Raw genomic sequence first — 232,436 nt, forward strand, 5'->3', positions numbered from 1 at the left:
CATTGCAATGTGATATTTCCGTTTCTTATTTTTAACAAATCTGCAAAAATTTCTAAAATTCTGTTTTGACTTTGTCATGATGGGGAACTGGGTGTAGATTAATGAGAATAAAAAGGACTTTTTTGTACTGGAGCATCAGAGTGCAGCATATCTAAACAGAAAAAAAGGGAGTGGGGTCTGAATACTTCCTGAATGTACTGTAGGGTTTTCTGCTAAAGATAGAGGGGCATTAAGCTGGAATAGAATGGAACTTTTTACTCAGGAGTTGGTAGAAAGAAAACAGAACAAACAGAAATTATTTTCAGCCTACAGTTCATTAGGGGGTCAGACAGAATTCTCCATCTGGGTGCTAATATTGTGACTCTATGACTTCTCCACACAGTGGACAATTAAAAAGGCAGCAGTTTGATCCCAAACAAGGTGACACTATCTCACAGCTTTTGTGGGTTTGACTTACCTAAACCCAATTACAAGCATTGCCACAAATGCTGACTTCTGTTAGTCTGAACGCCAATTAGCAGCTTTTGTCAACCGAGTACAAGACCTGCAGAGAAAAAAAGGAGGTCTGACATTTGGGCTCTTTGATATTCAAGTTTTCAAAACAAGATGAGACAATTAACAACGATCAAAACAGGCCAATCATCTCTGTCCAACTGCAGGATCAACCTGAAATACATCAATGAAATGAAAATAATGACAAGTCGAACACAAACAGCCTGCACCAAGAGAGATCAGACACACAAGTCCTGTTAATGAGATCATGATGATGTCTGCAGATACAGCACACAACAGTTTTATAAGAAGGTGTAAAAATGTCTCTTATTGTGATTTCCTTCTCAAGTGGAGGTTGTGCTTATGTCAAACTTTGGCCCTTTTTTGTACAGTTTTCTTTTGGAACTGCCTACATTTGACAAGATGTTAATATATTTTTCCTCTTCATTACTGTAATAATATGTAAATATGAAAGAAATCTTAATGTATTTTATTTTCCTGCTTTCTTTTCCATTTCCCTGTTGAATCAAGAAATCCCTCAAATAGAGCCTGCTTGACAAAGTTCTCATAAAGCAGCACATCTAAAGGAAATCAAGAACAGATGAGAAACAAAGTCATCAACATCTATCAGTCTGGAAAGGGTTTCAAAGCCATTTGGGAATGAGAGAGCTGTTATCCACAAATGGAGAAAACTTGGAATAGTGGTGAACCTTCCCAGGAGTGCCCAGCCTACCATAATTACTACAAGAGCGCATCAAAGACTCATCTAGGAGGTCACAAAATAACCCAGAATGACATCTAAAGACCTGCAGACCTCACTGGACTCAGTCAAGGTCAGTGTTCATGATTCAACAATTAGAAAGAGAGACTGGGCAAAAATGGCATTCATGGGGGAGTTAAAGGCCAAAACAACCGCTGACAAAAAAGAACACAAAGGATCGTCTCACATTTGCCAAAGTCATCTTGATGATCCCAAGACTTTTAGGGAAAAAAATTCTGTGAAATGAAAAGACCAAAGTTGAACTTTTAGAAAGTTGTTACATCTATTGTAAAACAGCATTTCATGAAAAGAACATCATATCATCAATCAAACATGGTTATGTGTGACAGTTTTGGGCTGCTTTGCTGCTTCAGGACCTGGATGACTTGCTGTAATTGATTGAATTATGAATTCAGTCTCTACCAGGAAATTCTGAAGGAGAATGTCTGGCCATCTGTACGTGACTTCAAGCTCAAGCACACCAAGATTATGCAGAAGAAGAACCATGATGGACAACATGGCAGTCCTGGAAATATGTAGCTTAAGTATCTCAACCGCCCCCTTGTGCCTGGCTGCAATGTAGGCAATGGGGACTGATTTCACTGTTCCTATCCATCCATTTTCTATACCGCTTATCCCATTACGGGTCGCAGGGGGGCTGAAGCCTGTCCTAGCTATCATTGGGCAAGAGGCGGGGTACTCTCTGGACTGGTCACAAGGCAACAGCACTAACCCTTGTGCCGCCATGCAGCCCCTGATTTGACTGTTGATGCTTACAAAGTATGTACATTTTAAAAGAAAGTGCAATTTTCCACAGACAAACTGACACAGTGGGGAGCTGGACCAAAATGGCAACTGCAATGGACTTAGCATGTAGCTAATAGGTAACCACAGTTGCTTCTTGACTATAAAGTCACATTTTACCGCTCAAGATTTGGTGTTTTTAGAGATAAGACAAGGCTGAGGCTGGTAGTTGGTGAACAAAATCTGTTACCACACACTGTTAAAAAAAACAATGAAATCAGTGGTTATTTGTGGCCATGTGTGGGGTCAATCACATTTAAAAACTTCTTTAATCAAAAGGAAATTTGGTTTTGGCTTTGTAGAGCCTGTTAACTCTCCCACAATTAATCTCTTGCAAAAAACATTTTTTCGCACTTAGATACAGCATCTCTGAGTGAGCAGGGCCTTCTCTCTTCCCCATGTGTTGGCAGGGCTAAATTTTAGAGGTAGGAGCTTGTATGAAAGAACATCGTCTTAAATCTTCTTGTCGTAAACCCTTTGTCTGAGTAGATTCAAGGACTCCAGAAACAGGCACCAAACTAAGATGTTGATATGTCTGTCAGGCCTTCCTTTCAACAACTTTAATATTTTACCGCCAACCTACACAAGGCCATCATTTTTCGCTGTTATTTTGTGTTGTTTGCTTTCTTGCCAAGCCAACAAATCCCCTTGACAGCAGATACTCTGAAGCAGTAGACAGGTGATATGTAGGTCATTAAAGGTGATCACCACTGTGTTGTTCTGACTGATCAGGACAGCTATGCATAGCAATGAGCGCCTGAGTGTGAATTAAAGCGCCAGAGTGAGGGGGTCCCGTCCTCAAGGAGGCAGAAGTCAAACAGCTGTCAGGGGATCCAATTATGGTCATGTTCCTCTGCCAACCCACAGTATGCACTCTGATGTTGTGTATTCCCCTCCAAACATTCCATCTACACTCAAGTTAAGCCGCCTCGCCTGCAGCGTTTGTGAATATTTGAAAGTATCGCCGGAGGAGGAGAACGAGGCTGGCATTTTCTCCTTAAACAGAAGCCGACGGGCACCCGGGTGGCAGAGAATGTCTAAAAACAAGTCAAATACAAAGAAAGGCCAAGACTAAAAAAGACTTATGTGTCTTTGTCACCGCTAAACTGTTTTAGTATCGCTCCTGAAGGTTGTCACAACTGCTTTGTGATTTTGAGTAACATTGACAGAAAGGTGGATGAAGACGATGAGCTGAAAATACAAAAACAAATCCTGTATTAAAAGATCATCTGGCACAAACATCTGTTATTCTCTCATTCATCTCTATGGGATTGAGCACATTAATCAACAATGACAACCCAGTGGAGTAGACATAAAGAATCAGCGCTCAAAAATGACCTTTTCTCATTATTGACGGCCTCCCAGATGCTGAGAAAGATGTGAAACATGCCAAAATATCCAAACAATATGATTTCAACTTTTAATTAGGATGCCTTAGAAATAATTTCTATTTACAGTGTCTTAAATGGCTCATCAGGAATGTACTAGCATTTGACATACCTCCCACACAGCACAGATCCCGTAAAGAGGGTCTAACTACGAACAAGCAGAGTTAATGAGGAACAGGGGAACCTGTGATATGCACAGACAATGAGCTGGATTATTGAAGCAGCCCTGTTAAAAATGATCGAGATATAAAAATACCAGCTGTCAGGTTTGGCCTCTGCAGAGTCTTCCTGCAACAGCGTCAAGTAAACTGTGACAGTACTCATTAAACCTAGAGTAATCCCTTAATTAACCCTGCAACAACACAGCACAGCTTCAAATCACATACTGCACAATTATCATTAAGGCTGTCCTGTTTACCTTTTATGCACCACTTCCTCATGAACATACGATCTACAGTTAAAGAAACAACAGAGCAAACTTTTAAAAGAACAAATCTAAAGTACAGCCTATGATCAGCTAAGTAACATGAGAGATACACAGTATGGACAAAAGTATCTGGCCTCTCCTGTTTATTATTGAATTCAGGTGTTTCAATCAGACCCGTTGACACGGGTGTATGAAATCAGTCTTCATCTACAAACATTTGTGACAAAATGTGTCATTCTAAAGAGCTCAGTAACTTCAAGCATGGTACTTTGATGGATGCCACCTTTTTAACTAGACAACTTTCCTCCCAGGATATTCCACAGTCAACTGTAGGTGTTGTCATTGAAAGTGGAAGTGTTTGGCAGCAACAGCAACTCAGCCACAAAGTGGAAGACCACACAAAATCACAGAACGGGATCAATGACTTCTAAGGTGCATGGTGCACAAAAGTCACCATCGCTCTGCTGATTCCACAGCTGAAAACTTCTGGACTTCCACTAGTATAAATCTGGGTTAAGTGGATCCTGGGAGAACCTACCTGGCTGTATACTAACTGTGAGTAATGGTATGAGGCTTTTTTTCAGGGTTTGGGCTGGGCCACTTATCTCTAGTCAAGGTCAGTCTTCATGCTTCAGCATACCAAGACGTTTTGGACAATGCTATGCTTTCAACTTTGTGACAATAGTTTGAGGAAGACCCTTTACTATTTCAACATGACTGTGCCTCAGTGCACAAAGCAAGGACGATAAAGACATGGTTTGATGAGTTTGGTTTTAAAGAACTGGACCGACCCACACAGAGCTCTGACCTTAATCTCATCAAGCACCTTTGGGATGAACTGAAGCAGAGATTGAATGGGCACAAATCTCCACAAAAACACGGTGGTGTTGGAGGGTTGTTATAGCCCCTTATAAAAAGGGGACCAACTCCTATCAAAGTATGTGTATTTGATTACAATGCCATTACAGTCACTGTTGGTGAAACAGTCAGTAGGGTGAATATTTTTGTCTGTATAGTGTACGTTAAGTGACTTTGTCCAGCTGCAGGGCAGAGAGGTCTGTTGGTAAGTGAGAGAAGGAAAACAGACTGAACTACTTCCCAGGTAAAAATCAGATATTTCTTTTCCTCATCAGTAACAAATAAAATAAATAAAAGATGCACATGCTGTGATTAAAAAAAATTGTGCAAATTAATTATTTTAATTCCTTATCTCCAGTGGTTCTCAATCTTGGGGTTGGGACCCCCTAGGGGGACAGGAGACACTGAGAGGGGGTCTCCAGTTGCCCTAAGAAAAGTAAAAATATTTTTCCAGTTACACTGTTGCAACTTTACAACAATTTTGTCAAATCTTTACCCTTTTCGTTATTTTTTCCCACCAATTTTAACATATTTTTGCCATTTAACACTGATTTTTGTCAGTTTTAAACTCTTCCCACCACTTTTGTTTGCCTGTTTTTGTCCCTTCTGAACCAGTTCTTGCCACGTAAACTTAATGCTGCCTCTGTTGACCTATTATTGCTACTAATAACCCCTTATTACCACTTTTTACACCCAATTTTTGTCCATTTAACCACATTTCACCAATTGATATGCCCATTTTTCTGCCAATATCTGCATATTTTTCTTTCTTAGTTAACCTTTTGTTGCCTGTTTATATCAATTTTTCATCCCATTTCACTAAATTTCTACTCGTTTTTGCCAATTTAAAGCCATTCCAGCCACTTTTTAACTCCCTTTTACCACTATTTATGCCTGTTTTTGCAACGTCAACATATTTTTACCATTTTTATCTAATTTTTGCCACTTATTACCCATTTGTGCTACTTTTAAAATCCAATTTCACCACCTTTTCATCATTTTCTGCCATTAGTAACCCACTGTAACAGTTTTTAAACCATTTTAATTATTTTTCTTTAACAAAGGGAATTTACATTTTTAAGAAGGCAATTTACTACACAAATGATTAAAAAAAGATTTTTTTTTTTTCTTTGATAAGAGTGGTTATTTTTTAAGGTTAAATATGAAACATAGATATTAAGTCTTAACTTTACTATGGACCATGGTTTTTCTGACTTCTATGAGCCCACAGTTTGTCTGGGCACCAGAAAGCTCTCCCCTTAATCCCCCCATACTGACAGCCTTGTCTGCACATCACTATTTCTAAATTGTGCATAGCTGTGTTCAACCACCTTCAGGTACAGTCGGGGTCTTTGGCACCTTTATTTTGGGGGTGGCAGGCTGAAAAGTTTGAGAACCACTGCCTTAGGGTATTAAGTGCCTTTCTGTTGGCCTGAGAGGGTGTTGCATTAGGGTGGTGTGGTACCATATTGAAGCACCAAAATGAGTGTGCCGATTCAGCTTGGAAGGTATCGGGCATGTTGGTGCTACGCTGGTGCCAAATTTCTGTATTTATTCCTCCATAGGGTCAAACTTATATGAGGCTACGTTCACACTGCAGTTTAAAACGACTTGTTTAATCTGCTTTAAGGAGATTAAACCAAGTGAGTTTCAACACTGCATCGTGAGAAGTTCAGAGGACTACCTGCAAGACATGTCTACCTGTCAGGCTGAGATGTGGGATCATTTTTCCCCAAAGTGAATCCCCATTAACAGTAACTTTCAGCTACTGCAAACTTAAGAGATGTATCTGCAGACTTTACAGTGTTTTCATCAAAGATACTGATTTATTGGATACTACTGGCTGGGACTGTAACATACAATACTGTAGCAGCCATTGTTTAAAGCAGGTATTTCTTATGTTCAGCTTTACATTTTCACATTCACTTTTTGGTTAACAGTACAAAGAAAGCCAAGGAGTCCTTCATTAAATACTAATTTTACAACAGAAATGAATATGTTTACAGACTAGTATATTAAAGTGGTGTCAATAGCTTATTTCTTTATTTGAAAACTGTATGGGGATGATTTAATTTATTATCTTTTTGTACATTTTTCTATGTTCATGCACAGTGGTGGCATATTTGCTGGCAGAACCCAACTAGTAGTATGGAGTTTGCTGTAGTCAATTTCTCAGCTGTACTCACCGCCAGCTCAGTGGGTCAACCATCCAACTAAATAGACAAAGGCAAAGTTTAACAAAAGAAGATCAAGGTAAATCTCTCAAAACATTGGTTTTGTAAATCTTCTAAGGCACTAATTACTGAGATTTCTTAGATGAGTTTTGTGTACATCACTGCCCAGCCAGCTGCAAGGAAATTAAACGCAAAGAGGCATATCATAAAAAATCAAACTACAACATATTGATGGCATTTGTGCTTTTAAGATGGAGATATTAACTTTTTGTTAGTTATTTAAGTGTTTAATAAATATTACAAGAGTGTAAATCTCTGAGTACTGATTAGTACTGCTCCTTTATCGCTCCCCCTCCTCTGTTTTGTTTTTGCCACCACAATGTGGGTGCAACTGCTGAGACCTTATCATGAAATCTACTACAAATTTGTCAATTAAGGCTAAGAGTTATGCATTTATTTTTATAATTAGGTGCATAGCTGGGTTGACTGATATTTAGGCCCATTGTAGCTCACTGCCAGGAGGCTTAAGACTGACCTTCACACCAACTCTTTTTCTAGTTTCTAGACATATTAATCCCTTGTCTGGGCTTTTAAATGCTTCATGTTTGATACAGTCTTGTGAAGCACACAGCTACCTAAAAATACCTTTTAAAATCTAGAAACTACCAACATTGCAGCATTGAATGCTGCAGCAGTAAGTAGAATAAATATTATCATTAAAGCTGCACACATTGTGGCATTGAGTCTGTTCATACAATTAGTGAATATTTTTTCCTTTGGTTAGTTTGATCTGGAGTACCCTGAAAGGCTAATAATGGAGAGAAATGAAAAACTCTAATACAAATACAGTTTTCTTTTTCTACCACACTCCGAATGCCAATGGAGAATATCCCTACATAAACATCAAAATCAATCCGAACAAAAGAGAGAATACACCTCAAAAACCATTTCAATAAAGACATTTCAAATTTTTATATCCAGCAGTGAAATAGCAACAACTAGAAAAAAGGAGAGAATGCAGCAACCAGAAGAAGGCTTAAGATGAACCAGTAGAGCCATACCAACAACAGGCATCAGCATCGCTGCAGGCATTACAGTAAAGACTCTGACTGGTTAGCACAAATCACAGACTTTACCTTAATGACGTTACACTCAGTCCTGACTTGAAGATCTGTTTGAGTCAACAGCTGATAGAAGTAAATGCTAGTGACAATGTTTCTCCTGAAGCTTCATGTAGCTAACGAATTGGTTTGTATTCATGTGTATGCTAGCTAGTTAGCATATTAGCAGAGCTGGAGCTAAGGGGAGCTGATGCTTAGAGCTGACCACCATTTTTGAAAGGGGTGCATTGGATATAAGTAGCAACCACTAGAAGGGGTCATGCATTCATCATTGACCAGTCAGATAGGAGAAACCAGTCCTTTCCCAATGGTTATTCAGTAAATTAAATGTTTGTGTCCAGGACCTTGCAGCTTGTTCCATAGAGCTGCTGGAGGCTAGCAGTTTATGCTAGCTAACTGATACTTCTTGGGCTATTATGACTACAGTTAAAAAGAAAATCTTTCAATCTCCGACTTGATAATACAAGGTGGAGAAACCTTAAAATTCTGTGACGCAATAAAACAATATAGAAGTAGACAATTTATGGTGATTTCTCCAGTTTGACTGACAGGATGCAGCTGTTATCTATGTTATTATGTGTAGACATATTCAGGTGTGATGGGGTTTGTCTGCAGGTTTCAACATCAGGCATCTGCATCTACACTTCACTTAAGTAGTTAAATTATGAGCAATATAGGAAAAGTTTTTGACAAGCAAGTAAATCTGCAGTAACCAGCTTTCACCAGCTTTCCCCTTAAAAATGAAAACCATTGGTAAAAAAAGTAGTATTGGACAGTAACAGGGTTACCATACAAATAATTACATTGTGTCAGTATTTTAATGGTAGTGTCTCAGTTTTCTGTATATAATGCTTTTTTTATCAGCATTGCTGTTTGATCAAACAGTGCAGTAGTGTCCGAACAAGCAATATTTACCCCAAAACAAAATGGAAGATCAGCAGGGCCCTCTGTCATGGTCTGAAATCAAACTTAGAGGAGTTGAAGATGCCAGCATAAAGGCGTCACACATCTTTTGGAGTGGAGTGGACTTCTTACTTCTGCATGATAATGACATCATTGTCCATTACTTTTTATCCGCATGGCACATGTGCACACAAACTAGCTATTATCTACCAGGTGCAACGGGATAGCCTGATTCCTAATAAACTAAAATGACAACCGCCTTAAGTTAACCATTGTCAATACAACCTGAACTTCCTGGTTATTGACCATAACTACACAGCGCTTATCCATCTATGTTGAGATATCCATTGGAAAGTTCTTACACTCAAAACATTTTGGAGGCACACTATAGCAAAACCAACCTCATAAATTACAAACTAAAGTTCTTGATTTTTGTACAGAGCAGTCCCGCTAAGAAGATAGATTAGAGTTAGCCAGAGACCAGCTCAACATGACCAGGAACTGGGTTGAGCCAGAATCTCTGCCCCTCCTCTCATGCCCAGGCTGGATCAGACTCAAGAGGAGTCAAAGACGTCCAGTCAGCATATCTGTGTTTTATCCTAGATTACTGAGTTTTTGTCTATTTATCTTGTGCTAGCTTCAGGACAACTTTGCAAGGTGCAGACCCACTGACACAGACTCCTGTGAGCACAGATATGATATTAGGAGAAAGTCACATGGTTCTAGATCAGGTGAATAGTTCAGGAGATCAAGCACTGGAATTTGTTTTTGTGGCCAGAAACTGCTTTAACCGTGGTGCAGTGTGAGCTGGTGCGCCGTCTTGATGAAGAATTAAACCTTTTTTTATTGTAATAATTATCCTCACTGTCTTTGTTTTATATATGTTTGCATCTTGACTTTTCTGTGACTCTGTCATGTACAGCACTTTAGTCAGCTGTTGCTGTTTTTAAATGTGCCTAGAAATAAATCTGGTGGATTGATCGATTGACTTTACCAAATTGTGGCTGACTTCTTCTCTCTGTTTTTCTAGAACCTGTAATGGTGTTGCTTCACCATTGACCCCTCTGGAACCCACTCCTCCAAAACTATACCCTTAATATTAAAGAAATCAATCAACACGGCTTTGAATTTGGACATGCTTTGTTGTGCTTTCTTCATCCTTGGTGACGATGGAAGATCCAAGTCACATTGCATGTAATCCCTCCTAACTTATAAATTTAAAAACTGTGTTAAACACTAATATCTTCAAGCATTAACTTCTACAGGCTAAATAAAGCAAACACGTGTTTAGCATTGTGCTGTGATGAGAACTTTCGTAACTGTAGAACCATTTGTACAATCTGAAATCATTACAGGAGAAGGAGCACTTTCTGCCCTATAATCCAGTTACTGTATAAAACTTCTATACTCTGAGAAATAAGAACAGCTCAAGAACATTTTAAAAGCTTCACTTTCTGACATTTTACGATGGAGGAGCTTGGATTCCTTTTGAGAGAAAACCTTCAGTACTCCATCTCGCACTTTTCCAAGTTAATGACAGTGTCATGCTTCTCCTTGCGCTCAGCTAGCTGTTATCCACCCATAGTCTCTGAGCCGTGTAACCTCATTAGGTAGTGGACTAAGTGCAAGGTGTACTGGGGCTTTATGGTCTGTAATGAAGAGAGATGAATAATGCTGCCTTGTTATAATTCATTCTGCAAAATGAAAAATGTCCCTGCTCTAAGACATGTAACAGAAAAGATTTATACCAATGTTTAAGTATATTTGCCTGATCTTTCATGCTTTTCTTTCCTACTAAAAATCTAATGAAGACACCAATGAAGGAGCCTGAACATCACATAAAAGTCAATAAAAAAAGGTGACTGTTTAGTGATCATACTTTATTTTCACATAAATACAACCAGTATACAGTGGAAACAAGAAAAACAATCTGAGAAGTTCTCTTTCATCTTGAACTGAGAACAGCAGCTTTAGGTTTTTGTGTTAAAGCAAAGGCTAGGCTAATGCAGATCGATGAACAGCTTCGACTTTTAAGAGTTGTACCTCCCAGGATCAGCATTTTCACCTCTAACTGGTTGCAGAGCATTTATCTACTCTTGATGGCAGTTTTCCTTCAGTTCAGAGTTTAAGGTAAACACACATTGAGGTTATTTTTTCTCCCATGCATCAGTCTGAGTCGCAGCAACATTTTAAACTAACATCCATCAGAAGAAAATATTCTTGTCAGTTTAGGTTCAACCTTTATTGCTCTCTCTGATGGCTTCCTAGAATATCATCTGTTCAAATATTGACACGCTTGCAAAACACTCAGAGAAACCAACACTGCTACTGTCAAACCAAATGTATTCTTGTTAGTGTCTACAGTAGATCCAGTTTCATTCAGCATCATCTGCTAATATCACTTAAAGTGCATCAGATTAGAATTTACTAAAAGCTTTATTCGCCTCTTCTCATTTGCATAAAGGTCGCTAAAACAGTGTAGTGTTCCCTTCATCTTGTTGCTTCAGATAATATTGCACAGGAGACAGTGCTTAACAGGAAGCAGTTGATATCAGAGATTATGTAATGATAAATAGTGTGACTTTGTAATAGGGCTGGGCGATTATGGCAAAAATCAAAATCACAATTAATTGGGCTTTTTACCTCGATTACAATTAATGAACAATTATTCCACCCCCAACCTCCGACTCTTTGTTCTGTAAATATTTGTATAATTTTAAAATGAATAACTGAGGGGAACATGCAGACATTAAAAAGTCATGGTTATTCATTGAGACAACTGAAAACAAAATACAAAGCTGAAATGAAACTACCTGGCTGCCTATCAAGTGACTACACAGCTAGTAGTTTGTTTTTAAGGGGGTGGTGTACTTTGTAACCTGACACGCTAGATGGATGTGTTTCACACATTCATCTGGTAAACCTCTTGTACACAGCATTTGGGAAAGGGCAGAGCCTTTGAAAAAAACTCAGAGGGTGACTGGATGAACGTTCTGTCACATCTTTACGGGCCAGTCAGAGCAACAAAAAATGTGACGTTGTCACCCCTACTGAGGTGCGCTTGTGCAGCTAATGAGGAATAAACTCCATATAGAACTGCATAACGCGAATTATGGCGACTGTAGACATGTCAGTACACGACTTTTGTAATTTTTTAAGAGGACACAACTCAATGCTGTTCTTTGTTCTTTTGACAAATAAATGTTTGTTCTTTTAACAAAAAAATGTCATCAAGTTCTGATAAAACTGGTGTTTTAGCAACATCCGTGCTAATGTCTTCTGCCATAACTGCACCAGCCTCTTGTTGCTGCTTGCTTACGTCACAACTCTGCCGCGCCCAAAAGTACTGCCCCTCGTCGCTGATGGTCCTGTCACTTTCTAGCCAGGCCCAAACAGTTCAGACGGGAGCTTTGCAAGATGGATTCACCAGTGAGAAACACAGAAACGGGTGTATCCATTTGCTTTGCAAGGTTAGTGACTTTGCATATTACTGAAAGATTTGGAAAATGTGAACAGCTAAAACAGCAGTGCTTCACCTGCAAACACTTCAGACTTGAAGATGGAAATTCAGCTCTGATGAAAACAAAAACTTGAGTGGTGGTTTAAAAACAGCTGCTGAAGCAGAACAATGACTGTACTGTGTCTTCTGCTGATTGTGGATAACAGGTTGAGTAGAAATGAAGAGATGCTGCAAAAAAATAGACAAAGGTGTTTATGCAGTGTCAGAAGTTAAGCTTTAAGCTGTTAAACCCAAACAATGGGTTTAAAGGTGCAAAAATGACCCAGAAATGTTAAGGAAATAGACAATTTGGTGATATTTGTAATTTGGTTTCACATTTGCAGAACACTCCTGATAATTCCAGGGATGAGCTGCAAGGGAAGGATGCCAACAGTCAAATGTTTTTAACTCCAATTGTACAAAGACTTATTTTCTGGCAGCCCTCTTGTAAAATTTCAGGTGCAATCAGTGCCATATTTTTGCATGTGATAAAGCAAGAAAACCGCCCTACTCACGTCCAGCAGGGTAAACTTCCCATTGCAAGGGATATGTGCAACTCATGAAGATTTCAGGGGCAGGTTATCCTGAAAGTTTAAGACATACATGTCTCTTACATACACACAATCATTTGATCCACAGTAACTATTAAAATAAAGATACTAGAAGCTTGAAACTGCAAACTTGCCTCTGCTATTTGTTGCAGTAACTCTTCTTAACTGGAGTATGAGAATGGCAGTCAGATAGGTGTGCAGAATCATCACTATTGTAGGTTTTGTGCTTGACTATTGTGGTGGAGAGAGCTAAACTGGAAGGCAAAGCTTTTGATGTCCTGTTAGAGCTATGCTACAACCCTCAACTATGGTCATGAGCTTTGATAATGACCAAAAAAACAGAAAGATCATGGATACAAGTGGCTGAAATGAGTTTCCTCTAAAGGGTTGCTAGGCTCAGCCTTAGAAATAAGGTGAGGAGTGAAGGGTACAAGGAGTAGAACCACTTCTTTTTTGCATCCTAAGGTGCTAGCAGATGTGGTTCAGGCATCTGATCCGAATGCATCCTGAGTGCCTCCCTCTGGATGTCTTCTCGGCATGTCCAACTGAGAGTAGACCTCAAGTCAGACCTAGAACACTCTGGAGGATTTATATATTCTGTCTGGTCTGGGAATGCCTCAGAATCCCCCAGGAGAGATTTGAAAATGTCGCTGGGGAGAGGGTTGTCTGTGCCGACTTGCCTAGGCTTCTACCATTGGGACCCAGCCTCAGATAAGTGCAAGAAATGAGGGGATAGATGGAAATTTGTATGTTTAAAATGTCAGTGGATTTTGTAGTTACAAGTGTATCAGTCCCTGTGCATCATCATTGCATTACAATTTTGAAATAGATTGCCAAAGGTGCAACTGCATTTGTTAGATTAAGATGGACGGAGCAACCATTGCTTGGGGGTAAAGCCAAAATTCAGTGCTGCTTTCTAGCTGCAGTGAAGTTCATAAGGCCCGCCCCATTCATGTCCATTTACGTGATTAGATGGGACATTGATCAGATATAAAGTTAACACTGAGACAGATGTTGGTGACAAGAAGTTTTTTCCTCTGAAAGCCCTCAGTTGTGCCACTGTGTAATCAAAAAGTGTCTGCTCCTAGAATCTGTCCAGCTCTGGACTTTACTAACCTAAGACATGCTTGACATATTACCAGTTAGTAAAATGTGTGCTTTGGAAGAGGTGTGGCCTCACTTCCCTGATTCCATCAGTCAGATACCCCCTGGTTTCAAATTGCATCAACTGCGCGATGTGTAAGCAAGGGATATTTTGGCTTCACTTTTGTACAACACAGGGAGCAAGGATGCTTTTTCCATATAAATAAAGTCGATTGATGTAATCGGGGTTTCAATAACACACCATGCTGTTTATAGCAGTGTTCAACTGGCTTTAGCTGTGTTGAATTGCAGCTGAATAATTCCTCCATGTTCTACCAAATTAAAGCTAATCAATATTGTTCACTTGAATTAATACAAGTTATATCAGAGAGTTTTCAGCTGTGGTTTTGTTAACACGTAGCAAGCAGGGTAGGAATGAGTGAGCGATTGGCCAGACTGCTAAAGTGAGCTGGGACATTGATTTGGAGATAGGGATTACAGCACGGGGAGAGAAGGATGATGCTGCCCTGCTTTCCCTGGCATGGCTTTGCCTTTGGCCTGTGGGCAGATACATCTCTCACACCCTCTCTCTCTCACTCACTCACACACACACACACACTTCCTGGCAGGCAGAAGTGTCTGGAGACGCACACACACTCTCACAAAGAGATACACAAACACATTCAGCAGGCAACATTGATTTCCTGCTTGGCATTACAAAGCATTGAGTGGCACAGCTGAGGGGATTGGGCCAAAGTGCACGCAAACAAACATGTTAGGTATTCTCAGTCCCTCTGCTCTCCCTGACACACCTGCACGACATTCTGTGGACAAACACTCACAGAAAAAGCTGCTGGTAATAACAGCACCTTCATGATTTTATCTCTACATCTCTTATTCTTTTGCCTTCCGCTCTGTCTTATTGTTTTTCCCTGAGCATCCTCCTCCTCCTCTGTATGTATCTGTCTGTCTTGTTTCCGTTTTCATTAAAAGAATTTTTTTTTTTCCTTCTTTCACACAGTGATCTTGACTGCTTGGCTGGTTTGGCACAATGTTGAACTGTTGGACAGGTAAACACATTTTATCAGCCTCACAAACACACACAAGATTTTTACCAATTTTCCAGGTAAATTAGGAGGCAGACTTCTTTTTTTTTCAGCAACAGCAAACTCAGGAAGCAACCAAACAAGAAAAAAATCATACTGTTCTACACTTGATTAAATTCAAAGAGTGTGCTTTTGCATTTGTGTGGCTAGTGGGAAGTGAGAACTGATGGTTGTGTTCGTGTCTCTTTGAGTTTTGTCAGAGTTCTCGTGCATGTGCGTCCATGTAACGCCTGTGTCCGGATGTGTCTACTTGTTATGTGTCTCTCCCTCTCTCTCTCTCTCTGTCTATGTAGGGTGCATTATCGGACGCAGTAGACCGGACAGTGCCAGAGGCGTACACCAAGCGGTCACGCGGCGTGACAGAGAAGAGAGCAGAGTTGCTGTCAGAAGGCCTTTTTAACACACTGCTGCTCTCCGTTCAGGGACATTTCGAGGAGCGTTTGACTGCAAAAGGGCCTCGGCGAGGAGACGATAAACACAATCCTCCAAAAGTCCCACAGAAAACACCGCTAAACCCCCCGAAGGCTGCCTACCTGAAAATACCGTGCTAATACCTTTGATGTTCCCGAGGAGATGTGCAAGAAAGCGAAGAGAGAGAGAGAGAGGGAGGGAGGGTGAAAGAGGACAACAACTCAGACATTCAAACACACAAATTCATTCACTCACACACATAGGGAAGCAGCTTCACTTGGTTAATTAATCCGTGTTAGCTGTTGGTTTCATGTGTGGGTCACTGCAGGAGCAGAAAATGTCCCTCCTAACAAGTTATTTAATTGACTTTAAATTTGTTTCCTGAAATAAAATCTAGTTTTCCTCTGAGTTGGACTTGTTAAATTTTGTAACATCAAATTTACTTAAAATTCTCTCTAATTCTAATTACTGGCAGTCAATTTTGTGCTGTGCTTGTCTGATAAGATGTTGAAGTAGTTTTGTTTTATGCCGTCTCTTTTCTCTTTTTCTAGCTAAAATTGCACAGAGTAAGCCTGAAATAACAGACACCCCCACAGTGTCGTAGTACCTTGTGTGTGATTAAGCCTACATTGTACCTGACTACTCTTAAGTATGTGAGAGCTTTATTACCTGGCTCTTTCCGCTGCATTATGAAAGCTAATTCCCCTCTTTCACCACTGTATGAACTAATTGTATATATCTGACAGCAGTGGATTATTATTTTTATAAGACTAGTTGGAGCTGCTTTTACTCTGAAAGTGCATCATCCTCTTTGCTAATAGGTGCAAGATTAAAAGGGTCATAGGAACTAGCAACATGGATGCACAGGCAGTCTGAAGTGCTGTTCCCTTTGCGCCTCACCTCTACATCTCTCAGCTTCACACATACACATGCGCAAACACCCTCATACATATATTTTTATACTGGACGTGACAGCTCCAGAGCACTTTGACAAATGTGCTTCTCAGTCTCCAGCCACCACTGCACTTCTACCAATATTTTTTTCCCTACTTCTTCTTCTTGCCTCCATCTTCCCCTGGGCTTTCTAATATGCTGCAAATGTCACATTCATGTCACCTTGGTGTTTAAAACCAAGTACACCTGTGTGTCAAGAGGGCACCAGCTGTGTGAGGACAAGTGAACTTGGACTTTTAAAAATGTGATAACAGCCAAAGGGCATTACAAAAGCATAAAAAAGTGGACTTCTCTGAATGGTTGTACTTTCATTGCTTTGCATCAGCAGCATTTTTATGCAAGGCTAAAAACTGAACATTTATATGTATCTGCAACCATACATGATGCTTGTTATGAATACTTGTACATGGCTATGGATTGTTATAAAGATAATATCCTACTGAATACAAGAGTTTCATCGAAAAATCCGGTTGGAGTGGCTGAAACTGATTTACAAAACAATACAGCAAAAAGTCATCGGCACAGGATGTCCCTGAATAATAGCTGTGTAATAATGAGCTTTATGTGATACTCAATGACACTTAAAAGGTGAAACCATCACACTGTGTCAATGCAGAAGAGGTTAAGGGCTGAATTTTGATGTCAGAGTGATTCCAGTTGGAAGTTTTGAAGGGTGGTTTTGAAGCTCCTCAGGGTATCTTTGGCTTGGGGAGGCACGAGCAACTCAGAGGGATCAGCATCTTAGCTGGCCTGGGGTTTTTCAGCATCCCCTGGTCAGGCTCCTCCAGGCTGGACTCAGTGCTCCGCTGATTCCTGCAAGGCTCTGATGCTCGGCGAGGCTGAAGCAGTGAAGTGCGACAAAGACTTGGAGCGTGCGCCTGGGGTCCAGCATTAAAGCAGGGAAGGCCTCTGGTCGGAGGGGGCAGCTGCTTGCTGTGGTTAGCCAGGGGGCTAAGCGAAGGTCCCAAGCTGCCAGCGCCCCCTGGCTTGAGCGCTGGGAGAGACACGCGCTTGTGAAGGCGAGGAGGCTGCAGCATGCGAGGGCACGTCGAACCAGCAGCATGTCTGGGAGTGACAGAGCTCTGCAGTTTCACAGAGGGGGCTCTGCGCTCATGCTGCGCTGCACACAGAGCAGCTGTTGCTGGACTCTCTCTATCGGTTACCCCCTGTGAAGCCTCCGAGTCCGGGAGGTGCAGGAAGGTGCCTAGCGGATGACCCAGGTCGTCCACGTCCATGTCCATCCTAAGGTCTTGAAGAGGACGGTCAGCATCTGTCTTTGTTGCTTCCTCTGATCCGCTCTGTGTGAGGTCACTGTGGCCCTCTGTGTGGGGAGGTTTTACTATTCTTCCCTGGTGGAGGCCCTCGTTGAGGCAGGGGTTGAAGGGCTGTAGTACTTGAGGCTGCAGAGAAGAGATGAGATGCATCAACATTTTAAAACATCTTTATAAAATAGTGACAGTCATTTTTTGTGGGGGCAAGACTTGCTTTTATCAGTTCCACATTTTCAAATTTCCCTATTTTACTATCTTTGATGCCCAATAAATCCAAACTTTTGAATATATTTCAGCAGCAGATGATGGATATGAACTGTAAGCCCATTATAAAATTCTGCCTTTCTTTGACTTATTTACTCTTTAACATCAAAGCCTGTTCCCTGCGCCAGCTGCTGAACAGATCCCGGAATTGGTAGAGGCAAAGTCAGAGAGGAAGCCCTGATTCAGCACATAAAAACAAGTGGAGGAGAATAACCTTGCCTTGATTCTACTGAAGTCTTTTGAGTCATTTTATGATTGCTGTTTCTAAGGAGGCTTCAAAACATTCAAAATGATCGCTACAGTGCCTGCTGCCAGCATGTGAGCGTGTTGAGCTGTTTACTGCATGAAACTCTGACCAACCGCTGTTTCGTCCTACACCAAGGGACATACTGTACAAGGTAAAAACACAGACTCATAAACACCTGATGTGATCCTTCTGCAGCCCTGAATTACGGCTTTGGTGAGGCTGGAAAACTGCTAAATTTACAGCAGACAGGCTGACACCTCGGTAAGACTTTGCAATACAAAACACTTTGTAATCCATTCATACAAGAAGCCTTTCATTGTTTGTACTGAATATTTTCAAACTGTAGAAGTGTTCATTTTATGACTCCTTATGCTTACTTTGTTTTACACTGAATAATTCACAGATACGAGAAACTTTCAGCTTACAACAATACTTAGAAAAAGTGATGTGGATTATTTTGTTTTCACAAGATGTACCACTATATGCCTTGGTAACTTTTGGTGCCATAAGACAACTTTTTACAACATTTATTCAAGACCACATTTCCACATGAGCACCAGAATATGAGATCAGCTCTCCTTAATAAACCACTAGCAACAGCTCAAGATGCTAGGGTCAGAAATTGAAGTCAATATTGAACTACATGAATACATGATTCGGTACATTTACTGAATAGCTGATTAACTCAAGAGTCTTAAAAAAACCCTTGATCCTCTTATGTTTGTTTCAGACAGAATCCATGAGGCATGCTTAAAGTGGTACTGTCAGTTTGAACCATTCGATATCATAAGGCTGGTCCTTTTTAAAATTAAGAAGGATCATAAAAGATCATAAGCTACTCAAAACTCAGTTTTAGCAGGAACATAAAGGCTATGAACTGAGTGATCTCAGATGATAGAAATGTATTTAGCTGAGCAGGTCTCACTGCTTCGCCTGTTTTCACCATCAGTCTTTTGTGCTGCAAGGGGGAGTGGATGTTCGTGGCCACAGCTCCATCTCCTGGTGCCCTGCCACAGTGCATCCACTGGACTATTACAAAACCTCTCCAACAATCTTCCTCTTACTTTAAGGTCTTGCTACATGTTTTTCAAGCATGAAATATTTTTTTAGATTTAAAAGTGTGTCTTAAAAAAAAAAAAAAAAAAAGAAAAACATTCCAAAATAGAAAATGTATCTGCAGCTTACAATAGCTGTGATTAGTCTGCCACTCAAATCAGGAGCATGTTATTAAGCCTTTCATTTTTTTTTCTTAAGCTTTAAAGTAGCACATGTTTTATTCTTATCAACCCTTTCTGACTGAGTTGAAAAATAAATAAAGACATTTGTTCCAATCCAAAATTATAGGTGTGAAAGTAAATCAATGGAAAAGTACATAATATTATGTGGCGTTTCAGTGCTCACTGACAAATGCTTGTAATTTTGTTGAGGTAGACGGTGTGATTATTAAACAGAAGAGGCTAAATTGTTACTTGAAACAAGAATTCTTTCGATTATTACACCTTTGATTCAAAGACTTTCTCAGGTGGATGAGTTTCTCAATAACTTTGATACTTTTTGATGCCAAGTGTTTTTAAAGGATTACATTTCTGTTATTTTAATTGCTCATATTGCAGATAAACAAAGCTTCAAAAAAGTACACATTTCTGGCCATTTTTAAAACAAAAACAAAAAGCAATGTGTCTGGAAAAAGATACCATTGTATTAGTGCAATTTAGACAGAGGTGGTCAGCATTTTTTGCTTAAAAAAAAAAGAAAAGAAATTACCCATTATTGAGTGTCTACAACTTGTATTTTTGGTGCTATGGTACCCAAACAGGTAGTGTTATAGATTTCACTGGTTTTGTACACAAACTTAATTCTATCATGACAACCATACACTGCAAAAATGAAAACTGAATTTCTAATCAAAAATATCTGATTACAAATAGAGTGCATTCAGAATTTTTGAGACCCCCTTCTCTTTTGTTCAATTTTATGTTGCAGCCTAATGCTACAATTGAAAAAACCTTTTTTTTTAATCTCAGTAACCTACACTCGGAAACCCATGACAAAGTGAAAACAGAATTTTAGAAATCAATCAATTTAATTAACCATAGATGGACTCCAGTTAAGGCACAGAATCATCTCAGCAACAATCAAGAGAAATGGGAGGCACCTGAGCTAAATTTGAAATGTTTCTGCAAAGGCTCTGAATACTTACGTCAAGGTTAGATTTCATTTTTTTATTTTCACAAATTAAAAAAAAAACTCAAATTCTGTTTTATTCTATAGATTAATAAGGATACTTTTTTTCATAACAAAACTGAAAAAATAAAAAGGGGTCTGCCCAGTCCCTGAATGAACTGTATTTTAGGCCGAATTCACCTGGCAAGTATCATCAAATGAGATGTAATGTCTAAACTGGTTAGTACATCTTGTTTGAAGACAATTGCATTATTTTTTTACTAATTCATAGCAATACAGGCCTTATATTTGTGTTTTATGTCTTTAAATTTGATTTTTATTTTTACATCAGAATAAACTTTGACAAGAGATGAAATGAATACATTCTGTGTTTATCCAGCGTAGCATATACTTAAAGCTAGCTGAGCTGTCACAGAGTGGCATGCAGCAACAGCAGTACAGAGTCTCTGCAACAATTATTTGCATCAGCAGCTGTCTGACACAGATAATATTCAATTAGATAAAATCATTTTCTTTGCATCCCATAGAGGTAAATATCTCAGCTTAGTGATAGTAGCAATCATTTTCACACAAAGTGTAACCAAGAGAAGCGCCAATTATAGGCACCTGGCAGATGTCAGAGCCTGAAACTACTAATCTCATCTCGAGCTTCTCTCAGCGCAAAAAATGGCTGCGTGATCAGAAACACAACATATAAAAATGTGAATGAGGTTGTAATTAATACTCATAAGACAATGCTACTGCAGTAATACGCAGATGAGAGCAGCAATATGGTGGCACTCTGTTTCAAGGCCTGGATTATAACATAGTATAATTTAATAGAATAGGATGTGAGAAAGGCTGCTTGGATTGTGTGGGTTAAAGTTGAGGATGTGTGATTTCACATACCAGCCTTCCGCTTGCTGTGCTTAAATACTTCCGATAGGAGAGTTAAAATAAGGTCGACTACGTAGGAAGAGTGTTAATGGGCATTCATGTCCAATAACATAAGGGCATCCTCAAACACTCCTTTCAAAACATCTCACATCCAAAACCTTCAAGGCAAAAACCTTGAATGATAAAAATTATTTTCAATATTTAAAACATAAAAAGTTAAATCCACACAGAGATTTACCAGTGCATGCACAACATTTTGTACATTCTTAATTTGTTAGGATGGGAAAATTAAAATTAAACTCAACTGAAAAACCAAAACATCACCAACTTACAAACATATAGATGGAGTTAAGAATAAGGTAAATGTGAAAATCTTACCAAAACAGCAACTGAATACAAAGGGCAGAACAAGTTTTAAGTGACGTGGTCAAAAATTCACAAAATCCAAACTGAAAGTCAACAGAAAACCAATGTAGAAACATGCAAACCCAGAAATCCAAGAGCATGCATCCATCATGCCACATGATGCCAAACCACAGCCCAGCGTGCATAAATATGGGGCTTCATATTTTACTCCATGTTAAAGAGAAAGGGTTACTGTACCACGCCGTGTCACAGAAGTACTGCACTAGGTGCTCCACTCCTTACATTAGGAATTAGTTGTGGGGATGCAAAGGTATAAGAGAGAGAACATGGGAGATTTGAGTTTTTTAGAATTACAGAGTAGAGAATAGTAATGAAGAAGATGAAGGGTTAAAGGATGGAGAGAGGGTTGGGGGAAAAGTGAGGATGAGGAGACTGACATATACAGTGGTGTGAAAAAGTATTTGCCCCCTCTCTGATTCCTGAGATTTTTGCATATTTATCACACTTAAATGTTTCGGATCATCAAACCAATTTTTATATTTCACAAAGACAACCCCAGTAAATAGAAAATGCAGCGTTTGAATGATTATCTGATTTTTTAAAGGGGGAAAAAAATCCAAACCTCACTGACCTTGTGTGAAAAAGTAATTGCCCCCTGAACCTAATAACTTGTTGTGCCACCCTTGGCAGCAATAACTGAAACCAAGCATTTGCAATAATGGGTGATGAGTGTTTCTCATCACTGTGGAGGAATTTTGACCCACTCTTCTTCACAGAATTGCTTCAACTCAACCATATTAGAGGGTTTTCCAGCATGAACTGCCGTTTAAGGTCACACCACAGCATCTCAGTTGGATTTAAGTCCGGACCCTGACTGGGCCACTCCAAAACCTTAATTTAGTTTTTCTTGAGCCATTGAGAGGTGGACTTGCAGGTGTATCTCGGGTTGTTGTCCTGCTGCATAACCAAAGAGCGCTTGAGCTTGAGGGCACATACTGATGGCCGGACGTTCATCTTCAGGATTTTCTGGTAAACAGCAGAATTTATTGTTACATCAATCACAGCAAGTGGTCCAGGTCCTGAAGCAGCAAAGCAGCCCCAGACCATCACACTGACACCACCATGTTTGACTGTTGGCATGATGTTCTTTTTATCAAATGCTGTGTATTATGTTCAATTTTTGTCTCATCAGTCCACAGAATATTTCTCCAAAAGTCTTGGGGATCATCAAGATGTTTCTTGGAAAATGTGAGACGAGCCTTTGTGCTCTTTTTGGTCAGCAGTGGTTTTCACCTTGGAACTCTCCCATGACGCCATTTTTGCCCGGTGTCTTTCTTATGGTTGAGTCATGAACTCTGACCTTAACTGAGGCCTGTGAGGCCTACAGGTCTTCGGATGTCGTTCCAGGTTCTTTTGTGACCTACTGGATGAGTCGTGGTTGCACTCTCTGAGTGATTTTGGTTGGCCGACCACTCCTGGGAAGGTTCACCACTGTTCCTTGTTTTCTCCATTTGTGGATAATGGCTCAGACTGTGGTTTGCTGGAGTCCCAAAGCCTTGGAAATGGTTTTGTAACCTTTTCCAGACTGATAGATTTCAATCACTTTGTGTTTTCATTTGTTCTTGAATTTCTTTGACTCGTGGCATGATGTGTTTCTTTTTGAGATCTTGTAGCCTACTTCATTTTGTCTGACAGTTTCTATTCAAGTGATTTTTTTAATCAACAAATCTGGTGGTAATCAGGCCTGAGTGTGGCCAGTGAAACTGAACTCAGCTTTCCAAGAACTGTGGTTAATCACAGTTAACTCATGATTTAACAAGGGGGGCAATTACTTTTTCCACACAGGGCCAGAGGGGTTTGGATCCCCCCCCCCCCTTAAAAAATTAAATAATCTTTGAAACACTGCATTTTCTATTTACTTGGGTTGTCCTTGTGAAATATAAAAATTGGTTTGATGATCCGAAACATTTAAGTGTGATAAATATGCAAAAATCTCAGGAATCAGAAAGGGGGCAAATACTCTTTCACACCACTGTAAGATTAATGCTAGCTGGGGTTATAAAATTCAAAGCTCCTGTGAGGAGATTTTTAACTGTTTATGAAATTACCTGAAATGTATACAGATACTTTAATAAGACAAACAAAAGCAAACAAGACCATCAGGGGTAAGCTTGACTGTGCTCAAGAAGAAACCTTTGTTGCTGACCCCTCATTTTGAACTGCAGACTCTAGTCAATAAAAAATGCAATCCATAAGATGTACTTTCTAAGGTGTCTTTACTAATCTGTAATCTGATTACTTTGTTTCATGGATGAACTTCACATAATGAGGGAGAAAAGCTGCTAAAAGTGACCTGGTTAAGTGCAATTGACACTACAATGCCTTGAAAGTGGCTTGCAGTGTCTACTAGGCCACTTTTTAACAGCTTTTCTCCGACTTTTTTTAAACACATCCACACCCACATCTTTGAGTTTAAAGGCCTTTGCACATGAAGGACGATGCAAATAAATGGCACGAGAACTCGCCTTTCTACTCACATCAGGAGAGACTTTATGTTGCAAATAAATCATGCAGATTCTAAAAAAATTCTAAAAACAGCAATGGCAAGATCCTCTGGTAAATTGAGATTCATTAGAGCAGTAGATAAAATAGATTTCTGCTTCTGTCTTCTCTGCTCCATACGTAATGGTACTTTTAGATACAGTGCTATTTTATTTCACTGTTTAATTCACTCTGCTCCTCCCTCTTATCAGCCAAGTTGGCTAAGAAGAGGGACCGACATTCTTTCTATAAACTAAATCATGTCACTATTAATATTAAGGGCACACACGAGGTTTGCTGCCAGGGGGCTCACCTGTTTGTGTTACAGACTGGTCAGAAGAGTAGTGTCAGGGACCCAGAGCAGCAAATGGCCTTATATCAGAGGAGACTGTGTTGTTAGATGTATCACTGGAGTAAAGTCCCGTTTGTTTGTACACAGCTCAAGATTGTGCATAGCACATTTTAATTCAAATGGACTTGTGTAGGGCTGCCTGTCTCCCTCTTTAACCAGGCTACATGATATCAGATTATAGACAGAATTAAATTGTCACTGGCTAGGATGAAAAGGAGAAAAGAGGAGGAGAAAGTGTTGCTCTTCTGTCTGCCTAAAAACTCCTCTACCATCAGCAACATTTTAATCAGTCAGATATGTGCTTGTCAAAGTGAAACTTTGAAAAAAATCAAGTAAGGTTTGAAAAAATATCTGCCACAATTTTGTACAGAAAAATCCCACAACTGGTGTGTAAGCTTGCGCTGTGATAATTAGTGCAAATTATTTGCATGAAAGAAACACGTTTGGTGTGCATGGGCCTGTTTTGCATCCTGTTCACTTAAAAGTTTGACGTCAAAAAAATGCTCAATCTGAAATTCATCGCTGAAAACAAAAATGTTGATTTAAGTTTAGTAAATACACCTTATGGAGCACAGTGTTTTATTGAACACTATCCTTAATTCAAATCAAAAGTGTGCAGTGGAGGTGGGCAGAGCTGAGCAGTGTGTCAACCCCTACAGACACAAACTCAGGGGAGAGAGCAGATGGATTGTTTTGTCTACAGATGGTTGAAAGATTCAACAGCTTTAAATGCAGAAATAACCCCCCAAGCTTGCAAGAAAAGGTCAGACGTTAGGCCTTCAAGTGAACCAATCAGTAGGAATAGTTCATTATTTCAGCAAAATGTGCGAAAAGTCGAATTCCTCGACATTTCAGAAATTGTAATGTCTTATTTCATCCACAGAGCTTTAATTCTGATTTGCTGGTTTGTTTGCAACTGCAGCTCCAAGTGGATGCTCAAATCATTAACCATGCAGTGTTTCTAAATAAAACTGCATTCAGTTCAGGCTACATTTTAATAGATTTCAGTTTAACCTTTCCTCCTTCTTTATAATCTTCCTTTCTAAAGAAATTCTTCTAATGCTGTGTTTTTCTTAATTGGACCTTGCAATCGACTGGTGAGGAAAAATGGTCTTTAATTGAAAGCTGAGCTTTACTCACATATTTGTCTAAACTGTCAATTAACACAAGAGCACTTGATAGCAGAATAAGTCAAGATACAAAAGAGGACCTCTTTTTTCACCTTCCCTGTTGATACAAAACTGAGCCCCGCTAGGACAGATCAAAGTAACAATACCTGGGTTGTCTTTTTTATACTTTTTACTCTGCAGTTTCTCACAAATGCACATTTTCTGATGTCTATTTACCCGTCATCATTCTCCCTTCCTGCACTCCCCTGAGTGCTACCTTGTCGCTGTACTGTGATGCAAAAGCTTTGTTGTGGGACTCACTGAGATAGGTGAGCTTGTTGTGACTGCGCTGTCATCGCTTATGCACTCTTATCTCTCTCAATAAATTCAGAGTCAAACTCTAACAGAATTTGGAAAAATGTTGCACAAAGTCACTTTATTTTCTATCCATAGCAAAGACAAGGTGATAGTTTTGTTTACTAATTGAACGTTGAACTAAATTCAAGGGGGATGCAATGTGAGGTCAAGAAATACAGGCATTTTCATGTTTTAGAAAGCATTTATAGTTTGTCTTTTTGACAAAAGCCAAACATAAAGAACTGTGATGATAAAAGAACAGCTAGAAAAAAGAATCCAGTTAATTGGTGGTAAAAAAAAAAATAGCAACAAGTCAGACTTTGTGTTTTACAACAAACAAAAAGAACCTCTTTGCATCGAACTGATCTTCTTCCAATTAATCTTCAAGTAAATAAACACCTTAAATAGTGCCTTGAATGCTATTAAGTGAAACACATCTCACTTTGAATAGGAGGGAAGGCTGAACTAACTCATGCTATCCAGCCACTCCTTGATGTGTTATGTTATGAAAAGATGCAGAGAAGAGGCAGCAAAGGGATGTTAGTGACTCACTCTGTCTGCGCTGGGGCATGCTGGTACGGGTCAAGCCCTGGTGCTGTGCCTGCCACGGGGACAGTAAAGGGGTGGGCAGCACACCCTACACAGAGAAAAACACAAAGGACAAAAGGCATGACATACAGCAGCACGCATACAGAGGCATGCTATCAGAGAAAACACACTCACAGGCATAAATAATGAAAAGAATGATTAAAACAGCACATATTACAGCTCACAGGCAGACATGCAGATCTGTACTGAACCACAGAATATCATACACAGGCAGTCTATGATTATACAGAAATATACAGTGCTTAACAAATTTATTAGACAACCTGTCATATTTGTCTCAAAGACCATCCTGCATCATGAAGTGCTTTAATACGGACTCTTTCATTTTCAGTGAGCTCTCCATGTTTTACCATTTTGAACAGGAATGAGGGATTTCAAACTGAATTCACCTAAATTTGAACCGGCTCACCAGGCTTCTCTGAGAAGTCAGAAATTAATCAAACGTAACATTCAACCACTAAAACTCATTTTTCTGTTCAGGAATGCAAGTAAATAACTATCATTTGACATTTTAATCAAGAAATATTTATGTGCTTTACTATTTTTTCAGTAAATTTCAGTAAATCAGTAAATTTGAAAATTCATGGATAACAATAATAATTATATTTTAGCATTAAAAATATCATTTCGGTTAAAGAGCTTCTACATATTGGTGCAGTAACCATTGCAGAAACATAAAACATTATTTTGGTATTTACCAATGCTGTTAATTTAGGGCAGCTGTGGCATAAACCTTACTTTGGCTAGGGTTAGGGTGGTCTAATAAATTTGTTAAGAACTGTATGTAAGTAACAGTCTAGCCCTCGGTTAAAAATGGATGCAAAGAAATCTTTTCCCTCAATATACAATAATCATTCTATGCATCAAGGATAAGTTCACGTACTATGTATTTAATATTTTCATTGACTTTGTTAGACTAAGGATCTGTCTGCACATTGCTCACATCTCTGATTTTGTTTCAGCCACTCTTTTACATCTTTGTTAGAAGTCTTTATGTCTTGTGATAATTTTGTTTCAGTTGGTAGTGCATTCCATGTTTGAGAGCCTCCTACAGAAAAAGCCGACTGTCCCAGGGAGGTCTTACAGTGGGCAATTTTACATTTATCACTGGCTGTGACACTGGTGGTCATACCACCAGTTTACAGTTTAAAAAGTTTGCATTAAATTTCTGGTGCTAAGTTCTGTAAACATTTAAACACCAGTTTCAAACAGAAGAATTTTATAAAATGATCAAAGCTGAGCAAATTACACTGCTTTAGTATGTACCAGTGGTGCCACCTCCTGGGTTTTTTATCCATTATTTTTGTTTGATTATACAATCAATTACATAAGATGCAACAGGCTTAATCATGGTCAAGGAAGCTCCATTCTGTGATACAATGTGTGAAAAAATCATTGCATTCAAATACAGCTGTGCTGCTTTGACTGGTATATGGTGCCTTATTCATTTGAAGCAGTTGAGATTTATTTTCACTGTCATTGTGACCTGTTTGACATGTTTGTCAAATGTAAGTCTGGAGTCTAAACCTATACCTAAAAATTTAAATTGATTAATTGTCTCAATTTCTTCTCCCTGTACTGTTATTCTGGGTTTTGCTGATTTTATTGTTTTCTTTTTTTGATATATGAATTTTATAGTAACATTACACCGGACTTAGATCCAGAAGCTACAACCGACTTAAAGTTCTACCCTGTGCACCAACTGGACGAAAGCTCTGTTTGAGTAACATCTGGGTGTAACTTCTACGCCTAGGATAGAAGAGCCATTATTTTAAAAAGTTTGACTTAACCAATGTATTGTGACGCACAGAGTGATGGTCATAAAACAAAGGATACATGGTAATGGAGTTATCAATAAATACACTTGAAGATAAGAGTCATCTGTGATCAGACTGCGATCAGCAAGTTAACATGTGCCATCTTCTCTCTCTCAGTAGGCTGTGTTATAGTGATCCATTTAAAGAAAACAGTGATATAGTATTTAGTAAATTAACGTGTGAGGTGCTAACTTGATTGAAGACAGCAGAGCAGCAGCAAGTACAAGGGGAGAAATAGGTTCATGTCTATCAGACAACATGAAAGTTAAGAGAAGAAGGGTTTTTTTTTTTTTTTTTTTTTTTGCTTTTTGCTTTACAAAGAACTTAACACTTTCTTTTGGTTTATGTTGTTGAAATCTTTTTGATAGTGTGATAGAAGTTAGAACAGGAAGGAAATGTGTTTCTTGGTAACCTTCACATCTGGGAACATTCACATAAATGGCAAGACTGGGCGTAGCTATGGCTGATCTATACTGTGTTTGGTGCACTCAGTGTAAAGCTGAGACTGGAAGTCGGTCGGAGCTACATCGGATAAGACCGACTTAAGTGACGTTCAGCTGGTGCACTTGGACCCTGGTATTTATGAACATTTTAGGGCCCTAAAAAAAGAATTAAAAACAAAGTACCCCAATTTAAAGACTGCACAACCACTACAAATACATATAAATTGACATAATTTTGATCCCAGGCACTGACAGGTTCCCTTGATCGGAGACTGGGGCGCAGAAGCTGTGGCAGTTAGGTCATGCCACATGTACTAAGGCTGCAGTATTTAAGCAGGTGGCCTGGGTTTAAGTCCAGCCTGTGGCTCCTTTTTTGCACGTCATTCCCCACTCTATCCCTACAATTTCCTACTCTATCCACTGTCCCACCTAGAGTAGGGGGCAAAAAGCCCAAAACAAATCTTTTAAAAAGAAAAAGGCAATTATTATATATCTGATCTAACAAACAAACAAGTGGTCAGTTTAAGTGAACATGCGGTTTCTGTGTGCAGGTGTTGTTCCTTCAAAAATACCAATTTTCTGTGACCTTGACCCTACATGGGATGTGCACGACTCAATTTGGTGGTGTGTAAGCCAGGATTAGAGGTCAAAATTGCAGGACACAGAGAAATGTACATGTTAACAGATGTATAGTCAGAACACATACATCCATACATTTTATTTGACCACTTTTCTAATGATTACATGTAAATTTCAGCTGTTCTCTCAAGACCTTGACTTCTTAATTTTGTTTTCATGGGATAACTCTAGTTTTCCCAAGATAATGAGTTAACTCTTTTTGGGAAATAGCTGGTTATCTTGGGGAAAAGACAGCACTGTTATCCCATCACAACTAGATGACTAGAATAAGAATCTTGAGAAAAAAAACAAATTTACTCTCTCATCAGAAACTGAAAGATATGGATGCATTTCATTCTTTACATATATCAGAAAAAAATCTGCCACTACAATGTAAATATGTGGGTCTAGGTCTATGTAACCCAGGAGAATTTTTTCTCACCTTCTCTGACACAAATGATCCTAATTATTTTATAAAAGATCTGCAACCTGGAGACTCCTCATTGTCTTTATGTTGTTTTTCCCCAGGGCCACCACAGTTTTTCCTCCTAATGTGTTGTTACACTTTTTACATGAAAATAGCATTGGATGCATAATGCAGTGCCATGCCTTTAATCCATTATGGAGGAGCACTACAGAGAGGTAAACAGTTTAACAGGTGAACTCACTAAAATACTGCCACACAGGGTCTCCATTCATCACATGGAAAGACAACAGAATGAGTTGTGCAAGTTGCAAAATGTGTTACTTCTTCATAAAGCAGTGATGTTATAGGTTCAAAGGTCACTTGTTAGAAAATAATTCACAAGGATGATCAATTAGTACTTACACTGTAATCAGCTACATAAAAAGATGTAACATTGGGTCTATTTAAAGCACAATGTGACAACTTGACCTGATCATCTTCTACATTAACCCCTCCTTTCAGTCTATTTTCTAAATCATATGTTTTCTACTTTCTCCTCTTGCTGCCTTCAGTTGTTGGAAAATTGTGTTTTAGTCTGTACTTCAGCGCTCAAACTTGTCCCTGAAAGAATACTAGCTTTTTCATGACACTACACCAATCTTTGGGTTAGGCAATTCAAAGATCCTAGACCCCCTCTGGAGAGGCAAAGTGAAGGGGCAGCAGGTCCATCACGATGAGAGCATCGAAATACCAAAACCTTATCAAATGCAACTTTTTTCCTTCAGCTGTGTTGAGAGAGGGCAGCTGCTCAAATGAGGCTGTAATACAAAAAAGAGAGGCACTGAATCTGAAGGGAGGATAAAGAAAACCCAGAAAGAAGATGAGAGAAAAGCGAGAAGGGGAAGGTAGTGACTTCCCAGCAGGACCAGCCTGAGCTTTTTAGAGCCCTCCTAGTGCGACTGCTGGCGGAGGGAAGAATGAGTTACCCTGATCTGCTCCCGTTCATGTCCCTTCCCTGAACATCAACATCTGTTTCAGCAGGAGGTCTGAGCAGAAGCCTCCCGTTGAGGCGTCATTTGAAGAGAGGAAAAACGTTAGGCGATGAGAACAAGAGGGCATGTTTGAGGGCTCTCAGATGATTCTGTCGGAGTCTGGCAGCTTTATTAGACCTCTGCAGCATCTTAGCCTGTCAATTTCTACAGTTCTCATAGCTGTAAAAGCTCTCCAATGGTGGGCTGACAGAGCTTCATGAGGGCACTGAGGCAGAAATTGGGAAATATAAAAGTTTTCATATTTGATCAATTTCAACAAAACTTCCAACATTTCTAGCCCACCAGTACCGAGACCCAGGGCTCAGTGCCTGGCAGTACTCACTCGGTTTTCAATAAATGCAACTGTTCACTCGAAGAAAGACAGTTCCCTTTCCTACCAATGCACCTGTGACTCCTCCGTTGGATTTGTTTTTACAAAGTTGGAGTAAAATAGACTTTAACACCCATGTATAAAAATCCTTTTAGCCCTTTCACAAACAGTATTGATCTGTGGCCAACATTCACAAACTCTACAAGCGTCCTAAAGTTCAAAACCTCACAATCTTAATCATTTTACAGCACTTTAAGATCACAAGTTAGGGATGGGGATTTTTAGCTTTCAGTGTCAATGAGACCAAGAAAAGACCCCTTAACAGTCCAAGTACTTATCAATACCAACTTTTATATATATTTTTTTCTATTATTTCGTGAAAGACAAACATTAAGATGTTTCAACAGAACTGTTATATAAGTTTTATATTGCTGGGATAAATAACAAATTTCCTCTCCTAACAATTGGTAATTCAAGTTGACTTGACCTTGAACACATAATGTAACCTTATATCCCCTTTCCTAATTAGCTAAGAAGCAATTATCTTATTGATTTCAACACAGATTTCAACATTGGATTTGCTGCAGAATTTGTGTTCATTACCATAGCTGCTTTGGGTGGAGGAGGAGGATGACTGTCCAGCAGCAGCAGTTTTTTCAACCTGTAGTTGAAGATGCTGCATTTTGTCTCCATTTCATTCTCTATGCTAATTCCCTTGGCTAAACAGGTGAAGCCGGTCATCTTTCAATCCAAAGGACAATGGCTTAATCCCCAGCTCCTGCAGTCACATACGGATGTGTGCTCAGGCAACCCAAATTGCTCCTACTACTGTGTCAGCAGTGTGTGAATGTGTATTGATGCGTATGGAGATAGAAGTTAATACTGATGACCACTCCACATAGCAGCCTTGAGTGTGTGAATGTAAGGCTAATTATGACCTGGAGATGCTTCAATACCATTTTTTTTCCCTTCTCAATTCTAATACAAGAATGTTGGGTATCATCCAAAACAGAGTGATCTAATATTAGCGTAAACTTTCTGACACAACTGTGCTGTGGAAAACTAGCACATTTTAGACCTACAGTAAACTCAGAACATGGCTCAACAAACAGAATTAAATGTGCAGCCTTTCTGTGACACTTAAAGTAGTTTTTCCTGCAATTATTGTGAGTTTTACAGCTTAAAATTAAAATAACAATGACACAGAAGGCCACATCACAGGCTTTTTCTCTCTTCTCGCTATTATGATAGTGTTGAAGGTCATGCAAAAAGTTGTTGAAAATTAAAGAAAAAACTGGATGAAAAGACATTCAATATCGGATCTACCTGTGTAAACTTAATCTTTAGAGTTTCCAAAAAGTCATCCAATATCCAGGTTTGCTAGAAAAGCTTCCAAAGACATGAATAGTATCATTGGAATGGTGCAATGGCTAGCTTCAAGAGGGAAAAAGGGGTACGACTTGTGGTTCAAAAGTTATCTTCTTGTATGCAAAATATATGTAAATAACTGCAAAAATCTTCATAATTGCAGATACACTAATCAACCTTTTAAGCCAATATCTGCTGATACCAATATCATACCAACAACATCATGTATCCCATCAAAATTTCAGTTGTTTTATAGCCTATTTTTATTTAAAAAACAAAAAGCTGCTAATAGACAATTGGTGTATATTTCTGGACTAGCTAATTGATTTAGAAGACATGTCTCTGCTCAAGATAAAGAGTTTCATTGCAGTACCAACAAGATTCAATAGCAGTACTGAGAAGCTCAAAGGTTATAAATTTTCACGTCTGAAAAATGCCCAACCTGATCCTTATTTCGATCCCCATCCCCAACTACAATGCTGTGACAATTAGGGCTGCACAGTTAAATGCCATTTCAGCATTATTGTGACATTGATATTGGCAGTATAGCACATTGCAAGTCTGACTACACAGAATAAGCAAAAATAAGCTGAAACATTAATGCTTCCTCATTCAGCATGCATACATTTTACCTACTGGACTGAATAGAGGCATGGGCTTAACAACTTTCACACAATTTGATGTATGTCAAGATGACATGATGGCTGAACAAGTATCATGTAAAATGAGGCACAGCTGATAGGCCAAAATTAAAAGCTTAAACTAATATTCACTTTTATTATTTTTTTAATGCACTACCGGTACATATATTTCTTATGCCCTATATGTCCGGTGATTATAGTGGCTTCTGATTTCATGAAAAGGATTATAGCATAGTATACAAGGATTATGTATACAATGAAAAGGCTCATTAAACGGGAACATGTGAGCACTTACAATGGGTTTAAATGGATATATAAAAAAGAACTTGAATAAAATATGGTAGGTATAATAAAAAGTAAAAATTGATTGTACAATGAAATGAGAAAGAGCAGCTGTGTTTGAGTTATCACTCTCCACAAAAATAGCAGCCAAACTAGTACTAGAAGTAGTGCTACATCCACTGGAGGCCAATCTTGTAGTGAAATGGACTCTCAGGATTCGTTAAGCTACTTCATCTGTGCAGAGTCCCAACAGCAGATGGTGTAACTTGGCAAAGTAGGACAAGAATTTAAAAGTCAAGCAAAAGTTGTTCTTTGCCATCCTGTAACCTTTTCGTCAAATAACAACAGTATTTAACAGAAACAGCAATGCTGTGCCCCTAAAACAGCCTCTCCCTGCTTGAATCCTCTAATCCACTACACAGAGCTCCTCGTGGTCGACTACACCTAATACCTTGAGTCTGACTGCGATGTCTCATTTCACTGACTTTGGTGGTTAAATCCTCACCTGTCCAAAATCACTCTGCTGTGCATTGTGTATTAATGAGCGTGCATGTGTAGGTGAGTGTGTGTTGGTGTGTGTGTGATGCAAGGGGGCAGACAGAGAAGATGTGGGTGGAGAGGTAAAGCCAAGATCTAAGAGGGGGAAAACTTGTTCTTTCAACGGACAGCTTAACACTGATCACTAACCTTCAATCCCTCTTTCTCTCCTCTCCCTGTTCTCTCTCTTTCCTTACTTTCTGTCTCTCCCTCTTTGGCAGCAAATTGATCTAATTACATCTGAGGTAAGGAGAAGAGAAGTTAAGTCAAAGACTGAGACAAAAAACAGGAAGAGAAAGAATCATTGGAGCAAGAAGAAAAGAAAGAAAATAGCAGATTGGCAGAGCATGAGCGATAAAAAGACATGGCATGAGGAGGAGGAGTGGGAAGAAAAGAAGAAGAGGGTGTTTAAAAGGCAAAGAGGGAGTAGGAGGGGATCTGTAATTATCTTCTCTGTCTGCCACTGATGAAACACTGCCTATTGTGTTGCCATTGTTGCGCCGCTGCAGCTCATCTGTTTTTGTTTGTTTATCTGGGTTATTAAGAAGGTCGGCTCCCCAGTCCTCAGTCTGCTGAACTCATTGTTCAGTCACGCTGAGTGTGCCCTGCACTTGAGTACAAAAGATGCGTGTGGCACAACCCACTCAAACATATGCACACAATCATGGTCTAGGAGCAAAAACAGAAAAGATGCACACGCAAAGGCTACAAGTGAAATTACTTAAATTACAGCACTCGTATTTATTTGTTGTGAAAGAAAGAAGAGGCAGAGAAAGCATTGCTGCTGCTGTGATTGTTCTGTGGATCTATTCAAAAAGAATATGTGTCAACAAATGAAAGTGTTTTTCCTGTCACAGTGTATGCATTCTGCAAACAAGTATGTCCTATATGTGTTTTCATCTATGCACTGGCAGGCATAAACAATATTGCAAGGCTTCTTTTCTGAGCTTGCTTTTGGACTGAATGGGAGGCAGATTAAAATGGAAATCTGTAGGAGCTGGTGCCCATATCAATTGGATAGGATACATTGCCAAAGCCTTCCTACAGACTAAGGAGACATTTAGAAATAAGCAGAAGCCTGATCTCTGATGAGAGAAATATTTATTAAAGCAGCCTATAGAGCAAAACCCCACAACAGTGATACTCAACCCTGCTTAACCTCAAAGAGCCATACTGTTAAAAAAATATTTTTGGAAGAACCACAATCAACACTTGGTGCTGTGAATACAATTATTACTAAAATATACACAGTGCTTAACAAATTTATTAGACCACCCTAACCCTAACCAAAGTAAGGTTTATGCCACAGCTGCCCTAAATTAACAGCATTGGTAAATACCAAAATCATTTCTTATGTTTCTGCAATGGTTAATACACCAATATGTAGAAGCTCTTCATCCAAAATGATATTTTTAATGATAAAATAGAATTATTATTGTTATCCATGAATTTTCAAATTTACTGATTTACAAAAAAGCCCTGAAAAAATAGTAAAGCACATTATCATTTCTTGATTAATATGTCAAATTACAGTTATTTACTTGCATTCCTGAACAGAAAAATGAGTTTTAGTGGTTGAATGTTATGCTTGATTAATTTCTGACTTCTCAGAGAAGCCCGGTGAGCCGGCTCAAGTTTGGGGAATTCAGTTTGAAACCCCTCATTCCTGTTCAAAATGGTAAAACATGGAGAGCTCACTGAAATGAAAGAGTCTGCATTAAAGCACTTCATGATGCTGGATGGTCTTTGAGACAAGTATGACAGGTGGTCTGATAAATTTGTTAAGCACTGTATATTATTCTGAGCATGCAGAGAGCTTGCGCTGTAAAAAGGGTGAGATTAATCGTGATTAACTGCAGAAATTTTGCAATGAATTGGAATCAAAACTTTATCTTTTGACAGCCCTACTTTTTAGCCCTATTTTCGACTCCATCAGATACTTGTCAACTCCATCAAATAGTGTTTTGTTCATCTCACAAAAAAAAATGACCCTCTTTTCATTTTATTTCACTTATCCTCTAAAATATCATCTAATGTACATGCTACAATACTGAATTTATTTAAAAAGATATGTTTACTAAATATCATTACTGAATACTCGTATAAGTTACCTGAAAAGTTAACATTCATCTTCAATCAAGAGAATGAAAATTAAACAAATTGATGGAGAACAAAAATCCAGATATGATGGACAAAAAAAGTTATATTTTGGAAGACAGAAAGAGTTGAATTAAAAATCTCTTCCTTCACATAACTGACTGTTGAGACCTCAACCTACACAAACCTCTACTTCAAATTAAAATAGTACAACGAAGGTACAGAGTCAAGTTTGGAACCTGTTTTTTCCCTTTTTTCAAGAATCAGTGATAGCTATCTTGCATGTTTTTTCTTGCACACATCAAATGGACATATAAAGACAAAAAATAAAGGCGGACATTAAATCTGCCATTCCCACAGTGTATAAGTGTGAGAATCAAATTAATTCAATTAAATTCAATTCTAAACCTTTATTTATTCTCGAAAGAACATTGAGGTATCCCTCATTTCCAATGATTTGGACTTGTAAAGGATCAATTCTGAGTTCAAAATGTCACTTTTTAAATGTTTTCTGGGGGAATTATTTTTCCAAGCAAGACTTAAGAGAGCCACAATTCTTCACAAAGGAGCCACACATCAAGTATCACCACCCTACAATGCTTTTTATTCCTGAGAAATATTATAATATTATGTAACAAATCATTCTGAGAATGCAAGAGCCTCATAAATTCAAAACTGTGCAACAAGTAAATTTCCCTATAAGTCAAAGGATCAAAGGCCACAAGTGTTCTCTTTTCTTTACCCTTTATCTGAGTTCAAAGCACAGTGAGATTTCCCCTAACGTTTATGTTTAAGTTGTTGGCAGGACTAAGCCAGGACTTCACCTCTAGACCCTCCCATGCAAGCGTGAGAAGTTTACCCCCAGGGCTACTGATAAGGAAACAAGATATCAGCATTAAAGCTAAAAAAAGACTACAGCTCCTGGCCTCTGACATCAAAATTATTCTTGGCTGATCCTTTCAGCTTAGTGCTCAAAAATACTATCAGAGGGCAAGAGGCACTCCAGAGCTTTGATACAGTGGCACCAAAATGTCAGAGGAGAGGAAAATCAACAGAAAAGGGCATTTTAGAGAGCAAGAGGTAAGGAAAGTGTGAAGATGACACTAGATTATGAATTTGTACGGGACTGGGGAAATGTGTTTGCTGAAAAATTAGACAAACAGAGGAAAATTTGAGGTATGTGGTGGAAAGAAAAAAAATATTTGTGCATAAAAAGGCAAGGGTTAGATAGAGCATCAGTGGAAAGACAGACCTCAGAGAAAAAGATTGTGGTGCAATATCATATGAGAAAACACAGTGAACCCGAGCTTGCTGGGGTTTCTAAACCTGTCAGAGCAACACCAAAGAGCTTTGATAACATCGAAGAGTAAGAAATGCAGGAAAAAAACAGCCCTTTCTCTTTGTTATTTGTTTACCTGCTGCTCTCTTTTCTTGTTGGCTTGTCAAAAAGAGAAAAACAAAGAACCCACAGCGAGCCTTTTCTACAGCAACTGAGTGCCCAGCAAAGTAAAAGGTGACCCATATAATGTGGTACCTGCAAAAACAGTGCAAGAAATAGCCCCCACTTTGATAATGAAATCGCAAAGGAGAGGAAAAAGTAGGGTGGTGGCTCAAAATAAATAAATATATAAAAAAAAGGAAGAGAGAGAAAAGCTTACACAGACTGTATTAGTGCATTTTGAGTTTTAGTGTGTTGTTACACAACAGGTACAGCAGGTCACAGGTAGATGTTCCCACCATGGAGATGATTCCTATTGAGCAGCTAGTCTTGCATTGATGGTTGCCATAGCAACAGTTAAACCATATGCTCCTGTGGTAAGCAGGGTCTGCTCTAGTAAGTGAGCCTGCTATTTTTCCCTTTATCATCTTCTTGGTTATGGATGTGTGCCACATTAAAATACTTTTTTGCTAACACCTTTAATTTAAATTTCAAACTCTAGGTTGACCAGGCCTTTTATCATTTATTATTATAATATCAAAACTACATATATGTAAGATATAATTCATTTATCACTATTCTTTCTTCCCAGTAATCTCCTCATACAGCTTATGGCTACCTCTTTGTGAGAGTGTGAGTGTTTGAAGCTGAGAGCAGGTCAATTAGGGGAGTGTTTACCAGGCACCCTGCCTGTGGCACTCCTGCTACTAAATCAATACTTGGCTGCCACAAAGCATGCTATTATAGCATGATACGGAACACAAATGGGCCCATCTCCCACCTCTTCCCTACCGTATTCCTCTGTCTGCTTCCACCCTCCTGTGAATGAATCTCTCTCTTTTTTCCTCCCACACTTCTTCCGAACATCTCTTCTTCCTCTGTCACTTCAGCACTTACCCCAGTCTCTGCTCATGTGGGTATTACGAGTGTGTGGCAGAGAGACAAGCTTACTGACAACCTAATAAACTGTATTCCAAAGAGAGGGTATGATGCAGTCTTCAAACGACTCTGACAAGGCAGGCCAGAGAGAGAGGCTTGGGGGGGGTAAATGAGCAAACTAAATTAGGTGGAGTGACTCAGCGACATAAAACTCACGTTCACTGGTGTGTCAAAATGTGAATTTATAAATAACATCTTCATAGTGGTGGAAACAAAGTGACAGACATTATGCGTATCACTGGCTTAAGAATTCATGTCAGGCAAAAAAAGACGTTAAGAGTGCACTAGTCAGGAGTGTTTTTATGAATGTTTGGACATACAGCATGGCTTTGCGGTCTCCAATGCGTCTGGGTGGCCTTGTCATAGTGATTTTGCAGCCGTCTGTCCATCTGTCTGTCCCCCTGTCGCAGTGAAGAGGGCACCCTTTGGTGGTTGCACTGGCACCTGAATTGTCGTCCTTGAGCAGGCTGAAGGGGAAACAGTAAATGAAAATATAAATGAAAACTTAGTCAACAACATCTTAATGATACTATCTTTCTGCTTTTACATGCATGCTAATGGAATTACACTGCAGGTGTACTATTTTAGATTTAATGTGGAGGTAAATTCAGCCCAGTGTAATACAGGTTCTTATCGGTATAGACAGGCATAACCGCCACATCAGGGAAAATCCAGCCTAGGTCGTAAACAACAAAATTACCCTAGCATGGGAATCTACAGATCCTGTAGTAAATGAAATTAGCTGACATTTACTATAAGCATGTGTCCACTCAATACCACCTCTTTTTTCATTTGACAAAACAAACCTCTACACATATCAGCCATCCTTAAACCATTGAGTCAATCTAATATTGAAATAGAATGTCAGCCCAGGTAACGACGTGTTTTCTTTAAGAATTCAGAGCTATATCTCTGACATTCCCTCTTATAGCAGAGCAACTTGTACTTGGCTGCAAGGACTGAGACAGAATCTGACAGAAATTGGTTATTTTTGCCAGCCTTGGCGAAAACTTCAATAAAGCTCAAACAAGCAGAGCGCATAATCACGAGCAGTCTGCCTCGACAGCGGTGGAAGCTGCATCCAAAAACTGCATTCTGTCAAGGAAGACTGAGAAATCAGTTTTTCTTATCTTTGATAACTCTGCTGTTTTTTCCTTTTCCATTACTTAATTTTCTCTCCCATTCCCTCCTCGAAGCTTTCTCAACAGAGACACACTCTGTCTATAGGTTGGACTTTCTCTCTGCCACACAAAGCTCTTTTATTGTTGTCTCATTACTTCATTATATTCACCTCAGTCAAGTGCCCCCCCCACCACCACCTTGCGTCTCTTAGCAGTGTCTCTGTAGCACTTCAGCTCCCTCCGTTTACCTGATTCTCTAACAACTATAATATTATCTCCATGTACAAACAGCATTTTCTAAATCCTAGATATCATAAGAAACAGATGCTCTGCTGTGTTGTTGTAATAGTTACTGTATTTCCTTACAGGAAACCAGCTCGCAATGTGTTTGTATGTTTTTGGTCTCATTGTTATTCAGTCCTGTGCTGCAGGGACATTAGAGGCCATGGGAACACAAACCATCCTCTGCATTCCTCTAACCTAACTTCGGGTGCCCACGTACTGCTCCAACATAGTCAGCAAAGTAAAAATCATCTTCTTATCTTCTTTCTACATCCCACTATGTCTTCACTCTGTGTGCCTCTACACTCATTAATGCCAGGCACAGATCTAAAAACATGTCCTAGCTTTTTCTTCACTCCCTGTGCTCTCTGAGGGCGAGGGCGCAACAATGTTTTGCAGGACCAAAGAACCTGCTGTGGGTGGGTGCTAATTCTAATTGGAGAGACATTATGCAGTGGGGAGGCTGGAGGACAGGCCTCCCTTTGACATTTTGGTATTTCTCAATACAGCAAGGACTTGAATAATGTCAACGAAGTACACGGTTGTTTGGCTAACAAGGGGGCTATGTCGAGACACTAATGAATGGTAGAGTGGAGATGGAGCCAGCTAAAAGCGAGCAGAATGGAGGATATTGCTAGGCAGTCATAGCCTCAGAGCAGCATACAGAGTAAGAACTCAACTCCCACTCTTAAGATGAAGGGAACTACAGTCCATAAGGAAGCTCAGCTGTGTTTAACTTCCTGTATGGTATGCTTCTATCAATATCTCTTTGACTTAAATCAGATCAGAGATGACTCTCTTAGTGTGAAATTGAAAATGAAAATGTGGAAAGTTAAAAACAATCCGTTATTGACCTGGTGCTGGTGTTGTGCTGAGAAAAGCATCTAAGGATCTCATGTATCTCCCCTGTGCAATAATTGTAAATTCGATACACAGCAGAGCTTAAAATGATGATGATGATGATGATGGTTTTGTGATGGTTTATTATCTAAACGGTCTAATGTTTGTCTTTATGCTATGTCCTTACTGATTTTAGACTTAATAGAAGAAGTATTCTGTCAAGTGACTAAGGTCTGGTCATTCTTTCTTGATTGATACTATGACGACACCCCCTGCTGTCTGGCGGCTTCTTGAGAACAGCATCCCAGGTGTGGGGCAATATCAAAGGGGCCTGTTTCTGAATCTCAGTGGATATCCTGATCCACAGATGGGTCAGATAATCCAGATGAAACCTGCATAAAATCAGCTGATAAGACAGGCCACAGCAACATCATGTGACTCTTCTGAGGAAGACAGGAACTTAGCAGTCAAAACATGTCAAGGTAACACAAACTCTACTCGTCTGTCAATAAGAAAAGTGCCAGAATTTGGCACACCTAACAGCTGATTCAGAGGAAATATTTATTACTGGGCAGAAGTCAATGTTGGACAAACTCTTATCTGTTTTTGTGGTCAAACACAGAGGAAAATGCAGGGAATATGGGACTAATACACTTAAAAGATTGATGGAAGACAGGGTATCAGTATCAGCCATCAGCCTAATTTCAAACATCAGTATAGGCATTGACCCTTAATTTTACAATCAGTGCATCTCAAATTAAATTTGGTAAGCAGCCAGATGTATCATTACCTTCTTTTTGGTCAAAGCATGAAAAAAATGTGAAAAACAACACTGTTACCATTATGTATCACATTATTTACATCTGTATTAACAATGTATTGATTTGTATTTTAATAATTGGTTTTCATGCTTTTGTTTTGGTAGATCTGATAATGATGGAAGGAAAACACCGTAGGACAAATGTTCTGTCAGAGGTGGCCCACCCGGAAGAACGCTATATGCTAGAAGCATTTAAAAGCTACTTGGAAGTAATAAACACAAATGATCAATGGTTTTAAAATTTTGGATTCTTTATCACTGTTTTTTATAGCCAGAATTGCAAATTATTACAATATCTTTTATTTTAATAAGGGTCAGCATTAAAAGGTGCCAAAGTTTTCAAAAGAAACAACACATCTTCAGTCAAAATTTTAACCCAAAGCAAACAAAAGCAAAAGAGACTGTGCAATGGTAGTCCATTGAAATTTGAAGGTCAGCAAATGACTATATTTCTCACTTCTATTAAGCATCTCATAAACATGCAAACCTTTTGTCAATGTCCCTTTTAAACATGCAAATGAGGTGGCACTGTCTAAACTGCACAGATTGATTGGCAATGATTCATTGTGTTTGCACAACTTAGTGAGCAGGACTTTGGAATATTTGGTCATTAAAAACAAGAATTTTCCTCATTTGGGCTGCCTAATAATTCTGCTTTTGTTGCTGTGGTAATCTAACAGATGTTGATAACATTTGATTTTTCCTAGTGTTACGCCAAAACTTCGGCTGCACAGCGGCACCGGCGTTATCGCTGTTGCCTCACAGCAAGAAGGCTCCCGGTTCGCCTCCCGGTCAGGGCCTTTCTGTGCAGAGTTTGCATGTTCTCCCTGTGCATGTGTGGGTTCTCTGCACGTACCAGGTTTCCTCCCACACCAAAGACATGCTTGTTAGGTTAATTGGTGACTCTAAATCTGTATGTCAGCCCTGCGACTGGCTGGCAACCAGTCCAGGGTGTACCCCGCCTCTTGCCCAGTGACAGCTAGAATAGACTCCAGTACCCTGTGACCTCTAAAGGGATAAGCAGGATAGAAAAATGATAAGATAAATACTGAAATTTAAAATTCTTGGATTGTGGAAACCCTACACATGACCACTGTGGTTTTTATAGTCCTCGAGTCCCAAATTCCAGGCCTTGTATCATTCTTGGTCCTTCACTCTCCTCCATTCAAGAGTCTCTTCATCATATCTATCGCTTTTATCAGACTCATCTATGCTACAGTACTTTTAGTAGAGGGTCTCTCAAAGTGTGTACTACATCACTAACCATATTCTTCTCATCGTAAAGAGAATGCGGTTTCCTTAACCACTCAGGAGCTCCTTGATGAAAGATCTGTAACTGCAAGTACATGTTCATTCAAAGGAATGTAAGGTCTGCATATGCGCTTGTGTTTCTCCATTTCCTGTCTGACTACCAGTCTTTATTTATGACATGTTTAATGTACGGTGTCTAAAGTGGAACCCTGTATTTCTAGTGTCCTTGGTGTTCTTTTTATAAAAAACATACAACACAAATTGCAAACCTGCCTCATTTGTCTTCATTAGATATCTTCACCCAGTCTTTCTGAAAAACTTGGGACATTGGGAAAAACTTGAATATAACCCCAAGGTGATCATTTATATGTGAAATCATTTAACAAACCTGTTGCAAGTTCCCCCAATGTATAGTAAGATTTTCCAACTGATGTTTTCTTAAGGATTTTACAAGTTTTACATTTGTTTAGGTCTAACTCCTTTTTGATTTACAGAGAAATATTTCTTACTAACTACTGATGAACATCTTACATTTGAAGAAATAAAAGTTTTTTTTTTTAATCAAACTTTACAGCTAAAGTGCTATGAGCTATCCTCAAAGTTAAATATTGTTGTGACTGTTATAAAACTTGCATACAACTGTGAAAATATTTTTTGTCCTATTTCAACTATGGTGCAGGAGTTTGAGGTTGCTGTAATCAATCTAAATGTGAGGTTGTTCAGAATAGAGCTACTCAGTGTTTTCTAAGTGGGAATTTAAATGCTTAAAAACCCACTAAAATGGTGATATGAGTTTGAACCATTTGAAATGAGGCTTTTGGTAGACAAGGTCCAACTGCAGAATAGTTTGATCAATATGCCAGATAGAAGACTGACTAAACAAATATTTAATAGGGACAATTATTATTCTTGGGCTAGAGAATTAGCAACAATATTTGCAGAGGCAGGTCCCCAGTATGTATCAAAATAGATTAAGGTGTAGTGTCAGCCGAATTAACTCAACCTTTTGAAAGTAAAAAACACAAGTGGTTTGAAGAAGTTTTGTGTAAACCAAATTAAGGACTTAATCTAATCAAAAAAGTTCATAGTCCAGAGCTTTATGTCACTCCTAACATAACCAGAGCTCAGAGGTCTGTCTGAACTCAGCTGAGATCTGGTATCTTTCTCTGGCATCAGAAATGGGCTATTTCCACTCAGTCCCTGAGGAAGACTGAAAGTGTGCTTTTTGTGATTTGGGGTAAGTTGAAAGTTAAACCTTTTATCTTGCTGTCCCTTGTACTATAATTTAAGATATCAGCTTCTCTGTAAAATGGCTGCAGACTGTCAAGATTTGTTTTATATGTCTATGAATGTTTACATACGCAGTGTTTCAGGTCGGCAAATTTGTGTTAAACGATTTCTGACACTTTATGTTTGAAAATAAAAAATATAGCAGCTGCTTCATTAGGGATGAAGCTTTAGTATCCAAGGATGAACACTATGTTAATATTTGATTTGACATTGTTTGACATTAACTGTCATTTACACTAATTTTATTAGAAAAAGAAAAAGGCATTTGGGATTTTTTTATTTGAAAAGTTTATTTCTAGGGCGGATGGATGAGGACTTTTCTATGAATTAGTTTTTTTGTACCTTTTAACTCTCTAGCTGAGTGTTTCTATCCAGAATTGTTTTATGGCAATATCTTGATCCATCCAATTTCTACACCAGTTTTCCCAACCAGGGTGGTGGGGGCCCACACCCTGGACTGGTTGCCAGCCAACACACAGAGACAAGCAACCAGACACCTACAGCTACACCTAAGGCCAATTTAGAGTCACCAATTAACCTAACAAGCATGTCTTTGGTCATAGGAGAAAGCTAGAGTGCACAGAGAGAACATGCAAACTCCGCACAGAAAGGCCCCAGGAAACAAACTATGAGACAAACCATTCTTGCTGTGAGGCAACAGCACTACCCCTGTGTCGCCATGTGTATCCTTTCATCCCTCTGTTTTTTAAGTCCTTTCATGGTATCTTTTGCTTGTGTTTTTTTTTAATGATCTTTTAATTTCTATGCAGATAGCACTTCAACATGATATGTCCTTGAACTCCACTCAGTGGTCACTCCTCTAAATCTAGAGTTACTCAGGTTTTATGTTAGACACTTCCCTTGTCTCTCTGTCAATAGCTGTTTATTAAAAGCAACATGACCATCTATCTTACTCACTGGTGTTGTTACCCTATTGGCTGGTATATATACAGTATGTGTGGATATATCTGGTTGATTACATTTATGTTTTTTATATCTTTTGACTTTTGTTCACTTTTTTAAAATCTCATACTACTATTTTTAAATGATGTCTGCAATGTTTCTTGATGACTCTCATGAAGCCAAAACATTGTTCTCCTAACTAAAAAAGTTGCTGGAGGTTTTGATTTCCGTCAAGGCTTTATCATCCTCCGTGCTCCTTGGAAGTTGGTGAAATTGTGCCAGATCTACCTCAGCTCTCTTTTGATGTCAGTGTCCCAACTTATTGTAGAGATTCTACAGCTATCATATCCAAAAAAGCACTGACTTTCTAAAAACAATTAAATTCCTCAGTTTCAATATTTGATACTTTGTTTTAGTGCATTTTTTTAAACAAATACAGTTTTAGTGGTAAAAACATATCACATTCCATTTTCATTTACATTCAACTCAAAATATTAAATTCATCATGATTCTGATGTAAAACTGTGATTTGCATTGGCTAATATTCCTCTAAGTCATGACCTTATCTGTGTCTGGCTCCCCTAATGACTCGTTATCCACTTATCCTTTTAACTCATAGCAGAATCCACATTTTTTATCAGACAGCAGACCATTGGCAAAAAATTAACAAGCTTTTTATAAGAAAAAGCTGAAGCAGTTTAATTTCTGTCACAGTTAAAGGCTGAGAGGAGATCAGAACCTGTTATGAAAGATTTCAGCAAATTTCATTTAAGAGAACATAATTTTGATCAAACACACATCTTCACCAGCTATTATCCAACTAATTCAATGATATTTAAGTATAAAATAGAGCGCTTCATTGAGCTGTGAGCTATCCTCACAGTGCATAGATTCACCGTCAGACTGTTTCCTCTTTTTGTTAGCACCTGTAGATGTTTTCTTTCTTCTAGCAGAATCCCAAATACAGGTATTGATTGATTTGCCTGTATATTTCAAAGAGCTAAGCACACAGTAATTTTATCAAACTTTTCATTGAATGAGTTCTGTACACACACACTCACCATTTGTTCCTGCTGATGATGTTGTTGTAGTTGTTGGCACTGCAGTGTGAGCTGAGCGATGGTCTTGTCTCGACTCCTGAGCTCCTCTCTGAGAACCTGCACTTCCTTAATCAGCTCCCCTAGCTGAAAACAAACACACATACAGTATACTGTAAGCTGTAGTGGACTATCACATACACAACTAATCAATCATCTCTGTAAAGCTAAGGTAAAGTTTCTTACTTGTGTTGCAGTGGTATTGTCTTCAATGTCCTCAGGAACTTCAGCTAAAGAATCTGAATCCTCAAGCTAGAAGCAAAAAAACCCCAAACATAAACACATACAAACACACGTACAGAGAAACAAGCATACACACAGATACAGGAAAAAAACATAGTGAGATGGATCAATGGCTACTGCCCAAGGCAAAGCTGAAAAGAAAAATATCAGTAGGACTGAATAGGTTTGCTCTTTAGCACATTCATTCTGCTGACCGTGAACTGCTGGCCATCGATGTTACACACCAGAAGCAGAGCAGCTGAGTTTGTTTTTGAACATTAAATCTATTTACTTCCTCAAGTACAACCTTAATGACTACGTGTAAGAAAGTGCAGCTGAGTGTGTTTTTCCCCCAAAAGTATGTCCAGGTTTCATCTTGTGCACAAAGAATAATCAGTAAAACAGACTGAATGAATTCTGCTAAATCAGTAATAAAGAAAAGCTAGGTCTTTAATTGTGTATAGTAGCCTACTTACGGCAGCTATGGAAAAGGACATCCAAAAATGTGTAAATACAGTAATAAAGGAATGGATTTAACTTAAAAATGTAATTTTGTTGAAATGATCAATACTGCTCTCATTTACTTGAGTATGATTCAAATCATGAGAGTTCATTGCACCCTCTCCCTATTAAGGTCAGTTAGACGAATGCAGTCAGAGTGGGATCGTATATAACGAGCTGTGTTGGATATCTGAATGTTCACACAGTAAGTAAATAAATAATACAAAGCAAAAATTGATCAGGATTCAGCAAGCTGGAGGCTCATTTAAAGTCACTGCCTTGAGCTCAAAATAACACTGCAAAAGAAAAACAACAATAAAGTAACACAGAGGCTAACAGAAGGATATTTGGAGGCTTTACAGCCAAAGGGTTCTTTACTAATTGCAGTGAAAATGGTGTTTACACATGTAAAGGAGATTTGTTTAAGATGCAAATACAAATACCACCTTTATGCAAGGCAAGTGTAGCACTTTCCACAACAAAGCAATTCAGTAAAGCCTGAGTTCTCAACTGCTGGTTGCAACCCAAAAATTGATTTTGAAGCAATTTTTAGTGTGTCGCAGATGTATGCTTGACAAAAATGTGGCAAAATTCTATGAAATGCTTTTTATTTTGAAGGATATGTTTCCATTGCTTTATTCCATCGCAATTTTGCTCCATTTTCATTTACATATTTGGTCATGGGAAAAAAATGTTGGAAAGTTTGGGTCGTGATTTTTTCTCAAGGAGGTGATAGTGGGTCCTGTTGCTCGACTAAGTGAGAACCACTGCTAAAGAGACAGAAGTTAATTGAAAGCATACAATATGATTTCATATTACAGGCCATATAAAGTAAGGTGACTGCACTTAGGTTGTGTGACTGTCTCTTATGTTAGTGCACATACATTATATTGACAAAAGTATTCACTCATCTATCCAAATAATTGAAATCAGGTGTTCCAATCACTTCCATGGCCGCAGGTGTATAAAATCAAGCACCTAGGCATGCAGACTGTTTCTACAAACATTTGTGAAAGAATGGGTCGCTCTCAGGAGCTCAGTGAATTCCAGCATGGTACTGTGATAGGATGCCACCTGTGCAACAAGTCCAGTTGTGAGATTTCCTCGCTCCTTAATAATTCACAGTCAACTGTCAGTGGTGTTATAACAAAGTGGAAGCCATTGGGAATGACAGCAACTCAGCCACGAAGTGGTAGGCCACGTAAAATGACGGAGCGGGGTCAGCGGGTGCTGAGGCGCATAGTGCGCAGAGGTCGCCAACTTTCTGAATACTCAATCACTACAAGACCTCCAAACTTCATGTGGCCTTCAAGATTAGCTAAAGAACAGTGCGTAGAGAGCTTCATAAAAAGGGTTTCCATGGCCGAGCAGCTGCATCCAAGCCATACATCACCAAGTGCAATGCAAAACTTCGGATGCAGTGGTGTAAAGCACACCGCCACTGGACTCGGCAGAACGGTACTTGTCTGACTGCATTGTGCCAAGTGTAAAGTTTGGTGGAGGGGGGGTTAAGGTGTGGGTTGTTTTTCAGGAGCTGGGCTTGGCCCCTTAGTTCCAGTGAAAGGAACTCTGAATGCTTCAGCATACTAAGAGATTTTGGACAATTCCATGCTCCCAACTTTGTGGGAACAGTTTGGGGATGGCCCCTTCCTGTTCCTACATAACTGTGCACCAGTGCACAAAGCAAGGTCCATGAAGACATGGATGAGAGAGTTTGGTGTGGATGAACTTGACTGGCCTGCACAGAGTCCTGACCTCAACCTGATAGAACACCTTTGGGATGAAATAGAGCGGAGACTGAGAGCCAGGCCTTCTCGTTCAACATCAGTGTGTGACCTCACAAATGCGCTTCTGGAAGAATGGTATAAAATTCCCATAATCACACTCCTAAACCTTGTGGAAAGCCTTCTCAGAAGAGCTGAAGCTGTTACAGCTGCAAAGGGTGGACTGACGTCATATTAAACCCTATGAATTAAGAATGGGATGTCACTTAAGTTCATATGAGAGTCAAGACAGGTGAGTGAATACTTTTGGCAATACAGAGTAGCTGGCATCTTTTAGCCCTCTCTTTCCCTTCCCTGTTGCTTAACCTCCTTAGATCCTGAATGAACATATGAGGCCAATAAATTTGTTTTTCCTACAACATGGTTATAATTTCTACTTTTAGAATTTTTGAGATATTTGTCCATAATATCAATTGAAGTTTACCTAATTAGGTTGAAATGTTGGAATATTTCTATGAAATTTTGAGGAATTTTCATGGGCAATTTGGGGATATCTTTGTATATTTTGGAGAGTTTTTATTGGAAGTTTGAGGGGAAATTTGCTTTGGAATTTTTTGAGTATTTTCATTAGTATTTGTTTTTTATTTTTGTAAATTCTGGGGGATTTGGGAGGGGGGGGTCCATTGAAATTTTAAAAAATTTTCATGGGTTATGGCTAGGGACTTTGTTTGGGTGTTTGGGAGAATTTTTAATCAACGTTTTTGCAGATATTCAGGAATTTAAGATGTAAGAAATTGCCTGTAATTTTTCAGGAATTTCCGTTGAATTTTTGGGGAAACATCTGTTATGGAGAAACAAAAAAAATGACAATGAAAATGAATGAAAATTCACTGAAACATGTGGGGAATATTTAAAGAAATCATGGGGTACTTTATATGAGCCACTGTAAAATATTTAAGAATTTTCAAAGAAAATTTAAGGTAAAACCATTGAAAATTGTAGGGATTTTTTAAGGAATTTGGAAAAGAAAATTTCCAGTAAATATAAAACTTTTAGTGTAAATGTTGTCCATGGTTGGCCTTAACAAGTCCTTGTGGTCCATCATCGAAATGACTCCCCCATTCTGCTCTCAATGACTGACTCTATTTCTGACTCAAAGAAGACCCACAACATCTGACCAACTGGCAAACACTCAGTCAAAATATCAAAATCAATTTCTGTTTAAAGACAAGACTGAGCTTTTAACCTTAACAAGTTCTACTGATCCCAAATAAGTGGGAAAAACTAAAAATGTGATCGATGTGATCCAAACAAAAGCCCAGCTCTTAGGAGGGCTATGGTTTTCTCATACTGACAAACTGACCAGAAGAAATCTTTTAAGTGATCAGTTTCACAAACGCTTGACTATATTATACAAAGGTCGAAATGCAGGAACATGGACAGAGTTAAATCACATAAAAAAATCTAATACCACAAGTGTGATAAAGATAGGCAGAGTTATGTTATTTGTTCTGGGTATTTTTGCTTTACCCATAACCACCCATTTCCTTTTGCACAGAAGAAAGAAACATATCATGACATAATTTAACAAACAAAATATGAACACTTTGTCCTTACTAAAAACCTCTGAGCATTTTCTTGTAAATTATTCAGACCATCCCTACAACATCTTAATTCTATCAAGAAGTTTGGATTTTTAATCCAGTTTGTATTGGAAAGTCAAAAAAATGTCTTTTGGCCACAACATTAAGGGGCTTATTTGACAATGGGACATGAATTCCTAAGATCTGAGCAAGATTTCAGGTTATCCAGGTACCTTCAGTGTTAACTGTTAGCTTCCCACTTAGGTAAATCATCACAGTAACCTATGCTGAACACCCAACCTGTTTTTTATGTAAGTTCTTCCCACATTTTTGTGACAGCTGTGTTTATTCTTCGTTTGAATCATGTGTTTATTGCTTTCATCTGCTCAAACTTAACAAACTGAATGATAACCAGTTTTGTGTGGCTGATTAGCGTGATCTCCTTTGCTTGGGTTCGAGTGGCCAGAAAACCAAAGCATACCTTGGTTATGTTGAGCAAATTTCACAGTATTACCCTCTATAACGTGGCCTTGTAAAAGGACAAAAACAAAAGCATGCAACTTTGACATGATCAGACATAATCAAGAGGTAATAGAGGAACATCTAAAACATGTAACTGTCTGTGCTAGACAGATGTATTATGAGTCTTTTTGCATGTTTTTTCATGTGCACGTCTGCAGTATCATGTGTTCGAAGTGTTGTATTATGTGAAAGTTTTGGCACAAGAGTGAATGATGCACATATTTGTTGATTCGCTTTACTCTTGGCAAACATGAGTCCTACCTGCAGTAGTGTTTTGAGCCTGAGCAGTTGGTTCTTCAGGGAACTGCAGTCCTGACTCATATGTTTGAGAGTAATTTCATCCAGAGCCGACACATAGCTATGCTGCCTGCCTTCAGAGGGGACCGACTGTGAAGAGATCCTTGAAGCCTTGAGACCATCATAGTGCTGGTAGACATTGGCCCTGAGACAGAGACAAATAACCAGAGAGAGACACAGTCACAGAGGGTCAACAGATGGAAGGAAAAAGTGATGCACACTTTTTCATGTGTTTCAACTTTTGAAAATTCAGGGGTTTTTTTGGTCATTTTCTAATGACATGTTTTATCTTCACAGCCTGACTGACCTGCTATCATTGTGGAAGTTTTCTGGTCCACTCCAGCGGTGGTGTTTACGTCGCTGTCCCTGCCGACCAGCCCTCTCTGAGCGCTCAATGTGAGACATCCTGTCAGAGTCTATAGGAAGACAATTATACGGTGAGCAAGGGTAAAGAAACTTAAAAGCTTGTCTGAAACAAGTAACCTTGCAAAGCAGATGTACACGCCCGTTTCCATGTTTCTCACTGGCGAATCCATCTTGCAAAGCTCCGGTCTTAACCATTTGGGCCTGGTTAGAAAGTAACAGGACCAATCAGCGACACAGGGCAGTATTTTCAGGCCAGCGGAGTCGTGACGTAAGCAAGCGTTAACAAGAGGCCAGTGCCATTATGGTGGAGGACATTAGCATGGATGCTGCTGAAGTTTTATCAGAACTTGACGACATTTCTCCAGTAAAAGAAGAACAAAGAACAGCACTGAGTTGTTTTCTTTTCAAAAAGACAAAAGTCATGTACTAACATGTCTATAGTCGCCATGATTCACCGTATTCCCATAGGCCGGTTATTCCTTGGTAGCTGCGCACATGCACCTTGGTTGTGGCTACGTCACGTGTTTTGTTGCTCTGATTGGCCGGTAAAGATGTGACAGACAGAATGTTCATCCAATCAACCTTTCGACTTTTTTTTTCAAAGGCTCTGCCCTTTCCCGAACGCTGTATCTCGAAGGTTTTCCAGATGGATGTGTGAAACAAATCCATCTGGCCTGTCAGGTTATGAAACAAGAGGATGGTAGAAAGAATTAAACAACATATACACTGTGCTGTCTGGCATGGAAATTTTAAGGCCAGGCTTTGTGATACAGTTGTAGTGTAGAGAATAAAAAATCCATTTCTGCTTCTGGGGTTACTCCTTGAAACGAAACTAGCACATGCTTGCGACTGAAGATGAGCACTCTTTTCCAAAGGTTACAATTTATTTGTCTTCTATTTTCTCCCCCATCCTTCTGCCAACACTAAGGTTCACACACAGAGAAAAAAGGAAAACTACAAATCAATTTTTCATATCTTGTGGTAATGAATACGGCTGTGTATATTCCAAATATATCTAAGAATATCTGCATATAAATCATGATCTCATACATCTCATTCCCTGTTTCTCTCAACTTCTGCACCTTTTCAATGCAAACACAGGCTTGCACACACACAGTGATGGGCCATTTCACTTTCAAGGAGGTAAAAAGGGCACAGTATTTGGTGACACTCAATAGCATACAGCTGTGAAATGAACCAGGACCGCAACAGAATTGACAGCTAACAGAGCGCGACCTTCCGGAAATCAAAAGGACCCTTGACTTTTATATGCTAGAGAAGAAGGGGAGAAAGAGGGAAAATAAAAGAAGGATAAAGAAATACTGGAAGATTGAAGGACCCGGTCCGAGGCATGCGGCAAGAGGTGGTTAAAATACTTTACCCTGAGTGTTCCCACATAGCAAACAAGCTGAACTTTTACATTCCAGGGGACTTGAGTGCTGCCAATAACTTCTTTCCCCTCAAGAAAAGTCCTCTAAAAGTAACACAATAAGAAAATATTCCAACTTGGAAAAAATAAATCCATAAAGGCAGAGAAGCTCAGACTGGAGCAGAGAGAAAGGATCCTTGTCTAGTGCTGGTGGGAAGTTAAAGGGCCAGAGAATTTCCAGTTTCACTCTGCCTGAGTCTGTCTTTGTTGACAGTCTTGTTTTTGTGGATACTCCCTAGGAACTGGAACTGGGGAGAGATGACTGTGGTGGTGGAAGCAGCTGAGGTGGCTGGTTTGCGTCCAAGCTTAAGAGTCACCAGCTGAGGCAGGCATGGGAGAAAAACTGAGGCCTCTTTCCCGTCACGGGGCCTGACAACTGGATGAAAATATTACAGGAGGCCCCTTCTACCCTTCTCTTTTTTTTACTCTTGTTCTCCTCTTACCCTCTTCCTGTTGTGTGGCAGTGTAAGGAGGAAGAAAACACCCTTCCGTATCCCACGTCTCAGGGCCGGCCCTGTGGGCTGGGTCAAACTGGACACTTTAGCATGTCTTGCTTTCTCCCTGCCCCTCGTGACACTTACTTTAACCATGACATAGAGCGCTAAAAATACGATTGCTTCCCAAAAAAGGAGTAGGAGGGGATGAGACTCCAATTCACATTCCTCTCGTCTGTACATTCCTCTCTTTTGCTGTCTCTCTCTTCCTCTCTCTCTCTTTCACAAATACAAGGAGATCAATGTTTCTACTCTAAAGAATTACATGAGAGGTGTAAACCCGCCCCAGTAAGGTTTATTAGCTACACCTAGCTTAAACTAAGTTAATCTAAGCAGTAGGCTCGGAGTAAATTTTGCTTTTATGAAGGCTGTTAAATTCAATTTTTTGGCTGTTGATTCAGCTTTATGGCCCTTTGGGTAGCTGTAGTTTATATCAAGGTGGAATAAATATTGGAAAAAAAATCAGGAGTGAAGTGGATCATCTCCAAAAGGAATTACAATACCCAGCCTAAAAAATGACCATCAAGTTAAATCAACACCCTCTGAATGATAACCAGCACACATAAGCAGCACAGAGCATTATCTTTTTATACTGGCAAGTGTGTGTGCATATAGAGACATATGAGCCCTGTGCATATTTCATTCTGTGCTGTTTATTTTCCTACATACCACCTCTGTCAGGGTTGCAGTCGTCCCACATTACCTCAGACACATTAGCCATGAACGTAACTTTGATGGTGTTGCCTTCATGACTGACAAGAGAAAAATTCACTTCCTGGAATTCATTATGTATCATGACAGGTGAGGTCAGTATTCCTCAGCCTTTCTTCTCCTCCTCCCATGTAAGTGACACACACTATCTGATGAATCCATAATAACCTTGTCAACACTGTTATTATGTGGAAATAAAGTGACCTGATTACCTTTAAATCCCACAAAGAAGCCAGTCGACAAATGGGTGAATGATTGCATTTACAGAGAGGGAATGATGACAGAGACGACTCTTTACAGATACCTTATCAAGACGAAAGTAGGTGGTTTAGAATTGAAAAGCTATTGAACTAATCATGCTAACACCATACTGCTGTTTTCAAGCCAGTTGGATGTAAAGCTGTTTTCTGCTCTGGTATCATACACATTAGTGTGTGTGTGTATATGATCATTTTTACAGAGTCAGACAGAGCAGCTGGCTTAATGCCACTTCAAGACAGCTGCCTAGCTGTCTTTCACGGTCAGTTTGTTTGGCAGTGTACTATATTTAATATGTAACAAAATATTAAAAGAGCAACAGCACATAATCCATTAAAAGCTTTTAATGGATGTTACAGAGAATAAAATTTGCACCCAAAGGCAAGGCTGGATTCCATTTATTCAAGCCATTGCATGCTGTAAAAAGATGTTGCTGGAAATAGCATGCTCAGACCTTGGTAAAGCATTAATTTACAATTAAGATCAGAACTGTTTTGCTGCAGGTGTCTGCTTATTGGAAAATAATGGACAGCCTCCAGCCAACAAAACGGAAGTATTTGTCACGGCCCTGGAATAACCTTACAAATGTAAACCCTGTGTAAATAAAAAGAAATCTGCAGTTATATTGAATGTGGTGTGTCTGTATGTGTGTGTCGGTGTGTGCTGACCATGCAGTCCATCTTCAGGAAGGTCCACATCCAGCATGAGGTCATCGTCATCCAATTCTCCGTTTCCCTGGGGGTCCAGGTTGTTCAGGATATCCTGAAAAGCACAAAAAGAGAATCACAGGTAAAGCGGGCTTCATTGTAAGGCATTAGATAACATAACAGGCACATTATAGAAACATTATGAGTGCATTAGAGTCATTTTATCATTCTGCCTCAGGGACAGAGTGTTTTTCTCTGTTAGACCCACTACTGGGAGTGAAATATCCAAACCTCGGGGGCCAGATACATAAAACTGTGAGAGATTCAGAAACAAACAAAATGAGCATACAGTGCACAAAAGCACAAGAATCCCAATGCCATCTTTTCCTGAATAATGAAACCGTGATAACATATTTTGTCGCACTGTCACGGAATTGTATACAGAGACAGAAATCCCACGTCTTCAATTAACAGTAAATGGAAGCTCAGATATCTCTGTTGAACCTTGTTTTTGACATATTTCATGATCCCTCTTTTATTCTGGCATAACAATATTTTCCAATAGAGTTTTGTGATATGGGATATCATTATGGGGAAGAATTGGTCAAGGCCATAGGAATACTACGTGCTAATTTACTTATAGTCACACAACTAAAACTACTTGAAACTATGAAACTAAGACAATACTGAGACAATTCATTTTAAATTGCATTAAAACTTATTTTTACACTCACTTTTTAATTCATTTTCTTCAACTATGTACTTTGGTTACGTCTTCTTTAACCCAGTCCATGTCAGAAGACAGTTTGGCGCACTTTGTCACCTACCAAAGTATGAGGGCAACTGTATGGTTGTTTAACAGGTATATAGATGAGGATGAAATTATTAGCCCCTCTATGAAAATTTCAGTTTTCCAAAGTATTTCCCAAGTGCTGTTAAAAAGATCAAATAATTTTCATCACAGCATTTCCAAACATCCTAGTTTTGTTTTGGATGCCTACATCAGTTTACTTTAAACAAAGAAACAAAACTGTTTCACAAAACCAAAAACTACCAGGGTCTAAATTATTAGCTCCCTTTGGAACTGACCTTTTTTGTTGAGCAAATAGCACAAACCACTGTAGTGTAAGGATGTACTTTAACTTTGTAATGCTCAAAGTTTGTTAAATAAAGTTAAAACTTGATTCTATATGCAACACCTGAGACATAATTTGGGTTACATGACTTAATGCACCTGGTAAAGCTGCAAAACACAAGAAAACAATGACACCACTAGCAAGACAGCCTGAAGTAGCATTGCCACCTGAAATGTATAGCATCTGCAGTATTTCATTATTCCTGGCATACAGCTAGATAATCTATTTCCCTGGTATAGATCATGTTTATTATTTGTGTTTCAATTACAGCAAAGACTGCATTTTTAAGTAGACTAAGAGCACTGTGTGGTGGTAATCGGAAGACCAAGTTTTTGTTTTCATCAAGCTGTTTTGGAGAACATTATTAGGTATGGCATAGCAGTATGGTGAGCCAAACTCTCTGTTCAGTTGAAATCTCAGCTTGCTCATCTGCAGACTAACATAAAGGTTGTAGGGAGAACTGAGAACCTTTGCCTACAGTCAATATATGAGCAGTTTGTTCTCAGTGAAGCAGTGAGTATTGTCTGACCAATTTCACATCATTCTGAGTATGAGCTTTCATCATCTGGCATACAAAACAGAGCACTCTATCAAAATTCTGAATTTGTCCATAGGTTGTAAGGGTTTTATACCATGCTGTGTTTAATGCAGATTTGTCTATTACAAGCAATGCAATATATGTTCTTCTGGTTTGCAATGGTATGTGTTTCTTTTTTTACATGTGGATTGTGTGTGTTTTTTTAAGTAATTCTTGTGCAGAAGCAGAAAACTTTGTGTAGCACTTGGAGCAAGGCTGCCCATAAGGGGGATAAAGGGGAGAACTTCTGGGGCCCAGCCAAATGGGAGGCCAGTGGAGGTGAGGAAAATCATGTTCCATTGTTAAGTTAAACTTATAAAAGAAAAAAACCATTAATTAATTTATCAATGCTGTAAAAAAAAAAAAGGCTATAGCCATTATAGAATGTAAAACCCTTTTTAATGTTTAAGGTGTGAACTGGCACATTGACTAAACCAAACTAAAACATTATCAAATAATTGTGAAAAGAGACAAAACAAAAAAACGGGTTAAAAGTGGAAAAAATTGGCAGAAAAAATTGGGTGAAAAGTGGTAACAAGGAGGCAGAAATGGGTAAACAGTGGCAAGAACAGGCTCAAAGAAACAAAAATGGGCTAAAAGTGCCAAAACTGGGTAAAAAACAGCTAAAATGGGCAGGAAATGGCTGACAGCTTTAACAAGTGGTAAAAATGGGGTAAAAGGTGCCAAAAATAGGTAAAAGTAAACGAAAATGAACAAAAAGTGGTAAAATAGGCTGCTAAAGCAATGAAAAGGGGTTAAAAAGTAGCAAAACTAGGTTTAAATGGGCAAAAATGGGTGACAAGTTGCAAAAAATTTGTCAAGATAGGCAAAAACAGTTCAACTGATGAAAAATGTTTAAAAAATATGGGTGGAAACATTGATGAAAAAGGGATTTGAAGTGGCACAAATTCGTTGTTTGAATATCAGAACCCACTAACAGCTTGACACACTTTTCAGCTCCAAAAGAAGGTACCTGTTAGCCAGGACATTAGCACCAATGCTACTACATTCATTGATACCCTCAATAGATCACAACTGAGGCGGGCCCATTCTCTGGGTTTTTCAGGAGCCCAGCCAATTCTGTGGGCAGAAGTGTATCGTATCATACTATGTCATCTAATTGTTGCTTTTGTCTGTACTTTGTGTGGTCACTGTCTTTTCTCCTCTTAGTTGTGTCTGTCCCCATCTTCTTCCAGCTGCCTTCCTCTGCCATTGTATCAAACAGTACCTAGATAGACAAACTGGCTTCTTTTTGGATGATGGCTGGTGTATGAACTAATGTGCAGCTGTGGCTAAGTAGGCAGAGTCAGTCTGCAATCAGAAGGTTGGAGGTTTAATTCTCAGCTCTTGCAGTCACATGTTGATGTGTCCTCAATACAGGATACAACTTGCACGTTTCAGGCCCTACACAAACACGGCGGCTATGTTGACTTGAAAGGTTTTTTTCTTATGTTTTGTGAGAAACCAACCTTATGGGAATAAAAAAGTGCACTATGACGTTGATTTTATTAGTTTTGTATTTCATTGTTGTTGTTATTCCCTTTATTTGAATTTTTTGACATTAATAATAATTTATGCTGCAGAATTCTACATTTTTAATGACATTATTCATTATGATTGTGTCACACTATGAACCCCAGCCGCAGACTATTCAGTACATTAAACTACAGATTTTTAAAGAAGCTTCTAGAAAACTATCCATTTATTATACATGATAAACACACATTCAAAACAATTCTTAATCACCCCAGAATATGCCACTAGTCTGTCTGCTGAGTTGCTGTCTGACGAATAATTCAAAGGATAGCCAAAAGCAAAGGAATAAATCAAAAGTTCAAAGCTTAATTTATTATTTTTGGGTGTGGATTTAGTGCTTCATAATACCAAACTGGCAGGGCTTTGGCTGGAAGAAACAAGCAAAACAAAAGAATAGCTCGTTATGGGATGGCTCACATGTTGCACAATTACTGACTGCTACTCAGAGTTTCTGGCTGTTTCAATAAGAAACAATGACAAAAAGATAATAAGAAATACACTTCTTTACTCCCCCTCTCAACCAAAATGTGGGAGGCATCTTTATTGTTCACATCAACCTGTCTTATCTATTTAATTTTTAAATTCTGCCTCACTTCTGTCTTCCACCCTGTTGCACTCTTCTCTGACCTTGTAGCTACCCTATTCAGATAATCAAGATTTAAGTACACAAGGTCAGAAAAATATTTGATGAACTGATTTTTTTTAATATTTCTAAAAGCAGAGTAGTCTTACTGGCAAAATACTCTTTTTACTCAGGAGCAGTTTGCTTCATGCCCACAAATGTCTAACAAAATAATCAAAATATAGACTTCTGATATGAAAACTGCAAATCTTTGATTTGTTGCCCTTTCCTTGGAACCTTTCAATGTAGAACTTTTCAGCTGTCTGGTGGGTTACCTCTGTGTGTGTCAAGAAAGACCTGCACCCTCTATTCAGGAAAGAAAATGCATAAGCAGCTCGACAGCAGTGGCTGCAAGTTTTCTACCAATGTATATGCTTTATTTACTCAGCCACAGAACCCTGAGGTGTAAGGCAAAACACAAAACAAAATCAGACATTTAGGTGTGCTAGTGAAAGAAACTCTACAAGAAGCATTATAAAGGCTCGTTAGGGTCATACTCCCTCACAGTTTAAGGTACAAGACCAGAGTGGAGAGCTGCTGGAGTGCTGAAAATAAAACACATTGCTATGTCAAAAGCAGCACTGTAGATGTCTGGTTGGACTACACAACCGTTAATTTATACCAGTAACAGTTGTCTTAAACATAACCTTAAAGCAAGTAAGAGGAGTTTTTAACTGATGATAAAACAAACAGAAATTAATGCAGATGCCTCTTTATGACCATCAAAAGCAAAAGAGATCGTCACAAGATTTTACCTGGTAATTTTATTGCCTGAAAATGCTGACAGGGGTAGGTATCAGGCAAGTGTTTATCCTCCAAAATAGTCTTGTTTTTTATCATTTTCATGGCTGTGGTTGTCAATAAGTATCATATTTCACTGCTATCCAAGAGTTACCACTTTGTTCATAAAGGGGAGGGGCAAAATTGATACAGATTGAAAATCCTTATAGGAGCTTTACAATTTTATTTATTCAACCTTTATTTAACCAGGATAAGACTCGTTGAGATCAAAAATCTCTTTTCCAAGAGTGTCCTGGCAAAATCAAAATGGACGTAAATAAAGATAGAAGTAGAATTTGCCGACAAGGGATATATCAAAAATGATTGCTGGTGACTTATCGAGAATCACCTGCAATGGGATGTGTGTTTCAGATTTTATCCATTTGCTTTCCTACATCTCATCCTACACTGTTCAATGCATTTTTTTAACACACACAGATTGTTTAGGTCACCCGTTACCCATTTTGATTTTTGACAGCAGTATAAACACCCCAAATGCCACTGTTTAAGCTTAATATTAATGACTTTTTTTTTCCTATTATAACCCAAAAACACAATATTGGAAATAATAAATTTTATACTATGAAACAGGTGCTATAAATTTTTGTACATTTAGACTGTTCTGCGTAGGATTTGACCTGTTACAGTTCAAGAAAACTCCACTGCCATTCAAGCAGCAGACCAGCTGCCTGCCACAGTGTGCCTTGTGCTCCAGCTAGCTTAAGTTTTAGCACAGTCAGAAATCGGCTAGTCCAGTACAAGATTTCTTTCCTTTCTTTAACACCATCTTGTCAGGAGTGCTGTGGAAAAAGTCCACTGGTCTCAGAAAAAGGATAAACAACTTTTCTCCCACCTTAGAAGAACGATGAGAGCCCTGCTCTCAACCCAAGACTTTTATCTTGTAACAGGGGAAGGAACTTTAATGGACCGATCTCTGCTCAGTGCTTACTTCTATATCTGTTGGACATCAGACTCTAATCACACTCTGCTATCACAAGTAAGAGGCTCTGATCTGGGCAGAAATAGCTAAAGAAACCATTTCATTTAAATTCATGGAAAGCTGCATTTGTCGTGTTATTGTCTCTGCTTATGAATTGTTGGTTTGCTTAGCTGTGCCCACATTTACCCAGTACAGTGCCTTTAACTACACAGTGACTGCTGTCAGAGGTTAAGTCTTGCCACTGGGTTTCTTTTTCGGGAAGTCATCATACTGAGTTTATAGACTCCTTAGCCTGAGCTTTTCTTTGTTCTCAGTAACATCTAAGAACAAAGAAAAGTTCTAAAATGTGAAAGCACATGTGACTCAGCCATTCGAAGACCATCAGCCATCTTGTTTTTCTATCTCTCTGACACCTTTACCACACTTTGTTTTGTTTGTCAATAGTTTGGTTGTTGTAGTTTAGTTATATATAAGTTATTTGTGAATAAATGTCATTGATAACAATTGATACTGATTTAATAGACTCTATTATAGATTTAAAGACAAGTTGTCTGTGATAATTGTGCGTAACACTGTAATACTCTGCTTGAGAGGGTCTCTGTACAATTCTATTAATCAAAATACCAATAATTATTAAATGCTTATCTTATTATTTAAATTGTAATTCTGAGACTGAAATTTACTCCTGCTTGGTTTATATTCCCTGATTCCAGGGTGGTGCCATGTTTATTATTAATCTTAATTAATAATTCTAATTAACTGTATTACTAATTATAAAAAATATTTTTAATATTTTAATAATAAACAAAATCTAGCAAAACCCCAACACAGTCATCTGTTGGTCTTTGAAAAGTCATGGGGTAATATGGAAAAAGTAAAACTGCACTTGAATGACAAAGTATGCTTTATGTTAGGAACATTGCTCATACAAATATCAGAGGCTGACTTGACAGTTTTGAAATCTGCATTCACATATACCTACAATTTAACAAAAAAAAATCACTAAATAAACAAAAATTGGCGTCTGCTAATTCAAGTTTAAATTAATCCAATGATAGAAAAAATGACCCTGCGGGAGAGAAGCAGGAGGAAACCCATTCATTTATGTGAAAGAGCAATGCATGATGTCTGTTTTCATGTCTCATGGAAAAATAAATACTATTGTGTGGTAATAGACATTTTTCCCTGAAACAATGTAGAACCTCAAAGAAATACACTCTCCCTGCCCTATAACATCAGGTAAGGATTAATTCATCTATTTAATGATGTCAGACAGGCTATTAATTGTACATTCTAAAAGACCTATCATTCAAATTTGATTATACACAACTGTTACACGCAAATTGCAGGCCCAGGTTTAAATTGAACCATACCATACTGTGTGAAGGCATGAAGGAGCAGACTATAAGGGTTAGCCACTGACCATCCATATTGTTTAAGTAAATCAAAGGATTCTTCACTATCCTTGTAACCCTAACCCTCTACTGTCTCTGTTTTGTCTCAGTTTCATGATATAAGTTTAAGTTGAAGTGAAGTGAAGATTCATCTATTTTCTCTTTTTCTAAATGCCAGAAGCATTTTCAGCAAAAGCATCTTTGTTCCTGTCTGTCACTGATTCTTTTGTTATAGTGTTCAGCCTTTGTTAAAGTTACATTTCTCACTGGCAGGAAGCAAAAGCTTGGAGCATGTAATTCTGGATAATCTCTCAGAAGAGGAGTCTACGGGTGAGAATGTTTTTCTGTGTGGTGATGTAAACAGAGGACTGGATTTTTATATGCCCATTGTGATCCACAATTCTTTAAACCATCCCAAGTACCCATTTATCAGGGGAAAAATTGCAGAAAGCACCTAGCTGAGGTTTATTAATGAAATGACAGAAAAGTTCAGCATTTTGTATATTTATGTGATATTTTTCTCTTCTGCTGAACATAGTGTTGAATCACTATGTGTTCAAATAGCTTATTTTTCCCCGACCTTGCACTCTGATCTCTATAATGCAGTTGTAAAGAAAAGCTATTCAAGACTCTACAACCACACTTACTACACAGCTTCTAGTTCCATTTATATAAAGCTGAGTGGGAGTTATTTATATGGTTATTATAGTGTCATCACTATTTTTGTTTAAAATAAAGCCCAAAAAATGTAAAAGTTGTGCACAATCACAAGTAAATGCTTATAACTAATACAGAAATGCATCAGAACAGCAGCAGCTTAGAGCTGATGGTAGCTCTTGTTTTCATCGTCAGAATATTTGACACGCAGCCTGAATTTTACACATTAACATTTTCAGTCTGTTTAAGACACCCAGAGGTGCTTCATCAACGCAAACCCTAGGGCATAAGAAGAAATAAGCTAAGAGAAGATCTTCCAAGGTGCTTTATTTAACTGCAAATTCTCTGTTTCTACCCTAGCATCAGCTCACTCTTCCAACAAAGACGGGCTGGATCAAACGCTGATTAAAACCTTCAAAATCACTGGAAAGATTTTGAGTCTGAACTTCTCTCACTTTGACAGTTTGCCCTTGAGTGATCCTGGTGTCGGCAACAACACACTTTTAGAGTGAAATAAAGGCTCATTACTGAGAAAATCTTAATTCTGGCTAGTGCTTTCTTTGAGAGAAACTTTTTGAAAACTCTAGTAGAAATCAAGTTTATGTGAGTTGAATGTAAATTAGTAATGGCACACAATCTGCCAAAGAGGCAGGCTGATTTTCAATTCAACTTAAAAAAAATGTTATTTTTGGATAAGAGTTTAAAATCAATAAATGCCAGAGAGAAGATTAGATTCTGTGTCTATTCTTCTCTGACATCTCTGTCTTTCTCTTCTCCTTGGTCTTACATCATGGAAGTCACTTTTGCCTTTCTATTGATTTGGAACAAAACCTCGGTTGAGCTACTCAACTCAGGCCCTGTCCATACAGAGACGAATTCAGGAGTATACGCAAAATTTTGTTTGCCATATCAGTGTTTCATCATCCACACCGGGTCCCAGAGTGAACAAATCTGTATACGCCTATCGTTTTGTCTGTGTGGACAGTCAACCACATCTTTCTTGAAATGATTATGTCATACACAGCATAGCCCACTTAAGCCGCATGCGCAGGTAAAGCCAAAACAACAATGGTGGATTACAAGGTCGTTTTCAGTGCTTTATATGCATGCTCCATAATCTTCTCTCTTTTTGGTACATTTACGTGGCAGCGTTACAGCGCCACTAACAGGCTTGGCATATACACTAGGGCTGGGCGATTTATCGAGTATACTCAATGTATCACAGCTTTTGCCACGCACAATGTATAAAATGACTATATCGTGAACATTGAGTATAAATGATGTGGAAGTTTTGAGCAGTCAGCGTGTATTTCTCGCTGGAGTTTTGCTTCTCCCATTGTCCCTGAATGCATCTGTCACAGCAGAGAGCTCTCTCCCCCACCCATCCAGAAAACTCTCCTCTGCACATGTGTGTTTTTATATCAGCGGAGGAGAGCGAAGCAGGGGAGAGGAAGGTAAACAGAGCAGCATGGCGAGTTAGCGGCTAGTTATCTGCGTTCAGAGAATGCCAACAAGAAACAGCGCTGGGTCTGTAATTCAGCAGTCGTTCAGCTTTAAAAAGGAAGAGGTCGACATCACGAGCGAATCATTGAAATATGCCGCAAAATGACTCCGAGATAACGGCGGCGGTAGCACAACACGTCACTAAAGACGTGAGTCCAGTGTTTTTAAAAAGCCAGGATTTAAAAATCTCATAAAGACACTTAAACCAGACTTAAATAGATGATTTGGCTGGGCAATCATTTTGCTGAAAACTCCTTGCCAGATTTTTCAGTTCTCCACAACTACAGCAGCAGTAGTACAACAATTCAAAACACCGACAACGAGGAGTTAAGATGTTCCTGCCACCAAACGACCTTTCTCCCCCCATGATCACACCGAAGAGTTTCATAATTAAGCTCTAAAGACGCTCTCATGTTATGAACTTGTCAGAAACTGGTCCAGCATTCATCAACACAGATAACAGACTAATGTAATCACAGCTGCAAGCCTGAATGGTGGACTAGACCGCAGGGTTTTGGCCTTCACACAGGACTGGTGAATTTTGTGTAGTTTGCTTCACCCTTAATGACGAAAACAAATAATCATTTTATAATCAGCAATAGTAAACATTACATAGAAAACATTTCAGGACTGCCCATACACTGTAAAAGACCAAGTATTTCCCAATTTATGTATATTTGATTTATGAGCAAAAGTTTGAATGAAGTCCTTTTCAAAATAAAACAGTGTGCTAAATTTGACTATATTGATTTTTACCTTTTCTGTATACAATTTTATTAAAAATCCAATAGAACAGTTCATTTTAATCAGTGTCATTTGGGGCTGAATAAAACATTATACAGCCACTTAGAGGAAATTTCAAGTATCACAATATATATCTTGTATCAGGATATAGCAAAAATGCATTGGACTATAGATTTTAGGCCATATCGCCCAGCCCTAATATATACTATGGCGTTTTCAGTGGTTCCACAGACATTTCCTGAAACGATCCTGTATGGAAATCGTATTCAAAACTAAATGGAAATATACAGTTTATGTCTCCGTGTGGACAAGGCCTCAGAGAAGGTTGAAATATCATCAAAAAATCCAGGATAAATAGTCTTATAAAGGTCAGATGCTCTCAGAATAATGTTCTGAGATGGACAGGCCTAAATATGATGTCTAATACACTGTCTTTCTAAAGAAATGTCCTGGCACAAGAAATGAGTTGCTCCGCTTCTGTTGCCGATTTTCTCTGTGAGTATATTGAGTTCAGGTCTCTTGTGAAACATTAGCACCCCTATTTAACAGTATAATTCTTTATACTCTACATCCTGGGACTCGCAGGTGGATTTGATGGAGGAAACGTCCTCTACCTCAAATCACTCCAGAATGCCATTATAATCCATTTACCCATCTCATTTGCAGCACTTGAACTGCAACCGTTTCTCAACAAAAAGTCAATTTTTAGCCTCTGTCTCACCACTGTAAGATGTGTGCAATGCAGGATAATCTTAATCTACACCCACTGTAAGAGCCCTGTTGGTCTTATTGGCTTTTACAGGGATAATTAGGCATGTGCTGTGAGCACTGATTGTTTGAGAATTGTATGAGTTGTGGGAGCTCAAACATCCAAAGAATGACACCAAATAATGGGTTCAAAAAGGGAATTACAGAATAGCTGAAAATCTTACATTAAAATAAAAGGCATTCTTTACCACTGGTATTTCATTGTCTTTTCCTTTGACTTCATTTTCAATGGGCATTATGTCAGTAAAGAGTATGTATGCTTGATGTATGTTAAGTATGTTAAGTGGTATGTTTAAGAAAGCTGTTAAAATGTATTTAACAGACTGCTATTGGAAATGAATACCATCCAAATAATGAGAGATTTATGACATCAAATCTGGTGCTTATTCTTTGCTATGCTTAAAACCTTATTTATCTGCAATCCCAAAATCTATCAGCTGACATCCTTCTAGGAACAATGGCCAACCTCAATGTTAATCCATTTGTGGGTTAGCATTAATGAACTTTTGGCTAAGACTGTCTCCTTTTAATGCTCCTCGTCATCCAAAGTTCAGTCAGCAACCTTTGAAGCAACTGTGTTTTCAGACCAAATGCAAAGCAGAATTCACCTCTCCATACATGTCTGCATGTTAAGTGCTGTCATTACATGGTTTATTCCACCCTCAGAGGAGTTGCTGTTCATCTTTTTCTGGTGAGGCTGAATTATAAGTCACACAGAGGCTTCACATTGGCTTACCTTGGCAGTGTAAATCTGAAAAATTGCTTTTTTTTTTGCGTTTGCTCGCAGTTTACCAGTCTTCAAAAACATCATCATGGTCCGGATATTTAAAGAGTAAAAATGCTAGCTTTATCAAGTCCATCCTCAAGAGGACTAGATAGCAACTTGTAAAAAGTCTGTCGATAAGAGGGTGGATCAATCATTTCTCATGCACTACCAAAGGAAACCAAACTACTTCTTGTTCTAATGTTCAACAAACAGGTTGCACAAAAAATTTAAATCTTACTCAAGATTTAGAATCTAAATAGAGATTAATGACTTTCTGTTTCTGTATTATGAATCACTGATTAATTTGGACTATTTTTTATTGCTTTCTAAGTGGTGTACAATGTTATAGCTATTTGTCCTAAGGCCTGCAGTTGTTTCACAGTCAGAGCCTTCAAAGGACTGAAACACTCTGCACTGTGAAAGGCCACAAAGCTTTTACAGTTGAACTCACTCAGTAATGTTGACTTTCAAGGCTATGGAAATTAGAGATAAGAGTCAGTTTCTTTTCTTTTATCATAACCCCAGCTAAAATACAAGTAATCTTTCTTTTCAGTTAAAGAGAATGAAAGATTAATTTTTAGAAAGGTTTTAAGTCAAGGGTCATGTAACATCACTTTTGTATTAGTTCACACTCCACTTCACTGAGTGACTCCTTCAAACTTACAATATTGGTACTCATTCATTAGAATTTACTGCTGCAACAAAAGGAGGAATTCTGTCCGTTATGCATTTGACAAGAAAATATTCCTGGAATATTTCTACAGTTTTTTTTTTTCTGTTTGGTTATGCTATGCTGAGGAACACAAACAGGGAAAGATACAGAGGCAGTCCAAAGAAGGCAGAATGCATAGTATATGTATGGTATACAGCAATACAGAGAGAAAACACACAAACATAAAGAAAACTTTGACATAAATCCTTCAGGATAAAAGCACACAACACAGAGAACAGAAGCCCTGTTGCACTCAATGCCAAACAAACAAGTCTAGTTTCTGGGATGACTACACATTTTACTGTAATATAAGATGCATCCAATTGAAAAGAGAGTTTATTTTTGAAGTTTGTAAAGTAAGGAGTTCAGAAAACTGATGTTTATATTGTATTTTCTGCCAAACTGTTAAATATTGAATTGATGTAGTATAAAGTATATTTTCTGTAATAAATTTAAAAGGAGAATTGATGGTCTTTTTAGAGAGTGAGGCATTGAGACCTATGCTTAACAGCTGTATCAATTTGGGCTGAGCTGCAGATCCTCAAAAGAACAGACCAAATTTCAATGAAAGACTTGACCCTGAATTGCATCAGCTCAATTTAATATCATAAAGGCTGAATGAGAATCCAGCTGAATGAGGAATGAAGCAAAGAGAGATCCAAAAAATTGGTCTCAATGTACTTCAAATTTAAAAACCGGCTACATCTACCAAAATATATTAATCTACCAGATAGTAGCTTTAGAAAACCCAGTTTCTGTATAATACATGTATAAATGTGAACTGGTGTTTGCATGGATAAAGGTATTCACATTCTGCCCAGCCTAAATTATTTAGTGTATTAGATCATGTTGGCCAAACTTCTGTCTTTTAATCCAATGTTATCTTTAAAATCCAGTCTAAATGAAACTTTTATTCAAGGTTAGATTATCATTCGTTTTTGTTTCAATCAGGGGAGCAACACTAAGCTATGAGCAAAAAGTAATAAGCAGGCATATAACTGCAAAAAATTTATCCAAGATTATGTTCCCTACTCTTTTAGTTGTTAAAAAAGTAGGGAAAACATTAGCTGAAGAAGACAATAAGATATTTTTTACATGTAAGGGCCTGTCAATTGTCAGTGCAGGTGAAAAGGCAGCTTTATTATGTTCAGTAGTAAAAGAAAATGTCCTGACTGTAGCTGAAAGCCAAAAGCAGTCATGGTTGATTTTTCAAGACAAAAGGTAATTTTGAGAATGACTGTCTTAACAACTAATAGCTTGTATTGTGCGTTTTTGTAATGGTCTCCATTGAAAGTTCTGCATGCAACAAAAGAGGTGCACAAAAACACTGTTTACCTTAAAGGGCTGCTGCTGTCTATTTAAAATCAAGACCAACAAAGCAGCTGAGCTGCAAGCCTCATTAAAGCAGCAGCATTGCCAGTTCACTGGCAGCATGTTCCATAAATGGATAGGCACTGCAGACAAAAGGCTTAAGCACCTCACTCATTTAAAAACTAATGAATCGACCTGTCTTCACCTGGCTTCACAAAAGCCTAAAATTAGAGGCAAAATAAACAAATAAGGATAAGAAGCAGGGGTACCTCTGCTGCTTTGAGCAAGCAAAGGGAGAAACCAAAGGATTACAGAACTACCAGGATTTTGTTTGTAGAAGGAATAAAGAAGACAGAATAATAAGAAGGGAACAGGTAAACATTCAGCCGTTCTCCGTGAAAGGTTTTAGGCTGTGAGGAGGGATATGGGGCTGCAATCTACAGGAAATATATTTCTTCTAATGAGAGAAACTGCTCGGATAATGAAATCAGCAGACCAATTCTAAGGGAAACTCCTCCGACTTCAAACTTACCATAAAAGTTACATTTACAGAGCTGATTTTCTTTTAAAGTGCTCAGCCATTTCCAAGTTTACCGTAATGTATGAATTATGTTAAAGATTGCCTCTGGCATCTAATGGTCACATTTTAAAACAAAAGCAGGAGTTATGATTTACTTTTATTAATAAGACCGATTATTTGGTTACCTCCTGTATTTAGGTTGATTTACAATAAGGGGCAAAGAAACAACATGTTAGCTGTGATTGATAGCAAAAATCAATAGAGAAGCCCCACATGCTGCAAAAACACTACAGCATAACTCCAATTCTATCCTTTTTACACTCAAATACAACATCATAAGCTGCACAGAGTTTTTATGTCTCACAGGTGTATTGTATTGGATTGCAATACACAGCACATGAGTTTTCTACAATTCCTCCACAAGTTCTTCCCTTTCTTTTATGTTTTTATGATTGCTTGTGGGTTGCCTGACACAATAGGAGAGGTAATCTCAAGTTCTCTAAAATACTTAAACCATTTAAATTGTGCCTTGTTGCACTGCATGACAAATTGCACAGAGGCCAAGAAAACATTAACAGTCACTTCTGAGAATTGGCCCTCCGTTTCACACTGCCTATTTTGTAAAGCTGGTACTGTACCGAGCTGCATGGTGCATCATGGGAATGTTATTATCAGCTCAGGTAGCCCACTTCTTGATTTTGCACAGAGGCATAAGAACGCAGATAGTGCCATATATAGCCTGAAAAACAGTGGAACACACACAAGCCAGAGGAGCATTTGTGAGCACATCCACAATGTTAATCTTAAGGAGGCACAGTGCCTCCAAGTGGACCAAGTGTGTCACTGCAGCTGGCAAAATGAACCTGCTAGGAACTAAGTATATCAACTCTACATCTATATCAACAAATTAAAAAAACAAGCACAGAAAAACATTTGCATGGCAACATAAATTATATCCACATTTGCATTTTGTCTTATTGCTTAAAGCCATAGACCTTAAATTTAACATTTGCTATGGATTATAACTAATTATCCTGCTTTACAGAGTACAGATCATGTAGAAAAAAATCCAAAATAATTGCTAATTACACATGACAACAGTATATCGTCCATATCTTGTATTTATGCGGAACAAGAGTAAAATGGGAAAGTATGATTCCAGAGAGATGCAAACGGATAGAAAGTAGAGAGCAAAATAGGGGTGGGATAGAGGAGCTCAGTTCATCCAATTACTTTAAGTGGGCTCATTTCATCTAATCAAATAGCTCAGTCGAATATCTCAAAGGCAGGTTCCCCATAGAGCTGATCTTCACACATCAGCAATCAGTCACTAAGTCTCTGTATTTCACTTCTTGTCTTGCCCTTTTCCTCTCAGCTCCTATTCCCTCTCTGGTATCTGACCACTTTACATCAAATATTCTCTGCTGTAGCAAGGTCTATCACAATTCCCTTCTACTCTTACCAGATATTTGTATCTTCAAGTGATGCTGCTGCCCACAATGAATTTCCAGATTTACTAGAAAATGTAGTGGAATAATCTATTTTCATGTGTTTCAAAGGAAGGTTGAACTCAAGCCTACCCACATGCATACATTCATTTATTCGTCTCTCACAGGATTTCAAATAGTCTGCCTTGCCTTACAATTGCCAAAAGCTGTAATAATGGCTGCAACTGCTGCTGCACAACCTCTTGTTACATTCTCCCTTGAAAGACAAACTGGTACCCCTGTTGCAGAAATGGTTGGGTTTTGTCTTAGCATCTTACTACTATAATTGGTGGCATGTCTGTGTGAGTGTCCGTCTGTCTCTATTTGCACGTCACACTGTTGCTTGATACTGCTCAGAGGACTTCCTGATTTGAAACAGGTGTTGCTTGGTAGTTGCTTGTTTACTTGCTTGCTACAACTCCCTTTTCAATTTGCCACCATGCCAAAGAGTTTAACATTAGTATTGACCAATACTGGTCCTGTTAACAAACATTGCTATCAGTATTGGCAATCAGCTAAATTCCACATGTGAAGATAGGGGTGTAAATCAATAAAACTAATTCAAAATGTATCGCAATTTATCCAAATTGCATGAGATCTAAATGTGAGCAGTAAAGTAAATAAGAGGCAACATCAGAACAAATTTATCTAAAAGCCACACAAATTGGGGGTACTATCAAATGTAGAAGGGTGGAACAGGCAGATATCTAGTCTTCATAACTGGACTTTAACACCTGCTCTCTGCAGTAGTATTCTGGTACCAATTTTGTGATTAAATTGTGAAAAATTGTGTAGGAGCGCAGACAATTCATGTAAAGAACATCTTGTACTTCTAAAATGTTCAAAAGATTAATCTTCTCTCTGGACTGATTAAAGGTTGAATTTTTCTCGAATGCTGTGATTTTTTTAAACGTATACAGTGAATTACATGGAGCAGGAGATGGCTAAATACATAAGCTATGATTTGTGTCATTCTTCCCAGGCTGTCAGTAACACTTTGCATTAAGATGACAGCTAAACTAATCTAGTGCACAAACATGGCCCTTTGCACAACCTGCCTGCACACACACAAACCCACACACACTTTAAGACATACTGAATGACTCTTAATCAGGTACACATGACAAAAGCATGTGTGCTTGTATTCTCTGCAATGAAAACACAGACAGAACAAGCACACACATAAACAAGTCTGCAGCTTTTAAGTGTTTAGATGTTTCCATAGATCTACCGCTGTAGAATAAACAAGTTTAAAATGTCAGCGACTGGAAGCTACTGTCGACATCACATGGTGAAAGTAGTAAACAAACTAAGCTTATTTTTCTTCTAATCCGGCTCATTTTAAGCTCTTTACAAATTCCAGAGCTCGTGTGCCTTGGTACTAGAATACAGAAAAACCAAAGCATGGCCAGCAATGTAATTAACACACAGTTGGTGGCCAGGTCAGCATTCCCTCTCAGGGAGAGAGAGGCCTTGGCATAAAAGTGATTCTGAGAGTTGGCGGAGAGCTATGCACAATTTTTCTTTCCCTTTCAGCCTTTGTTCTGCTCATTTAATCCCTAATTATAAGGGGAAAGAGGAGTTATTTCAAAGGGGAACTGGTTAATGGACTAAAGAGTACAGTGTAAAATGCTAACAGGCTCAAAGTTGTGAGCAAGAGCCTTGTCTGAGCCCAACACTAACTTTATACTGTGCTTACTTTATGTGTGCTGGGTAATGGCCCTTAAAGCATATGAGCTGAATAAACGTACACTAACTTTCCAAGGTTTTCAGTTAAACATTGGCAATGTTGCTCTGCATGGCACAAAAAAGTTTAAGAAAAACTACAGGTAACTAGATAACTACAGGGCATGCAGACATGGCTGATCACAGCCTTGGGATTCCTTAGAACTGGAGACTGAAGACTGTACGGCATTGCAAGGGTAATCCAACTTTAACTCCTACTGATGGCCCGAAGTGCAATGCTGTCACAGTTATACTTTGCTGCCATTCCTTGAGTGGAAGAGAAATTTAAAGGTCTTTAAAGCAAAGTAGGTTTAAAGGCATATAATGCAAATTACACTTTTCCAGGCTTTTCTAACAAAAATATGTGCCCCTGGCCTGTCCACAATTCCCCCAAGAATCAGAAAAATCCTGGCAGCTGAGAGGAGGATCAGGTGTCGTAGTCAGAGGCAGAGTCAGACAGCTCATTAACATTTAAAGCCACAGACACAGAAACGGCACATTCTGAGCAGGGCTGAAACAGAGGGGTTTTTAGACATGCATAAATCCAATACTGGCACATTTTCTCAGCAACAAACTTCACAGGCATGTTTTGGGGACCTCTGAGAGCAATATACACTAGTCTTAAAAGGGTAAAATATGTAATCTTTAATGACTGAGCTCTTGCTTCCGTGCCAATGGTATTACTAAAACTCCTCCAAAATGCACCAGCCCACTCTCAAGAAGAAGCCACAACTTTACATTTTGTTCAACCTTCTCCACCCAAAGATACAGGACTTGAAAATGAAATAAAAACACTTCTGTTTTCCAACTTTAAATCAGTTCGAGCTGTTTTAGCCCTCAGTGTTTTCTTTAGTTTTTGGTCAAAGACATTATCACTATCATCCCTAAAGGATTTTGGCTGCTCCCACCCCTTTCTCAAAAATGCTACAAAACAATAGGCTAGTATTTATCCTGTTGGTTTGAACATTTAATATTGGTTATATCTGGGGTTTGGACTTTTAAATGAAAATTTAAAGGAGTAAATTTAATAGAGTTGTTTTAGTGTGACTGCTGCAACCCTCCTCTCTAGACTCCACCCCTTAAAGTTCATAAAGACATCATGATGGTGCTTATTCTCCAAAGACATTTCACAATTTCATACATTCGAAACATTTCTAAAATTGTTGAATAAATTAATGTTTAACTCCTATTAAGTCTTTCCTGATTTAAATATTTTTAACTAACGGAAGCTGTTCCAAAGTTTGGGTGTCCTTTTTATTGACGTTTTGAGAAAATTGATAAAAATTTGCATTAAAGAAGTCTTTCTAGGGGCGCGCCAGAAGTCGAGAGGTTATGGCGCGCACCATGTATGTGGGGAACCTGGGTTCCAATCCGGCCTGAGGCCTTTTGCCACATGTCTCTCCCCCACTCTCATCCCTGTTTCTGAGTCTATCCAATAAAGGCACGAAAAAGGCCCAAAAACAAATCTTAAAAAAAAAAAGAAAAAAAATAGAAGTCTTTCAGAAAATCAGTCTTGAAAAAGAGTGTTATCAGGGCTGTATAATATTCAGGCGAATACAATTATGCGAAAAGGGTTGTAGCTTCTCTGGCAATTCAATAAATTTAAGACATTTTGAAACTTTTGGCAAAGATTTCAGACAATTAAACCAACAACCAACCACATGGACAAAACATTTTCTCTTTTCATTGTGTGCATTTATGTCATAATTCAGCACAACTGTGGAAACAGGACTCACCATGCTGTTGAGATCTGAATCATCATAGCTGTCATATGGAAGTGTCCTTGTCCCACCAAGTGGCTCAAGTCCATCCTCATCCCACATGTAGGTTCCACCAGAGCTATTAGAGGGAGACAGCTCCAAAGATGAAGCCTGAAGGCCATCAGCCTGCTCTGAAGACATCAGTGGGCCCTGAGAGTCCTGCATAGGACTGTCATCTTTATGTCCTGTATAAATCAAATAAACACAGGTATGACTACCAAAAATAAATGGAAACCAGAAAACCTGATTGAATTTCTTTCTTATACAGTGTTTACCTTCCAGATCCATACTGTCCCAGTCAAGGGTCTCATTTATAAAGCTTTGTAGGTGGGTCTGAGTAGTCTTGCCAGTTTTCTTGTTATCAGGCAGGTCCCCATCACTTAATACATCTCCCACACTGTCAAGGTCATCTAGAAACTCTTCACTGATGTCGACTCTATCTAGGGATGAGGCAGAAGATAAAGACATGTCCTCTAGAGTCTCACCTGCTGTCTGACCAGAGCTCTGCAAAAGCACCCCATTTCCTCCATCTTTTCCTCTATTTGCAGGGCATCCGTCACTCTCACTTTGTGGATCAACTTCACCAGTCTGCTCATTGTCTATTTCTTTTTTTACAGGCCCTGTACATTCAGAGGCAGTTGAGGGTTTGATATCTCCCTTAACCCTACCTGGGAAAAGAGGCTTCTGCTGCTTGGACTGCCCAGACCGAGCCAGCCTGTAGCCCAAAGACCCCCCATTGCTGCTAAGTGGCTTGGTCAGAACACAGCTGGGGAGCAGCGGTTTCCTCAGAGTCCTTGGAGTACCGGGTGCTGGAGGAATTGAAAGTGTGGGTAGAGACGAGGAAGTTGGAGGGGTTCTACTATACTGAAATCCTCCCAGTCCTCCACTTCCACCCCCTGAGACTCCAAGGCTGCCATTCATGCCACTGAGTCCTACACCCACTCTTCCATTGCTCAGCTGAGGAGGTTTGAGGAAACTACTCCTACGAGGTTGGAGCTGAGTGTTTGCCAGAGGCTTTGCGAGCTCCACAGCTCGGTTGAAAGAGAAGGACCGCTTCATAGGCTGATTTGTGGGAGAGGGAATCTGCTTGAAATGGGTGAAACTGTTTGATCGCACCATGTTGTCCAATGTCAAGGTCTTCAGGCTGTCACTGGACTGGGACAGGCTGTCCTGAGAACTGCTTCTGGGAGAGCTAGAGCCCAAACTTGGACACAAGAGGCGGGACTCTGATCCTGTTCTTGCAGGAATGCTGGGGCTATTAAAGCCATTTTTGGGGCCTCCATTCAGAGGACTTTGGCCTAGCTTAGACCCCACTTTGGAACTCATCTTCAAGGATTGCTTGGGGATGGTTGTGGGACTCGAGACAGCTACTGTCAAAGAACCTGACCTTCGTGTCTTGGGTGTTGATGGGGGTCCATTTTTTATCTCCTTTGTTATTGGGGGAAGCTGCTTCTGAGCTTTATCTTCTCCCCCCTCCACAGGGTTACTGGGGGTAGCAGAGCTGGAGGATGTTGTCCCCTCATCTTTCTTCCATTTCAGGGAGAATGGAGATGCGCGGATCACACCATTTGGTCTTGTTCCAGGGGGCGTGGTCTTACCATCCTGTGTAGGGGCGGCTGGTTGTGTGGAACCATTGGACAAAGGGCTTGTTCCACCAGTGGAGCGTCCACCAAACTTAGGCAATCTAGATACCATGGCAGACCTGACAGGTGCTTTTTCTTCCATTAGATGCCAACAAGGGCATGGAGGACATGGAATCGCACACAACTGGGGAAACAAAAAGACAGAAAAAAGATCATATTTAAGCGTCAGACTGATTCATTTCTTTAAACTAATGGTTTAAAACAACATCAAATTTTGTTGCCTTTCTAATACTAGTTTAAACTGGAGATCTCACAATAAAAAATCAAACTCATGTGCCTTACCCTTGTCATACTCTGTCCAGAGCAGTGATCCAGTCTGTGCTTCATGTTTGAATATAAAGTAGTAATGCAAGCTAACATTTCTATATCTCTCAAATTGTTCTGTAGAGTCTACCTGCAGGTTTCTAATATACAAAGTCAGACACTCAAGAACACACATTCGTAGCAGCATAAGAACTAAGGACAGTTATAATGCTAGTAGTAGTCCTGTCTACCTGCTGTAATGAATCCACGTCCGTCTCCTTTTCAAAGATCACAGACTATGTGGAGCATTAGGCATTAATCTTGCTAGCTTAAAGGGTGACTTGAGGCTTTGTCACTGCAAGTCTGCCGTACTCCTGGTCATGTGAGAGACAAAAAGGCTATGTAAGTCCGTCTTTATGCAGCTAGTACAAGGTTTCACTGCTAATTTCAAACCCCTGAATCTGATGTCTCTTCTTTATTAGTTATTCACAGTCCTTCAACCATATTTAAAGCAGGAGACAAATTGACAAAACTAAACAAAGCAGGTTAAGTTCACTGGGATATCCCCACAAAAAGGCTAAATAGAAAACCTTTACAAGTAAAAGTTGATTTGTAAAGGAGAGAACTTCTCAAAAAATGTCACGTCCAGTAGCTGGCAATGGATTTTAGAGGATGTGGTGCCAACAATGCAATAGGCAAATGCCTGGGGGACAGGGGGGAACCAGTGCTGGGAAGGTGGCCAGTACTCTGTGAATAGTGAATGGAGAATGTACAACATGTAACACCAAACGATGAGGAACACAGACGTTTTTTCCACTCATTGTTAGAGTAATTCAGTTTTAATCAGCCATGTGACAAGTGTACATGTGTTGCTGGTGCACCTGCGTATTAAATCCATCTGGCTGATTCTGAAAGATTATGAATAGAAAAGTTACGGTGCTCCAGATGGCTGGTGCAGTTAGCAGAAAGAGACTCATCTGCATTAGGAAACAGCAGTTAATAAAAGCAGTTGGCAGATCCTTCCTCAAAAGAAAATAGCCTCGTTGCACCAATTAATAAACTCAAATTTAGTAATTAACTTTTAATAAGTGTTGTACTGGTGATCGAAAACAGATGAAGCAGTTTCCCCCATGTGACTGGATCCTTTGATTAACTGACACAAAGACACAAAGGCAGATACTAGAGCAATAATCCATTCAACTTCTGAAGGCATGGGGGAGGGGTGTTGTGATACAATGTGGGTCTCCTTTTCTGAAGGAAAAAAACTGTGTACTACGTTGCCCCACATTCCCATGCATAGACACACGTGTCTAATATCAAAGAGAGACTCACTCGCTGCTGCTTACAGAAGTGTCTGGCTATGCCACAGTCCTAATCTGCTTAATAAACACACATTGGTCCAAACACAAAAACACACAGTTCTATACACACAAAATCAGGTCAGCATGTGCAGGCATGGCAACCAAGCCTCTTTGCCCCGGGGAGAGGGTGGTGACTGTGTATGTGTGTTTAATGGGAAGCAATTAGATTAAGGTTTTTCAGCTACTGTCAACAGTCCCAGAACCTCACGAGTTTCATTCATATCCAGCTGGTAGATCACTAGAACACCGCAGTAAATCCTTACACTGCTGTGAAAAATGTTCATTCATCTGGGTCATCTCACACATCACCAGGTCACTGGAAGAAATCTGTCTGCTGTGTGGATGTTTTTTATTTCACTAAAATCCCTTTCAAAGCTCCTGTGAGGAGCTTCTGATGTGAGATGATTTTAGTGCCTTCTGTGGACGAAGCGGTCCATCGTATTTCTTTTCTGTTCTTGTCTGTGCAGATTAAAGTTGGGGTGTTCCAAGGCAAATAATTACACATGTGATTATTGCAAATTATAACCTTAATATCCATTTGAGGAAGCATTTTCTAAACCAACTTCACATCCTAATGGTACAAAGTTGGTTTACAAAATACGGCTAATGTTAGCAAGGCTAGTACTGCTCACTTTCAATTCTTTCTTTGCAGGTAAATGTCCACATTCCTGTGCTGAATATCATCAATCAGTGTTTCAATTATATGTGACAGCCTACAGAGAACTTTATCCCCATTTTATTGCCATGTTGCCATAATGCTCTTACGGCAACATGGCAGCAGTCGTTAAGAACAGCTACAGGGGAAACCGTAGGCCAGTGGCTGCATTACAGTTTAAAATGAGAATTTGACTGAGACTGTGGCACGGAACTGACAAAAATATCTAAAAGTTTAACCGACTCCTAATTTTGGTGCTGACTACCAAGAGATGTGGTAGTCAGCACTGTTTTATGACAGTAAATATCATCTTGTATTATCTTCACAGTCAAATGTATCCCTCTGAGATCTTTGCTGTGGAAAATGTTCAAAAGGGCTCAGCATGCTGCTAATCACTTTTGTTGGAAATCTACAATACGACATACAATACAACCATACAAATGAACAATCTCCTTTCATCACAGTAGCTTTAAAAATACCTAGATACTGCCATAACTGTTAAATCAAGAGCAGCCATATTTAATAGGGCTGGGACGATTCACTTTTCTCCCGATTCAATTTTTTACGATCTTTTTAGGTGCCGATTCGATTTAAATTGCGATTCTACGATATTGCCGATTTTTGCAATCTTTAGTTAGCTTTTTAAACACCAGTGAAAAAGATGAATGATAATGATGCCTACAGACTATATCAGAAAAAAAACACATCACATGTGTATAACGATACATCACAAAATATGTCTAACTAGAGAATACAAAATAGTTATAAAATGGTCAAGTGCAGGATTTCTCAGTTTATTCACAACAATTTAGTATCAATTTCACAGAATTTGACATAGACTGAGCTAAATACTGAATATGAAGTGCATAAAGTCTATACATATGTGTGTAGTATATATATGTATAACTTGTTATGTAATTTTAAGTTAATATCGAATTTAACAATGTAGAATTAAGCTATTTAAAAAAATATATAGTCCTGCATCATCTCGCATTTTACTTATCTTTATTCAATCTGAAGATGAGGATTTTCCCCATTTGTTGCACTGAATTAAAATGCTACCGTGATTTTTTTTTTTTTTAAGAAAAGGGGAATAAATTATTATAGAGTGAATGTACTCCAATCCTTTATATTTCATATTTTATCAGTTTTTTATGTCATCACATAATGTGTTTGTGGAGAGAGATTATGGGAGACGAGCTGATCGTCACGTCCAGCTTTAAGACTGATGGACTGTGTTTTGCGGAGGGCATGTCGTGACAGGCCAGTATTTCTTTCTTGTGTTACCGAAGCCGTCATTCTTAACGACACTACACAGGACAGGTCCTTACAAATAATACGACTGTGATTATGGTTGCATGAGTAGAGACCAGCGGTAGCTTCAACGGGCTTGTTTGTTGACGTTAGCCGTTAGCTGTAGCGCTAACGCGATGATGCCTAACTAGTAGATTCGTTGTGTTGTCTCAGTATTTTACTCTGGCGTGGCATATCTTGCAAACGACTGTCTAACTCCTGTCTAAGTTTGTGCTGTCGTTAATGTTTTGGAAGCCAAAATAAGTCTACACATCCACTATGAATGCGGCAGAAGTCGCTCTGCTGGGTAGGTACAAGCAACCGGCTCACGCAGACCGGTAGTCTCGTGTGATCTCGTTGTCTCAAGAGAGAAGAGGCAAGAGTCAACTGCCAGCTGGCGATGCCTGCCGCAAACTAGCGGTCAGGGGGTGAAATTACACCACAAACTACCGCACCAACAAAGTGAATAATTAGCTAATTAATTAAATATCGATACTGCATTTTAAAATATCGATACAATATCGCGCCAGGAAGTATCGCGATATTTCAGTGTATCGATATTTTTGTCCCACCCCTAATATTTAATGTAGTCGTCTTATTATGTGGTTACAATTTTAATTGACAACAAAAGCAAAATTGAAGAAGAATTCAAGGCCTGATCATTTAACAGCCCATTAAACTAAGGCTGGGCAGTTCATTGAAATGTAGATTAAATTGCAACATGTCCTACTGCAATTTTCAAATTACAGAAGGTGCAATATTTCCTAGGCCAGAATGTGTCAATATACTAGTTGGTATATTTTTCACAGCAGAGATGTTATGCTTTACACATCATGCAAACATTCAACTGTCAGTTTCTTCCTAGAGTAGTTCGTAAAAATCCTACTTTATTTATTTTTGTATGTTTCTCATTACAATGAAAATGCCATAAAAATTATCATTCACTTTAATACAAGAATTCATATTGCATTTGCCATTTGATTTTTTTAAAAATTGCAGCAATTTTTTCTAAATTGTTAAGCCTCACTTTACAACAGTAAGCTTCCAAAGGGCTAGGGGTGTACAATAGAACAATCCTAGGTTATAAAGAAAAATAATCTATCGATGATCTGCTGAAGCTGAAAAATGACACAGACATAATCTCGTTTTTGTTTTACAAACTTGTTCTCTCACCTCTTCAGATTAAAAAGTAAAAAAAATAAAAAATAAAAAATAAAAAATAATTCGGTGGCAAAAGTCTTCAAAATATTCACATTTATACCAAAAAAAAGTGACAGCATTTTGGGGAATTTGAGTCTTTATTTAGAGCAGTTTCTGTGTGTTGTGACTCTGAGGGCCACATAATCGCCTCTCTCTGCATCATTCAGGCTCTCTTGTTTGCACATGTGCTGTTCAGCAAAGCATGACATGACGACAGAACAGCCTGCCATTGGTTGTTTCAAACAGACAATATGGCTGCAAGCTAAGCTGCTAGCTGCAGAAAAATCGAAAAATAGATTATAAATGGATAAAAATACATTCAATATCGAAGTTACTGGTGTGGATTTAATTTTTAAAGACCCCTGAAAGTCACCAGAGTTCCACGCTAGAAAACATTCTGTAAGAGCTACAAAGGCGTGGATGGCGTCATTAGAATGGCACAACAGCTTTCAGAGGAAAATACAAGTAAGAGAGGCAATGATGGCAGTGAGGGCTGGACATCAGTCATTATTAAAACCTGTTTTAGACAATCTTAATTATTGAGTTGAATGCATTTATTTACATGCATGCTGCTTAAAGTGATATAAACCTGCAGCTCAATTGCTCTCCTCCTGTTCTCAGTGTGCAGCAGGCATATGAGAGAGTAATGTCACTGTTTCTTGTTCTTTTATATAAACTCATATAAACTCATCTATGAAAAGAGTGTACACTTGGATCCCGCTGCAGCTGTAGGAGTTGTGCTTATAGTCCACGTTTTAAAATGAATCAGTGTGTAAAAACGTGCCTAAAGAACACTAAAATAGATTTTAAAACACTAAAAAGGAAACACAACCCATAATTCTAAAGTGGTGCAGAAAATGCACAAATTAGCTCCATAAACTAGATCAGAATACAGGAAAGGCATGTTTGATGTTTAGAATATTCTGGGGGAAGACCGCCAGACCTTATGGTGTAAACAATAAATGGTAAATATTAAATTATTTCAGGCAGTGGCAAATAGGTTGTTGCAGGAGAAAAAGAAAAACAATGACAGAGTTGACTTGTAAACACCGTTTCTGTGCATTTTAAAATTATATGGGAAATAAGTTTGGTTGTTCAGGTCAGTATCTGAAAAATAAAGCTTAAACATCACAATGAAAAAGAGTGATAAAGTTGAGATTGCATTTAAATATCCATATGATATCTTTTACACACTGCTGACCCTTAGTTAGGAGCTACTCCACTATAACCAGTTCAATTTTCTACTGGAAAGTCAGTAACCGACTTATGTCACATTGTGCAGTCTATGCCTAAAGCTGTGCTGCTTTTATTGATTTGTCAATAGTTGTGCAGGCATACTAACCATGTTTCTCTACCAATCCTGCTGCTGTTGAAATATCTAACACTGCTGAGTATAAATGTCTAGGGAACAAAAGCAGACGTTTTAATGTATTTTTTACATAAACAACCATAACCATAACCACACCAGAAAAATAATTTCAACAAATACTGAATAACACAATCCTAGTAAATCCCCATCTCCATTAGTTCTGTATGCTTCTGCATTGTGGTAGGTAAAAAGCCCTATTCCCAACACCAGAGCAGAGACATAGGTCAGCTAGGAAGGATCACAAATAAACAACAAGATCCTGACAGACTGACACACATTCAGAGGTAGGGCAGTAAACCATACAGGCCATCTGTCAAAGGCTCATATTTGAAACCCCACCCCTCCCCCCAGAGCACACCACTGTAAATAAATATCCCACAGCTTCACTAACATGAAGTGCAAGCTCTGTACCAAACCTTACTTTGACCTATGTCTACAGGCTTTTTTTCACGCGGGCTCAGTGCTGTTTATGAAAAACACATGAAACCTCGATGGTGTGAGGCAATGAATAATGAAACTAAAGCAGTCCAGGAGGACAAGGTCTAACTTCACTCAGTTTTAATCATTCTAGGTCATAAAAATCAAATGTTACAGGGAAATTAAATTACAAACTCGGCATTTGCAAGAGAACCCTTAAGCAAGTCTAAGCTTTGTTGATCTTATTTTAATGTGTTTGGCTTTAGATTCATGGAGATAGCTGAAATGTTAGTTTTAAAAGAAATTAAAGCTTGATATGGGATCTAAAGGGCCTGAGAATTGGTCAAGAGCAAAAATAGCTTCCAACCAGTGTGTTGCAAAACCTTAGTGTTTCATGACAATTCTGTGTGTTGACAAAGATTGTCATTTAGTATTGTTCATCGACATCTTCATTTCATTTAAAATGACAATGAAATGTCAGGAGAGAAAACAAAAAAGTGAGTATTAAGGCATAAATACTGAGGTGACATAAATCAAATGTGACTTTTAAATAGGCTGAAGAATTTTCTTCTGCAATACAACTTAGCAGTAATCCCCATATGTGAAATAAGCAGGAAAGTGAGATAAAATCCTTTCCTACTCTCTGTCTTAAAGGGAATGGGAGCTTTCTGTTCATCTGCCAAGAAGGCTATTTGGGATTACTTTATTTCCGACTCAGAGGACAGCCAGACAGACAGCACCTGGCAGGCAAGCAGGAGGGCTGAAAAATCTGATTTGAGAGAGTGAGGTTGTTCATAACTCGTTGGGCAAAAGCTTTCACTTTTGAACTGTATGGGCACTCTCTCCACAGAGATGCATTCTTCTGGGGTAACAGGATGGATGTAGACAGGATGGGACAGCCGGGGGGGGCAATGATCTATTGGGTCATCGGGGCTACGCATGAACGGAGGTGCTCTACTGCACACAGCAAATCCCCCATCCTGCTGTTTATCCCCACAGCCGATCTGCCCCTAACTCCCAGTGCTCACAGTTCCCTGTCGCTGAAAAGCCTTGGCAAAATTTCATCGTGTAACAGTATGTTAGACTACATCTATCTTTGTCCTCTCACTGGTTTATCAACCAGTTACAAAAAAGACTGAAAGGTGGCATTTTATCTGACTGTAGACTCTGGAAACCCCACAGGAGGACAGAGATTCCTTGAAAAACACAAACCCCAGTTTATGAAGCAGAAAGAAAATATTAACCTATCCACAAAAGAACTTGATATGATGGCCCTTACTGGTATTATCAAGAACTAACAGCTGTTAACTATTATGGTGTATATCATTGCAGCACACATCAATGCAAACATCAGTTATTTTGTTTATTAATTCATTTCACTGCTTCTATCACAGCCATGTATTTGTCTTTTTAGTGCAGTGTGACGGTCTACTTGTGGAGAATTTATCTTTAAGAATTAATGCACTGAAAACAGATTTTTTAAATATATTTCCTGAGTGCTGTTACACAGGGCAAGGAATTTTCGACACAGCTTTTCCAAACATCCCAGTTTTATTTTGGGATGTTTACATCATTTTACTTTACACCCCGAGACAAAATTATTTCACAAAACCAAAGTATATATATAGCAGTAAAACTCATTATCAGCAGAAAACAACTTTAGGGTCACAGAGATGCTGTACATTTTGATTCTAGTTGTTGAGCCATGTTCTGAGTCAAATATAGGTCTAAAATAATTTGCTAGTCTGAACAGTTAGTCCAGAAAGTTCATGCTGGTATCGGATCAGTCCTCGGTATAAGCCGATACCCGGCACTTTGGTATCAGAATTAAAGCGAGAATCCCTAATTTACACATAGGGAGGGTATCCTCCAAGGACTCTGCCGTCTTTAATTTTTGCATCTTGCATGTGTCTACAGTCTCAAAAAGGGAGCAAATAACAGATACCAATTTTTTTTAAATCCCACTGGCTGCCATGATTACCACTGGAAGTAAGATTGAATCTGACTGTTAGATGGCACTAATAATTTCACACACTGCACCTTTAAAAGAAACAGGTTAAAAGGAAAACTGTGTCCCCATGAAAGGAATAAAAAAAGAAAAGTGCAACAAAGTGCAGTGCTTAGTAAAAGGAGCAGGGTTATTTTACTGTGCAAGTGCCATATGTATTTAGTGAGCGTAGCTATTGTTTAGACCATCAGTTATTTCCTGATGGAAACCCTGAGGGCAAAATATATTGTTTGCACTTGTATGAAAAGAAAAAAACCCTATTGTGCAGAGTTTAACAATCTCAGACATTTTTTTTCCTTTTGGCTGTAAAAGCCCTTCTTGTTTCTGACTCATTTTGTACAAATGTGGGTGACAGTGAATTGGTTATTACTTTGAAGAGAATGGGACAGTTGTTGGGGAAAAGCATTGGGACAGGGCAACACTTTACACAGGACAGCACCTTTTTGACAAAAACATCATCTTGTTAGAAGAAACTGAAAGATGATCCAATTGAAAAGACAGTAAAACAACTGTTTTTGTCTGGGTCAGTGCAACAGGTCTATGCTATCATTTGCAAGGGCAAATGATAGCATAGACCTGTAAGGTAGTGGGGAGTAGACCTGTAAGGAGTCATTTGCAGCATGTCCTTGCAATCACAGAATACCTCATAAAACAGTGTTTACAATGCCTCCAAAAAGTGACCTCAGTCAGAAATAACAAGAAAAGTTTCAGTTATCAGTGTTCCTCACAGTACGGCACTGAAACTGAAACTGTGGTTGGTGGAGGCAGCTATGACCATTAAAAGCAGAGAAACTGCATGCATAGGCTTACATGAAGCAGAAGAGGTCACAAATGACTGTTTACAGGAAGAGCGAGATACCAGATAATTTCTTCCTGTCTTTTTCTTTTTCTTCTTGACTAAACAAGCAACCACTCTGCTGTCTTTGGAGGAGTCCACAGACAAACAGGTACACAACAGGAAAAGAGCGAGGCCACTATGGGCAAACACGCACGGATAAAACATTGTGACTTGACCTCTGACCTACTGCACCAAAAACCATACAGGTTTACCACTGGCTTAAGTTGGCATGTGTTCCATATGAGCAGAAATTTAAAGGTGCAGTGTGTAATATTTAGCCTAGTAGCATTTAGCTGAACAAACTTGGTAAAATAAAGCAAAACATTTTTAAGACGGTCTACCTAAATAAGTGTTTAGTCATCTACATTCAAAAATATCTATTTTGAAAAAAGCAACTCAGAATAAACCTTTAATTCATACATAGGGAGGTCCCCTCCATGGATGCCACCATCTTGGATTTTTACGTTTCCAAGGTAACATAGATGAAAAAAGGAAAAAAGGATAAATAAAGTTGTTGGATTGTATTGTATTCACATTACAGATACACATTAAATTCAACTGGTTGCCACAGTTTCCAGCAGAGAAATGCAATCTAGAACCCACTTCTAGATGTTGATATTCAGTTTTACACACTGCACCTTTAAGCTTTCCAAAAAAGTTGCATACAAAAGAAAGGAACAGCTGATTTGAATGGATCAGTATATTGCCTCCACCCATGGATGACATCAGCCGAGACACCACAAACTGAACATAAGCTGCAGACTGAAGAGAACCCAAGTAAGGAACGATGCTGGGAAATGAAATAAGGATGGAGTCTGCAAAAATGAAATCATTCTTCTTGTCTATTTTGGCATTTTTCACCACCAACGGCTTGCATCACCTTTATACCTCACTCTATCCTTCTATCTATCTGTCATAGATGAACTTGTCACTATAGGGGACAACAAGTAATTTACACAGTTCTTAACAAATGAGTAACCCAAGTCCCCTTAGTTCTCACAACAAACTATCTCAGGGCAGTTTCCCTTTAGTCACAGTAACAATCCAGGAATTTCTGTTGACAAACCAGAGCAGAGATCAGTTTCAAGAAAGTCTAATCTGTGCAGCCTCATTTACATATTGACAGAGCCCAGTGTCTCTGTGGAGTAATAACTGGGCCACTCATCTGGACAGGGCAGTAGAGGGCCATGGCTGTCTCCCTGAAGAGATTAACACAGTGCCATTAGAGCATGCTAATAGAATAAGACAGGGATGAAAGCCACACTGATGCTAGGCTAATGTGTATTGAGTGAAAGCAATACTGGGCTGAGCTGCACTGGTGCTACTAGAAGCTAATCCAATGAGACAGCATAGATGGTTTGGTAATGCTGTGCTGGATCAAATGACATAAGGCAACAGAGGGAACAGTTAGTACAGAGAAAGTTAAGGCGTGCCAACCTAAAACACTAAAAACAGCAAATACCTTTGGTTTCATAGAATATAAAACCCCCACAAGCAAATACAGGCACAGAAGATGATTAAAAAAACATTACCTTCAACTTAGTGTATTTGTGTTGATTAGTCCATTCACTTTCATCTCATAGTCAAACATTAAAAAAAGAGCAGCATCCTGCCAAGTCACTCTGCACTTTGCTTCCTCCATCATCTCTACTAAAAGTAAGGTACCGCCCTAAAGAGAGGGGAGGCTACAGGAACAGGAAGACACTCTTCAGAGGTTGATCTGTCTCCTCTCTCTCTCTCTCTCTCGGCATGTGTGGCTCTATGTGTGTTTGTGTGACGTGTGGGGTGTGTGGCGATGGGTGTGTGGGTGGAGAGAACAGAGCCTTCATGGGTGCATTTAATATTTGATGGGGCGTCTTTTAAGGAGCCCGACCCATTCGTGCAAGAGAAGAGATGAGGGAAGGAGATGCATATGAAAAAAATACAGGCAAAAAAGAAAAGAGACCTCATTCCAAGTGCAAAAGAGATTATTTGTAGCAGAAAGATTTTTTTTTACTCATCTACAATATCAAACAAAGTCTTAAAACTAAAGCCAAATAATCCTCTAGACACAGAGAAATGTGTCAAGCTGAAGAAGTAATTATCAGTGAGTTCACTGCATCCCTATGTCATGAGATCACAAGGGTGGTTCAGAATTTGTCATGTTACTCGTAAAGATTCACTGTGAATTCAATTTCCTCCACTCATTTCATGGCTGACGGCATACTGGTTCCCCTCTGTGAAACGTTTTCTGTTAAGAGCCTGCAATAAAACAACATGAGCACTGCTATTTCCTCAACATCAACTGTTTTATTTCCAAATGGTTTGATAAATCACAGCAGGAGTCTCTTCTAGAAATGGTTTAATAGCACTACTTAAGCCATCTTCCATTGTTTCATGTTAGGCTCCCTTTAACTTGCTATTTTACATACATGTTTTCATAATTGTGGAGCTTATTTTAAAGTGGATTGAGGGAAGTCTTTCTGCAAACTTCAGGATGAATGTAGAACAACGATAGCAAGGATAAAAGTATGAACCAAACTGAGTCATTCTACTAACTAGTCACGACACTGAAGCACCCTAAAAAGCGCTCATCATCTACTCTGACTCATCCATAGGAATAATCCTGCTGTATTTCTTCTGAGGTGTGAAGCTGAGCAGTTGACGTCCCCGTATACGGCTCATATAAATCTAGTAACTATTACAGCGTACAGATGTCCACACTTCCATCACCATAATCACATTTTTTCCAACATTCTTCTCTCTTTGCTCTGTCCCTCAAAGTTTCTGTGTGCACAGTATGTCAGGCATGTGAGAATCTGTTCTCTAGCTCTAATGTACTCTATGACCTTCACTTGAACCAAGCTGTGAGAACACTGCAGCATATTAGACAGTCCCATTTAATTCTCACCTTCTGATTAGTCACAATGGCTAGAAAGGCTGATGAGTGTCACTAAGCAACAGCAGAGGTGTCAATCACTGTCAATGATGTCATTAGATCTGTTTATAAAGATGGGAGTCAAAACCAGGGCAGGAAGCAGCCAAAGGCTTAGATTTTTTTTTTGAATGGTAATCACACTTCACTGGGACCACCATCCATTCATGAGTGGGATTATCGCTGATCTCAGTAGTGTGACTTCAGACAAGTACTGCTGATATTGTTCTTAGTATCGCAAAATAAAAAGCTACACTATGGAGCAAAAAGTAGCCTATTAAGTCAGGCTGATCAGTTATGGCTAAATCCATAATCAAAATTATTTCGATTGGTATTGAAAACACAATAATTAAACAGTTACTCAATAACTCTATAACACCTGTATCACACACATTTATCACACTTTAACACTCAACACTTTGAAAAAGAAGCAAAAGATGAAAATAAGTGAGTGAAAATAACATATAAAGTAATATTTTCAATAAAAAATATCACAATAAACCCTGAACCACAGTACCACAGTAATTGTTTAATCACAGTTATCTTGTTTTCACATGTGATGCCAAAATTGTGATTGAAAATTCGACTTGATTGTTTGCCTAGTGCTGCCATCAGATAATCACATTGTGCTACGGCTGTACAATTTATGGTATACATATTTACTTTTCACAGAAATGTATTGTTTAAATACAGATTTGTTGTTTTGCTGAATTGAGTATATGAATTTTCATCCACTGCTCTGTATTTTTCACCTTCAATCACTTCCTTAAGGCAAAATAAAAGACAGGATCAAAGTGAAATGAATGCTAAAGTCTCAAAAGAAAATGAGAGCTTGGATCTATTGAAACTGAAAAATATTACTCAGCAGCCCACCCCAGATCTATGGCAGCATGGATAACTCAAGATAAAGGTGCCTTATGGGTTGGAATGGAGCAGACTGAGCTCTTAGACCAGGGGTGTCAAACTTATGGCCCATAGGCCACTTAGGCCCTCCAGCAGGTGCCGTATGGCCTGCGAGACGTTTAGGGAAAAAGATGAGAATTTTAAAAAATATATCAATTTTCAATATTTACTTACTTAAACGTTTGAAATAGGGTTGAATGATTTGGGAAAATAATCTAAATGTGATTTTTTTTTATCCAGTATTGTGATTGCGATTCAATATGCGATTATTTCTCAAGTTCCTCATCTCATGTATTTTGCAACAAAAACAAGCAATAATTCATTCTAAATTACAACCAACACAATACTAGCTTAAACTAGGCCTGGACAATTTTGAAAAAATATCTAATTGTGATTATCTTGACTCATTTTGCTAATTGAATATGAACTGATGTATGAAAGGGAATGTTAATTTCAATATAATTCTTATATTTAACAAGAAAAACATACAAAAATGAAGAAAATAGGATTTTTTTGTACACTAAAAATATGGCACTAGAATTATTACATGATATGTAATGCACAATGTCTCTGTTGCAAAAAAGAAGTTTTAAACTGGTATTTGGTCACAAATTTCAAGTAAAAGAAATATTGGACTGTCTGCAATTTGAAAATTGGTTTTATATTTCCGCTCTTTTGACAATATTTATGATCATTAGTGAATTAAAGATCAAACAAAACACCCACGTTTGGACAACTTTCACTAGATATGATGTTATCTCCACGTGTGATCCATGTGAGTTATGCTCGTTGATGACACGCATCGGCATAATTGTCATAAGATCTGGGTGTGAGAGAGCATCAGCAGGCGCTGCTGGAGAAAAAGTCAAAACGAGGAAATAGGAAGCTTCAATTTGAACATAAGACAGCAGACCTCTGTTTTTTGTTGTCCGTCACTCCTTTAAAATCCCGCTGGATCCATCCTGACACAGAGCTTCATACAGCACACATTCATGCATCACAGCGCTGAGACAAGCTGGAGAGATGAGAAAAACATTTTAATTCTGTCTCTGTTATGACCTGTGAGTAGGCTACAAACATATGCCTTTATCTGTTAGATTTCCATGACTGATATCATGGAAACTACGGTGTTAAATTGAGGTTTCAGGGGGGAGGGGTGTGAGCGAGCAAGAGAGAATAAAGCAACAGGTGCTGATCTGAATCATCATTCACCCATCTCTCTGTTATATTTCCATGGTTGATATCCATATGATAAATGAGAAAACTTTGGTGTTTAAAGTGAAGTTTCAGACTTGCACAAGTAGGTTACAGTGGTGAGCAAATGAGGTAGAAGCAGCGAAAACCGTTCAGTCACCTTGGACACATACGAAATTTCGCATAAAATCGAACCTGTTACGAAAAAAATGGGAAATAAAATGACAATTTCGGCATCAGTGTGCAGACATGATTAGAACATGAAAAAGGCTCACTGTGCAAAGACCTTTACATGTCGACCTGTGTACTGAGACACCTGCAGGCTGCAGCAGCCTCTCTGTGCTCTCAGCACGGAGACCAACGTGCTTTCGTTAATCTACGATGTCGAGGTCAGTGAGAGAGCCCACTGGCTACAAGATTTTTAATACATTAAATAACGTCCTTGATAGTCCATGTTTGCTAAATGGAAAAGGTGCATCTGTCTGTGTGTGTGCTGCAATGCAGGCTCATCCTCATCATTCCAGTCCATCAAAATGACAGAGAGCCTTTAAAATCCTCCGTCATCCTTCAAAAACATCCGTCACTGACGGAGAATATTCGGTTAACACAACCTCTGCCTTGATGAATCAGCTTACTGAAGACCACCTGCAGACTTCCTCTGTGCTCTTCTCTTACACATGCTCCTCCATCGAGCGCATCCGACAGGAATGATAAATGGATTTAAAATAATAATCATTTACATTTGGAGGTTAAAGCCTGTCTTCTTTATGTGGGTAACAGATTTACTGATGTGACTTACCATGAATCTTTACTGGTGACAGAGTTTACCTTCAGAAAGGTTTTTAGTTAAAGGGGTTTTTTATTTCAAGTAAGCCTTAAAAGAGCCGCAACTGGTCACTAAAGAGCCACATGCAGCTCGCGAGCCGCGGGTTGAGTATCACTGATCTAGTGCATGACGATAATGCTCAACAGTAACAGTTCTAGAAAAAATGAGGCATGAACCCTAGCTAAGTGAACATGGGGTCTGGTTATAAGGAATGTTTGAGGGAAACGATGGCTGGAATGAGGAACAGAAGTCATGGCCTGACAGTTCACAATGGACCAGAACCTAAACAAGCTTTTAGTGACTGATTGTAATCCAACCTTAACTTAATCCAACCAGGACTAACCTGCAATTAAGTCTGCCTGGGATCTCCATCAAAAGCAAGAGGACTGAACAAAGTCTCTGCCTCCTGCATGTACATTCAGGCTACAGGTGACACCACTGCCATTACAGATAGGCTACACCAGCATGACTCAGAAAAGAGAAAAAAAACATTTGAATGTAATAAATGTACATAAAAGGCAATCCATTCAGCATTTACATTTATCTGGTTTTAATTTTCCTTTTTTATTGAAAAATATATAAGAAAAACTAGAGCAATGTTTGTTTTTTCCAGTATTGTTCAGCCCTAGTTTAAAGTGCATAAAAATGGGTTTTAGCTGGACAGTAGGAATGTGACTATCCACTGATGGACACTGATATGTTTATGGTCCATTCATTTTTTTTATTAGATCGATTACACTGTCCCCTTGGCAATGCTTTTTTTTAAATTCCTCCTGCATGCCTGTTGACAGTTTCCGCCCCTTAACATCCGCAACAAGCTAGCTGTAGCAGCAGTCAGTTAGCAGCTGAGTTAAAGAGGATATCCATTTCTCACTCAGCTGTGTGGACGTTTTTCAGACAAAGACTACATCTGGGTGGGCTTCTCGCCTTATGTTGCCAACTACGTCTGAATTTTCCATCAGTAAACCACCGCTTTATGGCATTGTTTACCAATAAAAACCACTCTCATCCCGTTATCTACCCATGGCTGAAACAGCGTGAGTGGTGTCTGATACAGGCTCGACAGATAAACAGACAGGGAAAAGTCTGCTGCCTTGTGCCTACCATTGATACACTGATGAACGTCAGACACCTCACGTTGAATTTAAATGAAAATTTTAGCTGTCCAAACTGGACGTGTGCCAAGCAGGACAGCTGCTCTCTCTATACCCTCCGCTTTCTCTGTTGTTATGAGTTTGTTCATCACAAAACTTTGTCCTAAATCTGCAAAGTATCAAGACAAGATTGCAATAAATCAAAAACAATGTAAGTTTATCACTGTAACATCACCAATGCCATCGATTTAATGTCATTAAAATCCTATAATACATTAGAAAGGGACTACAGTTACAAGAAAAAGTATGTGAACCCTTTGGGATTTTTTTTATTTCTGCATAAATTGGTCATAAAATGTGTTCTGATCTTCATTTAAGTCACAACAATAGACAAACACAGTCAGCTTAAACTAATACCACACAAAAAATGATATGTTTTCATGTTTTTATTGAACAAAACATGTAAACATTCACAGTGCAGGGTGGAAAAGGTATGTGAACCCCTAGGCTAATGACTGATTGACCCTCCTTTGGCAGCAATAACCTCAACCAAACATTTCCTGTAGTTGCAGATCAGACCTGCACAACGGTCAGGAGGAATTTTGGACCATTCCTCTTTACAAAACTGTCTCAGTTCAGCAAAATTCTTGGGATGTCTGGTGTGAATCACTCTCCTGAGGTCATGCCACAGCATCTCAATTGGGTTGAGGTCAGGGCTCTGACTGGGCCACTCCAGAAGGCGTATTTTCTTCTGTTGAAGCCATTCTGTTGTTGATTTACTTCTATGCTTTGTGTTGTTGTCCTGTTGCATCACCCATCCTCTGTTGAGCTTCAGTTGGCAGACAGATGGTCTTAAGTTTTCCTGCAAAATGTCTTGATAAACTTGGGAATTCATTTTTCTGTCAATGACAGCAATCCGTCCAGGCCCTGAGGCAGCAAAGCAGCCCCAAACCATGATGGCCCCTCCACCATATTTCGCAGTTGGGATGAGGTTTTGATGTTAGTGTGCTGTTCCTTTTTCTCTCCACACATAGCGTTGTGTGTTCCTTCCAAACAACTCAATTGTGGTTCCATCTGTCAACAGAATATTTTGTCAGTAGCGCTGTGGAACATCCAGGTGCTCTTTTGCAAACTTCAAACGTGCAGCAATGTTTTTTCAGACAGCAGTGGCTTCCTCCGTGGTGTCCTCCCATGAACTCCATTCTTGTTTAATGTTTTACTTATTGTAGATTTGTCAACACAAATGTTAGCATGTGCCAGAGATTTCTGTAAGTCTTCAGCTGACACTCTAGGATTCTTCTTCACCTCATTGAGCATTCTGCGCTGTGCTCTTGCAGTCATCTTTCCAGGACGACCACGCCTAGGGAGAGCAGCAACAGTGCTGAACTTTCTTCATTTGTTTGTTTTAACAGGGACACAAGAACATCAAGACTTTTAGAGATACTTTTGTAACCCTTTCCAGCTTCATGCAAGTCAACAATTCTTGATTGTAGGTCTTCTGAGAGCTCTTTTGTGCCAGGCATGGTTCACATCAGGCAATGCTTCTTGAGAACAGCAAATTCAAAACTGGTATGTTTTTTTATAGGGCAGGGCAGCTTTAACCAACTCATTCAATCTCATCACATTGATTGGACCCCAGGTTGGCTGACTCCTGGCTCCAATTAGCTCTTGGAGAAGTCATTAGCCTAGGGGTTTACATACTTTTTCCACCCTGCACTGTGAATGTTTACATGTTTTGTTCAATAAAAACATGAAAACATAACATTTTTGTATGGTATTAGTTTAAGCACACTGTGTTTGTCTATTGTTGTGACTTAGATGAAGATCAGAACACATTTTATGACCAATTTATGCAGAATTCCAAGCAATCCCAAAGGGTTCACATACTTTTTCTTGCAATTGTATATGTCATAGAATAGAAAGTATGAAGTTCTATAATAGAGCAGAAATGACTATTCAAGTCCACATGTGTAAATGAGTTAAAGGAAAGAATCTAAAATAGGAAAACAGAGGCTTAAAGACTTGATCATGTCCAAAGTTGTGGTCATAATTTAAAGGCAATCAGGGGCCCCCACTTTGAAGTTATTAAGAGCATCTACAGCATTTAAAAAATGGTCCTGATCAGTAATACAAGGTCTTTGATCTTTTCTTTTACTTAGAGGCTGTTTCTTTGATTAAATACAGAAACCTTTTGGTAATCAAAGTGCCAAAACTCTCTTTTCCTTTACCTGTGTGAAATCTGTGCATAAAATCATTTGATATCCACCGTAGACTATCAAATGGTAATAAACTCATATTGTGGTAGATTTTGCCATATCGGAACATATGGTATCGTTGTCCAAAATAAGGACATCATATAAAGATGAAACAGGTGATTTTACACCCTTACTGGACAGAGCAGCATTAATGCAAACAGCAAGTAGATCATCAATTAAACAGCATGCCAAAGTAATCCTAAATGCATAGCAGAATGTATTTAGAAGCACAGGAATGAATGCATCCTGATGTGTCCCTCAAAAGGAACTAACAGAATAAAACATATGGCGTGTGACAATTGTTTTGCAAACTCCTCTGCACTGCCTGACAAAAACGAGGATGAAATTAACTGATTGAGTTAAAGTTTCGGAAAGATTGTTTTTCCAAGTGAGACAATGGGAAACAAATCTTGACTTGGTCTGGCAACAGTAAATGAGGTAATCCAAATGTTTGCTGCACAGTGATGTATTATTTTTGTCAACTTCTGTAAACCTACTTAACAACTATAAGCGTAAATAGGCTTTGTGTGAGTCTACAAGGCTTTTTCGTTCCGTTTTTGACTTTCTGTCACCAATAATTCTTTCCTCCTGCTTTTAGCTGTTTCAAGCCGTACCGGATAGTATTAAATGATTTGTGTAAGCTCATGATCTAGATTTATGAGATCTCATGTAAAGATTTATTGGTTTGTGGGTCAGGAAAACAACAAAAGTAGGTTAAAAGTGTCTGAGAGCTGCCAAGAAATTCAAACTGGCTGTCAGTTTTTCTGAGAAATATGTTGCCCTTTCACACAGATTAAATCTGTTTGGTCTTATATAAATATTAAAGAGAATTTAAAGCAAAATATCAAATAAACTTTGCTTAAAATTCATGTACTGAAATATATGATACATTAGTGTTGTATGTCAGTAGCATGCAGGAAGGGAGTGACAGTGTCGGGAAAGCACATTTTATGATCAGTTATTGAGATAGAGATTGCAGTCAATTCACATCAAACTGAAATGGTGTGATTTTTATCATTAAAAGTACAGGCATATGAATGACACACTGGGACTAAAATCCTTAAGTGAAAGAAAAATTCTTCAGCCATATTACAGTCATATGACACAAATAACCACACATACACTGATAGACATTAACACAGTAACTCAGAGTCAGGGTCACATGCAGAGTTAAGCTTGTTTCACCCAAGCTTTTCAATGATACGGGAATAATAATGTTTTCTTTCTACTGCATCAACTGACTTGAACCATTTCCAGCTTATCAAGCTTTTGTGCCTCTGTGCAGAGAAAACTTGTTCAGATATATCAGATCATTTCTGCATACAACATGACAATTCACAACACAGGCCTGTCATGAGAATAACCTTGATACAGTCTAGTGAGCTTTTAATAGATCATGTTTCTGGTCTGATTGTATCAACTGTGAATGGACAATACATTCCCATTAGGTCATCTTCCTCTCTGCCAAACTTCCCTTTTTTCCTGTGCCTCTTTCCTTTCCACTCACTCTATCCGGCTGCCTCTCTTACAAAAAAAAAAAAACAAAACACTCCCCAGGATCCCTACTATATCCTTAGGCAGGACATTGTTGTACAGTAACCAGCAAACAGTCTCAACAGGCAGAACAAAGCTTCCTGACTTCAAATAAGGCCACAGTTGGTGGTTAACATCCATCAAGTGCCATGTCTTTGAGTCCACTTTTTCACAGGGTTTAGAGCTTTTCAGTCAACAGATTAAAGTCATGGGAACCAATCCAAAGGAGTCTGATAATGTAGAGTAACCTTTCTACCCACTTCAACAGTCCTACAGGATAAACTGCCTCCATACTGGGTGGCTGTGTACACAGAAAGGCCCCACAACACAGAGATGATACAAGGGTTTTGATATTGCAGTTGAGGCTACCATGCAAATACAGTATTTGACTATCAAGTTTAGTTTATGTCCATGCAGACATAGACTGACATTAGCATTTGAATGAGACATGAGAATTGAGTCAGGTTTCACTTAGGCTTTGTAGCATGCAGGTTATACTTTAAAATATACTTTGAAAAATGTACTGCTGATATAGATGACCAATGATGATGATTAACAAAACTGTAGAAGCATGAGGTGCACATAAAATAACCATAAAGTCACAGGAAATCTGCTTTTTTAACTGATGCATGTAAACTCCTGCAGGGCACATATGGTGAACGACAATGACTAAGCACTGTTCATATGTTAACAGTTAACTTTGGCCCTTAAAAATATAGCCCACAGTCTCCCCCGACATTCATATCCCATGTCTGCCCCTTAGAAGAACTTAGAGACTCTATAATATCCCATGACTCAAAGCCTGTAAGGATTACTGAATAAGACCTAAAGGTTTTAAAGGAGAGCGACCTCTGCAACCCTAGTGAAAGCTTAATGAAATATCATCTGAAGATAGACGCAGAGAAACCAGAAAAAAATCAGGCTAAGATATATCAAATGGTTTGTATATATGAACAGCAGGCATGGAGGGAAATGCAGAAAACAGACGACCACTATGCCACATTTCTACTTTCACTTTAAACTGTGCTCAGCCCAAACGTCAGAGGGTACTTTCAACAGAAAAATGATGCTAGAAAATACATTTGTGGCATAAAAACATGTCGTACGCTGCTTGCTTGATTCTTCTTCTCTTGTCTTACACAGACAAGATGTTAACCATGGTCAGATTTCTCACAAAATTAAATCATTTGAGGTCCTTTTATTTTGTATTTTGTACTGTAAAACAGCTCTCATAGGCATCTTTACACATCTATGTCAACAGTTGGACTTTATTTCTTGAAAGCATGTGAAATTTTACTTTTCTGGCACTTGATTCAATGAAATAAAGTTTACTTTTACATGTTAAAATCACTGACATTTCTTGATATTGGAGTATAAAATATGCTAAAACACAGTGTTGCATGCAAAACATTTCCAAGAGAGGATCTCCGAATCCTCCACATTAGCTTTCACATTTTTCTAGATTTAATTTCAAACGCAGCCCATTTATTTTTCCACTGATATGCTTCAATACAAGAATCATACTGTTTTTAATTTAGAATTTTGATAGTTGTCAATTCATCAAGGAACAAATAGTTCATGGGAACATATTTGATTTTCATGGGACCCAGGCCACTAAAATCCACATACATGGGGATTCAACTTTTACAACAACAAGCTGTTTCAGTTTCAAGTTCATGATACAGGGCATTCTGGCTCACTGCCTTTTCTTACTGAGAAGCTTGTGCAAGGTTTCTGTTACTTTAAACATCTGGGCTTCTCTGCTATGACAAGTTAAAATGTCCTATAAAGCAGAACATTTTTTTATGCTGAGTCAAAGGTTGCAGACCTTTGAGCAGCTGCTCTCATTGTACCTTGACAATAAATGCCAGCGTCTGGCCAATAATGACGCATGTGTGCTGCTACCACCCTGCATTTTGCTCATGGCACCTGTGTAAACACAACTACTTCAAGGACAAAGGGGCATAAACATTGACAAAACTCTCAGAGCATTCTATAAGATGTTTTCGTAAAGGAAAGTGCATAAGAAGCAGTTTAACTTGCACAAAAAGCTAAAAGATGAAATAACAGAAAAGTGAAAATTGTTCCTTAGATCACAGAAGAAAAGGAGCAGCTTTAAATGTACAGTTCTTAAAGAAATATTCAATCAAGAGAAAAATCTATAAGCTCTTGAATTACAATACTTCACCCTACACATTACATATTCAGGCTTTTTTCTGAGACTATTTCATGATTTTCAAAGGTCCCCAAGCACAGATCAGTTTCTAAACCTGTGTAAGTGCACCTGTGATACTGTATACACTCTGTTATGCTATTCCAAGTGCTTAAACATCTGCGGTCTTACCGAGGCAGTGACAGAACTGATAAGCGTGGCTAAGTATAGCTCTAATGATAGACCACATACAGGGAGACAAAAGGGCAAGGAGGATCAGAGAAAAGTCAAAGCCGAATCGAGGCTCCAGAATAACACCACAACACGCACATGAAAGCAACCACAATGCATGACCAAGAATGACTAAAGACATTTGATCCCTCATTGATTTGGAGCAGAATAATAGGGTGGAATATAGGAAAATATTGTAAACGCTGAGAGGGAGATTAAATGTCCCTTTTCCATTAAATTGAATAGGAAGGGTTAAAGTCATTGCCACAGAACTGACTTTTCTATGATGTAATGGTACTTTTAAGCATCATACAAGAATGCATGTATCTTATCTGCTGGCCTCAAGGTCCCACTAAAGGAGCCTTTTAGTGTCTGGGAATGGCACCAGTGCAAGGGCAGCATAATGTGGATCTGCACACATGGCTAGATAAAATGCACATGCTGATGCTTAAGATGCTTATTAAGACAAACAGCAGACACAGTCTGGAAAAACCCTCCTATATTGGACCACAGTTTGGGGGGGTCTTATGCAGACAGGCACACAGTTGAGACATTCAGCTGTTGTTGTGAGGAATCAAACTGTAAACACACCCTAAGCCAAGGTGGCACTTCAGGACCTATGCCAACAGGTGCCTGTGGAACACACACATTGATTTGCATGCATGTGTGTCTAAATGCAACCCCACCCAAACAGTGTACCAGCAGAGAAGTGTCCATCTCACTTACACTGAGGGCACTCAGTCATGCCTAATCATAATGTGTACTAGCCTGTTGATGTCATGGCATTTTTCACCATCTGGGCTGTAATAGATCATGGCCTAAAATAGTGCAAACATAGTTATGAGACTTGACAGACAGCAACTCCAGTCCTGGTATAAAAATATGAACACATGAGACAGTGCTGTTCTGTATAAAAACCCTGGTTAAATTTGAACTCCTGTCTGTCTCAGAGGAGCAGGAGGCATGTGAGTCATCTATAGATACCATTTTCTTTTCCCATGTGCATGAGAAAGACACGTTTCCTTAGTGTATCTCAATCTAGATGTAGTTTTGCTCATGTGCTGTATTACCTTCAGTCACAAGATGACATTTATCAAGCATTAAAACTTGAAATTATGTATCTACATAAGATCATAGTTCACATTTTCTAATAAGCAGACATTTGTTATATAATAAGTTACTTTTAACATGCAGTAGTTATTACATAAAGGCCTGGCCATCCTCATTCATGGTCCATTGACTTTTCCAGCGCATCTTATGACTGTGGGGGGTGATGTTGTGACGTTAGAAAACATGGCCTCTTCTGCCTCACTGGTAATCACTGAGAGGCTAAACCAGCACATCATCATCAAGCCTCCTTGGGATTATTTTTCCTGAATCGGTTCAATTCAAAGGATATGGAGCTGTTCTGTTCAATATGTACAGTCAGGGCAAAACAAATACATATTTCAACATAGGGAATTCTGCATAACTTTCCTCGTAATTTCAACACTATAAAGGTTCCTGTAGCCTGATAGAATACAGCTATCCTTACCTGGATTACGCAGTTAAAGCATTTTTACAGCTCTCACGGATGGGTCAGCAGACAGTCCACTTGGTTGTTGTCTAGTGAATGACAACATGTTGTAAAGTGAGGAGCTCGGTAGATGTACTCTTTCACTTTCCTTCAAAAACACTCCCAAACAGCTCTGAACGTGAAGATTCATTCATGTAGTGACAGAAAGTCGATACAAAAATCCCATACAAAGCTCTACGCTTGGTGTTATACGAACTACGTCCTGTACAGTTAAGGCGAGGAAATATACGCAAAACGGTCAGAGTTTCTTCACATATTTGAAGTACTTTCACTTCCGCGTGAAAAAATACCTAAATATCCTGAGGCTACCGACTCACAGAACCGTTATTTTAATACTCAGTCATGGTGTCAACAACGACCAACTGATGAACCCGAGCGTTTTCTACCGAAAAAAGACGGCCCATAAAGCGGCGGGTCAACGTAAACAGACGTGTCAATGGTTTAAAAACCGAACTTGTACTTAGTATTATGGATAAACGATCCTAAACAGGCCATCCCCAGCGTTTCAGACTGACTTCCCAGGACAGTTTATCATTCCGACATCGTCCTCTCGCTTCCAGCTGGGCGGAGCGAGCAGCCTACATGTCACCTGGGTCTCAAAGGGGGGCACTGCGTGCTAATATCGAAATACTTCCATTTTGTACTTTTTGACCAGTTTACATTCAAGTCTATCGAAATTAAGGTTAGTTAAAAAATATATATACCCAAGTTTTACTTGCAGTAACTCCGAAAGCAAACTAGCTTAAAACTACATCCTCCCCGCTAGCCGTTGATGTGACGTCAGACTGTGATGAGCGTGCTGGGTTGTAGTTCTCTGCACGCGACCGTGCTCATCATAAAACGTCATTTGAAGTTCGTTTTGCTCCGTATGAGGAAACAGTAGCCTTTTTATTTGTAGCAGCAGTTCTGGCGCATCACTATTATAATGTGTTAGGAGAAAGCAGAGTTAGAAGTAGATCTGCTTATTTAAAAATAGGCTATAGATACTACGATATACTCCGTTACAAGCTTAAGCGCATAAAATGAAATAAATTAGCTTGAAAAATTAACTGTTGGTGTAAATTATACCAGGGGATTTAAATAAATTCAACAAGGGGCTGTAATCTACTTCTTTAGGAGTCAAGCTAAGGGAGAAACGCTTTTAGATAGCAACAAAATCTTTTTTGATAGGCCTACTTGGAATAAAAGGCAATATTTCCACCTGATATGTAATCAAAAGTGAACATCAAGCTCAAGAACTCCAACTTACCGTTTTATTTAATTCTTTTTATTTTAGCACCAATAATGATTGAAGCATATTATGTCAGATCTTTTCCTTTTGAATCCACCTTTTGTTTATTAGAAAATTAATTTACTTTTCTTGTACTTTTTTACTTATCTGCTTTGCCTGGCATCATTTTTCTGTTGATCTTTGATTCTATATTTTTATTTCAATGTTCAGTTTGCTATTTTTGTTATTTATTTAACCTGTATTCACCCAGGTTATTCCCAACGAGATTCCTTTTTGAGAAAAACCTGCCCAAAAATGGCAACAACACATAATTTAGTTTTAAAAATTGAACACACTCAAACTTCAATGGTTCACAATAAACTATAAAAGCAATGCCAATAAAACATCAGCAGAAACAGTGGCATACAGAACATTTGGATTCAGTAGTTTTCCCTAAAGATTTTAAAAGCATTCAGAGTAAACATGTTGTCAACATGTTGTTCCTGTTTCTTCTCCAACTCAGTTTGGACTTTGGGAACAACAAATTGCACAAAGTCAAATGAACGCATGTTGTGCAATCCATCCCTCAAAATTTAAAGAGAGGAAAGAGTTCAGAAATTTGCCCAGGATGTCTTTATAAATGAAAACATACCAATGTCCAAGATGACAATGCATACTTAAAGCAGTCCACTTAACTTAAGAATATAAAGTACAACAATCCATGATGCACACTGTCCATCAAATATAGACTCTTGGCAGAGGCAATCATGTACAATACATCACCATGCTCAGAAACAGGTTTAAAGGTAGACTCAACACTCAACTAGCCTATTTTCCCAGAAAAGGAGAAACAAGACTTGTTTCTGTAGTATAACCCCAGTAAAACCTTCAGTTTTTATTCACACACTGAATATGCTCTTTAAAAGACACGTTTTTGTCAAGTAAAAGCCCCAGATATTTAAAATATACCAAGTCAAATTCATGACCATCTTTCTCAGACAATTCCATTTTAGCTATTCTTGATGAAGCAAAAAAAAACATGAGTTTAGTTTTGTTTGCATTTAGAACAAGTTGCAGCTGACATGACAAGCTGCCATGTCAAAAGTTTGTGCTGGCATAGGTGCATGGCAGTAAATGACCGTATTGTCAGCATAAAAATGAAAAGAAAAATTGGATATACTCTGTCATATTCAAAAAACACAGGAAGGAGTGCTTCTAGGACTCAATAAAAAGTTTGTTTGAGGTGCTCTTTGGAAAAGTGATTGATAAAGTTGATAATGAACAGGAAGAAAACTCCAAGGCACTCTCTTTAAGCATTAAAAAGCCTTTATTTTCACGGCATGGTCATGTGTAGACCTTAAAAACACACTTCAACGTGTTTTGGCATCAAGCTTTCATCAGGAAGTCAAAACCCATATTTTGTCTTATTCTGTAAAACCTCTGATGTTGCACCTTCTAATTCACAAGGCTGGGTTCTGCCAGTAAGATAGCAAATCATCTATCAGTATGCTCTGAAAATCCAGTAGTTTTTAGACTATCCAGTGGGATACTGGGATCCATGGTATCAAAGGCCTTGGAGAAATCTGTAAAAGAAGCAACAACTTACTGACTAAAGCTTCAAGAATGTCGTTTATAACCCTCATGGTGGCAGCGGTACTGTTTTTCCTACATCCCAACTGAAAATCTGTAAATGCCATATTTTCAACTCTAGAAAGCACTTTGACTTGCTTTACTTGTGAATGGTGCTGTTTAAATAAACACACCTTGCCTACACAGTGCGCTTACTGATTATAGGCCACAGATTTTTCTATAGGAGATTTTATATTACATGATTACTTTCTGTATATTGTCTTCCAGTGGCAAGTGGCTTGGATATCATGCTATTTTTTACTTCACTTTACTTCAGATACATGAATAATTTAGTTCCTGTTGTTCTTTGGGGTAGATTCCTGTTTCAAAGTCTTGATAACCACATGAAAGATTACATTTTAACCTACTTAAACGGTTCTGACAACCCACATGAAAACAGCTGCAAAAGACCCAACTGAAACTCTATTTTTGGTTTCTTACAGGTAGATTTTGGGTCAGTTATTAAGGCAAGTTTCTGATTTTTTGATTGTATGTTGCCCCACACGTGTTAAAGCACAACCAGTTTCTGTGTGCCGTTTATTGGGACTCCATGCGCTGCAGTGGATACTTGCTCTGCACAGCCTGCAATGCATCCTTACCTGTTACCTTAAATAACAAAAACCAGAGATCAGATTTAACAACACACTGTTCGTTTATTTTCATCATTTACTTATTCATGAGTTTTGTTTTGTTTTTTCTCTCCCCTTAACTGAAAATTTAATGTTTCATCCCTGCCACCAGAGGAGCTTACTCATGGTAAATGTTGAAAATGCAGTAAATATTTTAAGAAGGGGATGAGTCAAAAAGCCAAATTTAAAACTAAGTGTTCCAACACTGTGGCCATCACAGCAGCAACAGCAACAGTTACAGACTGACTTATAAATTCGTGAAATTGGAATTCTTTCTGTCTTTTCCACTTGTCAGATGTCAGAACCTGCTATTGACCATTCTTGCCACTAGATGGCAGCATATTCCTTGTTTTTGCATTTAAAGCGTCACATGTTGGTAGGCATAATTTTTTTTACACACATCCATTGAATTTCATTTTTGCAGCTGTGTTTGTGTTTACATGTGTGTGAAATGCAAACAGTGATTGGATGTAAAAAGAGAGAGAGAGAGACACAGATGAGTGTTAGAGCGAGCAGAAGTTTGGCCATATGTTCTCTCTGGGCTGTAAATCCTTCTGTGGACAAGTGCCAACTTCAATGAAAACCATCCACATCCCCAAAAACTCATCCTCTCTATCCCGCCCTCCCTCCTTAAATATCTCCCTCTTAGAATCACTCCTGTACTTTTCCTCATATTCATCATCTCAGCAACATTTAAGAGCACAATGTCTTGAAGTTCAGATACCTGTTCATTCAATAGGGAGCTAATGTGAAGGGGAAAAAAGTTAGAGAGGGGGAAAGCAGAGAGGAGGGGTTAGATAAGGAAAGAATGTAAAAATAGATGGATCAAATAAAACGGCAAAGTAAAGACTGCTGAAGAGGGCTGTAAGAACCCTCAAAGGCGCCGGTGAGACGGGGAGAGACAAAGGTATCTGGCACCAAGGAGAAGACGGAGAACCTCCAACAGGGGAATAAGCAACAGAGGAAAGCAGTGACAGAGACACTGGTAAGATGTGTTTTTCCCCATGCAGCCACAGGGATAGAAAATGTAAGACTGTAATGACTTCCTCAACTAGACGCTGAATGTCCTCTCAGTGTAATTCAAGCCTCTGTTTCCTCTGTGATGAAGAATTATTCTTTTCTTGTGGCTCAGTAAGGTGGATTGTTTCCAGCTACATTACCAGAGTGACTGGAAATATGGACTTAAATTACACTGCAATTGTTAGAAGAAAAACTGATTCATGATCTGATTAAACTACGCTTCTATGCGCCCATATGAGCTATAAAGGCAAATAAGGACATCATTATTAATTATTAAGTATTATTAGTATTATTAACATTCTATGTTTCTATACAGCTATTTCAAAAGCCTTTAACTGCTGTCAGATGAAGATATTAACAGCAAGCAAGCAAAAAACACTTTATTCTCATTATCCATGGGAGAGATTATGTGTGAGTGACAGGGGTGGACATTTTCGGGGGGTAGATTTTTGAGCACATTTTGAAATCAGTACTTTTACTTCTACTTAAGTAAGTTTTATCCAGAGTAAGTATACTTTTACTTGAGTGCACTAGTCTAGCACAAAGCGAGAGAATGACTCCACATCAGAAACCAAATCAGCCGATGACTGCTGGTGTTCTTTTGCTCATGTTTTTGGTGGATTGTTGTTTCTGATGTGAGACACAGTAGCACCATGAATGAAGTTATCCACTGAGTTAGAGACAAGATAAGATACAAAGAGATAAGATAAGATAAGACAAGATAAAATGATATAATATAACATTATTGTATTGTATTTATTATTTTATATTATATCATATTATATTATATCACTTATAGTCCCTGTAACTTTAGGTATTCCTAGAGATTCATAGTGGCTATTCATCAGTATGCATTGTCCTTCTATCTTTAAAATTCTATCTGCCTATCTTAACAGGAGACCCACCTTGCCACAGATTTTCAACAGTAACTATCACTCTGCTCACTTTTAAAGTGTGGAATTTAACTCCATATGAGTTTAATGAACGCTGTCAGTTTTGCTGTAAAGGTGTGATCTCCCAGAACAACCGGGTTGAACATCTATTCTCTTGTATTCTTACCAATAATGAAAGATCATATTTTACTGGACCACACCTCAGTAGCTACTCAGTATCCTGTTCGTAAAGTAATCTTTAAAGTAAATACTTTCACAAGCGTAGAGTTATAGAGCAATATTTTTTTCCTTTTAAATTCTTAAACTTATCTGGCATGTTTAAAGTGAAATTGCTTTTTAAAAGCTTGAATAATTACAGTGTATGAGTCCAATATTTCCCTTATTGCAGATAATTGCTGTAGCAGCATTCTGAATGTTTCAACCATGAATATGAGCTTCATCTTTGATGTGCTTCTGCTTTTGAGTCTTCACACTTGGACAGCCATGGTGAGTCCAATCCTTTTTTCTGGCTTATGCATAAACTCAGTGACTGTATATGAGAAATGCATGCATTCTACGGAGGCCCTAACAGGACATGCAGACAGTCATGCATTTAAATTTACTCCATTTTCCTGTTTCAAATATCTATATCAATATTTTAGGGAAAAAGACGATTTTTCCATGATAAAGACTGAATTCTTTTTGTCTTTTTAAAGACATCATAAAAAAAATGCACATTTCATAAGAAAACAGCTAAACAGAACAACAAAAAAGCACTTGAAAACATAGAAAAACAAAGACAAATGAATTTTAATGATGCATTTATAATAGTGATGCATTTCACAATAGGGCTTCTGAAGGTTACCATAGTAAGAAACCTTTATATTAATGATGATAGGTTACCAAGATTTCAACAGCAGAAAAACAGCACGCATACTTTGGAAAATTCTTTGTGCAAACACAGCCTTCCCTCACCTGTTTGCTGTTATAGTCATCAGGATTGTTTTACATTAAGTGTGTGAACTCTAGTACCTAAGCAATGGAAGTGTAGCTCCAGTATTTTGGGTCAGCATTGCACCTGTTTCTCATCTGATCTTGCAGGTCAATGGGGGCAGATGTGGATCTGGTGCTACAAAGTCACTGGAAATATAAGCTTGGATTTGGAGCGTAGAAGAGAAGGATGTTATATAGAAGACATGCCATTTTCATTTTGGTTTTATGTTTTTTATCAAAACACTGATGTTGAATTGTTTACATTTTTAAATGTTTAGGTTCGAGGCTCATATAGGGTTCTTCATCTGTGATGCATCACAGTGATTATTGTCACATGTAGAATCATTGGGATTCAAGGGTTCAGAATGACAGACAAGTTTATACCTGAGCTTCGTGCATGACTCTGGAATGACACCAAAAAGAGATCATATGATCCTTTATTCATTTCAGCCCTGCCAAAAAAACACTCAGAAAAATGTATCCATGTGTGTTTGTCAGGGAGGGAGAGCTCAGCGCAAACAGAGACAGGCTGAGGAGGACCTGAGACCATATATTGGCAGAGTTGATCCAGGTAAGACTTTAATGTATATTGGAGGAACGCCACTTTTTGATCAATGCCATTTTTACAGATCTTTTATAGATAAAGTATGTTCTATTCGTAGGAATTTGCTCTCTTTCCAAAATCCAAGGAGCAAAAAAAGACACGTGTGCTGCAGCTTTAAAAAATTCCACACTAAATTGAGAAAAATATGTTTGCATAACATATCTGGTAAAGAATCAGGTCACCATTACAAACAGATTGGGATAGCTTCAATGTCAAGAGGCTAAATTTATAAGTACAATTAAAAGTAGTGGTGTTTGTATTAATCATACATATGTAAACTTGAAATTAAATATGTTTTCACATTAAAAAAAAAACTGACATTTTGCGTTTAAAGCTCCTGTGAGAAATTTAATCTGGCAATGAAATGGACAATAACTTATTACAATGCCTCTTAAAGACCTACAAAAGCAAACAAGAGTATCAGAGATTTGTTGATGCATATTTGGCGCACTTAAATGTTTCAGATCCCCAAACAAATTTTAATATTAGACAAATATAACCTAAATATTTACAAAATGCCATTTCTGAATATCAGTTTCATTTATTAAAGGGAGAAAAGTCACCCAAACCTACCTGGATCTATGTGAAAAGGTAATTGTCACCAAAATCTATTAAGTGGTTGTGCCACCCTTGGTGGGAGCAAGTGCACGCAAGCGTCTGTGATAACTACCGATGAATATTTCATGTCACTGTGGAGGAATTTTGGCCCATTCTACCTTGCAGAATTAATTCAGAATTCAGCCACAGTGCTAGTGCTGTCTCTGCGATTGTCCATAAAACCAGATTGATAATTTCATTAATATTGCTGGAATTCATTAAATCATTTAACTGGTTAAAAACAAACTTTTCTTAAATTTTACTTGAAGTAGCAAATTGGTACAGGTCTGTGAACAACAGGTATTAAAGTAATTAGCATCTAAAGTTGAGAGGGAAGTCATTGTAGCAAGCCTCTAATCAGGCAAAGTCAAACAGCTGTCACAGTAGGATCACAATATTGTGCAGTAAGTCTTTCCTCTTTTGTTTCAGAAAAGCTTTGTGAGCTGCTGAAATGTCACAGTCCAATGGGATCCTGGTGCCAGGTTGTTCCGGAAAATGGAGCTCTCGTCCCAAAGTGTGTCTGTCCTCAGTCGTGTCCCCGGTAAACAACTGGCCTGACAATGAAGCATCTGAGCGTAGAGAATTTTCTATTTCAAGCATGACCACAAAAATGCCCTTCATCTTCTTGAATTGATACTGGTTAAAAAATGTTGATTCTTTGATAAAAGTATGCTGAGTACAGCAGTTGCATTCTGTATGATCTATCCTCTCATGTCTGTTCCCACATGGGCACTGGCTGTGACAATCAGGCAGAGGGCACCAGTGTGCAGTGTTCTGGGAAAGACCTATGGGAGTGAGTGTTTGCTGCATAAAGAAGCCTGCAGAAAGAGACGCAGAATTGGACTTGCACACACAGGGCCCTGTCTGGGTAAACACACTTGGGATATTACACACTTTTTCTGCTCTTCATCACAGCCTGTGAATTAGCTCTATTGTCCCTCTTGATCAGTCCCCAGGGCTAAATGCAGCGAGGAAGAGTTCAACCAGTTCCCATATCGTCTCCTGGACTGGTTTCTGCTCCTGAGTCGAATGGGGGAGTCTTACGCACCTGCTCCCCCGCCCCAGAGCTGCCTCAGCTACGCCCAGAGGACACAACTGGCACAGGTAGCAAAGCACTTCACACTCCAAGTGAGCCTAGACCAACAGACACAGATGACTGTTTACAAATAGAGAAGAAGAGTAAAGCTTGGGAAACGTGTAATTTAGGATGACTTCAGTTTATAATGATGAAAATGAAATCAATACCTACAACAAAAGTAATGCAAAAAAAGAAATAGCCAGAAGAAGAAATATAGCTAGAGATCACTTTCACTCTCAGTGCAACCTAACACTTAGCACATAAAAGTTGTTTTTGACACCAGACACCATCACCACCATGCTAGCTTACAAACTGCTCTGTATAGACTGTCTGGAGAGAAATCAATATTAACAACCTACTGTAAGTGGCAAGTTCTTGTGTTGCGTGTGGTGTGGTCATCCACAAAACGAGACAGAGGCTCTTAAGAACACCATGTATAAATAGGACCTGGTCAATATTCACTGAATTATTCAATAAGAGGGTGAATGGAGGGATAACTTAATATGCTCCCACCAGCCACCTTGACCTCCTGGCTTCAGATGAATTAAAAGGGAAGTCTTAAGTTACTTTGATGGCATGAAACACAATACAGCTGACGGTATTTCAAATCAAAGGGGTTTTATACGTCTACACTACAACACCATTTGTCCTATATAAAGGTTTGTCTTTGAATAATGTCAGCAGTAGCGGTCTACTAGCTTGTGCACAATCACAAAGCTAACATGTTGAGCAGGAATCATTATGGAATAAACAGCCCAAGAAGAGGAGATTTTATGATGAACACGTGCTTTATACGCTACAAAAACACCTCTTGAAAACAAACTTCTACAATGTAATGTCAATTAAGCAAAAATATGTAAGGTAAAATAAGTAACTGCATAAATATTCACCCCCTTTAAAGTGACTGACTGATGCAGCCAGTTGGTGCTAGTAGTCCCCCAGTTAGTGAAACAGGGATCACCTGAATGCAGTGAATGTGTCTCAAGTGATTGCAGTATTAAGACACTTGTGTCTGGAAGGTCCAGTCACTGGTTAATCAGTGTTCCTGGCTACCATTACACCATGAAGACAAAAGAACACCCAAAGCAACTCATAGAAAAAGTTAAATTATAAGTCAGGGGATGGATACAAAAATAATTCAGATGCACTGAACATCCCTCATATTTAAGTTAAATCCATCATCAAGAAATGGAAGGAATATGGCACATGTGTAAATCCATCTAGATCAGGCTGTTATCAAAACTGAGTAATCGTGCAAGAAGGAGACTAGCGAGAGAGGCCACCAAGGCACCTGTGGTTACTTTGAAGGAGTTGCCCAGTTTCAGTTGGGAGAGCAGCACAGAGAAAGCCACTGTTGAAGGAAACACTTATATTAATCTCAACTAGTGTTCACAAAAAGGTGTGAGGGAGACCCCTCACAAGTGGAAGAAAGTTCTTTGGTCTGATGAGATTGAAATGGTGCTTTTTCACTTCTATGAGCTCTGATCTGAATCTTATCGAACATCGGTGGAAGGAGCTGAAACCAGCTGTCTGGAGAAGGCACTCTTCAAACCAGAGACAGATGGAGCGGGTTGCTCATGAGAAGTGGCCAAAATACCTGTTGACAGGTGCAGAAGTCTCATTGAGAGTTACAGAAATCACTTGATTGCAGTGATTGCCTTAAAGGCTTGTGCAACAAAATATCAACTTAAGGGTATTATCATTTCTGTCCAGGTCAGTTTCATTAGTTTGTTTTTTTTAATGATTCTGTTGAACCACAATTCAAAAGCAATGTCTGATATTCATTAATGAATTTTACTAAATTTTTTATTTATTATTGCTTTTGCCAGTTTCAAGTTATTTCAGTAGCCAATGTGATTTTTTCTCTCATTAAGAAAAGGGTACAAATTTTTCCACATGTATTTTAGTACATACATTTTCAGCAGTATTTTTGTTTTGATAAGAACAAAATACAATACACGTTAATTTGCCTGTGTTTTTCATTATGGTTTGAAGCATCTAAATTGGGTGGCCACCTTTACTAGTTCCTTATTTATCTTATTCTGAAGATTATCTGAATTTTTGTGAGACAAAATTACAGTTGTATCATCAGTAAAATCAGTTTGTCTGGAATAATAGAGAAATTTCTAACTTCACTATCAGAGAAGGAGTGGCTCTAATATTGATCCCTGTAGGACTCCATACCTGATGGTTTTACTTAAAGATTCAGTGTAATGTTGACATCTCAGTTGATTTTCTAGCTTGCATAACACATATGGTGCACAAAGTTTTGACTATTTTTGCTTTAGATATTGTAAAGAAAAAGACAGACTTATCAATTTAGCCTCCAAAAACTGCTTCAGATGAACATGTCCATTTTATAGATATGGCATGACTAACAACACATGCTAATTTCATGTTAAGGGACATAGAAATATTTAAAGCACATGCAAACACTGATAAAGTTTTCTGTCATTAACATAGCGTCCATCTCCTTTCTTCTCTCTTTAGCAAAGGTTTACTTTACTGGACAAGAACAGAGATGGCAAGTTAAGCCGCCGAGACCTGAGGAAGCTGGGTTACAAGAGGATGCCTCTGGAGCATTGTGCCACACAGTTCTTCCAGTGAGTCCTTCACCTGCCAGTTAATGTTACACCGGTGCACCAGTTATCTGAAAAAAACAGCAACTGATATTATGATGTGCTGCCCTAGAAATCTGAATAACTTTAAAAGCACAAAAATACCATCAAATACATACATGCCTATTAAATTACCACACTGATACATGTATTTGAATCATTTGTGTGTATTTTAGCATGGGAGCAAGGCTGCTCATAATGGGGGGTGCTTCCAAAGGCCCAGAGTCCTGGAGAGGCCTATGAAGGATAGCAGAGACAGGGTCAATCTTAAAAATAAACCTTTTTTCCCTTTCATTTTAAACATAAATACCCATTACTGCTTGTTAAACCAACCAAAAACTACTCATTAAATCATCTTATTAAAACTGTATGAGCTTTTATCTTTTTAAACTGAACAATGTGGGTGGGCCCAATGTTCTAGGACAGTAATGTCAGTATGTATAGCTGTGCTAAGCCCTACAGTATTTTTGTCTCCTCCAAAGCTGGTAGGATCCAGGTTCAGGAGGCTAATGTTAATCATGATGTTAGTGCTGACATCATAGATCTATTATACATGAATTCATATTATTAAACAGCATCTGGCAAGGGCCCATTTACCAAGACTACAAAGGGCCCAGCCATTTCTGTGTATAAAGATCTTGAAGTTCTTGGCCGATTGGACAAGTAGGTCAGAAAAGCAAAAATAGCAAAAATAGCAAATTAGCCAAAAAAAAAAAAAAAAAAAAAAGAAAGAAAGAAAGAAAGAAAAAGCAAATATGTGCAGGTCTCAGATTTTCCCCTTATGATGTCATGTGGGGAGTTAGCACCGACCCTGGGTTCAGTTGGCCCTCCCTGCTTGGAAGAAAGTTCTGCCCTCCTCTTAAAGACCTTGTAAAATCTGCTCAAGGATGGTGTGGGCATGTCAGTTGAATGAGAGGAAGCTATGCCCACTCAGGAGAAATACAATCTTCTCAGGTTTTAAAAATGTTACAATCTCAATGGAGGACAACACTCACACCATTATCCTGCCTCTTGACCTTTTGTTAACCTCAGAAGAAGACACGAAGTCTGTTTTCTGGCTCAAATCTCTGCTATGATGCTTTAAATGATCCATAGGCCACTGTGGCCGATTTGGCAAATTTATCTCACAATCTACAAAAAATCAGCATTTAACTTACTGCTAACTTTCAATGAAGGCAGTGACATCAGCTAACAGACTGTACTGAGATAAACTGCTCTGTGATTTTATATTGTGGTGTTAGAGGGACGGGGTCATTCCCCACTGTGGGCTCATGATGTCATGAGCCCTGCCTAAATTAAACCAAGCCAGAAAAGAGGTGAAAACTCTCTAACAGTCCCAATCCAGAATTCAGTCACATGTAGATCACAGTGTTTTCACATGTTCACAGCAACCATATTACAACATATCTTGTGTGTTGAGACAAAAACGTTGGATTTCACTGTACAGTGTCTTTAAGCCTTATCCATTTCCTTAGAGGGGCAGCGACAGGGGCGGACTCAGACAATTCATTAACATTTAAAGCCACAGACACAGAAACAGCTTGTTCTGAGCAGGGCTGAAACTGAGGGGTTTTAGACATGCAAAAATCCAATACTGGACTGTTTTCTTAGCAACAAACGTTACAGACATGTTTTGGGGGCCTCTGAAACCAATATAAATGTGTCTTAAAGGGGTAAAATATGTGACCTTTAAAACTATTTTTAGGAGCTTTAATTCATAGTATGTAGCTCTGTCAGGATTTACACTTCCACATGCATTATAGTCTGACAAGCACCTCAAGGATGGAGATGTACAGTAGTTGAGAGACATCTAAGTCCTTTTTTTATGTTAAGCCATCGATAGTCAACTTTAAAGAAGCTCAAATGTGCCAGACGATAGCAGATGGCTCCCAAGAACTGTTATGTTTAGAGCAATACTTCACACTTCTTTTGCTCTTCACCAAGGCTAGTTTCCTGTAGCTGAAGTCCGCTGAAACATCACTGGTCAATGCTTCCCCACAAAAAACTACAGCTTGAACAAAAACACATCAAACCATCTGTTCTCTGCTTCATGTGATATTTGTGTAGTTAACCATAAAGTGACTGAGAAGGTGAGTCAGTCACTTTTTTTATAGGGTGAGGACAGTGTTGCTCACCATCATCACCTTATGCCACACATAGGACTCATAATGTGAACCTTCTGTCTCATGCAATATGTTATTTTTTTAGATAATTACTGAAACACCAAGGGTTAAAAATGTCCCACCGAGGTTGGTTTCGCCTCCGCTCTGTGACCAAGTTGCACCTCCCACCATGCTGCTCTCTCTGCACGCCATCCATCCAGTCACCCCGCATGCCAATCCCAATTTCCTGTGTCCTCCTCCCCTCCGATCTCATGACCACACCACCTCCCCATCATCTTTCTCCTCCTCCATGTTGAAGCACCTCTTCTACCCATCTGTGCTTTCCATTTTCCCTTCCTTCTTTCCCACAAATAGACCCATCCTCAGCTTCCTCTCTTTCATTTTCACTCTTGTCATATTCTTTCATCCTTCCATTTCCCCCGCCTTTCTACCATCGATTTCCTCACCCAACCCCCCGTTTTCCCCTGCCAGTCTGCAGTGACAGGTTTTGTTGGAGTAGGGCTGGCTGTGTCAATGTCAAGCCATTCGCAGCAATGATAATGTTTATTACCCACTGTGCCTCCCGCTGCCCATGGATTAACACAAATTGAAGGAATACCCTTCAGAGATAACGCTGCAGGGTGAAGTGAAAGACAATGGCTGCTGAGGAGCCACAATGCAGTTGTTTCCACATATCTTTATAAGATCTCCTTGTCAATGTTATGTATTTATCTATACCACTGGTCTCTATTTACAAGGTTGTGTGTGCATGGAAGTATGAGTGAATGCACATGTTTCACCATTTGTTACCTCGTGCTGTGTTTGCAGGTCGTGTGACAGTAACAGAAACAGGAAGGTGACCCTGCGAGAGTGGACGGCCTGTCTGGTGGATCGCTCTGAGTCCTGGTTCTTCCATTTCATGTGTTGGTAACAAGTTTCATGCAATGTTGATGCAATTCTTGATCACAGAGAGGGTTTAATGAAGGTTGAAACAACTTTACCTATAGTCAAAAGCCCAATTTAAAGTGCTCTGTAGGTAAGGAAGAAGAAAAACTAACAGGATTTTTCACAATACAGATTTTCCATAATCAGTCACTGCAAAAATGAGCTCTTTAATCTGACCTTTCTCCACTGGACAATAACTCTCTCTCTCTCTCTCTAAGGATAATTACTTAATTCATTAAAGGGGCAATTAAGTATCACACTTTGGTTTAATTAATGGACTTTAATGGTAGATTCAAATCAGAATGATAAAAATAGAAGTAGTTAGAAGGTCAAGATATACTGATTGCAGCTCTTAGAGAAATTTACATATGCCATTACTGAGGTTGCTTTCACAGACTTTTTGATATACCCTTTGAATGAAAAATGTGCAAGTAAAACTCCTAGGAATAAAATGACTTGGGGGATATTGTTCAGCTTTGCAAAGATAGATGGAGTGCTCAAAACATTTCTTTGTAACTTTCCAAAAGCCTGAAGCCCCCAATACACTGATAACGTGATCATTTTTGTGGTCAAAAACACTGTTCCACTAGTATGTGGTGTGCAACAGGGTTGATTAAAAATGCTTGTCAACTACTTTTTTTCCCACGATTAAAACTAGACTTGGACTAGCTACAAACGAATCTTTGGTGATAAAAACTAACAAAAAAGTATGTTTAGTTTTGGCCACGGAGACTAAAACAAAACTAAAATGTTAGTGCTGAACTGTTGGATACCATTTGTTGACTAAAACTCAGGTGGAAAGTAATCAATTACTGTAACTGAGTTGTTTTGTGGGTACTTATACAATTTTGTATGTACATTTTTGAAATCAGTACTTACCAATACATACTGATGAAGAATACGCACAATGCATCCTCAAGAAGCACCTAAAGTCACAGGATGGAACTCTAACTCAGTGGATAACTTCACTCATGGTGTAAATGTGTCAAACAACAACAATCCACCAGAAACATGAACAAAACCCCTGCAGGGATCTATACAACATCCAAACACAACTAACAGATATAAAAACACTCTGCCCAAGGGCATGATGGGAATTCTGGATCAACACTGTCAAATGAATACAACTCTGAGTACCATTTCTCTCAGAATGGAGTTTAAAATAGGAATTAACGTAAACTCTGAAATATTTAACACTGAGATCTTAACTCTAAACTGTGTAGTCAAAAGAGGTGTACAAACTACAAAGTATTTTACTCAAGTAGAGGTATAGTAACTCTGGTTAAAACTTACTTGAGAAGAAGTAAAATTACATATTTCACAATGTACCTCTCAAATTTTTGAAATTATATTTCATTGTCAAATTTATTGTTAAATACGTCAGTGCAATAAGACTTTATTCAGCTGTTCATACAGAGCATAAAATTGACTGAATTTAATGTTTTGCCCCTGTTAAATTTAGAATTTAAATCTTAGTGACAATAACCCTCAGAACAGACAAGCTTCTTCTTTGTAAAAGACTAAAAGAAGAATTTTCTGCTGCACTAGTATTTTGTCAAAACATGAGTTTTTAATAAAATATCAATGTCCATAGCAATTTTGAATTACCCTACTCATTTTGCAGAACATTATTACAAAGTTTTATATTTATCCACAGCGATGAAAATGGGCTCCCGCAAGCTGTGTCCTACAATCAAAGACAACCGCCTCTGATGTGACTCCTGCATCCCTTTATTCTTTTGTGCAAAGAGCTCACTGAAGACTTTTATTAAGATACAAGAAAGGATCACACCACCCTGCCCTCTCTCTCTCTCTCTTTTCTTCTGTTTCACTTTGTGATACAGCTTGTTATAAAGTGATTTATTACATCATCAAATGAGAGAGTCTGCTGGTCGTCTGCGCACTCATGTGTGCTTAAATGAGATGATTAAATGTCTGGACAGAATGACCGCTTGCAGTTTTAATTACATTAGCTGACATTTGTACATTTGTGCAGAGACAATAGGCGACATTAGGTACCAGATTGCATGGCATGCTTTGAACAGCCAATTAAAAAAGGAGAATGACTACGAGTTGCATGCTGAATGGCAAACTAGATGGGATATAAAGATGAGGGGGGGAAGAGACCTAGTATGGGGTGACCAGGTAAGAGACAAAGAGATAATAAAAGGGGGTGAAGGGAAAGAAGAGGGGTTAAGTGTCAGGATGCACTGGACGAGAGTGAGGTAGGGAAGCAAAGCGACTGAAAGGAAGGAGAGAGAAGTATAAAGTGTGTTTGTGGAAGATGGGAGGAAGGAGGTAATGCACTGTAAATGGGAGTTGAGAGTAATGGAGTAATGCATAAAAAATGGATCAGAAATGAGGGAAAGATTGAGAACAGAGAGTGAGGAGGGGGAGGGATTGCTGAGAATGCAGGAGAAGAAAAAGAAAAGCAAGAAAAAGGGGGTTTGATGCTGCAAAAAATCTTTCTTTACAGTTATTTCTTTGTGATTGATGTAGAACATTGAAACCAGATGACCTCTGTCAAGGACAAAAACCTTGAATGCAAGCTTTGCTGCCTTTTTGTATGTTTGCACCATCTATTATAAATGCTGCTCTAAAAACTCTTGTTGCATCTTGTTTATTTGCCTCTGCTTTGTGTGTGAATTGTGTGTGTGGTTGCTTGTGTTTGCTATAAGATCAATAGGAGGATAAGTGTGCGTGGCCCGGGGTGGCTTCTTTTGGTTTTGACGGGTTTTTCTGGACCAATTAGCCTTTAAATTTAGCATGCCTGAAGGATGGGGTGGGAAAGAAAGACACTGAGTAGAAGAACAAGAAAAAAAGAGAAGATTTCAGTAGTCAATATGAGATGCAGATCAAGGCAAATTCAGCTACATGTCGAGTAGAAAAAGAAAGTGCTTCACCATTAAAAAAAACAAGATGTTTGCAATCTGTTGGAATTTCAGTGAAAACTTTTGATAACACTGAGTTAACCGGAGGGCTGCCAAGTGAAAAACAAGTCGAAAGTTGAGAGAAAAGAAAACAGACAGAAAGCAGAGGGATTAACTGTACAACACTTAGACTGTGAGTAGCCCTCAAAACAGCAAGCTCTAATATGTGTGTGCATATCTAAAGCAGAAATTCAAATTAATTCTTTCATTTGTTATAAATTAATATGGGCCACAACTCCATCTCTTTCCATTGTACTGAATAGAGGCCAAAATATCCGAGGATGAATGTGAATTGCATTGTCAAAGCATGTGCAGAATAGAGCTGGCTGATAGAAAAAGAAATGATGCCACACCATTTCTGCCAACGAAAGTACAAATTAAGCTTACCAGTAAAATGTCAAAGATCTTTAGGTCAGGTCTATAGCATTAAAGATTTATGCAGCGGTGGAAAAGTAGTCACATTCTGTACTTAAGTAGAAGTACGGATCCTTATTTGAGAGAATATTCTGGTAGAAGTATAAGTGCTGATGCAACTCCTTTGCTTAAGTAAATGTTTTTTTAAAGCACAGGCTCTGTTATGTTCTACAGTACAAAAGTAAAAAAAAACATTTTTACCATCAATGATAATTATGCAAATTATAAAAAGTTCATTTGTAACAGTTTTGATAATCTCCATACTAGGGATGCACGTGGTCTAAAGGTTAAACGGTTAAATTTGTAAATCAAATTAGCCGGTGCAAGATTTACAAGTCAGTTAAACTATTTTCCTATAATTTTTATAAACACAGGCTTGAAATCCTGGTCTATAATGTTATTTGAAACTGTGATGGACATCCTGCCACAAGAAGCCACTATAGCTTCAGTTAATGGCCGCTGCCTTCCTGTCTGAGCTTCCCCAGCACTTCACCGGACGTAAAAACTAGAAACTTAGCAGTTAGCGTGTGGTAGGAGCAACGTGTTATGACAGTTTTTCAAGTAATAAATAAAAATAAAGTGGTATGTAGGTGGTTGCGGGTTGAACTCATGTATAACTACTCAACTGAAGTGAAAAGGCCACATATCAAAGGACAATATTAATCTGCAAAGAGGAATTAAGGCTGGCAGAGCTAGCTGCTAATGTTAGCGGATATGATGTGGGCCCGTACAGTGTGCCTCACACAGAAAAATTTTATTTTTCTTAAAGTATTTTCTTCTCTTTAGACTAGTTGGTTAAATTCTACTTAGATGAGTGTTTAGCTGGATGAGAAAATAGATGCATAGGAACATCCCTACTCTATACTATACTTAACATATTTTTCTTTTCACAGAAATTGTTTCATTTTAAACTCTTTATATCAAAAAAACATGCAAAGTTTTGGAAACCTTACTTTGCAGCGCTTGATGATGTCATATTAACCATATTAACATATTAATGGAGAAACGTTGCCTTAGCGGCTGGGCAAAGCGTAGCCTAAACTTAAAAAAGAAAAAGAAAGCAAAGATGCCACGTCGTTAAAACTGACACTGTTGAAGAGGTCTAGTGGCACCGAGGCAATCGACTCAACTCTGATAAAGCAAACCTTGAATTTAAGACAATATTGGAAGGAGGTTTTACGATGTGCTGTGTAAGTTTTTGGGAGAAAGAGGACTGACAATTCGAGGAAAAGATGAGCTTATGGGATCACCACATAATGGGAACTTAATGGGAATTTTAGAGTTAATATCCCAGTTTGACCCCTTTCTGGCAGAGCACATCAAAACACATGGACAAAAAGTCAGAGGGAGCATGTCTTATTCATCATCCACAACTTGCGAGGAGTTTATTGAGTTAATGGGAGAAGAAAACCCAAGTCATACAGTTTAAAGGCATTGGTACCAAATACTAAAGAAATGTATGTAAATTTCTGATTTCGAAGAAAGTAATAAAAAATCTCTAAAATTCTATCTCTTATTATTCCGATATTTAGCAAACAGAAATTCTTTTGGTAATCCTAACTGACCTCAAACAGGAAAATTTTAGTCTGAATTAATGTCAGAGAGTGAGAAAAAAAGGTTATGTTTCAGCTGTATGTTATACAGGGGAAGGATGGTGGTGCAAAGAATCAGGGCACGTAATGTGTGTAAATTTGTTTTTTTGGCACAAACTTCGAACCAGTACACCCAAGAAGTCCTCTGAGAGGTATCAAGGATTTCAACTTAAAAAAAAGTCTGCTATTCATCACAGTAAAATGGTCTACTCCAAGGCTCAATATGAGGCCCATTGTCGTTAAGCCTTTTCATGTATTGATCAGCCTGAAAGTTGTCCATGGGCTGGTTGTCACCTCTATGCTGATGATACAGTCCTGCACACTCCTTCAGTCCTAAGAGTTTATAAATAAAATATATGAATAAAACAAAATATGCTGTGCGTTGACATGTGTCAACATAGAAGCAAAATAACTGGCTTATCAATACAATGAATCACACTTTTGTGTCTCTTCATTCAAACTAAAGGCACTGTAGGCCAGACTATTTGCAAGAAGAGATCTGAAATTACAGGACAGTAAACTGAATACTAAACAGATAAAGAGTGTGCCACAAGGATACGGTGTAACTCCTCCTTCAAAAAATTAAAATGAATAAGTCATAAAAAAAACTTCACTCAATGTATAATGTGTGCCAATAAAGAAATAAGAAATTCAGACCAAGTTTACTCTCTAAAACAGGTTGCAAACATGATTATTTCTGCTTTAAAAATGGGTGATTAAGAATGGGTGTGATAGAACTACTGGGGCTTTTGCATCCAGCCTCAAATGGACACTCAAGGAACTGCAGTTTTTTTCCCTGGCTTTATTTTAACAGTGGTTTCTGCTTACTTGAAATACAAAGTCCCAGCCTCCCTTGCAAACATCCCTCCTTCATTGCTCCCTTCCTCTTCCCTGAGCTGTTGGGGACAACCCTGGAGGTCCAGCATCGCATACACACCTCCTCTTTCTTCTTCCTTTCTTTGTGTCTTAACCCCCCACCCAACTCGTCAGCGCTAATACATTCCCTCTCATTACCTCCGGACCACCACCTTCCTTCCATCCCCCCTTCCATCCAAACACATAGATTGATCCATCTAATCCAGCTTTACCTTCCTGTCACACACAAACATGGCCTGTTCACCTCCCCTGCCACATGTTCTCCTCTGTCACATACACTTTGGGTATTACAGGAGGAAGACATCTGTGCACTCACCACCTACCCAGCCATCGCTCTAGCCTTGCTCTCCTCTCTCCTCCTCCTTTAGGTGCTGATCAGTGATCTGATCTGTGATGGCGCTCTCTCTCCTCTCCCTCTTATACATTTAAACACGCTATCCCAGGGGACTCTGGAGCAGATGGGCGGCTGTTGATGACATGTTGTTAAAAATAAAGATTCCTGTTAACCCTTGTCAGTTAGCAAACTCCCTCCATCATGTCCCCCCATTTCATTTCATCTCTCCGTGTCAATCCCTCTTTGTCTCCTCCCTTAAACAGCACTCTGAATGAAAGCTATTGCTATACACCAAAGCCAACTAACTGCAGCAGTGAAAGCACGCAGCCCACAAGACCCCCCGACCCTCAGAACATGATATTTAATACATGGTTGTCATAAAGATGCTTCACTTGCATTATGCATGGCTTGTAAGCAGACATCAATAATAGATAAAAGGGCCAGTTTTTCACTCTTCTTTTTTCAAGCAATTATGCCAAATGAAATTTTTACTCTGTCGCTTTCTGTGCTGATGGAGTTTGTCCGGCGACTGTATGTATGTGGATAAATTATTAAACGACTGGCAACACAAGAGGAGAGGAGATGTGGGATCAAAAGAAATATTCAGGCCAGTCACGATGGCAGTGAAACAGAGAGAGAAAGAGGATGTGTGTATCTGTTAGTATGAGTCGCACAAGGCCCGTGCATCAATTCCAGCTCGGACACATGTCCGACAGATGTCCCAAAAAGTCTTACGGAAACAAACTATGATTCTCCAGTCAAATTTTCAACCAGAAAATTCAACTCAAATACAAAGTTGTATGTGCGCGGTAATCTCTGTAAGGTTAATCACCATCCAGTCTTCAAAAAGCAGCCGCCGTATCGTGCTCTGCCAGATTGCCGACTTTCAGAACTTCTTAGGGGCTGTAAAGTGGGCCAGGGAATGGAGAGAGGAAGAGAGAGAGGAAGACTGGTGGTGGCTTTGAAAGAGAGTCCAGCCACACCAAAGGGTCCCCTCTCATAAAAAAAGACCAGTTGTGGCCGCTGAAGTGATACATTTATTAATAGCGCTCATGTGCCATATTTTTTATTCTACTTTGATGTGATTTTGCAGGGGTTGACACGGACAGACGGAGATAGAGAGGGGAAAGGAAGGAGAGATTTTAGCTCGTGGTCAGACAATATTCCCTCTGGGTGGAGTGGGTCCCATTCACTGCGACCTCAATAGTCCCACACTGAAGTACCTGCTGAATGAGTGAGAAAAGGCCCCATGGCAGAAAGGGGAAAAGGGGGAGTTAGCGCACAATGTGGTGGGCCTCTTTCTGTTTTCCTCATGATATTGATTAAAAAGCTCAGGAGGGAGAGCAGCATACATGAGGCCCACTATTGTGTGGAGATGAGAGGGCTGGGTGGGGTTGGAGAGCCACTGATATGAATGCCCACCCCCCAAATCCCTGTGAGATCTGCACTTGACCTATAGGTGGAGGACATAAAGAGTTTAACATGGCCATCCTTTATGCATACTTCATATATAGTCTCTTTCCGGAGGACTTCCTTTTCATTACATTGTGCCCTCTCTATAACATGGAGGAGGGGGATAAGGTTTTTAATTTTTAGCTGCAAAAACACAGGGATTCACTCTGTAAAACAAAGCCCCGGGCAGCAAGTAAGTAAGCTTATATTAACTATTTCCACTACATAAATAAAACTGGTAAGAGCAGAAAAGCTTGTGAGAGAAAAATATTAAGATAGCAGGAGAGTTGTAGTCATGAGAGTGGTGAGCTTGTAAGCTTAAAATACAAGAAACGGGGGGAAAATTAGCTTGACTGTGTCTAAGTCCAGCAAGATTTTTGTCAGCATGCCATTAATAAGATACACAGTTAAATTACACTTTAAATGTTTTATTTAAATAAACAAGTAATGTTGTTGCTTAGCTATGTTTTAATTCTTCATGCTAAACTAGGCCAAGCTAAGCCTCCCCTAGCCCATGCTAACTGTTCGCAACAGACCAGACAGGTATGGCAGACTTTTTTTTTTTTTTTTTTTTTTTTTGAGTTTTCAGTTTATTTTTATGGATTTAAATTCAGAAATCATGTATAACCTTATCAAGAAAGTGAACCGGAGTATTTTCAAACCCACTACTGTGTTTATCTTTTCTTTTGGAGCAGTTATTCTCTTGTACAAAGTTGTTGCTTAAAGTAAATGTGTTAAACTAGCCCAAGCTAATCCTCTTCTTGCTCATGCTAACTATGTACAAAAAACATGATTATATAGTCTAGTTTTTCTTTTCAACTTGTCGAGACAGTGACTTTGTATATGTTTCACAACTGTGTCTCTGAACACTTTTTCTCCTGTCTTGTAATGACTAGTTGTTTACAGGCTTTGTGCTTAGCTAGGTTAAGCTAATCACCTTCTGGCTCATGCTAAATATCATGTCTTTGTTTTAAGTTAAGCTAAACTAAGCTAAGCTAAGCTAAACTAATCCTCTACTGGCTCATTCTTAATATTTACAACAAACAGGCATAGTTCTTATCTCTTACCTCGTCCAGACAGTGAATAATAATGTTTTCCTATACCAGCATCTCTCTGAACACTTACTCTCCAGTCTTGTTAAGCTAAGCTAAGCTAAGCTAATCCTCTACCAGCTCATTCCAAATGTTTACAATTACTGCAACAGGTATAGTTCTTGTTTTTAAGCCTAGTCTAGAAAGTAAATAGGCACATTTTCTCATATTAAAAGGTAAAAATGTATACATAGATTAATCTGTGAAATATTAAGAAGTCAGTTAGGCATTAAAATGATATTTTTTCATTGGTTTAATTAGTCTTTTAACTGTGATGGCATTCGTATTTCATGCAACAACATAGCTTCATATTATATGTAGTTTTATGTAAAATAATAAGAGGCCATAGTAACCAAACGGTGAACTTTGTTGTTTAACTTGGAAGTAAAGATTGCTTTCACACCTACGTCATTTGGTCTGGACTTTTGGACTTGTTTGATCCGAGCGTAAATGACAGGTATAAAACCTCCCCTGAACCATAGTCTGGACCAAACTGCCGGACCGTGGTCCAGCCAAAACAGGTGGTCTCGGTCCAAACCAAACTGAACCACGGTTTGGTTTTCCTCTAGTGTGAATGCATCTCTTTAAAAGGATTTGGAACTTCGTATCAATGACAGGAAATCACGGCATGAGAGCCAGAAAAAAAGGAGATCAGCACCAAATGAAAATGAGTCATAGAGGCATGTGGGGAGAAGAAGGGAACACAGTCTTGATTGACATTTGGTCTGATAATGTTATTTGGGGCCAAATGGGAGAAAACCCACAAAAATACAGAAACTTTCCAACTTTTCTTTCAATGTAGGAATTAAAAGAAATATAAATCTATGTTTCAGCAAGACCAATTCTAATGAGTGATACAGCACAGTTATGTTGCACTAGGCTAAGAAAATCCCCGTCTTATTATTTTTCTGTAAATTTGAGCAAGAACATGCAGCTTTCATCGTAATAATTGAATAATAGAAAAGTTTTCCTTCATGTAGCTTTAAAAACTGTACAAAGAAATCAAACTGCTGTTTCCTTGATTGTGGTGGAGACATAAAAAGTCTAGTTCTACCCTTTTTATCCAACACTGTACAGTTTTGATTTGTTAAAACCCAGAAAGCACACTAAATATTTGCATAAATCCATTATGTGCCTGAGAGGCCGCTCTTCCATTTAAACACATTCATTTAGAGGCAGACTGAGCACCCGATTAAATAGGAGATAAGGGCACAAAGACAGTGTAACCTCTAACATGCTGTCTGCAGCTCGCTGCTAATACAGATGTTATCAGAGCAGACATACAATGGTTAATGTATTTAACTTTAAATCACCTCCCCTTTTCCTCCCTCTCTCTCTCTCTCATCACCACCCCCATTCAGCGACCTCACCAACCAGCCCCCTCACACTCACCCACTCGCTCCCTCACTCTCAGATTGCACATACAGATACACAAACACACACACACAATCACACATGAGCCCATTTGAATTGCAAGTGAGCTCCGTTCACTACCGGAGGAGGAGGAGGATGTAAACAGAGGGAACAAGAGAAGAAGAACAGAAGGAAAGGGGGAAAAGAATAACAGAAGAAGAAGAAAGGGAACCGGATGACATTCAGACAGTCTTCAACGGGACAAGCCTCCACGTGTGTGTGAGAGAGTACCCAGAGGGGAGAGAAGGAGCTCAGAGGTGCTGGGACAGCCCTGAAGGGACACCTGAGCACCTGAAAGAAACACCTCTTGAAGTATCAGGGAGTGAGCAGCAGCAGCAGCACCCCATGGGAGACGGAGTCAGAGGAACAACAACCTGCTGTCGCTCCTCCTCCTCCTCTTCCTCTTCTATCCTCTCTCCCTCTCTCACTTGATCCCATCCCTCACTCCCTGCGCAGGAGTGGGAGAGCGTGCACAGAGAGAAGGTAAGAGGGGGGATGCATGCATGCATGTTGTTGTCCTTGCAAAGCATGTGCATGTAAGCGCTCAGATTTCAACTGGATCTGTAAGTCAGCAACTTGTTTCTTTGGATCACTTGTTTTCTGAGTGCGTGTCTGTGTGGTCTCTGGAGGTTGCCTAAAAAAGCTGAGACAGATGCAGGACACTTTTTAGTTGTTGCAGGGTGCTTTTGATGGCTGTGCCTGTGGATTTCTGTGGATTTTATTGCTCACTTTGCATAATTTTCTTAGTTTAGATAATAAAACTATAACTATGGAGATTGGCAGGGTAAAAGTAGAGACAAAGTGTGTTTAGAAAAGTGTTGAAGATGGAGACACAAATGCACAATGAAAGCAAGGAAAGCACAAGACGGCTTAATGTATTCAAATGTAATTGAAAATCAGCGGAAAATCCTATCAAATTTCCATGGTCACTGAGTGTTTGCCTTGCCGTCAACCCCCACCTTGAACCACAGGCCAGTTTTTTAGGGGGGACAGTGTATCCTGCAGGGACCACCCCATGCCATTTAATCTGTCCCTACCCACAGATAACAGAAGGCAGATGGTCCTGCCAGAGAGATGGAAGATAGCGGATACAATGTGCGGACAGCAAGAGCAACACAGCACTCAACCTGTCCTCTCTGAAACTGAGCCGGCTTTAACTTCCAAATGAGAGGGCCAAATGGAAAGAAAAGTGCACAAAAAGAGAAGGCAAAGAGAGGGAGGGAGAAAGAGAAACAGAGCAGGGTTGAAGTGTCTTTAATTAAAACCCCCAAACAGTATCCAGAATAAACGCAGTCAGCTGACAGTCCAGGATAACGGAAAGAGGAAACTCATCCAGAAGAAGAAAAAGAAAACAGAGCCGAGCAGAGACTGAGCGGGACCATCAAAGTCATGTGTTTAAAGGGGAGTGTGTATTTATTTATAGAGGCCGGTAGTTAAGTTCAACCAAGCTCCCTCTCTCTACAAGACCCAGCCTTTTTTTTTCTTTTTTTGCCTTATGAAAATTCAATCGGCCGTAATTTGCTGAGGAGCCATATGCATATTTTATCAGCGGGGCCCGGTTTGAAGAAGCAAGCCCGCCAAGCTTCTTTTTTTCCTCTCTGTGTGTTCATCTTTATCAAGATTGAATGAGGGGGTGTGTGAGAAAAAGGCCTACCGTCTGGTAATATGTGCCATATTAGAACCCATTCGACATGGGGGCTAAAGTAAACACCAATCAGCTGCATGTGTCCGGGCTAAAACACCAAAACATATTTATTTCCACCGCTGCAAATGTTCCAGTTGCACTTTCTCCTCTTTTTACCCCCTCTCTTGTCATCTCTTGCCTCTAATTACTCCAGAATCCAACATCCTCCTCTTCTTCTTCCTCTCCCTTCTTCTCTTCCTTCCCACCTCCTGTTTCAATCTGCCTCTCTCCCCTTCTGCATGTCTCTCTGTTAAAGCTTTATGGGTCGTTCGCTCCCCCTCGTTCTTCGCAAGGATAATGAGCAGGCGACTTTGTAGCTGTGCAGCGATGAAGGTTTGTGAGTTTGGAGCGTCCCAGGGCCCTGAAAAAAAGACTCAGATGTGCCTTCTGTAGCCGCCTTCTTGGTTCCACTGTGATTGTCATCTGATCTATAGGGCACAGCGCTGACATAATACACCTTGTTAGAGGAAGGCGGGGAGTGTGTGCATGTGTGTATGTGACGACTGGGTGACTTTGAACAAATGTGCTTTCTCTGGGGAGAAGGAAGAACAGTGAAACCTGTAATCATCCTGTCTGCTATCACTAAAACAAAACCACACACATAAATACACACCAAAGAAGAAGACACAAGGAAGAAAATGCTGAAAAAGAAGTCAAATTAAAGACTAAAGAAAACATTCTGAACTCAAATCATGTACCTTGATTGGTTTTGACTGTGTCCGAGCTCTTCCAGGTGTATTGTGTGCACTTCCTTCATCAGCATGGTGTCACTTTTTCCCGCTAAAATGGCCGCCAAGCCCCCATGATGAAAGATATTTAGAGAGCAGACTCATTTGAACTCACCAGACTAAAAATAGAAACGTAAATGTAAAGGCGTCGACTTCAGAGTGATATTAGCAGCCCACTTCACACTTTGAAAAGTAGTGCGATGGGTGATTTTTTACACAGTGTCAAGCTGAGCCTCACACACACAGAGCGCAGTAATATAGCATGGCAATTTCTTTCCCCTCCTGCATGAATAATTCTGTCTGAATAGGACAGGATGATTCTTCATATCAATGAATCATCAGCCGCTACAGCTCTTTAGTGTCTGTGTGAATGGTAGAAATCCAGCTAAGTGTGTTTGAGTGTCTTTACAGTCCAGCAGGGCTCTGATTGATGTTTCTGACCTTTCCTCCGTCAGAGGGGCATATCCGAGACGTGGTAACTGAGGAGGAAAACAGATCAAACCAGAGATGGCGCTCACGTCCCTGTCCTGGTGTTTCGGTGCAGCTCTGGTGCTGTTTTGGCCCCAGACACATTCAGCCCTGGCCCCTGAGAATGAAGTTCCGCTTCGACCAACAACATGGTTACCAGAAGGAAAGATGACAGCGATCACTCTGCCTAAGGGGCGGACTCGTAGGTAAGGAGGAACTTAGTGATTCGCTTTTACGTGGCTGTGGCAAGAGACAAACTATTTCATTATTCCTAATTCATTCAGGAACACTGTTGTTATACATTTTGCCATTTTATTGCAAAATGGATATACAGTTTCATTTGGTGGGGAAGGCTCTGCTCAAAAGATGCACCCTGGGTGAGTCAAGCAGCATGCTTCGATTTTCCAGGAAGCGCATAGCTATACCCCCATATGGATGGATACATGACTGATAATGTGTACTGAATACTATTAAATTAGTTCAGAGGCAATTAATCCATAGTAGCATGGATCTCAATATGAGGGTGCAACAAGCATTATGCTGTAAAGGAGGAGGCTGGGGTGGAGGAGGTTAAGCTTTGTCAGCAGTAGCAGCAGCAGTGCACCAGCTTTAATGCAAACAGGGATTAGTGAAAGGTACTTGAGTGGACCACTGTGTTAAGAGAAAGAGCTGTGATTGGCTGTGGGAGCTGATTAGGAACAGCTGGCTGTCAGCTGATCACAGCTGGGCATATGATCACTTTCTTGAGTTAAAACCACCTCACTAATTGTTGAAAAGAAAGTGTACTAGACTGCCATTTTTGAGGGCTAAAGGAGTGTTCCAGCTAATTTGTTAAGTGTTTATGTTAACAAAGAGATTATTTGAAAACAAAAATAAAAAACTGCCATTTACCATAATAGCCAAACTGTTAGACGTAACAGTTGAAGGTTGTTTGAAAATGAGTTGTATTAACTTAAAAAACACATTTTTAGTTTTAAGTAAACAATATTGGATCTCTCTTTTTTTTAATATTATACTCAAATTATTTGACAATCATCCCTCAATCTGCAAAGTTTTCCCAGAATGCCATTAGGCATTAGACAAATTGCATCATGAGAAATTACTTATTCAGTTAGAGAAGTCCTGCCTGTGGGGAGCAACTATAATATATATGGATGTAATGCTGAACATGATGGAAGAGGACTTCCTGGTTCAGGGTTCACTTACTGTCACTTGTAGTCACCTAAGTTAGCCTACCTTGAGTGGCATAAATGTTCAAAGTATGTGAGAAAAATATGAGAAAACTTCCACTACTTTAAAACTTGGACCTAATCAGTTTCAAAATTGTTGTGTGCTTTCAACTTGTTCGGTTTTATAGTGCAATGGAGGAAAATTATACACCCACAGCAAAGAACTAAGTCAGCTGTGATATCTGACCATCCCGCTGGGATCAGTGTTGGAGGAAGTCCTCTGAGTCTCAAGTAAAAGCCTTAACTAAACAACTAAACGACATACGCAGTTTAACATTTTAAGAAGGGGTGGGATTAAATAAGTTTGCACTTCTTCCCACTCCTTTTCAAACGTGTAATCTTGATCAGCCTTCTGAAGGTACATGACCATTTTTCATTATGCTTTTTACACGTTTGAAATAAACTTCACTAACTAACTAACTAATTACTCACACAGTCTTGTCTTTTTCTCCTGAAAAATAACATCTGCATATGACAGCTGGTAAAAGGAGGGTTTATTCCAAATCATTTTATACAAAGATGGTTAGCTTCTGAGTTTCCCTAATCTGTCAACAAATCCCGATTTAAAGCCACCATAATATATTAGTTTTAAAATGTAGTGTTATCTATCTGAATCTGTAACATAACTGATTTTAGAGCCATCAAATAAATGTAGTTGTATAAAGAGTCTAATATTTTCATCTCAAATGTTTTAAAGGCAGGTGTGAATTATCATTTTGTTTTAACAAAGGCACAAAAATCCTGAAAATAATTTCCCTGAAGTTTTAAGATTTAGCCCTTAGAGCAGTGATACTCAACTGGGCTTTTGAGACACATGTGGCTCTTTTGTGACAACTTATGCTTAAAAAGATTTTCAGAAAACCTTAAAAAAGGGAAATTTAGGCCCCAGAAATCATCCACTGCAAGTCCTAGCAGTCAATTTGTTTCCCTCACTTCACAATAGGCTTTAAATATCATACATAATTGCCAATATTTATTTTTTGTCTCTATATTTCCATCTGATGTGTACAAGGGTGAACAAACAAGATACATATCACTGATTTTTGAGAAAAGGGGCAAAACAAGTTCCAAAAACATTTGTCTTTCTACAGTAATTTGAAGTGGATATGTCTGTAGGTAGAGGTCTCATCTTGTAGTTGTGTGAAGGAACAGATTTTAAATTCAACATTTTTTCAAAGTATTACTTGTTTGTTTGTTTTTTTTGGCCATTATATATTGATTTTTATCAACTCCGCCACACAAAAATGTATTAGATTTTTGTTTAATTAATCTGTAAATAATAATTTCAAGTTTTCAGTTATTTAATGATGATAGTTGAAATAAATAAATAAAATGCAGTATTTTTACTCATTTTTTAGGTATTTTTTCAACAACTTGGCTTATAAATTGAGCAGGGTTGAGGAACACTGCCATAGAGGGACAAAAGTGACAAAAAATTCACCCCAACATCTTCCTAATATTGTGCTGCCATGCCCCCTAGTAAAGTTTGTGAAAGAAGTCAAGATTAGCTGATAGGTGAACGCAGCAGGACAATATGAAAATCCACGGTGACTGAACGGGAATAGTGAAGATGTTTTTACTATACAAACCGTGTGAAACAGGACGAGCTGCCTCCACTTAACAGGATGACTAAAAAACAATAGCACACAGTGAAACTGCCTTGTGTTATGTTTCACTCTTTTGTTGACTTTGAAGAAATATAAATAACTTGTTACACTGACAAAAAGGCAAAAAAACAGTTTGTGTTGCTTTATCTGCTGTCTTAAATATGTTGTAAATCAGTCACCAGAAGGGCTATATTAATCTTACTTTCAATGCTAAAGGGCCTAATTGTTACAATTATTGGAAATTCTCTATTTAACCACTATGATTGATTCAAAAATATCAAAGAAAAAGCTTTCATGATCATTTTAATACCAACATTAATATTCTTAAACTCAATTTGATGTGCTAAAAATAGATAAATCATTGCAGTGAATATATTGGTTAAGACTTATTTTAATACATTTTACATGTACATCTCATTTTTAAAAGATGTATTAAGTGATGCATATAAAACAGTTTTCCCGAAGCAAGTACAGCCAATTATATCTAGTTTTTGTTGCAAAGAGCTAAACATTTATCAGTTATGAAAAATGACAAAATAAATGTTTCTGTTTTTCATGCGTTCATGGCAGATTATGGTGTCTGAAATTGACCTGATTGAAATTGAATTAACTGCCCTTACTGAAGAGTGGTAGCCCCTGGGCCACTGGTTGCCTACAGCTGTTCAATACGGCACTGTAGCTGTGTCCCAATTCAGGAACCGCATCCTTTAGAGGGCACATCTGAAGACTGTTTACATGTAGTGTTGGGTGTTGTCTGGAATTTTCCTGACAGTGGTGCTAAATTTCTGCTTTTTATATGGTGTTGGTGCCTAATTGGGGCCTGAATCAACACATTTGAAAGGAAAAAAAGGTGTGTTGAAAGTCAGCAGAAGAATAAACGCTGTCTGTGTATCTTCAATCATTTGCAGAAATATCTTTATACGAGTCGAAAATTAGCTAAGAAAAGGAAACTGATGTAACTTAACACATAAACCACACAAATTCCTTAACATATTTCTTGCCTTACATTTGGGGTGGTAGGATAGTGAAATGAAGTATCGATATCTGTGTTAGAATTTGGTCTAGTAGATATCGGACATGTAGGTACCAAATGGGGCGTGGTTTCAATGCTCATCCCTATTTACACCACCGTAGTTTGTTGAGGGTGCTATTATTTCATGGGAAGATGGCATCTGTGCCTTCCTTTCCCAGCCAGTGAAGGATCCATCCAATACATCCTTCAAATCCCGACATATTCTGAGGTCCATAGTGCACCAATTCAGCTGAGCTGATGTGGCCTTGTTGTGCAACTTTAACTGTAAGCAATCGGTTTCAACTCAATCAGAGAACTACTAAAACTAGTATAAAAAGGGGCCTTGAAACTTTAAATTACCTTAAAATAAAATTTGTTACATGAAATTAGTTGTAGTTTCAGTTTGTCCCAAATCACATACTTCTGTACTAAATACTACACATTTTGAGTACATAAGTGCACTTAGTGCATTCAAATGGAGAATTGTACTCAAATGCATTATACCACTGGCCAGGGGCATGGCACGGGGTGGGGGTGGGGGGGGGGGGGGTACTGTTTGCCCGGGCCCTGAGTAGGGTGGGGTCCTTGAGAAGCCTGGAATGAAAAGTGTGTTTTTATTTGTTTTTTGTTTTTTCTTAGTAATTATCATCATTACTGAACTAAAGCCACACAATTTTGGGGGCCCCTGCTCCTATCCTCAAAAAATTCCAAATGATTTATTCCCACCAGCGCTGTACAGCAGAGTGAGCCTGGAGGAAAAGAAAGGAGGGCTAGAGAGCAAGATGAGGATGAGGAGGAGGAAAATGAAGGGTTTTTTTTCTGAGGCCTGTAAATAGGAGGAAAGGTTCATAAAGAACCAAAAGTGATGAAGAAATACATTTGGAGTATTGTAAGCATTTTCCTAATTTGGGAAGTTAAAATGGTATATTGTGTTATGCTTTGGGAATAGGCTAATAAACATACACATATAATGTAAACATGTAATATGAGGGAAATAATACAAATGATTTTAATCCATTCATCATAAAAATACTGCTCATGGATATAGGGAAATTATAGTTCAAAAATACATTTAAACACATGGATATTCATAAAGTTATACTTTTTTTTCAGCTAGCCAGCTAAAAGGGCCCTGTTTTATTTTCTTTCTGGGGGCCCAAAATCCCTGGCTACATCCCTGTTACTGGCACACTCAAAAATGTTCAAGAATTGACTGTGGAACGACGGGCACTTTACACCCTCAGTGAACACCATACTGGTGATGTAGCAGATGTTGTAATGTTAGCATGCTAGAGCACAAGCTAAAGTTAGTGTTGAGTAGCTAGCAAATGTGTTATTCATAAGAGCAGAATGCAAAATAAGTTAATTTTGTTGTGTGAAAATTGCCTTCAAATTTGGATTATAATCACCTCATGTCTATTGATAACTTCCTGTAAAACAGAAGTAGAAGAAGAAGATAGAGCAGGTTAAACTGTCATTACTTCCTGTTGATGCAAAGCAGCAGTGCGCATTGTGGGACAGTACTATTGATGTGATTAAGTGCTTTGTACTATAATTAACTGTGCTGTATTACAGCATACTTACAGAAACATGCCATTTGAGACACTTTGTGTTAACTAGTTCCCCTGCGGCTGTAGAGATTGCTAGGTGAAAGGCAATAACTTATTAATAAGAAAGTAAGAGCAGGGACAGCAGGTGACACAAACGGGAAATCTTCTGAAGACCAGACTGTCTCATTTCAGATCAGCCTGAGTGGTCTGCAAAAGCTGGATCCCTTAAAGGATGCAACCTTTGAATTGGGACACAGCTTATGGCTTCCATAGTGTCCTTCATACATCACACTCCTTTTGAGACCCTGTCCAACAGGGAAAAATCCTCCTCAGTAAGGGACATGTGTAAGAGAAGGGAAAAAGTCTTTGGCATGTCTGGAGTGCATGTGTAACAGAGGCTTTACTGATATCTGAATTTATTTAAATGTATTCTTGTCCAACTTAATAAGCCTTCTTGAAAATAAATATTTATCTTTGTTTTTTACATCCTAACAAGTTAAGCTCTAACTTTAAATATGCAACCTTACTGTCAACAAGAAGATAATCCATGTTTTTATTGCAAGTCTGTGGATAAAGTTGATAATCCTGGTGGAATATTCTTGAAATAACTTGATTTGCCCTTGTTACTTCCACTCCAATAACAAGCCACTGTCATCCACCATCCACCTTTGTAGACAGAGTCTGCTTCCAGCACCACTGTAGAGCGAGCTAGAGGAAGTGGAGCCCATTTGGCGTGATCCATACACACCAGTGCCAGTGCTTGTTTCTCTGAAAGCGGGAGCTGAAAATTACGAGATGCATCTCCCTGTGTGCTGCAGTCTGTCCGTCGGTGCGGTCACGCAGAACCACACAGCAAATAAACGCAGAGAAAACACCGGATCAGAAATTAATCACTCTGTTAAATAAGCTGCAAAGCGCCCTTGAGAATGACTGTGTCGCACATCTGTTTGGAAACAAGCGCCATCTGCACAGAATCATGAATAATGATGTTTGTAAGAAGAGTAAACAAATATTGATTAATAAATAACAATGCAGTTGGTTCATTTTAATGAGGGGTAACTGGCTGTGAAGATGGGGCATGCAACACAGCGGTTAGGATGAAGAATTCTTTGATTTAGGGAGAAATTGACTCATGTTGGCGAAAGTTAAGTTTGAATCTAAATAAGACCACATCAAGACAAGATAAACCCAAAACGTCCTTTAAGTGCCATCTGATATGCAAATCTGTGATCTAGCACACTCGAACACAAAAAGGGGCATAATAGTTCCTAGGCAGAGCACGATCCCAACACACAGGCAGATATCCATCGAAACTGTCAATGCAGCCTTATCACATGACTCCCAGGTCACCTCTCCTGATCTATCTGATCAGCATGTAGGCAAATGCAGGGACAGATGTGGACAGCTGCAGCATTGAAAATTTAAAGCTCTGGGATAGAACATTATCTGCAAATCATTCAACAGAATGAAAGGATGCTGCACAGTCTGCAGCTGAGGATATCTTCTCATCCATCGCTCATATCTTTCTGACTTTCCCTGTGATGAATCAAACATCTTTCTCATGGTTATTTGTCACTGTTTCTACTCACAGGCTCTACTTTACACTCAAGAAGAAGACTCCAGGGATGATGGTGACCGTCAGCCCGTGTGATGTCCCCATTGAGTGGAGCCTTGCTGCTCGCACGCTGAAGGACAAACCACTGAAGAGCCTGCAGTGTGAGTGAGCAGTAAGACCAAATATACACCTTCACACACCTGCTTAAAGCTCCTGTGTGGAGTTTATCGCTGTTTTTGAAAAGGCAGCAGTTGACGCTGATGTTTCTTTATGGCCCACAAAATGCAAAGGAGACAATCAACTACAAGACTTCATTATCTGAATGCCTTACAATGCATTGAGGCAGGGTAGGTGTAAGATCAGTTTTCAACTGTGCTTACACACATTTTTTGCATTATATATGACAAAAATTTTCAGTGAGAAGTATGTGACTAGTAAAAGAAGAAGGATGAGTTTTTTGTTGAAAATTCCTACTATCCCGTGTGCAGGACAAAATAAGCAGAAAGATTAGGGGCACCATGTTGTCCACAGGGGGGTGATGAAATCAACACATATCAAAAGTTCATGGAAGCTTAAGCCATAAGGAGTATTTCTTTGTCTGTATTAGCAGACAATCAGTTGCCATGAATTCCAGTGCACAAGCTGCACTTTTAATATCACTTTTTTAACCATTTAAAAGTTGGCTACCAGTGCAACCAGTAAAACACACAATGTCCTGACTGCAAGTGCATGCAGCTGCTACTGCTACACACTACAAGATACCTAATGTGATGTAAAATTCACCCCAGTTAGTCTGTATTGCAAGCAGCTGCTTCACTGCTCAGAGCGTGCTAGGAAACATGATGACCGACAGCACTGGCAGGGTTTGGCGCCACTTTTTTTCCCTCATTAGGAGTTATAACCTTGTTAGGTCATAACTGTGTGTTTAAAGAAAACAGGAAGTCTACCTCTAAGTATAAAACATTGTGGAGTGCTTGTTTGACTGAAAACACTCCTCAGCAATGAAAAAAAATGTCAGGCGGGCAGGGGTGGGCGGAGCGAGTCATGAGTGGTAAGTCTGTCATACAAAAATCACTGCAGTCTGAAAGCTCAACTATGAGACTATACAGAGCTTTTGAAAAGTATTCACCTTCTTGGATGTTTTGCCCTTTTATTGATTTTATAAATTAATCACAGTCAGTACAATTTGGCTTTTTGACAAAATAATGGATATAGTTTTTATACCATTTTCAATAGAAAGTCATTAAGACCCTTAAAAGGATGAGAAGTGTTAAGTACAGCATAATTTCTTAACACTAACAGGAAACCAAACTGTTGACAGTTTTTTAGACTGATTTTATTTTCATTTATCGACAGTGCCAATAAAAAGTATTCAGCCCCTTGGATGTTTTACTCTTTTATTGATTTTAGAAATCAATCACAGTCAATATAAATTGGCTTTTCTGATATGATGTCGACTAAATAAAAAGGTGATGTAAAATAAGTGACTGCATAAATATTCAACCCCTTCAAGTCAGTATTTAGTAGATGCACCTTTGGCTGCAATCACAGCACTGAGTCTGTGTGGATGGGTCTCAATCAGGCTTGCGCATCTGAAAACTGCAATACTCCATACTTCTTTGCAAACCTGCTCAAGCTCTGACATGGGCATAAACGGCCCTATTCATTTTACCCTCTACGTTTACAAGCTTGTCAGGGCCTGCTGCAGAGAAGCATCCCCACAACATGATGCTGCCACCACCGTGCCTCACAGTGGGAATGGTGTTTTTGTGGTAATGTGCAGTGTTTAGCATCTTGTCTTAAAGCCAAAAGGCACCATTTTGGTCACATCAGACTGAAAAACTTTCTTCCGCTTGACCAGGGAGCCTCACACTTTCTATCTGACAAACTCTAGACAAGATTTATAGGAGTTTTCCTCAACAGTGGCAGTTTTTAATATGCCACTCTCCCATAAAGCCCTGACTGGTGGAGAACTTGGGACACTCCTAGTCATAGGTGTCTTTGTGGCCTCCCATACCAGTCTCCTTCTTACACAGTCACTCAGTCTGTGAGGGCAGCCTAATCCAGGCAGATTCACACGTGTCACATTCCTTTCATTTCTTGAAGATGGATTAAACTGAACTCTGGAGGACGTTCAGTGCCTTGGGTTATTTTTTATCCATCCCCTGACTTCTACTTTTCAATGACCTTTTCATTGAGTTGCTTCGGGTGTTCTTTTGTCTTTGTGGTGTAATGGTAGCCAGGAATACTGATTAACCAGTGACTGGACCTTCCAGACACAGGTGTCTTTATACTACAATCACTTGATACACGTTCACTGCATGGTGATCTCCAATCACTCCATTCACTGTTTGTCCTTTAAGGTCATTCTGCTGCTGTTATAGTAAGTTTATAGACTAATAATTCCCATTGGGCCAAAAAGCTCTGTCTTTTTAAAATCAATTAGAAAAATAAAATAACAGTTATTTTTAATATAAATATAAAGGATAGATATTGCTGTTCTTTTTTTCATAAATCTCTCCCTCCATCTCTGACAGAAGCTGGTGCAGAAACTGAGTTTGTATTTGGTTGTCTCATTGTCATATATTTGATAAAAGGACTCGTATCAGGATTTAAAGTTCTATCAAAGAAAAACACAATAACTGCCAAGAGCCACTAACTCTGGACTTAAGCATTACATAATGATTCTTTTTTAAATAAAGAAATAAATCTGCAATTCTTGTGCCTGTGCACCTAATAAAATGAAAAACATTGATTGGAACAAATAGAGCAGGAAAATTTGAAAAACACTTGAAAATCAGGGCAGAAAGAGCTGAACCAAAGTAGGAGAAGGTAACTAAAAAGAAAAAAACATGCCTTGGAGGGCTCCATGAGTACTTTTCCAGGTTAAGATAACAAGCTTCTCCACTCGGTAAAATAACATTATGAAGTTAAACATGACACATGAATCATTCAGACTGTGAGCTCATGTGTCCTCATCGCAAGCCTGAATTATTCACTTTGATTCTGTAACATTTAGTTTCATCTGAGGAGCCATTTCTCATCACTGGGATGGATGCAGTGTGAAGATGAGCGCTGCTGGGGTTTTTGAGAGTTTGTTTAGCTGACTGCATCACTTATGTGAAGAGTACATACTTCAAAACAACAACACTTTAGTATAAATGAAAGCGATAAGTAACTCTTTTTGGTAAAAACTGAGATTTTTTTTGCTATTTTGCTCAAATCTATTAGGTACCCAAGTCACCGTAATCCTAATCATCATGTAATTGATATCCATTTATTTGAGCACCCTTGTATTTTGCATTAGTTAAATGACTTACAAACCCTGATGCCTTTTTATAAAAATGCTTATTAAGAAAAAGTGTTCAGCATCATAAACGTGTATTTGTAAGAATAAATCTTGCTTTTCCCAGTCTTGTCCTGTTTAAGTTTCAGGCTGGAAACATTCAAGACCATTTTTAAATCTTTAAAGAATTTAAAAACATGGGAGATTAAAGACTGAAGGATAGTTTCAACAAATTTAAAACACTACAGTCCCCTTAATTCACACACTAGATGAATCAGCCAGACTTAAGGGCCTGTCGCACTCATGTGATTAAATATGACTTCTGTAGAAAAACATATATGGAGGATGAATGATGTTTTCAGCTGGCAGTCCTGGAGCACATTCTGTTTCTCAGTGCATCATAAAAACAAAGACAAGGATGTGGTTATAATCTGGCTGAGACGACAGTATAATGTGTTTATGTGAGCTGTAACAGTCTGTAACATTCAGTTATGGATGCTACCTGGTCTGCTCTCTCATTGGCTCTTGTGGGTCATCAGCTGGAAACAGTCTGACCTGAATTCATAAATGTCTAACATGTTGATGGCTTTGTCTATTTTGTGTATGACTGAGTCCGTTAAATAACTGTATCGGCACCACCCACTTGAAGATTATTGAGGCAAATTTGGTCTAGAATAGAGGTTAAAATCATCTAGTTTGAATGAAGTAGCCATAAATGACATAATGAGCTAACTCTTGGTATAATTTTAGGATATAGGTTATGTGTTCAAATTTTTGGCAGATGTTTTGGGTTACTGTTGATCATTTTGCAGGATCATAATGTGTTTGGAGATAGTAGGTCCCATGAGACTGCTCTGATATAACTCACCTGTTAACCATTGCAGTCATTGGAGGAGAGATAAGCTTGGTCCCCTTTTTGTTTTTTGCTCAGCAAAGTCAGACAAAGTTAGTTCTTGAGGAAAATCTTAGCCTGCACTCTTTTCTTTAGTCAACAATCACTCAGTAACATACACAGCAAGGTATATTCTTCAGCAGACTGTTGAATACTTCATTTATGATTACTTTTTGGAAATCTTGTCACTCTTCTGCTTTTGTAGATCATAAAGAGACATCAGTATTAATATCAGTCTGACTCATAACCAGCTTAAAATTCCTCACAGAAGCATTAAGATTAGCATGCATTATACATAATCATGTATTTTTAATGAGTAAAATCTGTTCTGCAGTTAAAAGATCTAAAAGAGAACAAATACAGTGCTTATAAAAAAGTGTTTACGCACTTTAAAAGCCTCTTTAATGCCAAACTGAAACAGAGGTCCAGCCAATCATTGCTAGTAGTCTCACATTTAGTGAAATGGGGATCACCTGAGTGCAATAAATGTGTATCAAGTAATTGTAGTATAAAGACACCTGTGGTGATAATCAGTTATCCTGACTGCCATTATCCAATGAAGACAAAAGAATTCTCCAGACAACTTAGAGAAAAAGTTATTGGAAAGTATTAGTCAGGGGATGGACACAAAAAGGCATTGAACATCCCCCCGGAGTTCAGTTTAATCGACCTTCAAGAAATTAAAGGAATATGACACATATGTAAATCTGCCAAGATCAGGCTGTCCTCACAGGCGGAGTGACCATGCAAGGACCATGCTGCCTTTCTTGTCCAGGACACTCTTGTAAATGAGACTACTGATTTCAATGAGGTTTTCCTGGTTAAATAAAATTAAATAAATAATTAAATAAGGAGACTAGTAAGAGAGGCCACCAAGACACCTATGACTAGGAGTTGCCCGGGTTCTCTGCCAGTCAAAGCTTTATGGGAGAGTGAAAAGTTAAAAAACTCTGCTATCAATCTTGTCTGGAGTTTGTCAAATAAAAGTGGGAGGCTCCATGGTCAAGTGGAAGAAAGTTTTTCAGTCTGATGTGACCAAAATGGTGCATTTGGCCTTAAGACAAGATGCTGTGTTTGGCTGATACCAAGCACTGCACATTACCACAAAAACATCATTTCCATTGTGAGGCACGGTGGTGGCAGCATCATGTTGTGGGGATGCTTCTCTGCAGCAAGCTTGTAAAGGTGGAGGGTAAAATGAATGTGGTAAAATTTAAGAAAAAGCTGGAGGACAATCTTATTCAGTCTGCAAGAGAACTATGTTCCCAGAGAAGATTTATTTTCCAGCACGACAATGACCTGAAGAATACAGCTATACCGAAATAGTTTAAAGATGACAAGGTGAATGCTCTGGTGGCCCAGTCAAAGCCCAGACCTCAATCTAATGGAGATTTTGTTGCTTGGCTTGAAAAGGGCTGTTCCCGCTCAGTCCCTGTGAAACCTGACCGAGCTTGGCAAATTTCCAAAAGAAGAATGGAGTAAAATTGCAGTGTCCAGATGTGCCAGCCTGCTTGAGACTGATCCACACAATCTCAGGGCTGTGATTGCAGCCAAAGGTGCATCTACTAAATACTGACAAGAAAGGGTTGAATATTTATGCAGTCACTTATTTTACATCACATATGTGTATTTAATTGAAATTACTTTGTAGAAATCTGTTTTCACTTTGATATTAAAAAGTCTTTTGTATTTTTTTGTCAGAAAAGCCTAATTTTATTGACCATGATAGACTTAAACATCCAAAACATCCAAGGGGATGAATACTTTTTATCGGCACTGTAGATAAATAAAAGTCAAATCAGTCCAAAAACTGTCAACAGTTTAGTTTCCTGTTAGTGCTAAATTATTATGGGTTCATGGGTTTACTGTAGTTAACACTTAATATCACATAGTATGAACTTTTAAGGGTCTTAATACCTTCTACTGAAAATGGTAATAAGAACTCTGTCTATCCATATTTCAATCCATCAATGTTGGGGTCAATAAAACATTTTTTTAAGGGTTGGTGAGGTTCAGGCTCCAGTGGTTTTGGCCTTACAGCACCCCTCTGTTCAGACAGCCATGGTGAGGAACTTTCATTTTGTTTCCACTTTTGTAACCCATGTGGACCAAGTCTACCTCTTATTTGACTGCTGATTATGTCCTAAACATCAGTAGAGTTTTTAACCAAGGAAAAATAAATCATCACCCTCTTTTAAAGTCAAATATATGACTTCTTTCCAGTACAAATTAAAAAGGCTGATAGGGCAGCGTGCTGTAATTCACTTCATCTGACACCTTTCCTTTGTACTGATGGTCTTGTTTGCTTTTGAAAGTTGTGAAGTATCAGTGTATTACATAACCAGCTCAAAACTCCTCACATAGCTTTAAATACTTTCCTCAAGTTTAAATGTTACAGATTTCTCTTAGTCAACATAAACTTCCCCTGCCTCTTTTAAAACCCTTAGAATAAAAAATATTCTGACATTTGGCACATATGCCTCTTTGCTTCTGTGACCAGTTAGACGAGAATAGATACCACTCTGATGTCTGAACGCTAAATATGGAGCTACAGCCAGGAGACAATTAGTATAGTATATAATTAGCTTAGCATAAAGACAGCCAGGATGACACTGCCAGCTGGCCCTGTAGATAATTCAAAAATAGCTTATGAGGCACATGTTTTATCTCTCATTACATAATAATGTTTATTTATTTTGTCAACTTAAACTGTGGCTTAAAATGTTAGTGGACTACCTTTTTCCAGGAGAAACACTTGCTAAAAATAGATGTTTGGTGATCAAAACTCATGAAAAGTAAGTTTAGCTTTGGTCAAGGAGACTTAAAAGAGAGTAAATGTAGGACCTGGTCTGTCGAACATTCACGATCCATGATATTTCTCCACTGTGTAAGTGAGACATGTCAGTATTTTCATCAGTGCATTTGAAATCAGTTAAAGGAATGGTGCATTAATGTGAGTTTTTTACATTCATTTCATTTTGTATGTTTGGCTGATTAGATTAGTTCAAAGAGAAAAAAGTGTGACTTACAAATACTATTAATAACAATACATTTATTTGTGACGCACTATTTAAAATAAGGCTTTACAAAGTACTCTGACATGTGCAGAGAAAAACAGAAGAACAAAAACATAGAATGTAGAAAACACAATCACATAGATTCAGAAACAACACTGAAATGGACAAGTACACAAATACCATGAAGGACAACTGAAGGCAGAACCATCATTATTAAAGAAGGAACATCAGTAACAATTAAAATCACAGCTAAAAGGCCAATGAAATAGATTGAGGTTAGCAAGGATTAAACAGAAGTAAAAGATTGCGAGAAATTGAAATATGCCTGATAATTAAAAATTTCTTAGAAGATAAAAACTAAGTCACATATGAGCAAGTCTGTAAAAATGAGTTTAAAGAAGTGATTTAAAAGAAGTGACTGTTTCTGCATGCCTTATGTCCTCCAGTAGGTCATTCCAAAGTCGAGGAGCCCTGATGAAAAATGCTCAATCACCTGTAGTTTTTAGTCTTGACTTTGGAATGACCATGAGGCCCCACCTGAGGATCTGTGAGGGCTGGCACATAGAGCGTTAAAAAACTCTGATATATAGCTTGGCACCAGAAGTAAAAAGTAAAAGTAAAAAGTAATGATTGACATAACCCCAGTCATGCTCTGGATGTCCTAAATGCCCATTGCATAGTGCTGTACAGTATTCTGCAAAGTGATGCTAAAACACAACAGATGTAGAGAAAACACAGTTCAGCTGTATTTATAGCTACAACATGTTCTCAACTTTCTGTTTTTTGCACAGGGAGCACCAAAAAGAGTGTGCCTGAGGTTTGGTGGCGAGGTCCTGGGACAGAAGAAAAACTACACAGCTTCACAGGCAACACAGTGGACACCTACAGGGGTCCTTCCTACCCGCAAACCTCTGTCTACATTCTGAGGCTTCGCTCCAAACAGAAGACCAGCAGGGCTACAGTGTTCCTCCACGAAGGCCTGGGACCTTCAGGCGCCTTCCCACTGCTCCCAGCTGACCCTCGAGTTCACACCCTGGGTGTCGGCATGACCAGCGTCACCCTCAGCTGGGCGCCCAGTGCTTCCATCACCAGCCTCCCACCCACACAGAAAAGTTATGAATACTGTGTCCTCGCTAACTCACAGCAAAACTATCCCAATGTTTGTGCTGCACGCCAGAGTGTGAGGAAAGAGAAGGATCAGAAGGAGGAGAAGAAGGAGAGAAGGAGGAGGGTGACAGCATGGCCCATTTTGAAGGAGTGGTGGTGGCAGCAGTGGGACTCGGAGTCCCAGAGTGCACCTCCATCCTCCCTCACCGAGGAGTTCACTGATCTGCAGTGTGCATGTCAGGGGACAGAGAATGTCTGCACCGTCTCCGAGCTCCTTCCAGAAACACAGTATTACTTCAGCGTCTTTGTGATCGACAGGCTGAACGGGACGAGCATGGCCTACAAGGGGACATTTGCTCGTACGCACGAGGAGGCTCGACCGGCGATCACCAACCTCAGAGACGGTGAACTGAGGTGGGTGACCTTTCAAGATAGAGGCTCCCGCTCAGAGCAGTTCTTCAGTTTCAGACCTCGAGGTTTACAGCAGAGTGGCCTCCTCACCCTGCAGAGCTGCGGCAAAGGGGAAAAAGTGAAAGTCACTGTGTCAAGTAAAGGTCAAGTTTTAAGCACAAAAGCTGTAAAAGGAGATCTGGAGCACATCTGGCTACAGGGAAGTCCTTCATATCTCATCCACTTGGAGAGAGAAGGAACTACAACAGATCCAGCTCTACCTGGAGGTCTGACTGCTTCAGTTAAACTGCAGACTTCCTCGGCTTATCACCGCAGAGGGGTCCCATCTCTACCCTCCACTCTGCAGATCAAATCCTTTAACCGGTTACGGGGTTGCAACAGTGTCACTCTGGCATGGATGGGCACAGAGGAAAGAAGCTTGTACTGCGTGTACCGTAGAAAGCTAGGAAACAGCGATGCAGAGACTGGGGCTCTAACTGCACCCTGTCTGGGGCCAGAGTCCCGCTCTGACACCGAGAGAGTTCTCTGCAAGTATTTCCAGGAGCTGAATCCTCGGCGGGCCGTCACCACAGCTGTGATCGGGGGCCTGGAGCCAGGGATGGCCTACGTGTTTGATGTCTATCTAATGAGACGCTGGGGGATCCCTATTAAATACGCCAGCAAGATGGTGAAGACCAGAAAGGAGTGCTGAGCTGCTGCCCCCTACAGGAGGTTTTTAGACTGTCCCTGTGGAAAGGGGAAAAAATGTCGGCTATGGACATGCTGTAAAGACTGACCATGAGAATGAAGCCGTTTGACTGTTGTGGGAGACCGTGACCATAACAAGGAAATATTCCCTCTAGAGGAGCAATGGTTGTAGCCAAACTCCACCTGCACCGGTGGATGGAAAGCATTTGAGAAGGATCTGCACACCAGCAAAAGTTCATAACATTTACAGTAAAATTCTCATGCTTTTGTCATTTTGTTTTCCATTGTTGATCATGGTAATGATGTGCCAGTTGTCCAAGTGCTTATTCTGTGTCTGAGTACAAAGGATGGACAAGCTTTTTGATGACAGAAAGTCCACACAAAAAACAACGACAGAGACTGTGCCAAATATGCAACAGAAACAGATGGGGCAATAATTGGATAACATCTGAGACAGGAGGGGGTTTGCAGTGTATATCTCCAGTGCTGCACATTGTACAGGCTTATAAACACAGATGGGTGAAATCTACAGAAGCTTAGTTCAAAGTCGGTGTGTATCTTTGTGTTCTGCTTTCGCATGAAGCAGTGAAAAATACTTAGTGAGTCGCCTCATTGTCTTTGATGTATTCTTGTGCTGCTTCAAACGCATCAATAAATACTGGGGTATCTGTGGGTTGGTGTCTGAGTGATGCATTTATGCAAACTAGACTTTAAAATGAGATTTACTTCCTGAAGAATTGTTTTTCAGATAGCTTCTACTTTCACTGAAAGAAATTATTCTTTTTATAGCTCAGTTCTAGACTGATTTATGACCTTTAGTTAAGGGAAGATTAAACATACTCATTTTGGCTTTGGACTGTTTTGGGCAGAAAAAAAATTACAGGAAAACTCAGTTTCCAAAAGACTGTTGCATCTGCCTGCATTGTTATCTTATCTTTCCTAAAAGATATATTTTTCCTTTGGCTGTTTCAAGAAAAATATATCAGTATTGGACCATGTATTGCATCAACTACAATATTTATTTTTTTTTATAATGGAAATATATATTTATAAATACAATTCACAAATGTTGGTCTTAAAGTTAGATTCAAGCTACCATTCTAAAAAATAATGTAGCATTAAATTCAAAGTCCTGGACTTTGAGTTTGTGTTTATTTTTGGCACCTCCTGTGGACAAAGCAATCCCTCTCATCTCTTTGCACATCTTATCCTGCACATGCAAGTATTTTTTTTTTCTGACAAAAGAAATAATTAACTAGTCAAATGGATCAAATCACTGTAAACATAAGCAGAAAAATAGTGTAGAGGCTGCTCCCACCTCATCTGACAAAGTTCAAGGTAATAATTATAACCATCTGGAAATAACCAACCCTGGTCTGATGGACTTTCGTAGGTCATATAAAGGCAGTACTATCAATTTAAAAGATGGCTCACAGGGGATTGTAACAAAAGTTTAAACTGTTTCAATCTAATTACTAATATGCTATATTTCTATTGGATTGGAACAAGGTTATTAAAGCATTACATAGCATATTTAGATTTAAACAACATAATATGGCAAGATAGGAGCACAATAATTATGTATTTTATTCATTCATAAATGTTACCTCAATGAAAAGAAAGTGTATTGCTATGAAAGCCCATGTCTGCCACTTAAAAAAGAAAACTTAAGAAAATTACGCAATTCTAACCAAAATTGAAACATAAATAGAAAAATTTCAAGACAAATTTATAGAGAATGAGCTTGAAATTATGAGATATGAGCTTTTATGAGAAAATTATAAGCTCAAAACTTGAAACTGTGATAGAAAAAGTTAAACAGGGTGATAAAGTCATAGTTGTGAAATAGAAAGTCAAAAATATTAGATAGTTACTCATAATTATGAGTATTAAATAAAATTATCAAATAAGAAGTGGTAAGTTTGGAATAATAATACCAAATTACAATAAAGTCATGATTATGCAAAAAAAAAAAAAAAGTCAAAATAATGTAATCTTATAATGTAATGATTATGACTCACAAGCATAATTTCAGATATGGATTTTTTATTTTTTTAGTTATTTATCTATTAATTTATTATCTAGAATTAACTTACACTTTCTCTAAGTGGTGGAAAATAGCTTCTAAAGAAATGGGTTTCCATGATTAATCTTTTGTCATACATTTTACCTTTGAAATTAAAAAATATATATATTTTGTTTTCTTAAATAGTTTTTAGGTTTACGGTAAAACTGTATGCTTTAAATAGTATACAGTCAAAGTCTGTCATTTTAACTTCGTTACATAGACTTTGGAAAATGTGGTCTGTTCATTACATAGTCTGACGACATCAAACGCGGAAACCAATAAGGGCGCGTTTGCGTTCCCGACGTCAGCACGTCGCTGCACGTAAGGAAGTTCGTGACAGTTCAGCGCGCCAAATCGACAGAAGCCACAAAGAGAGACTATACCATAAGACTTGTCCAACATTTGCTCAGTAAAACAACAAACCTGAGCTGTAAACTTTGTCAGGACATTCAAGAGAAAGCACTGTACCCAGTGTTTCCTGTTTTAACGTGGTAAAATCCTGAAGGATGGGTTTGCTCGAACGGTGTCAGGAGCTCTTCAAGACCCAAAACCTGTACGAGGTGCTGGGCATAAACAAAGAGGCATCCGAGGCAGACATCCGGAGGAGCTACTACAAAGTGTCGCTCAAAGTCCACCCTGACCGGGCTCCTGAAGACGCACAGGCCACAGAGAAGTTCCAGGTGAGCTCTGCTCGCTGCAAAACGGACAATACGCAGTAGCTAGCTGTAGCAGCTAGCTAACACAGCTAATAAATGTCACATAAGACACCCCCTCTTTCTCCTCCTGTGTTTTGGTTTACGAGTAAATGCAAGTAATATGATTGAGGCGACGTCACGTGTAGATGTTGAGGTTGTTTTGAAAGTCGTTAATCTGATTTTTGCAACGTCAGAGTATCGTCCTATTTGTAGGCAGGCGCAAAACAGACGCCTTGTGTGAAACATATCATCACTAGGACCTATAAAACTTTTATTTGAATGTATATTTAAGTAAATTCCCAAATATATCGGAAAACGATTCCCAGGAAACGGGATATTCAAACCTTATATGTAACAGCAATGGGATTTCACACGTGTGCCACCTGTTATATCAGCTACATATATCTGAAACCTGTTCAGGATTTTGATTGAAACTATCAAAAGATCAAATATCAAATGAACATTTATGTCTTTTTGACTGAAGAACCAATCTATCTGTTTTGTTTTGTTTTTTGATAATTCCACATTTAAACATTAAGAGGTACTTGATTTTTGTGAATGCACCGTTTCCCATGAAGTGCTGGTACAGCTATCATAGTTTTAAACTGGTTGAGAAAATCTGACTATTGTTGTCTTTAGCCTACTGCAGTCCATGTGGTCATTTTCTGTAAGAGTGTAGATGTGTTCAGAAGTGGATTTAAATGGTCTTTTTCTCCTTCAGGTGTTGGGAAAACTGTATGCAGTGCTGAGCGATAAAGAGCAGAGAGCTGTGTATGATGAGCAGGGGGTGGTGGATGAAGAGTCTGATGTCCTGAGTCAAGACCGCTGCTGGGAAGACTACTGGAGGCTGCTTTTCCCAAAAGTACTGGAGCACAGCAGTTATTTCCTTGTTTTTTTTATTGTTGTGATCTAATAATGAGTCATTTATTGCCTTGAGTAGCATTGGATGATGTTACAGCTGTAATGAGTCACTTCTATTCCTAAAATTGTGTTTATGTTGATTTATTTACAACACTATATATTCATTGACAAATGGAATACATAAAATATGAAAAAATACTATTTATTTATAAAATTTTATTCATTCAATGTATTTAAGTCTTGAATACCTGATTGTTTTGTCCATCCTTGTCCTAGATCACGGTCCAAGACATCCTTGAGTTTGAAAAGAAATATAAAGGTGGTGATGAGGAGCGACAGGATTTGATCCAGCTGTACATGCAGCACAAGGGAGACATGGATGCCATCACAGCCTCGGCTCTTTGCTGCTCCCAGGAAGACGAGCCCAGGATCTGCAGCATCATCCAGGCTGCCATTGACAGCGGAGACGTTGAGGCATTCCCTGCGTTCACTCAAGAGAATGAAAAGAAGAAGCGGGCTCGTAGGAAGAGGGTAAGAAATGTCTTATGTTGTTATTTATTTTGAATTTTCACCCACAAGAATTCAATAAAATTGTTATAATTGATCCTCAAGGCTGACAGAGAGCGAAAAGAAGCAGAGGAAATGCAGAAAGAGATGGGGCTCGGGGATGAAGATGACAGTCTTGTGATGATGCTTAAGGTAAAAAGGACTTCACTTTGCACATTTATGAAATTATCATTTTCTCTAAACCATCATTTCTTTTTGTTTGTTTTTTTTTTCAGCAAAGACAGCAGTCAAGAGAGAAGAATTTTAACAGTTTTCTGTCTGATCTTGAAGCAAAATACTCAAAGAAAAGTGAGAAATCTCAAAAAGGGAAAAAGGCAAAAAAATGAACAGCAAACAGGGTTTGGTGTCATAGACAAAATGTACATATATCCTCATGATTTCATAAACCTTTTTGGGTTAATAGACCATCCTGCTTTTTAGTCACACCTGCCTTCCTGAAATTTTCCTTTAACTGCCCTGAGTAGTTTTTTGTGGCACCTAAAATCAGTGTTAATGCATCTTTAAATTGTTTTTGTATGTTGTTGCCTTGTTAAACACAAATAAATTCATATTTATACATCATTTGTACACTAAATTTTATTCTTTTGTGGAAAACAGAATAAAAGAATGCATTGGAGAAAAGATGATGTTCAAGCTTTGTCACCTCTGCAACATGGCTGTCTTATAAGTTATTCTATAAAGAGAGGGGAAACGTACCCTGATGTTTCCTCTCAGAGCAACCCTGCTTTTCTCAGGTAAACAGGAAAATAACCTGACATTACTCTGTATCTACAGGATGACTCAACCTCTTATTTACAGCTCCAAACAACTGCCTATTTTATGCATGAGTGTATAAGAGGGGTAGTGGTAAATACTGTAGACTGCAGTGCTGATACAGCTACCATACTCCCTCATATGCATTTGATTTTAACTGGCTTTTAATTGAGAAAAAGGCAACCAAAATTTTGCAAGGTGTTGTCTCTTTTTGTCCCTTTGTACAGTTGCATGCAACAAAAGGCTCTGTTCCAGTTAATTTGTATTTGCACAGCTTTTATGAATATGTGTGTCCCTATAAAAGATACAGTACCGAACCCTTTGATGTAATATCAAAGAGAGGAAAAAGTGCTTGTTATCATTTGTATCCCTGTCTGGGTGGATGTGTTATTCTCTGCATAGGCATTTTATGGGTACCACACACCACAGAGGATAATATACAGTACATTCATATATAAATAGATAAATACACATTCAAATCATACATACATGATACCAACATCCACCCTAAAGTTCATACTGTACATGATAGTGGAGTGAGTTACATGACAGTTATTTGGCAGCCAGATTAGCTGATTTCTGAAATACAAAAACACTCCTAACAAAAACCGCACCAAAGCAGCATGATGTGAAAAATCTGCTACTCTTGTAAAACAAAATAAAAAGTTCAGTGGGCACAGATTTTGCAGAGCGTATTACTTTGTGGTGCTGTTTAGTGGTGACTGGCTGGCGAGTCAGGAGATTGGAGACGAACTACAAACCCGGTCTTTTTGCCCTTGATGAGATTCCTCCCCGGGAGTAAGAGCGAGGGGGGACAGCAGACACAGGCACCAGTGGAGCTACAGGATTAAAAAAAATATCTCTTTCATTTGTAATTTATCTCAGATCAAGTCTGGCAAAGGTTCAACAGCTACTTTAATCTACTCACCTGGGACAGGGGCTTGTGGGTCTGGCTCCTCTTCATCTTTGATGGGCAAATGCCCCAAAGGATGATGGGAAAATGAGTCCAAGAAAGATGAGCTGCTGATGCCAAGACTGATGCCAGTCACACCAATTCCAAGAGCATCTGGTGGAATGAATGTAAGAGTATAATGTTTGATGTGAAAGTACTTCAAGTCATAAAATTCATGTGGCACAGAGCTTGTAGAGTAGACAAAAAACAATACAACCCGAACCAAGCAGAGAAAGAATTAGGCCCTCGTATTCAGGTTTTGTTGTGACTGTTAAGTAGCTTGATTTATTTCAATAATATTCACACTGAGTTAGCTGTTAAGAGGAGTTGATTGATTAGCTCAAAATTATGGATAGGGACTGAATATAAGGTGCAACTGAAAGATAGGTGGTTTAAAAAAAAAACAAATATTTAAAATAAGTTTAAATTCATCAGGAAATTACAATAATTTTTTGTATCCTAATGAATGAAAGTCAACAAAGCCGATAAATATGGACTTACAGAGGATTGTGATAGAAGTCCTCTGATTGCATTGTCAGCTGTGAGGACTTCTATAAAGAGGTGTGTGCATTTCTTAATCATGCCCAATCAGTTTGTTTTACTACATGTGGACCCCAGTCAAGATGTAGAAACATCTCAGCAAACACCAAGAGAAAGAAGACATGCGCTAAATTTCAACTGTTTTTGCAAAGAGTCTGAATACTTATGTCAGTGTGATATTTAAAGTTTTTATTTTTCATAAATATGCAGAATTTCTAAAATTCTGTTTTCATTTTGTCACGATGGGGCACTGAATGTAAATTAATGAGAATAAAAATGTTTTTTTTTTACTGTAGCATCAGGCTGCAACATAACAGAATTGAAAAAAGTGAATACTTCCTGAATGCACTGTAAGTATTGGATAAACACAGAAAAAATCCTTAATCCCAAATATCCTTAATTCAATAACACATCTATCTGTACTACAGTAGTGTAGGATGTAGGTGCATGAAAACATGTTTTGGATGTGTTATTTATGAAGCTATACTCGTGGTAATCTAAATGGCTTATGTAAAACGTTTGACGTAAAAGATAAAAAGAGCCCTTTTATTTTACAGTAACAGCTTTTTGGACGTTTTATCTCCTTCTTTTTTTCAAATTAACTTTACAAATTGAATTTCTGACCTGTGCCCACAGATGCTCTGCCTGGCCGTCCCTGCCCGATGTTGTCCAGTACTGTGAAGGAGCGATGGTAAGGAGTGTCCGACTGAAAACAAAATGAATAGTCATATAAACAGTCTCTGACTCTCCAACCACTGGGTCTTTATGATATTTTTCCACTGAAAGCACAAGATGATCAACTAGTCACTATATGTTTAGAGATGTAGATGTTTCTGTGATGACTGAAAGCATCATACTCTGTAGGTGTGCGTGGTGTTGGGGCGAGAGAAGGCGTCCAGCAGGTGGTGACGGTCCCTTGGTATTGAACTGCCAGCTTTATCGTTTATAGCACTGTGGGCGCGACTGGATGTGCCTTTTTGGCGCTGTTTGAATAAAAATGTGAAAATCACAAACCCTTTAAATTGTTTGAAATGTCAACATTTCTTCTATTCTCACACTCATGAGCTGTATTGAGTGTTACATGGTCAGTCTGGCTGTGTTTCAGTGGTGTTATACTCCACCTGTACAGGTTTGGTTCGCTGCAGTGACTGAGACGACTCGGGGTCTCCAGCGCTAATGGGGGGTAGGAGTGTGTTTCTCCTTAGTGGAGACAGCGGGGATGTCAGGTGGTTGCTGGCTGTGGTTCTGTAGAAAACACACCCACACAAAAACTCAAATAAACACAGAACCTATAGATGGATGGATTCTTCTGTGTTGTGTTTAAGGCACTAACATTCACTTCTTTTTTAAAAGGCAGTGGGAGATGTGAAAATTCACAGCTTTGGTGTTAGGATAGAGTTCGAATTTTCCTCTAGGGAAGCTGCAGATATGTTTTTCACTTCATTTTGCAGCACATTTTAAATATTCACAGATTCCTGGATCCTTGGTAGCTCCAGAAACTGAGACCATCTGAGAAACTACTACTTGATAGTAAAAAATTTCTTTTAAAATCATTAGTTTTGAAATCAAGGTCACGTAGGACAAAATATCACTTCAGAAACATTTGAGTACATTTGATTTTTCTTTCAAAAGGAACTTTTGTTTAAAATAAGCTGTAATCTGTTGCGTTTGTGTCTGTCTCCTTCAGTTCTTTAGTTCCACTGAAATAAAAGCCTTCAAAGAATAGAAGAAAGCCCCTATGAGACAAACAAAAGACAAACCTCTCGAGTCTGAAAGTACCTTTGTTGGTAGGATTAAGGTTACATAAAGAACATTATCTGAAGATGGGTTTTTTTTTCCTCAGTACGGGAACAAATAATTTTGCCTATATGCAATAAAGGGTTTAAGTTATCTCACTATTGGTGAGGAGAAATAAGGATGCATGGCATTGCTTTTGTGCCAATACGCTGATATTTCTAAATCATTTTAGCCAGTACCAATAGAGTTTAAGGACAATCAAAGAAACAAACTTCTGTCCTTAAAACACACTGTCAAGTTTAAGACATAAGACATTAGGAAAAAGACTTCAGCTGGAATAGAGCTTTTGGTCCTGCTTAAAACCTCACTTAACTTATACGTAGATACAGCTGAGAGACTTATGTTCGCTTTTATCACCAACAGACTAGATTACTGTAATGCTCTCCTCTCTGGTCTACCAAAGAATACAATAAATCAGCTCCAGGTCGTCCAAAATTGTGCAGCAAGAGTACTGACGAAGACCAGAAGAAGAGCACACATTACACCTATCTTAAAGTCCTTGCACTGGTTGCCTGTTAGTTTCTGTATCGATTTTAAGATTATTTTATTAGTTTTTAAAGCACTACATGGCCTAGCTCCAGACTATCCTTTAGAGATGGTTTTAGTCTGTGAACCAGGACGGCCCCCAGATCCTCTGGTTCTTCCTTTTTGGCTGTTCCACAGAGTAGACGTAAAAAGTATAGTGATTCTTCATTCTGCTTTTACACTCTAAGATGGTGGAACAGCCTGCAAGAGGATCAGAGGAGCTGAGAAAATTAATATTTTTAAACGCAAGCTGAAAACTCATTTCTTCAGTCTGGCTTTAATTTAATACTTTATGATTTTATGAATATAAGTGCAATCACAATCATTGATCTGTTTCATCATATTTCATATTTTATTCACAATTAAATTCTTAATTTAGAGTATTAAGCTTTTATTAAACTCTAGTTATGATAATCTATTTGTTACATCCAATTTTATAGGATTTAAGTTATTTGGAATGTTAAATCTTTTATCATTGTTTTATTTTATTTATTTTTTACTAATTTTACTGTTTATTTTATAAATTATTTCCTTTATTGCTCAATCTTTTATCTATGTCTCGTTTAATCGTCTATCTTTTTAATTATTTTATTGAATTCATTTTGTGTGCATTAGTCTCTAAACCCTTTTTACCATTTCACCCTTCTGTCAATCACATATGTGCTCTCCTGTGAAGCACTTTGAACTGCAGTTGAATTTGTTTGAATGGTGCTATATATATAAAGTTTGACTGATTGATATTTACAGCCAGAATAGACTGATATTTACAGACACCAAATTGGTTGTAAGTATCAGCTGAAAATGTCATATCTACCAATACCAGTAATTTACATTTTAAGCTAATATTTGCTGATACTAATACAGTGTTAATTTATTCAACTAAAAGATGACTAAAGATTTAGCCAATTACCATTTAAGACTAACTAAAATAGATCTGTGGTGATAAAAACTGATGAAAAGTAGGTTTAATTTTTAAGTAAGAGACCTTAATGTTAATTTTGGACTGTTGGACATTTACAATCAATGATATTTCTCCCCTATGAATAGAAGGTATGTCAGTATTGTCATCACTGTGTATTAAATCAATTAAAGAATTGATGGTGCTTTAATATTTATACGTTTTTTACATTTATATTGACTTTATAGTTTGCCTGATTAAATTAGTTCAAAGAGAATAAACCTGTGAGTAAAAGTCAGGACTAAAGTGCAAGGAATTTTTATTGACTAAAAACTGTTAAGGGTACTACAATGTGACTGAAACCAAAGAACATTTTAATCTAAAGACTAAGACTAAATTTAAAGTGGTTGCAAAAATTAACACAGTACCAATATCATGCCGATAATATTTAAAAAAAATAAAGCAGAAATTCACCTTCTACCTTCAAACATTGCAGTTTTGCAAGATCATTAAATAACATATCACAAAATCTGAATAAGTAGTTGGCATTTAAGACCATGCTAAGGTAACTTGCATAATTAATATATCTATTCACCGCAAATTGGCACTACTCTCAACTCTTCTTTTTTAAGATTATCTTTTGGGCTTTTTTCCTTTATTTTTGATAGGACAGCTGAAGAGAGAGAGGAAATATTGGGAGACAGGCTGGGGGGAAGACGTGCACTAAGACCAGGAATCTATCCCGGGACCAGTGTGTTGAGGACTATAGCCTCTGTCTATGGGTGCCTACTCTACCCACTGAGCCAAACCTGCACCTGTCACACTTTATCTTTTAAATCACTGTCCAAAATTGTCATCTGATGGCTTTGGCCAATGTCCTTCACTTTATCTTCATTCTTATGAAGGTTACTAAACACAAGACATTAGTGCCCTAATCATGGATAAGCACTCAATGAAAAGAAACCCTTAGACCCAATTGTGCCATTTTTACTGGCCTCCACAACTCCACCAAAAGGCAGCAGAAACCAGAACATCACCAGAGTTTTCAACTGGAAATGTCACTTCATCTGTGTTTTGGACAAATAGTTCTACGATACTTCCAGAAGGACAGACAGGGAGCCCCAGCATCCCAGAGCAACCCCACTCCATGTCAGTTCTCACTGCCCTCTATTCAGACGTTCTTTGTCTTACCCACCCTACCACATGGCCATCACAGCTCAAACAGACCCATGTTCCAGATACACAAGTTTCAGATATGACAATGCTAACATGGCCCTCCTCGCCACCATTAACAAAGTGCAACTACTCCTGGTGCCATTTTCATTAAACATGAAAAAAAAAAAGGCAAACAGGACAAAAAATGGAGGAAAATGCTTACGAGTAGGATGGGGAAGTAGAGCCAGGGTGTCAAATCAGATGGGAAATCTGTCTGAATGGCTTTATTTTTTAAATTAAAACATGGGTATTTGGAACCATAGGTTCAATAATTGTATCATGTCAAAGTTTGGACAATAATATATTGCAAAATCATAATAACCTCACTAGAAATATGTTACTGCTTGGTAGTTTAATGTTTACATAAATTGCAATGTAGAAAAAAGGTGTACTTTTAAGAGCAGCTATTTCTTCACCAGGCATGGAAACTTCCTGAAGTTGAGCCTCAGTATAACAAAAAAGTAACAATAACATTAAACCTTACTTCTTCAAATGCTTTCCCCTCATTTTACTCTGCATGCACACACTGAGAATACTATAGCTAATGAATTTTAGGGAAGACTTTATACTCTACATAAAAGGAACATACTATACCATTACTCTGTCACTTCAAGTTCATGAGAAGTTCACCTGTGAAGTTAGTTCATATATGACACTTCTGTCATAATTCTGCTGCTGCACATAGCCATGAGACGCAAGCTGAAAAGGATTCTGTTTTCAAAGTTATCTAGCTCTGCCTGAAGGAAAACTCAGAGACCGCAGGGACAATAAGAGAGAATTAAAGAAGACTTGTGCTTAGGTGGAGGTAGCAGGGGTTTTGATGTTGCTAAAACTCACAGGCGTGTCCCACGGACGACCTCATCCATGGATCCTGCTGCGATAGACTGACTCGGGCTGGAAACGAGCGGCTGTAGGTTTCGTGGATGAGGGTTCCTGCGTTGGGCAGACAGCGCCAGGCGGGACAGTGAAGAAGTGCTCTGCTCCAGGGTTCTGCGAGGGCGGGGTTTGTTAGAGGGGCCAACGCTGGAGCCAGGTCTATGGGATAGCCGATCCTCTGGCTCCCTGTTTGGGGAAAAAAAAAGGAACACAATGGATGAAGGGTGCATTTCCAGCAGCTGCCAAATGACTGTGTGCTTGGCCAATCAAGGTGTTGAGACTGGGACAAAAACATTGCAATCATGAGGTGATGTTCCTCTTGTTATGCAAAATATGTTCACCTATCAATGGAGAACAAGAACAAAAAGACATCCATGCCACTTTTTGTCCCATTTAAGGATTTAAATCATGCATTGGCAATGCACAAGTGTATGGTGGATGTGATTTTGCATGTTTTGGCAGCAGTGTAAAATGCATCCATACTGGTTTCTGTCTAAAACTCCCAGGTTCCTCTGTTGCAGGGGGATGCTGTGGATCATGATGAGGTCATTCAGGTTGTGCTGGGTCGCTGTTGCTCCTACTGGGACCCGTCCAGCCTTAGGATAAGAATGGTGAGAGAGAAAGTGATGGAACAGGAGGGAAAGGTGAAGTCAGGATTAAAGAGATGTCAAATACTGGTGAACATCAGCTTCCACTGGCCTGATAAATTCATTCCATATTCAAAACACAGCTTACTGTCACTTATATTATTCAACATGCAATCATGAGACCCCACATTAGCTAATCCACCAACAAAAAATATCATTTTAAATGCAACAAAGGCCATAACTAGCAAAAAAGCATTCAAATATTCCTGCTGTAAAAGAGAGAAAAGTTCTAAAGAAGAATAAAGTAAAATATTCAAAGTAATAGTGATGATGCAATGGTGTTAATCAACAGGCAAAAGCACATTTATTCTACAGATCGAGATAATGAGCTGCGATGGATGGCGAACATTCCAAAAACACGCCACCATTTTGGCTCTTAATGAGGGAGTTACATACACTGGAAGGTCTTTTCTGCTTTTTGGATTTCCGTCTGGACTTGTGCTTTGAGCCCCTTGACTTTGTGTTCTTTAGGAGGGAGAAAAGGGTGAGAGCAAAGGAAAACAGAGTTAAGAAAAAGTCAAGATAAAGAAGGAACAAAATGAAAGGAAATAGACTCAAATAAGGAGAGGTATAGGAAATAAATTTGGGAGTTGAAGGATAGAGAGTGGAGAGGGAAGGAAAGAAAACAGTGGTACAAGTTAATGAACTGGAGGCATCAAAAGACTGGAAGTGCAACAAGCAGAAGGAGTGAAAAAGGGTGGCAATCAGGTGTGGACTGTGGAACAGTTAGAGATGCTGACCAAATGTTAATTAGTCCTCTTGAGGTGAAAATAATTCAGTTTTAACTTGACTTGTTTCAAACAATATATTGTTTCAAATGCTATTGTAAAATCCCCATACATTTACCCAATTAAAGTCACTATAAAGTTAAAAAAAAAAGCTGTAAGTTAGGTTTGTTGCTTTACACTAGAAATACACTGGTTTACAGCCTGGTTCAAAAATACCAAACGTGTCTCATTAGCTAGCGTCTTATTGTGCTCTCACTGTGCGGGGGTGAATTTTTTTGTACCACGGTCATTTAGATTATATTTAGCATAAACCTCACTTCATGCTGATTGGTGCGTCTCATTTGATTGACAGATAGCTCGACAGGCAGAGGCTACGTTTCTGTCAACCAGAATGCTAGCTTGCTAGCGGACAGGAGGTCGCACTTAGTGGGCAGGCCATTAGGTTGATCCAAAGTTCGGTTGAGACTGTAATTTCAATATGGAAGCCTCCGTGGATTGGCATCAAGAGCTGTTTGAGCCCGCCTATTGAAAGCAGACGGCTGACATCACACAGGGTTTGTCCAATTCTTTCTACAGTCTATGGTTACAACTCTCTTTTTTAAGCCACCAGAGTTATTTTACACTGCTATACTGTTATTTTAGCTTTATTTTATGTATAAAATAAAACTATTAGAGTCTAAACAGAAATACCCAATGGATATGTTCAACAGAAAAAAAATGTATTTGAGCTTTAAATAAACATCCTAAGCTAAAATTTAAACACTCTCTGCCTCCCTGTTCCCCCTTGGACCACTGACCTGGAACTGCAGGCCAGCTGTGAGGGGGGGCACCCTGCTCTGGCCTTGTTTAGGCAGCATTGTGGGCAGCATGGAGAGCAACATGAAGGGATTCTGGGAGTCCTGCTGCACTGGGCTCAAGTTCCCGGAAACCTTTTCATCATCTAGAAGAAGAAAGATTGAACACTCCAATCGCTGTGTTTATAAACCACAATCCGATGATTTAAAAAAAAAAAAAAAGTTGATGAAATCATCTCTACTTGAGGTGCAGCTTTCCCAGTGCCGTTGAACCAGCTCTTTCATCCAGCCAACCAGATGCCGCCACACATCATCAAACAGCAAGTCGAGTATGGCTTGACGGCGGCACCGGTATGGTGAAACAGGGGGCAGGCAGTGATGTCTCTGACCAGACCCAGAACCATTCTGCTCCCCCTCGTCCTCCCTGTAGAAGAGACAGATAAAAAACATCACTTAAACAGAGCTGAAAGCAGCTCAGGTTAAGCTTTATCTGGGATGGAACAAAACCGTGTGGCTTTAGAAAGTGAGTTACTCACAAATCCCTGCTATCAAAAGCAAGGTACTCCTCCATCTGACCCTCTATTTCAATCACTCTTGGCTTTTCGTGGCTGCTGGAGGCTTCAGGAGGCTCATCATACTCAGCCGAGGAGGACTTAGTGAGTGCAGCTCTCCTGCCTTGCACATTCAACCTGTGCCCAAGAAGAGGGAACGCATAGTTAAGCATCCTTAACTATACACAGCATGTTCAAAGAAACATGCAACACGCAAGCTAAATGTTTACATTACACAATAAATTAGCTGAAATCCATCTACAGACGAAAATCAAGGAAATTCTCTTCACATTTTTCAGTCAAATCCATTATGTCCACTCAGTTTTTATATTAGCGATCAGACATTATCACTGCCTTGTTCGAATCAGTCTACCGTTAAACATGTCAGTCCAAGACTCCATCTCACAAGACCGTGACCCATAAACATCATTAACGAGCCAAAGCATCTAGGTCACAAAACCACAGACTCTTCTATAATTAATGCAACAACCCAGTCAACTGGACAGCCCACCAACCATCTTTCAAAAAGGAGATCTTTTTCAGCAAAATTCTCTAAATAATAACCATGCATAAAAAAGAGATTTATATAGAAGCCATAAGAGGACATGCATTTATACATGTTAGTGCACTATGCTGTTTCCTGTGATAGTGAGTCAATTTTTTGTTGCACTTCATCTGATCTTGACTTAACTGTTGTGATATCTTCAGATAGCATCAATGGTGATAGAGATTATTTCAGGTTTTTTTTTTTTTTTACTTCACTTCAATAAACATTTCTACATCTGTTTAGAAAAGTCAAAGACAATATACCTCACACCAGCTAAAATTAATTGAACAAGCAAATTTTTGTCTGTCTCGTCTTTGCCAGTGAGTCAGTGCAGTCAGGACTTACTCTGTGCTGGCCTTATCTTTCTCCAGGGACTTTCCACTGTGCTCTTTGCCTGCTGATGGGCTGCTGGCAGAGCTGCTTACCCCTGAAGAAGCATACCACTGGAAGCCCTCATCACTGGGACACACCAGCTGAGTCCCCAGAATCCTGACACACAAACAATGACAAAACAGGCAAAAAAATGTATGTTCATACAGGAATTTAGAAGTTTTTTATGATGTGCCTTTGCAATCAGTGTTGAGCTATGATCCCACTTCTACTCTGTTTAATCTGAAGTAAAAGGTTAGAAGGATGCTGTGAGTAAAACATACCGAAGATGAGGGAAACGTGTGGCCCACTGCTGACATTCATCCTGCAGCCCCTGGAGTATCCCTCCTCCGCTGCCTCTCCCCTCGTACAGCTCTTTGTCGATCTCCTCAAACATTTGCTGCACCTGCCGTGAAGCTGCTTTGTCAAACTCCTGTGGGACGAGAAAACAGAAGGAAACAGAAAAAAAGGGAAATCTAGTTATTCCTCTGTTGGTATACCTCAGTTTTATGACTGAAAGTCGGTCGGTTCCTCAGTTGCTGCTATCACAATACCATTCCCATATTTTAACTCACTGCAAGCTTCAACATGCATAGTAATTAGCTCCTACAGCCTTTTGGGAGGTGTGTGTTTGTGGTCTGATTGGACTGTCTTCTCTCATAACAAAAGAAGCTACTTTTTTCTGTAAATGAATCTTTTTTGCTGTAAAGGTAGCTTGAGGGCAATGTACTTGAAAAACCATTAGACCACAAAAAGTTTTGTAAGACTGGCTGAGGCTAGTTCATGGAAAAACCTCTCATGTGCAGCAGATGAGCTGCAGACAGAAACACCATCTACTGAAAAGTACTGTGACTTTTGTGCATCAGTCTGAGTCTTTTGACATATTTGATAAAAGGTGACACATTTTAGAAAGCATGTTGTATTTGACATTCATTCCAGCTTGAAGTGTATACATTGAGTTTCTTATTCCTGTCTGCTCAAGAAAAAAGAAAATAATGTCGGAAGAACAATGTTGAATGGCATTATCCCTTCACCTTTAGACATTTTTTTCGGAGGTAGACTTACATCATAGCCCCAGGAGAACACTGAGCTCCTCTCTGTAGAAATGCCAGTGCCCGTTGAGCTGTGGATGCCAGACCAGGACTGGCTGGAGTCTACTGAGATGACAGTGGGACAGTCGGAGTGACCCGAAGCAGCAGATGTGTCCGAGCTAAATGAAAAATTAAAAGGAAGTTGAAGATTTATTTACAATGCCATAGTTTTTTTTTATCATAGGAGACATATAGAAAACAATTCAGGTTTCCACAGCAAGCCCTAAATTTACAGGGTCTCTACTGTAGGACATCTCACTGGTAGCTTAACAGACATTATCATAGGCAAGGTTTCAAAGTGGAAAATAAAGGGCAAATGTCAAAGTAATTCAATATTCAAACAGCCTGCTTCATTACTTATTCTTTTAACTGCACATCTGAAGGAGGCAATGTGATATCAATTAATCCACTGCTTCTTGGTTTCTCATTTCAGATGGCGGTACTCTGAGAATCAACCATCCAATCAATATGGTGTAACATTACAAATCTCATGGGCAGGAGTATGTTTGTATGCTGGTTAGTAGTTTGATCTTTGCCTTTTATTTGCATTCTGCATTGCATTGCATTTTTTTTTTAATTTCTTGGTAAAGCACTTTGTGACTTTGATGTTCTTGAAAGGTGCTATATAAATAAACTTATTATTATTTTTTTTATGGTTTACTTGAAAAGCAATGGCTGTCTGTGTGTCAGATAACCAGGTTACCTGTTGTGTGCAGAGACAGCTTCCTGGAGGTCATGAAGGTAACGTGGAGGGGTTTGGTTATCATCTGCCTCCTCTGGGAGAGGGTGGTGGTCGAGGCTGCTTCGAGATAACCCACGACTACATGGAAACATGAAGAAAACTACATAATTTACCACGTCTTTATTATAATAGGGTACATAGTTTTTATTACTTTATAATGATTAACACTGGTCCATCATAATTGGCCACAAAAGAGAGCACGGTCTTTGTAGTGTCTTGAGATAATTTTGGTTATGAATTTGCGCTAAAGAAAGATCAATTGATTATTTCAGTAATTTCCACACTTAAATGTGTCTCAAATTGAGAGACATCACTGTCAAAGTTGTAATAATTCTCTGGCAACATGTTTCCAATGCATCTGTGCAACTAGGACACTATGCAGGTCTTTGTTTGTTAATCAAAGACCTGAAAATTACTTAGAATTGGGGGCCAAATTTTTGTTGGGAGTAACACAGAAAACAAGAATCAGCATTGTTTTACATTCACTAGTATCATATCAATTCTGGTTTGGTGACAACCCTTGTGTGGCCTCATTTAATCTTGATCATACTTCCCTTTGATACCCCCACAAAAAAGGCAATTATAATTTATTCTTCTGCTGACTAGACTTGAGACATGGCATAAGAAAACATAAAAATGTCCCTTCAAATATGGTGTCTTGGTATTTTACACTATTTTCGGACTGATCTAGACAGCAGGGCTTGATGTAACAGATGGACTGTCCGGATCAATAAAAATATTAGTTTACACTGTCATTTGATAGTGGTGAATTAGGCAATCACTCATATTTCCCCCAGAGCAGAACAACAACTTTAAGCCTCTAACATCTGGTAAAGCCTTGTGTACAGAGCTCAGATGCTAAAGTAGCTTCAGGCTTTATATCCTGTACTCACATCTCAAGTTTGTGCGATACGGGTCTTCTGTTGTATCGTGAAATCATCTCCTTTGTCTCCTTTTTATAGTCTCAAGCCCCCGTCTCTCAATCTAGTCTCCACATCCTGGACTCGCTGAGAACAGTTCAGACGGAGGGCTGGCATTTCCCCTAGAGTAGAGGCTCTAGTCCTCAAATATAAAACACCCTTACTGCAAGGAAGCCGGGTAGGGCTTTGGTTACTGATGCTAATGTTATTTCTAACTATTAAAGCTGACGTTAAGAGGAGACTAAACAAGCTAACTACTCAGATGCACGGAGAACATCAATAAGGAACGAATAGCATCGTAAAAGACATTCTGTTAGTCTGAACCTGCTACGCTAAATTTGCAAAATGCCCTGGAATTGCTATAAAACTTACAAACTGGTGTAAAGCATTACTTGAGCTAGCTAACGTCAACTTCGGGGATTTTATATGCTAACGCTAGCAGCACCAAAAACAATAACACGGCTGTCATGGATACGCAGCGTCTTAGCCCCGTGGTCTCATGGGAAATAGATTTCGGACTGCCGCACAATTGCACCAACTGAATTGGTTATACCACTACAAGTCCCAGCATTCATTGTCACACCGTAGTTGCGTTCCTGAAATGTGTCCGTTGTAATTTTATGGCCGAAACTCAAAAGCCGTTTTTTGTTTAAAATGCTTCGACTCGTATTTAGTTGTCAATATTTACACGTTTTATTCTAAGCATTAATTTTGATATTTTCTATATTTAGTTTGGACGGTGAAAATTGCTTCATAAAAATGTGGAACTATGCTTTGCTACATGGTTTTAATGGTCGGGTGAAATTCCCAGACGGAGCTAAACAGTGGCAGATGGCGTGAGAGCAACGTACAGACTATACTAGAAGTATTTTCTTGCCAAAGGTACTGTTTGGACTTTATTAACACATTTTCTCATAGTTACAAGAAGACAGTATGAGGCTGTCAGCCATGTTCAGAAAGATTGTCTTCAATATACTCTTACATTGTCTGCCGGCAAATTGAGGTCTTGAGTAGTGTATCATGCTTTCTCCCCATGGGATATCTGTTTGCATCAGTTTGACCTGCTGTCTGTTTTCAGATCTCTAACATCTTACAATGGACGAGCTGCGGAGGAAAGTGATTCAGGAGGACACGGTTATGTACAAACTTTTCTCGATCAAGCCAGCAGCATCATCTTCACAGCAGACTGAGGAGCATCTGTCACGTCTTGTAGAGGAGATTTTGGCTAAGGTTGCTCCCCTTTTGGTACAGTACATCTGGCACCATCAGCCCTTCAACCTCAGATATCATCCTGAGAAAGGTATAGTGCTTCAGTTCCTTATTGATCCAGTGGTTCTAAGTTTGGCTGTGCTTTAACATACGAGCATTTGTATTGGCAGATAATGTTCCTGCTTACATTGGAGGTAGTGCTCAGTTTGGAGACAATGTGGAGGACGAGTGGTTTATTGTTTACATACTACAGCAGATCACACGGACCTTTCCGCATCTCACTGCTAGGTGAGCTTAAGTTTGTATCTAAAAAAACTGGATAAGTGAAAGTGATTATATTGCTCAATTAGAGTTGCAAAACATATGAATTGTTTGTTAGGCTCTGTTTCTGACTTTCTCCTCACATTTTTATGTGAAGTGTTCAGGATAATGATGGGGAGTTTCTTCTGATTGAAGCAGCAGACTATCTTCCAAAGTGGTTGAATCCTGACACCAGTGAAAACAGGGTGAGTTATCAACATGAAATATCAGATCTGATGTCTTTCTTCATAGTTGTAATTTTGTTCTAGTATTTTTTTTTTTTTTTGTGGACTACAGTATACCTGTTTTTTCTGATTGGTTTATCCCTGTATTTAGTTTATCTTTAGTTTATTATTAATCTGTCAAAGGACAGCATGCCATGGTATTGATCATTTAGTCAAAGTAAATAAAAATGGTTGCACTAGATTTAGTGAATTGCTAATTTCCATCTGTAGTCCCATATAGAACTGAAACAAGACCTACATAGAACCTCAACATGGCAAGGACAATACATCTGTGAAGACGAAGTGCATACAATACCTTGTTGAAAATCAAAGAAAACAGTTAACAGACCCTACTCCATGTGAATTGTCTGAAAATAAAAAAAATATATATATCCAAAAAAAAAAGCAAAAAATAAAATTTTAAGTTGCTTGGTACCAATTGCTAAAGCCTAACACAATAGCAACGTAGAACCATTAAAAAAACACTACATGATTTAAGTTGATTAAAATTATTTTTTTTAATTTGACTTACTGCCAACCTAATTCCCAAAGTGTACGATGCATGTGCTGACTGAAATTCTACCTTGGTAGGTGATTTGATTCAGCTGTAAAACTGAACCAGACAAAGAAAATCCAGCAATGTTTAAAGAGGTCAGTCAATATTTCTGGGTCAGTGCCCATACAGAATATTAATAGTGAATAAGATTGATAAGCAATATTTTATCGTTATACACTTAATGTAAACAAGAGACATTAGTTAAAGTTTTTAGACATGAACTCACAATATTTAATGGGTTGTGGACAGATCAACTAAAAGCCAGCTAATAACAGTTGCACAGGCTTTGAATCTGTGGTGTAGGCTTCTCCAGTTGAGAAACCCTTGATTCCAAAGCTAGAAATAAACTACTTTTTTTTTTGCATTATCAGTAAAGAAGGACAAAGAAAAACTAAACATTTTGCACGTCAGGCAGATGTGAGCTGGGAAGGTAGAGGCAGATAACAAGCCATAGCAAGATAATCTAACTGCTAAGCTTAAATCTACTGCAGTTAAAGAGAACAGGATTTAAGATGATCAGACACTGAAGACTGGATGATAACTTCAAAACTTCAGCAATCAAATAACAGCACTGACCAAAAAGAGAGCAAAATGAACAACCCATCACTAGCTTTATTAACATGAGAAACAGCAGCGACAACAAGACAAAAGCGCCAGGAAAACAGGAAGTAATGTAATACAATCATTGTTCCAGGCTTCTGCGATGATTGGCTATTAATCGTCAACCGCTAGTTTACATGCCATTTAAGATTTTGATTTATTTGTAAATTTAACTAATAATTATGCTGCCCTGGAATTAGATAGTGGTTGCTGTAAATGAATTTGGTGTCCTTTAACCTTTTGATATAGTTTTGAGTTATTGGTTAACACTTATGTAAAACCCCCTTGTATTGTCCATAAAAAATTGACTTGTCTCTGTTTGTATCTACATTCTTTATTACTTGAATTGCTCCATTTACTCTCTTTCTGCAGGTCTTCCTCTATAGGGGAGAGTTACATATTCTGCCCTGTCCCTCTAAATCCTGTTCAGTGGGGATCTCAAAAGATGTGGTACCAAGTGTGCCAGAAGCTTTAGCACTTCTCTCCTCTCACCCAGAAGCCTGTCAGGCAAATACCAAGATTTGTTCGGCCCTGAGGAAACGACTAGAAGGGTGAGAAGTGACATGTCATGTCCCAATATCTATCTCAGTGTGCAAATGTTCTGCAGATTCTTTCATATGCATGTATATTTACTTGTCACAAAGGTTACTCTGACTCAGTTCTTTGTATTATATATATATAAAGCGTAGTGTGTTACTCTTTTCTTTTAGGTACCCTGAGAAAATTCAAACCAGCCTCCATCGTGCTCACTGCTTCATTCCTGCAGGTGTCGCAACAGTTTTAGCACAGCGACCAGACCTGGTTGCCCCTGCTGTTTCAGCATTTTACCTGCGTGATCCAGTCGATCTGCAAGCATGTCGAAGCTTTAAGAACTTTCCTCCTGATACACGAGTCCTCACCTCGGTAAACACATAAAAAGAGTCATGGTAATAGCAGCAGTAGGTTGATCTTCCCATTAAATGTTTTAAGTTAAAACTATGGCTCCTATTTCTTCATTCACATCCCCTTAATCACTTCCAGTTTTTTTATTGTCATGCTTTATCTTTTTTTTGAAATTTTAAATGAAAACACTAATGTATAGTTTATCCATCATACAGGTGATGTTCACTCGTTGCCTGTATGCTCAGCTGCAGCAGCAACAATTCACCCCGGACCAGAGGAGTGGCTTCACCCTGCCTCCTCACTCTCATTCGCAGTACAAGGCTCATGAGCTCGGCATGAAGCTGGTGAGCCATTATCTGTTTGATCTCTTTGTTTTCATTGTTTGTTTTTTTTTAAAGAATGGCACCATTTTGTTTAATTACAATTGTTTAGTGTTGTATTTTGGTATAAGTCGAGTATGTGTCTCACTCCTAGGCCCATGGTTTTGAGATCCTGTGCTCCAAGTGCAGGCTGCCGTCTTCAGAGCCTGATTCCCCCATCAGCTGTAACCCTCAGTGGAAAGGCTTCATGGGCAGTCTAAAGAGAAATGGCTACTTTCGGGTAAATCCCACTTTTTCAATGCTTAGACCAAGAAGTACAGAAAACCAGGACTGTTAAACTTAAGAGCCAAATGCATCATATTTCTATCTCTATGAAAGAACATTGAAAGTTTTTCCTATTATTGTTGTCAAATGCAGGATGAACTGGAGGGTTCAGCCCGTTTCAAAGAACTGGTCAAATCTGCTGAAAACTTCTTCAAACAATCTGTCATCTCAAAATCCAGGTGTGTGGCTGTGCATGCATGAGTGCTTATGTTTTTATCTGCCTTTGAAATTCAAGTGCACCTGTCTGAAGGTACCTAATGTATATTGTATATCTTGTCTCAGTGCCTCATCCCCAGGTGAGGAAGTTCTCCAGCTGCTGCACAGCTGCAAGCCATTCGACTTGGAAGAGCTGAGGAAACAAGAGTCAGAGCTCCCCCCAGAGGACAGTGAGTGAAAATCTATCACATACAAATAATAAACCAGCAGAGGAAAATGCTGATTGACCCAGACATGGTGCTTAAAGAATCGGGCAGATAACAAAACAATCAACAAAAAAGGTGCATAAGATGAAGAAGACTGTGAATGTGGGTTCACTGTTGTGAATACAATGACATTTTATCGTTTTAACATGCATTGTCAATGCACTATTACATATTGTGCGAATAAATGGGTAAATAAATATGTAAAACAGGAAATAAAGCATTACAGATGGACTGGGTTAAAGTGTCACAAATAGTCACTTGGGTTCCCCTGATATGTCTGTTAAGAATTACTAGGTAAGAAAATAATTAAAAGGTAGAGTAATGATAGGGATTAAACTGAAAATCTGTGTCACTGTGTAACTCAGCAGTAGCTCATGTAGAAACAATTTAGAATTTGTAACTCTTATTTAAGTGCTTATCCTTTCATCAAGGCACAAGTAGCTATGTGTATCATAATTTCTTTATAAATTTATATCTTTGTACTTATTGCTTTAATCCTTCAACTTTCCCCTTTGTGTACATAGTTTATTTCTTCAGCACTGCCATTTTTTGTACTTTATACATTATTTTGTATTTATAAAATTCAAATTCCTTTATTTCCTTCTACTATTTTTAAGAATATAAAGAATATAGAATATAATATATAATATAATATATAATATAAAGAATATATGAATTTCTTATTCTGATTTTGATCATATTACTAACTTTATATTTGTCCGTTTTCATTTGACCATAGTAGAAATTTGTCATCACTCTTTTTGTCTCTGCCACCTGGAATTTTTAGCTTTTCTGCCAATTTCTTTTGGTCTCTGACCTTTTACATCCTCCATCTCTACCAGTTCTCTCTTTCCACTGTGTACCATAATTGGTTTGTTGCTTTGTCTCTTCAGGTGATAGCTGGCTGGATATCACAGCACAGGATTTGGAGCGCATGATGCAGGAGAAGAGTGGGGGCAGAGCTGATGTTGGCAGCCAGAAGTCCAGCTCTACCACACAAAAGCAGCATGTCCGCAGTGCAGAGGAGGTAGGGAGGAAGAGTTTGGACAGGAGGGAGGAAGAGGAGGAGGCAGGTTACAGCCTGGTAGCTGTCAGTCAGGGGATGAAGAAGTTCCTCAACGCCATGTCATCTCATGAGGGAGCTGAACTGCCCTGGTGAGACTGACACTTGACTGTAAACCTTATGATTTTTCCTGTATAAAATGTAAGATCATAAAATGCTCTTATTGTAGGATTTTAGTTTCTTTGTTTATGCTTTTGTGAAAGTTATAGCCACATATACATGAAGTCATAATAAGGTACAAATTAAAATGGCAGGGCAAAATTTGATGCAGAGGTGGATGTTTCCCACTAGGAGCAGTTCAACCCAGCCCTTTAGTTTTGACCCTGACTCCATGGCAACTGCGCTGGACAGATTACTGGGTAAGTAGCTGTTAGGAAAGATATGCAGCTTCAAAATACTTGCCACATTGTCCTCTGTTCACTTAACCTTTTTTCATAGGTGGCAAAGAAGAAGAAGAGCTTGATTCAGATGATCTCGAAGAAGAAGAGGAAGATGATGATGATGCTGAAGAGGAAGAAGAAACGACAGAAGGGTCCATTGGTCAGGCAGAGTTGAACGGGACAGAGACTCTGGACAGTCTCAAGAGATACATGGACCAAATGGATCAGGAGCTGATGGGCACGAATATTGGACAAAGCTTCAATGCGACAGTAAGATATCTGAGTATCTGCATGTGGCTCTCTGCCCATCCTCTACCTAAAGATATTTTTGGTTCTTAATGAAAAATAAACACTAAACTTGTATATTTGCACGTTAAAGTGTAAACGTGTTTTCCATCCTTTCTGCAGAATCACAGAAAGACAAGCTTCGACAAAAGTTCCACACATCCCTCCACAAAAGGCAATTTGCCAACACTAGAGGGAGTTGAAGACACAGTGGAGGAGTTTCAGCCGCTCGATGTCGATCTCAATCTGGTCACGAACCTGCTGGAGTCCCTCAGCTGCCAGGAGGGACTGGCTGGCCCGGCTTCGAACCTGCTGCAGAGTCTGGGACTACATTTACCACCAAACTCGGACCCCTCATAAAGTACAGGAGGTAGACTTGGTTAACTAGACTCATATTTAACTAGACTCATATTACTATATCATCTGACTTTAAACTAAAATGTGAAATTTACTTTAGAGGTTTTATTCAGAACAAAATGGTTTGCATGATTTCAGTTTTTATCAACAAAAACATTATCTGCACTGTGAAGATGTATTTTCCTACACCAAAAACTAGCTGTAAAAATAAGTGCTTTGTAATTTAAAATTCATATTACACATACAAAAAAAAAACAGGTAAATCACACACATATATGCACAAAATAATCTGAAGCCATTAAAAAAATACAGGTACATTAAACACACCATAATAACATACCATTAATTATTTAAAGATTTCTCAAGACATTTCTCCTGTAGATAGTTTCATATTTGGGATACACAAATTTCACTTTTGTTAATTTCATGTTTTATGGCGGTGTAAAAAAAGACATTTCTCATCATGTTCCAGTGTAGATACAGATTATTCCTCTGTCTGTTTTGTCATGAAACTTAGTCTGCATTAGATTTTTTCAACTTCAATAATGCTGCAAACAGAAGTCTTTTACAGTTACGAACATCTTTGTGTGGCAACATCAGAGCTCTGAGGACCAGTAAAACTGGTGCCATAATGCAGATTTTATAACACAAAAAGTTTTGTGTCTCATCATATCCATGTATATTAAAATCTAAGTGCCAAACTCAGCAGCACGTTGTGTTAGGAGAGATTAAATACATGCTGCTCTGTGTATTTCTGGTGATTTTATTGCACTTAAATTCAGTTGTTTGAAAAGTAATAAATATTTTTGCACAAAAGGTATATGTTGGTGTATTATCAGTTTTTAAATGCATTTTTTTTTTTACATCTTTATGCCAAATCATCAGATTTTTGGACCAAATTAACACTGATGTAGAGAAACAAAGTGTCTTCTATTTTACACAAATATTGCCACATAGATTAATAAAAGAAAATGTAACAATATACAGTGAATATTCTTACATTAAAATTGATTAACCTTCATATCCTGAAAAAAAGTTAGCACAGTTTAACCTTTTTCCTCGTTGCATTCCTTTCTCATCTGACTAACTTCAGCAGTCAGTGTCATTCAAGGGCAATTTCTACAAACGTCTGGTTAAAGATTCATTCAGTCAGCAGTCTGGGCTTAAATATTTTTAGAGCTTTTACTGAAAGCTGAACAGTTTGTGTCCAGAACAAAATAAAATCAACAGCAGTTGTAGAAGAAGTGCTCAGATCACTGAGTTAAGGTAGTGTGTTAGAGGAAGGTGCAGTCTAAGCATCAAAATGTATATATACAGTAGATACTCAAAGCAAAAGTATTCATTATGTAGGAAAATGTTTCTCACAGCATCTTAAAAAATACTTCTTTTCAAATTAAATACTGAATATGTTTTAGAACAAAATTAAATTCAAATTTTAAAAAATCGTTAAAAATACTACCTATATATTTGACACCTGCTGACAACTGACAGCGGACTCCACTGACATGATATTATGAAGTAACTTGCCTCAGATCATGTGAGGAATTTAAACTTGTTTCACAAAGAATAAAAGACTATGACTGGTGGGTATGAAGTACTAAACAGTCAATATTATCTACAAAAGCTGCATGTATGGCTGCACCACCTGCCTCGCTGAGTGGAGCAGTGCAGCAGCGAGCGGTGACACACACATAGCCGATACAGTGACCATGAAGTTGAGCACCATCCCCAGCAAGAGGATAGCGAGCAGGTATCCATGAAAGAGCAAACTGTGCCAGCTGCTTCTACTCAGCACATGCCAGGGGCTGTTAGGGTGAATCAGCCACAGGAGGCCCAGCAGCCAGAACTGGTTCACCAGCTGGGTGTAGTAAATGTCAAAAACAGAGGCTTGGGAATCAGTAGGGAGGCGGCGCTCAGTTTCCGACACTTTCGCCAGCCACGTGAGAGAGAGGCTGTGGAGGAGTAAAGCCAGAGGTGCATACATGTACGCCAGGGGTGCAAAACCTGCTACACTCTGTAAGGCTGCAGAGGAAAAAACAAGAAGTTAATTATGTTCTCAGATAAGGAAGTATAAACTTCATCTTTAAATAACATCTACTGTTTTTTTTTTGTTTTTTTTACCTGTGATGACAAAAGATGTCCCACACAGGAGGGAACTCAGAAGAGAGAAGTGAAGAGGTGGAGAAGGGGCCAGCTTCAGGCAAAAACTGAAGCCCACAGTGACTACAGGGAGCAGAGTTAGAGTGACCGGGAAGAGGCTGACATAGATGCTGCTAGCTTTAGCCCATGTGGCTAGCACAGCATGGATGCTGCTACAGATGGAGGGAACCAAGACCCTCTCACCTAGGGACCTGGAGTAATGGTTCAGAGGCACCAGATTCAGGAGGTGCAAGAGATTTAAGAATACAATGGAGACCAGAACCTGAAATGAAGAGAGTTTGGTATAAAAGCATGTACTGTAAAGCACTGAATTCTTTACAGTAGTACTACTGATGTCAGGTGCTTTCATATTGGTTTGATTCACCTTAAAGGGATATTTCAGTGTTTTTGAAGTTAGGTATTATAAGGTACTTGGCGTTAGTAGAGGTAGCCTCCAGTGATTTCAGAGAGTGTTGCTCCCTCAAACAAGACATTCTTGGGGAAGAAAAAGTATGCGTCCCCTTTCTGATTCCTGATTTTTTGCATGTTTATCACACTTAAATGTTTCAGATCATCTAACCAATTTTTATATCTCACAGAGACAACCCAAGTAAATAGAACACGCAGTTTCTAAATGCTGATTTTATCTATTAAGGGGGGAAAAATCCAAACCTATCTGGCCCTGTGTGAAAAAGTAAACCCTCGTTAAATCATGAGTTAACTGTGATTAACCACAGTTCTTGGAAAGCTGAGTTCAATTTTACTGGCCACACCCAGGCCTGATTACTGACAGATTGGTTAAATCAAGAAATCACTTAAATAGAACCTGACAGACAAAATGAAGTATGCTACAGTCCGGAAAAGGTTACAAAGCCATTTCCAAGGCTTTCGGACTCCACAAACCACAGTCAGAGCCATTATCCACAAATAGAGAAAACTGGGAACAGTGGTGAACCTTCCCAGGAGTGGTCTGCCAACCAAAATGACTCCAAGAGTGCAGAAACGACTCATCCAGGAGGTCACAAAAGAGCCCAGAACAACATCCAAAGAACTGCAGGCTTCACTGGCCTCAGTTAAGGTTAGAGTTCATGACCTCAACCATAAGAAAGACACTGGGCAAAAATGGCGTCATGGGAGAGTTCCAATGCGAAAACCACTGCTGACAAAAAAGAACACAAAGGCTCATCCCACATTTTCCAAGAAGCATCTTGATGATCCCGAAGACTTTTGGAGAAATATTCTGTGGACTGATGAGACAAAAATTGACCTTTTTGGAAGGTGTGCATCCCGTTACACCTGGCGTAAAAACAACACAGCATTTGATAAAAAGATCATCATGCCAACAGTCAAACATGGTGGTGGCAATGTGATGGTCTGGGCCTGCTTTGCTGCTTCAGGACCTGGACCACTTGCTGTGATTGATGGAACAATGAATTCTGCTGTCTACCAGAAAATCCTGAAGGCAGACGTCTGGCCATCAGTTCGTGCCCTCAAGCTCAAGCGCTCTTGGGTTATGCAGCAGGACAACGACCGAAACATACCAGCAATTCCAACTCTGAATTGCTCAAAAGAAAACAAAATTATGTTTTTTGAGTGGCCAAAATTCCTCAACAGTGATGTGAAAGACTCATCACCAGTTATCACAAACACTTGGTTTCAGGTATTGCTGCCAAGGGTGGCACAACTAGTTATTAGATTCAGGTGGGCAATTACGTTTTCACATAGGGCAAGATAGGTTTTGATTTGTTCTCCCCCTCAATAAATAAAATCATTTTTTAGAAACTGCATTTTGTATTTACTTGGGTTGTCTTTGAGAGATACAAAAATTGGTTTGATGATCCAAAATATTTAAGTCTGATAAATATGCAAAAAATCAGGAAGGGGGCAAATATTTTTTCACCGCACTGTAGGCTATACAGTGTAGCAGATGGGTAAAGCTTCACTGTGTAATTTAGTGAGTCCAAGGTAATAATTGGCCAAAAAACAATGTAAGCTCAGCTGTAGGCTATATTCAGTCTTTTATTTTTCACCCAGAAAACCTTTGTGTTTTGCACTATTTTGCAATACAAGCATGGGGTACCAGCTACATGTTCTTCTGCCTCAGTGTATCTTAACAGCTGTTTGTGCCAAACACAGAGGCATCCTGGGTGAAAAATAAAAGGCTTCAAAAAATTTATGAAGTTGCTTACAACTAAACCAGCATTGTTTTTTGGCCAATTTTACATAGAACTAGCTAAATTACACTGTAAAACTGTACCCATCTGCTACACTGTATAGCCTAGCTTACCCAAACGCTACCTGCTTGATGGGCCATCTCTCACTGAAATCACTGGAGGCTAATGACACTACTACTGCCAAATAATTAATATAACCTAGCTTCAAAAATATCCCTTTAATGTTGGTAGTGGTGGAAATGAGCAGCTTTGTTAACATCTTAAATTCAAACAAGATCACAAAATTCCTTAAACTTGTAAACAAACATGTTACTTACAATTTCAAACAATCAAACCATTCATATAGCAACTTTCAGACAATTCAATCACATTTCAAAGATCTGTGCAAGCAAGCTGACAAGAGGTTGACAAAAAGATTATTAAAAAGGATTTATAAACTAATACACACCAATATGAACTCAAGAAACAACAACTTAAAGACAAAGCAATAACTGTGAATTAATACCCAAACAAGAACCTTGAGCTGATTATACATATGCACTTCTAAACATGGCAAAATATTTTAGACCAGTTCTCGCTGAGTTGGTTGTTTGCACCTATCCATCACAAAAAGTGAGGGGGCTTTGTAAAAGGCAATAAAAGTATTTGCCTTTATGTGAATGCTTCCTGTAGCTTAACATATTCACAGTATCAGTAACCAGATAAGAACATACTGTTGAATAGAAAACATAATGACATAATCATGACTAAAGTGAGCACACAAATTTAGGAAACATCCAGGACATGCAAAAACACTATGCTACTACTGTAATTCATATGATACGTGTTAATTCATATGACACATGCAGTGTAAAACTTCACTTTACCCGGCGATAGAACTGGTGCATATCTATCTCCATGACCCCTCCCAGTGTCTCGTAAATCATGGGTGTTTTGACTAAACCGCTTGATGATTTTTTTTACACAGTGTAATTACAAAACAATGAACCAGAAACCCTACATTTTTCATTTAATTTCCCCTACGCCCACAATAAAACTTCACACTCAGAGCCAAGCTGCACTCAAATGTCTGTCATTTGTAAAGCAAGTCCCAGCTTATGACAGGACCATACCTTTTTTTTGTTAACCAACTAAACATGTACAACTGATCAAAATCCCCGAGCCCCGACTGTCTATAAAGACCACACGCTCCGTGCTTCACAGGAAACACTGACAAAGATACAGTAACCAGCAGCCAAGACTTCATTGAATTGGAATGAACATAACTACAGCAATCATTAACAAAATCCTGTAAAAGTTAATTATTAATGATATTTTGCAGATATCTTAAGGAGCCTCTTCTGTTTTACTCTAATACCTTAAAGGAAAACTCTGCAATTGAAGACATATTGACATCAGTGGTACTGTTTAATAATCAATATACTGTCTTAATAGACTGGCATGTAGGCTGCCAATGTTGTGCAGTGTTTCATGGTAGTGAGATCTTACAGTTGCTATGTTCCACTTCCCACATCTGCCTGATTGTTCTCACCATAATTTACATTATAGTGACTCCTTCCTTTCTCTTCTGTTTACTAAAACTACCCTGTTTAAAATTAAAAGGTTCTAAGGAGTAGATTCCATAGGAAACGATGTGGAAAAACATTGCAACTATTTTAAATTTCCTCCCAGATCGCATTGCATAGAAATGGCAGCCTACATGTGAGTCTGTTTTCTTCCATGTGTACGTGTTCTTTGTACAATCTACATATAAAGAGACTAAAGCTAATCTAACAAAGATATATGAGGACAATATGTGATGAAATGCAGGGTGCCTTTAAAAGTAGGAATGCATTTGCTTTCTTATCATTTTCTACATTATGCAAATACAGTATGTGAGTTTCAAGTCACAAATGCCAGCATGGAATTAACACTGTAATGTATAATGTAAGCTGTTGTTATGTGTACTCTTTACTAATATTTGCCAGCAAACTGCACCTCCAGTTTTACTTGATTCATTCACATAAAGGTGTGTATTATCCTTTGGAAGAAACAAAGCCAGGAAGCAAAGGGAACCAACCTGTGCAAAGCAGACAGCCACTGCATAGGGGTAGTGATACTGAGGGAAGAAGATGCTAGCCACAAAGTTTCTGAGTTTATCAGCCAGGCCATATATCACTACCAACAGGCAAAAGACTGGAACCAGATGTTTAAGTGCATGATTAGATGAAAGACTCTTTGTGGCTGAAGAGCACCATCCCTTACTCCATCTCCCTGAACTGCATGCAAAAACAGATATCAATCATGCAATGAAAATGACAGTGAAATACTGTGGGAGAAGCTTTAATACAGTTATGTTTACTACTGAAAAAACAAGATTAGTATTAATAACAAAAGCTTATTTATCCAAATTAGGAACTCAGTTGACATTTTTTCTGAAACATGAAATTGCGTATTTACTGGGAAAAATACTTTGTTTAAGCTAACAGATAAGCTCTTGTCAAAGTCTGGTTTACACACCTGCTGACACCTCACATGCAAATTAGGTGTGGCTATGTAAAATCACCTTTTTTTCCTCATCTGTCTGCTGCAGAAAACAAAACAGAACAAAAATGGTGATCTGTTAAAGCAAGCAGCATTACCTTTTACCTAAAAGACATGCTGTCATTCTGTGTGATTGTTTCTGCTGGGAGTCCTGGGATCTGTTATCTAGAATAAAGAAGAAGAAATAAGCAAGAGTAGCACAAATATATCATTATAACCTGACGCAATCATGACAGACATAATTATCCATTAGCTTTAAGGTATGTTATGTTTTCTTCTTTCTGACTGCTTTTAAGGCACTATCTCAATTTTAACATGTAGGGTATTATTATTACTTGTAGGTGGTCATGTGTTTCTCGTAGTCAAATATTTCATATTCAGGAATGAATGGTAAAAATGTAGGACCTTAAAATTTCATCAGCCCTGTTTATCTAATGGGTGCAAATGAAAAGTCTGGCTGGCTCCCATTGGTGTAGTGTAATGTTTTGGAGTATTTTTTAAAAAATTGTACTTTAATTATCTTCAACCATGGTCTGGCCTGCCTATGGAATTGACTTGATCCATGAAAAACCCAGGGAATGGATGACATGTGGGATCAGTAGCACTGGTGTTAGCATCCTGGCTAACAGTTACATCATTTTTGAGTTGAAAAGTTTGTCACACTATTTTTGGGTTCCCTGTTGAAATAAATTATTTGTGCTTAGTACTAAAGCTACTTTTTAACCCCTTTCACATTTTTTCACCCAGTTTTCACTTGTTGTCACTTTCAACCCATTTTTGAAAGTTTTTTGCCACTTTTATAGATTTGTGATTGATGATTTGCAATTTTTTTGCCCCTCAAAACCATTTTTTGTGGCTTTCCCCCATTTTTTGCCACTTTTGCCCCTTGATTGCTCAGTTTCTGCCACATTTCTGCCTCTTTCACCCTTTATTTGCCCACTGTTCAGCAGTGTTTTCCTTTTAAGACACTTTTTGTCCATTTTTGCTGCTTTTGATCCATCTTTGCCTCTTTTCAAACATTTTTGCCACTTTTTGGCACTTTTAATTCATATTTGCCTCTTTTTGCTGTCAATTACCACTTTTTGCCCTGTTTGCCACTTTTTATTCTATCTTTACCACTTTTCAAACATTTTTACCACCCTTTGACCCATTTTAGCACTTTTATTTTGTTTTTATCTGACCCCCCCAACCCCTAATACATTTTTGCTGCATTTTGCCACTTTTAACCCATCCGTTACCATTTTATTGCCCTTTCTAATCCAATTTTGCAAATTTTCACCCATTTCTTGCCCTTTTTCACAATTATTTTACTATTGCCCATCAAAGTTGTCTCCATTTTTTCTACTTTACTTCACAAAATCATGAAGTTTGCACACATCTTTGCTCAACTATGCAAAGATGAATGAAAAAGTTATATATATATATATATATACAGTATATATATACAGGCGTATGTATATATATGTATACAGTACATATATTAAGGCGCTTTACTATTTTTTCAGGGTTTTTTTGTAAATCAGTAAATTTGAAAATTCATGGATAACAATAACATTTCTATTTTAGTATTAAAAATATCATTTTGGTTGAAGAGCTTTTACATATTGGTGAATTAACCATTGCAGAAACATAAAAAATGATTTTGGTAATTACCAATGCTGTTAATTTAGGGCAGCTGTGGCACAAACCTTACATTGGTTAGGGTTAGGGTGGTTTAATAAATTTGTTGGGTAAACTCTTTCGGTCAGGGAAGGCCAGAAGCTTATCTGAACTTTCTATGACGGTTTTGAAGCATAAATTGTTCTTGAGATAGTAGCATGTGGCATTAGTGCTGGGTGCAAGGATGCAAGTTGTAGTAAGTTATATTATGTTTTAACACTATTATTGTCCATAAAATTTCCATGTCCATAATTTTGATTAAAAATAAAGGACATTTAGCAACAATCATGGAAAATCAAAGAGACTGGCATGCCGTAAATCATCAATCTTGAACCTCTCTTTTTTGGAAAAAGCCTATCCCTTAAACTATAAAAAAATATGGTCGAGAGAAATTACGTCATACATTATGTTAGTCCAACACTTTTACGTTTTATTGTTCAGTAGCCTATCAATGGCGAAATGACCGGACATTATTATCCTGGGTATAGAGGAAGTTATTTTACAATGAAGAACTGTATAAAAATCTCTGAAAAGTCACTCTAGCCAAATTGCATTATTATTGATTTTGCCGTATAATAATATTAAAACTAAGTGGCAAAAAACAGGCATGAAAACGGGTCAGGGGTGGAAAAGTTTTTAAATTTTTGAATATTTCATATTCAAAAGCATCAATCTGATGCATTTTGAGAGAAAAATTAAGCAGAATTACAAGACAGTATGAATGTATAATAAATTATCTATCTTTACATGGTCACATAATGCTATATAAGCAGGGCTGCCCCTGGCCAAAGTGAGGCCCTAAGCAGACTCTGACATAGACTCGACATCGTCACTTACCATAACTCATATAAAATTACCTTAGAATAACTTGGAAATATATTACTACAATAATGAAAAAAAAGTTTTTGCTACAAAGCCCAAGATAGTTACGACATAATTCGTAAAGACATAAAAAAAAGACATAATTCTTAGTTGTAATTAAGTCTTTATCAAGGATAACATACCAAAAACTACCACAGATCTGTGACATTGACCAAAACTAACTTTATCTGAAAGAAAGTCACAAAAATGATTAATACTTTTTATGATCAAATTCCTTGTTGCAATAAAAAGATGAATTTTTTTTATTTCCATCTGTTTTTTTATTTAGAAATAATGGTCATCACTTGGGGTACCTTATTTTCATCATAACATTAATCCTACTTTATTAGCTATCTGCTTGCTCTTGGCCCCCTCATCCCCCCTCACGCACACCCCTGCACATCTCCCCTTCCCTCACAGACAGCAGCTCATACTGTTTGCCTCTTTCTCTCTTTCTCCTCACCGTGTCTCTGCTCCAGTGTTAGCACCAGTAGCCTTTAATTTACTGAAACATCATACGTCTTCATTATTTGTTTTCAGCCAAACAGCTGATTAGCGCGAGGAAGTTCGACGACGTCACTGATCAGAACCAGCGCGGGGACTTTACGGAGTTTTATCATAAATTCACAAACTAAACAATGGTAGAAAATGACGTTTGACAAGAGAGGATGCAGAACAGCAGGTGAAATTCCGTGACAGACATGTTGAGAGTTTTTCTGGGGGGTGGGTGAGGGAGGGGCAGAGCGAGCGCACTGCGAGCCCATAATTGCTCAAGGATGGCACCGATCTCCAAAAAAAGGATATCTTTAGGGTTAATTTACTAAGGTGTGAAGGCCAGGTAAAGTTTATGTGTAGAAAGCGTTATATAACCATACCTTGATCATATTAATCATACACACACCAGTCTGATGTACAGAAAGACGGGGAGTCCGGGAAGAAAAAACGCTCAAAGTGAGGCCCCCCTGAGTGTTGAGGCCCTACGCGCTTTGCGTAGTTTTCGTTTAGGGAGGGGCGGGCCTGTCCACATTCCAAATCGGCGAGGCGTCTTCTTTTCGGTTTCCGAATGCTTTGGTCTGCACGAGCGAAGTGCTTGTACACTTTACAAACCAATCAGGTAGCAGTATTCCCCTACCTTCCCAGAGAAAAAAAACAGTGATGCGAGGCCCTTCGCGCATATATTTCCATGCTCTCGCGCTTGTAGAGTGAATGTTTATATCGAATTCAAGGCTCCCTTCAGGCGCGCGCACATGTTCGCAGTTCGCTGATAATCTCTGGTATACCTCCATGTCCCATCCACCCCCCAGAAAATTTTTCTCATCGGCACTAGCCACGTAGGTCACCTATTTTGGTTTCAAAATGGCGAATTTCGCCGAAAGTTGAGTGATTTTCATGCCTGAAAAAAAGTATTCTTGACTGCATTAAGTAAATATTACAAGAGTAGGCTATTGACATCTGGAAAATGTCAATGTTTAAAGTACGTAAGTTAGCGGTATGACGTTGAAATGTCAGCAAAACTTAAAAAGTAAAAAGTTGCATTAAAATGTATTCTAACAGGCCATTTTTCAGATAGGTGTAGAAAACCGAGAAAAACGGCGAGATAAAAGACCACTTACCAGCTTAAATTCCTCACAGTCCCATTTCATCTCCTAGCTCCATTTACTCGCCCCACTACTTCTATCAATAGTTGAGATTCATAAAGACGTAAGCGGCTGTCTACCAACGTTTCTGTGGCTGCACTGTACTCAATGAGCCGCTCTCTAGTGCAGGTAGCTCATGTGCTTCCTCCCACTTCCCAGGTGGACTTTGCTCCTGCTCTGTTTGTTGTCCTGTAGGCTAATTAAAGAAGCACTCTCATTTGACAGTTGTCTGAGCAAATACTAACATCTGCTGGTCCATAAAGATATCTGTATGCTGACACATTTTATGGCATTTGGTGGAAGATAGCAGCCTTGAAAGAGGAATTTGACCCACTAGGGTAGCTATATATCACTGACCAGAGGTCTTATCTTTATTGTAGTGTGCTCTGCTGATTAATGGTTAATGAGTTTAACTGTTTGATCTCATCTGTGGCACTTGTCTGTGACATTCCTGACAATTCTTCCCTAGTTTTCTGTTCCCAGCCTCGCCTCTGTCTGTATCTCTGTCACTGCATGTAAGCCGAAAGGCATCATGGAGTCCACCAGTCACATGGGGAAAGGTCTGCTTAAGTAAACAGACTCCTAATACTGGGGGTGAAGGTCCTAACACTGACAACTACAAAGAACCAGCATTAGCATCGAGGCCACTGATAGGTCCACAATACTGCAGCATCAGAGAACTGTTTGTCACAGTTCATGCTTACTTTAAAGTGAACCTGCATTAACACAAAAGAGGGTAATGATTGCATGGGCAAACACCATTCATACAGTATGTGATATGTCATGTATATGTGCACACTGACATAGACATGTGCACACAAGGCTGAAGAAGTGTACACATTCCTCTCTGACCGTATGAAGTACACTTCCCTCCAAAAGTATTAGAACGATGAGCCCAATTCCTTTATTTTGCTGTAGACTGAAAACATGTGGGTTTACACAAAAGCTGAATATAAGACAGTGGATCAACATTTAAGCTTTATTTCCAGGTATTTACATCTGGATCAGATACAAAACTTAGGAGATAGCATTGTTTGTAACGGAACACCAAATTTTAGGTGAGCAAAAGTATTGGAACAGAGTGGTTTAAAATAGATTAAAGTGGATGAGACTTAATATTAACTTGCAAATCCTTTTCTTGCAATAACTGCATCAAACCTGTGACCCACTGACATCACTAAACTTTTGCATTCTTCTTTCGTGATGCTTTTCCCGGCTTTCACTGCAGCCTCTTTCGGTTGTCGTTTGTTTTGGGGCTTTACTCCCTTCAGTCTCCTCTGTAGCAGGTAAAATGCATGCTCTATAGAGTTTAGGTCAGGAGATTGACTTGGCTCGTCTAAAACTTTCCTCTTCTTGCCCCCGATGAACTCCTTTGTTGCTATGGCTGTGTTTTGGGTCATTATCTTGCTGCATGATGAAGGATCTTGATTGCATGTGAACAGTAGATTATGATACCTTAACTCCTGCCCTCTTGAGGTTGTTGCTGATGTCACTAACAGTTGCTGATGTTTTCCTTGGTCTGCCTGTTGGACATCTGTTACTGAGTACACCAGAGGTTTCTTTCTTCTTCAGGACATTCCTAATAGTTGTACTGACTATGGCCAATGTTTGTGCAGTGGCTCTGATTGATTTCCCATATTCTCTCAGCTTCACAATTGCTTGTTTTTCACCCATAGACAGCTCTCTGGTTTTCCTGTTGGTTACACCTCTAACTACAAAAGCAGTCTGCACAGGCTAAACCCCAATCTGAAACTGAGTGCAGACATTCAGCGCCATTTATTGAGTGAATAATCAATGTGAAAGGACACACCTAGACAACAAAACACACCTGTCAGTCACATGTTCCAATACTTTTGCTCACATTAAAAATGGCTGGGTTCAAACAAAGAGTGCTATCTTCAAAGTCGTGTATCAGATCCAGATGTAAATACCTGGATATAAAAGCTGAAATGATGATCTATTGTTTCATATTTATCTTTTGATGTCAAACCCAAATATTTTTATTCTACAGCAAAAATTAAGGAATTGGCCTCACCATTCCAGCACTTTTGGAGGGGAGTGTATTCACCAGCTGAAATAAAGTCACCTAGGTGACAACAGGGGGCAGTATTAGTCTGTTTTCATGCTTGAGGACACAAATTTGATACTAAGATTTACTTTCCACATCAAACTTTTGCACTTTTTTCCCCTGTAGACTTACATGGGTCACTTATGAATTTGCAGACTGAAGGGCAGATTTGGCCTTATACTCTTTTCTTTTTACTGTTATGTATTCACCACCTTCACACATATACTCCTTTACCAAATACATGATTGCACCATCCAGATTAATTTTGCAGTTACCTGGAATTCCCATTAAACCTCATACTCCACATCCCATTTCAGTATCACCAATCTGCTTTCTTCCTTTGTTACTTTCCTTTTTGTTATGTCATACAGTGGATTTTCATTTCTTGTCCCTCCAAAATTGTTCTGCTTTTTTCTGAGATACTTGTTACCTGACTGAACCAAGAAAGACAATTTTAGAGAAAACCTTATGTCTTGATTTTTTTCCTGCCTTCTTGGATTTCTTGGACTCGTTTCTAGTTTGAAGCTTGCCAGCCCCACAATCCATTTTCTCTAAGCCTCCAGATTGCTACTTAGTCTTCTTGCAACCATCCATCTGGCTTGCCATGCCAGTCTTCACTTTAGCCACCAGGAACAGTCCTGCCTGAATCCATAAATGCTAAAAACCTGCCTGTTTGCAACCACCCTGCACTTTTTTTCATCTGTGCTGTTTTGCAAGCCTGCAGTCTGTGTCCCATATCAGCTTGTCCCCTAGATTGATCCTGCATCCCCTAAAGCAGCTCACCCTCTGCCCCCGTCCTGGTCCTGCATTCTGTGAAATCTGTTAAAGTCTTTTACTGTGTCCTGTGGAGCTCACAGAAGAAAAAAATGTCTTATGCCATTGTTAGCCTTGGTGACTCAGACATCCTTTCTGAGGCCTTTCTGAACTTTATGACCCCCAGTTGGCTAAACCTACTAAGTCCCACAACCACTGATGACACCCTGCCAGGCCCCAGGCGACATCCGCTGCTGTTACCCTACCATTGGCCTCCTGCTCAGATTTGGTGCCAGCCTCTTGCTAGGCACTCCTGTTGTTGGGCTTCTTAACCCTTCACTTACCTTTGGCATCAGTAATCAGAAGTTGCAAGGCCCCCATCCAAAGTTTTCATGCCTTTTTCAGTAACTCCCAAGGGGTAGTTAATTCTTTTGTCAGCCTATGTCACTAAACTTCAGTGAGGATCTTCCATTTTTGCAGGGCTTCAGATGGGTGTCTCCTTGGCCATTGAGTAAATACTCCAGTGCTGCCCTCTAGAGGAATTCTTCATTACAGCACTCAAGAGACTGATCCTCATTTATTGCTAATCCAGGGGGATCCAACTGATTTGCAAATCTCCAAACTGGTTGTACGTGCCTTATTTTTCTCAGTTTCTAAATAAACCTGGCCACCAGAGCAGTCCAGACAGTATCACATGCCTTTAGGTCATCCTCTAAAGCTGCTCCCTGTCTGCACATTCTTTTGGTTTCTCACCAAGAACGCTGGTTGTGAGGTCTACTGCTACTTTGTTCTACTTCTCCTCTGTGCAGATTTCATTGTCAGAGTGACATCCTCTTACACTATTCTAGTATAGTAATTGTATTGTAATTCTTGTTATGGGGAAAGACAACAAAAAAATGGAAGATTCAGCTCAGGTTGGCTCAAGTGTTAACTTTAAAAGAAAAGGTGATTTACTGAATAGCCCTTGTTAATTTAAATGAATTATATTTTTAACATGATGGGGTCTATATACTGTATATATTCCTCTGGGTTTGGTATAAGTGTCTGAAACAAAGCAAGACAATTTATCCTGAAACCTGTTGCACACATTTCACTGTTATTATGGTATATAAGCAGATCAACTCTTGCACTGTAGCAGTGTACCCTGGAGGAATAAAGAATATTTCCACTGAGCAACATCACACAGCAGACCAGCCTGTTATGGTGATAAAAACAGACCATAACAATAGACGAATAATGCAAAAAAAAAAACAAGCTGTAAAACAAATTCGGTCAAATCTGGGAGCATTTAGAAATGAACTTTGAGTTTCTTGAGTCATGCAATGTAAAACAGTCAGTTGCAGAATGACAGCTCAGGCCCGGGAGGAGTGGGGGTGTTTATGTATGAACATTTTTTAGTCTAAAATTAAACTAAAAACTATTGAAAGTGTGCTTTTAGTGCAAACTACACTATTGTGAACAATTGTGAAGCCATTTTCATGTGAAGCCATAAATCATTGACTCACTCTATAATAAATATAGTAATAAATTATCGCATTAGAAGAAAACAGTTGCTTGCTTCATAATGTAAAAAAGACACCAAATGTAACAACAGCATTTTGTTACATTATTGTTACATTATGAGCTATTGTTACATTATGCATTGTTGTTACATTATTAACCCTTACAGGTCATAATCTTGTGTATAAATCCTCAACTTTCTGCATCTAAGTGTAACATAATTGGATTGTTTTTACTTGGAATGTCATCCAAACTAAAATTCCATTTACACTACAATTGCTGGAAGTTAATTTTGGTGAAGTGGGGCTCCTACCAGGTCTCTCCTTCGTCACCTGTCAGAGCCAGCTACCATGTGTCCCTCTAGAGCACTTAACTGTCGCCATGTTTCCAAGACCACCAGCTAAATTAAGGCAGAGAGAAGCAGGGTACAAGTTAGAATCACCGCTTTAAAACAAGTACTGCTTTGAAGGATTTAAAAAAATATATATTATTCCTGATTGGTATTTTTGAGGGATTTTTTAACTATACCTCTTTGTGAAGCATGCTCTTTGAATGAAGGACTCGTGGGAACAGCAGATGCATCTAACAAATGACTTAGACGAAATGGGCGTAGTACTGACCAGGTAGAGTTCTGATGTGTTTTTTAGCTTTATAAAACTAAAAAAAGTCATTATTTCTTTTACATTAATTTTCCTTTAATGTTGCTCTATCTCAGTCTTGACATCGCCCACTTCTCCGTTATGTCTCTGTTTGTGCCAGAGTCAATAACAGCTGTAGAGTGACCTCCAGAGAACCTGTCAACACATCCCAAACAGTGAGCAGCATCCATGACAGAGAGGTCAACAGTACAAACAGTAACCATTCTTCCATGATACCAATCCAGAACAAAGGTAAGGGGTGAATTATTATGACTCTTTCCATCTTAAAAATTACTGCAAATACCAATTCACTACACTCTTTGTATTTCTTCCATTTATACACAGTATATGAGAAGGAAGAGGTGCTGATACCTTCTCTTCCAGAATCAGCCTGCATAGAACGAGGATATATCACCCCACAGCAGGTTTACAACCTGCTGAGTGCAGAAGATGGCCAGCCTGCCTTGTATGATCCCTACTATATGCTCATTCTGGACTGTCGCAGCCCAGAAAGGTGGGTAAAACCTATTGCTGTTTAGATACAAAAGCAGTGTCAAAAAAAGTCACAATACAAAACATCATTGACACATTAAGACAACACATGTACTTTGAAAAGCAACCCCACAGTAGCACAGGCCTTAGAAGTTATCAACATTGCCTTCATCACACATCCATGTTACAATCAACTTCCACATCTGCAGGTGTATTTTCAACCAAACACAACTGTGTGCCAAAGAGAGAGCATTGTTTCAATTGCACAAACATGGTGACAACTTTCAAAATGTTGCCACCATGTTTGTGCAATTGAGATAGGAATGCAGCAGTTTGCCTACAGTCTTTTGGTAGTTAAGAAGAGGCAAGAGATTACATAATATAGGGTCCCTAGTAAGTTTAATTATCATGACACCCTACTGTTAATTTCTGTTCCCATGTCTTTTTGGCTTTGCAGTAATGATGCATTTGTGAACATACCTTACTATTCAATTTCTGTTAGGTACAAAGACAGCCATGTGGTGACAGCGAGGGCTGCTGTGACGGTGATCCACCCTGAGCTGGGCTGTCTAATCAGCTGTATAGAGCTACAGAAGTACTCTATAATTCTGCTGTATGCAGAGGAAGGATGCAGCCCAGGTCAGCAGTACACTTCTAGTCTGCTTAGCATACCTTATGTTAGCTTTCTATTGCTCTATCATGCTGTCTAGATAAACAGAGTTCTTTATGTGTCTTTCATTTAGTTGGAAGTGCAAAGGCCAAGACAGACTCCCCAGACCTTCAGCGTTGTTTCTTCCAGCTCAGTGGTTTGGGAATGGATCCTGTCATCCTGCTGGGGGGATTCTCAGCCTTCTATACCCTCTATCCTTTCCTCTGCACACCACGTATGGTCCTGTTGGAACCTGAGCGCCACACCCTCACCATCTACCCCTCAGAGATCCTGGAAGGAGCTCTCTACCAGGGCTCTGCTGCCCAGGCCTCTGATTACCGCATCATCAAAAATCTCCACATCACACATGTGGTCAATGCCACAGCAAACAGCCCAGATGCTTTCCCCAACATGCTGTGCTACCTGAGGCTACGTCTGACTGATGATGCACAGCAGGACCTGGTGAAGGCACTGCCACTGGCATCCAGCTTCATAAACAAAGCCCTTAGGGCTGAGCCTGCCGGTCGTGTTTTGGTCCACTGCAGTATGGGTAGAAGTCGCAGCTCAGCTTTAACACTTGCCTTCCTCATGGAGCATCGATGCTGGTCATTGCTTCATGCCCTGCGCTGGTTGAAAGAGAGGAGGGCATGCACAGCACCCAACATAAACTTCCTGCAACAGCTGCTTACGTATGAGGAGCTGCTGTTTGGGAGCAGGCTCACCTCGTTGGAAGAAATCCGCCGATGACTTGAGTTTTCACACTGAGAATTTTTTTTCCTTTCTTTTTTTAACAGTTCACCTTCAGAAAAGTAAGCTAAGACTGTACAAACAGTTGGATTTTTTTTTTTTTTAAACTGAAACACTCTAGATAGGAGTATTTCCTACTTTTAATCTGCTGGTTCCACATTATTTCTTACACTATGCCTTATTAACAATATACATATATTTGTTTATAGCTGATAGAAATAGTTAATTAAGTTAAAAATTTTACATTAAAAGGTTAATGATTTCAATTTTACTCAGTGAGGTGATGATGTTTTGATATGCTGAGTCATGCCATGTGTTCAACACTATCCAAATGGAAAAGTATTTCAAAGCTGAATGGAGGTTTGCACATGACTGAGACATATTTAGTGTTTACATTGTCCATGTCAGAGATTAAGCTAGTTTGCATTTGTTTGTTTGGCATCTAATATAACATACTGCATCTCTCCCAACCACTTTCAGCCACAAACACTTTGCTCCACCCTTCTGAACTCAGTAGCATACAAGAGGAATTCCCTCCCTCCAGTCACAGTGTTTTTGTGGGCGGGATGAATTTTCTGGAATGTTGGAAAAGTAGGAAGAGGAGTCTGCAGGTGAAAAAGAGAGAAAATAGATGAGGTGGTAAAGTTGACAATGACAAAACATGCACAGATAGCAGCAACTGACGTTTAGTTAATGGGCGTAGGGGACTTAAAGCTGGCAAAGCTCTCCGTTAGTAAATTTATAGCCTGTGGTAAAACAGAAAGGAGGCAATTCAACATTGGGCCATGGAGGACAGTAACAGAAAGCACATATGAGTTGTACAATTCCGGCGTGTGTCACGTGAGTAAAGCTGGAAGTAACACACAATTTGATGCAATAAAACAGACTTTTAAGTCTGTCCCAAAATTGGGTCAAGAAAAGTATAGACACCTCCCCTTGCAATTTACAAACGACAGCCCCCAAAAGTCTGCAGTCTGAATGCATGTGAGAATCTGCACGTAGCCTTCAGACTTTCAGAAATCCAGCCCTTTACCACCAGATTGTCAGGAGCTCTGTGCCGATGCATCACTTATAGACGAACCACAGGACGTCGTGCTCACCTTTTTACCGTTGGCTGCGTCGGGTCTACGGCTTCAGTGGACGCCACGACTAGGGACACTTTTGCTTGAAGATGATTTCATTAAGGTAACGACTTAGTCCTACTTCATATCAAATGGGGGAAACGTACGGTGTCCCTCCGCGTATCCCCTCTGTAAAACTGTAGATATTAACTCTCTTTCTAACTGTATGGAATGTTTCCTGTAGTAACGGCTAAACACAGCCAGGGTCTGTTAAGCTAAACCAACGTTCCAAATTCTAGAAGAGTCAGGGAAACGTTAGCTAGCCATGCTAGCTACAGCAAGCTAACCTGGAAGAAAATTTGATTTTTTAAAATGATTTTCGGCTGCAGCAACGAATTAAACGTAACTAAATGTGTGCAGGAAAAGTATGCCTGGCAAAATTCTGTTAGCTCAAGTCGTATTGAATGAGCACGGACAACTACGTCTTAAGTTTTACTGGAGAAACTAACATGTTATGATTTTCCAGTACTGTGTGGCGTGGGATGCTGCTGTCTTATGCTTTTTTACATGCACTTAATAGCAGCCGTACATACACTCGTAATATTAAGTAAGAAACAAACAGTCATGTGTTTTGCAGTCAAATACGCTTAAATGCGTTAGTGACATATTATGCTAACTGCTGGTATATGCTAATATGGCCCGACTCCGTATTTGCGAGGTTATTCTCTCTTTGGTTAACATTTACATGTTTGTTAAACAAGCAGCACGATTAGCTTTCCAGATATTAACCCCCTGACTGCTATCAATGAGATAACAGGGGTTATTACTCGAGTTACAGCAGGTAAAAATTCAGACTCCATGGGGCACTGTACAGTCTACACATGAGCTTCCCCGGCGGGGAGGGGCGAAGACGTGGCAGTCCTCTTCCATCCACATCCTGTGTTATCTGACTCCTCTGCTTCAATCCCTGTTAAACTTGGAAAAGACAGTCGGGATGTAGGCGAAGAAGATACTAGAACAAACTGTAGACAGAGAGGAGTGGCCTTCTATCTATTTCACTTCACAGTAGGTATATCAAGATAGAAAATAATCAATTGCATTCTCAATATATACCAATAATACTCACATTTTAGAGGGTCAAAACTATGACAATGAAACTGTTTATTAATCCAGTACGTTTTGACAAATTTGAGATAATTGAATGCCTTTGGTATAAAATTAGCTTCTAATGCTATTCAGTGCAGCAAAGTTTCAATGTTATTAGAGAGTAGTAATAAACCACCCAATGATATTGGTATAGGTTTGAATAAATAATGCTCTCATGTTTCACTATACCTCCAAATGTTTATGACAGTACACCACTTGGGCTATTTTTCAGTCTCTTTGGCTTGTTGAGTTAAATCCAAAGAACAACTTTTCTTTATGCACTCATTTAGAGGTGTATTCTTCTGACAAAGCAGTTAAGCTCTGCCTCCAAGCGGAAATACCCCACTTCTTGCCAGTATTTCTGTTGCTTTTGTTCCTTTTCACTACCAAATTAAAATTCCACAACTGAAAGTAACTGTCTGAGTTCTGATCTTAGTCATTCAAGCCTAAGTAGGGCAGCATAAAAAACAAAAACATAGAAAAGAAAATGTAAATCTTTGCTAAGTGATATACTTTGTTATATCCTTTTTTGCCATTCACAGTACTCTGATGAGTACTGACATGTCGCTAAAGGGAAAAGTATTAATATCCTTATAAAAAAGAATGTTCTGTATATTGTTGTTTTCAAATGCATGAGGAAAAATAAGGCAAATGTCTTGCAAAAACAGTTTTATATAATCTGTTTGAACAAACTGCATTAAAGCTGTGTGGTAAATAAATGTGATGTGATGTGCCCCTGTATTTCATGCATGCATGTATGCACAAAGCACTCTCACTTACTCTCACTTTCATGTGCAGTTTGACACATGAACCTAAATTATAACTGTTACACTAACAGCTTTAATCTTTGCGTTACAATTCTACATCATTATGACAAGGAGGAACAGTCACTGTCTCCCTGTCATTATAATAATTACATTGTACTCACGTTGAGCTAGGAAATCAAAATAGCAGAGGCATATTTATAGTATAGACTAAATACCAACCCAGGTTCTGGGGACACCGCAGTGACAGCTATGGATAATGATAATTTGTACTTTTCCTTGCTGATTAAACAGAACGAAACTTTCATTTGAGTCAAATGTAATGAAATTCTTGTTCAATTTAATAAGCAAAGCTTTTCAGATTTAATTTTACTTTTCTCTGCCGTCTGCTGCTGACTTTAATTAAAATGTCATATTAAGTTGCTCTTTTACTTTGAAGGATTGCTCTGGTTGCGGTGTCAGAACCTGTCGGAGCATGCCAACAACTTCCAGTGAAAGGAATTACTAATCTGTACCCGTGAGAAGTTCTTGCATGACCTTTACTTTGACACCAGGTTATGGTTTTTGCTAAACAAGCATGGAGATGTGCATAAGTGGTTATGTTTATTTGTTTGTGTCCAAGTTTGTATGTTTGTCGTTTTTGCTTCAAGTACTTTTAATTGTATTTTTTTTTTGGCTGATATACTGTCTATGACCTCAAAAGCAGGGTATTTTTCATGTTAGACCTGAGAACCAAACAATACTTTGCTTTACTTTAGAAATGCTCTTAAAAAAGGGGCTACAAATATTTGACCCCAAACTAAGCCTCCATATCAAAATGAAGATTATAGTGTTTTTGGCTTCATATTTATGGATTTTTATGTTTGAACCATAGAGATTGTTGCCAGAGTTTATGATCAACTCACCTCTGCCTCTACTAAAAAAAAAGGACTGCTCTGATTGTTTCCTCTGTGAAGATAAAGATATATATTTAGTATATCATGACACTCAGTGATAATCTTAGCAATAATTATAGCAAAGTATTCCCACTTAAGTTCGTACAGACCCACATATTTTGGTCGTAGGAGTTTGGCAGTCTGGGATTCTGTTGGAATGACTACTTTCCAGCACCTTCCTCCAAGTCTATTCACATTCACTTTAAAAACATTTTACTGCAATGTGCAATACAGGTGTTACTTTAGAGCAAGGTTCAACTTTGGGTATACTTTCAGTATTTTTGTCTTCATTGTAAACAGGATTTCTCAAAATATACCTATGGACTACATTTTTAATTGTCTGTACACAGATGTGCACACCTTTCTTTGTCCTGAACATATCTTCCTGTCTGTGTTCTCTTAACATTGCTGTCTTTCTGGGTAGAATAACCACAGGTCCACTCCTCACATGCCACAGGCTCTATGTAGTCATGACCGTGCCAAATCCAAAAGCCAGACCGGACACAGTTACAGCCACCACAGACTTATATTTGGCTTTGTGTGGTGGCTGCAAGGCTCTTCTCATGAAAGAATTAACACAGTTCTCTGAGTTTTTAGGTCATGGCTTTGACTTATCTTTTGCTTTATCTTTACATTTAGAAAACTGCCTATGCCCCACTTACTCCAGACAATCCTCAGGCCTTGTTTACAATTTCTGTTTCTGTTCAACTGTTCAGGGCATGTCTGAAGGTTATTTTCTGTCTTTAGTTGTGCAAAAATAGATTTTGGTTTAAGTTGAAGCAGCAAAAGAGGAAGTAAAGGAAGACAGCAGTTTGATGTATCAAGTAGGTTTAGGACAACAGCTGTTCTCTTGGTGCATATGAAAGTCTTAAACCTTTGATTCGGCTTACTAGTAGGGAGCTCAAATAATCCAGAGAGTAGGTGACTGAAACATCGTTCCTTTCAAGTGGTGCTAGAGTTTAGCAGCTTCAAATTTTATGAATCAGAGATTAGTCAGATTTTGTGTTAGAGATGAGTGTCTAGTAGACTTCCAAAAGAATTTATGTATAATGCTCTCACTCTTTCCCCAGGATGGAGCTACCATTTTGGTGTTTATTATTGCTAAGCTGCCTACAGTCGCTTTCTGCCCACAATGACTTCTTCACCTCTATAGGTAAAAAAATCAAGCAAGTAGTTGTAACGTTTGATGATTTGTGTGTTTTTGTTCCTTTTTCATGCTTTACCACACATAAAATCATAGAATTGTATAAGATTATAGTACCCTGAACTGAAGAGTAATGCATTGTTATATATCACAGTAATATTGATGGGGAGTATTTCTGATTATTTCCACAGGTCAGATGACAGACCTGTTATACACAGAAAAAGACCTGGTCACCTCTCTGAAAGATTACATCAAAGCAGAGGAGAACAAGCTTGAGCAGGTCAAACGGTAAGTTTATGCACAAAACATGATACCTTTGTATCAACACAACATCTCTTCAACTATAACTATCTTAAACAATTATTGACTGATCTCCAAACTCTGTGTATTACCTGAAATGCTTGAACCTTGGTCAGTGAGCAAGTACAGGAGTTCTTGGCTTCCAACTCTATTTTGTCTAGTTTTCAGGAAAAAAAAACATTGTACTACAAGCAGTCATGAGAGTTACAGAAAAGATTTTCTTGAGCCTTACCTTTTTTATAGACTTCCACAAGGCCTTAGATACTGTTGATGACAGCTTCTTATTAGCTTGTCTCAGAGCCACCAGGCTTTCAGATCATGCTGTTGGGTGATAGGCTTACCAGTAGAATGTGGGCTGTTCAGTTAAACCTCTGACATACTAGAAATTCACAAAGGGTAACTCAAGGTTCAGCCCTAGGGCCACTTTTATTTACCTTCTTTGTTAACAGCCTTGGACAGAATATTACAAAGTATTATTTTGTATTTATGCTGATGACACTGTGAGTTACTGTCGTCTGTCTTTAGCTGCACAAGCTTTTGCCGTTTCTTCTTCTTCTTTTGCAGTGACTTTGTATAAGATCAGTTTTGTTAGCTGCAACATGTTTTGAATACAGATAAAACTAAACTCATGCACTTACCTAGTTTTAGAAAGATCAAAAAGAGCATTTCCTGAGAAGTTTGTTACAAAAGACTGTTGTGAAATTGAATTGGTATCTTTTTTTTAATTCTCTGTTTCTACTTGTAGGACTTACTGGGCTTTACTTTATTTTATTGGATTTTGGCAAATAGGCAAGGAGAGTCTACCTTTTTATCTGTACTTGATTATGGTTATGAACATGAATGCTTCTGCTCGAAGTCTTTATCTGCTGGACAGTGTGTCATGGTGCAGTGGGATTAGTCACTAATTGTGGATTTCTCACTGTTGTACTTTATATTCTTTACTAAACTGGACTGCTTTAAGTACAAGCTGGCTTGCACATCGGTATATCTTCTGACCATTCTGTGTAAGATTCTGGACTACTTCTCTGTCAGTCTTGAAGGACAGAATAGACATTCTTTGTTTCTTTGAGGCTGTGCAGTTTGTTGTTCTCAAAGTGTATCTGAACTGGGAAAGATTGCTTTTAGGTTTTCTGCACCTTTAGTGATTGCAACTGATCTAACTCTTTGTCACTGATTTTTAGTTGGGCTGATAAGTTGGACTCACTGTCGGCCACTGCCATACAGGACCCCGAGGGCTTCCTGGGACACCCTGTTAATGCCTTCAAACTGATGAAGAGGCTGAACACAGAGTGGGGCGACCTGGAGAGTCTTGTGCTGAGTGACACCACTGATGGTATGGATAAAGGGAACGTTTCTGAAATAAGAATTTATTACTAACTCCTTATGCTCATTACATGTATTATACATGCATGATTTTCCAAATGCTGCAGTGCTACATTTTTGCAAAGTTACAGTAATTTTTTGTAGGGCTGGACAATTTCTTGAGATTTTAAGTTCTATTGATATATTTCTATATGAGATATGACACGGGACAATATCATTTTATTGATATAATTAGTTTTATGTTAAAATACTTAAACGCGAGTTGCCATTTCGCCTACTTCTCTTGACTCTGTGTTGCTCTTTGTCCTTCCCCACCTCCCTCCCCCTCCGAAACTTCACGAAACTCATTGCCCCCCCCTGGTTTCGTCTTCTTCTACGCCGTCTTTTCTTCCTGATCGCCGTTTGTTTGTGACAGCAGCACCCCTAACGGGCATATATTTCCTGTTTTGTGAGCTTAACACAGAGAGGCATATTTGTTACATTGCCCATATCAATTTACATTGTTTATTAAAACAAAATATTTGAATGTTCAGGACTCAGGGGCTGTTCACAAGAGAAAGTACTTTTAATAGAAAGAACTACCAATCTCAGAGAAAAGCTACTTTGTCAGATGTAGTAAATGTTATTTGTATTTTTTATGTTCTCTTTCTACTTTTTGCGTATTTGCACAGCTATATGTATTTTGTTTTGAAGAGAAGAAATGTACTTTATATAACTACTTATTACTTTACTTGACTTATTACTCTAATAATTTACTTTATTTCTTGATTTAATTTATTTAATCCTTCGTTCATTTATATACAGGTAGTTTCTTTTCATATAATTAATGTACGTGTCCACCTATGAAACTGATGCAATAAAAGACAGTATTCAGTTCATGTGGATTCAACTCAAAACTGAATCTGTTTTTATTCCGTCTTCATGGACAAATATATCAAGATATATATCGAATATCGAGATTTAGCTAAAATATATCAAGATATACATCTTGGTCATTATCGCCCAGCCCAAATTTTTTGTAGAGTTAGTATTCATGCTTGCACTTTTATTGGATTTGAGGATAGTAATGCCACAAGGCTGTATTATGGAGAGTAATGATGAAAATGAATGCAAATTTTTCAATTACATGTTGACATTGATTGCTTCCAAGGTTCAATACTACTGCCCTGTGATGCACTGATTTCTGGACTGCCTTATTATTGCTGTAGAAGAGTATGGTTTTTGGGTGATTGCCACAGACGGTTATCTATTCAAATAAGGCTGTTTTTTCCAACATGGTTATAAAAACATTTAGGCTCTAATTTTTTCACCTCAAAATAAGTCACTGAAGCCATCTCTCCAACCATTAGTTGAGTTTTTATTTTTGCTTGTCTTTCTTACAACACAGTTTTCTCACTCATTCTATTTTTCCATCTCCCTCAGTATTTATTTCCAACCTGACCATCCAGAGACAGCACTTCCCAACAGATGAGGACCAGACCGGAGCAGCTAAAGCTCTCCTACGGTTACAAGACACATATAAACTAGATGCCAACACAATCTCTACAGGAGACCTACCTGGTAAAAGCCTTTAGTTTGTTAGCACTCTACCTGGCACATGTTTTGCCTCTTTAAATGCTTTTTTTGATGTGCTATACAAGCGTCAGTAAATTTTGACACGTAGGGATAAAGTTTGTCAATTACGAAGAATATTCTCCTTACCAGGTGTGAAACACAAGAGCCGTATGACAGTGGAAGACTGTTATGAGCTGGGGAAAATCGCCTATTCTGATGTAGACTACTACCACACGGAGCTGTGGATGGCCCAGGCTCTGAGGCAGCTTGACGAGGGAGAGGAGTCGACATTGGACAAGGTGACAGTGCTTGACTACCTGAGCTATGCCATCTACCAACAGGGGGAGATAGAACGAGCACTGGAGTACACCAAAAGGCTACTTGAGCTGGGTGAGTCACTTGATATTATGATTTTGTTGTTATTGTGAGAGGCATATTTTTCCTATGAAGTGATATTAAAACTTTTAAGTCTTTAGTTAGTGTGCTTTATTTTGTGGGGTTTTTTTGTCTTCTGTATTTGAACTATGCACAGTCACCTGGCTGTCTTTTGTTGAATCAAATGACACTGTAGAAATTAACAAAATAAAGCTATATTGCAACCTTTTGGCCAGTATTTCCAAAGCACACAAATATAAGCTATATGATCTGTTAGTACAGTTTCACTGCAACACCTTTGGATACTTTTCCTATTTAGAGCCTATGTGTTGTTGTTACCTCCTACAGTCAGATACTGGTCAGATTATAACCCTATTGGAAGTTGATCGGGAGGTTTTTGTTGCAGTAGTATCATAGATAAAATAAAAAAGCCTTTTTCAAGAGATGTAAACAGACTTTCTTGGTAGACCTATTATTAATCTCTGCCCAGACTGCTGTGCCAATTTTACTTCTATCATCTGTTAATGCAATAATTAAATCAGCCCATGAATTTAGCAGTCCTGTTTATACGTCTTGTTAAATATAGAATTGCATCAAGTTGTCAGCACAGTTATTTTGATTGCAGGGATCTGATATTCTTAGGTGAGATTTCTGCCATCATTGCTGTTTTTAATCACCACTGTCATTTCTCTGTGCCTGTCATTGATCCCCTTTGCAGATCCAGAACACCAGCGTGCCAAGGGCAACCTGAAGTACTTTGAGTTCCAGTTGGAGAAGCAGAAAAAAGCTGAGGAGGAGTCAGGTCAAATGCAAAAGGAGCGAGGGAAAAGGGAAACAACCGAAAAGGTGAAGAAGCCAAAAAAGAAGGCCAGCTTTAGTCTCATCCCAGAAAGGAAGAAGTACGAGATGCTTTGTCGAGGCGAAGGCATCAAAATGGTGGGAAAGACAAAGAACAAATCTCAATTTCTAGCTTTATTTTTTAAACCAATTTGAATTCTCATACTTTTCTTCTGTCTTTACCAGACACCCCGCAGACAGAGCCGGCTCTTCTGTCGATATTATGACAACAACCACAACCCCCATTATGTGTTGGCACCTGTCAAACAGCAAGATGAGTGGGACCGCCCCTACATCGTCCGCTACCTTGACATCATCTCTGACAAAGAAATCGAGAAGGTTAAGCAACTGGCAAAGCCACGAGTAAGTGACTGTAATTTGAGAACTCCCATGATGCATGTGTGAAGCTACAGTATTAATTTTACAGTTAACTGTGGTTATTTTTTGAGCCTGAAAAGTTTCTAGCATCCAGTTTAGGGGGGCTTAGGGTCAAAGCTGTGGGGCTGGTTGATGTGATGCTGCTAGTCATGCAAGCACACAGACACACACATTTTTTATGTGTGTGTACCACTGTGTGTGTAAATCATATCCCTGGCTTCACAGCTACGCAGGGCCACCATCTCTAACCCCATCACTGGAGTGCTGGAGACAGCTTCATACCGGATCAGCAAAAGGTAAGGCGTGGACTGGAGCCGCCCAGAATAGATGACGCAGAAGAGAAGTGAGAGGGAGACAGTGAGATTTTCTTCTCCTTTCTCCCTCCATGACTCATCCCATTTATCCTCTGTATCCCCACCCATCTGCATCACTAAATTTCTTCGCCTTTAAAAATAAGAGACTCCTGAGCTGAAGCGTACAATATTTTATAAACGTGTGGATCTTTGTTATTGTTGGGGACCTCTGTTTATACAGAGGCATTGTCTTTAACAAAATTGTTATAAAAAAATCAAAGAAAAGGCAAGGTTATTGAATACTGAGAGGAAAGTGGTCTCGATTCCATAAAAGTTTCTGAGGGCTTAGTTGATATGTCTCTGCTCAGGAGTCTGCCACAGAAAGGTAACACAAGAAAGTACAGGAGGGGAAAATGTGTTACTTTTTCTACTAGTTGAAATTAACATAGTTGCTTTTATGGCCCAGAAAGTGTATCAGAGGCACATATTTCCTCCCAGTTGGTTTTCAGGTGTAAGAAATCTGTCTCTAAAATTGCCTCATGAAACACATCCTGGGCCTTTCTTCTTCAGAATATAATTGACAACTAGTGACCAGATCTGCCTCTCTTCTCTCTCCCTCTTTCCTTCTCTGCTTTCCATGTGTCTGTTTGTGTGTGCCACATTCCTTCTTCCTATTAATCGTCTCTTCCTCAACCTTGGTGTCCTTCCGCTGTGGAAAACTACTGTAGTTAAGGCGAGCAACGGTGCATGACCCCCAAACTGGGAAACTTACCACGGCCCAGTACAGAGTCTCCAAGAGGTAAGGGGTCACAGGTCACCGGGAGTAGCCACGATATCTTCCCCTCAGTTTCAATCCATCACTTCAGCTTTATCTCTGTACCTTAAAATGAAATCCCTGCAAGTGGTAAATACTATGGGAGAAAGGAAGATATTTAGCTGCACCTGGAAAACTAACACTAGAGGAGGTTTGAATTTAGCCTAACTTAAAACTCAGGTAGACTGAGTTTAAACAGTTGTTGCTTTTCGGTGTAGCTGAATATTGTTTGTCTTTTAATTTACCCAGTGTGTTAGTAATTTCCATGGATCTGCACTGTTGTAGAAAGCCTTGTTTTTCTCCCAGCCACCCTTCCTGGGCTATTTCATATCAAAAGAGTCAAGTCTGTGTTACCAAATGCGCTTTCCAGGAATGACTTTGCATCATGTTCTCATATGGGCTCATCACAGCTGCTGTTGCTCTTTTCTGCTTCTTTAACCTCCAAATCAGCACGAGAAACTGCGAAATCTCTTCCCTGAGTGTGCCCTCATTATATAAAACATACTAAAATATTTCTTGCCAAGTGGTGGAATAACTGTCCCACTTGGATGGATACACTGTTGTAAATTTAACATACAACCCAAACTAAAAATAGCAGGCCAAGGAGGCCACCAAACCCCCTAAATTTCTTTGGTTTAACTGGTCTTGGTAATTAATGTTTGGGTGAGTGTGCACATTGGTGTAAGGGTGTGGTTTCTCTTTGATGTTTTTGTGTGCCTACGTGTGAGCTAGCATGTATTTCCAACTGGTAGAGTGAAGGAATGGTTAGACATAAGGTTCTAATCGGACAAGTTTGAACTCACTCTGAACTGATTTGAAGATACAAGAAAAAAATTTGCTGGCTCACATTTGGTCCAGTGATCCTTCCTAAATTGGACTTACTATCAACACAGACTCTTGAGAAAGAAGCAATGAATCATCCCACTGTCTCTGTCATACATACATAACAAGTAAATCTGCAGAACCTTTTTAGAGAAAAAACCTTGAAGACAGTGGAGGAAGAGTTATTCCCATCGGCATTGTGAACTTGGAAATTCTCCAAATTTAAGACTGTGTTGAAAGCAACTCCCTTTGTGATCGTCTTTTGTATCATTTCTAACTTTATATAAAATTGTCTCCAGTTGTATAATTAATTGCATTGACAGTTTTTATGTGGATTGTGTGGTCTACTAGGGTGTTTGCCAGACAAAATTCAGTTTAAACTCTGTGATGTGGGAAGTACAGCTTTAGCTGTGTTATTGTGTTTTAAAGTCCACTGAGAGAATTTGTTTCTAGCAACTGGTTTGTAAGCCTTTTTTCTTGGCTGGGGTGTGGGAGTGAGTATGAAAGACAGGTAGTGTGATAAATGTTCTGAAGTGCACATGTAGTTTGAAATCTGAACAACCCTGTACCCTGAGCTGATTGGAGATTCTGGATCTCAGGCCACTGTCCTTTTGTGTCTTGGTCTTCATACCTCTACTTCCCCTCTTATTTCCTGCATGTCATGCCAAACTTGACTTCCTTTTTGGCCCCTTTTTTCCCAGGCTTTTTATTGCAAGTTTCTGCATGACAACTCTGTTGCCAGTTTTCCAACAGGTCTTTACTGCCATCTAGTGGCCAAGCATGTGAATCAGCATTATCTTCTTTATCATCTTGTCTCAATTGTATTGCTTTCCCTCCGTTTTTATAGCGCTTGGTTGACTGGCTATGAAGATCCAATGATTGATAGGATCAACCAGAGAATTGAAGATCTCACAGGGCTGGAAATAGACACAGCAGAAGAGCTGCAGGTAAAGAGTCGCTCATTTGTTGAAAGCATTCAATTGATTCACCCTCTTGATTTTTTTTTCTTTTTTTTTTTTCAAAATTGATTTATTTTGTCAGAATCATCATAGTTAAAAGAAATAGCATTTCAACAAACCCCTGCTGCTCAAAAAGCTTCTGTGTTTTCACCTTTGGAAAATCAGTTTCATACAGTTATGACACTGGCATCTGATTATTTCTTTTTTTTTTTTTTTTTTTTTTTTAGGTTGCAAATTATGGTGTTGGAGGTCAATATGAGCCTCATTTCGACTTTGGAAGAGTAAGATGTTTAGTGATTTATATATATAATTCTGCATAATATAGTTGTGTAATTATGAATAGTATAACCTGATGTTCTCTCCACAGAAAGATGAACCAGATGCCTTTAAAGAGTTGGGCACTGGGAACCGCATAGCCACATGGCTCTTCTATGTGAGTAAACTCTTTCTGAATACTGGTATTGTTCCTAATGTGGCAAAATTGAAATTGCATGATGAAAACAATAAAGGAAAAAAAAACAAAACAATTTAGCCCTAGCTCTATCAGCATGAGAAACGGAACAAAGCTTAGCAGTAGCAGCAGCAAAACAGGAAATGATTCAACATGCTCACTGTGTCAGTGGCACCCAGGCTTAAGTATTTATTTGTTTTTCTCATTTCACATGTAGTCAGTCAGATTATGTTGTACGCAAGACATTTGGTGAGACTGTGGAGAATGAAAAGCCAGAGGGGAAGACACACCCTGCCATGGAGTCAAAGTATTACACTTTTTGATTAATTAATTTGATTAGTTATCAGTAAAAAAAAAAATAGGATAGTGTTAATCAGCCAAATGCCAAATAATACCCCAGTCAAATAATAGGTCGACCCCTAGTTATGAACTTGAACTTCTTAAACCTGGCCAAAGCATACAATAGTAGAGTCTTTAAATATCCTTATGATTGCTCACAGTGTTGTCAGTCATTGTTTGAAACAGAGTATAGTTTTAAACGTTTCCTGAGAACTCATGATAAGTTTTTTGCTGTGGAATTGCTGGAGCCTATAAGCAGGAATTTTAAGATATGAAGTTATTGGTGGAATGAGTAGGCCCAGTTCAACAAAAAAAAAAAAATGTTTGAAATTTAGGAAAGTTTCTTGTTTATAAAAAAAAGTAAAGTAAAGTTCAGATTGATTTTATAAATGTTCAGTTTGACTTTAGTAAAATATGAATCATGCATTCTTAACGCAAGTTAATGTTTTCATTTGTTAATTTACTTATTATTATTTTCTTCTTATTATTTGTACGTTTTGGGATGTGTTCAGCTTTATGAGAAAGGATTACCCGTTTTTCTCAGATAGACAACATCAGGTTCAGATTGGTATTTGTACCCGTTTGTGGATTTGTTTTGCAACTGGTGACGCAGTGGCATCTATAATGACAAACAATTCACAAAACAGGTGTAACATAAAACAAAACATGGCTTGATTTGAATCAGAATAGCTTACTTGGAAGACTATAGATCTTTTGTATCTGGTACCACAATGTCTGTCCTGCCCCATCCCAGATGGAAACGAGGCATGCTGCTTACTGGATGCTGGTGCTTAATAAATACACCTGTCCTGAAATACCCCTTTGCAATTTGGGTAGTGCACAATTTGTAAAAAGAAAGCTTAGAAAGATTGAAATGTCATTGTTAAATACCTCAAACCTTTTAAGCATAAAAAACCGCTTTCCATAGCAACATTTCAGTAGCGCTGAATCAGCCAATGCTAGAAAACACCGGTGAATGTCTTTTTGTGCAGTATTCATAAAATACGTTATTAATGGGCACATTTTCGAAATTTAATGAAAAACTAAACAAAGAGGTATTCATGTGGTCTGGACATCTGTCAAGGCAGCAGTCTTCCCCATGATTGTGTAGCCTACTGACCCAGACTGAGAGACCATTTAAAGGCTCAGGAAACCTTTGCAGGTGTTTTGAGTTAATTAGCTGATTGAGGTGTGACGCCATGGTTTTCCAATATTGAACTTTTTCACAATATTCTCATTTTCTGAGACTGAATTTTGGGTTTTCATTTTCTGTAAGCCATAATCATCAGCATTTCAAGATATAAAGGCTTTAAATATTTAAGTCTATGTGTAATGAGTCGATATAATACATGGGTTTCACTTTCTGAAATGAGGGACAAAGAATATTTAACGTTTTCATGATATTCTAAATTTTTGAGATGTACCTGTACAAGTTCATCTGGGCTGTTGCTTCAGTGAGTGTTATTCAGTTTGAATCAGGGCTATTTGGATTTGGCCTTAATATGTTTTTATAAATATGTTTTCAAATGTTGTTTTCTGTTTGTTTTTACTTGTCACTGCCTTACACTAGATGCAGTGTGCAGGATTTAGAGCTGTTACTTGTCATTTAATAATGGAAACACTGGGAAATGAACTCTGTCACTGTATGTCAGTAACCATACATTTGGTTGCCTTGGTTTTGCGCAGGGAGACACCCCGCTATTACACACCCAAGACCATCTGTCATTTAGTAGTTCAGACTTTTTTAACCAGTGTGCAGAAATCTTGGCTGTCATAAAAGTAACATCTCTGTTAGTGCAGGACCTGCTGTGATGATGCAAGACAGGGATGTCATGAAGTAAAACCATTTCATAATGATGCACAGAGGCTGAACTTTTCTTCCCTCTCTGTGCTGTAGATGAGTGATGTAGCAGCTGGAGGAGCAACAGTATTCCCAGATGTTGGTGCAGCAGTGTGGCCACAAAAGGTAACATCTTATCTTGAACTATATATAAAACATTATTACAGACTGTAGCAAGGCCTGAATTGTTTAAATTGTTTAGTCATCCTAACGTGGTAGGGAACTCCCAGTTGCTCTTGTTTGTTGTGGTACAGACTTGGATATTAATTAGGAGGAAAATAAAATGTGTTTATGCCTCTTGGTGAGTAGTATAATGAATTAGTTGACACATTAAATACCCAAACATAACAGTCCTCTTGTGAGCAGCATTTTTCTGTAAGAAAAAATGCACTATGTACGAAAAGAATTACTTATGTCTGGTCTTGTCATAAAAGTTCAGTTTCTAAAATAACCAGAAACACCTCAGGGTCTTGAGGGAATACGTTGCAAACTGAAGCAGAATTTCTTACATCTCTGGCAATTATGGAGAGTTTGAAGTACAGCTAACATCTGTTGCCTGTTGTGTGTGTTTCAGGGCACTGCAGTGTTCTGGTACAATTTGTTTGCCAGCGGGGAGGGAGACTACAGCACTAGACATGCAGCTTGTCCAGTGTTGGTTGGCAACAAGTGGGGTGAGCTTCTGTTTGCCGGTTTTACTATAAAAACATCCTGAGTACGAGCACAGACTAATTGCTGAGGAAGATGATGATTTGAAAGTAACATAATAAGCTAGAGTTGTTAAAAAGTCTAATAAGAAAAGTAGACATTCACACTGAATATAAAGAAATAAAAAGAGTGTTTTGTGGTTATATTTATCATCTTTCTCCTGCCTGTAGTATCAAACAAATGGATCCATGAACGAGGCCAGGAGTGGCGGCGACCTTGTGGCTTAAATGAAACCGAATGATATGAAAAGGAAGCCTCTTCAGCAACTTTCGTGCTCCTCTCTCACCTTCCTTGTGAACTCTACACACAACCACAGAACACTGCTGCACACATACAGATACAGGGAGTTCAAATGGCTCTCTCCCACTCCACAGAGACCTTTCTTGTTTTTTGACCCCAGCTGTTACACCCAGACTTTGTTTTGGTTAATGTCAAGCCCCTTGACAGTATTAGCATTGCTGTGACTACAGATAACATGTTCTGAAGTTTGCTTGTTGGTTTTGAGAGACACTTGTGTCCTTCTCGCACTCCCATGTGTCTTTTTTGCACTCTGTATGAACTCAAACTCTGTGGTGACATTATCCTTCACTATTGTCTCTAGGCATCAGTTTGCTCCTCATCAATTTGCAGTGCAGTTTAAAGGTACAGCTCACATTGTTAAGGGGCCTTCTATCATTTCATGACTGGAGCACCTGGCTTGTGGTTTTAGACAACATTTTAGGATTACTTTGACCTTTTTTTTGACATTTCAGACCATAGATGAGGAAAAAAAAGCATCAGCTTCAATAGTTTATTTTTTGCCAACTGGCTTATTTTCCAAGGGAAATTTTCCTGCATGTGTCGATACATGACAGGTTCACTGACTTTCTGTTTTCCTTATTTCATGTGGTATTTATCTTTTTTTAAGTAACTATCTTTCAAAAAAAAAAAAAAAAAGTCAGTGCTCTGTGGAAAGAATGAAAGGGCTCAGTACACAAATAAGTAAGATGTACTCTGCAAAATGTGGCATATCTGACACAAAACACTTTCAGTACAAACTCTAGGTTTATAAATCATGTTCTTTGCTGGTCTGCCTTAATACCATTGTATTAGTTTTAACTTAAATATTGGCAATATGACATTTTGTAATGGCACTCTAACATCTTGATACAGACACCATCATGGAAAAAGTTTATTTTGCATAGAAACTATTGTCTTTTACAGTTTTCATCAGCTCATTGCATTGTACAGATGTTACACTGCCAACACTCTATCTAGGCAATAGTGCTTGTCTAAATTCTTATCAATAATATCAAATGGCTCAAATTTAAAGCCACTTTCATCCTATAAGTCCAGATAAAAATCTTTTTTAAGATATAAAAGCAAAAATTGAAATGAAATATCTGCCAATGGGATAAGAATTTATTTATTGAAATGAGACGTACTAATTTAGCAAGGCATCTCATTTCTGGACACTAAATGTGGGAATTTTGTTTGCCCCATTGGCAGATTTTTTTTTAACTATTAACTGTGCAGATCTTATCTTTTGCTTTTTACCTCATCCAATAAGATTTTAAGCTGAGCTTGCCAGGTGAAAGTGGCTTATTTTAAGCATTAAAAGACATTTTTACAAAGTAGACATACTTGCTTATGTTTTATTTTCAGTGTTTTATGTACCTGAATAACCATGAACTGTCACTAAACAAGCAAGACGAGCAACTAAAGAACAACAGTATTTGGACAGTAAGTGATGTGAAAGTGACTGAGCACACCAAATAGAGTCCTGACAGATTTTAATGCCTTTTTATTTTTTTTATTCTGGGGTTGGCTTGCGGTTTTCAGTGAAAGAATTTATGAGTTTTCCAAGGAAGGAACTTTATTTATATTTCCCAAGCAAAGATTGTGTTGTTTTAAATGAAAGTCTGCAATTTTCTACAATAAAGACTGTTATATTGATCTCAAGTTAATATTTTGTCTTGTAGTAGTATGTGAGAGAGTGACGTGTCTGTGATGGGGATTTTTTTTTTTGGGGGGGGGTTGCATGCAGTCGTCACGTGACTGCCCAGTACTAATGATACATGCGCTTGTTCATCTGTGGCAACCGGGGCCAGACGTCTGTCAGGTCGGGAGGACAAGGGCAAGCGTGACGGAGTGACAAAAAGAACAGAAGCAGTAGCTCGGAGAAGCGAAAGTCAAGTGGAGTCGTCAGCGTTATAATTATTTCAGCTGTCCGTCGTCAAAGGGCAAGAAGCAGTTGAATTTTCCGGGTAATAGAAAGTAACGGCATAACAATGATGACCCAGGTGGAAACAACGGTGCTCTATAATAACGGCTACGAGGATGAGTATATGATGCAGGAAGATGAGTGGGACAGGGACATGCTACTGGACCCTGCATGGGAACAACAGCAGAGGAAAGTAAGTCCGATAAAACCCCTCAAAGTATTTAAACTTAATTACATTCTAGCTGATATTACGCACTGAGCGACATGAAGAAAACATAAACCTACGTAAGCATGGCACTTAGCATCACTTTAGAAGTTTATTTCTTTCATATTTAAAAAGATACACGAACAAATGCGTATGTTTGGCATTACTTTGAAAATAATTAACATTTAAAGTATTTAACTTTGAGATGAAAGTTTGGACTAAAAAAACCGTAGCATAAAAAGAGGCTCAACATCCGGTTGACAGCTTCAAAATAAAAGTGGTTGGCTAACTTGACGTTTCCATGACCATTGAACAGGTTTTTAACTTAATAAATGGAAAAACGGAACACTGACAGTTAAACAAAACTATTGTATTATAGACGTAATCTAAACGAGACATCTGTGTTTATTAGTAATTAGTTTCAATGTGACAAGCTAAATGGAGAAGTAGCGCCGACGCACTTCGTGTTGAACTACAACAGTACTCCAAATGTACTTTTGCACTATGCAAAATATAAGAAGGTGTAGGCCTATTTATGAAGATACTGCGCAACAAAAAAACAGTATTTTCGTTACAACCCAAGGAAGCATGTCGATTTGTCTATTTGGATGTAAGTTATGCATGAGCTTATAATCAAACAGAGATAGACATATATAAAACAATACATAGTACAACAGCTTCACGAAGAAAAAAGTCATTTTCCAGTTACACGTAGTTTTATTTAGAAGGAAACCATCACTCAACTTCCGGAATCCTTCTTTGTACGTATCGCTATCTTGACGCAGCCGCGGGCCTGGGATGGCAGGCTTGACGGACGGATGCGGTGGGTACCAGCTAACAATAGCTCTGCCTTCCAGCGGCTCTCTAGACTGCTGCCTCTCCACTGATACGCGCGGAATGCAAGCTGTCAACAGATGCTTCTAACACATGATGACGCTCTTGGGATTAGAATGGACGCTACATCTAATTTTAACCTCGGGACCAAAAGGCATTATAGTAGGGTTAATCCAGTGTCCTTGGTGCGGAATTCTTTTGTTTATAGAAACCATGCAGAAATATTGTACCAGCATCAGCTCCACTCAATATAGCCTCGGCCTCCCACACTGTCAGTTGGTTTTAGGGCTTTAAGAGTTGGCCTGGACCTTAAAATGCAGCACTTCGCACAACTGGGGACCATCAACTTCATGTGTATAACCTCCTGTGGCCTCAACGGGGATGACAAAAGTCTGTATTTTTAGTAGCACAAGGCAGTAACACCAGAATCATGACTCCAGTGTATATGCAAAGCTTAGTCTCCAGTGTTTCTTCCTTTTACTGGCTACAATGTGGTGCTACAGTTGCTCAGAAGAGAATGGTCCTGAAAACAGCTGTTCAAAAAGTACATAACTTTTTACTTGATGGTTACATACAATAACACTAGTGTCTCCCTTCCTGTCTGCATGTGTAAAAGACCATTGCTGGACATTTTCACTGAGCATTACTCTACCTTTTTGCACCAGTAGTTAAAACCTATAAATCCTATTCCAAACTTGATGATTGTGTGATACAATATGAAGCAATATGAAACAAATGATGCAGTATGACATGATACAATATAAAAAAAAAATGAACAGTGTGAAATGAGACGAATGCAATATAACACAGTATAATACAATCTAATTTCCCTTTAGGGGTGTTCTTCAGAGTAAAGCCATGGTGCAGTAGGTTTATAATAATTCCTTAAAGCAGCTCTTTAAGCTTGTCTTCACAAAATAATCTGATGATGCTTCTGAACATTTTGAATCTTTTACTTGGTACAGACAAGTTTATAAAGGACATTACTGAAGCTGTTGGAACTCATGAGCCAAGTTTGCACAAGTAGGGTGTCGTGTTACTGTAAGAGCAGGACTGTTATAAAAAATAATGTTAGGTAAATGGAAAGAAAGGGAATAGAATAATGGCTCTCTCATGAACTTAATAATAGATTTAACAATTTGTTGCATTTTTTTCATCCCCCTGGACACAGATGACTAGCCTCTGACCTAGTGAGGCTTCAAAGGCCCAAGCCACTTCTTAGAGAGGGTTGGTCCTCTCTGGGTGTGATTCACAATTAGGCCTATTTTTAGATGTCATCGTCACTGGTTAGTTGTGCTGGAAAGGAAGATGGGGTGGGGAGGCTTGGAAAGTGAGCAGCAGGGTTCATCAACTGTGCACGGCTGAGTCAAATTTGGGGGGCCAGGAGGCCACGTCTTTTAACAATGTGGGAAGAGGTTCAGTGCCACGTTAAGTGTGGAATATGATATTTATTGTTGAAAATCCTGTCACAATATATTTGTTTGCACAAGAAAGATTTTGGTAGAATTAGGGCTAGAAGAGATGCTAAATAACTTTATCATGTATTGCAGTTAAAGCATTGATATGCAGAAACTGCTGGATAAAGTGCAACTACAATTGTGTTAAAACTTAAAGTTGCTCATATAAAAAGTAAAAATTACTTAGTAGCTTTTGAATAGGTTAAACCAAATCATATTTGAGTATTTCCCTGTATTATCAAGCGTTATGGAGACAAATTTACAACGGTAGTTTCCCAGAGGAATCTCATTTCGACTGCTTGTATAAAATGAGATTCCTTAGGAGGGCCAGGCTCAGCCTTAAAGATAGGGTGAGGATCTCAGAGTAGAACCACTGCACCTTCATGTCGGCAGGAGCCAGTTGAGGTGGTTCTGGCATCTGATCAGGATACCTCCTGGGCGCCTTCCTGTGGAGGTCTTCTGGGCACGTTCTACTGGGAGGAGACCCAGGGGCAGACCCAGAACTCGCTGGAGGGATTATCCCATCTGGCCTGGGAGTGCCTTGGACTCCCTCAAGAGGAACTGGAAAGTGTTGCCGGGGAGAGGGACGTCTGTGTTGACTTGCTTCCTCTGCTGCCACTGCGACCCCAGGACAGGCGAAAGAAGATGGATGGATGGATGGATTTTCCCAGATGTGTCTAGTTCCAAAATAATGTTTAAGCAATAAGAAAAACGCAGAAGCAAAGCATAAAATTATTATCTGCTATCACTGTGAAGTGACAAATGTATTATGTGCACCATGGCCATTCACACAAGTATGAAAAAATACTCATGAGTTTGGCTGGAAGGAATTGGGCTGGAGAGCAGAGGGTCGCTGGTTTCGAGTCCCGGTGGGAGCAGAGCCTGACCCTGGCCTGGTAGCTGTAGAGGTTCCATCATGTCCTGAGCACTGTCCAAGTACCCTTGAGCAAGGCACTGAACCCCCCCAACAGCTCACGGCAGCGCTTAGCAATGAGCAGCAAGGCCATCACTGTATATGTGTGTAATATGTAAAAGCAACAAAACAGTGTAAACTATGAATTTCCCTTCAGGGATAAATGAAGTATGACTTTACTTTACTTTATAAAAGAGCAAAAATACTTTATACTACAGTTACTTGTATGCAACACAGTGTCTGTCAATCATATGTTTTATTCATTTTTTTAGCCTTTGGATGTTTTTAATTGTGGCAAGAGTTTAGGCTACATTTAGGCACATTGACAGATCTGTTCATTCATCCTGGTGGTATACCCTTCAAATGTTTTGGATTTCTGACTATGTTCCCATCCTGTATCCATTCCTGCCTGTCTTCATACCACAGCATAGTAACAAGTGTGACCTGGAAGAGCTGCATACATGACTGTGATAAAGCTGTCACCTTGCAGCTGTAACCAATCACATTCTAAGTGGCAAAGCAGTGACAAAGAGTGACGCGAAGGGAAAACTTGCTCTGCATCCACGTGACATTTCCGTTCATGTTGACATGGCGAGACGTTTTGACGTTTTTCCTCCTGGCCTCTTATCGTGAGGCACAGCAGAGCGGTCTAAATTTAACACCTTATATCGGTCGGAATGTGCTCTGTGGTCGGCTCCCAGCTTTCATCCATACAGTGTTGAGCGCCCGTGAACTCTGCTAGTCGCTATTGAAAGGCGATATAAAAATAGGAGAAGACAATGATCCTGTCTTAGCGTGATTTACAGTAATTCAGTGCTGCACATAGGGTTTGTTCTGATGGCTGTAAGCTTTGAAAGAAAGAAAAAGTTGCAGCTTGACACCAGTGGGTCATTGAAGGTTAATCTGAAAATGTAGCACTGATCAGAAAGGTCATCATTTATTTGGTTGACTCTAGCAGCGAAGACTTGTTAAGTTGTTAACTTTCTCAGTTTGTTAAGGTCTTCCACAGAGATAAATACCGTGTTTAAAGAATGTACAATGATTTAAAGCGTAACTTAAAGCACTTTACATGACTAAATCACTTTGTATTGGAAATGTATGAACATGTGTGTGGTGACAGTAAAAATATTACACCTTAACTGTCTGCTTTGGTTAACCTAATGGACAAGTAGTTTTTTTTTCAATATCAGTTGGCTTTATTGGCATGGAAAAAAACAGTTTCATTGCCTAAGCAATGTACAAATTTAGAATAATGATTATAAAAGCAGAAGAAAAGTATCGTAGTTGATAAAAAAAAATTTGGTTTGACTTTAATATAGAATTTTTTTTTTAGGTATGCAGAAAGTTCATTTTGTTGTGGTGATTTCGAAAGTGACCTTTTTCCAGCGTGCCGGTAGTCGAGTGGTTAAGGCGCATGCCATATACGCAGGCAACCCGGGTTCGAATCCAGCCCGTGGCACTATCTCCTGCATGTCTCTCCCCGCTCTCTCCCCTGTTTCCAACTCTATCCACTGTCCTATCAAATAAAGGCCAAAAATAAAATCTAAAAAAAGAAAGTGACCTTTTTCCCCAGCTAACAAACCTTGTGGCTCTGAATGAATCAGCTAGCTTACTGAATTTTCCAGCTGACTAAATTAATTATAAATTTTATGGATTGATCATAAGAGTAGGAGATATGTGTTTCTTCTAGGAGGTTAATCTTCACAGATTTTAAGAATTCTGTTTTAAAATGTAATGCCAAAATGTAAGGCACACTTCCTTGCTGCTTGCATTGAGTTAAAGTATTAGTTGTGTAACCTTACAAATTAATTTTACAAGCTAACTTGATTACATGTGCTAGCTTTTGTATTTTGACAAATTTCACTGGTTTAACTTATGAACAAAAAAATTTTTAAACTAAGGTGATTATGGTCAATCATGTTCTGTCCCCAGAACATCACTGTTCTGGTAGGTTCCTATGTAGATTGCAACTGTCTAGCAGGATGCTAGCTGCGCAGTGATTTTCTGCAATTTCTGCACATAACGTGTCCAACCTGTTTTGTACTACCAGAATGTACAAAACAGCTGGGTTTTTATAGTTGAAAGGGTTCATTCACATGAAGGTATTTGTAAGTGTATCATATATTAACTAGCATACATCTCCCTTTCCTGTCAGACATTCACAGCCTGGTGTAACTCTCATCTGAGGAAAGCTGGCACTCAGATCGAAAACATCGAGGAGGACTTCAGGAATGGACTTAAACTCATGCTGCTTCTAGAAGTTATTTCAGGTATGTATTTTTACTCAAGGACGACAGATCTTTTATAACTTTTTGTTTAGTTCTCACAATGAACTGTGACCATTAGGATTAAATGAACATTATATTCAATATTGGCTACAAGTTCCGCACAGTTGTTTGACTATATTTGATTTTTTTTAAAAACTTGATTCTATCTAGGACTTTTTTTTTTTTTTTTTTGCGGGGCAGCCATTGCAAAAACTCAACATAAACATCCGACTGTTTCAAATAATGCTCTGTTTGCAGGAGAAAGGTTACCCAAGCCAGACAGAGGGAAGATGCGGTTTCATAAGATTGCCAACGTCAACAAAGCACTGGACTTTATCACAAGCAAAGGAGTAAAACTAGTCTCTATTGGAGCTGAAGGTAAAAAATCCTTTGTGTATATTTTTGGAATGTTAAATATCCTGCACTGTCTCTTACGGCTGCACTGTAGCTCGAATACTGCAAGAAGGCTCACTGTGGTGCAATGCCTCACCTTATATGCACATTTGCACTAATAATTAATCTATTTACTGTTCTCGAATGCTGTCAGAAAGTTCACTGTGGTAAAATGCCTCGCCTCATATACATGTTTGCACTTAAAGTAAACTATCTTCTTCTAAATCATCTTAGCTTCAGCATGTAACTCACATCCTTGCATATTTTATAGATCTGATCTTGTCTAGTTAGCATTCTTGCACCTTTTGCACATCTTGTAACCATCAGTACACACAAACTTGTATATACTAGAAAAGAAAAATCTAACAAGAGCTTGCACAAATTTAAATCTTAATTTGTATTCATTTTCAGTTTTACTTATTTTTATATTTAATGTTTAATTCCTTACGTTGAGAGCAAGGCTAATCGGAGTCAAATTCCTTGAACAATAAAGCTGATTCTAATATTATAGGCTATAAGGTGTCTCATTAACCCACAGACATAAACAGTTATCAGGTTTTATTTTTCAGTCCCATAAAAATTGTTTGTAACAGATTGTTTTCCTTTCAGAGATTGTGGACGGTAACGTGAAGATGACCCTTGGAATGATATGGACTATCATCCTCCGTTTTGCCATTCAGGACATTTCTGTGGAAGGTGGAGCAATAAAATAAAAAATCTAAACTAAGTATTATATTTTCTCAAGGCATAGTGCCCACTGACTTTAGATTCAGGAGTACCATATAAAATGAAGACTAATACATAAAATGTTGATCTGTAGCACACAGTTTAAATTCACTATGCAACTTTATATTGTTTCCCATAGAAACATCTGCCAAGGAAGGCCTTCTTCTGTGGTGCCAGAGAAAGACTGCCCCCTACAGGAATGTCAATGTCCAAAACTTCCATGTCAGGTAACTGGTCAATACTACTCTCTAACATGCTCTTTTGGGTTGCAGTGATAGTCTCTGTGGTCAAAAGCTAATCTTCATGTCCTCTTATTTAATGCAGCTATTTCATAGTAAATAGAAAGGTGCAAAGTGTCAGCACACATTGAAAGTACTGTTTATTGAATGAACGGTTCATCTGATACCATAATGGGATATCTTCCTAAGATTAAGTTTGACTTTGCCCTGACATGTTGGTTCTCTCTGCTCATCGGCCGGTGTAGCTGGAAGGATGGCCTGGCCTTCTGCGCCCTGATTCATAGACACAGACCTGACCTCCTCGACTACTCTAAACTCAACAAGGTGTCGTGTGGTTTCACTTGTAACCAGGATGCCGTGTATATCACTAACAGAGTGATTTCCACAAAATTAACACCTCTGTCACAGAAGGACTATTAAGAAATAAATACAGAAAGATCAAGGCCATTTCAATGATGTACTGATTGATGAAAACCTAGTCTAAAGCTACACAGGATTTGGACTACAGCGATGTGCTCAAAGCAGATGTTTTTATAAGATATTTTAAGCTTTAAATAGTTTGTTTTGACTGTTCTTTTTCTGCTGCTCTTGAAAAATATGTGGCATTTTGTAGGATACACTGTTGTTTACATATGAATTATTCAGGTTAAGGGGAATGCTGCAATGTTTGATGTAGATAAGGTGTGTAATTTCACCACCGACTATAATGCTATGGATATTTCCTCTTCTCAGTAGAACATCATCCAGTTAGTCCCATCTCTTGCTTCATTTTTAGCATTAACCATAGCTTTTATTTGGATCACAATTTCATCATAAGTAGTGTGAAAAGACTGCTTCCTCAGTGTTTTAAGGTATCCCACTGTGCCTGTTACAACATTAAATTTCATGCTCTGGGTTTTTTGCCTTTCATGTATCAACAAAAAGTGATAAATACGCAAAGCCTTACATGTCCACTTTTAAACCATGACAAATGATCTCCAATTTGGAATATTCTCACCAGCATATGGGTGTGATTATGCGATTTCTGGGCAAAAAGAATCCCCGGCTCATTTAAATATTGTGGATTTAATAGATAGCCAGGATTGTCAGTGTTTTGTATAAACAGGTGAGGGCCTCAGTGAGCCATGATGCTTATCATTCAGGAGCAAGTGAAAGCTGGCAGCCTTCCTGTGATTGTAAGGCAACAATAATAGTCAAGAAACACACCCTCTTTTTTCTTGGGGAAGGTGCAAAGGCTAATTTGAGGCTTCTCTTCCCACCATTACTCATTATTAGGAGTGACTTTTCATTTGTTTTGGAAAACAGAAGCTCACTTTTCAGTATGTAGCTCCCTGGACTGACTTGGAGTTGACCCTGAATAGTCACAGAAACATGAGCCTAGTCCCTGCAGAGCTCAGGCTTAGCTTTGCTGCTTCTATTGTCACGTAGTGTTCCCCAAGTTAGAGATTCCAAGTCATAAAAGTCAGGAAGAAGTCAGCGAAATGGCCACGGTGAAAGTTAGCAAAGTTACATCAGTGCATGGATAATGTTGAGTTTCATAATTAGGAAAATAAATTCACTGTGGCTAAACTGGCCCTTTTCTCACTCAATATATTTGACACACATGTTCACACATCCAGTCACACCTCGACTCTTCAGCCAGGCTTCTGCTGCCAGGAGACAGATTCAGTGTGAGCCAGACAGCTGTTGAGTCTGGCTCCAGGTGAGCGCATTTGTTAAGCTCACTGTGATATGGCTGCTAAGACAGGTCTGGTTAGGGATGCACACACACAAACACACAAGCCCAGGCCTTGGGGTATCCTTCTATCCATCACTCCATACCGTCATCAATTTACCACCCTATTCATCCACATCTCGCTCCTGCACTGGATCTGCGAGCAGCTGGCCCTGTCATGTAGTGTCACTGCCTCCACCCCCACCACTCCTCTTCCTGCACCATTATGGAACAGAGGTCCAGAGATAGGGACAATAGCAGCAGCAGCAGCATGATAGCATGATCCCTTTACCCCTCTGTCCTCACTCACCTCACTGACTGTCCCATTAGCAGGGGAGGCTTCACTGTCAGCTGTTGGCTTCATGCGCCACTCCCACTCTGTTTGAACACTTGGTTTTCCCTATCAGACAAGCTTATTTCTTTGGTTTAACTTTGTTATTTTAAGAAATAAGACATCTTTTTAATAGAAGTATCATAACAAGTAACGTGCTAGTCATGGTCATGCAGTATATGATGCCTTTCAATACTTCATGGTGGTAGTCAGAAAACAGATTACATCCATGAAAATACTTTTTTTCTTATATTTGAGAGAACTTTAACAAATAACTCATTAAGACAAAATTCACCAAACAGATATTAGTACAAGGTCTGTGTACTATTGTTTTTTTTTGTTTGTTTCAGAAATAGATGTTAAAAAATTGGTCATTTGATTTTCCTTTTAATTATCAAAAGTTAAAAGTGAAATATGAAGCAATCTTCTTTTTCATTGTCAGATCTCAAAGAGCATAAGTTTAAAATAGGTTGATGTTCATTTTCTAGTCTGAAAAGAAAAAAAAATTAAAGCATTTTTTGATTAGAAAAAAGGACAAAAGAAACATGGACCCTACAACATGTCAAAATCACTTTAGGCTTTTGTTCAGCACCTCTCTGTAATATAAATGTAAAATTAGTGCTGTGGTGGAGTAGGTGATCATGGAGTTTGATGTGCCCACCATAGCATGGAGGTCAGCCTGGTGGCATTTTAAGTCCAGCATTGCTGTCCAGTGATGTAGAATTGTGTTTCTGTATTTAGGATGATCCTCTGGGAAACCTGAACCTGGCTTTCGACATAGCCGAGAAACACCTGGACATTCCCAAAATGCTGGATGCGGAAGGTAATGTTTTATGGAATAGATGTATCCTAATCCCTGCTTTCTCGTAAACTTCACTCTCAAATATTGCTTTTGTATTTGTGTTTATACTCTCCTGCATGTGGCTCAGGATATTTTGTCTATATTAGCCTTGAAATACGACTTGAAATAGACTTAGAATTGATCTGCAAGTTCCATCTTCTTTGAAAGTTGTTTCGTTTTTTTTTTTTTTTTTAATTGAGTGTACTTGTCTCTTATTGCAATAGATATAATCAACACCCCCAAGCCTGATGAGCGAGCGATCATGACCTACGTGTCCTGCTTTTATCATGCCTTTGCAGGAGCAGAGCAGGTATCACTGTTGAGTATTTCCTTAAACATTACAGTATCATGACTTTATGCTCCCTAATATCCACATGCATTTTAAACATAATGTCTGGAACATACTGTACATTTCACTGTAATTTCGGCATTTTGAAAAAAAAAACAGATTGATTGTTAGGATTATCATTAATATTAGAGGGATTAATAGGAGCTTGGACTGCTTGTGATACATTGCCCATGATTTTACCCTATTTTATTGCCTTTTTCCTCAGGCAGAAACAGCTGCCAACAGGATCTGCAAGGTGCTTGGAGTAAACCAGGAGAATGAGAAAATGATGGAGGAGTATGAGAGACTGGCCAGTGAGGTAAAGCTGTAATTCAACAATAAAGTATATGTATAGAGAGAGCTCTCTTCTCGCACAATGATGACACTCTGTGTAATAAGACCTTTGATATTTCAGGCAATAATTTTGCTAACTTTATAACCTTTGTGGATAATTTGTACAGTATAATTTACACATAACTTTGTCCTCTGCCTATTACATGATGAAAGAAGTTCAAAGTAGAAGTACAGACTCTTTCTCACCCACTCATGCACCCCTTTGCTGTAGTGAGCTAAGACCAGTGTGATGAAAAACATTACATTTCATCCTGTTATTCTTAAAACAGTGAGTATTTTCACCTTTTCATTTATTCTCATGTTGCCCTTGTGTTTTCAAGCTGCTGGAGTGGATCCGCCGGACCACCCCCTGGCTGGAGAACCGGACCCCAGAGAAGACCATGGCAGAGATGCAGAGGAAGCTGGAGGACTTCAGGGACTACAGACGCCAACACAAGCCCCCTAAAGTGCAGGAGAAGTGCCAGCTGGAAATTAACTTCAACACCCTGCAGACTAAGTTGCGCATCAGCAATCGCCCCGCCTTTATGCCCTCTGAGGGGAAGATGGTGTCTGTAAGTCACAAAATCCAATTTGTTCTCTTCTCAGTTAATGGTCTGCATGACAGGTCTTTTGAGTAAGGCTGCACCGATGAAATGGTTGACTTCAACCAACATTGGCCCTGCAGCACAGCAAAAACTCAAAACGAAGCAAATGCGTTTGTACAGTGTACAGAAAAAAACTAGCTCATTTGACATATTTTATGCCACAACCACCTGACAAGTCCAGATAAACATCTTATTTCAAGATATAAAAGTAAAATGAGAATAGTAATTAATTCTAATGAGTTATGAAATCTGCCAGGGAGAAAAATATACTTGTTAAGTGTCTTGGAAAGAGATGTACCATCTAAACTACTTGACTTACTTACTCATTCCATAATGCTTAACAAATATAATTTGTGTGCATCATTGGCAGACTTTTTATTGTAAGAGATCCAAGCGTTTTTGCTCTGTAGATCTTTAAATAAAATCTGAACTGGTTGGGTGTTTGTTATGTATAATGAGACATTTTTTGCCAAAAACTAGTCCAATAAACTTGCTTGAGGCTGACTACATCAGCCCCTGAGCTAATAATGCACGATGTCAGTAACCAATGTCTCTCTGTTGTTTCACATCAATTTAAAGTTGGCAGAGGAGGTCACAGTTGGACAAACTTAGTATGAGAGTACAACATTTACAGGAACAGTCCTTCTCTATTAGAGCTGCCTAGTTTAAGCACATAATTTGCGTTTTATTAGTTTTATTATCCTTTTCAGCACACTTTGGTTAAAGGTCACATACTATGCAAAATATACTTTTTCAGGCTTTTCTTGCAAAACTATGTGCCCTTGGCCCATCCACAATCCCCCCAAGAATCAGAAAAACCCTCCCCTCTCTTTCTCCACCTTTCAGAAAATGTGTGCTGAAACAAGCCGTTCTCAGATTTTCCTGTCATGATGTCATGTGGGGAGTTATGACTGCCCCCCAGGTTTGGTTGGCCCTCCCTGCTTGGAAGAACGTTCCGCCCTTTCTCTTGAGAGCCACATCTAATTCCTGAGAAGGGGCGGAGTCAGACAGCTCATTAACATTTAAAGCCACAGACACAGAAATAGCTCGTTCTGAGCGGGGCTGAAACAGAGAGTCTTTTAGACATGCAAAAATACAATACTGGAGTGTGTTTTCAGCAACAAAATTCACAGGCATGTTTTAGGGACCTCTGAGACCAATATAAACTTGTCTTAAAGGGGTAAAATAAGTGACCTTTAAGCCACTGCAGGATCTTCATGCAGCTACAGGGATTTAAAGTAAGTCCACCACTGATCCATACTGACTCATTTTACTTTAAAAACTCACAAAAAAGTCAATTACACTTAGTTTAAGACAGTAGAAAAATCCAAAATGAAACAAAAAACGTTTTAAATGCAAAACAGTGTAATTTTAAAATGTTATAAAAAGGATTTGATTAACTGTAATTACTGAAATTCTGAGATTCATTGTAATTAGAAACTGTAATGTTTTGACAACCCTACTCAGTAGGTATTGGACATTGAATTGAATTCTTTACAAAGGACTGAGGAGTAACAGATTGTGGATAGCTCAGTGGTTGACATAGCTGACTTTGTTACAGGAGATTGGGGGTTTGAATCCCAGTCAGGCTTCAATGAGTATCTACTGTGGGCTCTTGGGCAATATGTATGTCACTTTGGATAAAAGCATCAGCTAAGTGACATTGTATCATTTACAGCCAAACAACAGATAGTGGTTTGTTAAAACTTTCTGAAACTGACTGTTGTTACTTTGCATATTTAACTTTGTAGCCTAATTATGGATCAATCTAGGACTATAATTTCCTTCATACATCCTATGCCATCTTTTCTTATTTTATATCTATTTTTCTAATCCAAAACAAGTTAACTCAGAAAAACTAGATTGTTACTTTGTATTTTCACTGTGTATGCAGGACATAGCCAGTGCATGGCAGGGCCTGGAGCAGGCAGAGAAAGGCTATGAGGAATGGCTCCTTACAGAGATCCGCAGGCTGGAGAGGCTGGACCACCTTGCTGAAAAGTTTCGCCAAAAAGCCACCAATCATGAGAACTGGGCCAGTGGTCAGTTTAAGTTTTGCTTTTCTTTGTCTCTTTGTCCATAATATCTAATGTTTATCTGCTTATCTTGGTTAGGTGGCATATGGTTTATCTACAGGCATTTACATCCCTATTTTTATACTTAAGCATTTCCTTTAACCCTGTGGGTTTGTTTGGACTCATTCCCCCTGAGATATAATTGAAGATTTTTGACTCTGTCCAATATAATCAGCTCTAAGTTAATTCCAACATTACATTTTCTTCATCTGCACTGACCAAATAAGGTCTGTTGTTTGGATCTGACTTTCTAATCACCCAGCTGTTCCTCTCTCTGACTTCTAACCTCTCACTCTGTTTGCATATGTGTGATACTCAGGTAAAGAGCTCATGCTGTCCCAGAAGGACTACGAAACAGCCACCCTGACAGAAATAAGAGCATTGCTTCGAAAACATGAGGCCTTCGAGAGTGACTTGGCGGCCCACCAGGACAGAGTGGAGCAGATTGCAGCTATTGCTCAGGAATTGAAGTACGCTCTCCCTTTAGCAGACGTTTGCATTCATGTGCCACGGAGGCCCTGGAGTGGGTTTTTACTGCTGCCAAACACAATCACAGAGGGGAGGGAAGGCGAAAACTGTGAGAAATCAGCAAAGATGATCTTGATTTTCTCTGTCTTGTATATTTTATATTAATAGCCTTTTGGCTTTAGACAATGTTCAACCTACAGGTCTGATTGCCTGGATGGATTTTGTAATTCAAATAACAAATAACGTGTTATAGAGAATGTGAAAGAAGAATATGTATAAAATTATATATATGTATATATATATATATATATGTATATATATAAGTAACTAAACCATGACTGAAATGTGAGATTATTTTAAACCACTTTGTGAAAAACTTCCTGAAAATAACAGTCCCCTTCTTAAGTCTATCTCAGTAGAAAGGAGACGGCTGTGTCTTTCCTGGCCAGCAAAAATGTTCAATTAGTAGTCAGTGGCAAACACCTGTGTCAATTATAAACACCTGGCTGTTGTTACCTTCTCAGTCTGTGACTGGCCACAGAGCATTTCAAGTTTCTTACTTAACTTCTGTGCTGAGAGAAAGACTATATCATTTCAGCTGACAAGCAAAATGACTTCTCTGTTACATCCAAGGTTTGTTTCATTCATTCATTCATTCTTTCATTCTGTTTCCCTGTTTTTTCAGAATTTTGACCCGGTTTTGTTTCCTTTTTCAGTCAGTTGCTCCTGATTGCACTGTTAAGCTGGAATGTCCTCTGCTTTCCTCTTAAACCAGGTAAGGTTTTTTTAACTTTAAAATTCCTTCTTTTTAGAAATTTATCCTTGAAATGGCACTTAATTTAAAAACTAAACAATGTTTTTTGTGTAGTTTTTTTTTTAATAACCAGCTAAAAATTCTCAGTAGCTTTAAACAAACTCTGAAAGAACTTTTGCTCAAATATTATCATGTTTTCTTTGCTAACTCTACTTTTTTTTTTTTTTTTTTTTTTTTTTTTTTTGGTCCCACCTAGTCTGGAACCAGAAAAATCAGAATGTGGGGCATTACAACAATGTGCAGGCACCTCCTGGCCTTCACCTTAGCTCACCCCAATATGCTACTGCTCAGCCTTCCAGTGTGAACCACCCTGCAGTCTCCTACCTGCATGATCCCCAGCCAGTAATGGAAATGAGCCCTGGAACCTCCAATACAGCAAGCTCTTCTCCAAGCAATTACCATATGGTTTCATCAGGTGCTGCTCCAGGTTGGGGTCATTCTGGCCGTATTGCGGCTCAGCCCCTGCCTTACTATGGTCATGCAGCCCCTCAGCCTTTCCGCCAGGGAGGTGAACTTGACAACTACGGGGGAAGATTTGAGCATGGTAGCTCAGAACGGGAATCTGCAGCACTGAGCAGGCCTTCCACACCACTTTCAGAACCCCTCTACCAAGGTGGAGAGCTTGACAACTATGGGGGAAGATTTGAACACGGCGGTTCAGAGCGGGAAACCGAAGAGCTGAGCAGGCCTTCCACACCACTTTCAGGACCTGTGTACCAGGGTGGGGAGCTTGACAACTATGCAGGAAGCTTTGAACATGGAAGCTCAGAACGGGAATCTGAGGCACTGAGCAGGCTTTCTACACCAGTATCAGAATCCCTTTACCAAGGTGGTGAGCTAGACAACTACGGGGGAGGATTTGAGCACGGCAGTTCGGAACGGGAAACTGAGGAGCTGAGCAGTCTTGTCCCAACACATTCTGGACCTGTGTACCAGGGTGGGGAGCTGGACAACTACGCAGGAAGCTTTGAGCATGGCAGTTCAGAAAGAGAAACTGAGGAGCTGGGTGAGCTTCAGTTTCCTTCATCAGAATCTCTCTACCAAGGTGGTGAGCTCGACAACTACGCCGGCAGCTTCGAGCATGGTAGCTCAGAACGGGAAACGGAGGAGCTGAGTGACCTTGTACAGCCCCGCTCGAATTCTCTCTACCAGGGTGGGGAGCTGGACAACTATGCAGGAAGCTTCGAGCATGGTAGCTCAGAACGGGAAACGGAGGAGCTGAGTGATCTTGTACAGCCACGAGCAAATTCCCTCTACCAGGGTGGTGAGCTGGACGACTATGCAGGGAGCTTCGAGCATGGTAGCTCAGAACGGGAAACGGAGGAGGTGAGTGATCTTGTACAGCCACGAGCAAATTCCCTCTACCAGGGTGGTGAGCTGGACAACTATGCAGGGAGCTTCGAGCATGGTAGCTCAGAACGGGAAACGGAGGAGCTGAGTGATCTTCTACCGCCGCTCTCAAATTCCCTCTACCAGGGTGGCGAGCTGGACAACTACGCAGGGAGCTTCGAGCATGGTAGCTCAGAACAGGAAACTGAAGAGCTGAGTGATCTTTCCCCACCTGCTGCAGAATCCCTCTACCAGGGCGGTGAGTTGAGTCACTACGAAGCTGTGATGGAGCATGGAAATGAAGAGAGGGAAACTGAAGAACTAGGCCACATGAACTATCTCCCTTCTGCTCCAGTGCAACAAATGGCTGTGCAGTCAACTACCTCCTCCACCTCTGAAGAAGCCTCTGAGCATGAGTCTTCATCAGATCTGGGAGTGATCAGTCTGAACCACTTCTTCCTCTTCCTGAATGGCCAGCTTCCTCCTGGCACATACACTCAATCGAAGTCTAACTTCGAAGCAGGCAAAGACTACTTGGATGAAGTCCATTACCAGAGGTACCACTTGCCTGCTCCTCAGTTCCAAGTTGTGCAAGCTGAGCCGGCTAAAACTAAGGTGATACCTGATGAGCAGGTCTTGCAGAGGCCCCAGGATTACAGCAAAATTTAAGGAGGATGGACTTTGTGAACCAACTTGAATATTTGGGATCAGGCAATTCCAGCCATGCAGTTTTATTTCCTTTCAAGTTGCTGCTTCTGAAATTTGAATAAAATGTTAAAATGAGACAAAGGTACTGTGTTCTTTGTGGGTTGGGACATCTACTTTGTTCAGTTCCAAGATTATCCTTGTTTCATTAATTTATTTTTATTTAGTTTTTACTTCCAAATTTTAGTTTTAATTGGTTTACAGGACTGGGAAAGAAACTAACGTTCAAATGCACTATCTTTCACTTAGTTAAAATTTGCTGTTAAAATACAACTCTCTAAAATTACCACCACGAAATTAGATTTTGTCCCCAATTTTATTCATTTTCTTTTTTTTTTTTTTTTAAGTTGACTGAAAATTTACATTCCAGTTTAATCTTGTACAGTATTTTGGGAAAGGTGCCAAAGAACCTTCAAATTTCAGAAGGGTAAAAGTCTGGAGTCCTTAAAGACTACAATTTCATATTTTTTAAGGAGTGTTACATACTGTAAGGCTAATTTTGAAACGTGGTACTTGACTTGGGTTAGCAAAAAATGTGCTGTTACTCCTTGCCCTCTGTAATCAAGTCATGTACTTAAAGCAAAATGCAAATTTTAAATAGTGTTTCCTGTTAAGGGCCAGTAAGTCCAGCCACACAATGACCTTCTAGCTGGCATGAAGGTACGGTTGTGTTTATGCTTGAGTGGTGAAAGTACGTGTTATCCGGCACTACCTGGTCTGCTTACTGTGGTTGTTGGGGCTACTCTGTCAGAGGCACTATGACCTAGAGTCATAAATATCAAACGTGTTTGATATGATTTGGAGTCTGGGAGGCTATGATGTGACTTTAGCAGAAAAACAATCAATGTAGTGTGCGGCCAGGCCAGCCTAACTCGAATGTTTACATAATTATTTTGAACATGCGTTAATGAGCTGTTCAATTAACACCCAAGGCCTTTCTAAATGACTCCAGACATCACAACTGGAATTGTATACAACTTATCTCAGTCTTCGGTGGTAATGTAAGACTACTTTTAAACTTCTGATGATGGTCATACTATAACAGAGGGATTCATGTTTCCCAGTCTCAGTTTTGTTGCTTTATACCAGAAGTCTAGCTATTTTTAAAAAGGAACAGGACCCAGCGTTTGCCAGACCACACAAATCTCTCTTCCAGAACTGACCAAATATGTGGTAATTGCTCTTCTTTTCCAGTGAGCTGGATTATCATGATGTTGCTGGTGTGAACCAACGTTGCCAGAGCATCTGTGATTTGTGGGACAAGCTGGGAACCCTAACCCAGAAGAGGAGGGAGTCACTTGAGGTAGAGGCAACATTCAATTAATATGTGATTCTTCTTTAAGCTAGTGCGCTTTTAAAATCTTGTGGAGTAATTCTTTGCATTTGCTAGGCGCTCATGTGCCACTTGGATCATAGTAGATGTAGAATGAAGTTACACCCAACAGCAACTTAATCAAAATGTCAGTGTAAGCATATTTGAGTGTCTGTCAATGACATCTGAGCAGTGAAGACACAACTGATTAATGAGGAGAGATAATTGGATCCCCTTTTAAAATCCCTGACCCAGATAGGACAGTAACAGTGGAGGGGTGAAGGGGATAAAGGAGAAATAGATGTAAGCGTCCTGTATAGAAAATGACTGGCTTAACGCCCACCAGCCACTTCCTCTGATCTGCACTGGCCATTCCAGACCTGCAAATGTGTGAGGGCCTGGGAAAAGGGCCAAGGATTAAGTCTGAATGACAGTGACAGAAGTGTGCTTTCTGTCTATCTTCCCCCCCGCCCCCATTTTCCCCCTGCTGAAGCTGAGGGACTCTGACAGAAGTAATCAAGCCAAGGTGGGGGTGGGGGGGGGGTTAACAAGGCCATAACAATGTTTTGCACCCAGGGATTAGTCATTAAAACAGGTGATGGGAAGTTTGTTTTGGGATTTGTGTATGAGAAGACTCCTTCATAGTTCAAGGAAGCGAGTACTGTTAAGCTATAAGTTGGATGCTACAGACATTAAACAGATGTGTGATGTCTGGCTATCTTTGCAGCGTACAGAGAAGCTCCTGGAAACTATTGATCAGTTGTTCCTGGAGTTTGCCAAGAGGTCTGCTCCTTTCAACAACTGGATGGAAGGAGCCATGGAAGATCTTCAGGACATGTTTATAGTGCATACCACTGAGGAAGTCCAGGTAGGTTCCCTCACATTTCATCTGACTGTCATTCTATAGCTAAGAGGCCCTGTCAGGATTAACCCTGCTCTCAATATTCCTGTGATTCCTGGATTTATGATATTAAACTGTGAGTAGTGTTCATAGGTCTGTCAATTCTGAATGAGAAGAGCATAAACTGTTAGCTCTCCTGAGAGAAATTTAAATGTTAATAACATTTCAGGACTTCCTCGTTTCCCTTTCCAGAGTCTAATCGCAGCTCATGAGCAGTTCAAAGCGACCCTACCTGAGGCAGACGCAGAGAGACAGGCGATCCTGGGAATCCAAAATGAGGTGCAGAAAATTTCCCAGAGCTACGGGATCAAGGCCAACATTATCAACCCGTACAGCACCATCACAATTGAAGAGCTCCTCAACAAGTGGGAAAAGGTAGCTGGGCCCATATACTGTAGAAAAAAAAGTAATAAATTAAATAAAGGCTAACTTTTCATTCAAAACTATTACAAATTCTAAATCGAATTCAAAAATGTGTATCTGTTGTTTGGTCCCTTCTGCGGTACCGTAGAAACATGCAAAATGCAAAAATCCAAGATGATGGCATCCATGGAAGGGACCCTCCTTTTGCATGAATAAAAGGCTTATTCTGGGTTGATTTTCAGAAAGGACAATTTTATGTATTCAAGTGATTAAACACTAATTAAGATTCATAAATATGATGTTTCATTTTTGACAAGTTTGTTCTGCTAAATATTACACTCTGCACCTTTAAAATAAACACATATCTAGAATAGATTATTAAAGCCCAGCATGATAATGCCCCGCCTCCCCAACACTGAATACAAATAATTAACCCACTTTAAATGAAGCTTTTTTAACACACTTTCCACAAGGTGCTGTCAATATTAAAACCTCTCAGTTTTCTTAAGAAATTAAGACAAATCTTATGTTAGTATTAGTGCTCTGTCAGTTATTACTGATAGTCATGCCTAGGTACTCATGTACATTTTCAAGTATCATTCATATTCATAAGGATATTTTTCTAAATCTTTACTAATGGTTACTATTAAAAAATGCATTTTTTTTGATAAAATGTACACTACTGGGGCACTGTTAGCCTGCTGGTTATATCCCTGTGCCCAATGCACAGAGGCTCCTGTCCCAAAAGCAGGTGGTCTACCTTTAAATCCAGCCTGTGGCACCTGTCCTGCTTGCCATTTTCCACCCACTCTCTCCTGTTCCATGGTCTATTGCCTGTCCTGTCTCTCAACTAAAGAGAGGAAAGCCTCTTAATATACCTACAAAATGTATAATATCAGTATCTTATGAAAAAAAAAACAGTTTTGAGAAGCTTAATTTAATCAAATTTGTCTCACAAATTTAGTTTTTCCTTTCACATTTTTCCTGGTTAGTTGGTTCGTAACAGCTAGCTCTTCCATGTTAATCATGAACCCAAAATGCTGCTGCACATAGAAATCGTGATGGCTCTGATTTATGCAAACGGGGTTTCAAGTCTGCTCCTCAGAGCAAACTATTAAGACACTTTGGTGTCTTAGGCTCCACGATGGCATCGTTGTACATGCTGTGTCATAATATTTGTCATGCTATATGTGTCATTTATCAGTCTGTTGCAATATTTGCATGCAGTTTTTGTTTGATCTGTTTCCTCTCACCATGCATTTAAAACAAGATGCTGTCCACACCTCAAAATCTTCACTTGGTTACACCATGTCTGGCTGATACTCGTGCTTCAGCGTCTAACGTGAAATCAAGAGAAAACTATATAGCAACATCTGCTGGTTGGAAAAAGTGTTACAATGTGCCAAAATTTATTTAAATTGTACTTATTGTCATCTTTTTAAAATTTTACTTTTAGCTACTGTTATATCCATTAATTTCTGTTTTCAATAGGTCTCTTCTTCTTGAAATTACAAATCAGCTCTTCATGTGTATGTATGTCTGTGTGTGTTTGTGTGTACTAGGTTAAGAAGCTGGTTCCTCAGAGGGATGGTGCCCTCCAGGAGGAGATGGCCCGTCAACATGCCCATGAGCGGCTGAGACGACAGTTTGCTGCTCAGGCTAATCTCATTGGTCCCTGGATACAGACCAGGATGGAGGTCAGACATGCAGCCCTCATGGGAAATACAGCAGTTATCTCTATATAATCAAATGAAGTCTGAAAGTGGAAGATAATTACATTTAAATGCATTGTGTATAAGGGAGGTGACTTTCCTGATAATGATGGTAATTAAATAATACAAAGTTTTATTATATGCTTAGATTTTTTCTTTGTGCTCTTTTCTGACTGAAAGTACTTTTACTACAGGTAAACAGTGTCTTTCAGTACAGGTATCGTCTGATCTAAAATTCCAAAAATCAAGTTGAACGTGCTTAATGCCGACAGGAAATCGGGCGCTGCTCCCTGGAGATAGGAGGCACCCTGGAGGACCAGATGACCCAGCTGAAGCAAGTTGAGCATGTTATTGTCGCTTACAAGCCCAACATTGACAAGTTGGAGGGAGACCACCAGCTTATCCAAGAGTCACTGGTGTTTGATAACAAACACACCAACTACACCATGGAGGTATGGGAAAATTTGAATGTAACAAGAATTTGCCCATATATGAACAACATAAAGAACGTAAGATGAGATACTAGGTGAAGATCTTTATCTCATGTTTTCATAGGTATTTAGGCAAGGCAGGTTTAATATAAAGTGCCATTTATAATGTGGTTTTAAGTGGTTGTCAAGAGGATTAATTGAGGCATGATATATTTAAACATGACACACATATCTAGCATTCATTCCTCATTTTTTCTTTGTCAACAGCACATTCGTGTCGGGTGGGAGCTGCTCCTCACAACCATCGCCCGAACAATCAACGAGATTGAGACCCAGATCCTGACCCGAGATGCCAAGGGAATCAGCCAGCAGCAGATGAATGAGTTCAGATCATCTTTCAACCACTTTGACAGGGTACAGCTTGATACCTTTCCCATAACTGAGGCTTTTTTTCAGTCCATTTGAGTGACTGATCTCTGGACCTCTCTGTGGTAAAAAAAGCAGAGCGAGGGAATGGGTGTAGTCTTTTATTTAGAGATGGCAATGTGACCTACATGTCTTCTCTTTAGAGGACTTCTTAACAAACCCAGTAGCAGTGTGCAGCAGCTGACCCTACATTTGATCTCATGTTATTCCTGGTAGAGAGGATGTAGCAGACCTCCTTTAGCCATTGCAGATGACCACACATAATGCATTATCAACAGTAGCTGCTATTGTAACTACCTAAGGAGAGTAAGGCCTTATTTAGTTACATTTATGGGCTGTACTTTAGGCTTTTCACACTCACGAGAATAGTTTTTGTTCTGTGTAAACAACTTCCAAGTGTATGCAAGTAGAAGTGTGATTTTACAGTTCATGTTTCCCTAAGTTTGTAAGCTGTGATGTCTTCTTTTCAAATCAATTAATTTTCAGTTTCTTTAGTGTCTTATAGAAGGAGGAGAAAGACAAAGTGTTTCAAATTGAAAGCACATCTTCACAGAGCTGTTTTTTAAACTTAGCAGAGCTCAAATCATCTCTTTGTAAGAATGAGATTTGGGAACTGTTTTAACTGCTGACTTTATTTGCCTTTGTCAAAAGAAAAAAAATACTGCTATCAGGTTAAAGATACTGTGAGGATTTTTAAGTGATTATGAAATAGACTGAAAAAATTGAAGATGACTCTATATGAGCTGAAAATGATTAAAAAAAAAGAGAGGAGTAAAAAGCCCATGTTAATTTAAAGGCTTGTAACAAGTGCTGGGGGGGGGGTTAGCCCTTGGTGATATTAATTGTCAAGATTGACATTGAGTGATTTGTTTTACCAATAGAAACAATAATAATAATTTTAAAAGACATCAGAAAACACTGCTTGTACATACATGACCAAACCATTAAAGACAGAAAAAAAGCTTCTCAATCATACTGTGCTGTATGTATGCCTCTATTGTGCTGCAGTCTTCTTTCATCTTGTCTGACTCCACTCTTTTCCTTATGCCCTGCACACTGAACCTGAAATCTGGCCTCTGACTGTAGAAGAAAAATGGAGCCATGGAAACCGATGACTTTAGAGCCTGCCTCATCTCCATGGGTTATGACTTGGTAGGTAATCTAAAGGGGTTTCATGAATGGTGGTTTGTCCATTGTATAAAATTTATACATGCCATTAAAACTGGGGATGGAAACTGCAGGAATTTACAAAAACAATGCAACAAGACATGACACAATACAATACGATTCAGTACAATACAATAAGATACATGGCTGACATTAATGTGGCAGCACATAAATTTTGCAGTGATTGATACATTGCAGGACAGTCACATAAGAAAGTCATCCTATCTGATGGACTGCAAACATACACAATGCTCCTGCAAAGGTAAAGTGATACTATTAGTCTATCTGTTAACTGTTAGCCGTTTGGAGTCTGTTTCTCCTTTCATCATACTTTATCCTGTAACTCCCTTTTCACTCCTACCTTCAGTTTTTCTGGTTGTCTTCCTCTTCTTTTACCTTTCCTCTTTCTCTGACCATTTAACCTATGCTTATTTTACCAATTGTGTTAACTGTACCACCAATTTGGAGGAGCTCTGTTTTCATCAGGGGGGTTTGACATGAAAAATTCATGGCTGTATTAGCTAAATTCACTGGAAAAATAATTATTTTAAGCAAATGTCTCAGTCACAACAAGACTAAAGTAATATTTGCATGGGATTAGTATTACCTGTGGACCTCTGATCATTTAGGAATTACCCCCTGACCCTGTAGTGAGGTCTATAATGTACTCAGTTTTTCTAAAATTTCTAAAGGAAAACATGGAGGTGATACATGACAGCAGCAATAAAAACTAACAGTGAATTTTAATTTCCAAAGTTCATACAAAAATGCAATGTTGTGCACATCATATTCTGCAGGTGATCTTGTCTTCATGTGTCCTATACAAACTGTTAACCAGAGTTTACAATAGACAGTGTGTAGTAAGTGCTTTTTCCCTCTCCTTATATATATACAGTGCTTAACAAATTTATTAGACCACCCTAACCCTAACCAAAGTAAGGTTTATGCCACAGCTGCCCTAAATTAACAGTATTGGTAATTACCAAAATTATTTTTTATGTTTCTGCAATTGTTAATATACCAATATGTAGAAGCTCTTTAACCAAAATGATATTTTTAATGCTCAAATATAATTATTATTGTTATCCATGAATTTTCAAATTTACTGATTTACAAAAAAACTGAAAAAACAGTAAAGCACATTATTATTTCTTGATTAATATGTCAAATGATAGTTATTTACTTGCATTCCTGAACAGAAAAAAAAATAGTTTTAGTGGTTGAATGTTATGCTTGTTTAATTTCTGACTTCTCAGAGAAGCCCAGTGAGCCGGCTCAAATTTGGGTGAATTCAGTTTGAAATTCCTCATTCCTGTTCAAAATGGTAAAACGTGGAGAGCTCACTGAAAATGCAAGAGTCCGAATTAAAGTACTTCATGATGCTGGATGGTCTTTGAGACAAGTATGACAGGTGGTCTAATAAATTTGTTAAGCACTGCATATTTAAACATTATTTAGTTCTGTAGCAAGCTGTCCATCGCCAGTAAACTTGAGAACAATCTCCCCTAGCTCTTCCTTTATGCATTGAGCTCATGTAACCCCCAGTCACATGTGGGTATCTGCAGCTGATCAGACAGATAAGAAGAGTAAGAGGAAGAAAGTCGAGCATCCCTCCCATTAATGTATGCTAGAGCAAGATGTCTCATGTTGAATATGAACCTCTCCTGTCATTTTAAGCAGTTTCTATGCAGGTGATACTGTGGATAATATTCTGCACTCTTTAAGTTTGGGATTGTTACGAATGCATAACGACCCTTCTTAAGCAAATCAACTGTTGTAGTGTAATCACAGAATGTTAAGAGACACATTTCAAATGAAAAATTGTTTTGCATGAAATGCAGGGATAAATAGTACAGATATAATTGTTAAGAGAAGCTGTAGAAGGCAGCGCTGTGCGTATTAGAGCATTAGTGCGCGCACCTACATTTGGACAGTTGAGTTTAATTAATAAGTAAAAGTAAGTCCTTTTTGGACACAAGATGGAATTAAAAAAGAACAGCAATCATATATGTGGCAAAACTTTGTCAACAATGTCCTGCATAGGCTGTATATTTTTCATTCAGAAAAGAAGCAGTTAAAGCCGCACGAACTGTAGAACATGATTACCACTCTGAATTACTGAGATGCCAGTTTGCACAGGATTAGAATTACCTATGGAACTCTGTGTGCACTAAGATGTGGTAGGTAATTTGCCCTGCAATTTTTACTCTACAAATTACAGACATGGTCAATTGAATGGGATTAACAAAATAGACGTCCTGTGCAATAATTACAAATTACCAGAGGTCCCTAGGTAATACCAGTTCTGCACAACAGGGCTTAAGTTTGCAAAGCCTATTATATGTAAAATTTTAATTCAGTTAAGGGAAACCCATAACCTCCTTATTTACCACACTACTGTCTTGCCTTGAATTGACTCAAAACACGCCCATTATCATTACATTAGGACGGCAAATGCTTGCAACACTTTAAAAACACACAGAGATACACACAAAATATGCTAGGCAAACAAAAATTTAAACTGTCAATACTTTTTAAGACCCCCACCATATTGAAAACTAGAATGGCTGTCTGAGGCGGCAGACCCACGCCTAAGCAGCGCCACCGAGGAACTCACGCTCCCATTGGTGTTCAAAATTTGAAGTGCGAGAAAAACCGAACGGGTGAGCAGATCATCCCCAAAATCTAATCGATTCTTCCCTGTCACTATCCCAATATTCCCTGAAAGTTTGGTGAAGATCCGACTTGCCGTTCTCGAGTTAACTTGTACACATACAAACAAACAAAGAAACGAACAAACAAAGATACGGAACCCTTTACATAACCCCCTGCTGATTTCATCGGCGTGGGTAATAACATGCTCTGAAGGGGCTCATGTCTAATAGAGTGGAGCCAAGCTCTGCCCTGGATCCCCCATAGTTCACACCCTGATTTTACCCTCATTTACATCATACTGTTAGCCAGCATGACAAGTCATGAAGTAGTGAGACTGTTGTCAAAACTGACTTGGAAATCTAATAAGGGCACCACAGATTACCATACCACAGGAGTTAGGACAATGATAGGGCCTTCTTAAGCCTGTGTCCCGCAACCTCTAATACCAACTGTTCTTATTCTCCATCCATGTAACTCTTAGGGGGAGGTGGAGTTTGCCCGTATAATGATGCTTGTGGACCCCAGTGCAACTGGTAGTGTCTCTTTCCAGTCTTTTATTGACTTTATGACCAGAGAGACTGCAGATACGGACACTGCAGAGCAGGTTGTGGCGTCCTTCCGAATCCTGGCAACTGACAAGGTATCTGTTTGTGTTTGTTTGTTTTTACTGGCTTACTGGCATATTTGAAGATTTTCTTTGCCAACACTAATCTTCTCTATTCCAGGCATTTCCAGGCATGGCACTATGTGTGCCATGCTGATTTATGGTTTACAGAGACTGTTGTTAGTGAGTTTAAAATAGAAATGGGGGTATGAGCATGAATCTATTGGTAATCGTGTAAGTAACTCATATTTTCTACCCATCATCACAGCCCTACATTCTGGTGGATGAGCTGAGGAGGGAACTTCCACCAGAACAAGCAGAGTACTGCATCACAAGGATGCCACCTTACACTGGCCCTGGAGCCCCACCTGGGGCACTAGACTACACCGCCTTCTCCACCGCCCTCTACGGAGAGAGCGACCTTTAACTGACTAGACTTGCCAACTTCATTTACTGATAGTTTATGTAACCATCCCATCCCCCAATCTACATTTTATCTCCTTATCATTTTAAGGAATCTTTAAAACAATTGGATCAAAAAGAAATGCGTTAGAAACATACTAAATATATATTTTTTGTTTTTTAGTGTTCTGGAACATTAACTGTCCACTTTCATGCTGAGCACAGTCATGTCATGTGTCTTGGTACTTGTCTTGTTTCCCCTTGGAAGGAAATGCCCCCCAGACAAGTAAAGGTTACCATTTTCAAATGATTTGTGAGCAACAGTTCATTTTATATTTATCTTGTGTGTTATATTTGTGCAGAAAAAAAGGGCTCTATGGCAAAGGAAAGACTAGATGAAAATTATAGTTCACCAAAAGTGAAAAAGTTCAATTAAACTTAAAAGGCAACTTTTACTGCAAAAATTGAACTATGTCTTGGGAAATACTTCTAACTTAAAGCAAAAGATATGTTCTCAGTTTTGGTGAAAGCTTTGATTTGCTGTATTTTGGTTGGAAAATGAAGCTACTCAGGCAGTGCTGTCACCTCGAAGAAATTTGCAGGATTTGTTATCAGATTAATCAGTGAGTAACACTGTACTTGTGGGCAAATGGATAATTCAATAAAGTGCTTTGACTTGTTTCAACTTTTGATCCTTGGTGAATTATTGCTCAAACTGTTACCTTCATTTGTGGGTTGTCTCCTTTTTAAATACTTACTGCAGTTCTTATACACTAGAAAATTATTTTAAGATTGAATAAAGTGGGAGAAAAATATTGCTACTACTGCTAATACTGATACTAATTTACTCTTAATGCTACTTTTTCCTTTACTACATTTTAGAGGCCATAAAACTACTTTTCACCCAACATTTATTTGAAAACATAGAACTCTTTGGTTATAACAAAATCAATTTTTTTTTTTTTTATTTTACTATCTCAAGAGTTTGCACGTAGGGCTTCAGGCTAGTCCTAATAGCACCACTTTAGTAATGCTACAACACCTGCTCACAGAATTGACTGGGCCCCTAAAAAGTGACATCAGTACATGTGTATTGGATCAGTAACATTGGTGCTAGCGTCCTGGCTAACAATTAACTCATTTTGGAGCTGACTTGTGTCAAACTCTAAGTGGGTTCTGGTGCTCAAATTCCATCCATCCATTTTCTATACCACATATCCCATTAGGGGTCACGGGGGGCTGGAGCCTATCCCAGCGAGATGGTGGTCCTCAAGTTATTATAATTTATCTTAACTTATTCATGCCAGTTTAAAAACCCTTTTCGACATTGCTACCATCCAGTTTTACAATAATTTTTCAAACTTTTTAACCCATTTATGCCTTTTAAGTAATTCTCGCCACTTTTAACTTATTTTTTGCTGTATCAACTTAGCCATGAAGTCTAACATCACTTTTCT

The 232,436-nt window shown here is 38.9% G+C and overlaps 11 protein-coding genes across 19 annotated transcripts; 8 read left to right on the forward strand and 3 right to left on the reverse strand.

Annotated features, from left to right (window-relative positions):
* Positions 1 to 16,834: 16,834 nt before the first annotated feature.
* On the reverse strand, positions 16,835 to 100,204 carry ccser2a (coiled-coil serine-rich protein 2a). 3 transcript variants are annotated; one of them, XM_041789106.1, is made up of 11 exons: positions 99,615 to 100,204; positions 74,227 to 75,718; positions 73,928 to 74,136; positions 55,035 to 55,128; positions 51,416 to 51,524; positions 51,073 to 51,253; positions 46,446 to 46,511; positions 46,224 to 46,346; positions 38,976 to 39,122; positions 26,651 to 26,735; positions 17,698 to 17,931 (listed from the first exon to the last, which is right to left on the reverse strand). In XM_041789106.1, the coding sequence occupies exons 2-11, from the start codon at positions 75,674 to 75,676 to the stop codon at positions 17,840 to 17,842; spliced, it is 2,556 nt and encodes an 851-aa protein (XP_041645040.1). In that variant the 5' UTR covers positions 75,677 to 75,718; positions 99,615 to 100,204; the 3' UTR covers positions 17,698 to 17,839. The 3 variants fall into 3 exon arrangements, with proteins under 3 accessions (XP_041645038.1, XP_041645039.1, XP_041645040.1); XM_041789104.1 differs by lacking the exon at positions 26,651 to 26,735 and having other exon boundaries at positions 16,835 to 17,931; XM_041789105.1 differs by lacking the exons at positions 26,651 to 26,735; positions 99,615 to 100,204 and adding an exon at positions 86,511 to 86,663 and having other exon boundaries at positions 16,835 to 17,931.
* Positions 100,205 to 103,847: 3,643 nt separating this feature from the next.
* Positions 103,848 to 116,520, forward strand: LOC121511432 (SPARC). The gene is made up of 9 exons (XM_041790116.1): positions 103,848 to 104,109; positions 105,426 to 105,523; positions 106,508 to 106,580; positions 107,640 to 107,751; positions 107,960 to 108,078; positions 108,160 to 108,314; positions 110,779 to 110,891; positions 113,837 to 113,931; positions 115,611 to 116,520. Exons 2-9 carry the CDS (start codon positions 105,461 to 105,463, stop codon positions 115,664 to 115,666), a joined length of 786 nt encoding a protein of 261 aa, XP_041646050.1. The 5' UTR covers positions 103,848 to 104,109; positions 105,426 to 105,460; the 3' UTR covers positions 115,667 to 116,520.
* Positions 116,521 to 124,078: 7,558 nt separating this feature from the next.
* ndnfl (neuron-derived neurotrophic factor, like) lies at positions 124,079 to 143,944 on the forward strand. The gene is made up of 4 exons (XM_041789034.1): positions 124,079 to 124,538; positions 126,923 to 127,141; positions 133,925 to 134,049; positions 141,875 to 143,944. The coding sequence occupies exons 2-4, from the start codon at positions 126,975 to 126,977 to the stop codon at positions 143,290 to 143,292; spliced, it is 1,710 nt and encodes a 569-aa protein (XP_041644968.1). The 5' UTR covers positions 124,079 to 124,538; positions 126,923 to 126,974; the 3' UTR covers positions 143,293 to 143,944.
* Positions 143,945 to 145,685: 1,741 nt separating this feature from the next.
* On the forward strand, positions 145,686 to 148,040 carry dnajc9 (DnaJ (Hsp40) homolog, subfamily C, member 9). Its single transcript, XM_041790210.1, has 5 exons — positions 145,686 to 146,036; positions 146,773 to 146,913; positions 147,189 to 147,443; positions 147,525 to 147,611; positions 147,695 to 148,040. Exons 1-5 carry the CDS (start codon positions 145,863 to 145,865, stop codon positions 147,803 to 147,805), a joined length of 768 nt encoding a protein of 255 aa, XP_041646144.1. The 5' UTR covers positions 145,686 to 145,862; the 3' UTR covers positions 147,806 to 148,040.
* Positions 148,041 to 148,491: 451 nt separating this feature from the next.
* Positions 148,492 to 161,883, reverse strand: fam149b1 (family with sequence similarity 149 member B1). 2 transcript variants are annotated; one of them, XM_041790208.1, is made up of 16 exons: positions 161,398 to 161,883; positions 160,466 to 160,582; positions 159,737 to 159,881; positions 158,956 to 159,104; positions 158,648 to 158,791; positions 157,741 to 157,893; positions 157,447 to 157,628; positions 157,208 to 157,350; positions 156,079 to 156,147; positions 155,519 to 155,631; positions 154,997 to 155,221; positions 150,846 to 150,969; positions 150,582 to 150,707; positions 150,349 to 150,430; positions 149,161 to 149,298; positions 148,492 to 149,071 (listed from the first exon to the last, which is right to left on the reverse strand). In XM_041790208.1, exons 1-16 carry the CDS (start codon positions 161,442 to 161,444, stop codon positions 148,986 to 148,988), a joined length of 2,043 nt encoding a protein of 680 aa, XP_041646142.1. In that variant the 5' UTR covers positions 161,445 to 161,883; the 3' UTR covers positions 148,492 to 148,985. The 2 variants fall into 2 exon arrangements, with proteins under 2 accessions (XP_041646142.1, XP_041646143.1); XM_041790209.1 differs by lacking the exon at positions 156,079 to 156,147.
* Positions 161,884 to 162,223: 340 nt separating this feature from the next.
* On the forward strand, positions 162,224 to 170,342 carry ecd (ecdysoneless homolog (Drosophila)). Its single transcript, XM_041789750.1, has 14 exons — positions 162,224 to 162,306; positions 162,503 to 162,724; positions 162,804 to 162,921; positions 163,052 to 163,139; positions 164,686 to 164,864; positions 165,024 to 165,216; positions 165,411 to 165,539; positions 165,670 to 165,795; positions 165,933 to 166,018; positions 166,122 to 166,225; positions 167,155 to 167,416; positions 167,616 to 167,683; positions 167,763 to 167,974; positions 168,113 to 170,342. Exons 2-14 carry the CDS (start codon positions 162,520 to 162,522, stop codon positions 168,347 to 168,349), a joined length of 2,007 nt encoding a protein of 668 aa, XP_041645684.1. The 5' UTR covers positions 162,224 to 162,306; positions 162,503 to 162,519; the 3' UTR covers positions 168,350 to 170,342.
* si:ch211-248a14.8 lies at positions 169,962 to 179,485 on the reverse strand. 2 transcript variants are annotated; one of them, XM_041789752.1, is made up of 5 exons: positions 179,316 to 179,485; positions 175,288 to 175,347; positions 174,719 to 174,917; positions 170,468 to 170,768; positions 169,962 to 170,368 (listed from the first exon to the last, which is right to left on the reverse strand). In XM_041789752.1, the coding sequence occupies exons 2-5, from the start codon at positions 175,296 to 175,298 to the stop codon at positions 169,962 to 169,964; spliced, it is 918 nt and encodes a 305-aa protein (XP_041645686.1). In that variant the 5' UTR covers positions 175,299 to 175,347; positions 179,316 to 179,485. The 2 variants fall into 2 exon arrangements, with proteins under 2 accessions (XP_041645686.1, XP_041645685.1); XM_041789751.1 differs by having other exon boundaries at positions 175,281 to 175,347.
* Positions 179,486 to 184,263: 4,778 nt separating this feature from the next.
* LOC121510771 (serine/threonine/tyrosine-interacting-like protein 1) lies at positions 184,264 to 186,186 on the forward strand. The gene is made up of 5 exons (XM_041788989.1): positions 184,264 to 184,283; positions 184,420 to 184,550; positions 184,644 to 184,812; positions 185,293 to 185,429; positions 185,534 to 186,186. Exons 1-5 carry the CDS (start codon positions 184,264 to 184,266, stop codon positions 186,184 to 186,186), a joined length of 1,110 nt encoding a protein of 369 aa, XP_041644923.1.
* A 965-nt stretch (positions 186,187 to 187,151) lies between these two features.
* On the forward strand, positions 187,152 to 204,172 carry p4ha1b (prolyl 4-hydroxylase, alpha polypeptide I b). Of its 3 annotated transcripts, none has more exons than XM_041789416.1 (15): positions 187,152 to 187,371; positions 191,163 to 191,245; positions 191,428 to 191,524; positions 192,718 to 192,869; positions 194,282 to 194,419; positions 194,564 to 194,803; positions 195,507 to 195,724; positions 195,812 to 195,988; positions 196,229 to 196,299; positions 198,780 to 198,879; positions 199,119 to 199,172; positions 199,259 to 199,324; positions 201,579 to 201,647; positions 202,096 to 202,192; positions 202,397 to 204,172. In XM_041789416.1, exons 1-15 carry the CDS (start codon positions 187,358 to 187,360, stop codon positions 202,465 to 202,467), a joined length of 1,647 nt encoding a protein of 548 aa, XP_041645350.1. In that variant the 5' UTR covers positions 187,152 to 187,357; the 3' UTR covers positions 202,468 to 204,172. The 3 variants fall into 3 exon arrangements, with proteins under 3 accessions (XP_041645350.1, XP_041645351.1, XP_041645352.1); XM_041789417.1 differs by lacking the exon at positions 196,229 to 196,299 and adding an exon at positions 197,025 to 197,095; XM_041789418.1 differs by lacking the exon at positions 187,152 to 187,371 and adding an exon at positions 187,782 to 188,312.
* Positions 204,173 to 204,323: 151 nt separating this feature from the next.
* On the forward strand, positions 204,324 to 231,664 carry actn2b (actinin, alpha 2b). Of its 3 annotated transcripts, XM_041789541.1 has the most exons (21): positions 204,324 to 204,622; positions 209,994 to 210,108; positions 210,364 to 210,483; positions 211,108 to 211,194; positions 211,364 to 211,451; positions 211,709 to 211,787; positions 214,250 to 214,331; positions 214,574 to 214,659; positions 214,904 to 214,996; positions 215,352 to 215,582; positions 217,510 to 217,657; positions 218,010 to 218,160; positions 222,201 to 222,309; positions 223,046 to 223,186; positions 223,412 to 223,594; positions 225,145 to 225,279; positions 225,567 to 225,746; positions 225,993 to 226,139; positions 227,238 to 227,303; positions 230,455 to 230,613; positions 230,846 to 231,664. In XM_041789541.1, exons 1-21 carry the CDS (start codon positions 204,497 to 204,499, stop codon positions 231,002 to 231,004), a joined length of 2,685 nt encoding a protein of 894 aa, XP_041645475.1. In that variant the 5' UTR covers positions 204,324 to 204,496; the 3' UTR covers positions 231,005 to 231,664. The 3 variants fall into 3 exon arrangements, with proteins under 3 accessions (XP_041645475.1, XP_041645477.1, XP_041645476.1); XM_041789542.1 differs by lacking the exons at positions 204,324 to 204,622; positions 209,994 to 210,108 and having other exon boundaries at positions 210,395 to 210,483; positions 211,110 to 211,194; XM_041789543.1 differs by lacking the exons at positions 204,324 to 204,622; positions 209,994 to 210,108; positions 211,709 to 211,787 and having other exon boundaries at positions 210,365 to 210,483.
* On the forward strand, positions 218,673 to 221,084 carry LOC121511045 (ABC transporter F family member 4-like). The gene is made up of 3 exons (XM_041789544.1): positions 218,673 to 218,791; positions 218,875 to 218,933; positions 219,169 to 221,084. The coding sequence occupies exons 1-3, from the start codon at positions 218,769 to 218,771 to the stop codon at positions 220,968 to 220,970; spliced, it is 1,884 nt and encodes a 627-aa protein (XP_041645478.1). The 5' UTR covers positions 218,673 to 218,768; the 3' UTR covers positions 220,971 to 221,084.
* Positions 231,665 to 232,436: the final 772 nt, after the last annotated feature.

This window comes from Cheilinus undulatus, linkage group 6 (assembly GCF_018320785.1).
Source record: "Cheilinus undulatus linkage group 6, ASM1832078v1, whole genome shotgun sequence".
In the NCBI taxonomy this organism is placed as follows: domain Eukaryota; kingdom Metazoa; phylum Chordata; class Actinopteri; order Labriformes; family Labridae; genus Cheilinus; species Cheilinus undulatus.

Bases quoted from the DNA above. Each gene is read 5' to 3' on its own strand.
- ccser2a (XM_041789104.1), bottom strand. From the start codon at position 75,676: ATGGAAGAAAAAGCACCTGTCAGGTCTGCCATGGTATCTAGATTGCCT. The intron at 46,512-51,072 runs GTAGGACTCATG...TTTTGCTTCTAG, and splicing joins GGCTCAAAACACTACTGCAG to CTTGAGGATTCAGATTCTTT. The intron at 46,347-46,445 runs GTAAGAAACTTT...GTTTGTTTTCAG, and splicing joins ACAATACCACTGCAACACAA to CTAGGGGAGCTGATTAAGGA.
- LOC121511432 (XM_041790116.1), top strand. From the start codon at position 105,461: ATGAATATGAGCTTCATCTTTGATGTGCTTCTGCTTTTGAGTCTTCAC. The intron at 105,524-106,507 runs GTGAGTCCAATC...TGTGTTTGTCAG, and splicing joins TTCACACTTGGACAGCCATG to GGAGGGAGAGCTCAGCGCAA. The intron at 106,581-107,639 runs GTAAGACTTTAA...CTTTTGTTTCAG, and splicing joins TATTGGCAGAGTTGATCCAG to AAAAGCTTTGTGAGCTGCTG.
- ndnfl (XM_041789034.1), top strand. From the start codon at position 126,975: ATGGCGCTCACGTCCCTGTCCTGGTGTTTCGGTGCAGCTCTGGTGCTG. The intron at 127,142-133,924 runs GTAAGGAGGAAC...TTCTACTCACAG, and splicing joins CCTAAGGGGCGGACTCGTAG to GCTCTACTTTACACTCAAGA. The intron at 134,050-141,874 runs GTGAGTGAGCAG...TTTTTTGCACAG, and splicing joins ACCACTGAAGAGCCTGCAGT to GGAGCACCAAAAAGAGTGTG.
- dnajc9 (XM_041790210.1), top strand. From the start codon at position 145,863: ATGGGTTTGCTCGAACGGTGTCAGGAGCTCTTCAAGACCCAAAACCTG. The intron at 146,037-146,772 runs GTGAGCTCTGCT...TTTCTCCTTCAG, and splicing joins AGGCCACAGAGAAGTTCCAG to GTGTTGGGAAAACTGTATGC. The intron at 146,914-147,188 runs GTACTGGAGCAC...TCCTTGTCCTAG, and splicing joins GGAGGCTGCTTTTCCCAAAA to ATCACGGTCCAAGACATCCT.
- fam149b1 (XM_041790208.1), bottom strand. From the start codon at position 161,444: ATGATTTCACGATACAACAGAAGACCCGTATCGCACAAACTTGAGAT. The intron at 157,351-157,446 runs GTAGAGATGATT...TTCTTCTTCTAG, and splicing joins CTGGGAAAGCTGCACCTCAA to ATGATGAAAAGGTTTCCGGG. The intron at 150,708-150,845 runs GTGGAGTATAAC...TTATTCAAACAG, and splicing joins AGCGAACCAAACCTGTACAG to CGCCAAAAAGGCACATCCAG.
- ecd (XM_041789750.1), top strand. From the start codon at position 162,520: ATGGACGAGCTGCGGAGGAAAGTGATTCAGGAGGACACGGTTATGTAC. The intron at 162,922-163,051 runs GTGAGCTTAAGT...TTTTATGTGAAG, and splicing joins TTTCCGCATCTCACTGCTAG to TGTTCAGGATAATGATGGGG. The intron at 164,865-165,023 runs GTGAGAAGTGAC...CTTTTCTTTTAG, and splicing joins CTGAGGAAACGACTAGAAGG to GTACCCTGAGAAAATTCAAA.
- si:ch211-248a14.8 (XM_041789751.1), bottom strand. From the start codon at position 175,306: ATGACAGCATGTCTTTTAGGTAAAAG. The intron at 174,918-175,280 runs GTAATGCTGCTT...TTTTGCATGCAG, and splicing joins GCATGTCTTTTAGGTAAAAG to TTCAGGGAGATGGAGTAAGG. The intron at 170,769-174,718 runs GTTGGTTCCCTT...TCTTCATTTCAG, and splicing joins TGGCTGTCTGCTTTGCACAG to GTTCTGGTCTCCATTGTATT.
- LOC121510771 (XM_041788989.1), top strand. From the start codon at position 184,264: ATGGGCGTAGTACTGACCAG. The intron at 184,551-184,643 runs GTAAGGGGTGAA...ATTTATACACAG, and splicing joins GATACCAATCCAGAACAAAG to TATATGAGAAGGAAGAGGTG. The intron at 184,813-185,292 runs GTGGGTAAAACC...AATTTCTGTTAG, and splicing joins GACTGTCGCAGCCCAGAAAG to GTACAAAGACAGCCATGTGG.
- p4ha1b (XM_041789416.1), top strand. The intron at 198,880-199,118 runs GTAAAGAGTCGC...TTTTTTTTTTAG, and splicing joins ACACAGCAGAAGAGCTGCAG to GTTGCAAATTATGGTGTTGG. The intron at 201,648-202,095 runs GTAACATCTTAT...TGTGTGTTTCAG, and splicing joins CAGCAGTGTGGCCACAAAAG to GGCACTGCAGTGTTCTGGTA.
- actn2b (XM_041789541.1), top strand. From the start codon at position 204,497: ATGATGACCCAGGTGGAAACAACGGTGCTCTATAATAACGGCTACGAG. The intron at 214,332-214,573 runs GTAATGTTTTAT...TTATTGCAATAG, and splicing joins CAAAATGCTGGATGCGGAAG to ATATAATCAACACCCCCAAG. The intron at 227,304-230,454 runs GTAGGTAATCTA...TGTAACTCTTAG, and splicing joins TCTCCATGGGTTATGACTTG to GGGGAGGTGGAGTTTGCCCG.
- LOC121511045 (XM_041789544.1), top strand. From the start codon at position 218,769: ATGACTTCTCTGTTACATCCAAG. The intron at 218,792-218,874 runs GTTTGTTTCATT...TTCCTTTTTCAG, and splicing joins ACTTCTCTGTTACATCCAAG to TCAGTTGCTCCTGATTGCAC. The intron at 218,934-219,168 runs GTAAGGTTTTTT...GGTCCCACCTAG, and splicing joins CTGCTTTCCTCTTAAACCAG to TCTGGAACCAGAAAAATCAG.